This window comes from Puma concolor, chromosome C1, assembly GCF_028749965.1.
Source record: "Puma concolor isolate L17-30 chromosome C1, mPumCon1.1.hap2, whole genome shotgun sequence".
Classification (NCBI taxonomy): domain Eukaryota; kingdom Metazoa; phylum Chordata; class Mammalia; order Carnivora; family Felidae; genus Puma; species Puma concolor.
This window is the reverse complement of record NC_141674.1, coordinates 194,333,958-194,580,775: the sequence shown is the minus strand read 5'-3', so window position 1 is coordinate 194,580,775 and position 246,818 is coordinate 194,333,958. Positions and strand designations below refer to the sequence as shown.

General features: G+C 41.9%; 2 protein-coding genes and 3 long non-coding RNA genes across 17 annotated transcripts; 2 read left to right on the top strand and 3 right to left on the bottom strand.

Moving 5' to 3' along the window:
- Nucleotides 1-32,205: 32,205 nt before the first annotated feature.
- On the bottom strand, nt 32,206-61,436 carry LOC147578647 (uncharacterized). The gene is made up of 2 exons (XR_015255486.1): nt 61,050-61,436; nt 32,206-32,507 (listed from the first exon to the last, which is right to left on the bottom strand). It is a non-coding gene; the product is annotated as an uncharacterized LOC147578647 (long non-coding RNA).
- METTL21A (methyltransferase 21A, HSPA lysine) lies at nt 60,944-75,705 on the top strand. 6 transcript variants are annotated; one of them, XR_015255481.1, is made up of 5 exons: nt 61,432-61,572; nt 62,312-62,491; nt 64,170-64,281; nt 72,717-73,021; nt 73,998-74,123. XR_015255481.1 is itself a non-coding variant. In XM_086719457.1 (4 exons), exons 2-4 carry the CDS (start codon nt 62,345-62,347, stop codon nt 74,393-74,395), a joined length of 657 nt encoding a protein of 218 aa, XP_086575583.1. In that variant the 5' UTR covers nt 60,944-60,990; nt 62,312-62,344; the 3' UTR covers nt 74,396-74,775. The 6 variants fall into 6 exon arrangements, 5 of the variants coding, with proteins under 5 accessions (XP_086575583.1, XP_086575581.1, XP_086575585.1 ...); XM_086719457.1 differs by lacking the exons at nt 61,432-61,572; nt 72,717-73,021 and adding an exon at nt 60,944-60,990 and having other exon boundaries at nt 73,998-74,775; XM_086719455.1 differs by lacking the exons at nt 61,432-61,572; nt 72,717-73,021 and adding an exon at nt 61,263-61,414 and having other exon boundaries at nt 73,998-74,775.
- Nucleotides 75,706-80,996: 5,291 nt separating this feature from the next.
- CREB1 (cAMP responsive element binding protein 1) lies at nt 80,997-142,255 on the bottom strand. 5 transcript variants are annotated; one of them, XR_015255478.1, is made up of 10 exons: nt 142,018-142,243; nt 124,616-124,737; nt 118,792-118,938; nt 118,004-118,045; nt 111,906-112,006; nt 107,629-107,771; nt 103,030-103,212; nt 100,884-101,034; nt 86,688-87,255; nt 80,997-85,392 (listed from the first exon to the last, which is right to left on the bottom strand). XR_015255478.1 is itself a non-coding variant. In XM_086719453.1 (10 exons), exons 3-10 carry the CDS (start codon nt 124,727-124,729, stop codon nt 87,111-87,113), a joined length of 1,026 nt encoding a protein of 341 aa, XP_086575579.1. In that variant the 5' UTR covers nt 124,730-124,737; nt 126,426-126,650; nt 142,018-142,243; the 3' UTR covers nt 80,997-87,110. The 5 variants fall into 5 exon arrangements, 4 of the variants coding, with proteins under 4 accessions (XP_086575579.1, XP_086575580.1, XP_025768088.1 ...); XM_086719453.1 differs by adding an exon at nt 126,426-126,650 and having other exon boundaries at nt 80,997-87,255; XM_086719454.1 differs by having other exon boundaries at nt 80,997-87,255; nt 142,134-142,255.
- Nucleotides 142,256-142,396: 141 nt separating this feature from the next.
- Nucleotides 142,397-217,424, top strand: LOC147578646 (uncharacterized). 4 transcript variants are annotated; one of them, XR_015255484.1, is made up of 5 exons: nt 169,931-172,226; nt 208,165-208,249; nt 208,759-208,869; nt 210,710-210,917; nt 216,491-217,424. It is a non-coding gene; the product is annotated as an uncharacterized LOC147578646 (long non-coding RNA). The 4 variants fall into 4 exon arrangements; XR_015255485.1 differs by lacking the exons at nt 169,931-172,226; nt 216,491-217,424 and adding an exon at nt 142,397-142,568 and having other exon boundaries at nt 210,710-211,562; XR_015255483.1 differs by lacking the exons at nt 169,931-172,226; nt 216,491-217,424 and adding an exon at nt 142,429-142,482 and having other exon boundaries at nt 210,710-211,562.
- Nucleotides 217,425-241,939: 24,515 nt separating this feature from the next.
- On the bottom strand, nt 241,940-244,902 carry LOC147578645 (uncharacterized). Its single transcript, XR_015254323.1, has 2 exons — nt 244,602-244,902; nt 241,940-242,157 (listed from the first exon to the last, which is right to left on the bottom strand). It is a non-coding gene; the product is annotated as an uncharacterized LOC147578645 (long non-coding RNA).
- Between the last annotated feature and the right edge of the window lie 1,916 nt (nt 244,903-246,818).

The window sequence follows — 246,818 nt, the reverse complement described above, 5'->3', positions numbered from 1 at the left end:
ATCACCTTACAATGGATTTCGTTAAATTTACAGGGCACCTGGGTGGCTCAGTCGGTTAAGCATCTGACTCTTGATTTTGACTCAGGTCATGATCTCGCAGTTCGTGAGATGGAGCCCCGCATCGGGCTCTGTGCTGACAGTGTGGAGCCTGCTTGGAATTCTCTCTCTCTCACCCTACTCTGTCCCTCCCCAGCTTGCACTCGCTCAAAATATGTAAGTAAATAAACTGAAGAAAAAAAAAAACAACCCAGCAACATTATGTTAAATTTTCTGTGACCAAATCTTTCTGCATTACCTGGCATCTAAGTAATCCCCTTTCCCCCTTGGTCTCTGAGTGTTTTAGTACTGAGAAAGAATGGGGATTTCTGCAGGTGCCTTCAGAAACAAATGTGTAATTGGTTACATTCCTTTTGTGATGTTTCGAATTGTATGTTTGACAATAGCGTTTACCTTAAATCAAATATAGGAGCAATAGGAGAAAATTCCTAAAATCTACATGCTAAGAACATCATATCTTTCTAGCGATTACTTCGGTAGCGCAACTTAGTATCTACAGTTTCAGCAAATGAAGTGTCCGGTGTAAAATAAAGCCACTGCCTGAAAACAAGACTTTAAATGTTACTATCGTTGCAATGTTTAACTAGTAATTGCCCTGTGAACGCACACCGTGAACGGCTTGACGTGCATAAACTAGTACAGCCACAAAAATCTCAGCATGTGGTAATATGAAAGCCCCTCAGGGCAACTCTCCACATGGTACCATTGACCTGCTGATCAGATCCCATTATATAAGGATTTTCCCTTCTCTTGGGAAGTAGATGGAGGAAGCATGCTGTTTGCTGTTGCCTATTTTTGAAACAAGGTATGCCAAGGTCTCTGTGCCCTTCCCCAGAAGAATGGGGGGGGGGGTGGTGCAACGTTTGCAAAGTCTGCTTAGCACTATCTTGGGTAGAAATCATGCTTTGCTGGCATTTTATGTTTCTATAAAAGAACAGGGAGACACTCGCCCCTCAGAGTCCTCAGTGAAGTAAGAAAGCCGTGATTAGTTAGCAATTGTGATTAGGTGTCTTCAGAGGAGAAAGAAAGAAACAGGGGCAGAAAAATACAAGTTCCCTCCTGGTATCCCTGCAGGGGCTTAACTCAAGGCCAAATAGTCACAGAGAGAACCGTGGCAATTCTGAGGCTCAGAGAGAGTTTGGATAATTAATTATAATTAAGTGGTAATTAATAATGATTTGAATAATTGAGGGTTCCCTACCTTCAGGCTGTGGGCTGGAGACAGTAACACTGAGCCATAATGGAGCCCAAGACAAAGGGGAAATCAGGAATATGTATCCCATCTTTACTAAAATTGTTGATAGTTCGTTCATTACAGGTTTTTTACATAATTTTGTTTTTCAAAACATTCCACTTATTTACTATTTATCTTGATTGCCGAGTTTTTGTGCCCCCTTAAATTGGGCTCCTGTGGCAAGTGCCTCACTCACCTCTCCTTAGCCCAGAAACAATGGAAGGGGCATCTGGATACTGCTTGGCCTGACCTGGAGGTGGGAATAGAGGGAGTCAAATCCTTGGGAGGGAGTCAATCCTCTGATCCTGGGTGTCCTGAAATTTCCAAATTACTGAGAACGGGATAACCCAATTCTAGTCTGGGATTAAAGACAGCCCAAGTCTTCTGTGTACCATTATTACTACATGTCACAGATGAGGAACGGAGTCTCAGTGCATGTGACAGACATGCCTAGATGACAAATCTAGAGAGTGGCAAGTGACGACTTGAATCCATACCCGGCCGACTCCACAGGCTGTACATCCCACCATTCCCCACAAAAATGATAAATAATGTATTTGTTTTTCTTAATACTCAGCTAAAAGTCATGACACAATATCTTCTGTTAACTTTTAGTAACTTTTTTCTTCATATAAAAGTAGTATATATTCATTGAAAAGATATAAGAAAATACACATAAAGGAAAGAAATCAAAATAAGTCAAAATCCTACCCCAAGAACCACCCACTATTAGCGTTTTATTGCATCTCTCTCCAAGTTTTATTTTAGTAAAGATGCATTATATTTTGGGGCGCCTGGGTGGTTCAGTTGGTTAAGAGTCTGGCTCTTCATTTCAGCTCAGGTCATGATCTCGAGGTTCATGAGATCAAGACCCACGTCCAGCTCTGTGCTGACAGCACGGAGCCTCCTTGGAATTCTCTCTCCCCCTCTATTTCTGTCCTTCCCCATCTGGTGGGCGTGCGTGCATGTGCTCTCTCTGTCTGTCTCTCTCAAAATAAATAAATAAACATTTTTTAAAAAGGATAAATTATATCTGTATGATTTAAAAATAAAACTAAGCTACAGACACAGTAGTTTTTAATGTGCTCTCTTAACAGTATGCTGTGAACATCTTTTTCTGTCATTGCTTTTTTTGCAGAGTAACTTGCAATAGCTTCATAATATGCATTCACTGGTTCATGAATATTTATTGAAGGCCAGCTACTCTCCAGGCAGTGACCAGGCACTGGAGATGTGTCAGTTAACAAAACAAAAAATTTATCCCTCTAGGGCTAACGTTTAAATAGAGGGAGACCTTCCATAAATGTTTTACTCATTCTTAAAATAAATAAATAAATAAATAAATAAATAAATAAATAAATAAATAGAGGGAGACCTTCAAAAAATAAATGAATCAATGTGTGTCACTTAATAGGGACACTATTTTGGATGTGTCGGGGAGTCTTCTGTGACAGGAAGCTGTTCGGGGCTGAACTCCACCCCCCCCCCCGTGGCCCCCTGCTCCCCCAATTCATATGTTGAAGTCGTAACTCCCACCACCTCAAAGTGTGAGGCACAAATACTGCCTGTATTTGGAGGCAGTGTCTTTAGAGAGGTAATAATTTAAAATAAGATCATTAGGGTGAGCCTTAATTCAAAGGACTGGTATTCCTTTTAAGAAGAGGAAGTTCAGGTGCCTAGGTGGCTCAGCTGGTTAAGCGTCTGACTTTGGCTCAGGTCATGGTCTCATGGTTTGTGGGTTGAGCCCCGTATCGGGCTCTGTGCTGACAGCTCGGAGCCCGGAGCCTGCTTTGGATTCTGTGTCTCCCCCTCTCTCTGCCCCTCCCCCACTCACGCTCTGTCTCTCGAAAATAAAATGTTAAAGAAGAGAAAGTTTGGACACAGACATACAGAGAGGGGAGGCCACGTGAAGACACAGGGAGAAGATGGTCACCTATAATCCGAGGAGTGGGGCCTGCTACAGGTCTTTCCCCACACGGCTTCGGGAAAAGCCAACCCTGTCGGCACCATCTGGGACCTCCAGCCTCTAGAACTCTGGGAAAAGCAGTTTCTGTTGTTTAAGCTACCAAGCTGGGTACTTTGTTATGGCAGCCCTAGCGAACTAACAGGGGCAGAGAGGTCCGAGTGCAGTGAGAGGGTACAAGTCCCGCAGTACGCCGCGAGCGGTGGGCACCAAGGCCCTGCGGTGGAGCTGGCTTGCTCGCTCTGCACTAGAGGGAAGCAAAGGAGCCAGGTTCCTGGAAGGGTAACTGAGGGGAGAACGGAAGGAGGTGAGGGCAGAAGAGGAAGCGGGGTACCACTAGGTCCTAGAGCACCCTGCGGGCCTCAGAAAGGGCTTCAGAACAGTCTGCAAAATAGGAAGCCACTGGAGAACCACTGGAATATATATATACATACAGTTAAAAAACTGGCTGTTTAAAAAATGTTTGTATTTTGAGAGAGAGGGCGAGCGAGCAGGGGAGGGGCAGAGAGAGAGGGAGACAGAGAATCCCAGGCAGGTTCTGCACTGTCAGTGTGCAGCCGGATGTGGGGCTTGATCCCGCCAACCATGAGATCATGACCGGGGCCCAAATCAAGAGTCGGACACTTAACTGACTGAGCCACCCAGGCGCCCCGGACCTAGCATATTTTAACAAAGGTCCTCGGCTCCTTTGGGGAGCCCATGTATCAAAAAGTTTGGAACCCTCTTATCCATCAATCAATATGTGGCAGAGCATGGTAAAGGTTTGCGGCGAGAGGCTTCAGGGACACTGGCGCCGAGTCCTAAGCCCTCTTTGTACCCCCACCATCCCACTTGGCCATCCTACTCCCCTATCTGATAAACTGGATAAACCATCATTTTAAACCAGCCTCAGACTTGTTCCATGAGTCCTCTTCCACAGGGTCATTCAGCGAGACCTCTTTCCCCATTTCAAGGCCTTCTGGTGGCTATCCCTTTCTCTCCCTTATCTCTTCTCCCTCTTGCTGGATCTGACACCCAGGTTCTCAATCCTCAGGCTCCCTCTACCCCAACTCAAGCCTTCTTAGCTCACTGGCACCGGCTGCCGTCTGCCAGAATTCCATCTTCCTCTTCTCTCCCCATTCTCATGCCCTCATTCCCAGGGAATGGAGAAATGGAAGCCTTATCTGATATCTGCAAGTGAAGTTTCAGGGAAGTAGACGATGTCTGTTAGTCGGATATGGGACTGAAGTCATGGCTACTCTGCCCCATTTGGAAGCCTCACGCCTTCTGTTAAAGGAGATGTGGTTTATACATACAATGGAATACTACTTGGCATGAGAAAAAATGAAATCTGACCATTTGCAGTAACATGGATGGAACTGGAGGGTATTATGCTAAGTGAAATAAGTCAGTCGGAGAAGGACAGATACCATATGTTTTCACTCATATGTGCAACTTGAGAAACTTAACAGAAGACCATGGGGGAAGGAATGGGAAAAAATAGTTTCAGAGAGGGAGGGAGGCAAACCATAAGAGACTCTAAATACTGAGAACAAACTGAGGGTGGATGGGGGGTTGGGGAGAGGGGAAAGTGGGTGATGGACATGGAGGAGGGCACTTGTTGGGATGAGCACCGGGTGTTGTATGGAATAAAATTTGACAATAAATTACATTTAAAAAAAATCAGAGGTAATGGGTAGAGGGGCAGTTAAGTAGCTAGGAGTTGGACTGAACTTTGACCAGCGTGCTCCTCCAGGGAAGCTTTTGTTAGTTTCCAGATTCCTCTTAGGCTCCTGAGGCGTCCTCTCTCATGAGCCCTCACCAGTAGCTTCCTTTAGGAATGTATGTACAGATGTTGGCCGCCTGTTCAAGGTCTGTCCATGTCCTCCACCAGCCCCCGAGGCCTATTGACTCTATCAATGTATACTTATCCCGCTGTAGGCTGCATTTTGACTGTTATTCACTTCATGAAGACCAGAGATCAAACTGTTCTCTCTCAAGAACAATAAACACATAGAAGTGGAAAAAAATAAATGGATGCCATTAGTAAGGGTGCCAGCTCAGCCCAGACTCTTGGGCTGATCTGTTCACTTGACCACAGATGAGAGTTGACACTAAAAAGACAGGTAGCTGAATATTCCCAAGTGCAAACACCGCAGGGCTGAAGAAGCGGAACCCCAGGAGGGTCACTGGCCTGGGTCCCTGCTCTCACAAAGGGCCTCAATGCCACCAGGTTAAACCAGTATTTACAGAGAGGCATTGGCAGGTTTGAAGAAAGAAGATCATTTCCTCCCAACTTATCTCTGTTTCTCATTACTGGGCCACATCTGTCGTGAATGTTGAACCAGTATTTTTAATAAATCCCCTAATAATTCCCTTAATCATCCTGGGAATAGCATAATTATATTGAACTGAATGTGTGTGGGTGTGCATGTGTGGGTTGAAATTGTTTACTTCTTAGATACTGACATTTAAAATATACCCCAAAGTTGTAACACTATTTTGGCATTTCTTTTTCTTCTTCTTCTTCTTCTGTTTGTTTTGGTTTGGTTGGTTTGCTTTAATATGGAAGTGGCCTGTGCTTCTCCTGACCTCTGAAAGGCCTTATGAAAACCTGAAACCGAGGCAAGGTGACAAAGTCTGGTCATTTAGCAGTAGGGCCTCCTCATGTTACTTCTTTACTTAGAAAAATAAAATGTTGTTGCAGAAGATCCCGAGTTACAAATGTTCTTCCTAGGCCAGCCAGTTTCTGAATTCTTAGATTTTTTTTGTTTAATTTGGCTATCAGGGAATTTTCTAGACTGGAAACATCTAAGCAAGACCAAAACAAAATCTCAAGGGTGAGTCCACATCTTCCAGGTTGAGTGAGAATCAGATATGCCTCTGGGATGAAGTGAGCAAGGGAATTGATTTTCACCCTACACAGTCATCTCAAAATCAGATAGAAGGTGAGTGAAAAATTATACAGGTTTCTGCGTATCTTACCAGATTCTCATTCCTATTTTCTTGGGCAAAAGAGCAAAGTGCCTGGTGTACTTTGTTAAGAACGTCAGTAAAACTGTGGTTTAATCTTTGTAATTGTCATTGCTAACCAGACACTAACGGTGCCTCTAGGTTCAGTAGAGAAATGACAGCATAAAACTTCTTAGTGACACTCATACTTCATAATAATACCGTCATCTTGAGTTTGAGGGATCATGACACTGTCTGTATGTAGTTTTAAATTCCCCAGTGATGCCAAATATATTTGTGTCAACAGACGCTGTTCCAAAATACCAGAGTTCAATTTAGCTGAATACCAGGGGACTGACTCAAATTACGTTGAAGGAAAAAAATATATCTTTAACCAACTCAGATGGAAAAACATGAAAAATCTGTGTTACAAAGGGTTGTAAAGTAGTAAAGTAAGACGTTTCCATAAAGGCTAATACATTTTGTATTTTCTTTAATTGTATTATTGCAACCTTTTTCAATTCCGTATGTGAAAATGCTGTTTTTACCAACTCATAATAGCATCTAATTCATTACTATTAACACATCACTGTTTTTAGAAATGTGGAACTTTGTCTTCTATTACAGAACTATTTAATATAGTGAAATACCGATAATCGTAGTAATAATAATCACTAATGTAATATCGAACTCTATGCAAGTACTTAATATGAGCTAGAAGCTTTGCTAGTTAAGCACTTTTGTGGATTATTTTATATAAACCTCCTGACAACCTTATGAGATAGGTAATTTGTTAATTCTTATTCTAGTGAATGGCTAAGATTTTTATTGAGAATCTACTATATGCCGGGCACTGGACACGTATTAACTCATTCATTCCTCACAACTCTCCACAAAGCAGGTGCTCTCATTATTCCCATTTTAGGGATGAGGAGACTAAGGCACAGAGTTGAAGTGATCCGCCAAAGGCCAGACAGCTGTAAGTGACAGAGCCAACACTTAAACTCTGTCTGTCTCCAAGCTTAATCTCTTCCTTACTAAGCAGCCGCTCAACACAAATTACATTTTTTTTTTTTTTGAGCCTTTTGTGTGTCAGGCACTGTATCAAGTGATCTTCATGGGTTAATTATTCCTCCTTGAGGAGCTCATTGTTTTCCCATTTTTCAAATGAGGAAAATGAGGCACAGGCCACTTGCTCAGGGTTCAAAACCTGGTCGGGCCTGACTCCCAAGCTCGTTCTCTTTCCATTGTACTGCACGGGAAAAGATGGTATGGCTTCTGAAGGTGCCTGGTGACTCTGAGGGAAAAGTATGTGTTTTGTGGGACTCCAACTAATCAGGTCCTGACGTAGGAGAAACACTCGATCAATAGAGCATGCTGTACGTCGGACACACAGGCGTGGACAACTAGACGACACCCTCTCCATGGGTCTCCCTGCACCTTCCAGCATTGGCCCAAGAAACAGAGAGCAAAGAAAGGCAGATGAGGCCGCCGTCTTCAGAAACCAGCCCTAGAAGGCCTCCGGCAGTGTTGTGGCCACGTCTGGAAGACATGGGGTCAGAACGTGGCCTCACCAGTGCTGATTCCACATGGTTTTAAGCCATGTGTGAGGGCCAGTGTTTGAAAGGTTCAAGTGGCAGGCAAGCAGTGGAAGCACCGGAGAAACCATCCTTGCAGGGTGAAAACCTGCTTAGTGGTTTTTCCTGTTATTCATTTTGAGTTTCCTCTTCCTTATCATTGAACATTGTTTAAGGAATTACTGAAGTACGAAGCTGCAGCCATTTCTATTTGCTTAAGTTGCTTTTTGACATATATTCTTAGCCTCAGCTTTTGACAGCAACCTTCAAAAATCTGGCCGTGGTGCCAGGCCAGGCTTGTGCACTGTGCAAGAGATAGTTCTCCTGAAAAAGAGGTGCTTCATTTTCCTGAACCATATACACAATTGTCCCTTTTCTTTGATCCTTCAGAAATGAGCCTTTCACACAATAACCCACTGTCATTTCTTCTTCCTGAAATCATCTCATTTTATTGTATTTTAGATATATATATATATGTAGGTATACACACACACACACACTATATTCATATAATCACAAATTGACTTACAATGCTTGAGTCTTCAAAGAAAAGAAATACACAATAATAAATGTATAAGGAAAGATTATATGGTACCTAGCAGTTACTCAATACATTTTGTTAAAGTGAAATAAAATACATTTGAAAACATAAATTATAAAAGATCAAGGCTTGTCCCTGGATTTAAAAAACACAGTTATAGCCTCAGAACATAACCAACCCCATAAACAAAGATTTATGCACAGATATTTATTGCAGACAACATGGAAACAATGTAAATAGGCAATTATAACAGAATTATGAAGTAAATGGCATACCCATGAAGAAATATTATGCAACCATGTAAATGATGCTCATAACGTGTTTTAAGAACATGGAGAAATGCTTTTGTAATGCAAAATTTATCAAATAAGGGGAATAAAAAATAAGTTCAGTTCCATAAGGATACATTGAAGGGGTGCCTGGGTAGCTCAGTCAGTAGAGCATGCGACGCTTGTGAGTTTGAGCCCCATGTTGGGTGTAGACATTACTTAAAAATAAAATCTTTTTTTTTTAATCTTTATTTTTGAGAGACAGAGAGACAGAGCATGAGCAGGGGAGGGGCAGAGAGAGAGGGAGACACAGAATCCGAAGCAGGCTCCAGGCTCTGAGCTGTCAGCACAGAGCCCGACACGGGGCTCAAACTCACGGACTGTGAGATCATGACCTGAGCTGAAGTCAGACACTCAACCGACTGAGCCACCCAGGCACCCCCAAAAAATAAAATCTTGAAAAAAAAAAGGATACATCGAACAGAATGAAAAACTGGAAGGGAATATGCTCACATGTTAATCGGGTTTCAGGGTAGTGAGACTACTTTTTTCTCTTGCTTTTCCATTTTTCAGAATTTGTCTCAAATAATGAAGATTTCTTATTTTGATAATTAGAAAAAATGAAAAAACTAGAAAACATTTCTACAGACAAAACTTATTCATACAGCAACTCAAAATCAGTGAAAAGTTTATACATTTATGATATAAGTTAAACCCATCGGGTGGTTTTAAATATAATCCTGTAAGAGTCACATAATTGAGTTTCCATAATCCTTGTAGGCAATCTATTCCAAAGTATGATGGTCAAACATTTCAAGCTTATCTTCAATTATTTGGTTTCAATATAATCCACGATGAATCAGTGACTTTATAGCAAATATGTGTGCTGTCGTATTCTGACATCTTTCTTTTACTAAACAACCTACCATCTCACCTTTTCCTTATTTTATCATCCCTTGATTGTTTTTATTGCAGCATCTATTTTCTCAGGCTCTTGGGGTGCTAATTATCCCATTCACTGTCTCCTGACTTTCTCTCCCGTTGGATCATTTCCTCGTGAGGTCTGTAGTTTTTCATTGTGAGCATATCTTTAGCAAGATGCATTGTTTCTTCTGTTGTTGCATGTGCTTTGAGTCACAAAAGTGCCCTCAAAGAGAGATTTTGCATTTGCTTCTGGCGTGGCTCTCTGGGATTCCATTCCATTCAGGACCCACTTTTATACTAATTTCTGGGCTCGGAAGTCCCATACCATGTGGACAGTATAAATTTAGATCTTATACTTTTGCACAGGTTTCTATTTCTCAAAGGAAACTCCCTCTTACACACAAAGCACGCAGGGCACAAGCTTCCTGTAGGCCATGGGTGTGGTCTGTCTAACATCTTGTCACAGAGCGGTCAGCCCTCCCTGGACTCTGCTCTGCAGCAAAGGTCTTGGTTCCAGCTCCCAGCTGGTATGAGCCCTCAGTCACAGCCTTCCTCTTCACAAAGATAGCACTAAAATGCCAGCCCATGGCCATTAGGGCCGACGTCTGGGTAACAGTGTCCCTGGGACTTCCTTGTTGTCTCATACACAAATTGCTCTCATTTTGAGTTCCATCTTTTGTTTTGGTACTTGGCTGTTTCCTTTCAAAAGCCACACACACACACACACACACACACACACACACACATACACTTTTAGGGTTATTGCATTTTATTCAGGACTCCTGACTCCTATGGTGTGGAGTGGAAAGAATTGCCTCAGCTAAATTTCAAGTCCTCAAGAGGTTTTTGGGAGAAGAGCACCTCAGACAGTATCATTAGCATACCCGGTGTGTTGCTGTCCCTTTTGAGGAGACTCACAAGAGACTAGTCATTAACAACAGAGCATCTACATTTTTCCAGTTTTTCACCTTTTTTTTTTTTTTTTTTTTAATTTTTTTTTCAACGTTTTTTATTTATTTTTGGGACAGAGAGAGAGACAGAGCATGAACGGGGGAGGGGCAGAGAGAGAGGGAGACACAGAATCGGAAACAGGCTCCAGGCTCCGAGCCGTCAGCCCAGAGCCTGACGCGGGGCTCGAACTCACGGACCGTGAGATCGTGACCTGGCTGAAGTCGGACGCTTAACCGACTGCGCCACCCAGGCGCCCCGTTTTTCACCTTTTAAAATAAGTTCAAGGCTCGAGGAGGCTGGCTGGCTCATCAGTTGAGTGTGCAACTTTTTAAAATTATTATTATTAATGTTTATTTATTTTTGAGGGGGGGGGGCAGAGGGTGAGCCGGGAGGGGCGGGGAGGGAGAGAGAGAGAGAGACACCGAATGTGAGGCAGGCTCCAGGCTCTGAGCTGTCAGCACAGAGCCCGAGGCGGGGCTCGAACTCACAAGCCATGAGATCATGACCTGAGCTGAAGTCAGACGCTTAATCGACTGAGCCACTCAGGCGCCCACAGTGTGTGATTCATGCTCTTGGGTATTAAGCTCAAGCCCCACATTGGGTGGAGAGATTACTTAAAATAAATAAATTAATTAAAAAAAATAAATTCCAGGTTCTTCATGTATGATAATATGATCTTCATTTCCTTAAATTATTTTGTTAGAATTTTTTTAGTGTTTATTTATTTTTGAGAGAGAGACAGAATACGAGCGAGGGAGGGCAGAGAGAGGGAGACACAGAACCCGAAGTAGGCTCCAGGCTCTGAGCTGTCAGCACAGAACACGATGTGGAGCTCAAGCTCGCAGACCGTGAGATCGTGACCTGAGCAGAAGTCGGATGCCTAATTGACTGAGCCACCCAGGCGCCCCTCCTTAAAATTCTTTACTGGGTAGAAATGCTCTAAGAATGTCATCCTTTATGTGTGTTGAGGTGGGCAAAAAAGCTAAGAAGTTTCTCTGGACTGTATCCACCACCCTCGTAGTATCATCTGAAGACAGCTTCAACACCAAACCATGGTCAAACTAATTCTTAAAAAGTAAATACCAGGCTTCATAATGGCCAGCAGAAAACTAGATTTACTTCCTGCATCTTTCCCAGGATTTTTCTTATGATTAATTCCAAAGGGCAGTGTCACCCAGCTGAAACATAATTTATAAAGTATGTGCTGTGGCTGCCCAGGTACCGTAATAGGGAAGTGAACTGGGCTTCCTCCCTCACCGTGAGTTCAACCCTGGCCGAAGGGAAGAGCCCAATAGAGGGAAAATGAAACCTACCTTAATGGGGGCACCTTGTGCCTCTTCTCCAGGCCGGGGGTCAATCTTGCACCTGAGATTGCTGGCATTTATAGCCACATCCTCCTTATTGGTGGAGAAAAATTTAAGGTTGGGGGGGGGGTGCGGGGAATGCTGGATACAGATAAGCACAACCCAGGGGTAATTGATCAATAGGTTCTGATTTTTATCTGCATCAATAAGATGAGTTTTCCTCCAATGCGTGGACACCTCAACAGAGAGTAACGTTTTTCAAAAAGACATAAAACTTGTTTCTTGCTGGGGATAGAACACCACCAAGATTTTTGGAAGCTCTTTTTCCCACCTGTCACCTCGTTGGCTTGTTATCACTCATTTCACTGCAGAAGTTGCCCAGGGCTGAAGGCCCCCAGGTGTCCACTGGGCAAAGCCGGGGCACCGAAGTTAGCACTGCCCTGCAACCTTCCCTGACATAAGTTTCCCTTTGCAGCCCTGAAATTGGTTCGGTGCTTCTGTCCAGATTTCCTTGCTCGTAGCTCAGTGGGCGGGTCTAACCCTCTCATTCTGATCCGTCCGTGTCTCCGCTCCACCACTACTGAAATTTCCACTCATATCGCTGCCCTTCCACCGTAAATCTTCCCCTCGTTATTCCTGAACTCAGTCCACACGGGCTTTCACATGAGCCAACAGCACATTTGCCACCTCCGCTTGTGTTAACCATTGGCCCCAATCTTCTAAGTGCCAACAGATGAACCAGTGTGATTCAGGCAGGAAAGGTAGAAACGACTGTGACAGATCTTTGGAAAGCCAAACACTACTTGGTACCTCACTTGTGATGGGAAAATATTCTGATACACAAGAGGCATCTGAATTTATTAGGCTGGCACAGCTATAACGTAACTACTGATAGCTGGGGTTTTTCTCACAGTCTGATAACAGCTTTGTTGCATGATAGCCCTTGGTCATTTATTGCTTCCTGTGGCGAGACACACAGAAAAGAGCGTAATTATGCCTTGACTGGCTGACTTGGATTTGTGACTCATTTGATCAGAAATGTGTGCTCTAACCATAGCAGTTTAATTCATAGTCGCAGTTGGCCTGAGAGTAGATTTAAAAACAAGACTAGAGAGCACTTAGGAAAAAAGAGCTGCTTCCCTAAGTTAGTGTTTCTGCTTTGCTTACTATTTTAGCCCCAAACACGCTTGAGTTTTGATTTTGGCCCTGTAACTTTGTAAAAGCTATACAGGTAAGTCCAAAGGGCTAAATAGGGGGCGCCTGTGTGGTTCAGTCGGTGGGGCGTCCCATTTCGGGGATGGTTCGTGACCTCACGGCTTGTGAGTTCGAGCCTCGCGTTGGGCTCTGTGCTGACAGCTCAGAGCCTGGAGCCCGCTTCGGATTCTTTGCTCTGTCTCTCTCTCTCTCTCAAAAATAAATAAACATTAAAAAAAAAAAAAAGGGCTAAGTCGGCAATTAAATTTTTTTTTTCAACGTTTTTTATTTTTATTTTTGGGACAGAGAGAGACATAGCATGAACGGGGGAGGGACAGAGAGAGAGGGAGACACAGAATCGGAAACAGGTTCCAGGCTCCGAGCCATCAGCCCAGAGCCTGACGCGGGGCTCGAACTCACAGACCGTGAGATCGTGACCTGGCTGAAGTCGGACGCTTAACGGACTGCGCCACCCAGGCGCCCCTACTAAGTTGGTAATTAAAAGGTCATAAAGTCTCTTCACGTTGCTTCAGCCTGGAGAGATGGACCTGTCCAGGATCTTCCATGTGTGAAGAGCAAGAACCAGCAGGGAGTGGAAGAGGAAGGGGTCGTGAGCAACAGGTCTGTGGTACAAAGATGAACGTAGCTGTGTCAGTGACAGAAAATGGGCAGAGAGGAGACAGGCCAGGTCCCCGGCTTTGCCCCACGCCCGGGCACAGGAACGGTGGTACAGCATCAGCCCCAAGAGAAGATGAGAAACCCAGATCCGCAAGGTCATGGCGCTGAGAGGTCGCTGGTGTGGAATGTCCGTAGGGTTGGTCTGGGATCATCTGAGGATCCCAGCGGCGAGCAACTGAATCTGGCGGGAAAATAACTGTCAGTGGAATTATTGATTTCTTGACCACACTTTGTAGATATACTGGATGTTGTTTCATCCAGTTGTTTGTTGTTTCAATCAAAGGACTGAGGTCAAGACAAGGGCTTGTGAGAATGGGTGGGAAATCTGGAGTCGGCACGTAGAGGCCCTTATTCAGAAATCTCATAAAAATCAGGAGTAGACACAAGATAGAAACATGAGGCGCATTGACAAGGACGAGCTGAAAAACGGTGAAGAGGTCAAAAGATAAGACACTGAACACCCTTCAAATGGGATTTCTCCCCGCATTTGAACTTTTTGAAATCTCACTATCCTCAGGCAATCCTCAAAAAACACAATTTATTTTCTACTTAATGACTGACAAAGGGGCTATCAATTTCCCATAGAGGCCATGTGATGGTGAATTTTATGTGTCAACATGACCAAGCTAAAGGATGCCCACGTAGCTGGTAAAACATTATTCTGGGTGTGTCTGTGAGGGCATCTCTGGAGGAGATCAGTATCTGATTCCATAGACTGCATAAAGGAGATTCATCCTCACCGGTGTGGGTGGGCAACATCCAAACTGCAGAGGGACTGAATGGGACAAAAAGGCAAAGGAAGAACAAATTCTTGGCTTTTTCTTTTTGAGCTGAGGTGTTCACCTGCCCTTGGCCATGAGCGCTCTTGGCCTCAGGCCTTTGGACTCCAGGACTTACACCAGGCCCACCCCTACCCACTACACACAGTTTACAGGCCTTCAGACTCAGACTCAATTATACCACTGTTTTTCCTGGTTCTCTGGCTTGCAGAGGACTGATCACGGGACTTCTTGACCCCCATAGTTACGTGAGCCAATTCTTAGAATTCCCCAAATTCCTATGATGTATATTATGATCTATACATTCACACATTTCATATCCTATTGGTTCTGTTTCTCCAGAGAACTCTAATGCAGGCCATTTCTTCACATAAAGTCTTCTATTATAGGGAGAATATAAACCACATTTAAAAATACAACCAGGCTTCTTCTTCTATTCCCTTTCCTTCTTTTCTCTTCTCTTCCTCAACAGTTCAGTCTTAAAGCCATGGGGTGAGCAAAACAAGAGATGTGTCTGTGGGAGTAGGGGGCCGAGTGGGGAATGGCCCAGGGTGGGGTACCAGAGTCTGCACGGAGAGAACAGGTACCCCGTTAGAGGGGTAGCCTGGCACAAATGTCATAGCCCTGGTGGTGTGCCAAGGCTATCCCGTGGAGACCAGTCTTGGTATAGTGGAGGTGGAGGTTCTAGCCTGAGTAGGTTGAGGAGGTAAGGTTGCCAGATTTAGCAAAAAAAAAAAAAAACAAAAAACAAAAAAACCAAAAAAAAAAAAACCACCCAACTCCCCCCCAGAAAAACCCCCAAACCAAAACCAAAACCAAATAAAACATGACACCAGGTTAAGTTTGAAGTTCAGATAAACAATAAGTAATATTTTTAGTATGAATATCTTGCATGAATTCTTTGAAGTTTCTCTGAAATTCAAATTTAACTGGACATCCTATATTTTGCCTGGTAACGGGATGATGGGGGACATCGACCCAGAGGGTGGCCTGGAGTAGGGGTGTTGGAGCTTGAGTGGGGTGGGGAGGGCATCCATGAGGATGGGGAAGTGGCCCAAAAGGAGGGGGTCAGAGCTGGAGTAGGGAAAGGAGGCCCTTGGCGTGGGAAGTGGAATGGCAGAGGAGTTGTGAGGTTCCTGGGGCTGCTGTAACAAATGACCACAGATCTGGGAGCTTCATGCAACAGAAATCTATTCTCCCCCAGATCTGAAGGGCAGGGGTCTGAAATCAAGATGTCTGCTGGCAGTGCCACATCCAAATACTCTAGGGGAGAATCCTTCCTTGCCCCTTGTCTCTTCCAGCTTTGGGTGGCCACAGGCATATTTCTCGGCTTGTGGCTGCACAACTCCAATCCCTGCCTAGGTCTCTATGTGGCCTTCCCCTCTTCTCCCTGTGTGTCTCTCCCCTGTGTGCATATCCTTTCTAAATTTATTTATTTTTGAGAGACAGAGAGAGAGAGCATGAGCAGGGGAGGGGCAGAGAGAGAGGGAGACACAGAATCCAAAGCAGGCTCCAGGCTCCGAGCTGTCAGCACAGAGCCCGATGTGGGGCTCGAACCCACGAGCTATGAGATCGTGACCTGAGCCGAAGTCGGACGCTTGACCAACTGAGCCACCCAGGTGTCCATGTGTATATCCTTTCTAAAGACAGTGGTCATTGGATTTAGGCCTCACTCATAATCCCCAAGCCCCCTTTTCCAAATAAAGTCACATTCACAGGTTTTAGGGGTTAGGATGTGGACATGCCTTTGCGGGGTGGGGGGGAGGGGGAGCAACCATTCAACCCAGTCTAGTAACATATAGGGAACTGATCAAATAAGAAAATATTTTAAAGATAATGGAAGTCTGGGGGTGCCTGGGTGGCTCGGTTGATTAAGTGTCCGACTTGGCTCAGGTCAGAATCTCACAGCTCGTGAGTTCAAGCCCCACATCGGGCTCTGTGCTGACAGCTCAGAGCCTAGAGCCTACTTCGGATTTTCTGTCTCCCTCTCTCCGTCCCTCCTCTGCTTGTGCACTCTCTCTCTGTCTCTCTTTCTCTCTCAAAACTAAATAAACATTTTAAAAAATTTTTAAAAAGATAATGCAAGGTGTAAGAAAGTGGTCTGGTTTCATTCTTCTGCATGTTGCTGTCCAGTTCTCCCAGCACCATTTGCTAAAAAGACTGTCTTTTTTCTATTGGATACCCTTTTTTGCTTTGTCAAAAACTAGTTGGCCATATATTTGTGGGTCCAATTCTAGGTTCTCTATTCTATTCCATTGGTCTATGTGTCTGTTTTTGTGTCGATACCTTACTGTCTTGATGATTACAGCTTTGTAGCAGAGGCTAAAGTCTGGGATTGTGATGCCTCCCAGTTTGGTTTTCTTCTTCAATTAATAAACTCAAAATGGATGAAAGACCTAAATGTGAGACAGGAAACCATCAAAACCCTAGAGGAGAAAGCAGGCAACAACCTCTCTGACCTTACCGCAGCAATTTCTTGTTCAACACATCTCCAAAGGCAAGGGAATTAAAAGCAAAAATGAACTATTGGGACCTCATCAAGATAAAAGCTTCTTCACTGCAAAGGAAACAATCAACAAAACTAAAAGGCAACCGACAGAATGGGAAAAGATATTTGCAAATGACATATCAGATAAAGGACTAGTATCGAAAATCTGTAAAGAACTTACCATACTCCACACCTGAAAAACAAATAAACCAGTGAAGAAATGGGCAGAAGACATGAATAGACACTTTTCCAAAGAAGACATTCAGATGGCCAACAGACACATGAAAAGATGCTCATCATCACTCATCATCAGGGAAATACAAATCAAAGCCACACTGAGATACCACCTCACACACGTCAGAGTGACTAAAATGAACAAATCAGGAAACTATAGATGCTGGCGAGGATGTGGAGAAATGGGAACCCTCTTGCACTGCTGGTGGGAAAGCAAGCTGGTGCAGCCATTCTGGAAAACAGTGTGGAGGTTCCTCAAAAAATTAAAAATAGAACTGCACTTCAACCGAGTGATAGCACTACTAGGAATTTATCCAAAGGATACAGGAGTGCTGATTCATAGGGACACATATACCCCAATGTTTATAGCAGCGCTTTCAACAATAGCCAAATTATGAAAAGAGTCTAAGTGTCCATCAACTGATGAATGGATAAAGAAGTTGTGGTTTATATATACAATGGAATACTACTTGACAATGAGGAAGAATGAAATCATGCCATTTGCAGCAACATGGATGGAACTGAAGGGTATTATGCTGAGTGAAATAAGTCAGTCAGAGAAGGACAAATATCATACATTTTCACTCATATGTGGATCTTGAGAAACTTAACAGAAGTCCATGGGGGAGGGGAAGGGGAAAAATAGTTACAAACAGAGAGGGAGGGAGGCAAACCACAAGAGACTCTTAATACCGAGAACAAACTGAGGGTGGATGGGGAGTGGGGGAGAGGAGAAAATGGGTGATGGGCATTGAGGCGGGCACTTGTTGAGATGAGCACTGGGTGTTGTATGTAAGCCGATTTGACAATTATATTAAAAAAATAAAAAATATGCACCCTTAACAAAAAAAGATAATGCAAGCCTGGTTTTTCCTACAGAATAGTTTGAAAAGACATTGAATTGGAATTGGGTGTATCACTGTTAACTGATGGTTTTCAATATATATAGGTAAGGTCAGAAATAATTCTAGATGTAAATGTCTGCCTGTGGGTGTGTTTGTGCTGTCTACTGGCCAGTGAGACCCCAGTAGCAAGAAGTACATCCAGTGACCAGATCTTGCCTTCCAAACACCATTTCCCAGTAAAGGAAATCAGGTTTCCTTGGAGAAATAGTTGATTCCAGGGCTGGTACAAGGAAAGTACAAAGCAAGCCTAGAATATTTTGCTATACCAGAAAACAAAAAGGTACTTAAAGAATACAGTGGTCATGTTAAGGACACAAAAGTCAGCTGGACAGCTTCCAACTACCAAATCAGGGACAATTTGAGCATCAACACAAATGATGAAAAAAGTGAATTACAATGCCACATCTAAAACAAGAATCCACAAGTCCACACTGGTATACATGGATGAATAAATCAATTGCAAGTTTAATAAGAAATGGGATTTTTTTCATACTTTTAAAGGACCACAAGATATTTATCAGCTACAAAGGGGAAAAGAGTAATTTTACAATGAAGAGGTCTGGCAGACACTATCTTAATCAAATGATCAAAGTGGCCGTCATCAGTAATGGGACAGAGTTAAATCATGCACCACCTGGTAGGATGCAGAGAGCACTCAGCATCAGTTCTGTGTTCTTCTTTTTTTTTTTTTTTATTAAAAAAATTTTTTTTAACGTTTATTTATTTTTGAGACAGAGAGAGACAGAGCATGAACGGGGGAGGGGCAGAGAGAGAGGGAGACACAGAATCGGAAACAGGCTCCAGGCTCTGAGCGGTCAGCCCAGAGCCCGACGCGGGGCTCGAACTCACGGACCGCGAGATCGTGACCTGAGCTGAAGTCGGACGCTTAACCGAGTGCGCCACCCAGGCGCCCCCAGTTCTGTGTTCTTCTTGCCAAAAATCCATGCTAATCTTAAGTTTAATCATGAGGAAACAGCAATTAAACCCAAATTGAGGATCATTCTACAACATAACGGTCTTGGACTCTTCCACAGTGTGAAGCCAATGAGAACAAAAAAAGGCTGCACCAGGGGCTCCTGGGTGGCTCAGTCAGTTAAGCATCTGACTTCAGCTCAGGTCATGATCTCAAGGTTCGTGGGTTCAAGCCGTGCATCGAGCTCTCTGCTGACAGGTCAGAGCCTGGAGCCTGCTTCAGATTCTGTGTCTCCCTCTCTCACTATTCCTCCCAGCTCATGCTCTGTCTCTGTCTCTCAAAAATAAATAAATGTTTAAAAAAAAAAAAGGCCGAACCAATGTTCCAGGATGTAGGCCAACTAAAGAGATACGGCAACCACATGTAATACCTGATTTGGAATTGGATGCTTCTGCTGTAATGGAATGGTTGGAATGTAATGTTGGTCAAACTTGAATGAGCTCTAAGTATTATTTTTTTTAATGTTTATTTTTGACAGAGAGAGACAGAGCATGAGTGGGAGAGGGGCAGAGAGAGAGGGAGACACAGAATCCAAAGCAGGCTCCAGGCTCCGAGCTGTCAGCACAGAGCCAGACGTGGGGCTCGAACTCACAGACCGCAAGATCATGACCTGAGCCGAAGTTGGACACTCAACCGACTGAGCCACCCAGGCACCCTGAGCTCTAAGTATTATTAAGTGGTAGTGGAGTATCAGTGTTAATTTCTGGATTTTGGTTGTTATTTTATGGTCATGTAGGAGAGTGTTCTTAGGAAAACACACAGAGAAATATTTAGGGGTGATGGGCTAGCAGGTTGATATCAACTTACTCTCATGATTAGGGAAAATAAAATTTTTTGAACAGTACTTGCAATTTTCCTGTAATTGTTTCAAAAATTTAAATCTATTGTTATTTCAAAATTTCACAACTGAAAAACATACGGCTGGAAAGGCCAAGAATTCTGTTCATATATGTTCACTGCAGCGTTACTTATAATATCAGAAAACTAAAAACAATGAAAATGTGCAACAATTTGTACAGAATGATTTCAACTGTATTTAAAAAGATGGAAAAAAAGATTAGAAGGAAATGTATGAAAATGTCAAGATTATGTTATCTATACGGAAGGGTTTCCTTTTTTTGCAGGGGCATGTATAATATACAGAAAGGTTCACTAGGACTAGATAGTTGAAATTAATCACAAGCTGAACAGAAGTGAGGAAAGTGATGAAGTGAAATAATCTGAGGTAAATAGTAGAATTTAACAAGACAATGAAATCGCATCATGTATGTCTTTAATTTCTGACAAGTCAACTCTGCACACTCCAATTGTATTTTTCACACAATCTAGGGCTGAAGTGCAAGCCAACAACTTCATCTGTTACCCTAGCAATAGAAACAGTGATGGACTCCTGGAAGAAAAGCTGGCTGTGCTACATTTATTAACAAATGGTAAAGGGGGCACCTGGGTGGTTCAGTTGGTTAAGGTCCAACTTCGACTAAGGTCATGATCTTGCAATTCATGAGTTTGAGCCCCTTGTCAGGTCTGTGCTGACAGCTCAGAGCCTGGAGTCTGCTTCAGATTCTCTGTCTCCCTCTCTCTCTGCCCCTCTCCCACTCATTCTCTCTCTCTCAAAGAAGAAAAAAAAATTAAAAAAAAAGAAATGGTAAAGAATATCCTAACCCTGACTATTACTATACCTTGGGCAATTCAAGGGATTTTCCAGAGTGATTGTCATACAGCAGATACAATTTTCCTTTGACATGCTGTGTAAAATGTAACCTTTGTTGAAACAGTGACTCTTGTCTTGATTTTAGAGTACATTTCAACATTGACTTTAATTCCTTCTGGGGTTCTTAACTAAATAGCCTGAACTTGTTTTTAAGTTGAGATATAATTCACATAGCATAAAATATATTCTTTTAAGGTATATATTTGGTTTTAATGATCAGTTTAACATGGCACAAGAGAACTACAGAGCAAAGAGAAATTTCATTTCAAGTAATTCTACAGATTTTCTTAAAGAAAAGGACATTCAGATTCTAACATTTGGAAAGGAAAGACCAAGCCGATGGGGAAAGATCTGACTGGCCCCTTCACTGACATGGCAGGGGCTCCTCTGAGCCTGGCGACCCTGAGCCAAAGTAGACGTACACAAAATTTGTTTTTAGTGCCCCCCACCCCCCACACCTCCACTCTCTTTTTCTCCTTCCCTTTCTCTTCCCTCACTTTCTTCCATTTTGCCTGGCCTCTGGACAAACACTCTTTCCCTGACCAGAATCCACCTTGGGGTGAGGAAGAATGTGTGGAATCACAGGTAAGGCTGGAGCGACATTTTGTCATTGGTGTTATTTTCCGACAATCAGTGCTGACTGGGCAGCCACTGTGTCTGAGGCATTCTGTCCTGGAGCTGTGGGGATTCACACTCCATGGGGCCACACACCTCGGAATCAAGTCCCTACCTGTCCTGCCCAGGCCACTTCATGGTCTCCCCAGTGCCAGAGGCAGCCTGGCACCCAGAGAGGGCAGCAGTCTGGGGGTCAGGTAGGACCGGCTGGAACTTTGCTTCGTGGTTTGCTGTGTATAAGATCCTGGACGATTGCACTCTCTCTCCAAGCCTCACTTTCTTCCCGGTAAAATGGTAGTAAGGGTAGTCCCAGCTTCTAAAAGATGTAAAGATTTTTTAAAGGATCCCTCAATGTTACTTCTGTTTTGTATTAGTTTCCTGTTGCTGCTGAAACAAATTACCAAAACAATACAACTTTGTTGTCTTATAGTTCTGCAAGTTAGTTTAACATGGGTCTCACTGGGCTAAGACCAAAGTGTTGGCAGGGCCACATTCCTTCTGGAGGCTCTAGAAAAGAATCCATTTCCTTGCCTCTTCCAGCTTCTAGAGGCTGCTTGCATTCTGTGGCTCATTGCCTCTTCCCCCCATCCCTCCAGCCTCTGCTTCTGTGGTCACATCTCCTTCTTTGACCCTCTTGACTCCCTCTTGTATACAAGGACCCTTGTGGGTCCTTGTGGGCACCGGGCCCAGCCTGATAATCCAGGACGATCTCTCCCTCTCAAGAGCCTCAACTAACTCACACATGTAAAGCTCCATTTGCCATGGAATGACATATTCACAGAATCTGGGGATTAGAACATGGACATCTTGGGGGGGGGGGCATTATTCTGCCTACCATACTTTTTCTTCCCTCCCACATTTCCTAACCCCACGGGTGTCCCCAACCTGGCCCAAACCTCCCTTGACTGCTTGACTTCTCTTAGGTCTCCTACTCACGCCTTTGCACTTCCAGCCATCACCTTCTCTTTCTCTTCCAGTCCAAATCCGACACATTCCATGAGTCCCACCAAATCATGAGTACTCTGGCGATGCCTTCCCAGGCCATCCAACCCACAAACACGGCTTCCTAAACCCCACCACATGGAGTTGGCAGCACCATTCATTTGGTAAACCCTCTGCCTTCCTGTCATGTATTCATGCCACACAAGTGCTGCAAAAATGTTGAATGGTTGGAAGAAGCTCCACCACCAGACTCACTAGCAAATTGAGAGCCATGCCTTTTCGCCCCAGCTTTATTGAGATGTAATTGACATATAACATTGTGTTAGTTTAAGGTGAACAGTGGTATGATATGATATAGGTATATATTGCAAAATGATCAACATAATTAGGTTAATTAGTGCATCCATCACCTCACATAATTACCATTTGTGTGTGTGCATGTGTGAGAATATTTAAGATCTGCTCTTTTAGCAATTTTCAAATACACAATGTGGGGCTCGAACTCACAAACTGTGAGATATGACCCGAGACGAAGTCAGACACGCAACCGACCGAGCCACCCAGGTGTGCCTGTTTCTTTAGTTTAGAGCAACCCCAACTTACCTCTTGCAAAAACATACCTAGGGCATACCTTCTTTTTCAGTTGGCGTTAATGACAACCTTCAGTAATAATTTTGCCTCAACCTCTCCTATCCAACTTCTTATGCTGTCTGGATTTGATACCCATGTGTATGGTCAATAGAAGCTCTTATAGGAATACTTGTGGCACCTCTGAGAAGTGCTCTGGAGGCCACCATGGCCTGTGGAGGGTGGGGGAGAAGTCAGAAGTGAGAAGCCTCCTTAAACCTTCTCATTCTACTGCAGGATGACCTTCTTCAAAATGTGTGGCCTTCCTTAGTTTACACGTTGCTAGTATATTACTTAGGCTAACTTATTTTTCATTTTTTAAGGGTTTTGGAAAAGGGGCTCAGTGACTGTGCATCTATTATTCTATCTTACCCCCAAAAGAGGGATATCACTGTTTCATGCGTCATTTGGCTTTTCTAGACCAGGAAAATCACTTTCTGTGTGTATGTATTCTACATGTTTTTCCTTTGCTATTCATATTTTGAAAAATATCTTTACTAGAACTTTTTCATCATCGGCTAATTCCATTTATTGGGCAACACTTTCTCCCAGTCAAGGAAAGGGACAGGGCATTTCTGGGTTGCTCGTGGCCTTAGGATTCTAACTATAAGCCATAAATTCACATCAGTGTGCACATCATAAACCACTACTTGTTGTCTCCCAATTTTGAAAGATGAGTTGAAACCTTTTTAATATAATTCGGCAAACATTTACTCCAGGAACACTTTGCTGGGATTTGGTGGAATAAATAGATGAATAAGAGCCAGTCCTGGCCATCCTAGGGAGATAAGACACAAACACAGATAACTGCACATGAACTATTTCAGGCATCCCTTCTGACTCACCACTGTTGATACACTGGGCCTGAGACCAAGAAAAATTGAACCCAAGATTTAAGAAAAAAAAAAAAAAAAAAAAAAAAAGCCCTTTCAACTTAACTACAGATTTCTCAGGTTTTAAATAACATCACAAAGACTCTTGACCACTTGGAACTTGGCTTTACTAAGCAATACAAAACCGAGCAATAGAAAACAGCACTGCTACTGTGACTGTGTTTTACAGTGGAGCATAGGTATGGGGTTTTGCTGGTGTTCAACCATGGAAGACGAATATGTAATGTTCCCCCTTCCCTTTAAGGAAAAAAAAATCAGGAAGGAACTTAAATACAAGGCTTTTCCTCCCATTTTACATTCAAACATGCCTTGCAGGAAATGAACAAATAGTCATTCTCAAATGTAACATTGTGCTCCTTGCGCTGTAGCGCAGAAAGAGCTTTACAGGAATTTCGTGTGTTCCGGAAGTTGAGTTTTTAAGGACAAACGTGGAACTTGGATTGTCACTTCCTGTAGTGTTGAAATGCCAAATTCTTGAGCCCAACACGTAAGATCTCCAAAATCTCATCCCGACTCGTTGCCGGCCTCCTGTGTGTGTGTCCTCCTTACTCCACGAACCCTGCCATGTTTTCATTAAAAACTAAAAACTAAACACTACTTAATAGCTTTCAAATAAAACTTGAACATAGCTTTTTGAAAAGGGCAAGAGGTTCTTTCAGAAACAAAGATGTACATTTGTGTCTTTAAATACTTTCACCAATAAGAAAAAGAGAGATGGAAATTCTAGCCAACATAGGAAACAGTAACAAGATAGAGTTGTCCCGTGGACCACCAATAATTATTTCTAAGAAATAAAGGAAAAAAGAAAAAGAAAAAGAAAGAATTAAAAAGCTAGAATGACCTTTAAAAATGAATGTAGCCCAGAAGAAAAAAATCAAAACCATTTTAAAAATGACATATTGGGGACACCTGGGTGGCTCAGTCGGTTAAGCATCTGACTTCAGCTCAGGTCATGATTTCATAGTCTGTGAGTTCGAGCCCCATGTCGGGCCCTGTGTTGACAGCTCAGAGGCTGGAGCCTGCTTCAGATTCTGTGTCTCGCTCTCTCTCTGCCTCTCCCCCGCTCATGCTCTGTCTCTCTCACTCTCAAAAATGAATAAATGTTAAAGAAAAATTAAAAAAAAATAACATATTAATGTATGTCATGCTCCTATAAATTTTCCTCCAATTTAGTACAAATATTTATTTTGTATTTGACTAGTTCTACCTGATATTAAAATAAATAAAAGCTGCAATAATTCAAGCAGATGCTATTGGAAAATGACTGGAGAAGTAAGTTAATAGAACGGAACAGATAGCTCAGAAATAAATCCTAGTATATAGAATACTTTAGAAATTTATGAAAAAAGAGAGGATTTTTCAATAAAGGGGGTTGAGAAGATCTTAGCTCTTTAAGAAGAAATTCCTCATCTCATACTCTGTAATCAAATGTGTTCCAAGTGGTATTTAAAAACGAAAGGTTTACATAAAATAGTAAAGCCTGCAGACAAAGTAGACAAAGTGAACATTTATCCAACATCAGGAGGAGAGGGTTCTTTGAGTTCGGAAGTATGAAGAGGAATCAAAAGAAGAGCAGCGTAATATTTGATCACAGAACTCCCGGACTTCGCATATTAAATTCAAGCAGAAGTAAACAACCAATGTCCAGTCAAGTGGTGCAGCAACCTCATGCTTGACAAAATGTCCCCTCCTACCTCTGTCCCCACACCCGTTACAACCCACAGCAATAGTAAATAGGACATTAAAAGGGAAAATGTGTGCCTGCGTGGCTCAGTCGGTTAAGTGTCGGACTCCTGATGTGGCTCAGGTCATGACCTCACAGTCTGTGAGATACCCAAGGCTTCAGCTCCCGCAGGTTCATGAAGACTAACCACCTCTAGCAGATCTTTGAGGACACAGACCCAGCTGGAGCCCCCCCCCTTGTCATAGGAGACTGAAGGAAGGTTGCTCACACATTGCTTAGAGGTATGGATTCGTTAAAAAGCTGCAAATGTTGGGAAGTAGGAATTCAGACAAGCTTGGTGTTGAGAGGGAATCTGTGACATCTACAATAACAAAGTTAACCAGGAATACCAAAATACTACTGTGTACTCAGTTCTGAATTGGGGGGGTGCTGGGGTGCTGTGAGGCACAAAAGCAATATAGTCACACAGGAAGGCGTGATCATGGAGGGAAAGAGAAGGAAATAAAATAAAAGATTAAGCACTTTTCTATTAAAAATTAACCTCCTGAAAAATAAAATTCCAAAACCATATTAAAATATCTAACATAAGAAAGAGTGTGAGTCCTACTTTCCCACTCTAGATAAAATTGATTTTATGAAATTATTCAACAAGGAATTCAAAATAAAAAATGCTGATGATGCACAAAGAGATGAGTGAAAGTAACCTTTGTATTCAAAAAGAACAGGGGTGCCTGGGTGGCTCAGCTGGTTAAGCATCTGACTTTGGCTCAGGTCATGATCTCATGGTTTGTGAGTCAGAGCCCTGCGTCCAAGCTCTGTGCTTAGAGCGCAGAGCCTGCTTCAGACTCTCTGTCCCCCCTCTCTGCCCCTCCCCTACTCATTCTCTCTCTCTCTTTCTCTCTCTCTCTCTCAAAAATAAACAATAAAAAGCACAAAAATTTGAAACAAAAAAAATCAATAATGAAACGAGAAACAGGTGGATCTGAAAGAGAAAAAAATAGAAATAGAAAATATAGACATTAAAATTAAAAGATCAATTGAAAGGATGAATTTTAGCCTGGAAATATTTAAAGAGAGAATTGGAAGAGAAAAAGTCACCCAGTTCCTGGCCAAAGAAAAGAAAAATAGGAAAGAATGATGAAGCGGTACTGATGATCTATTGCAAGGATTCCAGAAGAAGAAAATGAAGGGAAAGAGCCAAAATCCTCAGACGGAAAGTGTATTGTACGTACCAAAAAGATAAAAAAGTTAAATTGCAGGGTGAGTTCAAAACAGCAAGGACAACAAGAAAATCTTAAGGGCTATCATAAGTAAAAGACAGGCTGTGCAATTAGGCAACAGTCTTCCCATCAGATGACACAAAAAAGCCAGTGAAGTAATAGCTTCAAGGAACTGAGAAACATAGATGTCTACACTGCTAAACTCTTGCTATGTGTATGCAAAAATGAAACCATTTCAAATAACCAAGTGTAAGACCAAGAGATTAGCCACCTGCAGACAGGGGCTGATATTTATCCAGTATGGCACTGGTGTGAGCAAAGAGGCTGCTTATGGTTAGTGTCTGTTACTGTTGATTAGTACCCATGCTATTCTAGGATGTGATATCTTTTTTATTTTATTTTATTTTATTTTATTTTATTTTATTTTTTAACGTTTTTTTTTTTTTTTTAATTTATTTTTGAGACAGAGAGAGACAGAGCATGAACGGGGGAGGGGCAGAGAGAGAGGGAGACACAGAAAGGAAGCAGGCTCCAGGCTCTGAGCCATCAGCCCAGAGCCTGACGCGGGGCTCGAACTCACGGACCGCGAGATCGTGACCTGAGCCGAAGTCGGACGCTCAACCGACTGAGCCACCCAGGCGCCCCTAGGATGTGATATCTTTAATATCACCTCTGAACACCTCCTTACTGGTTAGTAAATACTGTTGCCCCAAACACTCAGGTGCGCTCCGGCCATCTCAATCCTGCTCAGACCTATCCACGATTTTACAACTAAAGCCTTAATGGCCAGTAACCCAGACAGAAGATCCGACTTTGGCTCAGGTCATGATCTCACGGTTTGTGAGTTCAAGCCCCATGTCGGGCCCTCTGCTGTCAGCACAGAGCCTGCTTCGGATCCTCTGTCTCCCTTTCTCTCTGCCCCTCCCCCACTAGTTCTCTCTGTCTCTCTCTGTCTCTCTCTCTGTCTCAAAATAAATAAATAAACTTAAAAAAAAGAAGAAAATCTAGTCACATGCTACAACATGGATCAACCTTGAGGCCGTTATGGTAAGCAAAAGAAGCCAGTTGCAAAAGACAAATATTGTATGATTCCACTAACGTAGTTAAACTCATAAAAACAGAAAGCGGACTGGTAGGTGCCAGGGGCTGGGTGGGTAGGGGGAAATGGGGAGATGTTTAATAGAATTTCAGTTTTGTCAGATGAAAAAGTTCTGGAGATCCATCACATAACAAGGTGAATATACTTAACACTACTGAACTGTGTACTTAAAAATGGGTTCAGATGGTAAATTTTATGTTATTTGTTTTTTTTACCACAGTAAAAAAAAAACAAAACAAACCTAACAATTCTAACTTAGTATCTTTGGGGACAGGTGGAGTGCAGGGAGGGTAGGCGGTGGATATTTTTAAAAACCTCTCGGGTGATTTTTTTTTTTTAATTTTTTTTTTCAACGTTTTTATTTATTTTTGGGACAGTGAGAGACAGAGCATGAACGGGGGAGGGGCAGAGAGAGAGGGAGACACAGAATCGGAAACAGGCTCCAGGCTCTGAGCCATCAGCCCAGAGCCTGACGCAGGGCTCGAACTCACGGACCGCGAGATCGTGACCTGGCTGAAGTCGGACGCTTAACCGACTGCGCCACCCAGGCGCCCCTTCTCTCGGGTGATTTTTAATGTGCTGCTAAGGTGAAAGCCACTGAATTATGCCTAAAATGAAACCACATGAAATTTGAAAGAAAAAAAAGAGAATGGGAAAGAGAGCGGAGAGATTAAAGACAAAGAGAAAAAGGGGAAATACTGTTTTTAAAAGCCCGTGCAGCAGTTACAGTCTTAGACAAAATAAAATATGAAGCAAACCCTTAGGTAAGCTGGGATGCCACACCAGGATCAAGGGGGAAAGCCATGTGCCATCATGAATGGTATGGGCTCAACAACATAGTTATTACATATGGGAAGCAGGAACTGACAGAATGGTAGGAGACAGTTACAAATCTAAAATCATGGTGGGAAATGTTCAACGCCTTGTTCAGAAACTACTAGATCAAGAAAACAAAAATTTTGGGCAAGGATAAAGAATATCTAGAAAGTAAAGCTAGCAGTCTTGATCTAGTAGGGATAGGGAGAACCTGGAAGGGTAAAAACAGAGACGGTTTCTTCTTTTTTGCAAGCACATGAAGCGATTATAAAAACTGGCAACATACACAGAGGAAGGCTCCAACAAATTTCAAAAAAATATCATATAGATTACAAAAATCAGTAATTTGTAATTTTTCATTCTTGAGACGTTTCTGAAGTTGCAGCAAAATATTATTTGATTAAGTTGGGTGTAGGTTCATGAGTGCTTGCTCTATTATTCTCTAGAGGCTTCTTTATGTTTGCAACATATGAATAAAATATTTTTAAAAATTCAAACCACTAGAAAGGTATGTTTCCAACAAATACAACAGCAAGTTAATACCACTTTATATAAAGAGCCCACAAAAAGATAAGAAAAAACTCTAAAGGGTTTATATTCAAGTGCACAAAAGACATGGACTAATATTGAACATGAAAAACAAGTACTTAAATGGAAAGACATTCTTTCTGAGTAGAGTCAAAGAAGTAAAAATTAAAATTGTGAAGTGCTGTGCTAACCAATTTATGATTTAAAAAACTGATGATACCTACTGTTGGTAAGGAGGTGATAGTACATTCCCTGTCATTCGCTTGAGGTGGGAATCTAATTTGGTTAAAACATTTTGGAAAACAATTTAATAATACGCAACAAGAGCTACAAAATTTCCCATGTGTTTTGACTCTGTAATTCCATTTCTGAAAATCTGGCACATGGAGATGGTCCGAAATATATTAAAATCTTTATGTACAGTGATGCTCAGAGCCATGTTATTTATAAGAATTAGTAACAAATTAAATACACAAATATCAGGAAAACAATCCCATCAATTATGACATATCCTCTAGAAATATCTTGTAGCCATTACAATCTTGCCTACTAAGGTTAGGTAATAACAGAGAACATGCTCACAACAGCATGTCAAGTGAAAAGACAGAATTCAAAACCATTCGTTATGATTATTAATATTTGTAAGAGTGACGACATCAAAATGTTAGACCTGGTTATTTTTTTGGATGATGGGTCATCTTTTTTCTATTATTCTTATTTTCCTATTGTTCTTTGTGTTGATATTACTTTAATAATAAACTTTACATGGGCTGCTTTAATGTTCCTGCATTTTTCCCAGGTCGTGACTGATTGGCAGATTGTTAAATATAAACTGTGGACTTTCTCCCCTTGTGAGGCGCCTACCAGGACCTTAGCAAAACAAAGGCTCCTTCTTCGGGATCACGGTTTTCTCCTGTTAGTAGAACACGTTGAGGCCCTGGCTTGGACTCAGGTCCTCAGCTGGTTGCAGGTGACAGCCATGGCCTCAATCCTCCATTTGCAATGGACGTAATCGCCCTGCTTCTGAACTGGGATGGGAGAGGGGAGACGGATTTGCACATGTGTTCAGGTGGAAGACAGGGAATCTTGAAACTCAGGCTATACAGGCTCCCACATGATGAAATGTGAAAGTTAAATCGTTCCCGTAATTTAGAACAAAGCAGCAAGTCAAAGGATCCTAAAAGGATTTTAATTACTGCAAGAGTACAGAGTCCCTCCACATAGATTCCTTTTCTAAAAACTCTGGGGGTGTAAATGTAATACTGAGACCACACAGAAAAGTGAGATTACAAAAGAGAACTAAGTAATTTAAACAAAAATTTTCCACAAAAAGCATCTTTTCTTTTCAAGTCAAAATATTTTGGCCTGTCTTCGCGACATTCTTGGACATTTTCCCCATGGTTTTCTCTAAAGAGAGACGGCATCTCCCAGGCAAGAAATTATATTTTGCAAGCATTTGAATGAAAACACTTTCCGAATCAAACTTTTGTTTTGTCTTAATGATTGAAATAGGTTCTTGTTTCATAAAGGTGTATTTGATCCTCCTACCAAATAAAGCATGTTTTGATTATTACAATGTTTGCCAATGTAGCTATAGTCCGAAGAACACGTCCAGTGGCTGAAATCAGCCTTCCTCTCTCCCTCTCTTCCTTCCTTTCTTCTTTCCTGTCTTTGCTGTCTTCCTTGAGTTACAAACTCAAACCAGTGTAGGGAGTGAGGGGGCAATGGTGAAGCAGACAGCATGGGCCCCACGGAAAGTGGGAACTCACTGGTCAGCAAGAGCCACTAGGCGCCTTGCAGGAACGCAGGCCCAGCTCCTTAGCCCAGGCTAAGAGACTGTCCCATTTTTTTTTTTTTTTTTTTTTTTTTTTTTTTACAAAAGAACAGGATTCTAGATAGTCTATCAGGTTTGTAAATGGCTGAAACTAATTCAAATATTTGTTTCAACTGAGCAGGCCAATAGTGAATGGCCAGTTTGCAGTTTCTCACTTGACCTGTTTAAGCTGAACAGTCCCTTGCAAATCATGGGGTTATTATATGGATTAGTACTTTTTAAAAATAACAAAAGCTATATTCATTAAGTATTTACTTTGTGCTAGGCCATTTTTTTTTTAACTTTATTTACTTTGAGAGAGACAGAGAGAGTGCGAGAGGGGAGGGGTGGGGGGGGAGAATCCCAAGTCGGCTCTGCGCACTGACTGCACACTGCAGAGAGCCCTACGCAAGGCTCGAATGCGTGAAACCATGAGATCATGACCTGAGCCGAAATCAAGAGTAGGACTCTTACCAACTGAGCCACCCAGGCGCCCCCTCCCCCCCCCTTTTTTTTTTTTTTTAATTTTAGAGACAGAGGGCACGAGCAGAGGAGAGGGGCAGAGGGGGGTGTGTGGGGAGAGAGAGAGAGACTTAAAAAAAATTTTTTTTTAATGTTAATTTATTTTTGAGAGAGAGAGGGAGACAGGGAGTGAGCGGGGAAGGGGCAGAGAGGGAGGGAGACACAGAATCCGAAGCAGGCTTCAGGCTCTGAGCTGTCAGCACAGAGCCCAACACGGGGCTCGAACTTGCGAACTGTCAGAACGCTTAACCAAAGTCAAATGCTTAACTGACTGAGCCACCCAGGTGCCCCTGGTGAGAGAGGATCTTAAGCGGGCTCCACGCTCAGCATGGAGCCCGATCCAGGGCTCAATCCCAAGACCCTGGGATCATGACCTGAGCTGAAATCAAGAGTCGGATGCTCAGCTGACTGAGCCCCCCAGGTGCTCCATGTCCTAGACAATGTTTGAAGTGTTTTACAGGTATTCATTTTGTCCTCATCTCTACCCTATGATGAAAGTAGCTTGTAGCCTCATTTGGTAAGAAATTGAGGTACAGAACAGATGAGATGATGCACATCAGCATGCTTATGAACATCAGACCGTGTTACAGGAACACAAGGCAGTACTATAATTCTAACAGAGGAGAAGACGACTCTTTTGAAGCATTTGAGGGAAAGTTGAACAACAGAATTCTGAAAAGCAGGGTCTAGATGTGTTCTAGTTATCTTGCTGTGTAACAAATCACCTCAAAACTTAGTGGATTAAAACAACAATTTATTGTTATCTCTCATGGTTTGGGGTTTGATGCTCATCTGGGAAGCTCTTCTTGGGGTCACTCATGCAGTTATAGTCAGATGGCTTCTGAGAGTAGAGTCATGGGAAGGATTCTTCACTCACAGGTTAGTCACTTGGGGCAGGATGGCTAGGAGAGCTGGGTGCTGTTTGGGCATGTTTCTCCACAGGATCTCTCCCGGTGGTTAGCTTCAGCTTCCTCACAGCATGGTGGCCTCCAGGTAGCTGGACTTAAATGGTGGTTCAGAGCTCCAAGAGTGCACCTTCCAAGAGACAAGAAGCAGAAGCTGCCAATCTGTGAAGACCTAGGCACTGAAACTGACATGGTCACTTCCATTTATTCTATCAGGGAAGGGACATATTGCCCAGATTGAAGGAAGGGAACATAGACTCTGCCTCCTCATGAGAAGGCTGATATAGAATGAGTGGCCATCTTTAATCTGCCAAGAAATGGCAGCCGAATGGCCAATCTCCATTATCCTAGTGGATAGGTTACCACTGGGATGAGTCACTGGCAATTTTTGTCCTTGTTCTGTCTGAGTTCTATCTCCATGAGAGTGTGATTATCCAGGCCAAGGAAGGGTAGGTCCCCTTGATCACAGTCCAACCAAGGACATACAATAGCAGAGCTGTGGTTCCTCAGAAGAAAATCAATGTGTTCTCAACACGAAAAGGATGAATGGATGCTACAGAGGTTAAAAACAATGTTTGCTTCCAGCATTTATTGTTTTAAATCTATTTTTGTCCGACATGAGAATCTTCACACAAACCCACGCATCTCACCTCATCCCCTTCACGCTCATAACTTATTCTCTGTGTTCCTTGTTTGATTCAAATAACAGATGTCTACTTGCAGCAACACTAGGCAGGTGTAGGCTCTGTCAGGGGGATCAGAGATGAGTCAGACCTGGAGCTTGCTCTCCAGTTGTTCACTCTCTAGTATGGGGAAAAGAAAGTAACAGTAATATCAGTGAGAAAAGGGCAAGTGCCATAAGAGGCATAGATAAAGTGCTCTGGAAATTCAGAGGAGAGAGAGAGATTACTTCCAGCTGCACCCTTAATCACATACTGCCTCACAACGTCTCTTGTATTGTTGTCTTGTCTGGTTATTAAATCCTATATTATTGAACAACAGCAAACCAGTCATGCTGAATAATTCACAGAATCGCTCCTTCCTCTGCCTCCGAGCGTCAGCTCCTCTGAGGCAGGGGAGAAGAACTGACAGGTATGTGGCAGGGGCTAATATCTTAAGAATATACTTAAGAATCCCAGCTTCGACAGAAGAGAACATCAATAAAATATTATCTGAATAAAGCCTTTCTAGCCCCATAAATATAGACCTTTATTAGGTTACGAAAATTTCTCCAACGCATTAAACAAAATAAGAAATTCAAAGGTTGCCTTTCTCCATTGGCCCTACTTTTATTTTCCCGGTAGGAGGAAATGTCTTTCTATTGGCATCTCCTTCCAATTACTGACATCTTAGTTGCGTGTGTTCTCCCACCTTGGCTACGTAGAAATGCCAAATAAAGGTGACTGACTGCAATAGTAAAACACATATTAGCGATGGCTCTAGAAGTCATCTACATGTAGTTAATCCCAGAATTCCTCGCAGGAAGTCCTTTTGTGTGTGTAGCATCACAGTATTGCCTTTTGGCATCACATCCAAGTCTTTCTGGAAAGTGTACTGTCTTTTTTCTTCTTCTTCTTATTTTTAAATGACAGATGGTTAAGAAATATCTTCTGCACTCTTATAATTATTTTCCTCAGTTTTTCTCCATTAAACGGCAATTACCCTCATGCATAATCTTTCTAAGTAGTTATTTTCTAGCTCCTGAAGAGAATAATCACAGTGAAGGCATTCATCTTCTGTACTTCATGGTTTTTCTCAGCATGAAACTTCTATTGAATATAATTTGTACCACAGTAACTAACACAGACACTTAAACATGCTTGGCAGTTAATTTTTTTAAGTGGACCAAGTTTTCAGATGAAACATTCATCTGTTTTACAAAGGGTAGTTTTCCTGGATTCTATCCAAAATTTCCTTCAAAGAAAATTAGGTATATGACTGCTGTACTTCAAATATTTTCCAAGGGAGATGTGGAGTGAAAACATTTTTTCCCCATGGGTTAAATTTATACTGTGCTAAGCATTTTACAAAACATGAAAATGATCTGCTTTCTAGAGAAGGAAAACTCCCTTTGGATTTACTTCTTGGTGCTAGCACTATTGAAAAATGATTTAATTTACATTACACCAAAAAACCCACTTTAGATAGATTTGACAGTTAAACATATAAATCAAGTCATAGCAAAGTAGCAGAAAACAGAAACTAGTAGTTATGATATCTTTAGAGGAACTGTAATTTACCTAAGCTTGGAAGCAATAAATGAAATATCAAAGGACAAAAACAAGAAATTTGATAATTTGTAAATTGTAATATTAAATATGATTTTAACAAGCAATGTTATTTTACCAAGGTCACTCATGATTAATTTAGAAGAAATTATTCTTGGCCTTTGGTATTCAGTGATGTCCACATTTCATAAGTAATTCCAAAAGCCAACAACATAAAGAACTATGCTATTTTGTTGAGGCAAAATATGAATTGTGCTGAGAACATGGTATGCCTGACAGAGTCCCTCACTGGAAAGTATCCTGACCCCCAGCACCTGACTTGGCCTCATCCTTCAAGACACCCACTGACTGGGACACACCCAGTCTCAGAAATCACATGTTAATGCATTGGTATGAAGGGAAACATTCACTACAATGGTTTTTCTCAAATGTGGAGATTCAAAAAGCTTTCACCCAGGATGCATTTCTGGAGGATGATATAATCACTGGAAAATTCCCTAGAATCAGATAGAAGAGAAATAAATGGAAAGTTACTGAATTTCTAGAGATATTTCCTGAATTAAGACTCTCTTTAGCTGGCTTTAGGAGAGTTGCAACTTTGAATATGAAAGATGATGTACTAGGGAATCGGTGCTACTGTTAAAAAAAAAAAAAACAGAAAAAAGAGAAAAAAGGAAGAGAGGGAATTATAGTGGGGAGAGGACCCTGTCTCAGAATCATAGAGAACCACCACCACAAGCAGTTAACGTGATTCCTGACAGGAAGTCCTCATGATCTCTTTGGGCAATATACTAACACACCAAGTTGGACAATGCCCAGAATTGCGCAGGCGGAATAATGATAGTGTTCCCAGCCATACCTGCATTCCTTCGTACTGCCACATCTCCTTCCTGTTTCTTTCTGAGCTTGTCACACTCTCATCAGCCCATGTCTGGACCCTCGAAGTCCCTCCAGCTGGTCTCCCCAGGCTCCGGTCTGTTCTATCACTGATCTGGAAAACGCTTTCCCCAGAGGCTACTACGGAAAATGCAAGTGTGGCCATGTGTCTCCCAGCTTTAAAATGCTCCAGGGAATGGTCCACTGCCTTCAAGAGACTGTTTCCAATTCTCTCTTTTTTATTGTGGTAAAAAACACATAACACGAACTTTGCCATCTTAGTCATTTTTCGGTGTACAATACTTAAGTGTTAACTATATTCACATTGTTGTGTGATGATAGATCTCTAGAACTTTTTCACCTTGCAAAATCGAAACTGTACCCATGAAACAATAACTCCCTCCTTCTGTCTCCCCATAGTCCCTGGCAACCACCATTCTATTTCTATGAGCCTGAGAACTTTAGATACCTCACATAAATGGGGTCATGCGGTATCTGTGCTCTTGTTACTGGTATATTCCACTTAGCACAGTGTCCTCAACATTCATCCATGTGGTAGCCTGTGTCAGAATTTCCTTCCTCTTTAAGGCTGAATAATATTCCATTGTACATGTTTACCACATGTTGCTTAGCCATTCACCCATGGACGGACACTTGGGTTGTTCCTACCTCTTGGCTATGGTGACCAATGCTGCTGTGAGTGTAGGGGTATCAATACTTCTCCAAGATTCTGCTCTCAATTCTTGTGGATAAATACCAAGAAGTGGGATTGCTGGATCATATGGTAATTCCATTTTTTAATTTTTTGAGGAATTGCCATACTGTTTTCCATGGTGGCTATTCTATTTTACATTCCTGCCAACAGCGCACAAAGGTTTTAAGTTTTCCACATCCTCACCAACACTTCCATTATCCTCACTAATTGTCACCCCCTGGTGACTTTTGAAATGGAGCATCTTTTCATGTTTGTTGCCCATTCGTATGTTTTCTTTGGAGAAATGTCTATTCGAGTCCTTTGTCCATTCTTTAATCGGGTTTTTTGTTTTCTTGTTGTTGAGTTGTCATTCCTAATTCTTAAGCCTGGTCTGCATCCCCCATGATCTGGTTGCAAGCCTCATTTCCCTTCTCTCTGTACCTCCTATGCTTCTCTGTGGGGAGCTCATTTTCATGAGGTCTTCTAATGGAGGAGCCGTGTTTCGATCTTTTCACGTGTTGTTCCTGACAGGGTGCTCCCCTCCCTACCTCAAACACATCTTGACTACTGGAGCAAAATCTATCCCTGCCAGAAAGAAAAATTACCTTGAGGGAATTGTCCTGGGTAGGACTTCTGTCACCATGTCCTGAAGCGCACTCTTCCCTCCAACCACTGTGTTCTCTCACTTCTGGACCATCAATTTACCCTGTGTGCAGGGCTGATGAGGTGGGTCTGCGATTTTTATTATCTGTCTCTCCTACCAGATAATAGGCTACCTAAGGTCAGAGTCAGTATCTTATTTAATATTCAAACTCTGATGCCAACCATGAAGACTGCCACGTAGTGGCAATATTTTCTGAAGGAAGGGAGAGGAGAAGGAAGAAGGTCTGGCAGGCAGGTGAGCAAGCCAGCACGGAGGCAAACACATAACCAGGCTTCTCCTCTGTGCTTTGACTCCCTGTGCTGCCCACTTCTCTTCCCACAGGACAAGAGAACTCCAGAGACCCAGTGACATGGCCTGCCATATTCAGGTCCCACCCGGACCGCTGTCTCAACTTCCCAAAGCTGAAATGGCTCAGCCCTCACAAAGCTTACCCTCTGCTTCTGATGCAGGGTCCAAAATGGGAGTTTAGATCCAGGGACTACAAACTGATGACGGTCCAGTGCGGTCTGGCAGATAGACGACCAGGTCTTGGATTACTGTGTGAAGTATCATTTAGGAAGCATCTACTCCAAGGCAGCCAGCATGCAAAGGCCTTCAGACTTGTTGCCACTTTTCAACCCCTTTCCAATCCTTTGACAGAAGAGTTATTACCCTCATTTTTCTAATGAGGGAAGTGACACCCGGCCAGGATGCTAGCCAAGTTACTTTTTTTTTTTTTTAATTTTTTTTTCAACGTTTATTTATTTTTGGGACAGAGAGAGACAGAGCATGAACGGGGGAGGGGCAGAGAGAGAGGGAGACACAGAATCGGAAACAGGCTCCAGGCTCCGAGCCATCAGCCCAGAGCCTGACGCGGGGCTCGAACTCACGGACCGTGAGATCGTGACCTGGCTGAAGTCGGACGCTTAACTGACTGCGCCACCCAGGCGCCCCTAGCCAAGTTACTTTTAATGCTAAGGCCATGCTCTCTTTGTTATATCGTGAACCTCAAGGTCAGAGTTGTTTTAGATTTACAATAGACATGGTCATTGTTTTGATAATCATTTATTAGGTATGTGCTATATGGTTCACAGCCTTAGAGTCTTTTAAGCCTGAGAGACACCTTAGAGAACATCAAGTCTAATCCCCTCAATTTACAAATGAGGAAGCCGACCTGACTACAGTGAATAAAATGATATAATCATGCTCTTCAGAGATTTTTCTATTTGATTTTTAAGCGTTCTTTTCTGAATTTAAAAGTAGTACAAGCTCAGTGCTGAGAAACCGAAATTTAAATGAGAAAGATTTTAAATCCATAATTCATATTCCAACAACCCTAACACTTATTGATAAACATGACTTTAGACTTAGCTCATTGGTACCTCATTTTCAGCCTTAGAAAACAGATGTATATGTTAGACAAATGACTATATATTTGTATGTATACACATGTACAAATATAGTAAGTTGATATTATATTCTTTATAAAATATGGTATTGTTCTCACTGAATATATTTATTTTATTAAAATTCTTTATAAATATTCTTAAATGATGGAAAGAATTTTTACCATAATCATAAAAATAATACTTTCTCAGTGCGGATAAAATTTTTATTTTTTTTATTTTTTATTTTTTTTCAACGTTTATTTATTTTTGGGACAGAGAGAGACAGAGCATGAACGGGGGAGGGGCAGAGAGAGAGGGAGACACAGAATCGGAAACAGGCTCCAGGCTCTGAGCCATCAGCCCAGAGCCTGACGCGGGGCTCGAACTCACGGACCGCGAGATCGTGACCTGGCTGAAGTCGGACGCTTAACCGACTGCGCCACCCAGGCGCCCCTAAAATTTTCAAATATAATTCCAAAGTAAAAACTACCTATTATCCCATCATCAAGGGATAACCATCATTAATGTCCCCCCCCCCCAATCTCTCCCCCCCCACACCATGGAGAATGTTTTCTGCTCTGTGTGTGTGTATAATTGAGACAAATGGAATAGATGTATGTATGTATGTATGTATGTATGTATGTATGTATGTATGTATTTATTTATTTATTTATTTTAGAGAGAGAGTGTGCATGAGTGGGGAAGAGGGGCAGAGGGAGAGAGAGACAGAGAGATTCCATGACCCTGGAATCATGACATGAGCCGAAATCAAGTTGGATGCTCAACCAGCTAAGCCACTCAGGCACCCCCGAATAGACATTTTAAACCCTTGATACATTTTTGCCAAATTGCTTTCCAGAAAGTTTGCGCTTATTTAAATCAATAGCATCAGTGAATGAGTGTGTTCATCTCACAATGTCCTCACCAACTTTAGATACTTTAAAAAATCTTTTGCTTATTTTATGATGGGAAAAATGGTTATTAATGTGAACTCATTAACATATTGATTGTTGTGAAAATTATTGCTTTTAATTGTCTCATTTTATGAGGCAAATAAGGTTAAGCACATAATATTAAGAGCTCTGTATAACTAATCTGTAGCTTCTATCATGCCTATTTAGACTATATTTTTAATGTTTATTTATTTTTGAGAGAGAGTACAAGCAGGGGAAGGGCAGAGGGGGCAAGGACAGAGGATCTGAAGCAGGCTCTGTGCTGACAGCAAGGAGCCCGATGTGGGGCTCAAACTCACAAATCGTGAGATCAGGATCTCAGCTGGAGTCGGAGGCTCAACTGACTGAGCCACCCAGGTGCCCCTATTTAGACTATTTTCAACCAAAGTAACAATGGCTTAAAAACAGTTTTGCAGGGGCGCCTGGGTGGCTCAGTCGGTTGGGTGTCCGACCTCGGCTCAGATCACGATCTCGTGGTTCACGGGCTCAAGCCCCGCGTCGGGCTCTGTGCTGACAGCTCAGAGCCTGGAACCTGCTTCGTGGATTCTGTCTCCCTCTCTCTCTGCCCCTCCCGTGCTCATGCTCTGTCTCCCTCTCTCTCAAAAATAAATAAAACATTAAAAAAAAAGTTTTGCAATAATCACATTACATTAAATGAAAGGCGGGGCGCCTGGGTGGCTCAGTCGGTTGAGCGTCCGACTTCGTTCAGGTCACGATCTCACGGTCCGTGAGTTCGAGCCCCGCATCAGGCTCTGTGCTGACAGCTCAGAGCCTGGAGCCTGCTTCAGATTCTATGTCTCCCTCTCTCTCTGGCCCTCCCCCCGTTCATGCTCTGTCTCTGTCTCAAAAATAAATAAATGTTAAAAAAAAAATTTAAATGAAAGTCAACAAAATAGGTACCAGGTAACAACATAGGTCAAAGAGCTTCAAGAACAAATGCTATAGAAGATGAAGTCTGCATGTCTCTGTAGTCTGTCTGCCTCTTTCTCTACCTCATTCCAAAAAGGGAAGATACGTGAGCACAATGAAGACAGAGCCCACCTGCAATCAGAATTTCTTAAACGGCCCATTTGTGTATATTTTAAAGCCACTGCCAACTTTAAAGCCACAGGGATATACAGCAAAGTCACGATTCACATGACACTACAGTTAGAAACCTAAATTTAAGCCTATAGAAAAACTTCAGCTTCTGGTCCAGTTACTGCTTTCCTGAAGCTCCCCAACGTCGTTGGATGTGCCCCTCCTGTCCCTTTGCATCTGAATGTTTTTAGACAAAATATTTCTACCGGTTAAATTTCCGGTATCATTTATGTGTCAGCATTGATCCTGACATTGTAACTACAATGCTGTTGAAGATGAAGGGAAATCCCATTTATGGAGCATGTAGTGACTAGGGTTGGTATTGACGAGAGAAAAACTCTCTACAGACCTGACATGTAAGGAAAGCCACTTTAGGTTTCTAAGTCAGCATGAATGTACATAAACTTTATACCAAAAGCCTGATTTATGGCCAACCAAGCATACATTGCACATTTGCTTTGTCAGCGAGTGCCCTAGAGGAAAACCATCCTGTCCTTACAATATCGACCGATGCTCTCCCACTCCCCGCATTCCTTGATGTTAGAACTTGTGATTCCTGCTTATATGTTCATCTATAATCTTTTGAGTTTTCATAACATGTAAAAAGCATAGAATTCTGTTAATACTGTTCATTCTCCGGAGCACTTGCTTCCCTGTAAAGAGGATGTTTCCTGGGCAGCTGTCCTAACTTGGGCTCAAATAAGACTTTCTTACTTTTTAGAGATTCTAAAAATGTTTGTTTGTTTTGTGTCAACAGTATTCAGACCTCACAGCCCGGGAAAGGTCTTCTGCCCCACCCAAGGGGAGGTGCCTGCTGATTTGTGATGCCAGCCTGTAAAGCTACCCTCAGCGTCTCTAGATAACTATGTGAGATAATCCTGGGTGAAGGAGCGAGGGTGAAATGGAAATGTTTGGATTGTATTTTGCAAATAGCAAGACACATGGGAACAGATGCAAACTTCTGAAATCTTTTACAGCCTGTGAATGTAATATGATGCTGTCATTAGTGTTACCATTTGAAAAATGAAATTCTTTCCCAGTGAATGTATTGTCTGGTCTGTGACTGTTACTTGTTGGTGATTAATGCTATCATTGTTTTGGAAACTTTGTGTTAAAAATGCATGATAATCATGATAAAGGAAGCATAGAATTCCAACTCTTTATCCCGACATTCAGGACCTTACATAACCGTGACCTAACAAAACTTTTAAGCTTGATCTCTCCCCTATGCAAATCTATGTTCCAGGAAAAGTAGTTACCCAACATTCCCTCCTCACCTCCATGCTTTGTTAGTGACAATCACACCATCCAGAATGCCCCTCTTACCAACACGGTCTGGCAGGTCTGTCAATCGAAGATCATCCCAAATGCCACCTCCTGCATGACATTTCTCTCCAGTGGACTTTTCTCTCTACTCTGACAAAGGTTCTTTGAAGATAGAAACTACATCTTACACAATAGGAATAACAGAACTCTCCCCTCCTTCCTGAGTATCAAGTTGTTGCAAGGAAGTGACTATTCAGCCAGGGACCATATTGGCCAATATCCTACATACAGGTCTGCCCAAGTGACTTATTCTTACCAGTTGAATGCCAGTGGAAATGACAGGTGTCGCTTGTGGGCTGGGTGTTTTAAGAAGTGTGCATTCTTTCTTTACTCTCCTACCTCTTAGGCAATTTGAAGCAAAGATTCTGATGTGCTAGGGGATGGCAGGAGCTCAAGACAGAAGGAGCCCAAATCCCTGAATCACCAGGTGGAAGAAAGTTGCCTGCTGACCTAGGACAGCATCATTGAGCTCTTAAGTGAGCGTGAAATTAACTTCCATTAGGTTAAGCCACTGAAATCTGATGTTTTCTTTCTTATAGAGCTAGAGCCATTTCCTGACCAATATAGCTTGGTAGCCTTTTAGTGTTTGGCTCATTCTATTTTATACAGCAGGTGCTCAAAAAGTATTTGTTAAATTGAAGGGAAAATTCAGAGACAAACACAAAAATTATGAATTATATTATTAGAACACAGTTTGAGATATCTGTTGACATCAAAATGCTCTTCCAACCCTATCTTCTTAAAAAATACTCCCCGCTCAAGTCATTTGTTTTACATGATGAGTGCTTCCACGTTGAGATCAGTTGTCACTTTGTTCTTGGCAAAGAGAAAATAGGATGTTTTGAAAATTGACGGTCATTCTAGTTGGATGTGGATGCCAAGTTTCTTCTGGTTATATGAGCCAGATGGCATAACTGTGAACAAATAATGGTAAAATGAAAGATAATCCTCTTTGATTGTCAGATTCTTGGGTCAGGTTTTCCAATAAGACATAACTAGTAGATAGGAACCTTGGCCACTAGCACTTCTGTTCATACTCCCAATTAGACTTTCATTGTAACATGATATTATTGCTGGTGTTACTTCTTAGGTTGTGCTAAGTCATACAAAAGGGAGCGGTTAGCTCCAAGCTCCAATTGCCACCAAGTCAAAACAAGTATGGGTCATCAGCTCTCCAAATGGAACTTCAAGCTGATTCGATATAACTGGATATTTATTGGATATCGCATTTAAAAATCAGTGTGTAAAGCTTGACGAGTAAGAAGGTGATAAGGTAACCAGAAATTTGTTATGTCTGGCCTTTTTCTCCATATTTCTAGTACTCAGTATGGTCAAGGGTGAGATCTTTATCTCATCATGTGGATTCAGTTACTGTCCAGGGTCATTGCATATAGCCCTCAGGACTCTCTGGACCGTTTCTTGCAGGGCAGGTCTACTAGTGACAAATTTTCTCAGGATTCTGTTTATATTTGTGTATTTGAATGTCTTCCAGTAGTACATTTTTGAAGGGTAGTTTGCTGGATGTACAATTCTGTTGTTTTTGTTTCAGCACTTTGAATAGGTCATCCCATGGACTACCGGCCTCCAGTTTCAGGCGAGCAAGTCTGTTGTTAATTCACGAAGGGTCACTTGTACATAATGTGTCATTTCTCTCTTGTTGTTTTCAAGATTCTCTCATCTTTGGCTTTAGAGAGTTTGTCTATGATGTATTTCTGTGTGGATCTCTTTGGGTTGATCCCATTTAGAGTCTGTTGAGTTTCTAGGATGTGCAGGTTAATCTTTTCCACCAAATTTAGGAAATGTGAGCCATTATTTCAAGTATTCTTGCTGCTTCTTTTTTCTCTGTCTCCTTGTGGACTCCCATTATATATGTGCTGGTTAATTTCCATTTCCATATTAAATTTTTTTCATGCAGGTATAAATACTCCTATAGGTATATCCCTATAGATAAAATTGCTAGGTTATGGCAGTGACATTAAGAGTTTTGATAGATACTGCTAAGTGCCTTCTCGAAAGCTTGTAATAAAGGTGCCCTTGTACCAACAATGTCTGAGCAAGCCCATTTCTCTTAGGGACTTTTTATTGATTTTGCTGGAGATTCTTTTTAATATTGGATGAGATACTTATTTTTAGTTGGGCAGTAGTTCCTTACATAGTCTTACTGCCTCTGAGAATCTTCCATCAATGCCACTGTTACCTGCTTTGCTAGTTTCTCCTTGAATCATCCTCAGAAAACATTCATGAAATAGGAAAAATGATGGGCATATTTCCCAATGCCTTGTTGTTCTATTTTGTTTCTCACTAAAAAGAAGTCTGTTCATTCTAAATTACCTCTGTCTCAAATGCTAGGCTAAACTGTGACCCTTCTCTGGGCACTCAAGGCCATGATGAGACATACAATGTACTCAGTTTTGATAACTGTTTTTTTCCCCAAACCACCTGATGTGAACACTTTATAGTGTCTTCTACGATATAGTTTCTAATGGTTGCACAGGAATTCATAATTGCAAAACAACAAACAACACTGATTTTGGTCATTTTGTCAGTTTCTGATTTTTGCCTATTATAAATAACACTGTAATGATCATTAATGATCTTTAGGAAAGCAGAGCCCTATTTTATTTTTTTGTTGTGTGACAGCATCTAGCACAGAGTCTGCCTCAAAAAAGATACCAGTGTGTGTAGAATTAAAAAGTGGAGAAAAAAAAAAAAGCTTTTATGTATTTAAACCTTTATTTATACAAAGTTGATTATTTTCTTCAAAAAGTGCCTAGAGGAGAAATTGATGGTTAGGGAGATCTATGTATTTTTCAAACTCTTGGTCAGTATTTTCAAATTGCCAACAGAAAGTTTTTGCCCATTTACGTACCCACTGGGCGTGCATGGGATTCCCTGTTTCTGCACCCTGGCCGACTACTGATTTGTTGAAATCTATGTAGTTGATGGTTGAAGAACAGGGTATTCTTACTAGTTTTAATGCACATTTCTTGTAGGACAAGTGATGTTGAACTTTTTAAATGTCTTTTACTATTTGCTCCTTTGACCAGCAAAATTTATTGCTTGGGAAGGAGGGCTGGTCTCTCTCAGGGTCCTGGGGGCCACAGCCCAGGGCTACTCAGGTAACAAAAGGGCAGTTCTGTGACTCACGATCCACCTGCTTCTCAGGCAGTTTCACAGGGTATCATCCTCAGTGGGAAAAAGAAAAGCAGGGAGACATCCAATTGTACCTTGCTTCTGGCAGGTTCACCTCTCCCTGCACCATGACCCAGGCAATTTGAGTTTATTTTTTGGATATTAGGAATCCAGGGGCAAGCTTTTGTCACCACCTCCTCTGATACTCACCTTCCTCTAGGCAGAGGCCCCAAGATTTTTTTGGTTTTGCACCTATGTTGGCAATTTTCAAGCATGTTTTTCCAGCTTACATCTACTAACAAAATCTATGCATGTATTATAATACCCATGTATTAAGTACATATAAACCTATTACATGAAACTCAAAATTTTAAACAGTGAGATTAAAAAGACATAGAGAACTGGCAGTTCCAATGTTCCTTCTTGCTGCTCAGTGATACTGTCTTTTGGGCTCTGCACATTAGAATGCAGCCCTCTAGGGTACTTGCAGGAAAGTGGGTTGTCTCCTGTCTGAGCAGGTGGACTATTTATACATTTCTTAGGCAGCTAGACCTCCTCTACCGCTGAGCAGCTGGCTGTATAAGTAGGCACTTTCTATGGGGTGCTGTAGATGGGCACTTTTTTTTTTTTCACGTTTATTCATTTTTGAGTGACAGAGAGAGACAGGGCGTTGAGTGGGGGAGGGGCAGAGAGAGAGGGAGACACAGAATCCAAAGCAGGCTCCAGGCTCCGAGCTGTCAGCACAGGACCCAACGTGGGACTCAAACTCATGAACTGTGAGATCATGACCTGAGCCAACATTGGACACTTGACCAACTGAGCCACCCAGGCACCCCTAGACGGGCCCTTTAAACTACTGTTCAGTAAAATGAATGCTGTGCCCTCTGATGCAAACTTTCTATGAGGGCCAAGTCCAGAGAAGCCGGACTACCAGAAGCCTTTCTCGCTCTACTTATTCTCTGCTATCTAGCAATCAGTGGCTAATCTGCTTGTTCAAAGACTGCCTTGACATTTGAGTAAAGGAAAGTGAAGCAGAAGCACCATGAGGACCCACCCTTTGAGGTTAGATTTTGCATCAGAACGATCCGAGTGAAGTATTTATTGTGCAAACATGTGAAATCTCTGTACAGAGAAGGAAAGAGAAAGTCAGGCCCAGGGCCTGCTGATGCCACCCTGAAGGGCCATGCGGTATCTGAAAGGGCAAGGGTCTTTGGAGCCAGACAACTGGATTGGAACTAGCTTTGGATCGCAAGCCTGCCATATGCTGGCAATATAACCTTTGATATTGAGGTTTTTCAGTCTCCAGGGAAAGGAGAAATCATCTCATCTTAGCAACATCATGAAGGTCAAACAAGAGGATGCCTGTCACCCATTCAGCATGTGGTAGCTGCTCAATACATAGTTGTTCATTCCCTCCTCACCCTCATTGGGCCATGGAAATTTCTTTCATGCCTGCAACGTGCCCTAACTTCAGGGTTTGCTTCGTTTTTCTTTCAGCATTAATGACGTAACTCATTTCTCAGAGTTGCTTTAGCTACCTAAAAAAATGCCCTTAATATGAAACTCCTATTAAAATTTTTTTTTAATGTTCACTTATTTTTGAAAGAGAGAAAGAGACAGAGCACAAGCAGGGGAGGGGCAGAGAGAGAGGGAGACACAGAATGCGAAGCAGGCTCCAGGCTCTGAGCTGTCGGCACAGAGCCCGACGTGGGGCTCGAACCCACAACCATGAGATCATGACCTGAGCTGAAGTCGGACGCTTAACCAACTGAGCCACCCAGGCACCCCTGGAACTTCTATTTTAAAAGTCTGTGCTCCATTTGATCATGTCTATGTCTGTAATACAATCAAGTGGGTTTCTTTCTTTTTTTAATGTTTATTATATCTTGAGAGAAAGAGCACAAGCAGGGGAGGGGCAAAGAGAGAGAGGGAGAGAGAATACCAGGCAGGCTCCTTGCGGTCAATGCAGAGCCTGACCTGGGGGCTTGATCCCAGGAACCATGAGATTGTGACCTGAGCTGAAAGCAAGAGTCAGATGCTCAACTGACTGAGCCACTGAGGCGCCCCCCACAGGGGTTTATCTCTGATGAAATTAGTGGCCTCAGGCACTTCCATAATATGACTGGCATCAGAACTATTTTTGGCATCAGAAGCTGTTCTTTGTTTGTTTGTTCAATTACAGACAACTCTAGTGTTCTACAAATTCACATATACTGCAAAATGCACACTCACACCCACTGAAAAAACCTGTTTTAGGAGAAAACTTCTCCATCCAGCCTTCTGTTCGGCTTTCCATTGCTCCTTATTCCGTTCTGTAAATACAGGTTTATATTTAGCCCTTTTTTTGATTCCCCATATGTTCCTTCTAAAAACATTCCCTGTTAAGGGATTTTCCCTAGTTGATCTCTTGGAGAACCACTGAGTGAACACGACCCTGTGTAGGTATGACTGAGGTTTGCATGCTGGCGGCCTCACAAATAAACCAAGAGTCAAGGAAGCTCCGACAACAAAATTGTGCCCCATAGCTCTCCCTCTTTTGTGGAAAACTTGCTGCTGATGGAGCAGAGGGTCAAACACCGTGTGTGTGGAGGCCGATTTCATGCCCTTTTCCCCATGTCTGTTCTGTGGGGAGTGGGCAGCCAGAGGGTGGGAAAGGTCAGGTCACAGCATCACAGACGCCAGGTAGCCAGCGTATCAGCAGGGAGAGGCCAGGGCCAGCAGCAGGGCAGGCTGCAGTTCCCAGTTCCCAGCCCTGTCAGGGCTCTGACTCCAGCCCTGCAGCTCTCTGAAGGCCCTGCCTTGGCCACCTCGCTGGCCTCAGCCTGCCCCTGCACTCGGGGAAGCAGCTTACTCTTAGCCAAAAGGACAGGCAGGGAGAGGGAAAGGGCTTTGGAGCCGTTGACACTGGCCCTGCAATCCCTCCACTGGCCCCATCGAATCAATCACTCGGGGCCTCGGTTTCTTCATCTCTCAAGGGGTTAACGTTACATACTTGGCACAGTTGGGAATGTGTGTGGCTCTTACCAGCACTCAATGAACAAGCTTATGCCTCCGTGACTGGCCCCCAGACTCTACTGGTGGCCAGTCTATGTTGGGGCTCTCTCTTGTTTTCCTGCAAGTTTAGTGCCTATATCATAAAGTACATCTTGGATTCCCTTTCAGTTCTTTGTCTTTTTATTCTATTGTTCTTGTTTTCAATGCCTTTCATTCCAGTTGATTTACCCCAGTGAGTGCTGCTTCTTTCTTTCCAGAAACTTTGTTTCCATGGTTGCTGAAGGTTGCCACACTTACTTACCTTGATCTAAGGGCCCCCTGAAGAAAATCACCACAAGCATGGGAGCACATCCCGAGTTCTATGCTTACCTGGTCGAGACAAGGAATCTTCCTCCAGCCTTCACCAGCCCCAGTGCCTTTGAGGGCCAGGTCAGTGAGGAGTGCTCCCTCCCTCCTCTGGCAGTTCCTTGACTGCCATGCTCTCTGCCCTCTGACACGCTCCGCGAAGACAAAACTCCTGACATGTGGATCGGTTCTGTCCCTTTTCTCCTGGGGGGGCAGGCGCGCACGCAGAACCTCAGCTCTCTGCCGCTGCTCCGTGCTGTAAGAATGACGTGGGAGGCCTGTCCTGATCCAGCGACCCCTGAACGCAGCCGGCTGAGTCAGCTTGGTTTTGCCTGACATAAGCCATGCCTTCCAACTGCTTCGTTCTCAGTGAATAAAGGAGACGTTTTTTGCTTCCAGTTTTATATACTGTTTTATTTCTCAGTTTGTTTAGGACCCAAGGAACAGCAGAGATGCTATTTATTGGGGGTCCCTTCACAAACCCCAACAGTATTGTCAGTGAATGAAGGCGGCTAAGGGCAAAGCAATAAGGAATGGGGATGGGGGGGGGGGTATTGCGGCAAACTGAAGAGAAAGCGTACCGTCCAGTGAGGGCAGGGCCGGCTCAGCTCTAGCTCATCGCTATCTTGGGCATTTGGACCCACTTTGGCCAGATATTTCAAAATTTTTAAAGAAAGCCCGAGACCCTGATTTTTACCTGATACCTCCCTACTCTTAAATGTTGACAATAAAACTAAAAAAACAAAACACCATGGTGTCGGAGATACAAAAGGCCTCTGTAGGCCAAAGCTGTCTGAAGGTTGTGGACAGCTGCCTGCGTCCTGCCCTGGACCCTCAGGGCCCCATCCTCTCTGGTCACATGTGCACGTGACTCTACCTCCATCATCCCACCTGGAAAACATCCTTATACCCATCAGGAAACTCCAAATGCCCTGTGTCTTCTGAGGAGGGGCACTGCTGTGAGTTATTTACATGAGAGAGGGAGGGCAGAGAGAGAGAGAGAGGGAGAGAGAGAATCCCAAGCAGGTTCTGAGCTGCGGGCAGAGAGCCCAACTCGGGGCTCAAACTCATGAAACTGTGAGATCATGACCTGAGTGGAAGCCAAAAGTCATCTGCTTAAGGGATTGAACCACCGGGTGCCCCATGACCTCTTTTGATCTCATGTAAAATGTATCCACTTTGATGGTTACACATAAATTAACAAGCACAGGCAAATGAAAGGCCATTGGTTCCATCTCTTTCCCCAGAATCATCAAAAGATAAAGTTAACAGTTCCTTACCCAAACGGCACCACCCCATGGGTATTGCTGAACCCCAGGATGTTAAAACATGTGTAAAAGATGAAAGCTGTTACGAACTCTTAGGCACCGTTGACTCAGAAGTGTCTAATAAGTGGAATCTGAATTAAACACCTTTGAAGTAAGGTGGGCAGTAATGTGGTATGATGGTTCTGGTTCTGAATCGTAACATTCATTCGTTCGTTCATTCATTCAACAGATATTTACTCAGCAGTTCTTTCAATACCATAGCTGTGTTTTCGAAACCCACCGGGAGGCAGCACTGAAAACTTCTCCCCAAGTTGCTGCCTCCATTGTGCTGAAGAAGGAGAACATGGGGCTCAGGGGCCAAAAGGCTGTGAACAGGTGTTCCTTCCCTGGCAGAATGAAAAACCCACACGTTGCTATTATGTTGCACATTCCCTCAGAGCACGCTGCTGGGGGTTCCCCTCTGCTCTGCGGCAGCGAGGCCCTATGAAAACTTGGACACTGAGAAGCTACAGAACTTGAGAAGGACCGTGGTGAATGTGGTAATGCCAGGACTATATACACTCATCTTTTACTGACACCAATCCGATCTTTATTCCTTAGGCTTCGTGCATGTGCTTAAGACCGTCACTGTTTGAGTGTAGATGAGTGGCATCCAGGGCAGCCAGCCTCACCCCACGGTGTCACGCAGGGCTCTGTGGCTCCCACAGAGGGGCTGGGTAGATGATGCAGAGACGTTTCTCCCACCTGCTGTGAGCTGTTAGTGGGGTTTGGGGACCACAAAGGTTTCGGTGGGACTTAGTCTTCACAGTGGTCTCATGCCATGTCCCCCTTGATTGAGGCTGGTCTCTGGAAAGTTTCTCCCCTTGGCCGGGGATGGGGGTCAGGGTGCGGGGGTGAGGGAGGCTTTTGCATTTTCTATTCCGTGGCTGGGAATGCCTCCCTGCCCCCACCTTTAGGGAGCCTTTTCCTTCAAATCTTCTACTCTCTGAAACTTCTAATCTTTTATTTTTTAATTATTTATTTATTTATTTATTTATTTAAACATTTATTTTTGGGAAGAGAGACACAGAGCATGAGTGGAGGAGGAGGAGAGAGAGAGGGAGACACAGAATCTGAAACAGGCTCCAGGCTCTGAGCTGTCAGCACAGAGCCCGATGTGGGGCTCAAACTCATGGACCATGAGATCATGACCTGAGCCGAAGTCGGATGCTTAACCGACTGAGCCACCCAGGCACCTCAACTAATCTTTTAAACTTCCATTGAAATGTCACCCCCTTAGAGTCCTCTCCTTCCACTCACATGGCTGGTCCTTGTGTATTAGTGAAGAGAGGCCAGGCAATAAACATTGCAATAGTGAGTAAACTCCAAAATTTCAGTGGTTTACCACAACAAAGGTTTATTTCTTGCTCACGTCACAATCCAGGGACTCAGAAATCCAGCTCCTCCAGTTTGTCCGCCTCTGAGGGTGTGAAATGGGAAGAGAGGGCTCTGGGGTGAGGAACGTGACATGACCCTCATCCTAGTGGCCACAGCCCAGCTACACGGCCCCAAGTTACCTGGGAGGGGGCTGGGAAAGCCCTTCCCTTACAGAGATTATTTCAGTTAATCCTCACAGCAAGCCTCTGAGGTCAATGGGAATAGCCTGTTCATTTTATAGACAGGATACTGAGGTTGAGAAGTTACATGACTCCCTCAAGGCCATGCAGCTAAGTGGCAGACCTGGGATTAGAACCCAGGACACCAGCTTCCAGAGTCCCCTCAGACACAAACTCTTGTGTTGCCTATGTTGCTTCCATGTTAAAGAGAACAGGAAAATTGATAACATATCTAATATATATATATATTTAGTGTTAGAAGCTCAGAGTTTTACAAGTATTCTTGTTATTTATTCCTTAAAAGCAGTAGTTTGGACAAAAAACACAGTTTTGCTATGCAGATGTAGGAATGGTTTAGATGAATGGTTCTCAAAGTCTGGACTTCAGCTCCTGGGGAATCCTGAGACCTTTCTAGAGAATCCACAAGATCAAGACGATTTTCATAATAATACTAAGATGTTTGGTATTTTGCTCATTCTCTCAAGAGTATACTATGGAGTCTTCCAGAAGTGCTCTACACACGATGATGTCATTGCTGTGATGCTAATGTGTAACAGAAGTCAAATTGTTACCTTAAAATGAATTAACAATATAATCTACTGTGTTGGGCTTTTTTTATAATTTTTTGTAATGGTTACTTATTTTTGAGCAAGTGAGCGAGTGAGAGAGAGAGAGAGAGAGAGAGAGAGACAGAGTGTGAGTGGGGGAGGGGCAGAGAGCGAGGGAGACACAGAAGCTGAAGCAGGTTCCAGGCTCTGAGCTGTCAGCACAGAACCCGACACGGGGCTCAAACCCACGAACCGTGAGATCACGACCCGAACTGAAGTCGGACGCCTAACTGACTGAGCCACCCAGGAGCCCCACTGCATTAAGTTTTAATTTCTTAAAACTTAAAATTTCTAATATGATAAATATCAGTAGATAGAACCCATACAAAGAAAAGTTCTTTGGGGTCCTTAATAATTTTAAAGAGCATAAAGGATCTCGAGACCAAAATGTTTGAGAAGTGCTACTGGGTTAGAAGTTAAAGGCAATGTGTTTACTGATAACACTTTAAACTCTAGTGTATAGTAATTAAGAGTCTCAGATTAAAAAATATCTTCTGAGGGGCACCTGGGTGGCTCAGTCAGTTAAGCATCTGACTTTGGCTGAGGTCATAATCTCGCAGTTTGTGGGTTCGAAGCCCGCATCAGGCTCTGTGCTGACAGCTGGGAGCCTGAAGCCTGCTTCAGATCTGTGTCTCCTTCTCTCTCTGCCTCTCCCCGGCTCACGCTCTTTCTCTGTCTCTCAAAAATAAATAAATGTTAAAAAAAAAAATCTTTTGAAAATGTCTATGTCTCAATTTATCTTTCTACTCTTTTAAAAATTTTTTTACTTTTTTATTTTAGAGACAGAGTGTGCACACATCGGGGAAGGGCACAGGGAGACAGGGAAAGAATCTCAAACAGGCTTCCTGCTCAGCGAGGAGCCCAATGCGGACTCCATCCCACGACCCTGGGATCATGACCTGAGCCAAAATCAAGAGTTGGACACTCAACTGACTGTATTACCCAGGCGCCCCTCAATTTCTTTATCTTTAAAATGAGGTTATAGTACAACTATAATACTAATCTATATTATGTTAAATAAAACATTAACCCAAAACCTTCATCATAGTAGCTTGGATTAGAATCAAGCATTCTAAAAAATACGGAGAGGAACATTAACAATAAATTTAAAGAAATTTCTTCAACTTTCTGTTCCTTTTCTCAGCTCCATGCTTTCTCAATAATAGTAGAAAAATGTGTCCAATTTGCTTTCACAACATTCAGTCCCTGAAGGCTTATACTTTTTGGAGATTAGTAGTCTAACCAATTTGTCTTGGCCCACATTAGTGAAAAAAATCACCACAGGTGAAATTTCACGGTAACAAAATTCATTTTAACTGCATACTGTGTAGACAGCTCTTGAACTTGGGTGATGGTTTGGTGTTGTCTCATGCTGCTATCATTATGGCAAATTTCAGTTTAAATAAATCAAGTGGCCACTCTCTTCCTGTTCACTGCAGTGGCTATACAATGCCACAATGGCTTGATATTTATAGTCCATTTTACCTTCACATAGAGGGTTACCCATGTGAGCAGATCATTCACTGTAATAGAATCCAATGTCAAAAGAACTTGATATTTATAATCCCTGTTGCTTTAACAGAAGTGGAACACAGAGTAGGCCATTTACAAAATGACAGATAAGACCTGCCTAAGCGCACAATAATGTTTTGATTTAAGGCTGTTAACAGAGTGGATTTATTTAAAGTGTTCTTGTTTTTGGAAATTTTAAGATTCTAAATGAGAAATGGAAAAAAGTAAACCAGAATAGTCAAATACTGCTGAGTTAATAATAGATGGTCTTATTAAGAGATTACTATATGCAGGGGTGCCTGCGTGGCTCAGTCGGCTAAGCGTCTGACTTTGGCTCAGGTCATGATCTCACAGTTCGTGGGTTTGAGCCCCGTGTTGGGCTCTGTGCTGACAGCTCGGAGCCTGGAGCCTGCTTCAGATTCTGTGTCTCCCTCTCTCTCTGCTCCTCCCCCACTCACACTCTGTCTCTCTCAAAAATGAATAAACATTAAAAAAATTTTTTTAAAAAGATTACATGCAGGTATTGTATGTGGTGATTGATGTTTTAGCTCACTGACCACCCCCTCCTCCAAACAGTCCAATGATGTGGGCATTACTATCATTCTACTTTCACAAAAGGAAGGAAACAGATCTTTGCAGGATTTCAACTCAGACACTATGATCCAATAACCCACATTCTCAACCACTATCCTATTCCAGTTTCCACTACAAAATGGTGAGTTTTAGTCAAATCCAGAGTTAAAAAAAAAAACGTTTTTCGTTGAATTTTTGTCCTCATTTGTTCTTGCTGCTTTGGCTGTTATGGGTTGAATGGTGTCCTCTCAAAAGATATGCTGAAGCCTTAACATCCAGGACCTGTGAATGTGACCTTATTTGGAAATGGGGTCTTTGCAGATTTACTTAAAGATGAGGTCGTACTGCATTAGGGTGAGCCCTAAATCCAATGACTGGTGTCCTTATAAAGACTAGGAGAGTTGGAGACAGAGCCCCAGGGTGAAGACGGCCACACGAAGATGGAGGCAGAGGCCTGGGGTACGCTGCCACAAGGCAAGGAAGGCCACAGGCCACAAGAAGCTGGAAGAGGCAAGGATGATTCTTCCCATAGAGCCTTTGGAGGGGCTATGGCTGGCCTACACCTCGATTTCAGACTCAGCCTCCAGAACTGGGAGGCTGTATTTTGTAAGTTACCCAGTTAGTGGTCCCTTATTATGGCAGCTCTCGGCAACTAATACACTGACTTCATGGGCTGGAGGCCCAGCTAAACCAAGACCCTAAGACTGAGGTCTCAACTGCAGTCCTGTGCCCAGCACAGAGTAGATGCCCCCTGGAGAGATCCCCTTCAAACCAACAGATGACAGGACTAAACTGAGCTAATAATTTGGTATGAGCTCTAAAACTATTTTGAAGGTCTAGTTTTATAGTGAGATCATGGAGAATATTAAAAAAAAAAAAAAGAGAGAGAGAGAGAGATACTGCCTTAATTATTTTCTGGAACAAGGCAGAATATAAAGGAAAACAAATGAGGTCTTTGAATTTTGATGCAGTGAACTTGTAGGTAATGGAGAACCACTAAAATGCATAGCTATAAAGATCATGTGCGGGCCGAGTGATGGCAGTGGGCTTCTAGAAGGAGAGGTGGCAGGGTCATCCAGCAAGACAGGGCACTGACCCATGGGGTGGCGGGGTGCTGGCTGGGGAGTCAGGCCTCAGGCAGGCAGCCAAGCAGTACTCCAGTGTGTGTGTGTGTTGTTTGTTTTTAATTAATTAATTTTTGAGAGAGAGAGAGAGGAGAGAGAGTGCGCACGCAAGCAAGCAGGGGAGGGCAGAGAGAGAGGGAGACACAGAATCCAAAGCAGGCTCCAGGCTCTGAGCTGTCAACACAGAACCGGACAGGGGCTCAAACTCACCAATGGTGAGATCATGACCTAAGCCGAAGCTGGAGCCACCCAGGTGCCCCCCCAACCTCCCAACTCTTGCACTGCACTGCGGTGGAGGTGGCACTTTTGGTATAGGGAGGGGCCACCTCTTCCTCCTAGAATAGGCAAAAAGATGTCTCCGGAGATCATGCTTCCATTCCACCAACATTTATCAAAGTCTGTGCTAACTCTGGTCATCTGTTGACAGTGAGTGTGGAGAGGAGACTTTTGTCTTTCAAACACATGTTCATCTGCTAGGATCGTTATCTGTTGTTTGGCAAGTACGACAGTAAGCTAGCTATGGCTAAATTATACACCGGGATCTTACAGAATGTTTACATTGGTCTACTCTGCACTTTCTAAAAACAAACAACAGAAAACATACTACTCATCATAACTCTTGTGTGCATCAGGCACTCAAGCCAGCTTAAGCAAGAGAAGGGAATGTATCATCGGGTTACACTTGTGGCCCATGGGCCCTGGGAACCCAGGTGCAGCCAGGAAAGGCTGTGGACAGGAGAGCCCCCAGCTGCTCTCTGCAACCCCATACACACTCCACGCACACCATGCTGATGGACTTTACATCTCCTTTGTTCAAGGGTCCAGCCCAGACTGAATGCGTCAGGATTGTTTTGCTTCTGCAGGGGACAAAAGAAAGCAGTTCAACCTGGCTTAAGCTAATTAGGGAATTGAACAGCTCAAATAACTGAAAATTCCCAGCCAGCTGGATCCTGGTGGTCACAGGGCACTGTAAGAGGCAGCCTCCCCCTCCTCTGCTGGCTCAGCCCTCTTGGGACCAGGTGACCAACAGGACCTCCAGACTTTATATCCTTTGCCAACACTCTGCTTTTTGGAGAGTCCCAGCAGGTAAGCCCAGCTTTGGTCACATGCCCGCTTCTGGACCACCCACAGGCAGGTGGAAGGAAATGCTCATTGCCCAGGCCTGGAGCCGGGGTCAAGGTCAGCCCTACCCCAAACATATTAAGAGCAAATGCTACATGAAGTTGACTGTTGGGTATGGTACTTTAGATAAGTTAAATTGTTTCAAACTCAGCATCATGTCTGTTTACTAATTGAATCGACACTTTATCCCCTTTTATAGGTGGGGAAATTGAGGCACTTATGAATGCGTCTTGGTCAAGGCCTCAGAGTTGTAAGCTGCAAGAGCTGGGGTTTGACCTAGACTCCCAGGCCACAAAGGCCGGGCTCTTGACCACTAGCAGAAGGGATCTGCTACCAGCCAAATGGGACATGGATGCTGGGCTGATCACAATAACAGATGTCCAATAGCCATTCTGAACTCTCGCTCTGTGGAGAGAACTACGTCCCCAGCCTGCTGGCCCAGGGTGATATCATGTTGTACCAAGGTGGCTGCTTCTGCTATGACCTAGTACATGGACTAGTTCCAAAAAACAGAAGGGACAATACAATAAGCACCCTTCCATCATTATTCTCTGGGGAGGTGGTCGGGAAAAGGCAATTTGATCATGGGGATAAAAAGAAAAAGCTATCAACCCTAGGCCTCTGGGTGTACTTACTTATATTTTATCCCATCCAAAGTTTTGTCTCCTACAAGGGCGTGCATGGGAATGAAGAGGCCAACAGTCTAGGCCAACAGTCTGCATAGGGAGCCCACTGAGCTGGAGGAGACGCCCAAACACGTTCCCTTTTCAGTTGTCTGGGTCCAGGAGGGGACCCAGAAAAGAAGCCCAGTTCCCCTTGCTGTTAGGAAAAAGCACAATCATTTACAGATTGTTATGGTTGAACTGCACTTTGAAATTTGGATCATGGAGAAAGTGAATCTATTTTTTGCATATCCCCAGCAAGACTGTCAGGAGAACTGTCTTCAGGTCTTAGAATCCCGGATGGATAAAGGTGGTCTGTAGTCTTAGCTGATGCTGCCACTGGGGGCCCAGGAGTCATTATGAGCTAGGCAGAGCTCCAAAACAAGATCTACTTTACTGGAAAGCTAAACTACGCCACCCACTCAAAACTTCTACCTAATGCTTGAAATTTCCATCTCTTTCACACCTGTGTTCTGTCAGCTTCTGCTATTCGATGTACTGAGAAAAAGTGAACGACAGCTTCTAGATAAATTGTAAGTAAATACAATCAGACAAACGTCCTATGTGAGTGGAGTGCTGGAGAGGTTGTGAAGGTTTTGTTTTGTAAAGCCTTCGGTGTGATTTGAGAATCAACAGCAGAGAGGAGGGAGAAGGAAGGAAGGAGGGGCCAGGCTTTATATGTGAGGAGCCTGGGGTCTAGGGAGCTTTAGGAGTTACTTGTCATCCCAATTAAAGTATTAGAGGCAGAATTTACATTTTCACCATCTTTCTTGTGCCCCATCCTGGTTCCCCACAGGAAAGGGACAAAGAGAGAGAAGAAGGAAATGAGAGGAAAGCTGAGAGGCAGTAGCAGCACAGAGACGTAGAGGAGGTAAGAGAGAAAGGAGACCCCAGGAGAGGGAAAAGGAGAGGGAGACAAGCCCAGACAAGAAAAAATAATATTGAAGGAGAAGGCAGTTGGAGGACTGCCTCCCTCACTTCAGACTTACTATAAGCTGCAATAATCAAGACAGAGAAGTACTGGTGAAAGAACAGACCAACAGATTAGTGGAATGGAGAGCCCACAAACAGACCTACATAAATATAATCAACTGATCTTGGACAAAGATCTTGGAAATGACAATACAATGAAGAAAAGACAGTCTTTTCAACAAATGGTGCTGGAACAACTGGACATCCACATGCAAAAACATGAGTCTAGACACAGACCTTGCACCCTGCATAAAAATTAACTGAAAATGGACCACAAACCTAAATTAAAATGCAAAGCAATAAAACTACAAGATAACACAACAGAAAATGCAGATAACCTTGGATTTGGCGATGCCTTTTTAGATGCAATGCCAAAGGCAATATCCATGAAAGTAAGAATTGGTAAGGTGGACTTTATTATAACAAAAATTTCTGCTCTGCAAAAGACACTGTCAAGAGAATTAAAAGACCAGCCACAGACTTGGAGAAAATATTTGCAAAAGACATATCTGATAGAAGATTGTTATCCAAAATATACAAAGAACTCTTAAAACTCAACAATAAGCAAATCATCAGATTAAAAATGGAGGGTGCCTGGGTGGCTCAGGCAGTTAAGCATCTGACTTCAGCTCTGGTCACGATCTCATGGTTCATGGGTTCAGCCTCACATCGGGCTCTGTGCTAACAGCTCAGAGCCTGGAGCCTGCTTCAGATTCTGTTTCTCCCTCTCTCTCTGCCCCTCCCCCCCCCCCCTCAAAAAGATGAATAAACATTAAAAAATTAAAAAAAAAAAGGGCCAAACAACAGGTACATGAAAAGATGCTCGGCATCACTACTCATCAGGGAAATGCAAATCAAAAGCATTCTGAGATATCACCACACATCTGTTAGAGTGGCAACTACCAAAAAGACAAGTGATAACAAGTGTTGGAGAGGATGTGGAGAAAAGGGAACCTTAGTGCACTGTTGGTGGGAATACAATTTGGTACAGCCACTACGGAAAACAATATGAACAGTGTGGAAAGCTCCTCAAAAAGTTAAGCAGAGAGATACCTGTGATCCGGTAATCCCGCTTCTGGGTTTATATCTGAAGGAAACAAAATCGCTATCTTGAAAAGATACCTGCACCCTCATTATTTACAGCATTGCAAATATTACTTATTGCAGCATCATTTACAATGTCCGAGACATGGAAACCTAGTTCTGTTGACAGACGAATGAATAAAGAAAATGTGGTGTATGGTGTGACATATATATCATATAATATATATGTATTAGAATATTATTCATCCATAAAAAGGAAGGAAATCCTGCTATTGGCAACAACACGGTTGGGTCTTGAGGACCCTATGCTAAGTGATGGAAGCTAGACTAACACTCTGTAATATGACTTATATGTGGTATCTATTTTTGAAAAAGCCAAACTCATAGAAACACAGAGTGGAATGATGGTTGCCAGGAGCTGGGGGTGGGGGAAACGAGGAGATGCTGTTCAGAGGGTACAAAGTTATAGGATGAATAAATTCTAGGCATCTAATATTCAGCATGGTGATTACAGTTAACGATACTGTATTATGTACTGGATAGTTGCTAAGACCGTAAATCTTAAATGCTCTCACCACACACATGCACAAAATTATAACTATGTGAGATGGTGGATGTGTTAACTAACCTTACTGTAGTCATCATTTTGCAGTACATACATGTATCAAATCATCACCCTGTGTACCTTCAACTTAAATATGTCAATGATATCTCAAAAAAGCTGCAAAATAAATAAGATAGGATAAAGAAAAAAGTGGGTCAAAGACTTAGCAGACACTTCATTAAAGAAGACACACAGTGGCAAATAAGTATATGAAAAGATGCTCCACAACCATAGGTCATTGGGGGATTGCAAATTATGACAACCACAACACACCCACCAGAATGGCTAAAATTCACAACACTGACAACGCCTGAATACTGACAAGGATGTGGGGCAAGAGGAACTCCAGGAACTGTCATTCGTTGCCAGTGGGAATGCAAAATGGTACGACCAGTTGGGAAGTCTGGTGGCTTCTTATAAAACTCAACATTCCTTTACCATAAGATCCAGTAATCGCACTCTTTTGTATGGACCTATCATAGGAGTTGAGTAAAAAGATCAGGGGTTATGGAGGAGGGAGGGAGATAAATGGGTGGAGCACGGGTTTTTTTAGGGAAGTGACACTTCTCTACATGATGCTATAATGGTGGATATATGCCATCATAGATTTGTCCAAACTCATAAAATGCTCAATACCAAGAACGAACCCTAAGATAAACTATGGACTTTGGGTGATAGTGATGTGTCAATGGAGGTTAATGAATTGTAAAAATGTCCCACTTTGCTAGGGGATATTGATAATGGGGGGAGGCTCTGCATGTGCTGGGGCTGGGAGTGAATGGGAAATCTGCACCTTCTTTCCAATTTTGTTGTGAACTTAAGACTGCTTCAAAAATAAATTCTCTTACAGAAAAATTTTTTAAATAAAAATAAACTGAGCAAAGAAAAAAAAAAGTTGGTAAAAGACCTTCACTGCTGGTCTTGGAAGTTCACTTAAGTCCGCTTTGCAGCCCCAGCCTTCTGTTGGAAGGTTAAAGAAATGCCTACAGAGGCCGGCACGCCCCCTGCAGGAGGGGAGGGGTGAGGTGAGGCGAGGGGATGGTTTAGGGTTGGCCTGAGGTTCTTAGAGCGGGTCTCAAGCGGAATTACCAGGAAGCTCTTAAAAGTACCAGTGCTCCGGTCTCCTCACACTGAGACTTTCCCTTGGCAGAGTCCAGGCAGGGGGACGTGAAAAGCGCTCTCCTACATTCTAACGTGCAGCCGCGTCTGAGAATCGCCGTGACCGAGCGGCGGTGGGTGGGGGACGGGGCTGGAGGTCAGAGTACTGGAAAGAAAGGATACCTTTCCCGAGAAGAGGACACCGCTGCCCGCGCGGTCGCACGCTTGGGTGCTCACTCCAGCCGCGCTTTCCAAGGGCCAGCAGCCTAGGTCAGTGGCTTTCACGTCAAACACAGGTGTCGCATCGGCAGGTGCACCAACGTGGGCACTGGAAGGAGGGTGACTAGAGCCTTGGGACTGCAGCAACGCCCGGGACCGGGTGTGGGGCCAATTGCGCGTCCCCCGGCTTCCCTGCGCCCCCGGAGCCCGTTTTACTATGGAGGCCCAGGCGCCGCGTGCGGACTCTGAGTTCGCGCTCTAGTTGACAAGGGCTTTGTCACTTTTCCTACTCTGTTGCCACCAAGCGGTGATGACGCCGCTTCGGTCCTCACTTTGGTGACGCGAGGACAAATGGGTGACCACGTATACTTCGGAGCAAACTTTCTCCTACACCTGCTAACTGGCCACCTTTAACAGGAAAAACAGGAGAGCACACAAACTAGAAAAAAACCAAAACCAAACCACGCAAATACACACACAGTGCGCGCGCGCCTGCGCAGGGGTGAGAACGAGCTCACAGGAAGGTGGAACCAGCGCAAGACCTTAGCGCCAGGTTGGTGGTCTCCCTCTCACCGGCCGCCAGAGCACCCCGCGCCTTCTCCGCGCACCTACCCGCGGCTCCACACCTCGCTGCCTTCGCCCACGCTGCCCTCGGCGGCCGGGAAACCGATTTGGTGGTCTGAATACTTTGGGGACCCACCGGAGGGAGGCCTGATGCCCTCTCCCCCAGCGTCCTCCTCCAGGGCGCGGCCAGCACACCTGCGACGCCGCGCCCTTCAGCGCTCGGGAAACACCTGTCTGGGGGAGGTGGGACCGGAAACGCGTGTCTCCCGGCGCGCGCCGCCCACCCCCGCCGCCTGCCGTGCTGCAGGCGCCCGGCGGTCTCTCGGGTCCGGGCCCTTTAAGGCGGGTGGTTGCGGCAGCCGCGCTCGGGGCGGGGCAAACAATGCGCGCCACGCGGGGCCGGATCCGCAGCGGTAAGTAGGGGCGAGGCCCGCCTCGGGCTGGGCTGTGTCACTGCACTCCCGGTGTAGGACCCGTCCCACGTGGCTGGGGGTCCCGAAGGGCCCAGTGGACCGGCTGCCCGACCCCCACTTCCACCGGTTCCCGGAGCACTGGGGCCCGCCGGAAGCGAGTGAGTACCTGTCGGCCCTTAGGAGGGGGCCGGGGGGGGGGGGCGGGTTCGGGGGACTCGGGGCAGGCCTCCGAGCCGCGGACGCCCGAGTCCACCCGGGACCCCGGCTCTCGCTCTCCCCGCCGGCGACTCGGAATCCGCCAGTGTGTTTCACTTCCAGTCTCGGCGAGGTGGAGCTGCGTCGACCGTGTATATCCAGCTGGTGTCAAAAAGCCAGATAATCAAACCGTTAACACCCAGTCCAAGTGCTGGTTCGGGTCCTCGGCGGTAACTAGTGAACGCACTGAATTTAGAGGGGGTGGAGGGAACACCTAAGCAAAACAGCAGGAACTACCCTGCCGGCCGCAGCGGGCGGTAGCTGCAGTCTGCGTGGGCCTGGCCAGTTTAGAAACAGCCGCGTTCTCTGCGGCCCTGGGCTGTCAGCGCCGCTCCGCTCCGCTTCAAACGCGGCTGGGTTCGGAATTCACCCAGTGGTGACAGCAGAGTGCGTAGGGCATCCTGCAGGAGTTGCACGGTCTTGGGTTCTTGTGCCCAAAGACACCTTTTAGCATGGATTCAGGACTAAATTTCTCTCCCCAGAAGGGGAAGAGCCATGCAAAAGGAATTAGACAAAGGTTCCCCCCACCTGTGTTTCTTCTTTTGAACATGTAAAACGACCTTAAAAAAAACATTTGGAGCGATTTAAAAGAGAATGAGTATTTCTGGCCCTAGCGTCACGCGAGATTCTTTTGCCCAACAGCTTTGAGGGAGCAGAGAGCTGGATGCAGGTGACATGGCCCTGGTGCCCTACGAGGAGACAGCGGTAATGGGCTTGCAGAAATTCCACAAACCTCTTGCCACCTTCTCCTTTGCGAACCACACGATCCGGATCCGGCAGGACTGGAGACAGCTGGGAGTCGCCGCGGTGGTTTGGGACGCGGTAAGTAAGACCCTGGGGCCTCTTACCGCAATTGATTTTAAGACTGGCTTTCTTCTTCCTTTTTTTTTTTTTTAAATAACAGATTTATTGAGATATAATTTATATACCATACATTTCACCTGTTTATACAATTCTGTGATTTTTTTTTTAAAAGTAAATTCACTGAGAGATGTAACCATCACCATGGTCTATTTTAAAAACATTTTCATCCCCCAGCCCCTCCAAAAATACTTATACCCATTGGAATCTCTTACTTCCCTGCTCCCTCCCCCAGCCCCAAAATATTGCATTTTGAGGGTGAATAAAGGAAAGCTGAGGGAAAGTAAATTACTTGCCAGTAATATACCCAACAGGAAAGAGGGAGGGAGAGCTGGAAGGAAGGCAGGAAGCCCCTAACTGCTTTGGACTCTCATTAAATTAATTTTTCACTGAAGTTTCATTTTGAAAATATTGCACAAAGAATACTGTAAAAAGTGGGAGAGCCCAAAGTGAAGATCACATGTTTTCCTGAAGTTTTCCGTAGTTGTAATGGTCACAAAATTATACTATTAGTTGCTTTGTTTTACTTCTTCCTCTCACAGCACTGTTCTGTCAGCTTTTGTGACAGTGACTTGCCCTTAAGCAGCTCGCAGTGGGAACTCATTTAATGTTGAATAAATGATAGATGTAATTTTGTGGTCTTAACATTGCATTAGGGATGCTAGAGAAACATTCAGGTGTAAACATCTCAATGTATTATAGCCTCTTCTAGGAATCTAGTCCAAGGTGATTACATGGAAAGTATTCCCAGAACGACTAATAGGGCACATAATAGTGAGGAATGGGTGAGCCTTTTGAATGCTCACCAAGAAGAGGAATTGTTATTTATGCTACTAGTATGTGGCTGTGAAAGACAAATTCTGTTTAAAAATTATGTTAACAACATACAATGCTTTAAAAAAAAAAAAAATGTTTATTTTAGAGAGAGAGAGGGAGACAGGATCTGTGCTGACAGCACAGAGCCGAATGCGGGGCTTGAACCCGTGAACCGAACCATGAGATCATGACCTGAGCCAAAGTTGGACGCTTAACCGACTGAGCCACCCAGGCGCTCCTACAATGCTTTTATAGAATTGTATGCAAATGCTAACTCATGCATCAGGTGTCCAAAACTTTGGCCCAAACTTCCTTTCCCATGCCTGATAATATGTGGTGAGGGCCCCCAGTGATGCAGGACAACACGAGAGAAGCACCCAGCTCCAGGAGCCCCGGGTGGGAGCCACTCTGCCTCTTCCTTTGGGTGACATCGTGGCCTTGCTGCCTTGAACTTGGGTTAGGAACTGGACATCCCTTTAAGCAAAATCACAGAGACTGTTCGTGTAAGCTCCACCAGGGTCGTTTTGTAAACTTTAAGTGACACAGTAAGAAATGAAACTTCCCAGAATGAGCAGCACCCTATGTTGTGTGGGCAGCGTCATCGACCCCTGCTGTCCCCAGGAGGGACCTCGGTGGGGCCTAGGCTGCGTCCGCTCTAGGGTCATCTCCCAGCAGCAGCCGAGTTTCTGTGTGTGTTGTTAAACTGGGACTGCAACCTTGCAGAGGAGAGAGGGTGTGATGTCTTCCTGCCAGTGTAAAGCCCGTCTGAAACCCTTGGGGTCCTCCGGCACTCGTTGACACGCAACGCTGTGTTTTGACTCAGGCCGTCGTTCTCTCCGCGTATCTGGAGATGGGAGCTGTGGAGCTGAGGGGCCGCCGTGCGGTGGAGCTGGGGGCCGGCACCGGGCTGGTGGGCATAGTGGCTGCCCTGCTGGGTGAGTGCCGTATGCTGGCTCCCTCCTTTGCGAGTGGAGCTCATTGACAGGTGTGTTTGCTGCTTCCCTGACACAGACCCAGACCGGTTTTTCCTTTACTGGATGTTCTGTCCCCTGTACTTATGAGTCACCTGCTGGTGTCTTTAACTCCAGTAAGCCTCGTTTCTTCTCTCTCTCTCTCTCTCGCTCTCTCTCTTGCTCTCTCTCTCGCTGTTTCTCTCATCCTGTTATTTATACTTCCCATGAAAGACTGCTTTGCCCCCTTTGGTTGTTTGTTTGTTTGTTTGTTTGTTTTTGTTTTGTTTAAGCAAACACACGTTTATTTGGGCATTTAGAATTGCAATTCAGGAGACAATTGGGTTGTCTGAATTAGGTCCCTGCCCCTTTCAGTTTTATGCCAACAGTATGATCAGAAGGCAGTTTTCAGTTCAAAGAAAATTGTATTCATGTACATAGTTTTTTACACTTTATGGGCCTTCTTGTACTCTGTTGGATTTAACCCTGCGAGGCAGGTAGAACAGATAGTCTCATTCATTGCTGAGGAAACTTTGCTGGTTCGTCTCTTCTGAGAAGGGTCGGCCCTGCTGTAGTTTGTACTGACATCTTATATTTAAAAATTCTCTTCGCGGTATACAGTTCTGAATTGGTATCGAGGTTTGTCATTTTTTTTTGTTTGTTTGGTATACAAATATTAATTTAGGCCTACAGTATTTTTAAGCTTTGTTTTTATTTTGTTATTTATTGTTGACTGCTTTCTTCAGCTTCTGGCTCATGCCGTTCAAGCCACCCAGTGGGTAGACCAGCCTCTAACATATAATATATAACATTCATCACTTCAACATCGTCACCCAGTGCTCTTGTCAAAATGCAGCTTCTGCTTCTGTAGGTTGGGGTCAGGCCTGAGGACCTGCATATCTAACAACCTCCCAGGGGATGATGATGCAGACACTGTTGGTACTCAGGCCACACTTTGGTGGTGAGGAGCTAGAATTCCATTCCATTGTGGACAGGTGCTCGAGGACCCACTTAAGCCCCTCCTTTATTGTGTCCTCTTTCCGGTAACTTACTTCTTTTTTTAGTATTCTTTTCTGTGTTTAGATCTAGCCTTCCAAAATGTGGTGGGGAACATGGGCAGCATGGTAGTTAACGGTGTGTAAATGGATCTAGGTCTCCATCCAACACCACGGCACCTTCAGGTACTGATGAGGCCCTCGCTCGTACACTGCCTTTTGTTCTCCTCAGGTTAGCCTTACGGCATTCCCGTGGGTGTTAGGTTTCATTTTTTTATTTTGTTTTACTTTATTTTATTATTTACTTCATTATGTTATTTTTACAGAAAGAGAGCAAGTGTGCGTATGAGCATGGGTGGGGCAGAGACAGAGAGAGAGAGAGAAAATTTCAAGCAGGTTCCATGCCCATCGAGGAGCCCAACTCCGTTCCATCTCACAACCGCGAGATCATGACCTGAGCTGAAATCCAGAGTCCGATGCTTAAACTGACTGATCCACCCAGGCGCCCCACACTTAAAAATTTTTCATTTTGCCGGTGAAACTGGGGTTCTGGGAGGTTAAGTCACTTTGTGGAGTCCTGGTCAGTGGAGACCTGAGGACTCAAACCAGGTGCATCAGACACTTACTGTCTTTCCTTGACACTAAGTTTGCTGATGTGGGAGGAGTTAACTGGAAGGGAAATGAGGTTTCTTCTGTTTCCTCTGGACAAGCGGGTCTTCATGCGGAGCTGCGTTGGCTGGTGCAGAGACTTGCTAGTTGGCAAAGTGCATAGGTTTAGAGTTATACTTGGTTTTGACACCTTTTCTAACTCTTACTAGCTGTGTGACCTTGAGCAAGTTGCTTAATCTCTCCACTTCAGTTTCCCTATAAAATGGGGATAATAATCAGTTCCTGCCACATTGAGGATCCAATGAGATCATGCACAGAAATCAGCTCCTTGACTAGCGCAAAGTAAATGCTCAATAAATGTTAATTGCTCCTCTGAGTATATCTGTTTGTGATCTAGAAATGCAGATCTGTGAGGTTGGGTAAAACAGGATGATGAGGTTCTTTAAAGACTAGCACAGAGTGGGGGACTAGGTAGTTGTCGCCCCACAAGACGATCGGCTTTGGGAGTGGGCTGGGACAGAACAGCACGGTGTTCTCTCGTGACTGGGGGGAGGTGCGCTTCCTGGCCTGGCTTCACCGCCCCCTCTTTCAATCCTTTCCTGCCGCGGAGCAGAATTCATTGCTGCCTTATTTCTTCTCCCCACAGCCCTTGGTATACTTGCCATGTTGTCCCGGCCTTTCTTACAAGCCCGTGTTTCTTGTGTCTGTCTCTCCTGAGGCTTGGGACTGTGTCTCATCCTGTGTGTCCTTGGCCCCAGCCAGACTCCACTTGCCATGCGGTAGATACTCAAATAGTTCTGGAATAAGAGTTGGGCAAACTGGAAAATCATGAAAAGTAATGTTTCTCTTACAAAAGTGATGTAACTCTTTTCAAAAATAGCCCTAGAAATCGAATAAAGGGGGAAAAAGCCTAAAACATTCTAGTTCTTCATGACTCTGCAACATAAGTACTGTTAGCATTTTGGTTTATTTCCTTCCATTCTTTTGCTTCCACTTGTTTTTTTTTCTTAATTTTTTTTTTAATGTTTATTTACTTTTGAGAGAGACAGAGACAGAATGCGAGTGGGTTAGGGGCAGAGAGAGAGGGGGACACAGATCTGAAGCAGGATCCAGGCTCTAAGCTGTCAGCACAGAGCCCGACGCGGGGCTCGAACTCACAAGCTGTGAGATCTTGACCTGAGCTGAAGTCGGACGCTCTACCCACTGAGCCCCCCAGGCGCCCCTCCACTTGTATATTTAATCACAGTTGTAATCGTGGTTATAGAGGTGTGTGTATGTGTGTGTATGCACCTATGTATGTACGTACACATATGTGTGTCTCATTTCATGTTCTGTCGTGCGCACCTCTCTGCACTCCTATGTGATTTGCACACCCGTTATTGTTGTGACTGCAAAGTATAAGGCATTGCTTTTTAGGGTGAGACCTGAGGGTAAGAAAAAGTTACTCTCTTTAGAATGGAGGCAGCGAGAACTAGAATAGGTGGTGATTTTTTTTTTTTTTTAATTTTTTTTTTTTTCAACGTTTATTTATTTTTGGGACAGAGAATTTTTTTTTTTTTTTCAATGTTTTTTATTTATTTTTGGGACAGAGAGAGACAGAGCATGAACGGGGGAGGGGCAGAGAGAGAGGGAGACACAGAATCGGAAACAGGCTCCAGGCTCTGAGCCATCAGCCCAGAGCCTGACGCGGGGCTCCAACTCACGGACCGCGAGATCGTGACCTGGCTGAAGTCGGACGCTTAACTGACTGCGCCACTCAGGCGCCCCGAATAGGTGGTGATTTTGAATGTGTCAGAGGTTGATTGTTCTCCTTTTTAAAAAGGTATTTTCATTTTTCGTTACCCGAATCATTTATTCCCAAATTCAGGGAACACCCACCATATGCCAGGCCTGGGTTTAGGTGCTGAGGCTTCCGGTCTTCTCAGGAAGCTTCCATTCTAATTCTGATGGGGAGGAAGGAAAAGACAGATTCTATTAAAAAGCCAGGGAAAAAAACCCGGCAAGTTCTATGCAGAACTTGAATAATGGGTGATGAGATTTTCCTATTAAAAGAAAAAAACAGCTTTTAATTACTGGGCAGTTCCCACATTCTGTCTATTTAGTCTGTCCTTCTCACTGTGCCCCCCTGCCTGGTGGGTAGGTCTACTTCGAGCTCTCTTCCCCTCGGTAAATGAAGGCTTAACAGAGGTTAGGTAACTTGCACAAGGTCACAACACTCCTGGATTGTGGAGTTAGAATTGGAATGCTGTTCTGACTCATACCCTCGTCCTTAGTTTGAAAATCTCTTTATACTGTGTGGAAAGTATTCTTAGAAAAAATCATCCCATTTTTTTTTTTTTTTTTAATTTTTTTTTTTTTCAACGTTTATTTATTTTTTGGGACAGAGAGAGACAGAGCATGAACGGGGGAGGGGCAGAGAGAGAGGGAGACACAGAATCTGAAACAGGCTCCAGGCTCTGAGCCATCAGCCCAGAGCCTGACGCGGGGCTCGAACTCACAGACCGCGAGATCGTGACCTGGCTGAAGTCGGACGCTTAACCGACTGCGCCACCCAGGCGCCCCAAAATCATCCCATTTTAAAGATAGGGTTCTGTAAGTTGGGGTGGGGTCAGGGAATGTGGTTTTTTGTTTTTTTTTAATTAAAAATTTTTTTTTTTCTTTTTGGTGTTTATTTTTAAAAAATTTTTTTTTTTTCAACGTTTATTTATTTTTGGGACAGAGAGAGACAGAGCATGAACGGGGGAGGGGCAGAGAGAGAGGGAGACACAGAATCGGAAACAGGCTCCAGGCTCTGAGCCATCAGCCCAGAGCCTGACGCGGGGCTCGAACTCCCGGACCGCGAGATCGTGACCTGGCTGAAGTCGGACGCTTAACCGATTGCGCCACCCAGGCGCCCCGGTGTTTATTTTTGAGAGAGCACAAGCAAGGGAGGGACAGAGAGAGGGAGACAGAATGTGAAGCAGGCACCAGGCTCCGAGCTGTCAGCACAGAGCTCGATGTGGGGCTCGAACCCACAAACCATGAGATCGTGACCTGAGCTGAAGTTGGACCCTTAAACACTTAACTGACTGAGCCACCCAGGCCCCTGGGAATCTGGGTTTTAAAGGCTTCTGAGGTGATTTGATGCTCAACCAAGTCTGGGGAAGAGTCTTAAAATATGCTCAGGAAGAAGTTGTCTTAGTTTTCTGTACTTGTAGTGTAAATCTCCACTGGGCTTTCCACTTGTGTGTATGTTTCACTGAAGGCTGGGCATCTCTACCTGCCTGTTTCTCAGCGCCTCAAACAGTATGTGTGTTTAAACTTGAACTCTTCTTCCCTTTGCAAACTCGACCTTTTGTTCTCTTGAGTTAGTGTGGCCATCCAAGTACGCACTCAGGCCCACCCCTTGACCCGCGCCCCATAGCCCCCCCCCCATACCCCCACCCCTCCGCCGGCCCCGCCAGCCCTGCTGACCCATCTTCTAAGGATTTCTTGATGCCAGTTCTCCCTTTGCGTTGCCCCCGCCCGGCTGGAGCTCTCAGCATCTGTCTCCTCCGTGAGGCTCTGCAGGTCCCCACCACCTGACCTCTCTGCCTCTGCTTTGTCTTCTCAGAGCCACTTCCCAGTAGACTGAAGTGGCCCATCCATGATGCAGAAGTGCTGGGATGGCCGGTACTTAAACACCCCTCTGCCTCCCCACGGCCGAACACCCCCGAGGCTCTCACCTCATTCTGACAGACTGTCAGGCTCGCTTTGCAGATCCGCGCACTGTTTTCGGTTCCAGGGACGCACACGCTGCTTCTGGTCCGTCCCTTCTGCCTCGGATGCCCTTTCTTCACCCTTTCCCCTGGTTAGTGCCACGTCTTTCCAGTGTAAGCTCAGATTTCCATTCCTTCCAAATCCTTTCTTTGACCTCTGGCCCTCTCGGAGAATTCCTCCCTTGTGAAACTTGCCTGGCACCCCAGGTTACCATATTTTACTCCCCACAGTGTATCACAGTTGTGTTTCTGGGTCTCTCCCTCATGAGGCTGAGCTCCTAGAGGCCGAGCATCTTCTTGCTCGTCTCTGTGTCTCTAGTACATAGCACGTGTTCAAATGTTCCAATAAGGTGTTGCTCACAGAAGTGCAAATGGGAAGTGATGGTAAGCGTTTGCGTGTTCTCGGTCCATTACCAAGTGAGAGGCCACGGGGTGTGTGGTGCCGGGTCCCTGCCCATTAGTCCTCAGGAAGTCAGCCTTGCCTCAGAGGGCACCTGCCTGAACACCTTGTGAACCTCCCTGGGGGGGTGGAGGGGGGCATTTCCTCCCGTCTTTCCTCCCGTCTTCAGTCGTGGGGGCTCTGCCCTTCCCCGCTTCTCCTGTAGGCTAACCTCCGGGCGAAGGGCGGGCCTCTGCTTGTTCCAGGCCTGTGACCGTGCAGCCGAATGTGGCTGCAGGCAACACAACAGCTGCCCGGTCTCTCTTCACCTTGAGGATCCAGGAATGTTGAGGGGGGGAGGGGAAAGTGGGGGGGGGGCAGTGGATGCTACTGTGCTTCCTCTCCTACTCTTCTAGCGTCCTCCCACCCTCTTCCTCCATCCACCCTCCCAGCCAGAGACGCGTCTTCTCATTTCACTGAGGAGACTGATGCGGTCAGAAGAGAACTTCTGTACCTCCCTCACTGCCTCCAGCCCTGCTGTGCCCCACAGTCTCTGCCTTTGCTCCTGATGTGCTTGCAGCCAGCCCCCCCGCCCCCCCTCCACGCACACACTGTCTCTTTTCTTCCCTCTTTCTGCCTGGCCCTTCCCATAAGCCTGCAAACTGGCTGGCTCCCATCTAAAAACAGAAAACAACAACAAAATGTTTTTGAGAGAGAGAGAGGTGCAAGTGAGTGAGGGGCAGAGAGAGAAAGGGAGAGAGAGAGAGGGAGAGAAGCAGGGCTCGAGTCACCCGAAGTGGGGCTTAAGCTCACCCAATGTGGGATTTGAACTCAGGAGCCATGAGCTGAAGTCAGATGCGTAAGGACTGGGCCACCCAGGTACCCAAAACAAAAAGTTTTGACAATGTCTAACAGAAATGTATTTTCTGTAGCGGGAAATGTGTGAGATGGACCTGGGATATCTTGTCCCACCAGATAGCAAGGAGGCTAACAATGACGACATGGGGTTGTGTCAAAAGTCTGCCGGCAGTATTTGAACATCAATATTGATAATGGCACTGGATCCAAATATATCAAATATGTTTAATCCATGAGTTGATGATACAACAACAGAATAAACCCCATCAGTCATCTCTGGAAGCTGCTTTGGAGTCCAGTTTATAAAAGGGGAGGGAGGAGCAAAATTTATCCTGCCTTTCCTATTCAGTTCCTATACAAAATGAGTAACAAACTATAATTGAAAGAAACTATCCTTTATAGAAATTTCTTAACAAACAAACGCAAAAGGAATGTAGTGAATTAAAGATCTGGGCATTGGGTATTCATGCCTGTTCACATCACAAAAGTACAGCTTACCAGGTACTACATACCCCTTGATGAAGAACATATCACCACCTCTGAAATAGCCTTGCTCAAAAAAGTCAAATTTACGGGAGATACAGAGGAGAGAGGAACAGACTAAACTATATAAAATGGCATGGTCGGTGAAATCCAGACTGTGGGAAACTACAGGACAAATGATGTGTTTCTTCCCCAAACTGAAAGGGGAAACAAAAGATTGTAGGGAAACTGATAGATTAAAAGACACTTAAGACATCCCTGTGCTCCTCTCCGTAAACAAACACCCAAAAGGAAACCACAGGCAGGGCTGCCGTGTTCAGGGACGGACGTCTGGGAGACGAAACGTGAGTGGGTGGTAAGGAAGTGCTTCCCGGCAGAGTCAGGGTTGGCTGCTCTTGGGTGGGCGTATTTGGGAGCTGGCCCCGGGGTGGGTGCGTGGCGTGGTTACAGCAAGGGGCACACCACCAGCCTCCTTCGCCTGGGTCACTGTGGGGGCCTCGTCACAAGGCCCCTTGCTTCCGGCCTGGCCCTACTGCTAGAAAGTCTGTTAAAGCCTAACCTCATTGGCGCTTCCGCTCAGCACTCTCCATTAGCTTCTCCTCTCAGAAAAAGCCAAAGCCTTTCTGAAACCTGACGTGTGCGGCCCTCGGTGGTCCGCCTCCTGCCTATTACTCCTTTGGCCTCATCTTCTGCTTTGTCCCTCCTGCACTCGTTCCTACCATTCTGGCTGCCCTGGCCTGCCCACCGCGGGCCTGTGTACCTGCTCTTCTGCCTGCTGCGGATACCGCCCCTCCTGCGATGCACTTCGCCTAAGTCACTGTCTCGGTGAGGCCTTCCCTTATTGTTCAGTCTGCAATGTCCCACCCGCTTTCCTTACCTCTGGACATCTGTCTCTCTTTCCTGCTTTATTTTTGCCCTAGTGAGTGAGTATCTCCAACTAACGTACTGGTCATTCTGATTCCAAAAACACCTCTTATTGCCTGTCTCTTCACTTGAATCTAAGCTCTGAGGTAGGGGTTTTTGTCCCATGGTCGATAGCAGCCACTTGGATATTTATGCAGTTGACAGAGGAGTGGCCAAGTCGCATCAAGCTCCTGGAACACCTAGCAGATTAGAAGTAGCCTCAGAACCTCAGAAACCCTCCGAGACAGGCGTTGGAAAGGTCTACGCCCAAGAAGTATTCAAATGAACACCAAGGTGATCTACAAAAGACTAGATCACTCCAGTATTGCCAGCAAATACAGACTGTTGTTACGAAATCCAGACATAAATTCCTAAGTCAAACCAGGAAAAGGCTGTCTGTGAGCTTGACTTTCGGGGGAGACGGGAAGTGACTCTGCGTTCTTCTCGTTGAGGCAGCGCGCTGCTCGGCCAGAATGGTCAGCGCGGTAGGTGCGTGCTTGTAAAGTCCAGCAACCGTAGCACCTTTGTCAGGGTCACACGGAGCACTGTAAACGTCAGATTGAATTCCACCAGCTGCCGCTGAGGGGGTGCTTGCCGTAGCCGGTGTGGAACCCCGTGGGGGCGTGACCCACGAAGGTCACAAACTACAGAAGGCACGGAAGCAAGAATCTTATGAAAGAATGGAAATTACGTTAAATTTCAGAAGTTACAAAGTCAGAACTGAATAGGATTATGCATACGGTTCCTGCAGCGCAGATGAGGTACTTCAGGGCCGGCCTTAGCTAGTCGCTTCACTGCTGTCAGGGTGACTACAGTTCGGTCTTCTCCCAGCCGTATTGGTTCACGGCAAACATTTAGTTCATGGTAAACAACTCGTGAGAAACGTTAATGAAATACTGCCTCCTTTGCCGTATGCATGCAGGAACTCAGCATTTAGTAAACATGATCTCACATTTTTAACCTATGGTACTTTAGTACAATCTAGGAATTTCTAAGTTTAACCACTTTTCAAAACATATACATATATATGTGTACATACATACATATATGTATATAACTTACGTGTATATATATACATGTATATATATATGTGTATATATATGTGTGTGTGTGTGTGTATATATATATATATATATATATATATATATATATATATATATATAAAACTTAAATACATACAGGTTGGCTGCTTCCTAACAGCATAAGGAGACGTGGACTGGGATTTCTTAATAGCCAATTAATCCCTCCTTGACTCTTTTTAAAGCTTAGACCTGAGAAAGTAGCCTTTCCCTGTTTTTGGTATCTTGTCGTCTTTATAATCATTTGCTCCTAGATTTTTCTTTTGTGGATTCCATTTTACCTTCAGGTCTGACTCGAAGATCATAAGCTAATGAATAAAATGTAGTGGTAGATACCTGTGGGAGGTGGGCCAGTTCCACCTGCAGAATCCAGAAGCTTCAGTGTAGGGTCACTGGGGGGCTCTGCACTTCCGAGGCAAAACTTAGCAAACAGATGTGTCAGAGGGGCAAATCCAAAGTTCACTTTTACCAGTAAGCGGTGCAGAGGAGCTGCTGGTCATTTTCTGATCGTTTGCAGCCATCCCTGAAGGGCATGAGCTTCTGGATTTCAGGTGGAATATTAGAGACACTCCCCCCCCACCCCCCGCTTGACTTGACACCCCTACCTGTTAGTTGTATTGATGTGCACATGACTCTCTCTCTCTGTCCCACATTCTAGGTGCTCATGTGACTATCACGGATCGAAAAGTAGCATTAGAATTTCTTAAATCAAATGTTCAAGCCAACTTACCTCCCCATATCCAACCCAAAGCTGTTGTTAAGGAGCTGACTTGGGGACAAAATTTGGGGAGTTATTCACCTGGAGAATTTGACCTGATACTTGGAGCTGATATCATATATTTAGAAGAAACATTCACAGATCTTCTTCAGACTTTGGAACATCTCTGTAGCAACCGCTCCGTGATTCTTTTAGCTTGCCGAATTCGCTATGAACGGGATAACGACTTCTTGGCGATGCTGGAGAGGCAGTTTACTGTGACTAAGGTTCACTACGATCCTGACAAAGACGTACATATTTACAAAGCACAGAAGAGAAACCAGAGGGAGGACTTCTAGTTGGCTGTAATTTTTAGGAATGTTGTTATTGAGCGTGTTGGTGAAGGTCTTAGCCTGGGAATTGAACCACATTTGATGAAATGGCTCCTGAACAAAAAGTCTAACCAACCAAAGGTTCCCAAGGGACAAAGCACATGTGCCGTTTGAAAACAAAGTGGCACTTTGTCCCACTGCTGTGACTTCATAGTCCTATTTTACTCTGAAAAGTCCAACTAGCATTAAAGGAATGTATGAGATATCTGTATCCCATACTGCCCCCTCTTGGTAAACAATTTTCACTGGTGATAGAATGAAGGGCTGGTATAAAAGGGCCTTCAAAGCAGTGAGCTTGTTTCGGTGAGGCTAACCCATGCAAATTCTATTAAATACATTCTGAGATACATGTTTAGCCCAGTTTTCTAATTTTCTGAATATAAAGCAAGAGGCTTAATGTATATTCCCTGAGCTGTTGATGCTCTTGAAATCTTTTGTCTGCCCCATTTAGGTTTTAAGCATTACTTTTGGTTACTTGAGATTAGGATGTGAGTTCCCTGAGGTCTCATTTCATGCTTTTTGGCTTCATTTCCGATTTAGGCATACAAACAAATGAAGTAAAAGTAAAAGTTGAGTTACGTCTTGAAACCACCATGTGCTGTGCCTGGGATGTCGTCTTCAATAGCTGTAGTTTTCCCCTGGCACTCCCCTTTCTCAGATGTTGTGTTTGTATTTCTTTCCTAGGCTTTCCCCTCCTTCATATAATGCATAAGATGACGTTGAAAACAGTTCGAAATCTCACCCCTTCATGGGAGGAGCTCCCCGAGAAGCTCCTTCCACGTTGTGCTTGTAATTGCTTATTCCATGTCTGGATTCCCCAGAAGATGGGGAGCTTCCGGGGGCCAGGACTGGTGCCTCCTCCAGGGCTGCGTCCCAGCAGCCAGTGTCTCAGGGCCAAATATTCAGTGAATGAAAAACTTCATTCCATTTAGAGGGTACTGGTATTTGGGTTAAATGACTGCTACATTGTTTTATGATTATCTTTGACAGACTTTATGAATGAAGTCTCTCTTTCTCTCTCTCTCTCACACACACCCCCCCCCCCCTTTTTTTTAAGCAATGTAAAAGCTTAACAGTTTAAACAAATTCAGATGACAAGAATTAAAATCTCAGTATGGTCGAGGGTACTGGAGATAGATCTTTGTAAATCATCGGAAACAAGACCTCCTTCCTCTTAACCTTTTAATGACTACCTTGGATGTGAAAATACCCAATACATTATTTTCTACATATATTTTAGAGGTTTTACTTTTAATAAAGATGAATTATGCATTAAACGTTCTGAGCATTCTGTGACGTACAGGTTCAACACAATTTTAATAAATGCACGTGACATAGAAATATCCATAGTCCAGCAAATCCGTAAAACGCCAATACTGTGCTATGAACATGGAAGGTCTTTTAAAACAAGTAAAACACAAGCCCTGCAGTATCAACACTGTAATGAAATGAAAGGCCGGTCCCCCACTCAGGTATGTTCTTCGAAATGAGTATTTTAATTGGGGTTCAGCTCCTTTAATATCCCTGACTTTGCAGAACAGACATTAAAGTGGTTTTGGGTGGGGATGGAAAACTTCAAGATGTCTGGGTGCTCTACCGAGTGAACGAAGCATTAATTGGTGGTGTTGCATGTTCATAAAACATTGAGGGTCAGAAAAGGTTGAAGGTAATTTTTTTTCTTGTCTTAATAGATGTCAATAAAAGGCAAGAAAAATTCAACAGGAATAGTTTGGTGTTTAAGTGAAAAATCAAATGATTTTTTTTGTGTGTGTGTGTGTTTGGGTTTAAAATGTTGTCTCAGGCCAAGTTCCCTGGGGAAATACACTCAGAGATGGACATTAGGGTGTAGAAAGTTTAAATGGGAATGATTTCAAGGTCGACATCTCTGAGGTAGTAAAAGTAGTAGGATTGGGAAATAGGGGGAAATTAGGCTGGGAGGCAGTCAGGAGTCCTCAGAAACGAGAGCTAGGATGGCCCTGTAGTTGGGCCATACTAAGCCAAGAGGGCAGGGTTTTATATCCCTGCGTAGATTAGTCATGTGATCTAAGGGGCATACCCTTAGGATGAAAAAAGACCTGGAGAGAACTCAGCTGAGAGCCACCATCCAACATTGCCAGGAGCTGGGGAAGCGAGTGCTTAATGGGTGTGTGGGGGTGAGGGATGGGGCTGGGGGTAGACGTTATATCTGGACAGTATGCCACAATGTCCGCTATAAATGTCAGGAGAGCTGTGATGGCTTTCTCTTATGTTAAAGGATTGACCTCGGGAACGTGCATTCTAAGTGTGCCTGTCTTATCCTCAAGGATAGAAACCTAGTCTAAACCAACTATATGCTAAGCATTGATTTTCACACTGCTCAGTTTTAGAACTCTTAGTTCTCCAGTGACTTTTCCCACAATTAAGATCAAATACTGGTGCCAAGATGCTATGTTAAAATATACGTAGGACGTCAGGTTCTTAGAACTACCACTATAAAGTACGCTGTCATTCCCTGTGCAGATTACTTATTTTTTTTAATGTTCATTTATTTTTGAGAGAGACCGAGTGTGAGCAGGGGAGGGGCAGAGAGAGGGAGACAGAATCCGAAGCAGGCTCCAGGCTCTGAGCTGTAAGTACAGAGCCTGATGCGGGGCTCAAAGCCACAATCATGACCTGAGCCGAAGTCCCTGACGCTCAACTGATTGAGCCACCCAGCTGCCCCAAGATAGCAGTTTTTAAATCAGGAAGAGGGGCACCTGGGTGGCTCAGTTGGTTGAGTGTCTGACTCTTTTTTTTTTTTTTTTTTTTTAATTTTTTTTTTTCAACGTTTTTTATTTATTTTTTTTGGGACAGAGAGAGACAGAGCATGAACGGGGGAGGGGCAGAGAGAGAGGGAAACACAGAATCGGAAACAGGCTCCAGGCTCTGAGCCATCAGCCCAGAGCCCGACGCGGGGCTCGAACTCACGGACCGCGAGATCGTGACCTGGCTGAAGTCGGACGCTTAACCGACTGCGCCACCCAGGCGCCCCGAGTGTCTGACTCTTGATTTCAGCTCAGGTCATGACGCTAGGGTTGTGGGATTGAGCCCTGTGTTGGGCTCCACTCTGAGTGTGGAGCCTGCTTGAGATCCTCTCTGCCCCTCTTGCCCACCCTCTCTCTCTCTCAAGATAAAAATTTTAGAGTAATTTTAAAAACCACTTTTTAATATACCAGCATGGGGCCTGACATCATAGTTGGTGAAATAGTCCTGTGATTTATTTTTGTGTCAGAGACATGGTCGTAATTGTACTGCTACCCCAGAACCTCTACCTAGACATAAGCAGCATTCTTTTTTTTTAATTTAAATTTTTAATATTTATTTCTGAAAGGGCAAATGGGAGAGCAGGGCGGGAGGGGCAGAGAATCCGAATTGGGCTCACGCTGATAGTAGCTGGCCCGACCTGGGGCTTGAATCCACAAACCATGGGATCATGACCTGAGCCAGAGTCAGAGGCTTAATCCTGAGTCATCCAGATGCCCCGAAAAGTAGCATTTTCAAGGTCTTTAACAAGAAGGAGGCAACATGTTGCAGTGAGTATGGAGAGCCTTCTTCTGGGAAAAAGAGAAACTGACAAGAACTGCATGAAATCAGGGCAGAACTCCGTTCTTTTTTTGTGACTTTAAAAATTGAGGATTTGTTAGCTCTGACGTTTCTTTCCAATCTTCAATCATATTATGCTTTTCTTTCTACAGCCAGGAAGTGTTATAACTTAACACTAGAAGACATGGTATGCTGAAAAATTAAGTTTCCTACCTGAGAACTGTTTCTGTGGTAGAGGGAAAATCCCTATAACAGAGGTGTGAAAAGGGGGGCCTATCTGCTACAAAACCTTGTGTTGAGGCTGGCTCTGCCACTTCTAACTCCTAAAAATTACATACACTATAAAGCTTGACATTTAAAAAATACCAACGTGATCTTTTTATTAATTTAGCATATTATTAATGCTTAGGAAGCAACCTTCAAATATGAAAACCATACTTAATAAACATTCCCACTTCTCAGTATCTATCCTAAAGATAAACTAGCTTATATCTATACTAACTTGTGTGTATCTGGAAGAGTCAAAAGTAACAACCTACATGTTCACAAAAGAGGGCGCTTATTAAACTATGATACATCTACACAATGGGATACCACACATCCGTTAGAAAGACTGAGGCAGATGTACATAAACTGAAATAGAACTGTCAAGACACATTCAGTGAAAAAGTACCATTTATGTAAAAAGGGGAGAGAGGAGAGAATAGACATTACATTTGCATGTATATGCACAGATTGTCTCTAAAAGGATACACAAGAAACTGCTTTTTACTGCTTCCCCATTTGTCATATTTTCCAAACGTACATACTACTTAAGGAAACAAAGTTAAAAAATGAGGACACTATGGAGAAAGTGAAACGAAAACTTAAGAGAATGGGAGAAAATAATGACAAATCGTACTACCTGGTGAGGCTGTGGTATCCAGAATATGTAAGAAACTCATAAAACTCAACAACAACAAAAAACACCATTGAAAAATGAGCAAAGTACTTGAACAGACATTCTGAGCATTCTGGTTATTCTCCAAATAACCACAGACACATGATACGCGACATCGTTAAACGTTAGAGTTGCAAATACGATGGACAACGAGCTAGCTGTTCACACCTGTAAAGAGGGGCATAATTAAAACCAACGTTGGTCAGCGCACGGAGAAATTGGGACACTCACATATATCAATCATCACTGGCAGGAATGTAAAGTGGTGCGGCAGCTCAGGAGAAATTTGGCAGTTCCTTAGAAAGTAAACATAGAACTACCATATGGCCCAGCAATTCCACTCCTGGGTATGTATTCAGAACTGAAAGCAGGGACTCCAATACCTGCACGTGAATGTTCATAGCGGCATATTCACAAAAGCCAAATAGCGGAAATATCCCAATGTCCATCAGTGGATAAATGAATAAACTGTGGCATACATGACAGATTATTCAGCCATAAGGAATGAAGTACTGATAAATGATTTTGAGGAACCTCAAAAACATGCTAAGTGAAAGAAGCCAGGCACAAAAGGTCACATAGGATCCTATACGTAAGAAACAATAGGTAACTATAGAAATGGAAAGCAGATTCATGGTTGCCTGGGGATAGAGGGAGGGGAAAATAATAACTCTTTAATAGATGGAAGGTTTGATTTTGGAGTGACGATTTGGACCTAGATATGCAGTTGGTGGTAGCTAGCACAACGTTGAGAAGGCACTAAGTGCTACCGAATTGTTCACTTAAAAATGGTCAATGTTGTTATGTGAATTGCACCTCAATTTAAAAAAAAAATAGCAAAAAATAGCATTGAAGTGCCTGGAAATACCTTTCGTCTTCACTTGTTAGGACCTCATCAGAATCCTAAGCCCCAGTTTGGTCAATATGCAAAAGAAAGATGTGGAGAAATGAAAAATGCACAGTGGAAGGTAACACTAAGGCAGTGATTTTCTGGGGTTTTGCCTTAAGCAGCGTAGTGGAATAGTGGCATCATTTACAAGATGGAAAAAGCCAGCTGAGAGATGAGCGGATTTAGAGGAGAAATGAGAGGTTCTGTTTTGCAATCTGAGTGGAGATGACAAATAGGAGAGTGTAGCACCAGAGCTAAAATTGTGTGAACGTCTTAGAATGGTTTCTTCGGCTGTGTCCTAGAGCTTCTTGAGGACAGGTACTTCTTAGTGCTCAAGTACTGGTGAAATAAGCAAGTGACCACAAAGGTATGGATAAAGAGAAGAGAGGCACTCTATCCTTTTATTGGAGGCTCAAGCACCTGGACACGGGTTACAAGGAGGGTGACTAAAGGTCCCAATTTGCTCAGCACAATCCTGGTTTACACCTGTTGTCCCTATTAACGTCACCCTTTCACTCTCAAAAATGTCTGCTTGTACAATCACCTTAAGTGGTCACACTTTGTAGAAGAGAAAGAATAAAATGTGGGCAATTCCTTCAATACAATAGCAGGTGTAACAAGCTTAATAAATACGTCATGGCAATTTTTTAAAAAAGTACCTTAGAAAAAATGCAACTGCTTATTTTCAGAAATTAAATCAACAGGAGAGAATCTTTTATTATGCTTTAAGCAAAGAGCAGATTAACCACACCTCCTCCCATTTCCTATGATCACAGAACTTTAGAATTACAAGGGGGCCTGACAAGTTAGCTATTCTCATTGTTCTTCCAATTAAAACATGTATTTTCTGACACTGGAGACAGCTGGTCATAGGTCTCCATTGGTTTTCTCAATAGGGCGGTAACATCTCCACATCTTCAAATAGGCACTGTTCAATCTTTCTGAACAAAGAAATCTTGTGCTAAAAATGAGGAATACAGTAAAATTAAATAACTGAAGATATGTTCTGGTTTCTCAAATTAGTTTTCCGTTGCCGTGCAACACAAGCTTGTGATATATTCTAACATAAACTTTGCTCATTTAACAAAAGTAATAAACTGAAGTCCCAGAAAATACAGCTTAACACTACTGGCAGAAACCAAAATCGAGAGATCCCATCCCCAAAAAAGAGACTTACAGAGTTTTTAAAAGCATGTTTATGTGACTGCACATAAATGTGTGTAAAAAGGGCATTAGGACAGTTGATACCACAAAGATTACAGTAAGAAAAAGCACTTTCTGACAATATTTCACAAATTCACAAGGATCACTTTAATATACAAAGCAATTGCTACCATTCTGAACACAAAGCAGCTACTATGTACATAGTGTTAATAAAATGCATTATAACTCAGTACATTTTCTCTCTTTACACAGATAGAGCACAAAAAGATTTAGGTAAAAAAATTAAAACAGGGATGTTTCTAGAATGTAGGGAATTTTATTAGAAATGTATTTCCCTCATTATATTTACTTAATATTCAACTCCAATAGTAACATCAGAGTTAAAAATCGATACCCTGTTTTGTGCTGATAGTTTTGGGGGGAGGTATTCTTTACCCCAATCCTCAAGGAAAAATTAAAACAAAAACAAACACCATCTTTCTCTCTAGAAACTTCCCTGATTATTTTGTTTCTAAAAAGTCTCAAGTGATACATCTAGGTTAGAAATAATTCCTTTTTTGGGTGGGGAGGACAAGTGACATGTGGACAAATCAGTTGGGGACGACTCTACATGGAAAACTGCTAACTAGCACTCCTCTTTGCCACCCCTCCATAAATCCATACTCACAGAACAATGGTGACAAATTATTTCCCACTTTTAATATAAATAATTTTTATTACATACACAAATTGGAGTGGCACCTGGATAAAAATATGTCTATAAAGCATTTACCAATTTAATTTTAAAAACGTAAGAAAATAAAACCTCCCAAACACAAAGATAGATCATTTCACTTGGCCAACTAACATAAGATTACTATTTGCAGGGATTTTCTTCCTTCCCTACCAATTTTTCAACTATCTCAGATTGACTCTTACATTTCTGAGATGCTCCTCGGAAGCTTGGAAACGCCCATACTTCTGTAGGCAAGTATCACATAATGCCTGTATAAAGGAGGTAAAATCTGATTTTCCTACCATTTGCCCCTTTTCAAAGACATTTCCCAAAGATTGTTCATTTTCCTTTTACTTGCTGGTGAGAATAATTAAAAATGTATCAGGTTATATACCCAGCTAGGACCTGCACCCACAGTACCAGAATGCAGACAGGTCAATATTTTCTCTCTGTGCTAAAACAACTCTGCCTGTTTATATCATCTTCACAGGCTTTGTTCTATTTTTTTTTTTTTCTATTTTTATTTTTTTAAAAAATAAATTTCAAGCTAAAACACCTGAAATATAATCCCTCCACTCAAACGTTATCTGGTCCCTCTTAAAGTTTGCCCCCCTGAGGACACATACAAAGGCTTAAGCTACATTCACTAATCAGTACGAACTTATCAGAAGCATAGGAGACAGATGGAACTTCAGCACCCTGTTTGATTTATTTGAAATTCTTCCATACTGACTCAGCTTCATGATATGTTCAACCCCTCAGGGATTAGTGCCTCTCCTAGCCATTGATTCGAGAAAGTCAAGGAAACCAGTTCCTAGTACATACAGTGACTGTGCAGTCAACTTAAAAAAAGTCAACGTATCAACGTTAAAAGTATTCAAGATGTAGGCAAACCATCCAACAAAAGTTCTAGTTGTGCTTTGTACAACAGAGTGAGCAAATGTATCCCTCAACTCTTCACCTCCAGGCAGCTTACCAAAGCGCGTTGCGCTTTCCCTTCTCACCAGACCTCAGTCCGATTTAGGTGTTTGATGGTAACAAAGCCAATTTTAAGTGAAAAAACCTCAGTCAAATCATTCCATGTGGTCTCCATGATGATGGTAATTAACTGCCTTGAAAACTATTTTACTGTTCTAGATAAATTGATGGATATCTTGGCACCCTACAGACAACACTAATGTTGGAATGGGAATACGGTCTCATTTAAAATTGAAAATAAGTATCAATTTACTCCAGTTGCTTTTCCTTCTATCTTTATCCATGATGTAAAAGAATCCCATTGGGTTCAAACTCATCTTTTAATTAACTGGGCTAGTCAAATCTAATTTCCTGTTACTTTTCTTTCACAGCTATTTATAAGGCTAGCCTTTAGGTGCTAAAATATTTTAATGAAATTTTCCATTTAAAAAAGTCACATGATTTGAAGAGAGGAAAATGACATAAAAAGCCAGTTGACAATCAATTGATGAGGGAACTTTTCTCAAGTTGCTAACACCCAACAGGGTCATTTTTTAAAAGTGCAAGTTACACCAAACATTTACAAAGAATATAATGTAAATATAATCCAAATAAATATACAACTTTTGTATCAGGTCAACGGGAAACAGCATACCAAAAGTTTTCAGAGCCAACAAGGCAACAAAATGAAGCCTCTTACAAATAACTGAAAAGGTGTGTAATGACTGTTCTAAAAACCCACTTTAATTCAAAAATCATAACTTTATATTTGCCTTATTTAATCCTGCAAAATGAAGCAGACTTTTTGATCTTCGAAATAAAGAGACCAATTTATGCTAATAAATTGACTGTTGCTGATCACAAAATTAAAAACATTTTTAAAATGTAAAGAAGAAATCTAGATTGAAGTCACTTCAAGTAAGTAAAAGCATCCTGGTTTAAACACACTGGTTGTTTCTTCCTAAGCCTTTGTATGATTCCACATGTCACCCCAAGTGGTCAAAATGATAGTAGGGATTAGGCCTGAGAGACAGAGATAAACTTCAGCCAGATGACTTCTGATCGGACAGCCTGCCTGACTGGTATTGTGCTTTCAGATTCTAGCACTGCTGCTGACCTACCATCAAAACACATTTTTCTGAAAAAAATCCCTGCTCAAATGAAAACACCCAAATTCCTCCCCCAGGATGAGTTTTGAAAAATCAGTGGTACCTTTTAGAAGCTATCTGCAAAATGTTCTTACCACTGTTATAGCTGCCAGAGACAAAGCATAAAAACCAAATACTTTGGGGGCGGGGGAGTTTTCAAGTGACTAGTAACATACATAAAAGTATCAAGCCAAAGAAAACGAACAGTAAAAATAAAATACTTGGAAGAAAATTAGAAGACAAAAATCAATCATGAGTGCTGGAGTAATGCAGTCCAAGAAACTACCAAATGGGATGCAACAGAACACGCAAAGATGTAAAATTTCATCTGACCTCAATATACTATAATACTCAGCATTCCTGACTTAGGAGCTCTCAGAGCTTCAGATTATATACTGTATGTATTTATATATATGTACACATATATTATACAAATGCCATTTCCCCCCCAATAATATCTAAACGAACAGAGCACCTATGACAATATGATGGTTGCCAATATGGTACTTGAGTTTGAAAAGAATGAAATTAAAATTAGATCTGATATCAATTTTTTAATAGGGTGGACACATTGGATCTAGCCCTTTCTAAACCACTTTTCAGCTAAACACTATCAAAGTTTGAAAACTCGTAAGAGTAATATATCAAAAATAAACCCCTCCCACTTCATTTTTATTAGAGTTAATCTGTCCTATAGATAAAAGTGCCACATGGCCCTATATTTGCAAAGTAAGCGATACCAAACTTGCTATTTTCTAGGCAAATCAGTAGCATATGTACAGATTCCTATGATGACATTTTCATTCCCTTTTGGCCAATATGAAGAGAAAAAAACATTTATTACTGGTAATGTGGCCATATATGTTCTTGGCTACAAGATTTTTTTTTTTTAAATTATGTCATTTCCTTAATAAAGATTCTCAAAGTTGCATGCTTAAAAACAAACACCTTTTTTCCAATTCTTGTTAAAAAAAAAAAAAAAGTCTGCACAAAAGATGCTTAATTTCTATCTGTATAAACTGAAATTTTCAAGTCTCTTTATGGGTCTAGAACAGATTTAGCAACAGAATAGATTTCTTACCTCACCATTAAGTAACTGACTTCAAACCAGTGCAATCATCCTCAAGGTACAAAGGACCCGGTGTTTGTAAAAACTTACAAATTCAACCAGCTAATATGGATGTGACTGCCTTGATTCATCAGGGACTAAGAGGACCACCAACTTTTCTAACTAAACAGAATGCCTCGACTTTTGGAAACATTTTACTTTGGAGAATACAACTTGCTAAATACTAGGCAATTTTCATTTATAAAGTTTATGACATTTGAAACATTTTGACTCATTAAGAAAGAATTCTAGTTTGTGAAAAGATTTGTCACTTTGCTTGGTTTCTGAAGTTTTGGAAAATGACACATCTATGCTGGTATACAAATAATTTTTATGCTACAACTTTCCCCATTAGCTCAGCAGGATAAACATCAAACTTTACAGTCGTTTGAAAGCCTTCTTGAGAATCTGGTGAATTGTCCAAATATAAGACTACATCACTCAATTCTTAGAATGATGCTCCTTCATAAACTCTGTTCATCCTTGAAAAGAGACAATGGTTTGTTACAAACAAAAATAAACCATTTACAAATATTAATTAAAAACCTTACTTTTCAAAAGGGACCCAACAATTAACACCCACATCTGTATATTTTGTTAATACATTAACAAACTTTTAAAAATAACCCATGACTAAATATAAAACATTAATTTTCTACACTCTTCTTTTAAAAGGAATAACCTTTTCAAATGAGAAATTATATCTAACATTATGTCAGTTTCCAATTTTTAAAATCCACCTTAGTCCTATTTTTTTAAAGGGTAACTTTTGTAAAGATTTATCAAGCTTAGTGAATGAGTAATTAATAGTTAGAAGTAGTATTGGAAACAATGTATGATACATATAAATACAGACTGGTATAGTCAGGGGTTAAAACAGGTAGCTCCTTTGCAGAACAACAAAGGCTATACAGCATATTGGAAAGCTCAAGCACAACTATCCTTTTTAGGAGAAAACAAAAAAAAAAAAAAAAAAAGTTTTGTAAGAATGACAATCCAAATATTGTAGTACAGCAGTCATTCAAATACGTCTGAAGAAAATAACTCTCGTGTACATCTAATACTGTACTTTTTATAACTATATCCTTACACTTTCATTAAAAAATTCACTAAGGATACTCTGTTAAAGTATGTTAATATGGAAAAGATTTAAAATCAGTATTTTTCTACAACACAACATTTTATAAACAAAGATATCACTTTGTTTTATTTAACATCTTGAAGGCTTTCCTGTTGGTGGTATAGTGTAAGTGCAAATGGGAACAGTTTAATTAGAAATATCTTTTTAAGTAAATGAGTGACATAAGTATTTTTGAAGGCGATGACAAAAACATTTATTTAAAAACCTTGTTACGTAACTCAAGGGGCTGGTTTACTAATGAGCATCTTTTTACTAAGAATTTAGTACTAACTAAAACAAGCTTTGTACTTTTATTTACTTCAGTTTAATTTAAAATTCAAATACCATGCTTTTTCATTCAGTTGGTTACTTCTTTTAATGTATTCAAGAATGTTGAACACATACAGAACTGAAATAAGAAGCAACAACTGCCCTACGGAAGAGCTACAGTTAATACAGAAGGTCAAGGACAAGTTGTCAGTATTGAAGAAGAGAATGTACATAGAAAGCACTTCGAATTCATTCTTAATTTCTTCAACACCACACTAAAACTCTTTTTTAGAGGGTATATCTCTTTGCAATTTTACATAATTCACAATGAAAATGTGAAAACACGTCAATTTGGCAATCAACACTTCTTCATTGCACCTTACTTACTTTATGCATGCGGCCCACACATTACTTCAGCTCAAGAGGCTGGGGTAATTCTGTCCCTAAGGCAATCAAGGAGCTCAGCACAAACCTTGAAATCATTTAAAAAAAGATTTTCTTTTCCTCATTTCCCCCATCAATTTACAAGTAAACAAATTATTACTTCTTGAAGAGGGTGGGGGATGAAAAGCAGAAGTCTCTTCATGATTCCTGGTGCTGAAAATTTCTTGAGGGGAGACGTGGAGGCAGGTGTTGGAACATTCACAGTTTAATGCAAAAGCACAAATGAATGAAATTCTGTAGTTGCTTTCAGGCAGTTTTGCGCATAGAAAAAAAGAAATGTTTAGAAAATAAAATGTTTATTTTGTCTTTCTGCTTGAGGCCAAGCCAGTCCTTTTCCACCATGACAGGTGAAATTTAAATCCCAAATTAATCTGATTTGTGGCAGTAAAGGTCCTTAAGTGCTTTTAGCTCCTCAATGAGAGTCTTATTTTGGTTTTCAAGCACTGCCACTCTGTTTTCTAAACATTTCACATATTCTTTCTTCTTTCTACGACACTCTCGTGCTGCTTCCCTAGGAGCAAAGGAGGACAGGAAAAATTATGCAACATTTATTTCTATATCACTTATTTTGGCTTAGAATGCTTTTAGATATTTAGCTCAAAGCAACAAATATTTTAATATACATTAGGCATTTGAAAAAACTACACAGAAGGACTTGGAAATTGCCTCATGTAAAATTTTAATATACCATAGATGTTTGATTTAAAAAAAGAACCCCGAATGTGAAAACCCCACAAACAACCCAAAGGGCTGAATGATCACTTAAAATTATATCACTGGTTATTGACAGGATCTGCCTCATACCTATAAAACTTGAAATTCTATAAATATCAATAACTAAGAAAATACCAAAGCTAAATGTCAGTGTGCAAAACATCGTAAATTGAACAGAAAATTCTCACAAACTCATCATTTCAGGGCATTAAAAGACAACAACAATCTAACATGAGTCTCTTCCACAAATGATGTTGAGAACACTGTATATCCACATGCAAGAGAATGAAGTTGGACCCTTAATTATGCCATGTACAAAAACTAACTGAAAATGGATTGAAGATCTAAATGTAAGACCTAAAACTATAAAACTTCTAGAAGAAAACACAGGAGAAAAGCTTCAAGACGCTGGATTTGGCAGCGCTTTCTTGGCTATGCCACCAAAAGCATAGACAACAAAAGCAAAAATAAACAAACTGGGTCACATCAAACTTAAAAAATTCTGTTCATGAAAGGGCACAATCAACAGAGTGAAAAGGCAACCTATGAATTGGGAGAAGATATTTGCAAATCATATATATATCTAACAGGGAGTTAATATCCAGGATATAATCCAGAAATTTTATAACTTACAAATCAAAACCACAATGAGATACCACCTCACATCCATTAGGATGGCTACTATTTAAAAAACAAAAACTTGGGGCGCCTGGGTGGCGCAGTCGGTTAAGCGTCCGACTTCAGCCAGGTCACGATCTCGCGGTCCGTGAGTTCGAGCCCTGCGTCAGGCTCTGGGCTGACGGCTCAGAGCCTGGAGCCTGTTTCCAATTCTGTGTCTCCCTCTCTCTCTGCCCCTCCCCCGTTCATGCTCTGTCTCTCTCTGTCCCAAAAATAAATAAACGTTGAAAAAAATAAATAAATAAAATTAAAAAAAAATAAAAAACAAAAACTTAAACAGAAAACAGCGAGGGTTGACAAGGATGAGAAGACATTTGAACCCTGTGCACTGCTGGTGGAATGTAAAATTGCCCAGCCACTACAGAAAACACTACAGTGATTCCTTAAAAAACTAAAAATAGGATTACCTTGTGATCCAAAAATCCTACTTTTGGATATATATCCAAAGAACACAGGACAGGATATTAAAGAGATATGGGCAAGCCTCCATCCATAACAGCATTATTCATAATAGTCAACATGCAGAGGCAACCCAAGTACTCATCAACAGACGGATACACTGAAAAAATGTGGTACACATACAATGGAATATTATTCTGCCTTAAAAGGAAGGACATACCATCACACACTACAACGTGGATGAACTTTGAGGACATAATGCAGCAAAATAAGCCAGTCACGAAAAGGACAACTGTGGATTCCACTTATTTCAAGTATCTAAAGTAGTCAAACTCATAAAAACAGATAGTAGAGTGGTGACTGCCAAGGACTCACAGAAGGGGAAAATGAGGGAAGCTGCTTTTAACAGAGGTTCAGTTTTGCAAGGCAAAAAAGTTCTGGAGATCTGTTGCACAATACTGTGTATATATTTAACACTACTGAACTGTATACTTAAAAATGGTTAAGATGGTAAATTTTAAATTTTTTAGCACAATTAAAAAATTACTAAAAAAAAGTTAACACTAAGAATAAAATATTTTCTAGCAAGCTATGAAGGCTAAACTAGTAAATAAACTCTTATTTTAACTCTATGTGAATAAGGACCATATATTATATGCTCAGTCACTAGGACTGGCATGAGGTAGGTCCTTATGACTAAGTGAACCACGAGTTGAAAGCAGAACAGTCCTAAGTCTTTAAACAATGGAAAAAAGCAGCAATTTCTAATCACTCATTTGCAGCAGTGGCAGTACTTAGGAGCAGTATTATCTTCAGTGTCCGGTTCTTAGGTTTAAGTGGTTACTTCTTACCAATTACATGGCCACAAGCAAATTATATAACTTTAGTTACCAGACTGTAAAACAGGTAATATTACCTACTTCAAAAGTTTTATGAGGATTAAAGGAGTTAATCTGTAAAAAGTGCATGAAATGGTGGCTGGCACTTCCTAAATGCTACTACATATGTGTTAGCAATGACTGTTTCTAGAGAACTCTAATGTCCTCATGCCCACATAGCCTACTGGTTCAGAAAAAAGGAGTAAGCTGACTTTTGGAATAAAAAAAGCTGCACCTGATGATGTATTATCCATGACAGATACAGACAATATATGATCCACTGCATCACTGTACCACTGGTGAAAATTTTTTTGGAAAGAAGTTAAAAATGGCCCAACATTCAAATGCATGATGGAGATCACAAGTCGAGAAGTGCTACGAGGCCAAGAGTGATCTAAAGGGTCACAGTGGGCTTGATTCAGAGGTCAGGCTGGATGTTCTGTGTATGGGGTAAATTCTAACAAAGAGAAAGCATGTATTATGTATATACACATTTACAAATCTCATTTTATCCAGGGCTGACTCTGACTCATCTTGTTTTCCTTGCTTTCTCCTTCTCCATCATCTGAGAATTTACAGTCCACAAGTGCTCATAGGAATGCTATATCTACATGCTAGTTTCCAAAAGCTAAACTAACATGATCCTATAGGTTAGTATCTCCTAACTTTGTTGTACAAAAATCAGTATACTACAGTGTTGTGAAAGATTAGACTAGGATTCTTAAAAAAAAAAAAAAAAAAAACACTGGGCTACGAAAATTAACTGCTTTCTTTCATCTAAGACTTCTGATCCTTTCCATATACTAATGTGAATTGAGACTCTCTCCAAAGAGCAATTCTAACTAGCATGTCCTAAACTGAACGTGAGTATACAATACTTTTTTGCGGGGGGCGGCGGGAAGATACCAAATAAATTTCAAGTAACATACAGTCTTGCAGAACGATGCTCGAGTTAGGCTCAAGTTAGGCACGGTTTAAAATGAACAAATTTGGATACAGTATGACATATTAGCAAGAATCCTAAACTGAAAATCAGAAATCTTGGGTTCAGATTCTGGCTTTGAAACTAACTAGTTGAGTAGCTTCCAATAGGTCCCATGCAAGAACTGTTTCTTCATCTGTTTTTTTGTTTTTTTTTTTTAACGTTTATTTTTGAGACAGAGAGAGACAGAGCATGAACGGGGGAGGGTCAGAGAGAGGGAGACACAGAATCTGAAACACGCTCCAGGCTCTGAGCTGTTAGCACAGAGCCCAATGCGGGACTTGAACTCACGGACCTCGAGATCATGACCTGAGCCGAAGTCGGCCGCTTAACCGACTGAACCACCCAGGCGCCCCTCTTCCTCTGTTTTTTAAAAACAGGACTAAGCAAGATGCCTCCAACCAGGACTGTTAGGTTCGTATTAAGGAGTTTGCAAAATCAGGGAATAAACGTGGCATGTCATTCTAAAGCACCAATTTTGATTAACGGGTCAGAGGGGTGGCAAGCATTTTCATGTTAAAATAAGCATTACTGTATTTTGGAGTAGAATACAAAATACAAATGAGCTTTAAATAAAAATTTTAAAGAAATCCTTAGCTCGGAGAATGCTTCTTAAAGCTTCTCAAAAATTTCTAGCTAAATATTTTTTAAAAAACAGAAGAAAGTGATAGGACTCTCCCAGTGGATTGGTCTGACACAGTGTGAAGATTAAATTGACCACTGAATGTTTCTTCCAGTAGAGAAACAGGATTTTAGGAGTTTAAGCATTCATGCAAACAGATGGCTTATAGATTCTGAAATTGATGTGATAGGCATATTTTTAGAAAAAAGTTCTTTCACATAATGTGTCTCAACATCCTCCTCCATTCACTGACCTAATTCTTTGCCTCCATATGATACTCTTATTCTGTCTCACTTACTCTTTCCATTTTCAGCATCTTCAGTAATTCCAAACTACCTGATTTTTTTCTTTTGTCTTCAAAGAAGTTTATCAATTGTACTTTTTCTTTTTTAACAACCAATTTTTTGTTTTGCTGATTTTCCTCTATTGGTTTTCTCTTCAGTTTTATTGATTTTAATTTGCTCTTTTCCCCCCTAGTTTCTTTTTTTTTTATTTTTTTTTTAAATTTTTTTTTTTTTTCAACGTTTATTTATTTTTGGGACAGAGAGACAGAGCATGAACGGGGGAGGGGCAGAGAGAGAGGGAGACACAGAATCGGAAACAGGCTCCAGGCTCTGAACCATCAGCCCAGAGCCTGACGCGGGGCTCGAACTCACGGAACGCGAGATCGTGACCTGGCTGAAGTCGGACACTTAACCGACTGCGCCACCCAGGCGCCCCACCCCCTAGTTTCTTAAGATAGAAGTTAGGCTGGCAAACATTTTTTTGACTTTTTGGACCAAATGGACTCTGTCACAACTACTGCTGTTGTAGCATGGAAGCAGCCATGGATAACACATAATTGAATGAACATGGCTGTGTTCCAAATAAAACTTTTTTTTAAGTTTCCTTGTAAATTTATTTCAGAGAGAGAGAGAGAGAGAGAGAGAGAGAGAGAATATCAATCCCAACCAGGCTCCGCACCGCCAGCACAAAGCCTGATGCAAGGCTCAAACTCACAAACTGTGAGATCATGACCTGAGCCAAGATCTAGAATTGGACACTTAACTGACTAAGCTACCCAGATGCCCCTCAATAAAAGTTTATAAAAACAGGCAATGAGGTACAGTTTGCCAACCCCTGCCTGACACAGAGGATTCTTTTCTAATGTTAAGTGTTTAAGGATGCAAATTTCCCCCTAAGCCCTGACTGAACTGTATCCCACAAATTTTTGTTGTTTTTTAATTTGCACTTAGTTCAAAATATTTATTTCCTTTAAGACTTCCTTTTGACCTATAGATTTAGAAATGTTTGATACTTAATTTCCACACAATTGGGGATATTCCCAGATGTTTTATGGGCCAAGCACATACTTTATATTATTTCTATTCTTTTTTTAAAAAAAGTATTTATTTATTTCGAGGGAGAGAAAGAGACAGCAAGTAGGAGAGGGGCAGAGACAGAATCCCAAGTAGGCTCTCCACCATCAGTGCAGAGCCCAACAGAGAGCTCAAACTTACAGACCATGAGACCATGACCTGAGCGAAGATCGAGTCAGATGCTGACTCGACTGAGCCACCCAGGCACCTCTATTTCTATTCTTTCAGATTAACAAGTGTCATAAAAATGCCAAATAGGTATAACTGGTTGATGTCATTCAGGTTGTATCTTTATTTTCTATCATTATTGAAGAAAAGAATGCTGAAGTTTTCAACTATGATTACAGATTTGTTCCATTCTCTGTTTAGTGTCATCAGCCCTGGCCTACTGTATGTTAAAATTGTTAGGAACATACACCTACTCTAGTAGAATTAGAGGCCTATGATAATAATGACATTATTATTAGAGGCCTATAATGATAATAATTTTATCATTATACAATGTCCTTTATCCCTGACAATGTTCCAGCTTCCTTTAGATTGCTATTTGCATGGCCTACCCTATTCTACCCCTTTCCTTCCAATCTACCTATGCTTCATATTTGAAAGGAGATTCTTATAAATAATGTATAGTTAGGTCTTGGTTTTTTAATCTGGTTTGTCTTTTACTTGGGTTAGACCATAGTTAGCAACCTGTGACCCATGGGTCAAATCCTCATAGTCTGTTTTTAATAATTTATAAATTTCTAGCCAGACTAACCAAGTAAGTGTGTGTGTTTGCGTGTGTGTGTGTGTGTGTGTGTGTGTGTGTGTGAGAGAGAGAGAGACAGAGACAGAGACAGACAGAGGGAGAGGGAGGGAGGGAGGAGGAGAGAAAAACCACAGATTTTCAATATTAGGAATCAAATCCCTACTAGTCTTCTATACCCGTCAAGAAAACCAAAACCAAAAATCCAGAAGTATTTAGTTATAAATCTAACAAAATGTATGTAGGATCTATATGCTAAAAAATGTAATTGTATTCATAGAATGGAAGACACATACTTTGAAAGTGCAAAGGAAAGAGAACAGTCCAAGCAATTCTGTAAAAGAGCAAAGTTGGAGGACTCATATTACCAAATTCAAAACTTACTATGAACTACACTAATCAAGACAGCATGGCATCAGTGAAAGCATAAACACAAAGACCAATGAAACAAGCTAGCCAGAAACAGACCCACACAAATACAGATAGATGATTTTTGACAAAAGTACAACGGGAGTTCAACAAAGGATAATCTTTTTAACAACTGATGCTGGAACAAATGGATGTCCACACACAAAACATGAATCTTGATACACCTCACACCTTATACAAAAGTGAACTCAATAGGGATCATAGACCTAAACGTAAAACATACATTGTAACACTGAATAGAGATCAAGTAGAACTCTCAAACACTGCTGGTGGGAATGCCAAATGATACAGCCACTTTGGAAAACAATCTGGCAGTTTCTTGTAAAGTTAGATATACACTTACCATTCCAGCTGGCCAGCCCACTCCTAGATATTTACTCAAGTGAACTGAAAGTTCATATTAACACCTGTATATATTTATAGTAACTTCATTCATAATGCTCCAAAACTGGGAACTATGATGAACGTCAAGGTCAATGGACAAACAAACCACAGTAAAATCATACAAGGCAGTACCAGGGGTAAAACCAACTACTGATCCACGCAAGATAATCAATGAATCTTGAATGCATTCTGCCAAGTCAAAGAAGCCAGATCCTAAAGGCTACATACTGTATGATTCCGTTTATATGAGATTCTGGAAAAAGCAAAATCCAAAGGATAGAAAATAGTTCAGTGGTTTTGAGAGTATGGGAAAGGGGGTAGAAGAGGATTAGCATGTGGGTATTACATGGGATTCTTTCTAGGATGGTGTAACAGTTCTGTAAGGCACTGTGGGGGTAGAAACCTGGTACCATACATCTGTCAAAACCAACAGAAGATAAAAAGTAAACTACATGCAATCCCAGAATTGAATGAAGATGATGACAAATCTAACCATACTATAAGTGTGATATAACCTCACTGAAGAAGGTAAAGAAAAAAGGAAGAGACCCAACTCAATAGCTTTGAAAACACTGGTACTTTAAGGCTAAGAACAAAAAGAACTGCACATACTGTATTGTAATTGGTGAATCTGTTTCTCATGGATGTACAAGTTAGCAATTCAGTAACTATTTTAAATGTATACTACACTTAAACAAGTGTGTAAATATACTTAATGGGAAGCCAAGTTTCTGGTCAGAGAAAGAAGTTATAAATAAGCAAAGTGGAGGAGACTAAAATGAACCCTGTGGCTATAGATCAGAGTCAGAGAAGCTAGTCTGAATTCATATTTATTTTAGTAATATACAAATACAGAAATTTAGATGTGTGCATACATCGGCTAGTACACATATTTAGTGACACCACCTTTTGAGAGGGCCCAGAAGTGCGATACCTGGTAGCAAAGAGCATAGGTGATGCCCTCTTCTTGATTTCTATGTACCATTTTCCAATAAAAGGAACTTAGGAAGAAATGGTTAGTTCCAAGGCTAAGGCAGGGAACACACAAATAAGAAGCTGAATCTGGACAATCTTGTAGTGTCAGACAATAAGCACATGTTTAAAAAAAAGGGGACATGTCAAAAGGATAAAAGGAAACCAACTTGTAAGAGCTCCCAAAAGTCAAAGCTGGAATAATCTGAACGTAACAAATAAATAGTATTAAGTTATAGTGCAATTTATAAAGTAAGTATCCACAATATATTTATTTATACATATAAGTAAGTAGGGAAGAAGGGACAGATTTTCCTTATAAAAGAATTCCAGTTAATAAATGTATTAGGGACAGGGGAAATAGAAAAACCCTCATCTGAATATCACTAGTGAATACTAAAATTAATGGGCAAAACTTTAAAGAGAAATAAGGTATCTGCACAGCCTTCAAGTCTCTCCCCTCAAATATACCAATTACTATGGTGGTTTTTTGCCTATGACCATAAATTCTTTGATATTCTCCTTTTTGACTTTCATCTCTCTTTGAATGTGGGCTAGATTTAGTGATTTGCTTCTAAGGAATAGAGTGTAAAACTAGAAAAATGGTAACTCTGCAGGAGACACCTGGACCCCACTTTAACCAAGGAATCAAAGTTAACATCACCACCACTAACAAGTCATACTGGTATGCGCTACCTCAATACAGTATGACAAGAAAGGCACGTTACACCTCTGTGGTATTATCCCTCCAAATCCATTACCTCAGTCTGTAAGAAAATGTCACGTAAGCCCACCCAAACCGAGGGATATTCTAAAAGAAACCTGACCACTACTCTTCAAAAGTGACAAGGCCATGAAAGTCAAAAGAGAAAGCGTCACACTTTGCAGGACATGAGTAGGCATGGTGACTAAATGCAGTGGGTAGGTACCCTGGACTGGATTCTGGAAGAGAAAAGGAATATAAGTGGAATAACTGAGGATATCCGAATAAAGTGTACAGTCTGTTTAATAGTATAGTATTATGGTATACAACACTACATTGTATACTACACCATATAACATATTGACTGTGTTAATATAACATATAATATGCTGTCATATACCCATAGTATATGACAGATGTTAGCTTCTTAGTTTTGGTAACTGAAGCCTGGTTATGTCATATGCTAAAATCAGAGAAAGCTGGATAAAGAGTATCTAGAATTCTGTACTACTTTCACAACTCTTCTGTAACCTAAAATTATTTAAAAATAAAAAATTAAGAACTATACATTAAAAATATATTATTTATTTTTGCACATATATATTAGGGAAAAAATTATACTCCAGAATGTTAACATTTTGGGTGGCACAATTAGTGATGATTAAATTTTTAGCTTATGTTTTCTAATGTGCTTGTATAATTAGCATGTTTCACATGTGTAATAAAAACAAAAGTAGGGGGCACCTGGGTGGCTTGGTCAGTTAAGCGTCAGACTTCTGCTCAGGTCATGATCTCATGGTTCATGAGTTCAAGCCCTGCATTGGGCTCTGTGCTGACAGCTTGGAGCCTGGAGCCTGGAGCTTGGAGCCTGCTTTGGATTCTATGTCTCCCTCCCTCTCTCTGCCCCTCCGTTGCTGGTGCTCTATCTCTCTCTCTCTCTCTCTCGAAAATAAACATTAAAAAAAAATAAAAACAAACAAACAAACTCGCCCCCACCACCCAAACAAAGTGGGATTATACATACTCTCTGGTAACCTGCTTTTTTCCATTATGAACATCTTCCTATCTCAATAAAAATGCCATCTATATATTCTTAAATTTTTTTTTTTAAGTTTATTTGAAAGAAAGTGTGCGCGCGTGAGAGAGCGTGAGTATGAGTGCGGGAGGGGCAGAGAGAGAGAGAATCCCAAGCAATCGCCAAGCTAGAAGCATGGAGCCGGATGCGGGGGCTGATCTCATGAACTGTAAGATCATGATCATGAAACCAAGAGACGCTTAAGTGACTGAGCCACCCAGGCGCTCCCCTCCCCCCATCTCTATTCATTCTTAAAGGTTGATTGTATGTGGCTGAATGTATACAATGTGTACAATGAACATGCCTTAATTTACATGGCATACCCTTCAATTGTCTGGAATTTTTCCAAAACTATTTTTTTTTTTTTTACCTCATTTCTAATTCATTTTCTATGAATTTGCCTATTCATATCCTTAACTCTCTTCTGACTTGTCAAATGTTCCTAGTTTGTTTGCTTTGCTACTGTATCTTTTGCTTGGCTGAACAGGGGTTTTATATTTTCATACATGTAGTCAAACCTATGTAACCTTTACGTTTATTTCTTCTGCCTTTAGGAAATCTATTAAAATCCTCCTGCATTCTAAAATTATACAACAAGGATAGTGAATTGTATTACTGTCATAATTTTTTACTCCTCCCTCCCCAAGCGAAGAATACACAAGTGGATGCCATGTTCACCCCCAGCAAGCAGATGATTTAAAAAGCATTGCCTTTTCCCCTTTGCTACACAAGTGACATGCTTTGTCAGAAAAGGTGCTTCTCCTTTAGTTGGGAGCATGTGGAAGAGGGCCAAGCAGCTGGCTAGCAGCTGTCAAATGTAATGTGAGGAAGAGGCTTTGTTGTTCTCAGACACTGAGATTTGGGGTTTTTTGTTATTGTTACTGCAGCAACAAAAAGTAAAATAATAACCATCTGTCCTTTCTTTTAAACTTCTTATCACTTATCTTCATTTTTGAGTAAATGGTAACTTGGACGGTGTAGAATTTAGGGAATGACAACTCTTCTCATCAAAGTTCAATTTAAGACAGGCTGTGTTTGAGGTACATAAGGGACATTCATCCTAGGGAGTATGCTCAGGACAGCGCTCCTCTAACTTTTCCACCGAAGTACCCTTAATGGGCAGAGCAAACTAAAAATGGGGATTCTGGGGACACAAGCCAAAATACCACTGCTGGTGTGAATTTCTTTTAAATTTCTTACCTTACAAATGTTTATTTTGCTCAAATTTTTGTGAACTAAACATTGGAGGAAATCATTCCAAGTTTACTTCTTGGGGCTACGTATATCTCAGCACACTGGCATGTGCTCTGGTTTGAGAGGCACAGCAGGAGAGAGCTGCAGGCTGGAATCCGAGAAGCACCATGCCCACAGGCTTTCGCGCCAGACATAATAGGCTCAAATCTCAGCTCTACCAAGTTTTCTGCCTTTTTTTTTTTTTTTTTAAAGATTTTATTTTTAAGCAATCTCCACACCCAATGTGGGGCTTGAACTCACACCCCCAAGATGAAAAAGAGTCGCATGCTTTACTGACTGAGCCAGCCAGGCACCCCTGCACCAATTTCTTGAAAGGTGTGACCTTGGCAAGACAGTTAACTTCTCTCTGAAGTATAGCTCCTCTGTGAAGTGGAGATAAGCTTCTACTCATTGTAGGTAGAACTAATATGTAAAGAAACTAGGTACAGTGTCCAGCATAAACTGGCCCCTAATATTAAAAGTACCTCAGGAAAAAGGTCAAAGCCAAAATATAGAATCAGGAGACAGCAACATATAGGTGATACCTGAAATAAATACACGGGTATAAATGAACGTCTCAAGGGAAAACTTCAAAAGTAGTCAGAAAACCAGTGAATAAACCAAAGAAGAGTTCAGGAGAAAAAGTAGATAGACAAAAATGTCAAATATTCCATAAAGGTAAAATGAAAAGAGAATACTAGATTGCCAAGTGAGAAGGAATCTGTATCTTTTAAAGACATAAGAGTGGTGTGGTGGTCACAGAAACCACATTCTAATGAATGGAAGTTGGAAAAGTAGCAGCAGCAGTAACATGGGAATAAAGGGAAAAGGGAACCACAGCAGAGTCAATGGGAAGTTTCCTTATAGTGAAACTAAATCCAAGACAAAGTATTTTATTTATTAAAGAGTCCGTGGTAAGTCAGGTAGCTTCCCTGAAGATCTCGGGCCAGCAAAGGTTGTTAGGAACTGCAGCTATGTATGCCCTGTCCCTAACTTGGGGTGTATGTATATGGGGGGAGGGGAGGGGGTGGGAGAGGAAGGGGCGAGACATAAATTACATGGATAAAAAAGGAAATTTAGTCTGCCAGCCAAATTAACAAGTTTTCATACATAGGCAGCTCTCTGCTATATACAAGAGAGCAGACAAGAAGCTATACGGTGCTGCCTCCTTACCCACTGATTACACCGCCTCTTAGTCTTTTCTATATACGGGGAAACATTTCTGGCCCACAGAGCCCAACTACATAGACACAACATGAAGTCCTTCTGTTGTTTTTATCATCAAGAGGGTTTATCTTCCATCGGATTGCTCTACTGTGTCTTGATTAGAACTGGTTTCTTTACTAGGCGCTACTGTTTTAAATTTTACAACCTGGCCTTTACTAAAGACTTCTTAATCGGACTTACTTCAAATTTTTGAAAGGGTTAAACATTTCTTTACAAACATTTTAAAACTGAAAAGATTTAAATACAAAGTTTAATTTATATTTTAAAATATATTTAAATGAATGCAGCTTTTAATGCTTCTGTTATAATTCCTAAGGAAAATCACAGACTGATGGAGCACAAATAAAATAAGCCACTTGGCATATTTTGAACTCTTTTCCTAATATCCCAGAAAAAGCCCTGCCATTTCTCATAGCTTAGATGTAATTTACTAACACTCTATAACAGCTAAGAATATTTTAGGAACAAAAGAGGTTGAACTGAACAGAAACAGGAAACTTCATAAAAACAAATATTTCGAGGGGTGCCTGAGTGGCTCAGTCAATTAAGTGTTGACTCTTGGTTTCAGCTCAGGTCGTGATCTTATGGTTCGTGAGATTGAGCCCAGCATCAGGCTCTGCGCTTGACAGTGTGGAGCCTGCTTGGGATTCTCTCCCTCTCTCTCTCTCAAAATAAATAAATAAATAAGTAAATAAACATCAAAAAAAAAATTTCAACTGAACATTGCAGTTACAAAGTGCCTTTAGAGGAATAGGATACTTGTCCCATAGAGCAGCCCTTTGGGCAGGTGGTGGAATCTCGTTTTACAAAGAAGAAAACTGCAGCTGAGAGGGTTAATGTATTCTTCCAAAGTCACAGCAAAAAGGGCAGTCCAGGACTTGCATCCAGACAATCTAAATTCAATCCCTACATTTCTTTTATCTCATCACAGTGTTTGAAAAATCTTGGGATGAACAGCAGAGGAATATTTTCGCCAATATCAAATGTTTCGATCTTTATATATACCTTTATTTTCATTCTCTTTGCTTTGTCTTAAAGTCATTTCCATATTAAATCCTAAGCTAAATAAATAAAAAATACTAAAGTAAATATAATAAAAACATCTTACTGTTTTTTTATTGACAAAACTACTTACAGCTATGAATTTACTTTATGAGAATTACTTTACCCACATTTCATAGATTTTGATACGTAGCAATTTCATTGTTGAAGACTAACTCTAAGATTTTATCTAAGAACAAGGTATTAGAATTAATCTATTTCTGAAGAAACCTTTAGGTGTTAAACTGTTAATTTTCAATAAAGATGGTATTCATTAAAACAGTGGCCATCATACATTTACTTTATTACAAGTAACTTACTATAAATGAAACAATTTTAATATCCAGACTTGAACCTCTTGATCTTCTCGAATAAGACTTGTCATGAAAAGAAACAATATTTAAATAACCTAGCTAGTTGGTTAGAGCACAGTGAAAATATAGCAGAGTTGTGTATTAAATCTCTCATTGAGAAATTACACAAAAGAAAACCATGAGTAAAGATTGACCCATAGTCCCATTAACCATTTCGTAAGTGCTACTTATTAAATAAAGAAGTTTCAGCAACATCCATCAATTCTACCAGAAAAAAAGCTCAACACCAAGATCATGTTCTCAGCAGACTTAAAGACACACGTCTGGCGGAATCTGAAGACGACCTGACCTCCCACAATCTGAGTAAATGCACTGTATGTACCTGTTCTTCATGAGGCGAACCTCTCTCTTTCGTGCTGCTTCTTCAGCAGGCTGTGTAGGAAGTGCTGGGGAGGATGCCATAACAACTCCGGGGGCAATGGTGCTAGTGGGTGCTGTGCGAATCTGGTATGTCTGTACATCTCCAGAGGCAGCTGAGAAGAAAAACCGTGAACATGGTGTAAAGACACTGAAGCACCGTGACTTGGTAAAACTACGCTGTGTCAATCATCAATCTAAACATACATTTTGGATTGCAAGGGAAAAAAAAAGAAGGAATGTGATTGTAACTAAAACATTGAACTAATCAGCCCTCTTTGGGTCATTACTGACAAATAATTTCCAATTTAATGTATTTATTAGTATAGACACGTGGGTGAAAGAGGCCTTCACCTATGTCTTCTGGGTCTTGTATTTATCTTTCATTGGAATGCAGTTCTATTCTGTTAACATGCTTACCAACCTTAAGTCTAAAAGGTAAGTAGGGCACAGCTTGGATGATCTTCCTAGATAGAGTATACTCCTCAATGTCTTCCTTTGATATTGGTAAATTCATATTAAAAAATTTCAAGTAGACTCTTGCCACGACATAAAAACGACCATGATTTTTCATAAAATAGCAAAATGGAAGAGAAAATAAAGCATTATGGTCAACTATTATAAATTTCTAATTGAAACAAAACTGTAAGTATGAAAACGTGTACCACGTGATGCCAATTATATTACTTGTTTCAATGTAAATGCTAATGGCTAAATAAACCGAAGTTTATTTTTCTACCTAAATGATCTATCACTTGTGAAAAGAAACACAACCATTATTTGTCAAACTGCTTCTAGAAACAGCTTAGGAATATGCCCTCCTAAGAATAAAGAACCTAACACTATCTGAGAGAATTTAAAGGTCTGTATAAAATTAGCCATGTTAGTCATTAATTTCAATTAAAATGTGTAGTCTGAGTGGAAAAGATTTATATACTAAACATGTTACCATCTTCAAACTGACGTTCAGAATTCAAATTCACTGACATCCTGCTTTACAATTTTTGAGTACCTGCATGTAAAGTGAAAAGGTGTTTTACTCCCATTAATAAACAAAATATTATCTTCTTCAAATATTATTTGTTTAGTAATAGAATATATTCTGTAAATACATTAGGGCCTTTTAAATAAATGATGACTCTCTAGTTGGGTATTTTAGGATTATTCAAAAATTATCATCTATGGTGAAGGGGTAAGATGGTCACTGCCTAACAGAGGCAAAATATATTATTATTAATAAAAATATTTTTAGAAACAGATTTTAAAAGTATTTCCTCAACATGCAAAAGTTTCAATCTGGCATAAATCATACTCTTAAAATATTCAAATAGATTCAAAGAAAAACGGTCAACTCCTATCCGTAAAGATTCCTAAGACCAATAAATTATTTAATTTAAAAACTAAAACAAAGCAAAAAAAGCTATTTCTACAGTCATCAAGGATTTAACTACTACTACTTCTCTATAGACCAGTAGACTTACAAACTGGTATAAGATATTTCAGAACATACTGCTTTCATTTGAAATAAAAAATGATGATCTTAGAAATTAGGATGTCAATTTCTTGAGTAAGAAATAGAGAAACAGATTATTTAGTAAGTTCTATACCCAATGTGGGGCTTGAACTCACAATCCTGAGATCAAGACTGCATGCTCTACCAACTGAGGCAGCAAGGTGCTTGGAACCTCTGATGATTCTTAGCAGTGATTTAATAAAACTCTTATTTGACACATGAATAAAAATGAGGCCCAGAGAGGTGAGTCCTACTCAAGATCACACAGCAAAACTATGCAGTTAGATCTAGAATCTAGCTTTCCTAACTCCTGATTTCACTATCTTTCCTTGTAACCTACCCTTGTTTCTCCTATCCCCAAATGCTGGAAGTGTTAAAGAGGTTATATTTTTTAAACTGAAAATAGTTGTTTTTATGCCATGACATTTGGGTCCAACTGGAAAAATAGAAGAGTTTATGGAGAACATTATCTATAATGAAAACAAAATTAACTACATTTTCACAATGCTCTGCAGTATCATACTTACTTTATCTGAGTTTATAAAATTTTTACCCTTTCAAAGAATTTACCACACCTATGAATTCTGAATTCTCTTACCTTGAACAACAACTTGGTTGCTGGGCACTAAGATCTGCTGTCCGTCAGTGGTCTGTGCGTACTGTAGAATGGTAGTGCCCGGCTGAGTGGCAGCTGCATTGGTCATGGTTAATGTTTGCAGGCCCTGTACCCCATCGGTACCATTGTTAGCCAGCTGTATTGCTCCTCCCTGGGTAATGGCAACTAAAACCCAATGGATTTTATGGTTATCAGTTTAATTAATGCCATATCAAACTTTTACAACACACTACATTCAGTAGAATAATGTGTAAGACCTGATCTAGGAGAAGTTATTATAGCAAATGACACGGCCAAGAAGGATTTGGTAGGATTTGGTAGACTCAAGTAACTTTCTGCTCAGGAGACCCATATCCTATTGCTAGAATATAAATGCACTCTATGAACCATATTGTAATTTATAGTAACACCTGTTAATAATTTTTAAAAAAATGAATGAAAAAATGTTAAATTCCTTTGTAAGTGGTTGGTTCAGAGGAGGTACCACTTTGTGATCCATATTTCCTTTATTCTAGTCTTAATTATGCAATATTTTAATTGTTTAATATTCGCTATCCCACTAGAAAGTAAATTTCTTGAAGGCAGAAAATGTGATTTTTCTTCTCTATTTTCACATGGTTAGCAAAGAAATGGGCAGTAATAGGCACCCAATAAATGGCTGTTTTAATACACAATTAATAAAGCAGTTCAGTAGCGCATTCTGTTCTCTAACTCAGTTAGCAATGCTTAAACTGTAACAAACGTCCACTCAGCGAAACTGATACATCCTGTGAGACTCATTTATCATAGAGTATCTCGCAAAGTTAAAAATTAGTGCTCAAGATCAATCATTTAGAAAAACTATTTAACTGCTATTTCTGTTACATATTCAAGCATCTCATACAGGATCCTTTGATTATTCACTAATTAACCACACTTGTCATTCACCTGTTATGAAGTAATCAACTTTGGCTCACACTAAAAGATATTTCACTTTATTAAAAAAAAATGAATTCACCTTCATACTACAGTAGATGGAAAAGTTAAGAGAAAGAGATAGGTTATTATTTTATTTGAACAAAGCAATCCTTTAGCTACCAGCATTAAGTTGGTGGTTGGATCCTCTCGAGATACTCTCCCTCTTAAAAGTTTTCCAGAAAGAGGACTAAAATCACAATATTACATATAAAATTGCATAATGGATTTTAACTGAATAAGTCAACATGTCTGACTTATGCATTTTACTTTTTTATTTTGTCTGTTAGAAGGGAGTTATTTGGGATCAATTATCTGCCAGCTCTAAGAAACTAATATGCTGAGTCATCTGTATGAGCAACATTGATTAACTACTGTTCAGTCAAGAAATAATAACAGTAAGTAGCTATGATTTGCTTTAGCAAATGATAAATGATACCTATTGGAAATTAAGATACTGGCATTTATAATCCATCTACTTTAGCTAAGTCTGTAAGTTTTACTTCTCTTAGGCAATTAAAAAAAAAGGAATATGTAAGAACTGTATTGAGATTAAAATGGCAGGTAACTTGAAAGAATCAGAAGGGGAACAATCAAACCACAATTTCTTCTTGGCTACATACCAATGAACTCAAGGTGGGAGAAAAGAAGTAGGAAACTAGGTATCAGCAGATCTGAGTTCTAGTCCAGGTTCCATCAGTACACTGTTATTTGAATCTGTCATCTCTTCTGTAAAAATATTCGGTTCTAGCCATACTAACTACAACTATAAAAATCAAATGAAGTCATATATATGAAAGTACTCTGAAAACAAAAGTCTGATCCTATCAGACATGTTTTTCTCTGTACTATTTATTTATATACTTGATTATTCCAAAAGGATTTGGGATGGCTTTCAATAAAACTAAATTCATTAAAACAAGAAGAAAAAGATAGAAGTCAAGTAACTGATGTGTCTCTACCACAGAGATTCTACCAGAAAATCTAGAGGAAGAATACAATTAAACATAAACTCAGCTGAGATTCTGAGTAAAGTGAACATGAGGAAAACATCATAGGTTATAGTTGTATTTAGTGAAACAAAAGATTCAAGTTCCAAATGATAGACACTTGTGTTTCTAACTTAGAACTCCTCAAAAAAGACTTTATTTTACTAGGAACAGTGAACAAAGTAATGGATAAAACTACTAACAGCATTAAATTAAAAAAAAAAAACAAAAAAACAATGTATGGAAGGAATACAAACTGGTGCAGCCATTGGGAAGGGAAATTGGGCAGGATGTGCTTTGATTCAACAATTGCACTCTTTTTAAAAAAATTTTTTTTAATGTTTATTTATTTTTGAGAGGGAGAGATAGCATAATATGGGGCTCAAACCGAGAGATCATGATCTGAGCCTAAGTTAGACACTTAACCGACTATGCCATCCAAGTGCCCCAACAATTCCACTCTTTGGATGCTATCCCACTGAGACCTTATCACATATATAAGAATGTTCATGTCTTACTGTTTAAAACAATAGAAATGTCCTAAATGTTTACCAATGTGTGTGTGTACGTATATGTGTGTGTGTGTGGGGGGGGCGGGGGATGTTTAAATAAAAGTTACATTTATATAGTGAAACACAATGTAGCTGTTGGAAGAAATTATATATATAGTACATAAGTAATGTAAGTCTCACTTGTATAAAAATACTGTACATGGTAACATATTTATGTATAAATAAAATGAAAAAGAATGGACAGATATATACCAAACTCTTACTACTGGGGAGAGATGAAAAGGATTAAGTTAAGAAACATATAAATGTTGTATATGTGTCAAGAACATAATGTTAAATCAATTCCATCAAGGAAATAGGTGTATACTCTAAGAGAATAATGGATAATGCAATAAAATTTTAAAAATCTCAAAGTATGAACTTTCTAAAACTAGCAATTTTCAGTTGCTGGGACAGAGTGGTATGCCAAATTAAACATCTACATTTCTGAATTTGCCTTCCCTATTTGAGATTCTATATGCCTTTTCTCTAAAGAGCATGCTTTCTAGTTCAAGTGAGATTCCCTGCACAACTGAATTACTAACAGGAGTGTGGTGTATCCCTCAGGTTTCTGTTGAAGTACAGAGAAAAGTAAATGTCATATATCAATGTCTCAGAACACACATCTTGAATACTTCAAATTATTTGGATATAAGGGTTACAAAACCCACATACATGTATATAGATGGTACCTGTTTGTCTCCACCAACAAAGAACTCAAGAAGGAAAAAAGGTGACTGAACTCCAGTAAGCACAGTGTGAACAAGAAGCTTAGTCAAAAAAATGCTTTCCTTCTACTCACTTTCAAAAGTTTCAGCTTCAGGACAGCTAAAAAGTCTGCTACTTAGGAATCTATTTTTAATACAGTTGGAATGCAAATTAGTTATGTAAACAAAGGCTGAACTATACAAAAACTATTAATTTGGGACTCAAACTTTTATACACATTCCTGACACAGACCACCCCTGGGCATTAGAAAATTAATGCAACAAGGGAGTGTCAATGAGTACATTTAATTTGCAATAAGGAAGAAAGGGGGGGAAACTACATAATGGCAAGCAATGGATTTTTTTCAACTTTATTTTGAGACAGAAACAACACGTGTGGTAGGGGTAGAGAGAGAGAATCCCAAGCAGACTCCGCACTGTGAGTGTGAAGCCCAATGCGGGGCTCAGACTCACAAACCGTGAGGTCATGACCTGAGCTGAAATCAGGAGTTGGACGCTTAACCGACTGAGCCACCCAGGTGCCCTTAGGAAGTACTGGATTTAATGAACACATCAAAATGAAGAAATCTACGTGTGAGGCACTTAAGGAGGCAAAAGATACTGGGAAAAGACAGAAAAACACACCATTCACACAAATGCCTCTGATCAAACAAAAGCAGAGCTCAAAAGTACTCTGTAACAGATTTGGGTGAAAGATAAGGAGAGAGACCTAAGTGTCAGATAGAGACATGACAGAAATGGAAACTTTGATAATTTTGCAAAAGAAATCTTTGCCTTCTCTGAGCCCAAAGGCCAACTGTGCTCTAATTTTGGCAGTCCTTATGTTTATGCTATCATAATTCACTATCTTACCTTTTACATTAAAAAGAATAATGATTTGAATGTGTTGGTAGACTATAACCAAGCCTGTCGACATCCACCACAAAACATTAAATACGATTTTAAAATGCTACTTTTAGAACGGAAAGTGAATAAAAATAAACCGTTTTTATCCTTAAACATAATCAGAGAATGGTTATCTTATCTGAAAAAGTATGTCCTCTATGACCATCATATATCACACGAGGACTACAATCTAGAGCTCCAAGCAGCGATTCAAAAAACTTTCAAGACTCTCCCAGTGTCTGCACAAAACAAAGGACCACCTAAAGGGCTAAAGTGCTTGAGTCATCCCAACAAAAACCCCGAAGAAAAGAAAATACTTCTGTTCCAGAAGTCTGCACAGTGAACAGTAAAGGAAGTGTAATTGATCACATCCAAGACTGAGGAAAGAGTTGGTACTTGCAGGATTCCTTTAAGGAGAATGCAGCCATTAGTGTTTTGGTCTCACTTTCCAAAGCAGAAATATCTTCTACTCACTGTACTGTCCGCTGCTCGTTTGGTAAATCGGAGTTGGCACCGTTACGGTGGTGATGGCAGGTGCTGAGGTCTCCTCTTCAGACTTCTCTTCTTCAATCCTTGGCACTCCTGGTGCATCTGAAGACAAGTCATTCAAAATTTTCCTAGAAAAAGAGAGAACTGTATTAACTAAAATAAAAATAACATTTACTGGCTAAATACAAATAACAGGAAAGGAAAATGAGTGGAAAGTTGCTAGTGCTTAGGACAGCAGTTTAAAATGTAAGAACAAGAATAAACCATAAACGGATGAGGAATCAATGTGTCAAAATGAAATCACACAAGGACTAGAAAAAACGATGAATTTCTCTTTAATTTGAATGTAAAGGGAAGCAATCATTCAAAATCTAGGTGTAAGCAGAGGTTAATAAACTTGATTACAGGGGCGCCTGGGTGGCGCAGTCGGTTAAGCGTCCAACTTCAGCCAGGTCACGATCTCGCGGTCCGTGAGTTCGAGCCCCGCATCAGGCTCTGGGCTGATGGCTCAGAGCCTGGAGCCTGTTTCCGACTCTGTGTCTCCCTCTCTCTCTGCCCCTCCCCCGTTCATGCTCTGTCTCTCTCTGTCCCAAAAATAAATAAAAAAAAAAAAACATTGAAAAAAAATTAAAAAAAAAAAAAAAGAAAAAAAAGAAAAAATAAATAAACTTGATTACAGAAAAAAAAACGCACAAAAAAACAAAACAAAATAACCTTTTGTAGGGCAAAGAACACCAAAACCAAAGTCAAAAGATGATCAACAACACTAAGAAAAAAATGTTTACATATATTACAGATGAAGGAGCAATAGCCCCAATATATAAAGAACTCTTAAAAATTTAGACAGGGTGCCTGGGTGGCTCAGTTGGTTGAGCGTCCGACTTTGGCTCAGGTCATGATCTCATGGTTCATGAGTTTGAGCCCTGCATCAGGCTCTCTGCTGTCAGCGTAGAGACTGCTTTGGATCCTCTGTTCCCCTCTCTCTCTGCCCACCTCACTCGCTCAAGCTCTCCTTCTCAAAAATAAACATTAAAAAAATTGAGGCCAAAAAAAAAAAAAAAAAAAAAAAGAATTAAAAACCTGACTTTAAATGTCTCAACTTTCAGATTGGTAAAAAGTAAAAAACCTGTGAGAAAACAGACACTCTCACTGGTGTGAGTATAAAATTGGCGTACAACCCTTATGGAATGAATGTGATGATGTAACAAAAGTATGTTTACACAGCAATCTTACTTGTAGGAACTTACCCTTAAGATATACTTCCTACAGTACAAAAATACATACACGTAAGGTTATTCATGGTAGCGCTGTTTGTAACTGCAAAATACTGAAGACTATCTATATGCCAACACGTTGGAGAGTGGCTGAATAAACTAGAGCTCATCCAGGTGAGGAGTAAAGCACATACGTTTTGTATATGAAAGAAAGTGAAATAACATGTTTGTTCTGCTATTCTAGAAAAAACTCAGAAAGGATAAACCAGATAGAGTTTCATGAAATTACTTAATCTACTGGGGATGGGTAAGAAAGAAGTAAAAAAAGAAAAAACTGGGACGGGGCACTTATAAGTGTGTGGATGTTTTTGTACAATTGTGACTTTTGGAACCATGTTCATGTTTTGCATATTAAAAAACAGTATCAACAAGAATGGAGGAAACATTCTAAAAAGGAATACAAATAAAAGCAAATTAACCTTATTGTTATTTCAAACGAGTAACATAATCACAGAGGAGGGGAAAAAACTCAACTCATGCAATTTTTGACATCTTAAATTTCTACGTTCCACCCAAACTCTGCACACACATTTTGAATAAGTACTGGTCTTTAGAGCAGCATTTTTCAAACTCAGGTCACAACCCGTATGTGGACCATGGAAATGGTTATGTATGTTGTAACCAACGTAAAACAAAAAACAACTGAACATCACACGTAATACGGTGCTGTATTATTTGCTTCAGATGCCTATATATGTGTGTACCTGTATATATATGCCTATGTGTATATGAATATGAATTTGAAATAATAGTATGTATACAGAGAGAAAACTATAAAGATTTTTTCTTATTGTGGATTGTAGTAAAAAAATAAAAGTTTCAAAGCTACTACTTTAGACCTGCATATAATATAAATCTACTTCTCTTTTGCCTGAAGCTAGTAATCATTCTTGTCTTCTCTTTCCAGTTTCTAATATTGTTGCTCCAGACCGTCTTGGTCATTCTTATGTCACAGAGATACAATTCACTTTCTCTTAAAGTAGATTCGAGATGTGGTCTGAGCAGTGGGATTAATTCCTTCCCTTAATCTAGACATTAGGTTTTTACCAATGTAGCCTTATGTTATATTGGCTTTTTTTGGCAACTGTATGTATCTGTTAATGATAATTAAATAACATAATTACGTTTCTAAAACAATTTTTTTTTTTTGAGAGACAGAGAGGGAGGGAGGGAGGGAGGGAGGAAAGGAAGCAGGGAGGAAGGGAGAGAGAGAGAGAGGACATGCTTGAGTGCAAGTGTGCACCAGGGAGGGGCAGAAGGAGAGGGAGAGAGAGAATCCTAAGCAGGCAGGGCTCCATCTTATGACCGTGAGATCATGACCTGACTGAGCCACCCAGGTGTCCTGAAAACAAATTCTTAATCTAGAATCTTGCACTTGAAGAACTGGTTTGGTTTTAAACTCAAGTTCAGAAATTCTGTAATTATCACCAACAACTGACAGTCTGTTTCCCCGGGCAGCTATGATCCTTCAAAGTACTTGTTCTCCCACCCATTAGGGTATTTCTCCCCTAACGTTCTGTCACTTGCAAAGGTGATGAGCTGGCTTTTCTGTTTTTCAGGTGAACTGCTGGTAAAAATACCAAACCAGCTGAGACCAAGTAGGAGTGCTATAAGAACTTCCTCTGAGTATAAATTGATCACTACAAAACTGGGTTGTTCTAAGAAAAACTTATCTTGAATTATCAACTAATCCCCATTTCTCCAATCTTACAAAAGCATATCATAAGGACTCTGTTAAAGATCTCATTGGAGTCAAGACATAAAAGCTAGGTTTCAAGAATTTACAAGCTTAAAACAAAATAACAGATACACAATGACTATAAGGAAAGATACAGTATTTCTCATGAATGTAGCCCCTTCTCTGCATGTGCGCATCTCAGGCATTGTTTATTTGATTACGAATTAAGGTGTTACTATTTAAGTGATCTTTGCTAGGATACAGGCTACAACAAAATATTTTCTTTCCACACAGAGCTCTTATTTTATAAGGTCTACAACTAGGATCTACAGAATTTATTTACAACTATTTGCCTGGAATTTATAGACAGAGAAGCCAAGTGGCTCGTCAACACCTGGTTGGATCCGCTTCAGGATCAAATGTGTTAAAATACTAACACGGGATGTATTTTGAAGTTCAAATCTAAAACTAGATGTATTTAGGAAAAAAAGAAATAAGCATAAATGTATACAACACATACTTGGTAATATAAAATTTCTTAAGATCTCAAAATCAGTTTATTGGTATTCATTTAGGATCCCTCATTTAATTGAGAAAAGGGCTAGCATAGGAGCCAAGTGGAAAAAAAAATTTAACCATTCACTGAAAAACAGAAATACCTTAGGCTAATAACAAGAAAGAATATTAGAAGTTTGAAATTTATTAAACTCTCAAGTAAGCTTACAAAGATTTATGGAATTGCTCTTCCTGGAGATATTGAGCATGGAGACAGTTTCTACATATAAAAAAATGGTTTGGGTCCATGATAGAGGCAAAGCAACCTCTATAGCTGAACACAGAAACTATAGTAAGGTGTCCCTAAAATTAGGGAATATCAGCAAAGTGTCACGCTGCAATAAGGATTACATTAATAAACAGTTATTTACTAAGTACCATGGCGTGAGAAATGGTCTGCAAATGTGATGCTAGGTAGATAAATAGTGTAGTGTGTCAGAACTGACAAACTAGAAGTGCTATAATCCTATCAAATATTCCAAACTTTTTAACATATAAAGCAGCAGCTGGCATGGTTTACAAAAACAGAAGCAAAAAAGAAAAAAAAAATTGTTTATCCAGGACTGTTCAGAGTAAAAAGTTCTCTTATTCTGTACGATAAACTTCAACTTGAGAAGTAACTCAAGATGAAGAGAAGTAACCTAGACGGTCCTGAATTGAGCAGCTAATTGGTCTTCCGACATCTTTTCATCTGCAACTACCTAAAGCTTCCTGACATCTTTGATTCTGAATCTTTTAACTATTAAGTTCCATACCTGTAGGAAGGCCTCCTTGAAAGAATTTCTCTTCGTTTTTGGGAATCAGTTACACTATCCACTGACTCCTGTGAATCTTCACTTTCTGCAATAGTTGAAATCTGAAAACAAAGAAGAACTTTATCTTGATAATAGAATTTAGTTCCCATAAAGTTTTTATGAACTTTAAGAAAAAATCAAATATAAAACGATGTACATAAACCTTGCACATGCTTCAGTAGAAAAAAATCAATTTTTATGGGAGACAACCACACCAATCACATTCTTCTCCCCTTTACTTATCCTATAGAAGTCAGTTAGTCCTAAGATTTTTTTGGTCAAAACCAAACTTTTGTGATATACAAATTCAGCTTCATCTCTTCCAGGACTTCATGTAACCAATCTTGAACGCATCAATATTACTGTCAGTTGTTTTCTTACAATTGTTAGAACAAAACTACCAAGTGAAATAAGACTTCTGACATGAAGAAAAGAATAAATGACTAAATATTTGGTCATAAGTCTATACAATGACATACAAGTATTATCCTTTACTGTTAAACACTTGTGACTATATTTATAACTGCACAAATAAGATTGGTGATCCCCCAGATGGTTGTTTCTAGCAACTCAGTCTATATATAGACCTTCAAAGTTTTTACTATGCAAAAACTCAAGGTAAAGAACTGTGTATTTCTGGAAAGTATCCCTGGACTGAAAAGTAATGAAGTTGAACAAAGATTTTACATGGGATAATAATAATGATAATGGTAACAGCAACTAGCATTTATTGAGAACTTACTATGTGCCAGGTACAATGGTAAAACACACAATGGTAAAGTATTATATTAATACTCACTAATACAATAACATCAGGTACTAGCTAAGTACAGTATTTAAACCCATTTCATAGATAGAAGAACTCAAGGTACAAAGAGGTTAAGTAACTCACCCAAGTCACAAAGCTAGGAAGTAGTGGAGCCACTGTTAATAGTTGGCATCTCAGTTTTAGACATCCTTACCAGCATCAAAATCCTGTTGGTTCCAATCTCAAACCAGTTTTGTCAGAAGCAGCAACCCAGAGGTGTTTTCAGACCACTCTCAGACTACAGTTCACTCGCCTAGTAGGTAAGCCTGTCTGTCAAGATGATATAGCCGAGCTTCTCTAGTCTGCTTCATTCAGCTTCCCTTCTCATCAGCAGGGGCCTCCTGCTCCTTCCTGAACTAGGTGTGCATGATGCTATCAGAGTGAGAATTCGGTTTAATGAAGGCAAAAGAGTCTGTGTGGCTCAGCTCCATGACAAAATTTAGGGCAATTGCAACAAGAAAAAACATATTCAGAGGAACCTGACAAATCCCACAGGTACTCTGTATGTGGTCTGGGCCTATGGGTTTTGGAGAGTGGGGGCTCATCTTGACAGGGCACTTTGTAATAGGCACTCACTCTCAAATGAAATTAGGTAAATGTAGTAATTTTTCACAAAATTTATCTACAATAAAGTAATGTGCCCCATCCAAACACTTTCAAATGTAAGAACTTTAAAGACCTACACATTAACAGGCAACACTTAATGAATCCAGAAATGACAGATAAAAAGCTGTGTCAGAGGCTGAATTTAGTCTGTGATTCTCTGCAGAGTAATAATGCTACAGTTACAGCACAGAGAACACTCCCACTATATCTGTAGCTGCTGTAACTAGCCCGCTCAGCATAGTCTCTGCACAGACCTTCTCAGATACACAGCAGATGAGGAGCTATGAAAAGACCTTAGCAGAGTGTCAGGATTTCCAGGAATAACAAGACTCAACTCAAAGTGGACAGTACTATCACAAGTGTTTACCTTCATTAATACTTCTCAGAACCTCAGTTCCTCTGTTCTTTCTGCCTCCTTTGCATGACCCTCATCCTTAAAACCTTCTTGTAAGGACAGATAGTGACTTAGGCATACTCTTCGAAGTTGAAAGTCATTAAAACAACAGTTTTAAAACATACTGTATAAACCACCCATAAGGGAAGTTGTGAAATGAAATAAATTAATGCTGCTTTTTAACATGTGACCTTTAATCCTAACACCCCCCCCCCAAACTCAGTGGTTCTATTGCTCTTAGCAGGAAAAAAGCCTCCCTTCCTCTGATCTGTAAGATTTTGTCAATTGAGTCAAAAGGAAATTAACTTATCACTATGTAGTGATTACAACCATTTTAATGTAAAGGGAGTTCAGAATTACTCAATAAAAATAATAACAACAAGTGTTAACATTTCGTCTTTGGGAATACTATCCAGGGAGAACTTAAGAGCTATGAAGTCAATTCCTACGGACTATCTACCAAAACAAACAAAAACAAAAACAAAAATCCCAAACACACATTGGATCCACATTTCTGAGACTAATACAAATCATGTCAAAACTCCTTTTTATAAGTAAAAACTATTAATTATAGTTTAATATATATTTAATAGGTTATTAAAAATAACCATATGAAAAATTATATTCCAAACTACCACTACCACATTCCAATGATAGAGACCCTTCCTCTGGCCCTTACCTCTTATCACCTCTCTTATTAGCCCTTTCCTCAGATCCTTATATAGGTCTTTAACCTTGGCCACTTAGAAGTTGAGACATTTTCAAAAAGTCAAACCACCATGTGTAGATGTAAAGTTTTAGATCTGTATTCCTCAACTTTCTTTTGTTTATTAAAAACTTGCACCTCCTATTAGTAAGAGGGGAAAATCTTCCTATTTTGAAGTTATTTGAAATTTTAAAATGAAACATACAGTGCCAAAACCAAATCAGATGCTTTTTCAAATAACTATTAAATTAAATTATTATTAAATGTAATTGAATATGCTTAAGAAATCATTTAATATTTCATAACAGTGACTCAAACATCTGATTCTAAGCTTGGGCTTTTTAAAACATGATTTAACATTTGCCATTGCTGAAAAAGAGGACTCATGAAAAAGTAAGTGCATTTTTGGCTGGGCTTACTAAATACTAAATCAGTTTTCATTTTCATCTATCAATTATACAAACTTTTGATGAGATTTACCTAGTATATTTTCATCTCCCTGGCTCTCAGTTATTGTATGCTAATAATAGGTGTTACAATGTTATATTTATTTTAACAAATAAGTGCAACAACTACTGAAACTCTAGAAGACACCTGAATAGTTTAGAGAATTCTATTTACAGGGTCTAAAAGTATATAGATGTTGAGTTTTTAGGTGACAAATTTATATTGTTTGCAGTTAAAAAAAAAAAAAAACTATGAATACATTTCCAAACTTCTTTCCAAATGGTCTCTCCATGGCACGACTTTCTTTCAAAAACGTCACTTTATCCCAGGATAGTTGAAAGGGATTTCTTTTTTTCAAAAATATGTTAGGTAATATATCCCTTGCAAATCCTTGCTTACCATCACCGAAAAGATCAGAAACTCTGGAACATTTGTCTCATAAAAAACAAACCAGCAATTCATCCTTATGTTAGATAACTCTTAAGTACTTTGCTGCATGAGAGCCACTGAATCCCTGTGTTGCACAAAAGGTTATTATTGTTCCCATCATATTATAAAGTATTGTGAAGATTTTATCACGTTTCATCTAACCACTCTCCCTCTTGCTCTATTGGAGCACATCTTTTTACTATTCCTTGATATGTAAAACATATTCTTACTCCTAAGCCTTCAGACTTGCTTTTACTATTTGCATGGTTTAGCATTCTGCACTGGCTTCTGGTTTCTGTTCACTGTGTTCCCTGACCACCCTACATAAAAGAGAACACCCTTCCCTCCGCATTATCTATCCCTTTCCCCTGCTTCAATCATCTTCCCAGCACTTATCCTCACCTGACATATTTTATTTTCTCATTGTCTCTCTTCGCTCAAATGTGATCTTCATGAGAATAGAGAAGTATTATTTGTTCACTGCTGTCTTTCATAGCACCTAAAACAGTGACTGGCACACAGCATGTGATCAATAAAAATTCAGTGAAAGAATGAATTTAATAATTTAAGGTAACATAATCCATAAATCCTGACATGTTTAAGCTGCAATGTATTAAAAATGCATTCAAAATTAACAAAGGGAAAGTGAAGATGCCACTGTTAACTTCTATCCATTTGCATAAATCCCATTATTTTGGGGGGATTCTGACATAATCTGTGAGACATGATAATATATATAAGGATAAAGGTAGGGCACTAATGTCAAGTCATAAATGAAACAGGAGTACAGCATAACTTCTAATATTTTTAGACTAAAAAATATAAAGATATGCTAATATCTAACTCTCACATCAAGAGAAATGTGTCTTGTAGATTTTGAAAATGCTGTTCTACACTACTCGTATTTTCCCATCTAGAAGTTTGAGGGACCATTTCTCTCCTTGTTTGAACATCTCTTCTGATGTACACTACTTCCTAATTACTAATATACTAATCACAGCTAACCAGCTGAAATGGCCATTAAAGTCTAATATATTCTCCCTGGTTATTTTCCTTTAAAGAAAAAAAATAAAAAATTTAAAGAAGTAAAAAAAAAAAAGTTTGTGTCTCTCTATTCGTAGAATTCAGGCTTTCAATTATAAGCATAGCCCACCTCAACGGAAAAATGTGCTCTTGAAAAGATGAATAAGTATTTCTATAAAGTTAATAGCCATACAACCCTCAGATCCAAATTATTACTGTCACAAAAATTAAAATTAAAAATATAATCAATAATTAAATATCACATATTATGACCAAAAATTATAATTTTAACAAATTTGGTAATTTTGGTGTATTCTTTATAACACACCAAACTCTTATTACAAGTGAAAAAGAAAAAGTGATGAATCTATGTCTTCTGACTAGCAGGTCAGGTTCTTTCTACTGTTATCAAGAAGAAAACATGAGTGGGGAATTAGTAATGGCAAAGTATAGAAAATAGTAAGGTAGCATTCAATGAAATAAAAACTGAGACAAAAGATAGGAGACTACTGTTCAGTAGTGCGATTCCACAGAAATACCAAATACTTCGATTGTCACTGGGACAACACTGTCTCCATCTTGTTAACAAGTTCGGTCCCCAGTGTCTTTCATTATGGAAATTCATATACCTTGATTTTTTTTTTTTAAGTTTATTTATTTATTTTGAGAGAGAGAGAGAGTGAGAGAGCACGTGAGAGTGGGGGAAGGGGCAGAGAGAGGGAGTGAGAACATCCTAAACAGGCTCTGCGCTGTCAGCGTGAGCCTGATGCAGGGCTCAATCTTAACAACTGTGAGATCATGACCTGAGCCGAAATTATTAAGAGTCAGATGCTTAACCGACTGAGCCACCCAGGCGCCCCTCCCTTGATGTTTTCACATGAAAACATTTTTTCCCCCCACATAAGTGTCCAAGCAAACCAAAAGCACCAGAACAGAATGAAGTAGAGGTAGGGAACAGTGGCTAAATGACTTAATAGTATAATATGGCTGACTGGATCTAGTATGTCCTTTGAGGACATTAACAGAACGCTTCCAGAGCAGAGGAGGCACTTCTCCCTCTACAAATATCAGTCTGGCTACCATACTCAAGGAAAACACAACAGCTCTCCTCCACAGGAAGATAGCAAGGATGGTCAGGAGCAATCAGAGATATACCATATAATAAATGGCTGAAGGAAAACAGACATTTGTTTAGTCTGGGCATTTTTGTAAAGTAGGAAGGGTGTGGGAGATAAGGGAGAGGGAGTGGTCTAACAGAAAAGGAATTAAATTTGCTTAACTAGTTTCTGAGGATGGAACTGGGACCACTAAATAGAAGTTTTAGAAAGGTTTATTCTGGTTCACTACAGGAAGAACAGTTTAGCAATGACCCCTATTTATAAACTGTTTAACTCAGGAGACACAGCTTCCTTTCTCAAAGTAATGCTGGACTACCATTTGGAGGAGAGAAGAAAGGATACACAGGGAAATTAAGCAACACACTAAGGGCTGCGCAGGTTAACAAGTTTGGCCTAGACCTAGAAGATCTCTAAAATCTTTATGCAAACCTTAAACTGCATGTTTATAGAAGGAAAAAGACATAAAGAATAATTTCTCACCTTCCTTTCTAAAAATAGTTCTCTCCAAATCTAGGACCTAGGACTCACCTGAGTTCCGGAGAAAAGTCTTTTTAAGTCCTTACAGGAAGACTGTGAAGCAAAAAATATGAAATGGGAGGCTGGGGTTATGGCCTACTTGAATGAACGTTCAAGTCTTTTTTTTTCTTTCAATAAGCTCACTGCAAAGATGTATACTGCTCTAGGTTCCAGTTCAGCAGTCACCTGCGGAGCTCTAGGTGCCTTTATTCCCCATGGATTCAATCCAAAGGAACAAGGTCTCTAAAGAATTAGGTAACGTGCATAGTGTAATCCCTGACCCTTAAGGTGATCTTTCTGAATATATAATTATTTCAAAGTTATATACTCCAACTTACATGCCTAGACCTAGCTGGTTTTACAATGCTTTAAATGATCTCAAAATTCAGGTAATAGCTTAGGTAAGGTTATTAATTTTGACAAGGGTTTAGTTTTTTCCAATGGCACATTTAGAAAATAATTACTAAGTTATTATTTTTGTATCTTAATTTTCCTGAACTAAGGTATATCAGGTTAGTCTTTCCCAAACATTTCCACTTTATCCCACGTAGTTAATGATTTCCCCAATCAATTCTTTTTCCTCCATATCTTAAGAAAAAGTCTTTTAATTAGGTCTGTTCTTGTGTATATATATATGTTCCTATACGTAAGGTGACTATACAGACGCAGCATATTCCTTACTGTAAAATGAAATAAACTCTGAACTAGATATGTATCTATTTTCATAACTACTGAAAGGAGAGAGATATGGCTATAAACGACAGTTACGAAAGTAGATGCAGAACTTTTTATACACATACCTGAACTGTCTGGACTTGTGGAGACTGAATAACTGATGGCTGGGCCGCCTGAATAACGCCATGGACTTGAACTGTCTGCCCATTGGGCAGCTGTACTAAAGTTACGGTGGGAGCAGATGATGTTGCATGAGCTGCTGGCATAGATACCTATGGTGTTGAACATGGAAAAAAATTACCATCACAGATAACCTCCTTCGAGGTAGTCATGCTCAATATGCACCAATTTTTTAGCAGGAAAAAGATGACCTTTTTGGTAGATAAGTATTTCACTGGTGTGAAAGAAACTAATGATTAAATTTCATATTCTTAAAAAAAAAAAAAAAAAAAGGACCATAAATGCCCCCTCCCTTTCAAATCCTTCCAAATGACAAAAAACCAAAAAACTATTTTAATGCAGTATCAAAATTTGTAACACAGACTTCCTCTGAATACTAAATACACTTTAATTGTATGGTGCTTTACATTTTACATTTTCCTACCTGCTTTCATGTCCAGTTTCTCCTTTTGCTCTTCGAAGAAATCAAGACTGGGTAATAAGGATTATCTCCATTTTAGAGACAAAAACATCAAGTGCTCAAGAGATTAAGTAACTTACCCAAGGTCAAGAGATATGCTAGCTTTGAAGAAATATAGAAGTCTTCAGAATATTGTGTGTTAAATAAGCCATATTCTAAAATATACCTGCTCTCAACCTTAGGCAAAACTTCTCTAAGTCTAGAACAAATATACATCTTAAAATATACAGCATAGTTTTCTCTCTTTAACTACAAGCATGCCTTTCATTAGTGAGAAAGTATGAATACGTATTATAAACTCAAAGTTCCCACTCCCCCAAATCAAACTGGTATGATACTTGGTATTTTAAGGATTTATTTTCCTCTTGAAGGAATAAAAGCAGAATTGAGGGAATATAAGAGATACTAATTTTCTCCTGAGGCACAAAGGCAATTTTAATGAGTCAATATCCAGGTTCAAAGGGTTCTTATGTCATATGTGTCTATTAGATGGTATTTACTGTTCCTATGTTTGAATACATTCAGGGATTCATTATTTTTTGTTCATTCACTAAACAGTTATTGGGGACCCAGGTGCCAAGGGTGGTGTCAGAACTGAAACTACAAACATGAAGAAAATAACTGGGGCTACATGTGTGAAGGCATCCGGAAAAGAACATAAATAAGTATAATCCAGTGAAATAATAAGGCTTGCCAAAAGAAAAATGCACATACTGAGGAGAGCTACCCACTGGCACCTAAGAGGAGGGGAGGCAAGGATGTGAATTTGAAACAAAGAATATACATTAGGTATATTATGACTCCCTGGGACAGGGACAGACTTTCAGGGAGAGAGGGATGGAAAGCAGTCAGTACTACTAGACTGACCACCTAAGTGTGTTACTTTATGAACGTAGGAACCGGGAAGAGAGAACACCGTAACAAAGGAAGGTTGGGGCTAGATGAGCTAGTCCTGAAAAGCCACCTATGTGTCACCTTAAAGAATGTGCATTTTTTCCTGAGACTGGGAAAGACACTGAAGAATTTTTGAACTCTGGAGTATCATGGTGAGGTTTGCATTTTAGATAGATCACTTCAGTGGCAGTATGAAAGATGTTCATTTCAAAGAAAGAAAAAAGTGGAGGTGAGGGGATTGAGAAAGATTATACAGTAGTTAAGGTGAGATGATAAAGCCAGAAGTAAAGCACTAGTGGTAGGGAGGGGGAATGAGAGAAGTGATTTAATGAAAATTCAGGAGGCAGACTAGAAAGGGCTTTATGAATGATTGGTTGAAGGAGGTGAGAGAGGAAATCAAGGATGACCCACATAATTCATGTTTCGGTAAAAATTGGTAAACTATGCCATCAACTCAAACAGAGAACACAAGAAGTAAGCTTTGGGGTGATTGGGGTGGTTGGGGGCGGGGCAAAGGGGGATGGTGGAATTGATCTGATATCCAAGAAAGTAGAGATTAAAACCATTAAGCACCCATGTTTGGACAGTTAGGAAGTCCCTCCTCATTAATCATTTTCTCTCTGACTGACATAAATCTTATCTAGTTTTACACGTGGTCCTCAAAATGTGGTCCATGGACTGCCTCCATTAGCATTACACAGGATGCCTCTTTACAAAGTCAGAATCTCAGTGGACCCAAGGACACTTTCCCCTGCACTTAAGTTTGAGAATCACAGCTTAAGTTACTCAGAATATCTCCTCTTAGTTCCATACAAAAGCTCTTCTGATATTTGAAGCAATTATTATATCTTCTCTATTTGATAGAATAAACGTAGCAAGCTAACTCAATGAATAATCCCTATTCTACCCTGATCATTCTACATACTGGCTCCTCTCATCACAAGTTTACAAACAGTACAGATAGACAAAGTAAGATAAAAATCACTTCTGTTCCTACCATCCACAGCTAATCGCTGTTAATATTTTTTGCTGTAGATATATAGCTGTTTTTATAACATACTATCATGGAATCTATTTTATTTTTTGAATCCATTATAAATATCTTTCCATACCGGTAATAATTTTCTTTAGTGGTTATAATGGCTGCACAATAAAATCACACACTTTGTTTAATAAATTCATTATTAGATATTTAGGTTTTCAAATTTGCCTATTACAAAAAGATTCAATGATCATCCTTTTACTTCTTTAGTTAAATCCATAAAAATTTACATTCTCATAGTCAAAACCAAGATTATTTTTTTTTCCTTTCCACTTTAAAAAATCTCTGTTAAATTCTCAAAGTAAAATGAGGCCTCTCATTATTGTTTTAGACTGATTTTCTTCCTTTACTAGTTGGGCTGAAATTTTTTCTGTTCCTTGACCACTATAATCATGGATTTGACAATTTTTATTATATTCTGATATTAAATATGACAATAAAAAATACTGGGTATTAGACTTATGAAAGGAAACTATGACAAAAATGTGAAACGTATGTGTTAAGGACATGGATGAGCAAATGAAAAAAACTCTGTAATTAAGAATAAAAAAACCAAAAACTATACAAATGGGAAGAGAAAGAAAACTAGCTTTCCTAAAGCTCAAACATCATGTCATTCTGTTCTAGGTCAATCCTAGAGGACTGCCTGATGAGGATGACAAATCAAACATACGCATGTAATTTTGCTCCTTCCTAATCTCCAATTAAACTTCATAAAATTGACTCTATTTTTACAGGCATAATCACATGAGCAAAGAATGAGAAAGGAGGCAACAGGAATAGTTTTGGAGGTTGAAAAGATGGATGAATGGTACTAAAAAAGGCCAACTCATGAGGTAGATGCAGGGAAAGCCAGATTTGCACCACAAAATCCTTCAGAGATTCAGGATCTAAGTAAGTCACCCTGGAAGGTGGAGTAAAGGGAGAGCTGAAAATAAGGAAGGCTGGTTGAAGGCTCTTTGAGAAGCAATTGGATCCCTTCTCCATAACTCCCTGTGGAAGAATAATTAACCTACCCCATGCTGACAGAAAAATGGAGATTTAATTTCTGGATAGGGAAAATTACACCAGACACTGCTGAAGGTGGGGTAACTAACTCTCAGTCTTCTTCTCTCACTTAGCTCCCAGGCCTTTACCCTGTAAGCAAGAGATTAGTAAAGCTTTCCCCGAGGAACTTAACCAACCACAAGGGGCTTGAATAAAGACTTGAAAGATACTGACATTGGGAAGGCCATAATCACCCTACACTGAAAGCTCACAACTTACAGGCATCAGGCCCCAAACATATCCAGAGCTTCTGGTACAGTTTTGCGGTCCCCTACTTTAAACCTGAGCAGACAAGCACAAATTATAAAACATCTGAGGAAAGCTTCTTCTAACATTAAAGATGGAGAGACCAAGACAAATTGAAGGGCAAAAATCTATACAGAGAAAAATCTATATGGGGAGAAGAAAACTTAAAACCTAATTAACATTCTCAGAAATGAACGAAAAGATTTCCTTTGTGAAACATAAACAGGATGCTATTAAAACACAAAAGGACAACAACAACAAAACACAAAAGGACTATTCAGAGAACAAAAGGAACTGTTGGAAACATGACAGCAGAAATAAAAAATTCAACAAATGGGTTGGAACACGAAGCTGAAGAAATCTCCCAGAAAACAAAGCAAAAAGACAAAAAGAAAGAGGAAGGAAAAGAGAGTTAGAGAAACAATCCTATAGTGTAGCATCTAGATCACAAGGATCCTAGAGAAAAAAAATCTTCAACCAAATAATTTACACTGCTCAGAATCGAAGACATGAGTTCCACTATAAAAGGGAATATTGAATATATATATATATATATAGCACAATGGATGAAAACTATTTAAGCCAAGGTCCTAATAATGAAATGGTGAAGCACTGTGAAGAGATACCAGAGAGAGAAAAAAAGTGGTTCAGTCCTTTCAAACAGCAACACTGCTTGGTGATTGTGGATCAATGCCTTCAAACTTTGAAAGAAAAAGGATTTCTTTACCAAGACTTCTTTACCCAAACTTGCTTAAGAAACCACTGGAAAACGTGCTTTACTATGTCAAGAACACAAACTCGATTAAGAGAAAGACAGTAAGGGGAAAGGAATTTCCAAGAATGCATTATATAGCAGACTCAGAGGACAACCAGATCAGACACAATAGTGCCACCCAAGAGACAGTAAGTGGAAGGTTTTCATCACCAAGATCCCTGCTGGCACTGTACCTTCTTTTTACCAGGCCAAATGGTTGGATAAATCCAGACTCTCACCTCTGCATGTTTGCCTTGACCACGTTTTGACGAAGCCCTGGATTTTCCCCCTATGTTTCTGCACCTGCCTCATCCAAGTATTTACTTCACCCCCAGATATATTCTGCTTTGCCTTAACTCCTGAGGGGTGGAGGTGGGCCCTAGTAATCAGGAGAAAACAGACAGCAGCCCACTCCTTGTGACTCTGTCCTGCTGGAGCTCCAGTATTTGGCCCACACTTTGGCTTAGTGTAGTAGCCCCCCCTTAGTCTGTGGTTAGCCCCCTATTCTCCAAGACCCATTCAAACTCAGGGACTCCCCTAGGAAGGCTTTTCAGTTCTTCAGGACGCTGAAGTTCAACATCCCAGAGCCTCTGCTAGGATCATATTCTCCTGGGAGCCTTTATCAGAAAGAGACAGTATCACACTCTTTTATCTAGCAGGTTTATGTCTTATATTAACTACCTTTCTCACTTATATGCAAATAATGGTTAATATTATTTAAAATATTTGAGGAAAACTACACCAGAACAAAAAATAAGGATGAGAGAATATGACTTTAGAGATAGAATGTTTAAGACAAAGACAAAGTTAAAGAATCGTGAATTATATTTAAAGGATACAGGAAACAAAAACCATTATCATCCTTGAAATTTACTTGTGTGTCAGTTTGTTTATCCTATTTTTTAGTTTAAGCACATGGAAAACTTAGCCTCTCAGATTATCTATATTCTCATGCCTCAAAATAAATCTGTGTGATATGGAAAAAAAAACAAAAAACAAAAAAACAAAACGAAATAGTTAACATTACCAGGTTTTCTTCCTTGGTTTAAGAGAGACAATCTACCCATTATTAAAATGTCATTATTCCGAATCAGGTCACTACAAACAGATAACTAGTGTTTAAAAATACGGTTTTCTGTTATGTTACTAAATTAATTACATCATTTCTAAAATTAGGCTAATAATACTAAGTAAACAGGAACTTTGATACCCTAAGAACCTCTGCTCATTCTATGCTTATCTCTATAATAAGAACTAAATCTTCCTGTCTGAAACATACTCCTCTTAGAAGAGACATAACTTGGAATCTCTCCATGTATTTTATACCTGGGCTAATGTGGCAATCTGTGGCTGGGCTTGAACTGTCATTTGTTGGTTTTCAGCTTCTGTTACAGCCGCATCTCCACTCTGCTGGTTCTCTGCTCCAGATTCCATGGTCATTTAGTTACCTACAATAACATGGAAGAGTGTTACAAGCACTACAGTGCTTTGTGCTTTTGTGACTTTAAAGGCAAATTTCAGGTTATGAATAGGTATATGTACTGGTTACATTAGCAAATGCACTCAAATCTAGTTCAAAAAAAATAGTAACCTAGCTGAAATACTGTCAAACTCATCCAAATCTGCTGAGCTGTAAGTTCTAGTTCCTTCAAAAAGGAAAAAAAAACAACCACCTGTCTTTTCACTTGTCACTTCTTCCTAACGGGACAGTATTCCATCTAGAAAGAAGAAGGGATTCCTCCCTTCCATGAATCTCCTCTATGAACAAGGGGAGGAGCGTACCAGTAAAACTGTAATTTTTTCAAACTGTACTAATTAGGTATGGAAAGAAGGTAGAGAGTAGAAGTGAGCTGATGACAGGGTCTATGAGATGTATCGGCTTCATGGTACCTCCTATGAGGGTATTCCCTCCTTTTATAGGGAAGAAGCAGAAAATTATATGCTACTTCCACAGGAAATGTTGGGACAAAATCAGCCCAAATTGTGGGGTATCGAGATAGAAAGGTGGGATAAACATCCACAGAGCCAAATTAGAGGCCGCAGACACTGCAAGTATTAGTGTTCTGACTCTTCGCCCTATGTATAGTGTGCCACACTACACGTGCACACATACAGGAAACAAAACTGAGTAAGTTAATGAAGGCTGCTCTTTTTTACTTTGGGACCCTACTTTGCTGGTATATTTGCTGGGTAATCTGGCACTGACTGGCAGCATAGGTAAGCAGAGAACAATCCCTAGCAGCAGCTACATGCTGAGGAAAGATTTCTGACAACAGAAATAAATTTCTGGTAATAATTGTGTCTAAAGGATTCACAATCAAAGAGATTACTTCTTACTTGTGTACCACTGTTATCATTTAGTGCCTGGCATATTACCTGTCAAAAATGAATTTACTAAAAATAATGACTACCTACTGTGATTCCATAAATAACACAAAAGCCCCAATGCTTTTCCAGAATTTATTATATTTATTTTATAACTCTGAAATTGATAGATCATCAGAACTGTGACTGATCCTTATGTGATTATTACATGCCATCGTAATGTATAATATACGAATACATTTTGCCATCATTCAGAGTTCTAGAAAAAGTCTTACAAGTGACAGTTAAAAAACAGGAAGTAAAAATATCTCTGTGGAAATGAGTATAAATAATATAGAAATATAGAATCCACAAAGGAGATTACAAATGAAAAGATCAACAGACTTAACTGCATAGTTATTTAAAACATTCATATGACAAAAGACACTAAGACAAGTGCATAGGGAGAAAACATCTGCATATATAATTGACACAGTAACATCTAGAATACAGAGAAACTACTAGTCAACAAGAAACTCCTTCATTATTGACTAGTTCACAAAAATACATGCTCAAGAATATTCACTGTAGTGTTTTTTCTAACACTGAAAAACTGGAAGCAAGTATCCATTATCAGAAGGACCATTAAAGAAATTACAACAATGAAAAAGGAGTCTGTACTATAACGACAGATAAAGCTTTCCAAGGCTGAGTGGAAGCGCAAGTCACAGAACACACCGTAAAGGAGAATTCCACTTATGTAAAAAAACAAGTCACACTGTTGTAAAACACGCCGTATGTAGGCATCGAACAAGTATGGGAAGTTACATACTAAACTGTAAGCGGCAGCTCTGGACAGAGGAAGATGTGGTGGAACTGGATAGGATGACGACTTTCACCTTGTACTTTTTACACAGTTTAGTATTTTGTTTTCTTCCCATCAGCATCACTTCAGAATTACTTGTACAATTTAAAAGATTTTAATTCCAGAAGTCATGAACAACATTTTGAAAACTATGAACCAAAAAACCGTATTTCAATCATGATTTTGAGATACCTGTTGAAAAAAAATTTTTAATCTCAGATATTTTTATATGAATTTACTATTTTTATTAAATCTTGCCTCAATTGCTTACCCCATATTTCTAAACAGCAGAAATACTATTCTTAAAAATTATCAAGTAACTTTATGATCACTTGTGATAATTGAGTTATATACTTACAGTCTGTGCTCTTTTAAACTAAAAAATTTAAGAAAGACATTAACAACAAGGCAACATCAACAACAAAATGGTTTTTGTACCCTAAATGTTGTCCATACTTTTGGTCAGCAAGAAAATAGCATGTGAAAACCACCTAATCGCAATTAACATGCAAGTGAATCCATTTGAGGACAAGACTGAACTGAGTCAAGCTAAGTATGGGCAGAAATCCATAAACTTTTCTCCGTCTTCTCCCCCATGTCATCATTTTAATGCGAATAAAGATAAATATAACTTTATCATCATACCTCCTTTGTAGACAGAGTATACACCAACCATTTTTAAAAAACTTTATTCCAGGCCACATTTTTTTTTTAAACCTGTGCTGTCATCTATATAGTTTCAATCCCCCATTTGATTAAAAGCAAACTAAGGTATGGATCATGTATCTTTTTTCCCCCCACTATACAACATCAGGACTACTTAATTTTTTTCTGACATTTGAGGTATAGAACATCTTTATAACTTTTTGTTGCAGAAAAGAAAATATAATAAACAAAACCACTAGTTAACATCAATGATTATAGCTACAAGGACACATTCAAAATAAGAATGGGACTTTCATCCTTCTTCCCTCCCCAACTAGGTAATATTCTTAAAAAACAAAAACAAAAGTGTAATATTTTCAACAGGTAGGATTCTCTCATCTAAACTGCCACTGTTTTATTTTCATTTCTTTCATCCAGAAAGACTACCAATCTTTTTCAGATATGGGGACAGCCTTCTTAATGTTTATAACTCTTAGCTTAAGTAGGTATCAACATCTCAAGCAACAGCACAAATACTGTCTTTCATCAGAAAATTCTCAACGTGCTCTTCTCAAAGTGTAGGTGAGAATTGTTTAAGTAATAACAATTTGTTTCGGATTAGAAACTCACCGACTGAACTGAATCAGACACTATTTTACCATCAAGGTACTGAAATAGCAGTCTCTCAACTAGACTAAACTAACACTTGAAGTTGGTGCATTCTTTCTGGACTCTGAAAACTTTTGCTCTTTTTTGTTTGTATCTTCAGGTGGAGAGAGAAGAGATGTTACAGTATCATATGTACAATCTTCAATTTTGCTAACATCCCAGGAGCAGTCTAGCCAGAAGTGCAGTATGCAGACACAGGATCAAGGACTACAGCCAATATGTGGGTGTCCAAAGTCGTTTGAAGAAAGGAGATTCTTCTTTTTTTTTTTTTTTTTATTTATTTTGGGGACAGAGAGAGACAGAGCATGAACGGGGAAGGGGCAGAGAGAGAGGGAGACACAGAATGGGAAGCAGGCTACAGGCTCTGAGCCATCAGCCCAGAGCCCGACGCGGGGCTCAAACCCACGGACCGCGAGATCGTGACCTGGCCGAAGTCGGACGCCCAACCGAATGCGCCACCCAGGCGCCCCAGGAGATTCTTAATTCATTACACAAATGAATGCTTTTCAGGAATACAAAAATTAAGAACGACTGAATACTGCTATGAAATAAGTAAAAGATTAGGTACATATAAGCTCAGAGAGAATGTTGTATAAATACTGGGCCTGGAACATCAGTAACAGAATGGATCTCAGATATCACTGAAAATGTAGTATCAGCTTGACAGTCTGGGCGTTCTTCTTCCAATACTTTCACAATTATAAAACTCTGGGTTACTGATATTTAAAATTTGGAGATTTTCCTGATTTTTCCCTAAAAATTAATATAATCCTTTGGAAACCCTAAGTTTATAACAAATTTCAAAACAGTATCATGCCTAAAAGAATCAAAAATATTTAAGCCAATTCACAAGGATACATACCATTTTGCTATAATGTCTTCTAGAGTTCTGCCTCTCATTATGAAAAATAAAAAGTGAAGTGATTCTTTGCATTATTCACCCAATGTTCAGAGAAATAAACAATGCGGCTGTGAGTAGTGGGGAAAGGGAGCCTAACACTTGGTGGGAAGCTGGATCTGTCACCAAGCAGTCACTGGAAAAATTAAACTTTTTGATTTTCAGTTTCCTCATCTATGAAAACAAGGAAGATGAATTAAAGAGTTCTTTCAATTTTAAATGCTCTGACCCTGAGAAATGACACAAGATACATGTACACACACGTAATTATGCAGGCCACTTAATATAAATGAAGTATTTCCTTTTACTATATAATAATATTTACACAGTAAAAGAAGACAGATTCACTAGGAATAGGTCACCTAGCCTGCCTCTTGATCTTGGATTAGTACAGAGCTATTACCACTTACTGATTTATAAAATCATGAGAATGCAATACAACTTGAGATAATTAGCAGTACTTAAAAAAAAAAAAAAATGCTACAAGACCAGACTACTAGTCAACAAAGATTCTCTTTCAATGTTGGACAGCGTCTCTTTTATCATTACATTGCTCTGGTCACATTTATTGTTAGTGGGATCAACTAAATAGTTATTAAATAGTTTTATAGTCCCCTTTGTTAATTCTCAAAGAGGATAAAGAAGTTTTTCCTTTCCATCTTAGAAAGCTTCAAGAAATTTATCTAAGATGGTATCGCTTTGTACCCTTTACATGGTAAAGACAGTAGATACTGAAAACTTCACAATGTAGTTTAGAAAAACATCCTAGCAAAGCGTCAAATGAGTGCTTCCATGACATTTAAAGGAAAAGAAAATGTTCTGCAATAGTCAAGAGAGTGGGGGAACTCCAAAGCAGCACTGAGGATGGACACAGAATTCAAAAATGTGGGGAAGGAGGGTAACTTTTCTGGTAAGAAAAATGGTATGAGCCAAGGCTGACATTATAGTATGCTTTTAGAGAAATGAGTGAATCAGTGGCTGGGGTCAGATTCTGTACAGAAGCAAGGAGAGAAGACAAATGATAACAGAATAGTCACTCTAAAGCTATCAGCAATCACCTACTAGGACAAAATGAGAATTGAGAATGATGTCTCTTTAAAGTTACTGGGTTTAGAATTTCTATATTGCAGTGAATTTCACTTCTACCCTATATAGCAATATATCCTGAGAGAATTCACCACAAGTAACTAAATAAAACCAACAACATCTCCAATTTTCACAACTTACATTATATACGTTATACTTTTATTAGGATATCAGACCTGAACACTTACATGCCAGGCACTGTCAAATCACTCGGGAAAAAGAAATTCACAAATTTTTAAAAACACTTTCCTTTTGTGGAACTTACATTCTAGTGTGTGGGAGCAGGGAGAGAAGGTAAGTAAAATGTATAATATATCAGATGGTGAGAGGTAGTGTATAAAAAATAAAGCTGAGAAGGATGTTGCAGGGATTTCCAAGATTCTAAAAGCTGACCAGTGAAAACGTCATTAATAAAGCAGCATTTAATTCACTCAGATTAGCTAGACCCAGTATATCATGTATACATTAGTGGTAATTTTTTAAATCAAATTGTCTGAACTTGTCAGGAATTACCTTCTAAATAACTGTCACAGGAATCAATATTATGGGAATTACCTGAAACTGAAATTTGGTAATAAATGAGTTTTAATGAAAATAAATAAATTAATTAATTCGCGTACTTAGCACCTCTACAGAACTATACTGAATCAGGGACAGATTTCTGGCAGCACTATGTTCATATCTATGTGCCTCTGTCAATTTAAGCAAAGCTCAGCAAACAAGAAAGGAGGTTCATATTGTCACTTTTGCTGAAAAGTCATTACAAAAGGAATGAATGCTGCAGATTTTACCTTGTTCTGCTTCCCAAAATATTTTGACCTTCAAGAAGTGCCCCAGTCCTTACAATCCTAAACATTCTATTCAGGTTCAACTTTATAAAAAATAAACCCATCTCCTCCACAATCTAGTTTACTTTTTAATTCCTTAAGTCTATGACCAATTTAATCCAGGATTTTGATTTATGAATAACGCGGCCAAAACTAATGGAACATAAGATTACATGCTGTGATTTTTTTAAATGCAAATGACCTTAATTATAAATGAGAAAAAAACCTCACCCTTACCCTAACAAGTGGCTGATGCCTCCTAAACTCAAAGCCCAGGGATTTAAGGAAAGCACAACCCTAAAGTCTCCAGGGTAACCTCCTTGATGTGTAAAAGGTACATTTGGGCACATGATTTTAAAACTATATGATTATTTTGGGGCGCCTGGGTGGTTCAGTAGGTTGAGCGTCCCACTTCAGCTCAGGTCATGATCTTGTGGTTTGTGAGTTCCAGCCCCGCTTTGGACTCTGTGCTAACAGCTTGGAGCCTGGAGCCCGCTTCAGATTCTGTGTCTCCTTCTTTCTCTGCCCCTCCCAAGCTCATGCTCTGTCTCTCTCTCAATAATAAATGAACGTTTAAAAAAAAAAAAAAAACCCAAAAAACTATATGATTATTTTGTTGTCATAGTCAAATATATTACTAGAAATATTTTGCAGAAGTATAAGTAGAAACATCTATGGACGATACTGAATACTCTCTACATGTTTTGTAGCTCTTATTTCGTTTTTAGGATATTATGACTATTTAAAAGCATTCTAACACATTCTTAACAACTCCAGCATGTCTTGATTAACTCTCTAAAGTGTTATGATTAATTTACTAAAGAAAGTAATGAAATGTTCAGGTGCTACACAAGACTTCGGCTTTCCAACAGTCAAGAACTATGCTGTACTGCCGTTTTTTCTTCTATTTTTTTTCCCCCGTACATTTTTTGGGGATTGTTAACTTTGAAGTACTTGTCATGTCACTCTTTAATATGCTCAATCTAGTGGAATGGAGATGCATGCAATCAATACTGGAAATTTAGCAATGCTTCAGGTTTCTGATGCTAGTAGTAAATGGTCGTTTGGTATTAAAAATAGCATATCTTCACTAAAACCAGAGAGGAAAACAGCATATTCAAATGCTGTATGTGTATACATAATGCATGTAGGTACGTATATACGTACCTACACATATATACCCCCCTCCAACAGGTATCAACTTCAACTGTAAAATTTTATTAGAATAATCACACCCTAACAAAATGAAATTATACATTTTTTGAAAAAGAGTATGAATGGGAAATGTGACAAACTAAAATAAATTGGTGTCTTTATCAAGTTAAGTAAATTCTAACACAGTTTTCAGAAACAGTTTACTCTGTGCTCCTACCAAGGTCTTTCTTCCTTAATTGGGAGAATAAATCTGCCTCTAGTCCAGATATTAGAGGAAGGCAAGAAGTTGTACATGAAGTTAATTCTGTGTGATTTGAACTCAATGAATTTTAAACATTTTTAATACAAAAATAAAAGCCTAAAGATTGCTTATATATTTTTATAAATTCTTTTTATCAGTAGTAAATATCAGTATAACCCAACCACCACTACCAAAAAACGAAGGCAGCATACAGCAAAGGGAAATCTTTCCAATTTTATTTAATAAAATTAACTCCTTATTTGTTTATTGGACTCAACTCAGAGAAACTGCTTTAAGTTAAATATTTATATTTTATTATTTATTGCAGTTTTATAATTACCACAGTATTTGGAGGCTATTTTTTTTTTTAATTTTTTTCTGGATGCTATTTTTAAAGTCATTTTTAAATGTGTAGCATGTGCTACAAGAAAGACACTGTTCTCAAAGTACTTACCACGGTGAATCAGAAAAATGTTACATGATTTATAGAAATGCACTACACGATGACAGCCTTCCTAGGACTAATTCTACAGTACCTTTCAACAGAAAAGCTTTAGTGTTTTCTCAAACCAAAGTCATTATTTTTTAAGTATTGGCAAAATGTATTTGCCTCGCTTGCCTTCAAGTAAGACTACTTACGGCTCTCAAACAAGCCTTCATGTATCTGGTCACCAAGAGACAAACAGTGTTGCTTAGCAAGGAAGCAACCATGACTGTGCATTATTTTAGATAACATTTTATCCCATTTCTTCCCATTCTCCTTTCTTTCCCATGCAATACTATGCTTACAGCTTTTTACACCTAAGCATTTCAAAGAAGTGAGCCTATATAAACTTCTACATATGAAGTTCCACTAAATGGATTTTTTGGAGCTGAATTTTTTTTAAAGGACTTAAGGATAAAAGGATTACACACCTCCTACATGCAGTTACTTTTAGAAAAGCAATTTCTGTGTTGACTAAAGAGTGAAACTCTTAACATTTTAAGTTGATTCATAAACTAGCTCAATGCTAAAACTGTAAGGACCCACAAAAGTTATGCTCTGAAGTTAAATATTTAAAGCCTACTACTTCATTTACTCAATAAAACCTGAGAGACTATGTGAAAATCACTACATTCAAATGGAAAATGAATATCCAAGTGTGTTTATAAAGTTAAACATTTATTATTTTGACAGCTCTGTTTTGAACTAAATTTTGAAATGCTATTCTTGGTGAATTATTTACAAATTAGACATGGAAGAGTGAAAATTCACTTTTCCTGAAGTGAGACGGCACATGTTACAGGAGAAGTCATAAGACAGGAATCCTGCTTTTAGTTCTGACTTCACAGATGGAGAACTAGACATGTTGAGAGATTTGCAAGGAATCTGCAAGACTGTGCAGGGCTATACCACACAGCCTCCAATATTAGAAAACGTGAAGAATTCTTTGTATATTTGGCAATGGAACTGCATGAACAATTAAGCCACGTGCTAAGCATTTTTATTATGTTTTGCTCACTAGAAAAAGCCTGGCACCTAAGGGACCAAGGACACACTGGACTACACTGAAAAATTAGCCATGGTTGGGGCGCCTGGGTGGCTCAGTCATTTGGGTGGCCGATTGCGGCTTTGTGATTTCGAGCCCCACATCGGGCTCTCTGCTGTCAGCACAGAGCCTGCTTCGGATCCTCTGTCCACCCCCGCCGGCTCACGTGCTCATGCTCTCTCTCTCAAAAACTTAAAAAAATAAAAATAAACATTAGCCATGGTTAAGCTACAAAGCTGATAAATTACAAACAGACAACAGCAAAGTTTTACTTAAAGATTCACTTCAATTTTATGTATCTTTATTTTTACTCCTAAAAGAATCAACATGAAGTCCAATCTTTCAGGTAGATGTATTATTTTAAGTTTATTTATTTATTTTGAGAGACACAGCATGAGTGAGGGAACAGGAGAGAGGGAAAAAGAGGGAGGGAGGGAGGGAGAGAGAGAGAGAGAATATCCCAAGCAGGGCTCAAGGGGCTTGAACTCATGAACCGCAAGATCATGACCTAAGCCAAAACCAAGAGTCAGACGTTCAACCGACTGAGCCACCCAGGAGCCCCTTTTTATAAAGCTTACTTATTTTATTTTATTTTACTTATTTATTTTTTACTGACCTGGTAGTGATTTCTGGTAAGGTCGTCTTGATTTATACAATCTTATGCCATTTCTCAAGTCTCAGAGGCAAAAAGTATTAGTAAGGCATCAGAGGTTAATGAAAACTCAAAGTGGAAAAACTTCTTTTTAAGCTATGGGAAAATGAGCATAATTTCCTTGGCTTTAAAAAAATAAATCTTTAACTTCAGTAAGTTTTAATTATCTAAAGCATGTATGTCTGCTTCCTTTAATCTGTGCAACTCTACAGGAACTGTTTTTAATCCTGCCTTTCAAAGCTGTGACCATCCCAAGAGGGAATCATTCATTAAACAAATACGTTTTCTGTGCCTATTACATAAGAAGTGTTCCATCAAAAACTATGGGGACTACAGTTCAAAACAGACAAGAAACTTTCTCTCAAAGAGCTTACAAGCTAATAACAGATAAAATATGTGTTATATACAAAAGGGCTAGGCAATTATAAACTAATCATTATGACCAGTTTTCCTATAAATTCCCTCCAAAAAATATTTAATAACAATGATTTAAAACCATAAACTTCCAGTTTGAAATGACAGAAATACAACAAATTATGGAAAAAAACAAATCATGTCTTTCTACTGATGTAGATCTAATTAGTAAGATAACAGTATATTTTTTTAATACCTTGGCTAGAATATTTCCTCCAAGTGAACTTTTATATACCTATTTATACAACTACTATATAGTACTATTATTTAGAAACAAAAATTCTAGACCATTAATAAAGCTAGAAACGTGAAAACTTTCATCACAAAAAGACAATGCTACAAAAAAGTGATGAAGCCTATGCTTTACTGTTATTTCTTGCTCAGAGAAGAGGCTCTTCCAGCAAATAAATCATTTAAGTTCTCCAGAGCTCAGTTTAGTCATCTGCAAAAATTGAAGGAGTTACTCCCTCCCTTAATGGTAAAAGTTTGTTAAGCGTGAATTCCCCCAATATGGTGGAGTATTATGAGTAATACACTATACTCATACGAGCATCATAATAAATTCTTCATAAGAAATAATTCTCAAATATAGTGCTTCAAATTAAAATGTTTCAAAGTTGTTATTTCTTGATTTATACCTCATTCTACACTTCCATGTCTTCATTTTGGTTGTCCTTACCACTGCCTAGAACACATTGCCTTTCAATGCTACCTATCCAAGTTCTTCAGTATTCAGTTTAAATTCTGTCTTTCTCATAAAACTTTTCCTCACCAAACTCTTTCTCTTCTAAACTGTATAGCCCTTCAAGACAGTAGTGAAAAATTGATATTCCGTCATGTATAAATCCTTCTTTCTTACATGATTTTTGTCATCTCTACTATACTGTAGGTTCCTGAAGTTTCTCCAGCTTTACTGTTTACAGCAACTAGCATGACGCTTCATTTAACATCTACAAAAATACTTAACTGAATAAATCTTATGATTATTTCACTCACTTTAAAGTCAATGGTCAATAAATGTTCACTGAATAAATGACTAGGCTGATAAACGACAGTAAGTAAAACCAAAGCATCATTATTATTCGTTACAGCAAACAAAGCTGCTACTGATAACTTTTAAAGAAATGATACCCCTTTAAGAATACAAATAGTTCGGAACAAGCAATAATTTTCACTTCAGTGATATTTCTGAGTCTCCTATTGCCAACCATCTACACAAATAGGGATAATGACCCTCAGAAATAATGGTTATTCAGCTTTGGCTGAATTACAAACATTTTTAGTTACATTTATATGGTCATAAAATCATAACCAGAAACTCACACAGATAACCAGCTCATTAGATATACTCTTAAAGGTGAAGAAAGCAATCTCAGTTTCAGAGAAGATTCACTAACCTTTCGGAAAGAAATTTCCTATTACCATTGGTGTAAGTCAACTTTCAGACCTACCCTCTACTCCTACACCAACATCATTAGCAATTTTAACTTCCCACTGGATTCTCTCTTCTACAACAAAAGGTCAGTCTTTACTTCTCTCCTTGAGGCAGGAAACTCACCAATGATCCCTCAGACCTTTTACTCTCCCAATCTTGCTCTTTGTTAGATTATTCAGAGATCCTAGATTAATCCAACAGCAGAAAGAAAACTGATAAATGCTTTTCATCTTTGTTCAGACAGCCCATCACATTCGTGGTAAACTCCTTTTTTACTTTTACCCCAGCATAAGAAAAAGCAACTCAGACATTTAAAAGTTTATCAAGAAGTACTACTTTTTTTAAATTGAAATTCATGAGCTAGCCCCAAGAACTGATTAAATATATATTGAAGGTGATTTTTCATCACTGGAGATGTAAAATACTGTCTTCTACTTATCTATAGGAATACATACCAGAATATGAATGACTAACCTTTTTCCCCCTCTTCTTTCTGATAAACTAGAAAACAGGTGAGTAAAACTCTAGGTAAAATATAACATAACTTATCTTTATGAGGCCACATCTGGCAGAGCTAAGAATGCAAAACAAAACAAAGAGGAGTATGTGTGCGTTAAGGGGGAGAAGCATTCTGAATGTGAAAAAAATCCAATGGCTACTCTATCCAAGTTACAAACATGTCTCAAAACCTACATTTACAGATATTATGGTATAGAATAAGATTGAAACCATCTTTTCTTCTTACGGATTCAGAAAGTTGACCAGGGTTCACCTCTTAAACCATGACTGAGTTAGCACGTAAAACTGGCAGCGGAAAACAGTCATTTTCACATTATCAGTTTGTCCATTTAGTTCATGATCTTTACTTCTACCACAAAAGGCAATTTACTGATTTCAGCATACTGTGAGAAATCATTTAATTCCCTGTCGCCCACAGATGTGTTCCAGAAGGAAAATTTTCTGCCTTTGCAGATTTCACTAATCTACCTCCAACTCCCCAAACCTGTAAAGATTAGTGCTTTTACTAACTGAGCAGGTAAAAACAGAAAATATTAGTATTTAACATGAAATACTAGTAAATCCTCAAAATAATAGTAGGGCAATATTCTTACACTAAGAACTTCAGCTCAAGTAACTGGCAATGTGAGCATACAAAAAATGAGATACACCACAACAGCTTCATTTAATGACTTGTTTTTTGAAAGATAAGGGCCTTAAGTGTGTCCCTGCTGCAGGATTATTAGTTATCATTTTCTTTCTAAGTTTAATCAACTTAAAATACTTACAGCATGTGTATTTTAAAGATAAATACACTAACAGCATGTAAAACGTACCAAATAGTTAAATGCTACCTAGAAGAGCCAAAAAAAAAAAAAAAAAAAAAAGAAAAAGAGAGGTACTGAAACCTGTTTTGTGTTCTAGCTGAAATGAGTATTACTTGGTCCAACTGGATGACCAAGGACTTACACACACACACACACACACACACACCATGTAAGCAGTAAAGTCTAAGTAGACAAGCATATAGACAAGCATATAGACAAGCATTCTTTCTATTTATATATTATTAGCTATATTTATTGCTACTTAATTAGGTATAAAATATAAAACTCACTGATAATTACACTAAGAAATACTAGAAAATCATCAAAGAAAAAGTTAATGTGAAAACAAAATGCCACAGGGACAAAGCTAGTACTCCAATCATTAGGAGGTAGTAATATCGCATGAGAACAGTCTGCTTAAGCAGAAAAAAAAAAAAGTACTTGAGGTGTTCTTTCTCATTTAGAGAAAAAACTATAGACACTTTTTTGGTGCAATAATAGAAGTAGTCTGTTCAGGGTGTAAGAATCTCAACAAAAGAGTTACATTCAGACTAAACTCACTTTGTGAGTTAACTCTTACCAACTTACTTGCCTTTTCATGCACATCTGGATCACTTCACTAAAACTTTTAAAAACTGGAGCTAAAAAGGTAGTAAGACAGTTCAAATAACCACTTCCTGTCAGAAACTGGTTATTTCTTATTCAAAAGAAATGTCTTTCATTTAAAAAAATAAAGGCATAATGACAGATTCCTTAGTTTAAAAGGTCATACAAGACCCAAAAATAAAACCAGCTCACTAACCAGTTAATAAACATAGGCACATCCATACGATGAACTGTCTCATTAAAAAAAAAAAAAAAAAAAAGAAGCCCTTAATATACTGAAATAAAACAATTACTCAGCTGTATTAGGTGAAAGAAAGCAAGATACAGGATAGTGTATTTAGTACATAATACCATTTGTAAAAAGAAAAACAATGTGCAACGCAGGGCGGGGAGTACATACAATATTTGCCTTTACATGGATAGAATTATCTACAAGGGCAAATTGGTAACACTTGAGCAATGGGGATGAGAGTGAGGGTGTATCACATGACCACCTGCTGTATTACATTTTATGGTGAATCATGGACTATCTGAATGAATTACTAAAAAAATTAAATTGAAAATATAAATACATACATTCTGCCTTATTAGTCGTCATGTCCCCCAAAGTTTCCTGAGGATAGAGATAAAACAGTGTAATCCATCTCTGGAGTCTCTGTAGCTTTCGGCCCAGTGGACTAAATGCACTACTACTACTACTACTGAATAATTTTTAATATTTTAGGCAATATTTGATGAGCACTTGTGAAGTGCCTGACATTTAATATGTATTAACTTATATAATATCTCCATTTCTATGAGGTAGATAGAGTATATTTATGATGAAGGAAACTGAGGAATGGAGAAATCTGAAGGTCCCATAGCTAGGAAGTTAAAATAAAGCTTAAAAATGAATAGCTATCATTAATTGAGTCCCTAAGGAGGTACTTTATAATCATCTCACAGCCCTATAAATTGGGCGGTATTCTAATTTAACAGGTAAGGAAACTAAGGTTGAGAAAGATTAAGGCACTTCCGTAGGTCACAAAATTTCCTGAGGGTGGGCACATGACAGCGGTGGCAACAGCAGGAATGAAACCCAGGCCTGTGAGTCCAAACCCCGTGCCCTTTCCACTAACTACATTGTCACAGTAAATGCTAACCAAATATTTGAATTACCACGAACTATTGCCTCAAGTGATTCTGTAGCAGAGATGAGTTCACACAGGACTAAGAAAAAAGAAATCCTTGCATTTTTTTTCCATTCGCTGTTCTTAAATTCAGATTTGAGCTCCGCAGCCATCAGGAAAGTGACACTGTACATCCAGGAATACACGTTCGTAAGACTCTGCCACAGGCTGCTGTAAACAAGTCTTTATACCGTCTCTACAAGTTACTTTATGGAGTAAGTGAAATTATAAATTTCAGCGATACATTGTAAGCATTAAGATACAATTTTCTGTACTGTGCAAAAACAGGAAAAGATTTTTTAAATGAGGTGAAGTAGGGAATACATACTTGGCTTTACTATGACCACATGATATCCAAAAAACAAAACCCAATGTCTTAGGACGAGAGCTAACGTAAAGCTACTTCTCTACAAAAATGAAAAATGCTGTTAATTAGATACAATCAAGAAAATGAATGTCAAAAAGCAGGAAAAGGAAGGTACCATTTTATGGATTGGGTTTCTAAGTTTCCTTAGGCTCTCAGGTGAGAAAAAAAAAAAAAGTCATTCAAAAAGGGGTAACACTGGTTTTAAGTGTCCTTTTAACATTTTTCAGTCTGTCTCAGTCAAAGATTCATTTGCTTTCTGAATACATGTGTCCAATAAAAAAAAAGGTGCAAGCATATTGAACTGTAATTTCTACTGACCTGGGAAGTGACATAAGTATAACTTATGGCCATGCTCCAAGTGAACATTCAAATATTAATGAATATAAAAGTTTGAAAAGTTCCACTTGGAATTGCTAAGAATTGCAGATTATCAATCTATAAATAAAACAAAACGTAAAAGATCTTCTGGATACGAGAGGAAAAAAATCCATCAGTACACTTTTTTTTTTTTTTTTTTTAAATTCACAAAGAGTCATTGTCACACATTCTCTGTAAGGGACCAATAGTCTACTCAACTGATGCTGGCTTGCAGAAAATCTTCAGGACACACAGCAAACTATCGCATCATCAATACTACAATTTCTTCAGTGTTTGGAAGTAAGATCATCTTCCCCATCCTTATGTAAACTCTTTACTGCATCTTAATGAAGTTTCCCAGCAATGATAAATTTCTAAGGTGTTTTTTTTTTTTTTTTTTTTTTTTAAGACTTGCACTAGGATAAAGTAGGTTTTGGAAAAGTGACTTAGATACAGAAAAAAATCAAAAGACAGTGCTTCTATTACCAATCAGTATTTATTCTGAACAAGAAACCTTATAGTATCCATCACAATGCTATCACACTATGACAGTAAGTATTTTCAAAACAAATAACGTGTTCATTTTTTGTATCACCTAAAATAACCGTTTTGGCTTTACTTTTAAATCAGGAAATGAGCCGTGAGTGCAAAAAGATTTCAATAGCTGGGAACCGAAGTTATCTTTTAAACCAAACCTTTAAAGGCAGAACTGATGCAAACGAAGTCTAGGATGAAATTCCAACTTCTTAGGAAGGTATGACAAACTTAAATAGGTCATATTCCAGGTCCCTTAAAAACTGTCTTTTAATCTTTAACGTGTCAACGACTTTTCTGCGGTTCCTTTTACCAACAGGCAAAGAAAAAACAAGCCTTGTGGCTTCAACTATTGTCCGTCTCCTGCAAGGGTTACTTACTGCATGAGAAGCAAACACTGGACACTTCTAAATGCTTATTTTTAGATTTAGTATTAATCTCTTACTTAAGTTTAGACAGAGACATGTGGGAAGCTTGGTTGGGGGTGGGAGATCCGGAGGACCAAAACTCGGCTGGCATTGTTGGCCCCCAAAATATAAAAAATAGATGTAAAACAAAGGTGCATCGCCTAATATTCGTTTCAACGAAGTGCTTCAGAATGATAGATCTCAAGTGATTATTACCTTTTTGAAAAGGGTTAAAACCGAAACTGTTTTCAAACACCAGCTTCCCTTTTACAGGATCCCAACAGTTTTTTAAAAAGTTTTACAAATATGTTTTTCTTAGCCCCCCCCTTCCTCCCCGAAAGAATGTATTTCCATGACTACTGCCTTAAAAAAAAAAAAAAAAAGAGCGAGGGAAAAGAGTCAAAAATTATATTAAAAAGCACGGCTCTCACCATCTCAACTAAGCAGAAAAGAACAGAAAACAGTATGTCCCCAATGGGGTGGGAGCGGGGGAAAAGGGCATGAATAAAATACAGAACGAGAGGAAACCTTTGGTTTCGAACTTTATTGCACAAAGAGAGTGGAGAGAAGAGTAGGTCAGACGTTGCAGCGCTTCCCCTCGCGAAGCGGGCATGGCAGACACCGAGGCTACCGGGAAGGCAGGCACCTTCACCTCCTCTGCCCTCAACTGTCGCCTTCTTCCTCCTCCACCCCCCGCGGGCACCCCGGCGGCGCTGCCCCGGCGGACGGCCGGGCCAGATCGGGCCGGGCCGGGGGCGAGGCGGGCGGCGGGGGCCGGGCGAGCGGCCGGGCGGCGCGGGGGGCAGCGGCGGGCCGGGCCGGGCGGGCGGCGGGCGGCCTCCCCCGGGGCGGCTCCGGGCTCCCGGCTCCCGGCTCCGCGCCCGGCCCGGCGGCGGCGGCGGCGGGAACGCGGGCGCCAGCTCGCCGCGGCCGGCCGCCCGCACACACCCCCGGCCGCCGGCTCCCACCCCGCCCGCCGCCCGCCGCCCCCCGCCATGAGCGCCGCCGCTGGCTGCAGGCAGAGTCGCTGCCGCCCCGGCCGCCGCTGGCTCCAGTCCGCCGCCATTATTCTTTGTTCGCTGCGAGCGGCGGCGATGTTGTGGGGCTCGGGCGGAGGCTCCATCTTTACCGCGGCCCCTCCTGCGAGGGGAAGGCCCCGAGCGCGGGTGTCCGGCGCCTCCCCGTCCCCCCTCCGTCCCCCCGGCTCTCTCCGGCTCCTGCCTCCTCCTCCTGCTCCTCTTACCGGTGGTACAAGCTCCTCCGTCACTGCTTTCGTTCGCGGCCCGGATCTCGCTGGAGTTTTATTCTCTCCCCCACGTAACACACCGCGTCAAACTACACCTCCGCCGCGTCACTCACCAACACTCCGCTTCTCCCAGCCGCCCGGGCCACAGGCAGCAGCAGCCGCCGCCGACTGAGGAGCCGCAGCCAGGGAGCCAGCCAGCGCCGCCCAGTGCCGAGTGCGCAGCGGCCGCGCACGGAAACAGCCGAGCTCGGCCCGGAGGAGCTCGAGCGGCCCCGCCCCCCGCGCTGGAGGCGGAACTCGCCGAAGGCCTTCGGGCTCCTTCGGCCAAGGCGAAGGCGTTCCGCGGGGAGTGGGGGGAGGCGGCGAAGGTGGGAAGGGACGGGCGGGAGGGAGGAGTGGTCTGAGTCCCGCCGCGCCGTTTTGGCGGGTAAAAACCCGGCGGCGGAAATTTGCCGGAGGAAGGTGTGTGTGAATGTGGCCCCGTGGGGAATTCCCTAGGGGTGTCGACGGCTGGGTGGAAACCCCCGCGCGGGCCAGCCCCTGCGGCGGTAAGCGGCGGGCTCTAAGGCGGCTGCGGCGGGCCGGCCTGGGCCCTGGACCCTAGCCCCTAGTCCCTAAACGCCGTCGACCCCGGGAACTTTCGAACGCTGCGGGGACGTGGCCGACGCGCCGAGGGGTCTGGAACGCCGCTCGGTGCCGGAGTAGGGCGAGCCGGGAGGAAGGGCGGCGGAGGCTCTGCAAACGCCGCCAAGCCTGGTGCCCGGGGCCCGGGCCGGGTGCTGGGACTCGGGGTCGCTGCGCTGCCCCGGCGTTGTGGTAGCCCGGTGGGAGGGGTTTGCCCGGCCGGCGGCCTCTTCTCTGCGTGAGTGAGCGGAGAAACCTAGAGGCCGCCCGCCCTGCTCTTCGGTCTCCGGGGGGTAGCGGAGGGCGGGGGGGGGGGGGGGGGGCGGGGGGGGGGGAAGGGGGTAGTAGCTGGAGCTCCAGGGACTTGTGGCACCTCGCTGGGTGCAACCGGGCAGCCAGGCCCGGGAATGATCTGTTCGGTCCTCGGGGGCCTCCGAGCAATCACCTGTCCAGATCGAGGTTGCTCTTGGACACTCCGAAATATGACCTCCCTTCCCCCACCTGCCCGCTTTTTTTGGGGGGGGGGGGACCTTACTGGTCGCTGTCTTTTCATAGCCGTTTTCCACCTCAGTGGTTTACACCCATTGTGCCCTTTTCTTCACCACCCCACTCCCACTCTAAACCCGACAGTGTGACTAACGTTCCCTCGACTACCGAAACTGCTATCTCAGAGGTCGCTCAAGGCCACGCTTCTGACTCTTTTTACTGAACTCTGCGGCTCATGTCTATTATAATTCTCCTTCTGTCCTCTATCTTTCGGACGCTGAACGAGAGGGTTCAAATCTGAGCCCCACCCCTTACTGGCTTCCTGTTACAAAGAAGAGTTGCTCTTCCCAGTGCTCTAGATCCCCTTCTGCTTTCTCGGGGACTTTGGGCTGAAGAGGGGTCCCCTTTCCTTCTGTTATTTTCAACCCTTCTTTCACTGCTGGCTTTTCTGTCATTTGAACATGCTTAACTCTCTCATTTAAAATGTTTCTCTCCTTCAATCTTTCTCCATCTATGACTGCAGCTGTCTCTTCCCCAGGGGACATTCTCACGTGTTCCATTCCTCAGCCCTTTCCAGTCTGGGTTCTGTTCCTACCACTCACCTGAAGCAGCTCTGAATTGTCACACGCAAGCTTCCGTCCTCGTCTTACAAGACCTCATTCTAGTTTTTGACACTATTGACCACACCCCTCATTTAAATATGCTCTTCCTTCTGCTCTTATAGCAAAGTTTTCTTCTTATTTTTCTGATTGTTCTTTGACAACCAGCTTCTCCGTTATCCAGATATTGGAATCCTGCTGAGCTGAGCCCTAATGTGTACTTTGTTGGTGGTCTCATCCACATCCAGTAGCTTCAGGTTCCCTCTGCCAAAGACTGTCCAGCCCATAACTCAAACCTAGATCTTGCTCTTGGACTCTGGATTCATATTCCTAACTGACCTTGCTACACTTCCGTTTGGATGACTGCGCCATGTCAAACTCAACCTGTATATCATATTCCCTCCAAAATCCTCTTCCCAAAGCCCTTGGATTAGTAAAGGGCATCTACTCAGTTCAAGCCAGAAACTTAAGATACTTCTGACACACATCAGAACCCCCTAAACTTGTCTGCCTTAGAAAATTGGATTTGTGGCCTCTCTCCTTTCCTGTAGCCACTTTTCATTCTCTAGTATAGACAATCTTCATTCTTTGAAGTTCCTGCAATAACTACCATCTAGGTCCTACAGAACTGTTTTTGGGGTATTCCAATCCATTTGCCATACCGTAGCCATAGTAATATTTTTAAAAATATAAATCTGATCTAGTCACTACTCTGCTTGAATTCCTTTAATAGTTTCCCTTTGCTTACTGAACACAGTCTAAGCTCCTTATCATGAACACCAGACCCTCCACCATCTGGGCTTCTCATTCTCCCCAGCTCCCCCAGCTGTCTCCCTAGCTCTCAGCACTCCAGCCATATTATTCTTTTCATTTTTTTCTAGGCTGTTCCCTCTCTCTCTCTCTCTCTTTTTTTTCCCTACTGTAGGCTCTCATTTCAAGGTATACGGTTGTTTTTCCCTACCCTCTGGAATTCTTTTTACTACCCACTCCCCCTACCAAACAGTAACTTCTCACTTTCTTTTTCTGACTCACCATACATACTTATTTGTTTAATGTCCATGTAAGGTAGGCATTATGTCTGTCTTGTTTACCACCGGCTTTTTCCCTTCCTTCCCACTTCTAGCACCAGCGCCATTTCTAGAATGTAGCGGTGCTTGTTAAATACTTATTGAATAAAGAATGAATATGAGTGGTCCTGGGCAAAGTTTTTTTTTAATATTTTGGTGTTCAGATCCTTGCTCAGCCACTTACTAGCTATGTGACGTTGGGCAATTAATTGTTCATTCTTGTGCCTCAGTTTTCCCATCTGTAAAATAAAGACGATCATAACACGTACATCATCCTAGTGTTGTCATAATTAAATGAGACCATTGACGGGAACGTGCACTTGGAGCAATGTTTGGCAGGTAGCAAGCATTGATTAAAATGTTGCCTATTAGTAGCTTTTCCTTGCAGATCTCAGCCTTGTGTCAAATACATTTTCAAAATTGAGCTCTTCTTGCTCTTCTTACCCTGTACCTAACGCCAAATTCTTGGAATTATTGCCTCATGGCCTATTTTTATCACCCAGCAAAATGGTCATTTTTTTATAATTTGTAGAAATTTCCGCATATTCTTCCTGTCTGGTCACACTGACCTTCATGTAGGCTCTCTCTCTTCATATCGTACTTTGCTAACTTCATAGGTGCCTTCTGACTGAAGGCCCACTTCCCTTCCTCGCCTGTGCCCTGCCTTCAGACCCACAGGCCTCAAACCGTGTATTCTTGAGTTCTGCTCTCTTGGCCTCTGTACTCACCTGACTTTGTACATTCAGTCCTCCAATTCATCCAAGTGCAAGTTATTTTACTAAACCTTCGGATCCACTCCAGATTTGAAATCGAGTCTCGCAATTTAATCTGTTCTTCCCTACCATCTCCATGAACCATAAAAAATGAACTAGGAATGTCAAACTTTCAGCATCCATTTTCTGTCTCTGGGACTTAGAAGCTACCCTTATTTTCGACTCAGTTGCACCCCTGGAAAGTATCTATATTGGGGAAAGTAGAGAAGAGCACATAGATATAACTTGACTTAATGTAATATAGATAAGACATAGAAGTGCCTTCATAGAGATCCAGAAAAGGGGAAGGTCTCATGAGATGATTATAAAAGTCTTCAAGGAGAAAGTTATATCTGAGAGCTTTTCTCTAACCACGGCTTCCTTTTCCTGTTATTTTTCTCTATTATTTATACTGTTGAACCTAATTTTCACTTTCACTACAAACTCAAGTTCAACGAACCCTGCCTATTCTAATTCAACACCTCTCATGACTTAATTTGCTTTCCTACATAACTCCAAGGCCATGGTGATCCATTGCATTTATTCTAAAAGTATCTGTTAAATACCTGCTTTGTGTCATGTTTAGAAACTGGGGCTATAGTACTGAACAAAACATTGCTTCTGTCTCAAAGGTACTAAAATTTTCATCCTCTCGTCTTTTGGACATTTCTTTTTGTCCACTCCTTTGTGCTCCCAGCCAGTCTCATGGTTGCAAATACTAGGTCTATGCTACAACTTTAAAAATCATACCTTCCCTCCAAATCACTCCCCCAAACTCCAGGCTCATCGAAACAAGTACTTACTCACACTTCCACTTGGTTGTTGACTTAGCCTGGGTACCCCCAGAAAGCAGACCTGAGGCATAAGCTCTGTGCTATTATTTTATTTGGGAATATAATTCCTGGGAGAAGAGTAGGGAAAAAAAGTGTGTCAGGGGAATTGGTCAAGATTCTGTCAACGAAATGATAATGCTACCGTCCTCCCCAAAACACAGATACTTCCATTTTGTATGGGCCCGAACGTGAAACAAAGCACTGTCAGGTGGTTACGGCCTGAAGTATGTTGGCCATGGCAGTGGGGACAGAAAAAGGCCAAAGGCTCCACAGGCAAGGAGACCAAAGGGATCTGAGATGCTATAGACATCTAACAGACACCTCAAACTCAATGTATCCAAATCTGAACTGATTTTCCCCCTCACATCTATATCTGACAGCCTTTCCTATCCTTGTAGCCAAGATTAAAAATCTTGGCAAGATTCTTAGTGCTTTCCTTTCTCTCATACCCCACATCTATTCCTTTAGGAAAATTTATTGTCTGTCCCTTCAAAATGTATCCCAAACCTGCCTGCTTACTACCTCCACTGCAAGTGAGCCAAGTCTACAAGAGCTCATCTCTTGTCTGGATGACTGCAATCGCTTCTAGAGAAGTTCCCTTCTTACCTTGCCGTACACCAGCCACGCTGCTGCCTTAGCGCCTTGGGGCTGTTCCAGTGCGTAAAATGTTCTTTTTCCAAATATGGAGAGAGCTCACTCCCTCACTTCCTTCAAGTCTGCTGACATGTCACTTTCTCACTAAAGCCATGATCGATCGATCGATCGATCGATCATCTATCTATTTTTTTGCCTTTATTCATGAGGCTTTACATAGAGTTACTTCCTCATGCTGGATGGAAAATTACTGGAGCAAAGATAATGAAGCATTCCCAAGTCCTTGGCTGTCAAGTTGCTATTTAGAAGGACAAGAGCAATTTACACTCCTTTGTATGTCCCACCTCAGTCCACCTTTACTCCGATTGTTTATTTATGGGCATATCCATACAATAAAATATGGACCTCATTTTGGGGTGGTTTTTTTTTGACCATACTGTTTAAAATTGCAAATTGACACCCACCTCAACCACTCCCCATTCCCACCCCACTTTTCTGGAATCCCCATGCCCTGTTAATACTTTTTTTCTGTGGCACTTATTGCCTTCAAGTACACTATTTTACTACTTTTCATGTTTATTGTTGACTGACTCCCCTGCTAAAATACAAGTTTTCAGAAGCAGTATCTTTGTTTTGTTCGCTGATGTATCTCAAATACTGGAACCCTGCCCTGACATATAATTAGGTGCTCAGTATATATTTGTTGAATGCATTTCCAACTTGCCTGTTGTTGGTATTAGATGGCTCATACTCTTCAGATTTATTTTCTTGGTTGCATTTGCACTTAAATGAGGAGGTATGTAAAAGGTTTTCTTATTTGGTAATTTTCTCATAATCTTAATGTAATAGATATCAACAAATATTTCTAGTTCAAGAAGCAACTGGAATCATTAACATCCCTCTTTATAACAGCAAAAAGAAAAACATTGAACGGCCCAAATATCTCCCCTACCAAATAGTTAATTATTTAATTCATTTTTTTGTCCCTTAAATGTACATGTACCTCTTTTTTTTTCTTTCTTTCTTTCTTTTTTTTTTTTTTAAGAGAGAGAGAGGGCGCAACTGAGCAAGGGGCAGAAAGAGAGAGAGAGAGAGAGACATCTGAGGAGAGGCACAGGGAGGGGGAGGGAGGGAGAGAGAGAGAGAGAGAGAGAAGCGGGGCTCACCCAAAGCGGGGCTCATGTTTTACACAAAGCAGGGTTCATGTTCACCTGAAGTGGGACTTGAAGTGGGAGAGGTTCCTTGCCCAGTCAATGCAGGCTTATGATCTACTGAGTTCTTCCCCTGCAGTGTAGAGGGATGCTGAGGCTCTTCATAGTTGGAGTCAGTGCAAGTTATCAATGCTCACGAAGTCATCTTGTGATTTTCATCATACTTTCCAGATAGTTTTCCAACAAAGAAGAGGAAGTGCTGACCTGTTACAACTATTCCTGGTCTGTTTACCAGTTATAGTTCTCCATGTAAATTAATACATTGCTTCTTAAAATTAATCTTTTTTTTAAAAAAATTGAATGTTTATATATTTTTGAGGGTGGGGAGGGGCAGAGAGAGAATCTGAAGCAGGCTCCAGGCTCTGAGCTGTCAGCACAAAGCCCGACGCGGGGTTCACACTCATGAGTAGTGAGATCATGACCTGAGCCAAAGTTGGACATGTAACTGACTGAGGTGCCCCTATAATTAATCTTAAAGAACAACAACAACAACAACAACAACAAAACAACTCGTAACTTCACTTCCTCTTCCAGCTACTGTTGCACTTTTTTCTTTCCTTTTCTTCTCTTTTTTTCCTCTCTCTCTACCGTAAATACCTTGAAAGGGTTCTATGTTCACTGTCCCAGTTTCCTTTCTCTTATTTTCTGTTAAATCCACTCCAACTAGCTCTTGCCCCCCAGCATTCCACCCGACTGCTCTCCATGTTACTTAATCCAGTGACCTGTTTTTAAGTCTTGGTCTCGCTTGACCTGTCAGCAGCCTTCAACACAGGTGATCCCTCTCCCCCCTCCCTGTAACACTTTCTTCACTTGGCTTCCAGGACACTATGTTCTTCTGGTTTTTGTCCTACACTACTGGTCACTGTTCTCAGTTTCCTTTGCTCACTGACCTCTTAGTGTTGGAATGCCTCAGGACTCTGTCCTTGAACTTCTTTTGTTCTTGTACTCTCTCCCTTGGTGATCTCCTTCAATCTTATTGCATTAGATACAAGTAAGCTCACAACTCCCTAGTTTCAGACCCAGACTTGTATAACCAAGTACCTCAGCATCTCTACTTGGATGTTCGATGGACCTCTCCATTCTGTTATATCGAAACCGAACTCCAGATCTCCTCTCCCCTCAAAAACCTCTCCCTACAACCTTCTCCATCTCAGTTAACGGCAACACCATCATTCCCATCGCAGAGGCTGACTCAGCAACTTTAACACCCCCGTGTCCAAATCCTGTCATTAAATCCTATTACCCTTTCTTCAAAATATATGGCCCCTCTTCCCATCTTCTCTGATGCCACCACTGTCAGCTTTGACTATGATTTTGTATCAGTCACCCTTAATTTCATTCGATTCTCAACATAGCAGCCAGAGCCATCCTTTTAAAACGTAAAGCAGACCATGCCATCGCTGTCCAAAATTCTCCCACAGGTCCCCATCTCACTCAGAGTGGAAGCCATGACTCTTACAATTAGCCTACAAGCCCCATTACCTCCCTGCCCTCGCTCTCTGATATTCTTCCCCTTACTTTTCTGTTTGGTCATGGTGGCCACCTTGCCGTTCCTCAAATATCTTGGATACACTCTCTCCTCAGGAACTGTGCAATTGCTTAGAATGCTCCTTCCAGACATTTCCACGTCTTTCTTATCTCCTCAGATCTTTGCTCACATGTCCCCATTTCTGTGAAGCCTTCCCTTACAACCCTGATAAAAATTGTTTACCCTGCACCCCGCCTCTCTTCTTTTGCTGTCCTTATCTCCCTTTGCCACTTAATTTTTCTCCATGGCACCTACCACTTTCTGGTGTGCTGTCTACTTAACTCACTGATTGTGTTTATTGTCCATCTAACCCCTCTGGGGCAGGGGCTTTTGTCTCTTTTTTCACTGCTGTGTCCTTAACGTCTAGAACGGTGTCTTATATACAGCTGGTGTTCAAATATTTGACTGAGTGCTGTTGAAATTCAGGATCTAATACTAATCTCCTGGCGTTGGTTGGCAAAACAGATCCCCTTCGGCCTGATCACCTCTGGATGCGTCTAAAGATAATTGAGTTTCCGTATTGCAGCCTGAACCATGATGGTTCCCCCAAGGTACTGCCTTCTTGTGGGGCTTGATTTCAGCACGGCCACCCTCTCTGTCTTGGTTCTATATAACCTGAAAGAGATGAGGACCTCTTTGAAGCTTTCTGATTTTTCATGGCCCAGAGTCAGAACGGGGGATCTGGCCAGCAAGATTCTGGTTACTTTTAATTTCTATTTTGAGGACTAAATGGTAAGCTTCCAGTACTGCTGCATTCTCAGCTTCCTGTGACTGAACGCAATGCCATGTAAACAAAGTCAATGGCCTCTTCTCCTCCTAGAAATTGCCAGAGGGCCGGTGGTTGGCATTTGAGGTCAGTAGTGGTAACAAGGGAAGATTTATTGAGTGCTTACTTTGTGCCAAGGGCTGTTCTATACACTTTGGCTGTATGAATTAATTTAGTCCTCTCAATAACCCAATGAGGAGAATATTAACATTACGAAAATTTTATAGATGAGCGAGCTGAAGCACAGAAGGGTGAAGAAATGTCCCTGAGGTCTTAGAGCTTAGTAAGTGGCAAGGTCAGAACGTGAACGCAGACAGTCTGGCTTTAGAACTTTGCTCTTAACCACTGCGCTCCTCTGCCTGGTTGTAGAGGGAACAGTGGGGAGAGACTCTGCATTGGAAGGAATGCAAAGTAATTATGGTTTCTTCATTGTAATTTTACCATTCTGAAAGTACCATCGTAACCCAAACACTTCCCGCACCCCCCCCCCCCCCCCCCCCGCCGCCGACATCAGCCTATTGCCACTTTCATCCATGCCACAAGAATCAGGCCAACTAGCTTCTAAGATATCATGCTTCCTAGGCAAAGAGTAAGCTCCCTGAAACACTCTGCCAAACCACTCCCTTCTCTCTTCGCTTCACTGGCTCCTACTCTTTAGCTGAGCTGGGAAGGGTATATCATTAGCTCCGAGTTCGTCCTAACTGTTCTCCCCACCATACCAACACCCCGGTCTGGTTTAAGCGCCTCTGGTTTTGTTTCCATCAAAGTGCCTATCACACTTACTTGTCATGATTGAATTGTCTAGTTCCTTGCTGCACTATAATCTCTATGAGGGTAGAGATTACATCTGCCTTATTCATTGCAATATGCCTAGCATGATGTTTTTCACATTGGAGGGGTTCAGTAAAATTGTGTTGAATGAATAAAAGTGGTTTTTCTATAGAATACTATATCCATGCATCAAGATGAGTTTTCTTATGGCGAAGCAAGTTCATCTAGCCTGAGATGGCAAAGATAATTTTCTTTTCATCTGCCTTTTAGCTTTTGGGTTTTCATGCTATCTTTGTCTATGCCATAATGCTAGTTTCCAGTTGGTGTTTCTTTCTGACTCAGATTCAACTATCATTCAACTGCTGTGTGATGTCTCACTAGGGTCTTTCACATAGGTGTACTAATTTAAGCTGAGATAACTTCCCTGAGTTTCAGTTTCCTCACCTATATATCCAAGATACCTGGTTTACTTGAATAAGATAAAACTGTAAATTTGAAGATGGAGTTTGGATTTAGAGCTTCCAATTCTATTTTTGTTTAATGTTTATTTTTGAGAGAGAGAGAAAGAGAGAGAGCTAGCAGGGTAGGGGCAGAGAGAGAGGGAGACACAGAATCCGAAGCAGGCTCCAGGCTCTGAGCTGTCAGCACAGCACCTGATGCAGGGCTTGAACTCACCAACCCTGAGATCAGGGCCTGAGCCCAAGTTGGATGCTCAACCACTGAGCCACCCAGGTGCCCCTAGGGCTTCCAATTATAACTGTAGATTTCTTTTTTTCATATATAATGTTGTCTTCCTATTGCCATCTCTGATCTGTGTCTACTAGGCCCTAGGTAGCACCCACATTATTGAGTGACAGCCATATTCCATAATCTTATCATACGTACCTCCTCCACGAACCTTTTCTCCCCTCCCCTTGGTTCTGTTTTTTACATTTTACTCATTTCCTTTCCATTTCCACTCTGCTAGCTTCTCTCCCAGACAGTGGCACTTGGGGTTTATGAACACATTCTCAAGCCTATCCTAATCTTATATACGCGTTGACGGCTTTAGTGATATTTGGTTATTTCTATTGTATGTTCTCATTACTTATATCTATTTCAGAGATATGAGAGAAGTTTGAGAGATTTGAACCAGGACACATACTATCTGGGCTCCCGAGCAAATAAGATGATTAAACACATGCTTTGTGCTCTGTTCTTCCCTGACACTCCACAGGACCAGAATAAGAAAAGTATGAACCCTTGTGGTATAAACAGAATAATGCCACCCCACCCCCAGACACTCATGTCTTTCTTCCTGAAACCTGTGAATATAGTAGCTTACATGGCAAGAGAGACTTTGCAGATGTAATAAAGTTAAAAGATTTTGAGAAGGGGAAGATTAGTTTGCATTATATGGGTGTAATCACAGAGATCCTTATAAGGGCAAAAGGAAGGCGGGAGAGTTTGAGTCAGAGAGAGAGAAAAAAATTTAAAGAGGTTCTGTTTTGAAGATAGATGGTGAGGTCACAAGCCAAGGAATACAGAAACCTCTAGGAGATAGAAAAGGCAAAGAAACAGATCCTTCCCTATAGTGTTCAGAAGGAACGGAGCCCTGCCACCACCTTGATTTTAGCCCACTAAGACTGCTTTTAGACTTCAGACCTTCAGAACTGTAAGATAATACGGTTGCGTTTTGAGCCTTAAGTTTGCGGTGATTTGTTATATTGGCAATACTAAATTAATTCCACTCCCTAAGGACAGAAAAGAACAGGAAAGGAAACCATAGGAGTTGAGAGAATCCACACATGTTTAGAAGATGGGATAGATGGAAGAAAAGTAACAGATGGAAGATGGAAGCTGACATCTGAGTGCCCACAGTGGGGGGGGGGGGGCGGGGGGGGCAGGGGGGATATCAATAAGAAGGAAGTAATTTGTCCTATAGAAATCCAGAAGGTTTCAGGGATTAGAGGTCATACCTAATACATCCCATTTACAGAGCCCAGGAAAAGAGTACAAAGGAAGGCCTACAGAACATTTGGCTAAATATTTTAAGTTATAAATCCAGCTAACAAACCACTATCTAAAGTATATTCTGTCCTATCTTGAGAAATGCAGAGAAGGGACCTCCATTTGGGGGCACACCAGTGAATTTAAAGAAATTGTTCAGCATGAAACAGAGGAACCAACAAACTACTCAACCAACTAACCAACCAAACAGAAAACCTGCTACGTCTGATATATTGAGCTGAGAGTTAAAGTGATGGAGAGTTTTGAATGAGTGATATGTTCTTAAGACAACCCTTAAGTGACAAGAACAATGCAATTATTAACTCCAGGAAAGACAAAAAGTTGGGAAGAGGAGGAAAATTAATTATAGCCTATTATACAGCTCAAATAGAACTGGAATACAAGGCTCTAAAAATATAACCGCTAATTATTAATCTAATTAAAGTTATATATAATGAAAGACCATGTATGTAGTGGCCATGCAGAGAGGGAGAAAAATAAACCCTCATTTCCATAATGCAAAGTGAATAATGCCTAAAGCAGAAATACCAAGTTACCACAATTGAAATATGTGTAGGGGGCGCCGGGGTGGGCCAGTTGGTTGAGTGTCTTGACTCCTGATTTCAACTCAGGTCATGATCACAGGGTTGTGTGTTTGAGCCCTGCATTGGGCTCCAGACTGAGTGTGGAACCTGCTTAAGATTCTCTCTCTCCCTTTGCCCCTTTCCCCTGCTTGCACTCTGTCTCTCTCTCTCTAAAATTAAATGTGTGTGTGTGTGTGTGTGTGTGTGTGTGTGTGTGTGTGTGTGTAGAGATATGGAGGTCAATTCCAAAGAATTAGCTAAAAAAATTCACAGTGACTATCTCTAGGGAAGGGTAAATATTCAGTGAGAAGGCTGTGAACTATTCAAACTATGAACATGTATAGCTTTGATAAGGCTAGATTCTTTTTTTCTTTTTTAAGTATATTTATTTTGAGAGAGAGAGAGAGTGCTAGCAGGGGAGGGGCAGAGAGAAAGAAAATCCCTAGTAGGCTCCGCGTGTCAGTGCGAGCCCAAGCTGATGTGGGGCTCAATCTCACAAACCATGAGATCATGACCTGAGCCGAAATCAAGAGTCGGATGCTTAACCAACTAAGCCATCCTAGGCGCCCAATAAAACTAGATTCAAAAAAAAAGGGGGGGGGGTGGGGAGAAATAAAAGATGATCTTAAGGGGAAAAATTATCAAAGATGCTTTCCTGAATTTGAAAAACATGAGCATGAAGATTGAAAGAGATGCAAAAGGGCCACGTCTGAGCACATGGCCATACAATTTTTAAAAGCTTTAACAGTTTTTATTTATTTTTGAGAGAGTGAGACAGAGTGTGAGTGGGGGAGGGGCAGAGAGAGAGGGAGACACAGAATCCGAAGCAGGCTCCAGGCTCTGAGCTGTCAGCACAGAGCCTGTCATGGGGCTCAAACTCAGGACTGGAAACCATGAACTGTGAGATCACGACCTGAGCCGAAGTCAGATGCCTAACCGACTGAGCCACCCAGGCACCGCCACCATACAATTTTAGAATGCCGGTTTATAAAAACAAAAGAGATAGTAAAAGCCTCCAGGAGGGACTGAAGTTTCCTACAGAGGACTAGAAATGAGAATGGCACCAGCCTTCTCAACAGCATCATCGGAAGCTCGAAGACAATGTATCAATGCTTTTCCTAATCTTGAGGGAAAAGTATTTCAAATACAGTATTGTGTTTTTAGACTTGTCAGGTTTTCACACTTTCTTAGGAAACTATTAGAAAATATGCATCATCCAAATGTAAACCAATAAAGAAGATCCAGGAAACAAGTGAGTATCTGTCAGCTTAGGTTATGAGACAGTCACAACCAACAGGAAAAGTCCCCAACAAAGTTGAACTTGTACTCACCCAATGTGTTCATCAGGTAGTTCTGTTGTCACCTTAGTGGGGCGGAGGCTGATGCAGTCCTCTATCTGGGACATTATGGCTAGTCTTGCGGCAGAGAGAAGAGAGAGAAAGAGGTAGTAGATCTTACACTTCCACCTTGGAGCGACACATGCCATGGGCCAAAGTAAGTCACATGGTCACTTCTGAGTTTAACATGGCGGACATGTACAGTCCTTCCATAGAGAGGAACGTCACAAGTCATGGCCTAGGCCATCAAGGGGGTAAGGAAGTATAATTCACCCCAGGGCAGGATTAGCAGATATTTTGAATGGTAATAAAATCTATCCGAAAGGAAACCCCTGCAGTGGAGAGAGGCAAAGGGAATACCAGGACAGCATCTGTGAGAAGGAGGAAGAGAGCTTCAGGCAGAAGGTCAGGTTGGGGGAGGGAGGGGGTTGGAAACTGGCACTGGTAGCTTTGTGACAGGTTTGACAGCTAGATGCCGGCCTCTCTGGGTGGGCACGAGAAGACAGAGCGGCGAGGTAAGCAGTCTCTTCGAAAAATTGTAATGTTTCAAAAACTGTTTCTCGTGTGAAATTTTTCGAATACAAATTTAAATTACTTGTTAAGTGGATAGTTTACCTCAACCGTGTCTTGTGTGTTTGTGCCTCTGATGTGCACGCATCCTGTGTTTGTGTTGTGTGGGACTGGGCGGTTCCTCTCAAACTGTAGTTGGGAATTTTTGTTAACCTGTCTGCCACAAGGTCAGAAAAGAAATTAAGAGTAAGCTATTATAAACGTTAATAGCAGGGCACCTGGGTGGCTCAGTCAGTTTGGGTGACTGACTCTTGATTTCAGCTGAGGTCGTGATCTCAGTTTGTGGGATCGAGCCCCCCGACAGGCTCTGTGCCGACAGTGTGGAGCCTGGTTGGGATTCTCTCTCTCCCTCCCTCTCTCCCTGCCCCTCCCACTTTCCCTCTCTTTCTCTCTCTCAAAATACATAAATAAACTTAAAAAAATACTTTAACAGCAACTCAACAGAGTAGTGTATGTCTATTGAAATCAATAATGCAAAATGTGGAGGTTATGTCATATTCTTGGTTTTTAAATTTCTTCTAGTAAATCATTTCTACCCTCTTTTACAAACACCTGCATTGGATTGGAAATTCAGAAAATTTGGTCCTTCACCACAGTGTTAGAAACACTGATTGAGGGGATAAAAGTAAAGCTCTAGGATGAAAATATTTAGAAATGCTGCCCTAGGACAATCAGCAAATGACCATGCTATACTTCTGACTGTCCTGCCCCCTCTGCATTATACTCAGAGAATTTTGTGTAGAAAGAACAGAAGCATATTGAGGTCAGCTCTCCCTGTCCTTCTGTGACAACTTATTTGCGACAACCTCCTCCTCATCCATCTTGGCCCCTCAGTAAAGCACCTGGAAAGAACCCAAAGAAAACAGTTGTGTTTTCCAAGAAACCGTGGGAAAACAGCATCAGCAGGCCCGAGGTGAAGACATTTGACTTTCTAAGGATAACAAGCTTGCTTTATGCAGTCCTATCCAAATTCTGCATTTTTGTCAGCGCTGCTCTCATGTTAACAGTCAAATACCTTAGATATTAGCAATAATAATATAAAAAGATGGGGATTCTCTTGCCTTTTTAACTAGTTCGTTAGGTTCTTGCTTCTTTCCTTCGGGCTTTATGCTCACGCTACGGGTGCCTATTCACAGGAAACAAAGAAAACGTCCATACTAACTGTCTTTGGGGGCTTCAAAAACTTGATGCTTGTGATTGAGTAAAATACAATTTATCATAGGATGCACCTCAGAAATACCAGAGCACATCTCTTCTCCAGAATAGTGACATTTCTTTTCAATATATGAGCGAAAATGATGAAGTGGTCAGTAATTCTGTCGATTTTAACGCTGAAGTTCACATGTGTCTTGACAAAACACTTCTGGGCTCTTGTCAGTTGTGGGTTAGTCATGGATGTTGTCTTGGTGACACTGGAAAACAACACAGCCGACTCATGTCCAAACAGGAATTGTTACTACCTGCACTCAGGTAGAGGATATAGAGGTTTAAACCATGCCCCGAGGGGCATCGCATCTCTGCACAGTGAAAGGCTGTCAAAACCTGGTTAGCTTCTGCGAGAGGAGTCAGTGGTTCTCCTAAAACTAACCATATCGAGGTATTTGACCTTTGTGGTCTGGTACTTAGTGAGGGGCTCTCAAGTTTCTTTTTCTCACACAACACATTTCTACCAATAGCATCCAAAGATGATACCGGGGGGAAGGGGTGCTGTCCATTTTCAAAAGCTCCTCCCACCCACGTTTGAAATCCCTCCCCACTCTCCCCCCTTTTACAAGGAATTTAAAGAGTATTTTTATTTGAGTGTGCAAGGATGATAGAGAAGGAGGGAATAAATCTTTTAACCCATACACATCTCCAGGCAGCAAATGAGAATAAGAACCCTTAAAAATTTCAATGTCATGATTGCTAGTGTCCCTGCTCTGTGCAGACTTAGCAAGGAATCTGGTCTTGTCAGCTAAATTCTTATATTTCAGTATTTGACATACTTTTTTTTTTTTTTTTAGGGACTTGTCAATGATGATTTAGTGTATGTTTCTGCATGCTGCATCAACCACAGTGTTGCTTCTTTCAGGAAATATCTTCTTGCCAACAGAACTTTGAGGAGGACACACGTGCACAAGCAGATTTTATATCATTAGGGTTGTGCATTTGCAGATCAGAAAAACAACTTTGTTTCGTCCTAATCTGTCGGTTGGAATGAATATCTTCACAGTTCTGAGATCCTCTTAAACTAGGAGGTCCCTTAGGGGTGCCTGAGTGACTCAGTTGGTTAGGCATCTGATTTCTGCTCAGGCCATGATCTCACAGTTTATGGGTTCGAGTCCCAAGTCGGGCTCTGTGCTGACAGCGTGAGCCTACTTTGGACCCTCCGTCCCCCCCTGCTCCTCCCCTGTGCGTGCTCTCTCTCTCAAAAATAAATTTAAAAATAATAATAAAATGAGAAGGCCCTTAGTAATCTATTCTCAAACTACAAATGAGGGTTATAAACATCAGTGAAATGGAATTGAACTTGCTAGAATTTGGTGTGCTCACAGCCCTGGCTCTTGACAGGATGGCTTCTCATTCTAGGTTCGTGGAGTTTTCCTATCTAGACTGATTTTCTTCCAGGATGGACAACACCCCCCTGCCTCCCAGTACAATTACCTTGTGTAGCTTCATCTAATGAATCTGCAGGTGTTATCATCTAATATGTTACTCTCTAACACCCTGTAAATGTTACTCATTTCTATTCTATGGCAGTTGCTAAATCGTTTTTGTAACTGTGGTTTTGAGATGAACCAGTAGAATGCTTTTCTATTTGTGTGTCAGAGTTTCTCATACTTCTTCCAGGAAGGCAGAACTGAATCATTTTCAGGACTTTTTTTGTTTTGTTTTTAATTGAGCTGTAATTGACATACTATTAGTTTCGCTTTTATATGACCTACTCTGTCATTGTCAGTCCAAGATTAGACAGATAGCGTTTGCTCTTGTGGCCTTCGTGATGCAAAGTGTGAAAAGACTTATGATCAAAACACTCCTTAAGCGGCTTGCTGCAGCCCGGGAATGTTTACTGGAATTACCCATAGCGCAGCATGAAGCCAAAGGAACTTAAAAAACACCCTCCCTTTCTTTCCATGAGGGCTTGTCCTAAGTTGTGGCTTCACTGTCAGAGCTTGCTGCACACATACAGGCAGAGCTCCTCTCTTGTGGTAGGAAGTGTATCACCCATTCAGGCAGTAATCTGCCCAACCAGATAGACTCTAAGTGCCTCCAGGCTGGGGACAGAGTCTTACTCATTGCTCTCGTCCAGCACCTCCTTCTGTGCCTGGTTATTGACCTGAGCAGAGTGAACCAAACTCAACACCCGAAACACAGAACACAAGAGACTAGAAACAGAGAGCTGAGTGGAATAGAGAGGGAGGCATGGAAGATTTGTGCTAAAGATTGTGTTCTTAAAATTCTTAAAGGTGAGGATTTATTTTTTTAAAAAATTTTTTTTTCAACGTTTTTTATTTATTTTTGGGACAGAGAGAGACAGAGCATGAATGGGGGAGGGGCAGAGAGAGAGGGAGACACAGAATCGGAAACAGGCTCCAGGCTCCGAGCCATCAGCCCAGAGCCTGACGCGGGGCTCGAACTCACGGACAGCGAGATGGTGACCTGGCTGAAGTCGGACGCTTAACCAACTGCGCCACCCAGGCGCCCCAGGGTGAGGATTTATTAAATAAGAGGCCGAGGATTTTTTCCAAGAAAAAAATGGCAAAGTACAAAGGCTGTTTGGGGCATACAGGAAACATAGTAGTTTTCTTCACGATTTCGAACTTTCTCTACAAAGGGCAGGGTTGAGGATGGTAACTACATCCCTGGGTTGTTATGAGGAAGAACGAGAAGATCCATGGATCTCCCTTAGCGCTGGGTCCCTGACCCATTGGGAGTGATTAGTATTAGATATTCTTACCATCATATTCATTGCATCCAGATAAAGGGTAGTTTTGTGTCTCGAATTAAAAAACTGCCGATTAAACTGTTACATGATAATTTCTTACCGTCAAAATTATTTTCTACATATCGAAAGATTTTAGACTTATTTCGACAGATTTTAAAAACCATGTTCCATTCTCAGGCCACATATAAAGAGGAACTCTCGCATGTTCAGAGTCTAGTTCGTTGAAATCACTTTTTGACTCAGAGACGTTGATTTCCGTGTTTTTTTCTCGCAATGTTTTCTGTGATATCAAGTGTTGGAAATGAGAAATGCAGCATTCCTAAAACGTCTCATCTGCCGAATCCCAGATTTTCTCACCAACCACTGGCAGGGACCCTCCTTGCACTTGCTTTGTCTTTCCAGAAAGAGTCCAGAGGGCATTCTCAGGCGACAACCAAATTCACATTCTTTCCTGAATTCCTGCATGTCACATCCTAACCTGCTGCTTCCATGGTCTTCCCCATTGTAAGAGTTGCTCAGAACACAATCCCTGGAGTCACTTTTGGCTCTCCTCTGTTTGTTACACCCCTCCAACCCCACCAAGACTCTAAATCCAGAACCTGGCTCCCATCTGTCTTCCTCCACTGCTGCTTCTCTAGCCTAAGGCATCATCATCTTTCACCTATAATCACCCCCAACAGGTTTTTCTGCTTTTGTCTTGGCCCTACTATAGTTCTGTCGTCAGCACAGTGGCCTGAACAAATCTTGCAAGGCTAAGGCAGCTCTCCGTCCCTCCTCTACCTGAAACCCAGCAGTAGCTGTGGCTCTCACTCAGAGTGAAAGCCGAAGTCTTTGCAGTGTTCCCCTCCTCCCCTGGCCCTGCACAATGGATGCTCACCACTTCACCCCTCTCTTCCCCTCCTACTCCCTTCTGGGCACTTCCTCCAGACTCACTAGCCTCCTGGCTGTTTCTTAATCTCACCAGACACGCTCCTGCCTAAGCGTCTTTGCCCTATCTCTTCCCTCTTCCAGAAAACCGCCTCCAGGATCTGCAGACTTAACTCCCTCACCTCCTTCGGGTCTTTGCTCGTGTGCTCACTGAAGCAAGCCTCCCTTGACCACGTGAATTAATACTGCAGTCCGGGCCACCCCACCCTCTTGAACACACTCCACATTTTCTTTTTCCACAGCACTTAGCAGTGTAACATGCTATAAAATGGACTCATTGATTATGGTTGGTTGCTTGCTAGATTTCTCACAAGGGCAGGCATCTTTGATTTGTTCACTATGGTTCCCAAGTGCCCAGAACGCATCCAAGTGCCTCAGAGGCATCCATTGAATACTTGTTGAATTGTACTGAACTCTGATAAATCCGCTGACTGAGACCACCACAAGGTGCAGTGGAAATATATGGAAAATGGCCTGCACTGAGCAGGTTAAGAAAGACTTTGTGAAGGAGCTAATGTCTCAGCTGGACTTGTTTCTGGATAAACAGAGTGAGGAGACCCAAGGAACCATGGGAAGCAATGAGATCACAGATGCAAAGTAGTCCCTTGGGTGTTGTTTCAGGTGGAAATTTAAATCGGACTCAACTTATATTACCGTTCTGAGTAAGGAAGTCAAGTCCCATTGGGAAAACCCTTTGTAAACAAATGTGTCAATAAAGCTTAGGTCTGTCTGGCTGTACCTCATTATCACAGTCAGCACTGATAACATTTCATGGTCAAACTGCATTGGCCAGGAATTTCAATCTGACCAGCCCCAATCTTCGTTTCGGTCAGTAGAGTGGCCGGTAATGAAATGATAAGGTTCTGCTAGCCAAAGTAGCAGTTAAGGAAGTTTATAATGAATCTTTAGAAAGAAATGCAATGGCACAGAGCCTTTTCTCATTTGAGGTGTTCTTTCTGTGCAGACCAGGGTTGCCTCAGAGATAGAGTCCTAGCTATTCAGTACTTGGGACACAAATCCACTCTCAAATCAGCTTTGTAACTTACAGTGTATGATTTCTGTGTTCTTGACAATCTGTGCCATCTGGTGGCTTCATATTAAATAATATTCTTGATAATTAGACATCAAGCTCAGTTGTTTCTAGCTGTTGGAGGAGTGTATGTGCTGTCAGCATGTAAATCTAACACATTTTAGAATTGTACATTCTTTACAATGCTTAGCTGCGCCCTTGGAATTTCAGTAGGCAGATCCAAAGCCCTTTCTGCCTTCCCAGTTTTGACTCTTTTCATAGAATTACCTAAGCTCGGTCCCTGGATGACATACATTAATCAATGTGCATTATTTAAACGACTACATCAAATAAATTTTGATCCAGAAGAAACATATGGCTTAAGCCTCAAGGTGTCAGGGAAACCGAACTTAGTGTACTTTTTAAAAGTTTTATTGGGGGGGGGGCAGAGAGAGAGAGGGGGAACGGAGAATCAGAAGCGGGCTCTCCGCTAACAGCAGCGAGCCCAGTGCAGGGCTCGAACTCATGAACTGCGAGATCATGACCTGAACTGAAGTTGGACACTCAACCAACTGAGCCACCCAGGTGCCCCTAAACTTAGTGTACTCTCGTGTCTATAAGATAGGACTCATCATAGTACGTATTTAAGTCTTTATGAGAATTAGTATGCCTAACAGGAGTTAATATATGGAAGTCTTTGTTTTTATTAGTAGATTTAATTTTTTAGAACAGTTTTAGATCCACAAAAAAAGGAAACAGTATGGAATATATATACCTATATATCCTCCCCTCACCCTGCCTCAAGCTCAGTTTCTCCTTATTAACATTCTGCAGTAGTAGGTATATTTGTTAACAATCAATGAGCCCATATTGATACGTTATTAGTAACCAAAGTCTGTAGTTTATTTGGATTTCCTTAGTTTTTAGGTAATATCATTTTCGGTGTTAGGACCCAGCCAGGATACTCTATTGCACCCAGTAGTTGTGTCTCCTTAGGTTCCTTTTGCTGTGACAATTTCTCTGACTTTCATGTTTTTGATGACCTTGGCAGTTTTGAGGGATACCGGTCAGGTATACTGTAAAATGCCCCTCTCGTGAAATTTGTCTTTGGCACCTTTGAAGGCTTAAAAAAGTGTTGGCTATTAGTATTATTACTTCATATTCAGACTAAAATGTGGAGCAGAGGTGGGATGTTGGGGGGGAGGTAGTTTTGGTGGACGGTCAGTGTTTAAAAGAAAGATTTATTTTGAGGCTTGGTCATTTTATCAGTGCTGTAAAACTGGACAGATCTGGTTTGCCTACATCCACCCTTCCATCTGTCCATTCGATTCAGTAAATATTCACCAAGTCTATTGTAAGGGTAGACGTGTGTTAGATGTTGAGGACTGGATGACAAGGAAAACAAAAGTCTCCTCATGGAGTTTCTGGTTAAATACGGAGATAGTTAATAAGCAACTAAAGGAATAATCTGAAAGATAGCCTGTGACAAGCAAGGAGAATAAGACATTTGTATATTAAAGAATATCTCAGTAGGGGAGAGGAAGGAGGACTTTATTAGGCTACTTTATTAGGATGGTGTATTAGTTAGAGTCAGATCTGACTAGGAGGAACAGAAAACAAAAAACGGAGGCTTAAGCAAAATGGGAATTTCTTGGTCATGTTCAGGAAGTCAAGGAGGTGGTCCAGAGCCAATGTGGCAGCTCCATAGCGTCAGGACTCTCTCTCCTTCCCTCTTGTTGTTCTGCTGTGCATGGCTTCATTCCCAAGGATCATCTCATGGTCTAAGACAGTTTCTGGGGCTCCAGCCATCACATCTGAATTCCAGCCAGCATGAAGGTGAACAACACAGACAAGGGGACGGCCATTTTCCCATTTTTGCTTACTTCTTGCTGACCTAAACTTACCTGTAGCCTTACCTGGCCATTTTACCTAGTCTTTATCCAGGTGGCCAGATATACCAGTTAAACATCAGAAGTGTGTTTACTACAGGGGCGCCTGGGTAGCTCAGCCAAGCGTCCGTCTTCAGCTCAGGTCATGATTTCAGGGTTTGTGGGTTCGAGCCCCATATTGGCCTCTGTGCTGACAGCTCAGAGCCTGGAGCCCGCTTCAGATTCTGTCTCCCTCTCTTTCTGCCCCTCCCCCACTCATGCTTTGTCTCTCTCTTCCTCTCTGTCAAAAATAAACAAGTATTAAACAAAACAAAACAAAACAAAAAACCCAAAGAAGTGTTATGGCTATGGAACAGCAGTTGTAAATGCATCAGAATCACCTGCAAGGCTTGTTGAAACACAAGTTTCTCCTTCAGTAAGAGGCAAGAAATTGCATTTGTAGCAAGTTCCCACGTGTTGCTGCTACTGCTGGTCCAGGACCACCCTTTGAGAACCAGTCTCCTAGAAGATGGAGAGCGTGAGCATTTGGGGAGCAGTCTCTGATTTGGAGCGTAACTTGGACTTTGATCATTCACGTGTTTGTACTGAGACAGATTATGCTTTCTGAGGTCAAATGTCTTTAATGTGTCAAGTCTGGATAGCTATGCATAATTTAGTCATTTTTGTAAGAGCTTGGTGTTTTGGTTGTCTACTGCTATGGAACAAACTACCCCCAAACAAACTGAATTAATCCGCTTGTGATTTTGGAGGTCTGCAATTTGAGCAGGACTCATGGAGAAGACTTGTCTCTCTTCTCCATATGCGGGCCGGTTGTGACTAGGGCTGGAGGGTGCAGTACGGCTCCACTCACACAGCTGGGGCTGGGCGCCTTGGTGCTTCTCCAGGAGACTCTTTCTAGTAGTATAGGCTGAACAGGCTTACCTGGAGGCTTGGGGCTCCAAGAGGATGAGATGGAGATTCTAAGGCTTCTTAAGTCCTGAGCCTAGAAATCACACTGAGTCAGTCCCTCCTGCCAGATTCTGTCGGTCAGAGCGAGTCACAAAGCCAAAGCCAGCCAGATTCAAGGGGAGAGAGGAAGTAGACTCCAGCTCCTGCTGGGAACAAAGAGTGGCAAAGTCACCTCAAAAAAGAGCACGCGGTTGAGAGGGATTATTGTAACTGTCAGGTAATAGTCTGACATAATCGGGAATGAGGATGTCAATTTTATAATCGGAATCCCTTACACTTGTAACTATGAACATAGACCATTCATTGTATTTTATCCTTACCAGGACCAGGCACTTCCAAAATTTTTTGGTGCACCGCTAGAAAAGAAGTGTGGCAAGATCAACAAGAGGTAAAGAAATACTCTTTGTGGAGATGTGTTTAGAAACACACACACACACACACACACACACACACACACACACACACACACACAATGTATGGTATCATATTACAATCAGGATAGCAATTACTTTTTACAATCAGGATTGTAGAAAGTCTTGTTGGTTATTGTAAAAAGTTTTCCCACGCCTTTATAGATATAAAAGCTCAAACACGAGGAGAACGCGATTTGGAAATAAATTCATAAGTATTTTCCTGTTGGCCTTCTTTAGGCACATGGCTATTTTGATTGAAAGTTGTGATCTCAAGTTTTGAAAGTCAGCATTTAAAAAGTAATGTTCTCACACCCGTTCACTGTGAATTAATGCTCTAAAAGAGGTCAAGTTTACAGTATATTTTTATTTGTCGTATGATACAGGCTAAGGGTAAGAGCCTCTCCTCCCACCCCTAATGAAATCTCTACAGGTGCTTGAAATTTTATCAGGAGTGACTGTGTGCTCAGGCACTGCTCATCTTTGCCGGATTCTTACGTAGCAAATACTTCTGGGAGGGGAAGGGTGGACGTAAATGGCACTGGATTATGAATAATTTAGAGGAACAGTCTTCTCAGAGAATCCTGAGAGTCCTGGATGCCTTTGGAAGAAGGGGTTGCTGAAGGCAGGCGCTTGGCAGGATGGGGTGGGAGGGTGGAGATGGCTAAGATAGAGTTACCAAGCCCCAATTTCTCTGCCTCGAACAGACTGCTGCCTAGGTGGCATGCATTAGGCTCAGGTGATGTTAAAATAACCAATTCCGTACTGGCTTTTTATTGTGGAGAGAACATTTTGTTCCTATCATATGATATCATACATTCTTTGTGTGTGTGTGTGTGTGTGTGTGTGTGTGTGTGTGTGTGTGTGTGTGTGTGTTTCTAAACACATCTCCACAAAGAGTATTTCTTTACCTCTAAAATAACTCCAGCCTCCTGCTTTGAGGTCTTTCTCTTACAAGAACTTTCAGCTTTTGTGATTTTCCTTTGGCACGGAGTACCTCTTCCAGCCCTTCCTTCTCACCCTATTTTCCAAGGGCCAGCAGACAGTGCTGGCGTGCTCCTGGGCCTGTAAGGTTGCCGGCCCACTGTGGGAAAATTCCAGCTCGGGCGGGGACCATGCTGGTTGTTCACCAGGTGTTGAACGGACCACAGAGCGGAGCTGCCCCACAGCCTGTGCTTTCCTCGTTTGAATAGCAAGCTTATTTCCGTCTTTGATTTTCTGAAGGGCACTTGGTCTCTCCTTTTCATGTGTGCCTTGGCCCCGGGGAAAACTAATCCAACTCCGAAGCCCTGAAGAGTTACATTCGAGGGAGCTGCCTTTGTTCAGGGAGCTAACACAGTGTGATTTTATTATTCCCGCAGAAAGCCAGGGCCTGCTTGGCGGTTCAGATGAAAAGCTCTGTGACTAACAGGATTCTTTCTTCGTTTCTTTCTTTTTTTGGGTTACATTTCTCCCATTAGCTGCCAGGTTGTTTCACAACATTTCTCCGGGCTGAAGTGATTTATCACGCAGGGGGAAAGAGAAGTGGGGCCTGTCTGCTCTCCCTTTACCTCTTGCCAGCAGGGCTCCTGCTCCTGCAGGCGGGACAGGCCAACAGCCGTTACTTAGGTGGGGTGAGGCAAGAAAAGGAAACTTGACTCACAGCGGTTACCGATCTGGAGAAGGCCCGGGATATGGGGCAGTGAGCCAGTTGGGGTGCAGTCTGCCTCCTGGTTCTCCCTCCTGGAGCCAAAGGCTCTCGGAAGACAAGGCTTTGTTTTGCAGCCAAAGTCAAGATGGAGGTCCTTCTGCTGTGGTCCTGGGGATCTACTCCATACGGATTTTACAGTGCGCCAGAGGCTGCTGACCTGGAACCGGAGTGGCCAGGCATTCTATCTCTTTTAAGCCTCCGTTGCAGGCTTCCTCCCCGACCCCCTAAGCTGCTTGGCGGGATCCCAGGGGATACCCACAGGCTGTTGAAGGCTTCTCTTGTTGCAGTGTCCCGTCTTGCTCTCCTCAGTCACTCTTTTCTTCCCAACCGCTTCACGGAGACGAACATGTGTTTTTGAAAATAAGTGGCAGTCGGGCAAATCCAATTAGTAGCTTAGTGTCATGACAATAGCTGAAGAGCCAGGTGATAAAAGCCTCTCTAGTCTTGACAGCTTGCAGAGGTCCACCTGAAGACCAGGTAAGCCTTGGGCAAGGAATGAATTGGAGGAAGGCACTAATTTGCTAACAAGGTGGCCCAACAAGATGTCAACCAGTGCAGAACAAATGTAAATACGGTCCCTGCCCCCCCGCCCCCCATCCCACTTGGGGAAATCTGTGCTGATGAGTCCTCCAGCTTTCAGCCTCTGTGGGTGGGCTCCATCTAACCCCTAGAAGCACCGCAGTTTCTGAGCCGGTCCTGACGAGTAGAGAGTGTACCAGTGTTCTATAAAGGTGTAACCAGGAAAAGAGAGACCGTGCTGAGCAGTTGAAACAGAGGGAATTTAATGCACGTAACTGTTTATACAGGAGGGGAGGGGAGAGCTGAGAACCCAAAGAACAGTAACAGCTGAAAGCCACAGTTACTTCTAAACTGGAGGCCAACGGGGGGAGATGCTTGTTTACTAAAGCGGGGGAGGCATGAGGGTCGTGTGATGGAAAACCACCTTGGGTCTGTCTGGTGAAAGCCGGAGCCAGAGAGGAGATGCCAGAGACACTGCCTTCGGCAGAGAGAGAGAGGGGGGGGGGCAAAATACCCCGGGAAACACAGCTCACAAGGGTCAGTCTCCTGGGATCCAGCACAGAGCAGCAGAGATAAGGGCTGACCCAGGCAAGGAGGCTGTGTGTGCAGGTGGGGGGGGGGGAGAGGGGGGTAGGGAGACATCACGCGAGAGAGCGCTCCCACTCAGAATCGAGTCTTCCTGGGAGCAAAGCTTGTGTGTGCAGTACCAGAAATGACTCCTGGCTGCCATGAAATCTACCACTCCTGTCAGCGGCTAGTACGGGAGAGCGTAGTGGTCAAGAGAATTACTGTATATAGTTCTTGCTAGGAATGTGGGTCACATGGATGTATGCATTTATTCAAAAAGCACTGAACTATAATATTTAATTTACACCTCAATAAAACATAAAAATATACACACCTAAAGAACATCAGGCTCTGGAATCCCACTGTCTGTTTGCGAATAGCTAGCTCCAGACTGAATTGTGTCTCCTCCTTCCATCCCCCAAGTTCATATGCTGAAGCCTTAGCTCCCAATGTGACTGTACTTGGAGATAGGGCCTTTAAGAAGGTCACTAAGGTTAAATGAGTTTATAAGGGTGGGCCCCTAATCTGATAGGATGGGTGTCCTTATAAGAAGAGAGAGAGAGAGAGAGAGAGGGGTGCCTGGGTGGCTCAGTCGGTTAAGCGTCTGACTTCAGCTCAGGTCATGATCTCATGGTTTGTGGGTTTGAGCCCCGCATCAGGCTCTGTGTTGACAGCCTGGAGCCTGCTTCAGATTCTGTGTCTCCCTCTCTCTCCACCCCTCTGCTTGCCCTCTGTGTGTGTGTGTGTCTCTCTCTCTCAAAAATAAATGAACATTAAAAGAATTTTTTTAGTAAAAAAAAAAAAAAAAAAAAAGAAGAGAAAGAGAAGCCAGTGATCTTTCTCTTCCCCACATGAAAGAAAGGCTGTACGAGGGCGACAAGAAGGCAGCCGTCCGCAAGTCAGGAAGAGAGGCTTCACCAGAGAACAACTCTGCCAAGCACGGCCATCTTGCTCTTTGAGCCTCCAGAATGCCGAGGAAATGAATTTTTGTTCTGAAACCACCCAAGCCGTGGTGCTGTGCTGCAGCAGCCTGAGCCGACTAATACACTGGGCTGTGTGATTTTGAGCAAATCACACATCTGTCTACCTTAGGTTCTTCATCTGAAAAATGGAGATAATAAAAACTCCCTCCTCACGGGGTTTTTGGGAGAATGAAGCAAAATACGAGCACTCGCCATCCAGTAAGTATGCACCTGTAGCTCTTGCTGTTCAGACCCTTGAACTTCTGCCTCGGTATCCCTGCCTGGAATTCTGGGTCCCACCTATCATCAGGTGCTGTCTCCAGCCCCTTAGCCTCACACAAGATCTTGCTGCTCTCCCTGTGTCCTCCTCCTGGCCTCCTCCAGCCAACATTTGGGGTCCAGCTGGCATTGCTCAGAACTGTCACCTGCCTTTCTTTTTGCTGGCTGTGCTCCACTTGGTGACGCCATCTCCGCCCCGAGAGTGCCATGTCCTTACAATTACCCGCTTTGGTCCATTTACCTAGTGGCTTGTGGCTGAGCCAGCCGTATCAGTTTCTCATGACCCCTTCCTTTCTGGTCCTGGTTCCATCCCACCAGCCTGGGTGCTTAGGTTGGCCCAGCATACTGCTCACCTCCTTGAGTGATGCAGGCTACTTGTGCAGACGCTCAGGGCTGTGGCCGTTCTAGATTTTTCTGTCTAGAAATGCACTGGGCTGGAGAGGGGTGAGTGGATGAGCTTGCTTTTATTTGTATAGCAAACATGCTGTTTTGTTTGTTTGTTTGTTTAAAACTTACACTGTGGACTTACTAGGGTTGGGTTTTGGGGAAATGGAAACTATGTTTGTGGGGGGGGGGGGGGTTGGGGGCCGTAGTCAGAGGCAGATTGGATACAACTTCCCAGCCTCAGTCCCTTACTGGGCACGTTGTTGCTAGTTTTATGTGGTCTGGGAATCTGTGGTTGGCTGTCTGAGGTTTGCTGGGTCGTTTGTAAAGCAGGGGTTCTCAACTTTGTAATGAATCACGTCTATTAGTTTCCAGTTACCGCATATCTCAAATTATTTTAACGGCACAAAGCAACACACACTTATTAGCTCAGGGTTTCTGAAGTTTTTAGCCTCGTAAAATTACATAAATGGTACAAGCTGGTAAGAACAAGTTTAAGCATCGAGAAGATTATAAAGTAAACATGATGCGTGTGTCCCGAACCTACTCTGTTCCAACTCTCCGAGAGAAATGATGACCCAGTCTTACTAGTTACTGTCAGTACATCTATCCGCATTTTTTTGCATGCTTAGAGGAACATATGCTCACACACTACACTCCCTCTATTTTTTTTTTTTTTTTTTTTTAAACAAGGATGCGCTCATACTTCACTTAGGTGGGACTTCTGTTTGCAAGTGATAGAAACTCTACCTCGACCATTTGGGGCAAAAAGAGGAACTCACTGGCAGAAGAATTTAAACCACAGGACTCAGTCTCTTGGCCTTTTGTCTCTGCTTCTCTCAGACCAGCATTCTCCACAAGCTGGAACTCTGGTCACGAGAAGCTGCCTGGCTCCCCACTCCAGGCTTCCCGTGCAGAGGGCTTATCCCTCGCCCTCAGCTAAATAAAGCATTCCCAAGAAGGATGTTGATCGGTCATGAGTATCATTTAAGGTGTTTTTGGGGGGAACCTGTGTGGCTCAGTCGGTTAAGCATCTGACTTTGGCTCAGGTCATGATCTCTCAGTTTGTGAGTTTGAGCCCAGCGTCGGGCTCTGTGCTGACAGCTCAGAACCTGGAGCCTGCTTCAGATTCTGTGTCTCCCCCCTCTCTCTGCCCCTCCCATGCTCATGCTCTGTCTCTGTCTCTCAATAATAAATAAATGTTAAAAAAAAATTAAAGTACTTTTGGCTGCAAATAACAGAAACCCCAAGAGCGAGTGACTTAATAGGGGTTTATTCTTTTCATGGAACAAGATGTCTAGAGGTACACGGTTGTTCTTGTAGCCCAGTGATGCCATAGATCTGGGTCAGTATCCTGGCAATTCTCTTTGTCTTCCCCTCGGGGTTGCAAGGTGGGTACAGCAGCTGTAAACATCATGTTCTCATTTGACAGTGTCTTTTTTTTTTTTTTTAAAGTTTATTTATTTGGAGAGAGACTGAGACAGTGTGAGTCAGAGAGGGGCAGAGAGAGAGAGACAGCGAATCCCAAGTGGGCTCCGCGCTGTTAGCACGGAGCCTGATGTGGGGCTCGAACTCATGAAACCGAGAGATCATGAGCTGAGCCAAAACCAAGAGTCGAACTTAACTGAACTTAACTGACTGAGCCACCCAGGCAGCCCAGCTTCTCTCAAAAGCAAAACCTGAGACAAAGGCTTTTGTGATGGCAGGGAGATGATGGCAGGGAGCAGGGGTAAGGACTGAGGGAGTGAATCGGGGAAAGAGGGACAGCCAACAGAAGGATGCATTACTGACCTGCTGGCACCTCCCGAGGGGCTTATGAACTACATCTCAGGACTGTCTGCTGGGGGACAAAGAGGGAAACATTTTTCTATCCACAAGCTCCCTCCTCCCCTAACAAAACAATATGACAATAAATATATTTTCCAGTCAGCATATGTGTATGTGGTATACACAGTCCATAGCCACATCATCATACAGATGAACCACACTTACGTATTCTATTAATGGATATTTACACTGGTTTTATATCAAGTTGTCATAAACATTGAAAGGGGCTTCCCCTCCCCCCCCCCCCGCCCCCCGCCCTGCTCTGGTCCCAGAACCAAGGAACTTTTATAGCAATATTTCATCTTGCCAAAACATAACTAATTCACACTAACCTATTCAGGGCAAAAATAGAAAAGAGGTAAAAATAGCTTCTAAGTAGCCAAATAGGTGTCAAAGAGTCACAAATTCCAGCTGGAATGGGCAGTCGTGTGTGTGATGTCACTCCAGCTTGGGCTGAAATCTCACGTACTTGTAAGAGACAGCTTTGTTAGCCTGTCCAATCTCACTTTGCTTACAGTTCTAACTAGCTTGGTATCCTAGTCACTATTTCCACAAATGACAAGGGGAAGGAAGCCACTCAAGGAAGCCACACTGCCAGCTCAAACCAGAAGGGGGACCACAGACGGCAGCAAAAACAACACAGCAGAAACAACAACCCAAAACCTTTTTTTAAAAATGTCCCAAACATGCAAAAGAATACTGGTATTTTACTGACTCTGTGGAACAGGAGAAGAACGGAGGTTCACAGCCAGAAAGAATTGTCGCAATCACGTTCGGAGTGCTCTTTCCAAGGCGTGGAGATGAAGGATTTGTTTTTTGCTGTTGTATCTTTTCACGCAGTGTTGATTCAGTACCATTGTTCTTGTTGCGCAATATTTTGGAGAGATTTCCCAATATGTAGGTTTCGAATGATGAAGACGTTGATTCTAAAATCTCTGGGGAACATCACTGTCCAAACAACTGGTTTCCATGGAGTTTTAGCCGAGAAGTTTCATCCAGCAAATTGGTTGGGTAACCACAGAGAATGATTTCTCTGCCTCTCTGCACGAGGGGGTGATGCTGACCAGACTTTGCCTGTAAACCAGGGCGGTGGTGCTCCATTTCGTGAGTACGCGGGGACAGTCACCGGCCATCCTTGCACAGTGATGGGTTAAGGCAGGTAAGCAAGTGTTGAGACTTTTATCCATCCTCCTAGAAAATTTCCAGAAATGTTAGAGGTGAGCTGGAATGGAGGGGGCAAGAAAATAATCTGTCTCCAGGAAGAAAGGAATTTGGGAACTTTTTCTGCAAAAGTTCTATATATAACAAAATGTCACTCATTTCTTGCTCAGTTTGTCTAATTAGGAAATGGTTATATCCCAGCTGTGGCATCAGTTAACCAGGATATTAGTGGCTTCGTGAGTGTGTGTGCATGTGTGTGCCCCCAGTGCTCCCTTGAAATTTAGTTAATAGCATTGACTAGAGAATTTTTTTGCTTTGTTCCAGAATCTTGTTACTTATTATTGTTATTAATGTTACCACTCCATTTTGGCCATTCACTTCTTGCCCAGTATTTCTTCCTCTGTTCTTCCTGGGTGTTTTGTTTTGTTTTACATGTTGTGGTAGACCAAATAAGGGCCCCCTGCAAAGGTATTCCTGCCCAGAAATGGTGTGTATGTTTCACTACCTGGCAAGAGGAATGGAGGCTGCAGATGGAATTAAACTTGCTCATCAGCTGGCCTTAAAATAATGAGATTATGCTGGATTATCTGGTGGGCCAATGTAATCATGGGATTCTTTTACAGGGCAAGGCAGAGGCAAAAAAAAACAAAACAAACAAACAAAAAAAAACCACACAAAACAAAACAAAACTCAGAAACAGGGAAATGGCACTGTGAGGAAGGCCTCCCACGGATGACTTTGAAGGGAGCCACAAGCTAAGGCATGCGCAGCCTCTGGAAGTGGAAAAGGGGAGAAAAATAGATTCTTTTCTAGAGTCTCCAGAAAGGAATGTAGCCTTGCTGACACCTTGGTTAGTCCAGGGAGACCCATTTGGAACTTCTGACTTCCCGAACTCTGAGATAATCAATTTCCGTTCTCTTAAGCCACCGTGTTTGTGGTAATTTATTCCGGCGGCAATAGAAAAAAATGAAAGCATGTGTTTATAAATTACATTTAAGACGTATTTATGAAGTGTTTGCTGTGTGCTCAACGTTGTGCATGGGGAGAAGATACAAAAGTAACGGAAATGTTGTCACACCTTCTCACAAGTGATTGGTATTTCAGAGGATGAAATAAAGTTTAATTCTGTTATACACACTATTAGCTATCATTATGTAATGCTCATAGTTGCATAGGCAACGTGATTGATCTAATCATCCATGTTTCTTGGTGCCTTTTCTGTGCCAGGCACTGTGTGTGCAATAAGGGAGATACAGTGCTGAACAGATACAGTTACTTAATATGACCAGGAAGAATTGTTCATTTCTGCTACAACCCAGTCTGCTCCTCCTGCAATCTTTTTCCTAATCTCCCAGTTCCTCAAACTCCAGATCTACAAAATCATTGGAGCAGAGGTTTTCAACCAGTGGTGTATGTGATTGCTGTGGTGGACGTGAAGGGGCAGGTGAAAATACAATGCCTAGCCCTGCCCCTGGAGATTCGGACCCAGTAGTCTGAAGAAGCATTGGGCTATAGGTTTTTTGGTAAAAGCTCCCAATGTAATTATTTACCTTGTTTTAGAGAGTGAGATAAATAGAGCACTAATGGGCTACAAAAGAAATTACATGTTAAATATTTTTTAAATGTTTATTTTTGAGAGAGAAACAGAGAGATAGAGAGAGAGAGAGAGCGAGCAGGAGAGGGACAGAGAGAGAGGGAGACAGAGGTTCCAAAGCAGGCTCTGCACCAACAGCAGAGAGCCTAACGTGGGGCCTGAACTCATGAATCGTGAGCCAAAGTCGGGCGCTTAACCGACTGAGCCACCCCGGCACCCCTTGTCTTTTATTATCATATAGGTGGTGTCATGTTATTTAATTACAATGTAATATGATTATAAATTAACAACAAGAGAGTCACTCAAAATCTATACATTTGGGAATTAAAGCACATTCCTAAGTAATTCAGTTTTTGGATAAAAGAGGGAGTCAGGGGGCGCCTGGGTGGCTCAGTTGGTTAAGCGTCAGGCTTGGGCTCAGGTCATGATCTCGCGGTCCGTGAGTTCGAGTCCCGCGTCAGGCGCTGTGCTGGCAGCTCAGAGCCTGGAGCCTGTTTCGAATTCTGTGTCTCCCTCTCCCTCTGCCCTTCCCCTATTCACGCTCTGTCTCTCTCTGTCTCAAAAGTAAATAAACGTTAAAAAAAAATTTAAAAAAAAAAAGAGGGAGTCAGGGTAAAATCGCAAAATATTCAGAATGAAACCACAAGGAAAGTAGCAGGTATCAAAACCGTAGAAAGCAGCCCACGTGGCATTCAGAGAGAAATTTCTCGCCCGAAGGTTATTAGAAAACAAGAAAGATTGAACATCAAGTACCCAGCTTAAAAAGATACAAAAGAAACAACAACAACAAAATCCCGAAGAACGGACGAGTTTGCAGACGTTTAAATACAGAAGCAAAATTAATGAAGCAAAATGATCTTAGTGGAATTAAGAAGACCCCAAATTTGTTCTTTAAAAAAAAAAAATGAGTGAAACAAACTTCGGTTTTAATAAATAAATGGTATTCGTAGTGACAGCAGCGACAGTGGTAGTAATAATTCAGAAACGTGTATATGATGCTCGGTGTCAGACATTTATTCCCCGCTAGGCATGCATGTGCTTCCTTACGTTTCTGGGCCCTCTCATCCGTGAGTCAAATGCTGGCCCTTGAACTGTCAGCAGAGTAGCAGATGTGCTGGTCAGAGCCTGTGTGGGATCCTGTCGCTCTGTTCTTTCCGCTCCCGGTGCTGCTGTGAGCTTGCCGGCCAGGTGCCGAGATAGTGAAGCAGCCTGGATGACTGTGTCCCCAAAGAAGGACGGGTACTCTGGGGAGTTGTTCAGTTGACATAGCACTCTGTGGGAGCAAGAAATGTAACTTTCCTGGGCGAAGTCACTGGCTCACGTTTTAATGCAGCATAGCCTGTCTCCTCCTGACTGAGCCCCGTTTCATAGAATGTGTGCGTTCTAGAGTACCTCTCGGTCATTAGATAGATAAACACCTACAACTTGGTCAATGTATTGTGAAAGTGTAGCTGCAGGAAGAGAGTGGAAAAGGAAGGAGCTGAACTCTTCAGAGTTTGTTAATTTTCCTGCTCATTGCCAGACAAATATGGCTGAAGTCCCAATCATTTACCGAGACCTACTGGCCCAGGTTGTTTGTGTCCACAAACATACATACACCTCAGAGCCTGTAGTAGGGAAGGGTTTCCAGATTTCTTCACTGTCTTCTGTTTAGAATATTGCTTTGAATTTGTTCATGTACTGTTGCTTTAGAAAGATAGTAAGACTCGCCATCAGCTCCTTTTTTGAATGTCTAATTCCGATAGGCTATTAATGTGATTTATCGCAATGAACTCGTTACAGCATTTTCCACCAAAATGAGAAACTGGAAATAAAACACAACTGACGGGTCCCTGCATTAGGTGACTTGTAACTGAATTTGATCTGATTTCAATGCTAATTCTCATGTTCAGAATGCAAAAGGGCAAGCCACTCATTCACATTCATTGAGACGCTAGTTCCGTATTATTTGTGTAAGTACGTTTGAAAGTCTCATATTTCTGAAATGTACGGAATATTGAAGCATGCAGTGGTTTGGCATATGAAGTCAGCGTGTCTGAGTTCATATCCTAACCCTAGCACCTTACTAGCTGGGTGAACATGGGCATTATTAAATCATTATTAAACTGAGACTCAGTTTCCCCTTCTGTAAAGTGGGAGCGACAATAGTTACCACCTCAAGGAGTTATGGTGGGGGTTAGAGGTGACCCTCCACGTAAACTGCTCAGTAGGTGTTGTTGTGGATGCTGGTGGTGGGGTGGTGACGCTTATGACCGGGCAGGTTTGAGAGTAGTCCGGTCACACGGGGCTGGCCCTCAGGAGCAGCTCTGCCTCTTACTGGCTGGGCATCTTTGAGGAACGTACCCTCTCTCATTTTCCATTTTCTCACACATGAATGAGGATGATTATAGTTATCTGGTACACCTGTTGGGAAGATGGAATCAAATAGAGTATTAAAAATAGTGTTTAGCAAAGAGATGGGTACACAAGGCACTTAAGAAATGATAGCTATTATTATGAAAACCGAAAATTGGAAAACTGCTATTTAGTTTACCTATATGGTACAGATATCATTCAAACTAATATTCCCTCTTACCATGACCTTCCACTCCTTCCTGTGGCATTAAACATCGCGATTATTATTTTCTGAATTACAGGTTAGATTCTGATACCAAGAGTTCCAATATGCTATCTGATTTTTTTTGTTTTTATATTTTTTTAATACCTACGTTTCATGAAGTTTCATACTTGGAAATTTGAAAATCTTTTTATTGTCGTGATACAGACTTGACTTGTCCCCACTGGGTTTCACTTGCAGTCCACGTTTTTTGCTTTTCCTCTTTTTTTTCCTTCCTTCCTTTTCCCCTCAGTCTTCCTTCTAATCTTTCATCTTTGACTTCTTCCCTTTCTTCTTTATAATTAGAGACACGTCCCCACTATAATCCTGGAAACTCCCTGTAACACGAAGGACTAGATCTGTTCTGTGGAACAGCAACACCGAGAAAGCAACCTCAAGTGAACGCTGACCTTTTTGGGTACCATATGTCTATTTAATGATCATCTACTCTGCCACACAGAGGCTACTATGGAGCCTATGTTTTTTGCTCTCATTTCTGCCTAAACTTGACATTCTTCCAATGCACTGTTAATTTCAGGTTGCGAACGTTGGATACTTTTTTAACCTATGCTTCTTTCTTCGATGCTACTATAAACCTATTAGCCTTCAATTGTCTCTTGCTTACTAATTTTAAGTCTTTAAAGAAGATGACGCAACCAAATCTAGTTTTGCAAAGTACCTCAACAATATAAAAAGGTATTATTGCTTTTGGGTCAAGTCCTGGCCACGCAGGGAAAGTGTTCCAGGCAAAGCCAACAATTTCTTCCTCAGTTGCCAAGACTATATCCATTTGTTTATTGGCACCAAGTTGTGGGTGAAGCTGAGTTATCTAGATTGCCTCCAATAAAGAAGATTCTCACTTTCTGAAAACGGTATGTTTCATTTCTGGAGAGGAGCAAGTACCAATGGTGTTGATGCTACTGTTAATATTAACAGGTATCGTGTGGGGCTTATTGCCTTTTCTCTGAAGAAGGGAAGGTCATTTTGAGGTTCTGGGAACTGTGCAGGGAATCCTTTCTCCAGGCACATCTGACAAGGCTCTTGGGAGAACAAGGGTGGGAGAAGCAGGAGCAGATTTGTGGTCAAGGGGGCAGAGTTGTGCCCATCCATTTTGGGGGGGCAAGATGGCATAATGGGGAAGAGCCCAGGCTCTGGAGGCAGACCTAGCCCGCTTCAAGAGCCAGCTTTACTGTTTGTTAGTTGTGTATAACCTTGTATAATTGTCTAACTTCACCAAGCTTTGGTTTCTTCATCAATTATTTATTTTTTTTAATGATTTATTTTTTAAAAAGTTTTATTTTATTTATTTTGACACAGAAAGAAAGCAGGGGAGGGGCAGAGAGAGAGAGAGAGAGAGAGAGAGGGAGAGAATCCCATGCAGGCTCCTCACTGTCAGTACAGAGCTTGACATGGGGCTCGAACCTCGAACTCAACAAACCATGAGATCATGACCTGAGCTGAAAACAAGAGTCAGACACTTAACCGACTGAACCACCCAAGCGCCCCTCTTCATCAGTTAAATAAAAGCAATAATGGTGGCTTTCCTTCAGGGCTGTGGTGAGGATTGAGAGAGAGCATGCATGGAAACCATTCAACACCGGGCCAGGCACATGTTGAGCTCCGTAAATGTTTAGTATCGTCATGGCTGGTTTTAGAATTACTATTATGTTACCATCCTTACTAAATTCTACAATTTAATAATTTAGGTGAGGGATGAGGGGTTTTTGCCTCTTCCAATCAGTCGTGTGATCCTTGACTTCCACCCCTGGCTTTAAAACAGGAATGGCTTATTTCTGCTCATGTGTTTTGTTTTTGTTTTTTTCTGTTTGTTTGACTATAAAGAGGATAAATCATCATCTGTCCTTCCTTCCCACTCTTTTTCTTATCCATTTGAATACAATAAAACACCTTGCCTAATGTGGGTTTTGCGCTAAGCCACATAGACATCAGAGAAATGTGGTCGCTTGCTCCTGCCATTTGAAATGGGGATTTGGCTACAGTGAATCCCTGCTGATGAGAGAGAGTTCTAGAGGTCTCAGGGCCCTGACTGTTTGGGTCTGAAGGACTCGGGCTCTCGCTACCTCTAGGGGTGATTTCATTTTCGGAGCCTAGGGACTCTGATGGGCTGTTTTTGGTCTGGTGTCAGGGGACTCTGCAGACATCTGCGTGACCTTCCCAAAGGCCTCTTCCTCCCTGATTAGCACGTGCTGGGGTGTAAGGTGAGTGTCATCTCAGTCCTCCCTGGCCTTTGTCAGCTGCATGGATGCTGGGAGCCTCCGGCTGAAACGGAGAGGTGGCCAGGAAACAAAGGTCTGACAATAGACGGGGCAAGGTCAGTAGTGAAGCTGCAAGGCTGAAATCATAATGTGTGCACCGGGATCTTTTTGGCTTAAGTGACCTGTGGTTGCCATATCACTTCATTTTGGTTTTATGAATATATTTCTTTACTTACAGAGTGATTTCACATTGAGTAGAAAAATTCACTCTTTTCCTCCCTGTGTTTTCCTTTACTGTTACATGCCTATCACATTTGCAATGCCTCTGACACATCGATCACCAGATATGTGACCCCCACCAAGCAATTCTCTGACACCAGTGGGTGTTCTACAGTTCGACTTAATTCTGACATTACTTACCTGGAATTAGGGTCAGATCCCACAGGTCAACAGTTCGGTCAGGAAACGCAGATTGTAGGTCCCCAGGCTACCCACAACTTCTATCCAATTGACCATTGAAGTTCTTACGGCCTCTTCCTCAGGTTTGATTAGTTTTACTAGAGCGGTTCACAGAACTCAGGGAAACACTTATGCTTAGCAGTTTATTGAAGGATCTGATGAAGGAAACAGGTGAAGAGCCGGGTGAAGAGATACATAAGGTAAGGTCTGGGAGGGTCCCAAGCTTGTGTCCCCATGGAGTTGGGGTGTGTCACCCTCCAGTACATGGATGCGTTCACTAGCCTCGAAGCTGCCTGAACCCCATTACATGGGGATTTCATGATGATTTCATGAGACACGATCAGTGATTAGCTACATTTCTAGCCCTTCTCCCTCCTCAAGAGAATGGAGGGTGGGGGGGTGTGGAGCTGAAAATTCCAAGCTTCTAATCATGGCCTAGTCTCTCCTGTGACTACCTTTCATCGAGGAGACATCCAGGAGCCCACCCGGATTCACCTTATTAGAACACAAGACATCCCTATCACCTAGGAAGTTACAAAGGACCTCTGTGCCAGTAATTGGGGGGCAGAGACCAATATGTATTTTCCATTACCTTACATGCACACATCAACTGGTATGATCGTCACAATGACCTTATTTATTTATTTATTTTAATATCAAATTTATTGTCAAATTGGTTTCCATACAACACCCAGTGCTCATCCCAACAGGTGCCCTCCTCAATGCCCATCACCCACTTTCCCATCCCTCCCGCCCCCCATCAACCCTCAGTGTATTCTCAGTTTTTAAGAGTCTCTTATGGTTTGGCTCCCTCCCTCTCTAACTTTATTTTTTTCTTTCCCCTCCCGCATGGGTTCCTGTCAAGTTTCTCAGGATCCACATAAGAGTGAAAACATATGGTATCTGTCTTTCTCTGTATGACTTATTTCACTTAGCTTAACGCTCTCCAGTTCCATCCACGTTGCTACAAAGGGCCATATTTCATTCTTTCTCATTGCCACGTAGTATTTCATTGGGTATATAAACCACAATTTCTTTATCCATTCATCAGTTGATGGACATTTAGGCTCTTTCCATAATTTGGCTATTGTGGAAAGTGCTGCTATAAACATTGGGGGTACAAGTGCCCCTATGCATCAGCACTTCTGTATCCCTTGGGCAAATTCCTAGCAGTGCTATTGCTGGGTCGTAGGGTAGATCTATTTTTAATTTTTTGAGGAACCTCCACACTGTGTTCCAGAGCGGCTGCACCAGTTTGCATTCCCACCAACAGTGCAACAACAACCTTTTGAAGCAGGCAGGGGCAGTCTTGGCTCCTATGTAACAAAGAGGAAAATGGAGACTTTCCCTAATAAGTCTTCCTAATTAGGTGGCTCCTGGCTCCCGTTCCAAGTTTAGAGTGTTTTTGGCTGGGCTGACTTTATTGCTAGGTAAAGACAATGGTGTGGCTTGAGGTCCATTGGGACAATCTCCAGGCACCAAATTACTTCTACTTTTCTGTAGTGATTTTCTGAAATTCTATCATTTTGAGTCAGTCGTACCTTTGATTGAGCCAGTGTCTCTCCAAGCCCTCTCTTTCAAAATGCAAAGACTCCCTAGCAGGGGGAGATAAGTCATAAATGGCAAATCAGTTTGTCCAATTAATTTCTCTCTTGGCAGCCAGCTGAGACTCGGGTGGTTAAGGATGGAAATGTCGATGGCAGATGGGGAGAAGGAACCTCTGGAGTTCGAAGCCCTGTCTGAGAAGAACAGACCTCAGAGAGTGTATTGGTTTTCTATTGCTCTGTAAGAATGACCACAAGTTGGTAGCTTAAAATAACACACATTTATCATCTTGCAGCTTCTGTAAGTTAAGAGTCAGGTCATGGCTTAGCTGGGTCCTCTGCCTAAGGTCTCACAAAAGTCCAAGCAAAATGCTGGCTGCGCTGCATTCTTTTCTGGAATTTTGGATCTTTGTCCAAGCTTACAGGGTTTGTTGGCAGAATTCGGTTCCTTGGACCTAGGCCTGAGACCCTCACTTCCTAGAGACTGCCTGTAGTTCCCTGCCCTGTGGCCCCCTCCACAGGCAGTTCACAGCACAGCAACTTGCTTCTTCAAGACCAACCACAGATTTTCTCTCTTGAGTCTCTGAGACAGAGTGTTATACAGCATAAGGCCACCATGGGAGTGGCATTTTGAGATTTCACCTGAAAATCTGGATCTTGTTGGGCCCACGTTCTCACTGGGAGACAGCTGGTTGGTGAGTAGCAGGTGCCCGCTTGGACATGGAAGGACTCTTTGGTTTCCCAGACTCCTTGCCTTCCTCCGATGCTGCACTCACCCCACCACAATCTGTTCTAGTCCTTCCCTGTGCCCTCCTGTCTATTGTGGGCTTTTGAGTTCGTGACCCGGGATTACGTTCTGAAGAGGCTGAGGAAATGTATGACTCTGGGAAATGGAATAAAGAGGCTGTGACTCAAGACGGGGGGTGGGGCTGCAGCAAACATGGCTCCACACCTCCTCCTGTGTCTAATTATAGCATCAAGGCGGTGGGACTGAACAAATCTGGGGTCCTTTCTTGGCTCTGTACTCACACATATGGATATCAGTCTATGATTTAGTCTCTTTGAGCCTCAGTTTCCTCATCTGGAAATCCTCCCTTCCCCCAGAACTGCTGATTCAAATCGGGTTGGGTTGGGGCCAAAGAATCTGTAATTTTGACAGGTGCCCAAGGTGACCCAGTGGTCGGGCCACTTTGGGTGATGAGTCCATTCACAACCGAACATTAGCCGGCAGCTGTGGGCTTGGGAAATAGGAGCCTTTTTTTTTTTTTTTTTTGAGAAAGTCATTGACAGTTGGGGCTTACCCTAAGCTGGCTCGAACTCGGGGAAAGACTTCAGTTCCAGACAGAATATTCCATGGAAAAAATATTGAGAAGTTAAGAATCTGGGAAGGTGGATACAGTTGCCTGCTGGATCACTGTGAGGACTGGAAATTTGTGTCTTATGTCTCACAGTAGTTTCTAAACCGCTGATGGGGCAGGGCTACCCAGCAGCAGAAAGCAGGGACTCAGTAAATGTTGGTTGAATAAGCGAATCAATAAAAAGTAAACATTTGCCAGGATCCACCAGTAGGCATTCTCTCAGTGTGAACCTCTCCGAAAACACTCAGAGAAGTTCTCTTCTGTCTCTCAACAAGCTCCTTCTATTGAACTGAGTGCAATCTATAGAGAGATTATAGTTAAGGAGGGCCCCAATTTGAAGACAATCTTTTATTTCCAAGCCAAGAACAAATCAAGTGCCTCCAATGTCCTGGGTTGAAAATGCAAAGCTCTAATTTGTCAATGAAAAAGAAATCCTTTCGGTTTCTGAGTTTCACATTCTGGAACATATTTTCCCAACCAAGAGGAATTTCTAGTAACTAACAGGTGCAGAGAGCCTCCATTGTAGGCAAACTTGGGTTCTATCATTTCAGGATCATGTTTGAAAATAGAAGGGAGTTTCAAGTAGTCTGATACAAATGCTGATTGTTACAAAGCTTTGTGGTTAAGAGAACATGAGATTTATCAAACTGCGCACTTTAATATTGGGCAGTCTCTTGTTTGTCAATCATTTCTCAATAAAGCCATAAAAACAAAAAGACATGAAGTGTAGAAGGGCACATATGCATTATGAAGTCCTGTTTAGGCTAAGTCTTTGCTTCCCTTAAAATATATTTTGGTCAATTAATTCATATATTTTTGGTCCTGTCTCTGTTTAACACACAACATTGGTTTGGTTTAATAACCCAAGAGAGCCTTTAAATATTTCATAGCTGATGGTCCTGATGAAAACTTAACTCATACCAAAGTTATTTTTTATTTATGGGCTTCTGAGGGCATCCATGGTGCTCCACGAAGCATGAGAAAGACAAGTTTATGCTCTGGGCCTTCTGTGAGTACTTAGCATTTAGAAAGCAGTGACACGTATGAGCGTGAGTGGCTTTGTGAGTTATTTGGGGTGATAGCCTCCTGGGAGGAACGACATGCTGTCCTGCTTGGAGCAAAATGATTACACAGGTATGGTCACCAGTCATTGCATTTGGAGTCATTTTTCTACAAGTGGTGATGAGCATTTAAGGGACAGAAGAATTGGGGAGGGGAGATGGGGAAAGGAAAGGCATTTGAAATGAGGGAAACAGCGTGACCAAGGCACAAAGGTGCTGTGTCTGGTGTATTTATGGACGCATTTGGGGAACAGAATCTAATGAGGCTGGGTAACATGGTGAGCCTGGATTATGAAGGCTCTGGAGAAGGAGGCCGCAGAATTTTAGCAAATGGAAATAGAAGGTTTTCTATTGAGGGTTTCTGAGTACACAAATGCTATAATAGTTTAAATGTTTTAATTGAAGATTCTTGTATATAGATAATGGTATAAGTGCTCTTGTATACATTGACCCATAGCAACCCTGTGATGTAAACACTCTTTTCAGTGTCTCATTTTTTAAGTGAGGAAACTTGGGCACAGGAAAGTGGTTGACATAGGATTTGAACCCAGGCTACTTGGCTCTAGAGCAAATGCATTTAATCAGTAGTGTGTTTAGGACTCCTATAGTGATAAGTCGTATATAAGGAAGGTTAATCTGGTGGTGATATCCAGGGTTAATTGGAAGGAAAAGACTCCTGGTGGTGAGCAATCCAGTTAGGAGGCTATGGCAATAATCTGAGGCATACCAGAAGCCATTCACATCTTTGCTTCTGGCCGCCGCTCCATCACTTGACTTCATCCGTCCCTACTAGTCCCATGCCGATTCCAGGCACCGTTATTTTCTGCCTCCGCTTAGCTCTTCCGCAATCCATTCTCCACTCTGCAGCCAGAGGATCTTTGTAAAGAGCGAATCCGAACAGATTGCTCCTTTGATTAAACTTTCCTTGTAAAGTCTCTTTCCTTCAGGAGCTGGCTCTCATTTGCTTCTCCAGCCCCATTTCCAGGCACCTGCGTCCTTTCGCACCAGTAAATGTCAGCTGTTATTATTACCCCGCCACAACCCACTTATCACACCATTGTATTTGCTGAATGAAGAAAGTCAGTGAGTGGGAAGAGAGATTAAGAGATGGATGTGAGTAAGAGGCAGATGTCTGGCTTTAACACTTCCTCTCCACCTATGGGCCTGAAGCAAAGAAATCCAGAGGAAAAGGATCTACCTTTCTATTCCGAGGCCTTGGCAATCTGGTCTTCCAGATCTCATCCTGCAAATGCTGTCCTTTTTAGCAGCGCCCTCTTGGGAGTGGGGGGGGGGGGCTTCTGTTTCCAGCCCTGCATCCTGTGCATCTCCCTGGTCTCCTGGCTCCCCTGCCCGGAAGCTTGGGGCCTGGCCATGCTCACTGCCTGCAGCTCCAGCTGTAGGAAGCTGGTCTCGGAGCCCCCGCCCCTCTGCTGCCCTGGGAAGGGAATTCACCTCATTTCAAGGGAAAAGGGGAGGATGATTCAAAGATGAGTAGATAGTTTCAAGATGGTTGACTCAGAGAATGATTAAGAGGAGAAAGCCGGAGGGGTACAGAAGGAGGACAGAGGCTGGGCTGGTGAAGGGCGGGGGGGCCTCTGCCGGCCGGCCACGGGGCTGGGCTTCAACCCCGTGCCTGACCTCAGGCACACCACCCAATCACCCACAGCCTCAGCCCGCTCTCTCCCTCGCTGGGGCCAATGACAGTAGCTGCTTTACAGGAGTATCAAGGAGATCAAAGAAAAAGTGGCCCTCAGGCACTTAGCATGACGGCCCAGGGCAGGAAGCACCCTCTAAAAGTCAGCTGGCATTACTTTAAGTGGGCAGTGAGAACAAAAGTGTGTACTCTGTCCAAGCGACTTCTCAATTTTTGGGTCTCAGGAGGGCTCCTTGACACTCTTAAATATTACTGAGGACTTCAAAGAGCTTTTGTTTATATGTATATCTTGTGATATTTATTTACATTAGAAATTAATACCAAAATAGTTAAAATATTTATTAATTCATGTAAGAACGATAACAAACCCATTATGGTACCGTATTTTTTAAAAATGAGAAATCATCATCTTTGCCAAGGTAAAAGTCCTTAGAAAAGTGACGTTGCTTTAGACTGTTGCCAACCTCCTTAATGTCTGGCTTCAGAGAGGACAGCTGGGTGATCACGCAGTCTGCTGCACCTGTGCCTGTCATGGTGCCTCTGGAGAATTCCATGTGCACTTGTGAGAGACTGGGAGTGAACGAGGCACATAACGTCTTGGTGCTCTTAGGAAATAGTTGTGGCCCCAACGACTGGCTGAAGGGGTCTCAGGTGCCTTTCAGGGTTCCCGGAACACACTTTGAGAACCGCTGACCTAAAAGAGAATTTTGAAAAAAATCCTTTTTCAATTTGTGACAAAAGATCGTGCCCAAAATGAGATTACACGTCACGTCCACCACGTGGGCAAAAAACGAAGGAGTCTGGCAATACCAGGTGTGTCTGAGGTTGTGAAACATCAGGAAGTCCCAGCCACTGCTGGGATGCTCCTTGTGTAACTGCTATTGGACGTTATCATCTGCTCTGTTCGTGCTGTACCACTCAGCTGTTCCACTTCTGAGAACTGAGGGACAGACTATGGTATCTTTATGTAATAGAATACTACACTTAAATACCACAATGAAAGGAACGGGCATAGAACATGGAACATGGTTGGCCCTTTGGTGTGGTTTTGGACTGTGCAGATCCACTTATGTGCAGATTTGTTTCAATAAATACGGTACAGTACTGTAACTGCATTTTCTCTTCCTTATGGTTTTCTTGGTAACATTTTTTTTCTCTAGCTTACTTTATTGCAAGAATGCAGTATATAATGCATGTAACATACAAAATATGTGTTAATCTACTGTTTGTGTTAGGGAAGTCTTCCGGTCCATGGCAGGCTATTAGCAGTTACATTCTGGGGGAGTCAAATGTATCCACAGATTTTCAACGGTGCGGGGCATCCACACCCCCGTGGTTGTTCAAGGGTCAACTCTAATAATAGTAATGTGATATATTTACATAATAGAATGCTACAATTGAAGATAAATCCACTAGATTGGGGTGCCTGGGTAGCTCGGTTGGTTGTGCCTTACTCTTGATTTTGGCTCAGGTCAAGACCTCATGGTTTGTGAATTCGAGCCCTGTGTCAGGCTCTGTGCTGACAGTGTGGAGCCTGCCTGGGATCCTCTCTCTCTCTCTTTCTCTCTGCCCCTCCCCTGATCATGCTCCCCCCCACTCTTAAAAAAAATTCATGCACCCCAGTGTTTATAGCAGCACTATTGACAATAGCTAAAGTATGGAAAGAGCCCAAATGTCCATTGACAGATGAATGGAGAAAGAAGATGTGGCATACACACACACACACACACACACACACACACACACACACACAATGGAGTATTAAATGTGGATAGAACTAGAGTGTATTATGCTAAGTGAAGTTAGTCAGTCAAAGACAAATATCCTATGACTTCACTCACATGTGGAATTTAAGATACAAAACAGATGAACAGAAGGGAAAGGAAGAAAAAATAATATAAAAACATGGACGGGGACAAAACACAAGAGACTCTTCAATATAGAGAACAAACTGAGGGTTGCTGGAGGGGTTGTGGGTGGGGGTATAGGCTAAACGGGTAAGGGGAAGACACTTGTTGGCATGAGCACAGGGTGTTATATACATAGGGGACGAATCACTGGATTCCACTCCTGACATCGTTATTGGACTATACGCTAACTAACTTGGGTGTAAATTAAAAAAACACTAATAAATAAAAAAATAAATTCACTAGGGCCATGTTAATATGAATAAATCTCAAAAACAATGTTGAGCAAAAACTAAGTAGCAGAGATGCAAGTCCAGAGTGCCATTTGCATCCAGTTTGAAAATATGCAAACAAACCTATATGTTACTGATGGGTACGTACATATGTAGTGAAGCTATCGAATCATGCATAGAATGAGAAAGACCAAATTCAGGGAAATGGTCCCACCTGAAGAATAAGGATAGGCAACAAAATCGAGGAGGAGTTTTGGGAGGATTTAACTGTATCTGTAGTGTCTTATTTATCTACTTTTTAAAATCTGAATTAAAAAAATAAATTTCTGTTTAAGCAATTATTTGCTGGGAAAGAGTATGGCGAGAAAACGAGCCATGGCAATAAAAATTAACCATCTGGCAAAAGCCTGTGGGCAATGACCAACAAATTCCTCACTCACGTTGACTGTGTGGACAGGGTCCAGTTAGGGGCAACTGAGTTCCAAAGGCTCATTTGTAATTGGTTCTTCGACGTTTAGCATGGATTTTCCCATAGAAACAGTTGAGCAAGTTGCCTAAAGGCCTAGACAAGGCTGGTCTGCCCAGCCCACAGAAACCCATGAACTTCGCAAACTGCCTGACCCACGGAAGGAGATGAGCAGGGCTGAGAAGGAGTTCCCTCAGAAAGTTTCCTCTGGCTTGGAGAGCTGGGAACTGATCCTCCCCAGCAGCCTTGGCCTGACCCTCCCTGGACCTCCCTTCCAGCCCAGTTTGGGGGTCAGGGATTCTCACACTTCTGAGCCAGTCAAGGTTGACGAGGTAGGATCCCTATTTGGCAGGACAATCTGGAGTATGTGTTTCTGGGGGTGGATGGCCTTGGGGCCAGGAGATATGGGAAGGCCAACCTACGAGTGCAAACCTTTGAGTTGAGACCACTCTTTATCCTCGTCAGCTTTAGAGTCATCTCTCACTGACTTTCTGCCAAGACCTTTTTTTATTTCCTCTTTCACTGCCACCCTGGTTGTTTCAGACCCAAGATTCTCTCCTCTGTTCCATGGAGGAAAAAGCCTCTTGGGGCCTGCTATACAGTCAACATTCTGCTGCTGGTGACTCCAGAATTTCCTTATAGGAGGGCTGAGGGGTGCTGGTTTGGTTGGAAGGAAGGGTTTGAAGTTGTATTTATGCACCATTTTATTTTTTTTATTTTTATTACTTTTTTTAATGTTTATTTATTTTTGGGACAGAGAGAGACAGAGCATGAACGGGGGAGGGTCAGAGAGAGGGAGACACAGAATCCGAAGCAGGCTCCAGGCTCTGAGCTGTCAGCACAGAGCCTGACGCGGGGCTCAAAGTCGGACGCTTAACCAACTGAGCCACCCAGGCACCCCTATGTACCATTTTAGACAAGATGGAGGCAACACCGGTTGTCCCTAGTCAATAGGGTGGGGGCTAATGGACAGACGAAGGCTGAGGCCAAGATACCGCCCCCAAGCCCCAGTCTTCTTAACCAACTCAATGAAAGTCAGTTCTCTTCCCTCTTTTCAGTGTCTAAAGCGAGAACTCTGCTTGGGGGTTTGGGGGAAAAGGGAGAGACTAAAAATAAAAGATGACGGGAAAGTAAAGAATTCTCTAAGAGGAGCGCCTGGCTGGCTCAGTCAGGCTGAGTCACAACTCTTGATCTCAAGATTATGCATTTGAGCCCCATATTGGGAACCTACTTAAAAAAAAAAAAAAGCCTACTTAAATTAAAAAAAAATCTCTCTAATAGAGTCTCATATGTGTTGGCCTTGATATTCATTGAAACGTATGTCTAGTTCATTGGAAGTACATTTCTATATTACAAGCTTTTATCAATAGCAATAGCATATAAAAAAAGATACTATCCATCATTCCAACCTAAGTGCTCTCATTTTTGGACATTCCCTTTCAGTCCTTACTACATGTTTGTATGGCTGTAGATTATAGGGGCACAGACTTTTTATCTTAGCATTCTTACTAATGAATACACGTTTCTCTATGCTCCTATGTACCTGTCACATTTACTTACTTACAGCAAAACCTTGGATTGTGAGTATCTTGTTCTGTGAGTGTTCCGCAAAAGGAGCAAACATTTCTCATAAATTTTAACTTGATAAACGAGCGATGATTTGCAATACGAGTAGTACGTGATGTCAAATGTCACATGATCACAACTGGGCCATGGTTCTCTCTCCCTTTCTCTCTGCCTCTCTCTGTCTGTAGGATTGTGGGTGATCGTCTCCCAGGCTCAGATGCTTGGTCTCAGGCCACAGTGTTTGGCTGAAATCAGTGATTTTTCAGAACGTTGGGAGGTGCCCACAACCAGCACTAGGGTATTTTTGGTCACTTCAAAGCACCTACATACAGTCCTTTGCTTGTCCATACAAGAGTAAGCTTAGGAATGCCTTGCTTCATTCTAGGTCAGGCTGCCTGCAGATAGAGACCCTTTCTTCTGCTCCTTATTGCCAGTTACATTCAATATAGTATATGACAAGTTTATAATACTGTGCTACAAAAAAGATTCCATTCAGCCAACAGATAGCAGTGATTCCGTTAGTGATAGTGAAAGTTGCCCTACACAATAACTCTCCTCTCTCTTGTCTCCCTCCCACCAGCCACGAAAGTCTTCAAAAGTAAGTTCAGATTAATTTATTTTTCTTTAAATTTTGTATTTTCTTCATTATTTTGTATTATATTACAGCATTATAACCATTTTTATATGAATATTTTTGGGGTGTGGGACGAATCATCTGAGTTTCCATTATTTCTTATGGGGAAATTTGCTTTGATATACAAGGGCTTTGGATTACAAGCATGTTTCTGGAACGAATTATTCTTGCAAACCAAGGTCTTACTGTGTTTTTCTTTTGGAAGCTGTTCCATTCCCCCCCAACCCCCACCAGCTTTACTAAGATATAATTGACACATAACATTGTGTAAGTTTTAGGGGTCAACACGATGATTTGACATACATATATATATTGGGAAGTGATCACTGCAATATGTTTGGTTAACATCAAAAGTTTTTTCTTGTGATGAGGACTTTTAAGATCTACTCTCTTAGAAACTTTCAAATATATAATACAGTAGTCCCCATGCTGTACATTACGTCCCCAGGATGTACATATCTTATACGTGGATGTTTGTACCTTTGACTACCTTCATCCATTCGCCCCACCCCTCACTCCACGACTCTGGTAACCACCAATCTGTTGTTCTCTCTAAGTTGTTTCTTTTTTGTTGTTGTTGTTAAGATTCCACAGACACACACTTTTTTTTTTCTCAATGCCTAGTAATACTTCGTTGAGTAGATATTAATGGATTGAAGAAAAGGTACCTGAGTTCTAACTCAGGGAGAACATTAAGACCTCATAGAATTAACTAAAGGAGTAAAGGAGGCAATGGATGTAACATATTTACAATAGCATCTTAAAAGAATAAAGGCTAACTGCATGTTGGCTGTTTTTACCTATAACCATATCTTCACCTTTGTTCTTTTAAAAAGCCCCACCCATTTAAGGGAAGTCAGCCTCTCCAGGGACACCCTACTACGTCTCCCCCCCACCCCCCACATTTAGAGACCAAGGTTCACACGGGTGATAATTCTGGATCTCAGCCTAGCAAAAGGACCTAAGTAGCTTCATTTCCATTTCAAGAAAACACCTCAATTCACTTCACCTTCCCTCTTCACCACGTAAGAGTTACTTTGGTGAGGGGAAACCTGGGTGGAGACCAGAGCAGGGGCTCTGGGAGGAGGCAGTTGGAAAAATCTTGGGACTATGCGTTCATGCGACAACAAATATTTTTTAAACAACCGGTTTTTTGAGCCAGTCACTGAGCAAGGCTGCTAGGCCCTGGAAATATAGATGAAAGATGTTTTTTGCTCTCAAGCTGCTCCCTGTGTAGAAACGTGTGAAATGAGGAAAGAGTGCAGGAGAAGAATGCACAGCTTAAGAGGTCAGGGGGCTGCCTAGCCCGCACCGGCTGATGCTCCAGCTGAGCTGGGTACGGTTCCTCGAGGAATTGGTCCATTTAGGCAATTACGCTACATTTGAAAATGCAGGAACCAGACCACGAAGGACTTGTGCGCTGTGTGTGGTAGGAGGCTTCTCTTCCCTCCCCCAGCAGGCCGTGGAAGAAACTATAAGGGACGGAAGGAGTGAAGGATGAAGGTTTACCCCTTTGTCCTCCCCCACATTTTCCTTGTTTCTCCTCGACTGCCCCCACAGAGTTGTCCTGCAATAGCACACGGGTGTTATAGTCAGGGAGGAGAAGGGAGAGGAGAGCCAGGAGGAAGAAGTGCCTAAGAACACAGGTAGAGGAAAGGAGAGTTTTGGAGAAAACCGGGTGGCGTAGGCCTCTGTACTTAGGGGCCGTACAAAGAGTAGCCAGAGACTGCCGGAGAGAATAAATTTCCCATACCACAGAGCAATTCGTCCGCCCCGCACTTCGTCTCCTAGTTATTTATGAGTTTATGGAACTTGAATAAAGACCAGGCAAGTTTTTCTGAGTTTGCTTCTCCATTTGCTACGTCTATGTTGGACTATTTTTTCCTATGACCAAGTTCAAAGTTAGGTTGACGGACTAATTGAAAGCTGGGGAGGACTCACGTTGGCGGTAAATAAAGCAGCCATTCTGATAAATTCCTAATCTCAGGCCAAGTTTTCTCTCAACAACGAGGCACTTAAGTACAGTGAGATGGTGTTTTTACCTGAGATATAGAGTTTACCTGGGGATATATTGACATTAACTTCGTAAAGTTTTTTTAACGTTACCTTTACGTTTCTAATTTTTTAACTTCTGTGAAGTTGAAAATATATATAATATTTTAACAAGTACTGAGCTTGACTTAAATATTTTTTCCTTTGCTATTTGAGGTTATTAGGGCTGGGCGGCGAGCAGAAGACTATTTGAACATCGGAAAGAGCATGCTGATTCCTTTAGCAATACTTTTGAACAGTCTCTTAATGGCCTCCTTAGAAGTTCTATGAAGACTTTAGTGGAACAGCTACCATTCAGGAGTGATAAAGATATCAACGCTAAGAATACACTACGTAACGTTGCAAACCCACTATGGTCTAGAAGATCCTGTATGTCACGCTAGGAGTTTATTTTGGAGCAAAAAATGGAAATTAAAATCAAGTGGAGAAGCCAAGTAGGAAATCATTCAAAACCTCATATTGAAGAGACCTTAGGAGGAAAATAGCATGAGCAGTGATTTCATCAAAATGAGGTGTAAAAAATAAACAGATGGGGGGACATGGCAGGAAAAAAAAATTATAACAAATCTGTTTTTCTTTCCAGATACTTTCCCCAAATAGCTAAACCTGTAAAAGTTACATAATGCACGATTAGTAATGCTTCGTTGTACCCCTTTTGGTTTTTTTTCCCCTTTTTCTCATATGTCTACCTGTGATCATGTAGGCGGAATCAGAAGACACGTACTCCTCAAAACCAGGAAAAGGAGAGAAAGTTCAGACCCAGTAAGCCATCCGCGTCAGTTAGGATTTAGTTCACCTGCACGGAAGAGAGACCTGGTTTCTTCAGCTTACACAAAGAACACTGGCGTTGTCCTCACAGGACAAAGAATCTGGGCGGGCGGTCCAAAGCAGGTGCTGGTGCCTGAGGAAGTCACTGAGGACCTGGGCTCCTTCCAGTCACCGTGGTTTCACCACCAGGCATTGTGTTTATGCTCTAGCAAGTTAAACAAGGAGGAAGTGCAGAGTGAAAGGCAGAGGCCCGCGCCCCTGCCCCAGACGGTCCCCTGGAAGCCCCGCCCTGTGATTCTTGCTTTCATTAGCAATCAGCCAGCACTGATTTCCACGGTCACCTCTATCCATAAGGGAATCTGGGAGAGGGGAGGGGTACTTTGCCAACCCCAACAAAATTGAGTTCTTTTGATAATGAAGAAGGGGGGTATGCTTCTATTCCTGATTTTTAAAGTATTTACTTTACCCCGTTTGCCATTAAATGGAAGTTGAGGTTAATCTATTTCTCTCATGACCTTTCATCTTCCGATGCCTCTGATAGTAGACATTCAACAAATAAATGTGGGTTGATTGATAGATTGATTGACTCATTATACTAGTAATTGCCAGGCATACTTCATGTCAGTATACTAGGATATTTACAAACAAAATATATGTTCCTGCACTCAAGGGGCTTATCGGTGCAATTTCAGGCATTCATGTACATAAAGTAATTAGAGAACAATCTCGCTGGTACAAAGGGTATATTATCTTCATTTGTGTGTGTGTGTGTGTGTGTGCGCGTGCGTGTTTATTTACTTATAATGTTAATGTATCTGTTGAATAGGACTTGGTTCCAGGGGTGTTTTCGTTAAATTGTTTGCTTAAATATGATCAGTCCTGCCGAAAAACATAATAGCAGCCTTAGACACTTGGATTCTCACTGCATCATCACTTGTGGGATGGTCACACAGCCTTTCTACTTCTCAGTCTCTGTATAAAATATAGAATGCGGTAATAGCTATCCGGTATAGGTATTGGGTAAGTGAGTGCCGACGTAAGACAGTGAAGGACGTGCACGGTCTCATAAATCAGACTATCCAGAATCTTTTTCCATGTCTGTCATTTACTAGCTTGTAACCAGGGATATATGCCTCAGTTTCCCTATCCATAAAGTGGGTGATGGTGGTCCAAACTACAGAGAGCTGATGTGGAGGTTAAGTGAGTTAATATATGCTGAGTATTTAGAGAGAACTTGGCATGTAGTAAACAATAAAAGGTAGGTATGCTTATATAATTTTTCTTTTTTTTTTAAGTTTACTTATTTATTTAGAGAGAGAACGGGCATGCGAGCAAGGGAGGGGCAGAGAGGGAATGCCAAGCAGGGTCTGCACTGTCAGCATGGAGCCTGACGCGGGGTTCGAAGTCACAAACCATGAGATCATGATCTGAGCCGAAATCGAGAGTCAGATGCCCAGCTGACTGAGCCACCCAGTCGCCTGTATTATATAATATTTCCAATTATTTATCTAAAAGTAAAATAGACTCCATCTGGAAGTATGGGCTTGCTTTTCTCCTATGCACGTTTTCATGGGTGCTTCCTGGTTATTTCCTCTCCCTCCTCTTCCTCCTCCCTCTCCTCCCCCTCCTCCTCCGTGCATGTTCAGCCTGTGTCTGCTTTGACATCTTTGACTGGGTCCGAGGGGGACATCGGGAGCAGCTAAGATGGCTTTGAAGGCTGGAGAAGCAGCTCTGCGAGCTGAGTGACCCTGAGCCAGTGTGATGGGCTCTTGAGCTGGGTGCCAACCAAAGTAAGGCAATGGGACCTTCCGGGAAAGATGCTGACTTCAGCTGTCACTCATGTCCGCTTTGGGATTCTCCCGAGGTCTCTTGACCCTACCCTGCCGTGGTTTGAAGTAGATTTTATTAGGCTTTCATTAACCCTCACGTCTGTCTTTTTTTCTCGTTGTCTGGCGTCTAAGCGGCTACATGAGAGCCAGTGCTGTGTACTCGGCCGGCATTCTGCCCAGCCCTCCCTTGAACACGCATTTCTCTCGCACCAAATCCCAAAAGTGAGGTCAGGGGTTTAGAGGCCCAACTAAGCTTGTTCATCAACACAGCAACGAGGCTATTTTTGTGTTCTTCCCCTTCTTCAATTTCCTTTTGAACCGGAATTGTAAATAAGATGCTCTGTGACCCATGGGTCAAAAAGGGAATAATCGGGCAAATAAATTTTGATTGTAATGACGATTACGAACATAACGCATTAATAATGAATATCAAGGATTCAGCTCAAAGATGTTAAAGGCAAAGTCTCCGTGAGTCTTTTTTCTCTCTCTCCCTTTTCCCGTTCTTATTCCGTAACTCATCTGTAGGTGGTGATAGGGGTTTTAAAAGCAAGTATAAATTTTCACCCCCCCCAAATAACTGCTAGTTTTTATCCTGAATAATATCCTTGACTGATGAAACCTGTTTTGTCTTGTACTATTTGCAAACAAGAAACAATAATCTACACTAATAAACAAATATGAGAAGGCATTTAAAATCCCTTTAATTTGCCTAATTAGAGAACTTTCGGGAGAGTGATTTTCAAAGGAAAACAGTTATGGCATTTGTGTCTAAATATATCTTCCTGCTTCTGTTCTACTCCAACCTGAGTGTTTTAAAAATTCTCATGTAGAGCTGATGTTCCTTTGTTGAGGACACTGTTTTTTGGAATAAGTTTTTTTTTTTAATTCCTTTTTATTTATGCAACCCTGAGCTTCCACGTTTCTTGGTGAGAGTGTTTCTGAGTTTCAAGGGAGTGATGTCTTGTCACAGCATTATCTGATGTTGTGGGTGTGGGTTTTATTTTATTCCAGCAAAGCATTTAGCTCATTCTCTCTCTCATCTTCCTGAGCAAAGAGAAATGTAAACAGTGACAAATCGAGCTCTTCATGACTCTTTCCCGGATTTTTCTTCTGTGGTGTCACCGTCCACAGAGTTCAAATACATTGGGTATTAAGAAGAAATAATTTCATTCGATAGGGAGCAATTGATATTATGAAAAGGAGTAGCAAATATTTTATGAAATACCAACTTATCAGGTAATTTAAATTTGCTGGATATGCAAGGACTCTCCTCTCTTAATTATTAGGCATAAAGTTGATAACCCTCATCCTTGTAACTCCAGAAAGACACTTCTATATGAACTTAGAGCATTTTTCATTTAGGCAAGGCTTCTCAACCCCTTTGCTACAGGGGTCATCACATTCATTCTTCGCTGTGGGAGTTTGTCTTGTGACCTACAGGATATGTAGGAGCATCCCTGGTCTCTACCCACTAGATGCCAGTAGTGTCCCTCCCCCAGTGTGACATCAAAAACGTGTCCAGATATGGCCAGATGTCCCCTGTCAGAGTGAGGGGGGTGCCATATCTCCCTGAGTTGAGAAGGGCTGGTTTACAGTGATCTTCAATCTGGGAGTGTAGTGACAGTTTCTCTACAAAGGGCAAAATTATTAGAGCATGCTGAGAATCAGAAACCCCACATTGTTGATATGGAAGCCCAGGCACAGAAGTTTATGTGCTCTTGGGGATGAAAGGGGGAATTGGAGATTAAACTTCCGCAGTGCTTGGATCAGTCTGCCTGATTGCTTCTGATCAGACGAATACTAGGATGGGGAAGGCAGAAAACAGCTAGTTGTCCCTCTGGTTAGTCCAGCCTGCTTGCCAGCTGGCACTATGTTAAAGATACTTCCCAGGAGTTTTCAATGTTTAGGGTTCTAACATTACATATACATGAACTATAAAAAAAGAAATTTACAAATGGTTTTAGTAGAAATCAATGACTGCTCACGTCCATTAAAATTAAAAATGTAAGAAGTTTTATGTCCTTGCTCCCAACCTTTGTCTTTTTTGTTATTGTTTGTTATATATATATATATATATATATATATATATATATATGTGTGTGTGTGTGTGTGTAAATATATATATATATATATATATATATATATATATATATAACACAGCTAACGCACGTTCATTCTAAAAACAGTTAAAGGTAGATATGAGCCAAAGGGGGGAAAAAACCATCCCAAATCCCACGCTTAGAGAGAACTAGTATTAACCTCTTGGTGTATATTCTCCAAAGACATGATTGTGTAGCTTCCTTTTTCATAAAGCCCACCCTGAATAACACTTTAATATTTACTTGATATCTACTGCTGCATCATGGTAATGCTATCTTGGTCTTTATAGGATACATTTCTTCTGTAGACTCAGATGTCTTCTGATTTATGGTTATTGTTGCAAAATCCCAGCGAGGTAGAAGGAACAAGTATTATTATCTCTTATTTATGAAGTATTAAAAGGTAAAGAGGGTTTAAGTGGATTACTTAATGCCACAGAGTTATCAGGGGAAGAAGTTTGAATAAGATTCCAGGTTTTCTGCTTCCTAATTCAATGTGCTTTCCATTAGTCTGTTTTAATTATTTTAAGTATAGATTTATATAAAAACTGTCTTTACCAAAACTTCAGGTGCTTTAGGGATAATTTTTAACCCAGACAATGCCCGAACCCCTTACGGGAAGTTGTAATGGTAAAGGGAGCCGGTGGAGGAAAAGCGTACATGAGATGAAAAGAGATACATCAGAATTAGTGCTCCTAAACTTGGCCCTCCCCTCCCTCAAACCGGATTGCCATTTAAATGTGCTGAGCCTTGTGGCTGCTAGCGAATAAGTGTGTGCATCGCAATTCTCTGAACTAGAGCAAAACGGTACATATAACCACAAGGCCTGTAAGGCACAGACACATGTTATAAATCAGTAACATGGGCTGGGTATGCATTAGGGAGAGGTGGTGACTGTGACAAATGGCGGTGTGCATGTTCCCTCCAAAGGGGACAGCCACTCCTCAGCTCTAGTGGGAACATGCACCCAGTGCTGTGAGGCCTCCTGATTTTACAGAAAAATCAAAACTAGGATTTTAATGGAAAACCTCTTGATTAAAAACAAACACTGCCATCCACACCAGTAGATTAGCAAGTCAAGGGTGCCTTGCAGGCCTAGGTGTATTCTTGGCACGCTCAAATATTTTTAAAGTTCCATCAGGAACAACAATAGATCTGGTGGGTGAAAATCTGCCTTTCAACTTGGAAATGTTCCTCAAGAGGGAACCTGAGGGTGGCTCGATTTCTTCTTCTTTACAAAATGCTCCCCGATTTTGTCTCCATTCAAGACACCTCCTCTCCTAGGGCTGCTGTCTACCCACTGTCCGCATCACGGCTCCCGCATAGGTGTGCCCTGTCATGGGACAGGGGCTGATGGCACAGGCTTGGAGGCAGCAGGCTTCTGGTTAGTAGTTCTGAGACCTGTCACTCAGTCTAAGAAAATTGCCTTGCAGTGTCTACCCTTGGTTTGATAAATCTTATCTGACAGTCTCCTCCTGGTCTGCAATTTCTCTGAATTTTCAGGTGATCTGTCCCTGCAGGAAACTAGAAGGTGATTTTCCATTCACAACCATGAACAGTTGTTTTTGCCTAAAAATATATTCATGAACTGATTTGTTTCCTTCAAATATAACAAAACCTTCTCCCCGGAATAGAAGGGGACAGTCATTTCCGTCAGATTGTGTTCAGATTAGAGACATTCAAAAAAAATTTCCTGCTCTGGAGTTCTTCTAAGTTTTCTGTTATGAGAAAAACATTTCTCCCTGAAGAACTGAATTCAGGAGCCCAGCAGCACCATGATTTATTTTTCATTCCCTCCAATGCCCTATAAAACACATGCAAAAATGGCATAAACCAGTTCCAGATATAGATATAAAAATGTGCAGAGGGTATTTTGTTATGTAAGTTAACGTATTATATGCACCTATATGACGGTAAATGGATGCAAAATTCTTCAAAGTACTTTGGGAGAATAAAGAACACGAAAACGTCCGGGTTTTTTTTCACAGAATCATGTTATGAAGAAGTTGGCCATGAGAGGGCAGCATTGCCCACACAAATCACAGGATGGTTACTAAATTTGAACCTCACAGATAACTGTTTTGAGTTTCAAACATCCACCATTTGGTTTCAAACACAAGCAATAATAATAGAAGCAACATCCTTTATGCTGGAAATGTCACAATTTTTTTCAATAAAACATCTTTATCTTATGGCCTGGGCAGCCATTAGGTCAAGGCTGTTCTGATCTAACAATGGCATTTATCTTTTTTCTCATGTTTCTTTTTTCTTTTCCAGCGGGTCTCTTTCACATTCTGTTCTGTTTCTGTGGTTTGATGACTTCTTTTTAAAAATCACCCTGCTCTTTTAAGATCCTGGCCACATTATTTAACCCCAGGGAGCCTCAGCTTCTCTGTCTGTGAAACTCCCGGGCAGTCTGGGGTGGCGGATAAAACGCGGAGTCTGCTGTGGGCATACGGTCTTGCGTCTTAGACCCACCTTTCCCCATCCGCGATCGGTGTCTGCCTTGCAGAGCTCTTGTGAGGCTGTACTTTCTAATGGATTTATAAATGCCTGGAACATAGAAAGTGCTCAATAAACATCAAAGGAACAGTGTGTTTTCTTTTAATTGAATGGGTTAACATTTAAAAATCTGGAAAGATTGCCTACAATTTCTTACCAATCCAGTCTCGTTCACGCATGTTACTTGCCTGGCTTTCACGGACGCTCAGGTTTCTGTAGGTCCCTGGGTCCATTCATTATCTTCAGAAAATGCACCCTGGCCAGCGAGGACAGCTGAAGGGAGGAAAACTTCATTTTTGCCCCAGACTGCAGAAGATGATTGCGCCCTGGCCCAACAACGCTGCAGATTCTTTAATCTGAGCAATCCAAAACCCTTAGCGCGGCAATTTATCTAATTTGTTTCTTTTGTCAGATTTCATTCTGAGGTTGAAGCTTTTGAAAGACCAGGAGAGGGCATTTCCTATGCGAAGTTTGGTTTCCTTCCTTCCCGGGTGGCAGGTTGCAAGGTCCGGATTGTCAAACGGGGAGAGGACAGCCGGGGTCTGACCGTAGAGCCAAATGTCACTAGGGGCAGACTCAGCAGAGACATCCTTTCTTCTTTTTGCCCATTTGCTTTCTTCAGCCCTCCTACCCTTGTGTGTTCAGGTGTTCTTAGTGTAGTTTTAACCTTGAAAAAAAAAACTGTGATTTTTTAAAATTTTTTTAAATTTTTTAACGTTTATTTATTTTTGAGACAGAGAGAGACAGAGCATGAATGGGGGAGGGTCAGAGAGAGGGGGACACAGAATCCGAAACCGGCTCCAGGCTCTGAGCTGTCAGCGCAGAGCCCCACGTGGGGCTCGAACTCCTGGAGCACGAGGTCATGACCTGAGCCGAAGTCGGCCGCTTAACCGACGGAGCCCCCCAGGCGCCCCAAAACTGTGTGATTTCCAAAATAAAGATATAAAGGTTATTTCCTCACGGCAGGAGGCTGGGGAGAAAGCTTTGCCCTCCCCAGGAGCCCGGGGTGGGGAAGGATTTAGTGATCCTCTCATCAACACTTCTAGAACTGCGCTAAGTTACCGAAGGAAAACTGCTCATTTATCTCACCCTTTGCCATGAAATGTTCAGAGACGAGTGTGCTCGTTGGCACCTGCTCTCAAGGTGGCGGCAGACACTCAGAATGGTGTTTCCGTTGAACTTCCTGCCTTTCTGCTCATTGAAAAACACAGCACATCGAGGGGCTGCTGCCAGAACACTTTCCAGCCTATAAATCGGGGCTGGAGGAGATGCTTAATTAAATCAGTTCGGAGGTTACAGGAAGGAAAAGCAAACCTCTCCTCCCAGAGTTGACCTGGTTCAAGGAATGTGGCAGTGAGAGAGAACTTGGAAATGTGTTAGTAGGACTAATGCAAATATACCAGAATCAGGCACTTCCTTGCCAGCCTAACAAAGCAAGAGCATAGGATGCAGCGACGGACGACTCGGGCTTTGACCTTCCAACTTCATTCTGTGTGCAAGAAACACGGGTCTGACGATGACTGGAGAGGCTGAATGGCTGTGTTTCAGTTTACAGCACAAAGGACAGGCTTTCTCTTTTTTTTATGTTTTTTTAATTTTATTTTTGAGAGAGAGACAGAGTGTGAGTGGGGGAGGGGCAGAGAGAGAGGGAGACACAGAATCTGAAGCAGGCTCCAGGCCCCGAGCTGTCAGCAAGGGCCGGATGCCGGGCCTGCACCCACAGACTGTGAGATCATGACCTGAGCCGAAGTCGGACGCCCAACCGACTGAGCCACCCAAGCGCCCCAAAGGACCGGCTTTCTTAAACGAACTTAATTTCTACAGCATCCTGTTATTTGCTGGCCAGGAATTGGGAAACCTTGAGTCAGTCCTATATCAGAATTCTGTGTTGGAAAGGGCAGATCATTAACTAAAACCTACCAGTTCACGACTGGGGACACCTGGTTAGAATTTAGGATTGTAGACTGTGGAGTGGGCAACAAAGGAAAACACGCCTGCACAGAAGGGGAAAGGAACAGGCTGCATTCAGGCTGGAGTACTGACTATGTCACCGACTCAGCATGCCCGGTGCAGGAATATTCCACACAACCCAGCTGGTCCCTCCTTTTTCCTTGAGCTCTCTCTGAGGTTCACGGGCACATGAGATCATGTGGCACCTGTCAATAACCTTCTCTCTGCATGTCACCTCTACTTGAAAGATAGGATCATGTGACTGAAAGAAAAAGAGCAGGACATAAATGTGGAGTCTCGGCATTTGGTTTTAGCCGGAAGATAAGAAAGCTAAAGCAGTAATTTGGGTTCAGATGCCTGGGTGGCTCAGTCAGTTAAGCATCTGACTTGGGCTCTTGTCGCGATCTCACAACTCATAGATTCGAGCCCCGTGTCAGGCTCTGTGCTGACGGCTCAGAGCCTGGAGTCTGCTTTGGATTCTGTGTCTCCCTCTCTCTCTGACCCTCCCCTGCTTGCTCTCTCTTTCTCTCTCTCACAAATAAATAAACATAAGCATCAAAAAAAAAAAAAAAAGTATGCTGGGTTCAGTCAAGTCAATCAGCACAGGATGCTAGAACCTTGGTCGTAGTTGTATGGCTCAATCTGGAGCACACGTGTTCCAGTGATAAATGTCATGTGGGGAAGGAAAAAAGTTTTCCTCTACTTTCTTAGGATCCCTGGTTGGGTCTGAAAATTAAAGTGACAAAGACAGATAAATGGGAGAAAAGCAAACATGTTTATTTAACATCAATTTTATGCGACACAAGAGCCTTCATAAGGAAATGAAGGCCTTCAGAAATGGTTAAAGTTGAGTGTTTCTATGGTAGGTTGGATGAGGAATGAAGAGTCATGGAAAGATATGATAAGGCAAAGGGTAGGAGCTCAATGGCGTAAACTGTGGGAAACTTGGCAAGGTCTGTTGGTTTGGGTTCTTTTCAGTGTCCCTCCGTCTTGGGAGACGAGGACACGCCTTTCCTCCAATTATAGGGAGGGCACCTCTCACGTGACGCTCTTATGTGTGACCTCTTTCAGGGGGGACGAGGAAGTTAGAGAGTCCCTCCTACACCTGCTGTATCTTGAACTCCTATAGCTTAAATATATCGAACAGACCAAGGTGCGTATTTTAGGGTAGCACATCCAGAACGCCATCAGTCATGATGCGAAACAAAGCAGTCAGTCCTCGGAATCATTACCCACTCCCTCACATCTATAGCCATGTATTGATCACACTTGTTTTCCATTCATAATTTTCCATGACTCATTATTTCCCATGATACATCCATATCCATCCCGTTAGCCCCTTTGGATCTATTTGTTGGCTGGATCAATTCTTGTTAGGACTTTAGGTTAATAGTCAGAGCAGGACGGAAGGAGAGCATTGGGGCAGGAGTTTATTCACACCTCCTGTGGCTGACTAGATGAGGGCACGCCACCCCCCTCACCTTTCCTATGTCATTCATTCTTCACTCTCTGGCACTGTCTTTGTTTCGCATGCCCCTCCTCCTGTTTTCCTGTTCCTTACAGGAAGCAAAGGGGGTCTGAATGACACAGCCGGGGTGAGAGAGGGCAAATGTTTGCCTCATGCTAAGCAGCTACCCCTTCTCTCCATGTCCTCACTAATGAACAGCCAAGAAATGAACAGATGAAGGATGAGAAGTGGAGAAATAAAGACAGAAAAGTCCAAAGGTGTGTGGGAGGCCTGGAGAGCAGGGGAGCTGAAGGCAGGGATTTAAGATCTAGAGCAGGGATGACACTGGGTTTGCCTTGAGCAGCTGCCCCCTCTCTCTGGCCTCAGCTGTAAACTCAGGGGCCAGCCTTGATGGGCTCTAGGTCTGCCCAGGTACGACCCAGGAAGCCGTGGTTTGCAACGGGAAACTCCCGTAGCACACTTTTAAGATTAACTTATTAAAAAGAAAGCTGCCTGTGATCTGTATATTTCTACTCCATTATCAGTGCAGTTGTATATGAGTGACTTATTTGAACCAATGTAAAAAAGAAAAAAAAAAAAAGCACCAAAAGGCAGAAAAATGAAACAGGAGATGATACTACCAGACTCATTCTGGTAAGTGAGTAATTTGTTTATTCCTTCGGTACTTGGGGTTGCCACTAAATCTGGACTGGAGAAGCCAGTAAATATTTTTAATGTGACAAGAATATCAGAGCATTCTGTGCAAGGCACACTTTGTTGCTCCAAGTTTTATTTCTTTTTTTATCATTAGCCATAACCTTTTGGGACCTGATCTCAACCAAGAGCCACATGCAATCCTGAGAAGGGTCAGAAGCCAGCTAACGCCACTGCCACGTGCTGGGCCATCTGCCAGCAATTCATGTGACAGTGGTCAGGTCCCTCCAGTATGTTGCAGATTTGTGACACAATTCAAGGATATTTGTTTTTATTGTGGTGTTACCATATATATCTTGGGCTGATCATGGGGAGGGGTTCAAAACCTCTTTAGACCCATACACCCTTTCCACCCAGCTGATACCATTTGCTTTGTGCATTTTGATCCACCTGCTAGCAAGTGTATTCTCTTCTCTCCAATGCATTAAGTAAATACACACACACACACACACACACACACACACACACACACACACACACCCATCTGCCCATCGTTGTGAAAACCTAATAAAAATAATAGCAAAGAAAGGCAGGGTTTATTTAATTTGGGTTAGACGTGAGCAACATTGATTTCCTTGTCTCAAGACAGCTCATATCTTGCAGAGGTTCTATAAAACTCCTAAAAGGCAAGGTAAAGCTGGAGAGGTTCCCTTAGCGACTCCTACCTGGCACACAGAGAGTTAAACTTAAGGGGGAAAAAAAAATTGAAATGCAATCCTGGCTCGTGTTACCCATTAGCTGGGTATATTGACCAAACTTATAGTCAGATAATGCAAACAATAACAAAGTTATTGATTGAAGAGATGTCAGGCAAATAGGTACTTATTATGATGCTGCTGATAAGCTCGGGGTCTCCCTCACGTGACAGTGACAGAGGCCTATTGATTCTGCAGTTGGTCATCTGTGGCTTCCAGCTGACACGGAATCTGCAGGCTGCTTCCACACGCAGGAGCTAGACTTCCCTAGCGTGGCGGGGTGGGGGGCGGGCGGGGGGCGAGATCACCTAAGAGAATGCCACCAAACTCTGGCTGTGGGGAAAGGAAGGGGTGACTCTACACCAAAAAGGAGCCCGTGAGCAAAACCTTGCAGTGCCAGCGGGTCACAGAACACTGTGGGGCCGTGTCCTCCGTGGGCCACCTCCCTCCCCCGTGACCGGAGAGCACACACAAGGGCAGGTCCTTAAGCAGCTGTCACTAGCGCTGAGCTCTGAGCTGACCAGTAGGGGTGCGGAAGACAGATGAGACCCACAGACCCTCCCCACTGAAAACCAAATGTATCACCTCTCCAGCACATCTGCTCCCCAACCTGGGCCTTCCAGTTGGCAGGGAAATCTGGCCAGACGTTCTATTATTGCTTCTCCCAGCATGTGATCAGCCTGAGGCATTCATGGTTGATTGTCTAAATTTTAGATGTGAACCAGCAAAACACCATCTCTCTTAGCGCTTTTAGTATTAGCCGATTATATGGCTGTGGAAGAGATGGAATAATACTCATTAGTTTTTTGGATGGCCTCGCAAGAAAAGGATGCTTGGTGCCTGCCAAACAGAACTGGTGATTGTTTTGACACTTGAGGGTGTGAGGGAGAGAGGGAAGCTGGTGTGGGAGTGTAGCGTAGAGGATGAGACGAGGAGGGGGTTATTTATTTCTTACTTTCCCATAGATGAGTCCATGGATGATTTGCTGGTCTCATATGTAACGGAACAAAACACTTTGTGTTCATCATAACTGGTTCTTCTTCATGCAGAATGACACCAAGGTATGGGATATTTACGCAAAGGTTGTGCTCTAGGAAGGAAGAGGAATTTCATTCATTCATTCATTCATTCATTCATTCATTCATTCAGTAGATATCTACTGAGGGTCTACCATGTGCCCGGCTTGGTACACAGAGCTGAGTAGAGCAGTTGAACAAGGTAGCCAGTCCCTGCCCCTTGTTGGTTTCCATCTGATGAAGGGGGGGTGGGGGAGGAGGTGGGAAGCGGTGTAGACACAGGTGGTGTGCAAACACGTTTAATTACTATTTTGGGAGATTTAGGTTGTTTCCAATTTTCTTGCTCCCCTAAATAACGATGGACCCCTTTTGGGGGTCTTGGAGTCTTCTGTGGGAAAACCGACATTGGTTTTAAAGTCATCCCTTTCTGAATTGGGATGTCCAGTCTTACAGATGTTGTTTTTTGAGACTTCGTTCTTGGAGTTATGTTTCAAAGCTTCCTTTTAATATCCTCAGTCCTTTGAGGGTGAATCTAATTTGACTTTTAGAAATAGTCAAGCATCATCTGGCCTTACATCTGGTGAACGTGGCGAGGATGAATCATCACCATCTTCTTTTGTTGTTAAGAATGTGTGGCTATAAAGTAATGCGACGGATTTTGGGGTCGCGGGTAAGGCTTTTAAAAACACGCTAGAAGCAACTCAGGGGAGGACTTCTAAAGTGTTTTCAGCACCAGCAGCATCTTTGCTATAGGGAAATGGAACAGACGGCACGCGGGCTTTGACGTCAGAGTGTCCCGGGTCTTGCCTGGATTCCTGTGCTTCCTCCCTGTGAAGCCAGGTACTTGGCCCCCTATATGCCTCAAGTTGATCATTTGCAAAATGAAGCTAATTTTATCCGTCACACAGACTTATGATGAGCGTTAAATAACATAAAATAACTACCAGTAAAGCATCTGGTACAGTGCCTGGCCTATGGCAGTTGTTATTATCGATAATTCGTGAAGCACTTCCCAGAAGGAATACATTGAAGGGAACTACTTTTTTTCACCCCCCGCTTAAAACTGTAACTTCCAACATTTTGTAAAAGATATCAACTCCAGGCTCAGGATAGTCGGATATTATCCGCTTGCTGCCCCAGATCCGCCCTCTCCTTTTTTCCAACCTACTCTGTATCCTGTGTGGACTGCATTGGGCAGACCCGAGTTCCCCAGATTCTGGATGGATTCAGACGAGGGTGGCATTGACAGGCAGGCAGGAGAAGAGAGTGGGGTGTTCATCTGCCCAGCTCGCTTTCCCAGAAGGTGCAGCCTTCTCCCCGAGGCCACAACTCTCAGGTCCCAGCCCCGCTGGGCGGCTCCCTCCCCCTCTCACCTAGGGCAGGTTCTGAAATGCTAGCCCCAAGGTGCTTCACCGTCCTTGTGAGTTTCTCTTAACCCTACCCACACTCACAAATAAACTCTTCATTAACTAACTCTTCCTTAAGTTACCCTAGCTGGATCACTGACTGATACACATAGTTAGTTTCTGGTTTTGGTCCAGTCAAGCCCTAAGGTTGCGATTAAAGTGATTTGATTGTGCTGATTGTGTCTGGAAAGAGAATAGGATCTTATAAATTTTGAGCTATGCAAAAAGCAGAATTTCTCAGAGATGCTGAGAGCAGTCTTCAGAAATGCATACGCCTGACGCTGTTTGCTTTCTAGGCAAACCGTGGGATCTCCCTCTTCCCTCTGTCCTCCAGTAACGTTACACATGTCTTCATGTTAAGTGCTTACATTGTCTTATTCTGACAATAAGGAGCACTCAGAATAAGTAATGCTCCTCAGTGAGTCACAAATGGAATCCGTGTCAGCCAGTGTCGTGAAATGGATCTATAACTGGCTTTTTGTCCCTCAATTTGAGATGATCTAATTCAATTTCTATGATTTATAGCTTGGGAGAAGACACTCTCTGTCCCCCTCCCGAACTTTCATTCTGTTTCTTATTCCCAAATTTCCCGGGATCTGAAGGGAATTCATTTCTGAAGGCAAACGAGCCTGTTACCACAGCCTACTGCTAATGATTGTCATTTTGGTTTACTATTGCTGTTAACACAGGAGATGTGAAGTGTCACCAAAACCAATCTGCGTCTCTGCTATGGAGATGAAATTTCTTTTGTAGGGCAAACAAACAAGTTTTTTGAGAAGTTGACTGTGCAAATCACGAGGACAGTGTAATGGCTGGTCTGGTTGCCAACATGAACTAATTTTTTTTAAAAGATTTTTATTTTTTTAAATGTTTATTTTTGAGACACACACGCACACACACACACACATACACACACACAGAGTGCAAACAAGGGAGGGGCAGAGAGAGAGGGAGACACAGAGTCTGAAACAGGCTCGAGTCTGAGCTGTCCGCACGGAGCCCGACGCGGGGCCCGGACCCATGAACCAGTGAGATCGTGACCTGAGCTGAAGTCGGATGCTCAACTGACTGAGCCACCCAGGCGCCCCAACCAACGTGAACTAATTTAAGGATGAGCGGAGGGCTCTGGTAGCTTCTGTAGTGGCCACTGCCCAGCCTGCATCCTTCTACAAGGCTGGCACATTATCTCCAGCTTCCCTTTCTCCAAGGAATTGCCCGGGGCCAACAGGAGCCACCCGGACAGGAGGCGACTGTCCTCTCCAGCCATCCTGTGGTAGATGATTGACATGATGGCACAGAAGGCAAAACTCCTTGCCTAAAGGGCTGCACCTCGGCCGGGGCCTCCCTTCCTTCGCTCTTCCCTACTCTGTCCCTTTCACCTTCTGACAGTTTTCTCTTTTGAGTACATCCTCAGTAAATCATGCACCCCCTTGAATTCCCATCTCAGGCTCTGCTTCAGGAAGCCTGGCCCTTCTCCTGATCTTAGGGCTGGAGAAATGGTAAGTGTGAGAGGTGGAGAGAGAAAGGTGCTCTTCCTCTGTGGTGCACGCAGTGGATTTGACAGCCGCTGCTTCTCAGATGCTCTTGGGATAAATAGATGCCATTTTGATGACCGCATATGACACGTCAGTGGACCAAACAGTTGTTTGAGCTCTGACTCTCACCGGGAGTTGAGAAGACTTTAAACATCCTGACCCTCAACTGTCTCTGGATAGCTTATGTCACCAAAATTCTTGAGTCAGGGACACTGGTTGCCACTTGCTCTGCTGAGAGCGTTTGGCCAGATCTTTCGTCCATGAGACTTTGGTTGTGGTCCTAGGTCCCTGGTATTTTTGATGATTTGCCAACATGGCCTTGGACTATCTGGGAACTTCTTGCTCTTCCTTTTTGGAAAGTGCCCTCTCCCTTCCTTTTTGCCAAACCGAGCCCCTCATCACACAGAAGCCTAAATCAATCTCTGAGGGACCCTGTCTCTCTGGCCACCCTGGGCACTACTGTATCCCGCTGACGTTCATGAAGCCTAATTCCACAGAGCTGTACTCAAATTGAAGGCACCTGTACCCTTCTTTTAAAAAAAAAAAATTAAAAAAATTGTGCGGTATAACGTACATAAGAGACATACATCTCAAGCATGCAGGTGGCTGAATTTTTACATGTGTATTTTCCCCAGAAACTGCCACCTGGATCAAGATCTAGAACGTTTCCAGCGCCCCATGCTCCTTCTCAGTCTATTATCATCCACCCGCCAGTAAGAGGTAAGCACTCTTCTGACTTCTAATTACAGACTAGGTGCGGCATTCTTGGACTTCATATAGAATGGAATCATGCAGTATGTATTCCTTTGTGTCTGGCCTCCTTCACTCATTGTTATGCTTATGAGAGCCACCTACTGTTTGTTCTTTTGTTTACAGCTTTTCTTGTTGCATGTTTTAATATTCTGTATGTTTTTGCCCTGTTTCCCCTTTTATCTTGCATACTTCTTGAAGTATAGGCTGTATCTTTTATGTATTTCCTATATGAGCATATCGTGGACGTTTACAAATATTCCCTGGGTGAATGCTGACTGATTCCTGTTCATAGGGTACTTAGTGAAAGCAAGCTTTTGTCTTCTCTTCCTGTTGTATGTGTAGTTGAAATGGTTATGTCTGGGGCTGCAGCATGTTTTACTGTGAAGTAACAACAGTAATAAATATTTATAGGACCTCTACCCAAGGCGTCTATAGTGACTTGCAGTTTCTAAGTTCATCTTTTCATTTTCTCATAGAGCTTGGCAGGAAAGCCACCGAGGTCATTCTGCTGAAGGGGGGAGGCTAAGATGTGCTGAGGTGAAGTCTCCGACCCCGAGTCCTGGCGGACCTTAGTGGCAAAACTGAAGGTCTAACCTAGTTTTAGCTCATTCTCTCTCTTGGATTCAATCCCATGTTTCTCTCATCCCTGTTCCCAAGGAAAGAGATGCATTAGTACAACCACAAATATTAGTAGAGGTTTAACGTTTTGGAATCCTGTCATTATAGGAGTTATGTTACTGCTTCATTCTATGTGTGTGTGTGTGTGTGGGCGGGGGGGGGGGGGGGTTTACTGGCTTGTCTTTAAACTTATTTTGTCCTCTAGCTTTTGTGATACTCTTTAAAGGCATTACTTTAAAATAAATCAGATGTAGGAAGTTACAGATTTACCGACCTGATAAGGGGAGGGGTTAACTGATGCCTCTCCATGGTAAAGGCACCTGATGTTTTCTGTTTCTGGGGAATCCAGTACACTGGGGACCACAGTTCAAGAGAGGCCAGAGTGCTGACCAGCTTCTTGCCACATCTTTTTTGGCCACAATCTTTCTTTGTTTCCTGTGGATCGCATGTCCTCTTTATAATAGAAATGAGTGGGGAATAGGATTCATTCGATAAGAAGAAGAGTGATGCCCCCCTTGGCTAGATATTTGAAGTCCTTTATTGCTATTTGATCCACAAACACACGCAATAGTAGATAACATCCAGCGGGCACTGGCCAGCTACGGGAGCTACGGAAATTTGAGAGTTTTCAGAGAACTTGTAAGACTAAAGTCAAATCTGTCTTCCCCTTTTTTGTCTTAAATTTCAATTTCATTTTCATTCATGTCGTTTGATCTGTGGTCTGTTGTGAAGGGAGGAAAAACACTTTTTCCTTCTACCTTTCTGGGTTTTCAGCTGGGGCCCCCATAACAACGGAGAGACGAATATTTGTTTAATATTTTACTATAAGTTTCATGTGACACGGGAGCATTCATAAGGAGATGAAGACCTAAAGAAAGGGCTGGCCCTCAGTGTTTTTATGCTATAGGTTTGATAAAGAATTGAAAGTTATGGGGAAATGTGATAGGACAAAGGGGTACGAGCTAAAGGTAGTAAACGGAGGGAAACTTAGCAAGGCCTGTTTGTTAAGATTCCTGGTCTTGGAAGACAAGGTTGTTCATTTCTTCCGGGGATAGGGAGGGTGCCTCTCAACTGAGAATCGTCATTTTTTAAATTTTTGTTCATTTTTTTCAGATGGGGGAGGGGCAGAGGGCAAGAGCATCTTTTTTTTTTTTATTTTAAAATTTTATTTAAATCCAAGTTAGTTGACATAAGATGTAATAATGATTTCAGGAGTAGACTTTAGTGATTTATCACTTACATATACTACCCAGTGCTCGTCCCCAAAAATGGCCTCCTTAGTGCCCATCACCCATTTAGTCCCTCCCTTCCCCCCACCCCTCCAGCCACCCTTAGTTTGTTCTCTGTACTTAAGAGAGAGAGAGAGGGGGCGGGTGGAATCTTAGGCAAGCTCCATGCTCAGCATGGAGCCTGATGTGGGGCTCAGTCCCACGACCCTGGGATCATAACCTGAGCCGAAATCAAGAGTTGGATGCTCAACCGACTGAGCCACGCAGGCGCCCCAACCTAGGGTCTTATCACCTGCTTTAGGGGAGAAGGGGGAAGTTAGTGAATCCTTCCTACACTCGGTGTTTCTCAGATTCCTTTAGCTTAAGATATTCAACATGCTGAGGTGCCGTATTTTGGGGCAGTATGTCCTGAACCCCATCATTTGGTACATTAAAAATCTCTTGATATCATCAGTATTTCATTACTTGTTGACAAATGGACTGAAATGGGAATTTATCCCAATTTCTAGCTTCTGTCTGTTTTTTTTAATCAGCCTAAAATCATGCCTGGGATAATTGTAATTTTCTTCTTAACTTCTAGGGTGATTTAACAAGAAGCTTTAAGAACAACAATATATATTAACGGCAAATGGGCTCCCAGTATTGAGATCTGTTTAAGTGTTTTTGATTCTTTAAGCTCACATAATGAAGGTACTGACCTAACAAATAAATAACTGTTCTTGGAAGAAAACCCCACATCAGAGTAAATATTAACAAAGGATCTGGTTATGGCACACATTGAACTTCAGGTAATTATGTTCTTTATTTTGAAAAAAAGTTCAAAATGCCGCATAGATGCTCAGTCCAGGAAGGAAAAGGCTTTACAATTTACATTGTTCATGGGATGCTGTGACAATAAACAGAATTGCTCTTCTGGAAGCATCTGTTAAGCCAATTACATGGCAAATTTTCAAGTTCTAGAATGGGTAGGTTTGCAATTGGTGAAAACTTTGATAACCAAGAGAAGACAGGATCTAGAGAAGAGAGCAGGTGATAAACAGAATCCTGATGGTGTCTATGTTTTAATGCAACCTGGAAATTAGACACTTTTACATGCAATATTTTTTTTTTCACATAACAGTTCCCAAATAAACAGTTAAAGTGGTTTTAGGTGATTAAAGCAATATAGAAGATTAGTTTTGTTATGTATAATCACCTTTGCTTCTCCTTTATTGATGAAAAGAACTCTTCTCAGCGGGTTGTGTTATCTATTTTAGATGTTGCCTGATCTTGTTTTTTAAATGTAAATCAGCTTTTTAATCTTTTTTTATGTAAATTTGATAGCCCGTACCAGCAATTATTCTGCTTTGTTGCAGCTCCCTCTTTAGAACTGTCTCTGTTTTATGTTTAATTGTCCTAATTGTCCAAATTTGAATAAACCTGGAGAACAGCAATGGAGATCATTACTTGTTTTTAAATTTACAAAAAGGTTTAAGCACTCCTTCCTGAACTTCCCTTTAATTCTTTACACTGTTAATTATGATCTGGGAGATTGGAAAACCTTGTTATTGTCCCCAGAGCTGCTACTCCAAATTATAGGTTTGTTTATTTTTGTTTTACTACTTTATATCAGACTTCTCCTTCTTGTGAACATGATAAAAAGCTCATCAGAGAAAATTTAGATTCACTTTTTAATCAGTGCAGGATTTTAGCAAGGGGGTATCTACACGAAGATACACATTATGCATTTTTAGAAGTTGGAGCCCGTAACTATAGTCCAGGAAAGGGAATTCATCCATTTCATATCCATCTATCATCCATCCATCCATCCATCCATCCATCCATCTATCTTTCCACCACCCACCCATCTATCCACCCACGTAGCCATCCAACTAGCCATCAACTTATGGAGGGCTTGAACTGGATGACACATCAATTCAATGAGATTATGTTCTGATTTAATAATTTTTAGCAAATGAGTAGATTAGATTCTAGGTCAAAACTGAATTTTTAAGTTGATTTATTGCATAACTTAATTGGAGAAAACAAAAACAAAAGAAGGAAACCTACAGGAGTCTTATCTCTGTTCACTGAGGTTCTTTGCAGCTTGGGGTTTTATGCTTTGATTCAGATCAAGGCGGCCTTGGTGCGGAGACAGAGCAGTCGATTGAGCAGTTGAGCCTGAGACACTGTGTGTCTGATCGATCTGTGGCCAGCCCACCTATGTCCGATATGTTTCTGTCCCATGCACCTATGTCCTGTATGACGTCTCTCACTGGGACTCTTTCCTACCACCACTCTAAAGAGAAGCCACTTTCTCGGGTTTAGAGATGCTTGGATTAAGCAATGAGGTATGTTAATTTCTGGTCAATCTCACATGCCAGTTAGTGGGTTCAGATGTCAGTGAGAGAAATGTTTCATGTCATATAAGCTGTCACATATAGCTACACAGATAAGTAACTTGACTGGTTTTTGTGGCCAGATCTCTTCAGGATTGCCTAAAGAGACAGCACTGCCATGACTTGAGCAAGTCACCGAAAACTTCTAAGGTTAATTTTCTGTCCTGTGAGGCCAGGGGTAGGAATAATTCTCAGGGGTGCAATAGAAGGAGAACAGACAAGCGCCAGTGTTTTAAAGAAGCTCCATTATCATACACAAGGTCAGATCAAATGAAAATGAAATGTTCTCTCACAGCATCCCTGAGTTTCGGCAAGTGAATTCTAGTCATGCTTTGTATTCACAGACAGGAAATGTCTATTCAGAAGGAATGAATAATAGATAACTACTTTCTTTGCTTTACACCTAGTTATAATTCTACAACTAACATAATATTAAATGAGTTCCCTTCCTCCCAGTGATGTTTCATATTCGAGTTACATACCGTAACCTCAGAACTCAACAGCGTGAAAAATCAAACAGCTGGGGAAAAATGCATCTTTAATTTTCCCACCAATTTACCACCCCCTGCCCTCTTGCTCCAGATTATCTGCCCAGTTCTTAGGCAAATGCTGTGTTCTCAGTCCCTCTATTCTCATAAAGATGATGGACCCCAGCCAGTCTTAGTTCCAGCTTTTCAGATCCCATTTTTATTTGCTGGGGTTTAAAAGCAAGGTTTACTTTCACTGTGGCACGTTAAATACCTCATTTGCTGAATCATACCTCGAATAAATTCAACAAAATTGTTTTTGCAATTGCAAAAACAGTAGTGCTCATTTTTAGTGTTATATAGCTCATGAGTAATAATTTATGTTTGGTAAAAAAAAAAGTAATAAGGACCTAGGATGGGGTATAAGAATTGTAAACTATGTTGTTCTACACAGTATATTAATAGTAAGAATAAAGGGAACCAGAATCAAAGAATGACATAACGTTGGGAAGAAATCATAGACATAGTTTTATTGTCTGTTCATTGAAGAAGTGAGGGGACAACAGTTCGGAGAGATGAAGTGACTTGTTCAAGGTCACACAGCTGGTTAGCTCCAGAATTGGCCCAAAACCTCAAAGTTTTTGGCTCCTGGTCCAGCACACTCTCCATCACAACATGCAGCCTCTTAGTTTGTTGGTTTTGGGTCAGAAATATAATTAACACAGGGCAGGAAGCCTAGATTATGAAAAAGTTGGAGGGGAATCTAATGAAAACCAAGCTTTGTGAAAGTCGACCTGTTTTGTGATATATTCATGGTGTCTGACTGCATTTGGAGTTTGGCGAGTGTCTCTTCTTTCCTCTTTGACCTGCTGGTCCTCTTCCTAAACTGGTGATTTAAGGGTCTACAGAGAGTACACAAATTCTTGCCGAGTGGTGAAAGTAATACAATACTAAATAACAAGAAACAAACATGCACCGAGAAAGTAAAAAAAAAATAAAAATACTGAAGAGAGTACTATAGGAATAAAAGTAGCACTTCTGTGGGGCGCCGGGGAGGCTCAGTCGGTTGAGTATTGGACTCTAGATTTTGGCTCGGGTCATGGTCTCAGGGGTAGTGAGATCGAGCCCTGTGTCGGAGTCCATGCCGAGCACGGAGCCTGCTTGGGACTCTCTCTCTCCCTCTCTCTCTGCCCCTCCCCTGCTCACGCGTGCTCTCTGGCTCTCTCTCTCTGAAAATAAATAAACTTGAAAAAAAAAGCAGTACTGTTGTAAGAATTCTGATATGAGGTGAAAAGCAGTGGATGGGGAACCCTCGTTCTGTAGGTTTAGTTGTGATTAATAAGGAAAAGTAGTATTTGGTATTGAAAGGGAGTGGAGTATACCACCTCAGAATGGACCCCTTTAATTTTTTTCTTTTAACGTTTATTTTTTGAGACAGGGAGAGACAGAGCATGAACAGGGGAGGGGCAGAGAGAGAGGGAGACACAGAATCCAAAGCAGGCTCCAGGCTCTGAGCTGTCAGCACAGAGCCCAACGCAGGGCTCGAACTCACGGACCGTGAGATCATGACCTGAGCCGAAGTCGGACGCTTAACCGACCGAGCCACCCAGGCGCCCCAGAATGGACCCCTTTAGCATGTGGATTACTTTGAACTGAAGGCAGTCGAGAGCCAGTAGACTCAGGAAAAACTTCTACCTATCCCTTACCAGCCTTAATTAATTAATTAATTAATTAATGTTTATGTTTATTTTTATTCAAGTTCGTTAACATACAGTATGGTCTTGGCTTCAGGAGTAGAACCCAGTGATTCATCGCTTACATATCACACCTAGTGCTCATTCTGAAAAGTGCCCTCCTCGATGCCCATCATCCATTGAACCCATCCCCCCCACTCCCCCCACCCCCCACAGCCCCACCAACCCTCAGTTTGTTCTCTGTATTCAAGAGCCTCTTATGGTTTGCCTCCCTCTCTGGTTTTATCTTATTTTGCCTTCCTTTTCCCTATGTTCGTCTGCTGTGTTTCCCAAATTCCGCTTATGAGTGAGATCATGTGATATCTGTCTTTCTCTGACTCCTTTCGCTTTGCATAATACCCTCTAGTTTCATCCGTGTTGTGGCAAGTGGCAAGATTTCATTCTTTTTCATTGTTGAGTATAAAGAAGATACGGTATATATATATATATATATATATATATATATATATATATATATATACACGATGGAATACTACTTGGCCTTAAAGAATTTAGATAGGCGTCCGGGCTCAGAAAGAGAGCTATTACCAGAGATAGCATTTTTTCTTGAAAGACCTACCTGCATGGCAGGGAAAACATCTGATTACTGAACATGGGCTCTTGTTATCTTCCTGTGAGTTGCCCCCCTCCATACACACTTGGAAGCCCCAGACCCCTATCACATTCCTTAGCTCAGGATGGCACATAAGCCTCAATTCTCTGCCACTGAGTCTCATATCTTTGGAGGGTTTTGTTTGTACAGAATTACATTTAGGTATTTTTGGTTGTTGTTGTTGTTGTTAACTTGTCTTATGTTGACTTAATTATTTAGACCAGCCAAGGAACCTAGACTATACTGTCAAATGATAATATAAAGTATGGCTGCTTGAAAACCAAAATAATATGGACACAAAAGGGGTGGGGTTTAAGATTCTGATGCAGACCCATTGGCCCCACAGAGCTGCAACAGAGATCTGAAGGATTGTAAATTAACAACAATCCCACATAGACTCCTATATCCTATTTAAATATATATGCATCTATATACATACACACATAAGTATGTTTATGCATATAATGTATATGCGTGTATGATGCATGAGGGTTTGGTTTCCATTCTGCAGGGTGGAATTCTTTAGTTATATGTGAAAACCCATTGATAAAGAACATCCCCAGGAATTGCTTGAGATGCCAAGTGGGCCTCCTTAACAATTACAGTCAAGATACTGAGAGAGGAAGGCTAGAAAAGTAGCACCTCTTCCAGAATGGCTCATTCCTCCCAGGTTGGGACTTCCATTACCCCTCTCTCCACCCCTACCTAGTAATAGCCAGTGTCTTCTCACAAGGTCCTGGGCTACTGAATTTTCTGTCTTGATAGACACTCTTGAAGAAGCTTCTATGCTTCTATCAGTCAGCATCTGTGTAAAAATTATCTTCCTATATCTCTCTTCAGAGGTGTGATTTTGTGAAGAGAGAGATGATGAGGCTGTTATCTGGCCCTGGTGACACAATCTCTCACGGGATCGCCTCAGTTAAGTCACTCTATCAGAGTGAGGAGACTAGAAGTTTTAAGTCCTCCTAGACATGATCATTCTTTTTTTTTTTTTTTTACACATGATTATTCTTTTGGTTATTGACTGATATTACCAATTCCAGTTGATAACAGAATGCCATCATTCTATTTTAATATGTATTTCAAATTGACATTTATATATATATTTTTTATGTATTTTTATTTACTTTAACTTCTATTGACTTAATTTTTTGCATTCCCTATCCTAAGGAGTTCCTTCATGATATCTAGTTACCTGGGAGGTTGAATTTTATTTGGAATGCTGATTGGTGAGCACAGAGTAAAATTTGCCTTGGGAAGATATTTTACGTAAACTCTGAAAAGCCAGATGAAATATCTCTACTTCAAACTGAATACATCGCTGTGACACCACAGAATGGAATCCCCAAATTCAGTACCTTTTCCATCAAAAGTATGAGTTCCTTTGGAGTAGAGAAAGTGATGAGGAACGAATCTGATGAGCTATATGTGATGGGCGGAATGGCCTCCAAAGGTGTCCAAGCCCAGCTCCCTGGAATGTGTTTCCTTGCATGATAAAAGGGGCTTTGCATCTGCAATTATGGTTATGGATGTGGATAATCCAGGTGGGCCCTTCGAAGCAGAGAACGGTCTCTGGTTGGAGTCAAAGATATACAGTGAAATAGGAGGCAGGAGAGGGAATCCAAGAGAGAGGCTCCAAGTGTGAGAAGGGCATCAAAGTGCTGTTACCCGCCCTGAGCATAGGGAGACACCTGCCGGGGCGAAGAGAGGTCTCTAGGAGTTGACGGCAGCTCCTGGCTGACAGCAGGCGAGCAGACAGGGACTTCAATCCTACAACCGCAAGGAATGAAATTCTGACAACTGAAAAAGCTTGGAAGTAGATTCTTCCCCAGAGCCTCCAGAAAAGAAGGCAGCTCTTGATTCTGCCTTGTGAGACCTGGAGCAGAGAAAACCCTTGAGCCCTGCTGTGCCCACACTTCTGACCCACGAGAAGTTACAAAATAATAAATGAATGTTATTTTAAGCCTGGAGATGTGTGGCAATTTGTTACTGTAGCAAGAGAAAACCAAAACACTGTGTTAGTATGTTCAAGTTCAGTCTAAGAAAATAATCTGAGAAAAACAACACAGTTGTGTGTGTGAACCCCCCCCCCCGCCCCCCCCCCCCCCCCGACGGAATTGGAAGGACAAGGACAGTAAAAGACCAGGTAAGGTCATTCAAATACCAACTGTTATTTGTAAGATAATGAAAAGCAAACATCTGGTTCTTTGCATAATTTTGATCAAAGGAACATAATATGTTTTGCACACGTTTGGAGGAAAACCAGCTGCATTAAGATTTTCATCAGGGAAGAACTAATGTCAACCTGGGATCCAGGATGATGAACCTCTCCCTGTGTGATAATGACAAGGAGGTGAATGTACAAATCTAATTTGGGCAAGTAAGTGAGCAGTCACAGAGTGCCCAGCAGAAGATACAGGCCACCTCAGGGAGCCTGGGTGGCTCAGTCAGTTGAGTGTCTGACTCTTGACTTCAGATCAGGTCATGATCTCACGGTTGTGAGGTCGAGCCCTGTATTAGGCTCTGTGCTGAGTGTGGAGTCTGCTTGGGATTCCCTCTCTCTCTCTCTCTCTCTCTGCCCCTCCCCCTCAAAATAAATAAATAAATTTAAGAAAAAAGAAGGTATAGGTCACCTCAGTCCACATACTGGGTGGAAACCAGGGTGAAGTCAAAAGAAAAAGGGGAGAGAGAAGGACTTTTCTTGGGGCGCACTTTTCGTGCGCATCTGTCACTTTCAGTTGACAGACTTCTGCTGGCCCTTCCTGTTGGCTCCAGGCTTGGACATCTGAAACAGGGCTGGCCCATCCACGGATTGCTTCCTATCTTGCCATAGAGATTGGCTCCAGATGTGACCAAAAGGTAGCCCAGAGAGCACCAGGACCTTCTCTGGGACTGAGTTGAAGGCGCTGCTCTGTGCTGGTGTCGCTAACTAGGTGGGATAGATTCTCAGATTGCTGGTTTCCTCTGGTCCCCCATGTGAGGAAGGCGTATCTGGGAGTGAAGTCAGCGCAGACCGAGTAGGACAGAGATGATGGAACAAAGCACACACCACTAGGTCCAGTGCAATCTCTGCACTGTGCCAACTTTCTCAGTCGCTTGGCTTAAAGTAATCGGAGGTGGATTTTTGTCCCTCGGTATAGAAAGGGTCGTAACAAAACTGTCTCGTTTTACCGTGTCAGAGCAGATGACTTGCAAATCTCATTACTTCTTGATTTGCCTTTAGAGCATCCACGCTGGAGACAATTTCTGACACGCAGACTTGAATGTGTTTAAACTGAACTAAACATGACACTTTTTTTTAAAAAAAATGTTTATTTATTTTTGAGAGAGATAGAGAGAGACAGAGCGCGAGCAGGGGAGGGGCAGAGAGAGACGGGGACACAGAATCCGAAGCAGGCTCCAGGCTCTGAGCTGTCAGCACAGAGCCCGAGGCGGGGCTTGAACTCATGAACCGTGAGATCATGACCCGAGCTGCAGTCGGACGCTTAACCAACTGAGCCACCCAGGTGCCCCTGAACTAATCATGACCTTTACACTTCTTCCTACCATTCATTGTGATCCTCCCCCCATGCACCTGACCTTACCTCTTTTTCTGTTAGGGTTGGGGACATGGTTGGGTAGTAAGCGCTTCTTGATTCTTTCTTCTGTGAACGGCCTTTCTCTTCTTTGGGTATTTGTTTCTCCCACACTCCAAATGAATGTGGTGGCTCCTCTACCCGAAATTGGCGCACCACTCTCTAGAAACTATCCTGGGTCCGGGGATGGGCAGGTGACCCAAGCTGGTTTCTGTCACTTGCAGCCTACACAGTGCTGGCAAGTGAAAGTTCTGATATCTCCTGTGCCTCCCTCCAACCAGCCTGCTCATCCTCAGGTCCTTTAGTTTGGTGAGATGTTTTCTATCTCCCCTTTTCTCTTCTCATCTGAATGCACAACACTTTACCTAATTACATGAGAAATAAGTGTGCAGTGAAGATGTAGAAAATCTTCACAGGAGTGACAGAAAAATACAATTCCCTGCTTCTAAGGGTTTATATGATTAGATTGGGCTCACCTGTATAGTCCCTGTCCATGACCTTAATTACCTCTGTGAAGTCCCTTTTGCCATGTTAGGAAACACCCTCGACAGGCTCCAGAGAGCAGTGCTGGGACATCTCTGGGGGCCATTCTCCCTTTGGGGGCCACATCTAGCTCATCAGTTTGGTTCCTTATCACTTTTTCCCGGCCAAAGGAACTCATACTCTTGATGTAGAAGTGTACTGAATTTGGGATTGTCATTATCTGGTCATCAGAGCAGTGTATTTGGTTATGGAGTAAGGATATTTCATCAGGGTTTCCTAGAGTTTGCGTAACATATCCTCCCAAAGCAATTTTTACTCTGTGCTTACCAATCAGCATTCTGATGAAAATTCACCTCCTAGGTAACTTGATGTCAAGAAGAGACTTCCCAGGATAGGGAATGCAAATAATTGGGTCAGTAGAAATTAAAATATATGTTAAATATAAATGTAAAATAATAAAGAAATTAAATTATAAATATAAATCTATTATCTATAATGATAATTATATAACACATAATTATAATCTATAATTAGGCCATTGGCATACTATGCTGACATTTTGGTTTATTTCCCTTAAGTCGGTTTGCTTACGTATTCATTTATTTATTCAATTTTACTTTTGTTTATTCTTATCTGATGCAATCAGACCCGTGGTTGGTCAGCTCATCAAAATATTCAGTTAACTTCATGTAATGGAAAGTAAATTCGGTTTATAGGAGGAAGACCTCAGTTATTCTGAGCAAATCACTTAATTGTGATATGGGAGAAAGATGCCGGGATTTGGAGCCAGAGGATCCTGGGTTTATCTCCAGCTCTGTCACTTTCTGTGTAGCCTTGAGGCAAGTAAAAACTTGACTAAGCCACTGAGTGTGAGATTCATTATCTAGAAAATGGGATCAAGGATAGATACCACCTGGCAGGGTCGGCCTCCAAATCAATGATAATGTGAGCAGAGCAGGTATTACTATGCCCAGCACATAGTATGCACTCAATAAATGGTAACAATAACTAACAAAGAAACTCAGTTAAACTAGAAATTACAAAAAAAAAATGATAAATGCATCATATGAACACATGGCATACACAGCACAGTCTCACCTCTATTCTGATGTAGGGCTGAGGCCTCTTCTTTGAGCATGAGTCTGCTGCATGACATCTGCATGGTCTCTCTTGCATTAAATGCATCTCTAATAGGCCGTAGTTTCCAGTTTTTATCTGTTTAAAGTGGAGTGAGAATGTAGAGCCACTTGCAAAGAACCTGAGTCCAGAATTCTAGAATTTTATTTATTTCCCCCTGTTCTTTCATGGCTGTGTTTCCCGCAACTGATTGATACAATTTCCTCCAATAGCCAGCCTTCACCAAGCCTTTCTAATGATTCGAAAACTTTGTTTTTGTAAACACAACTCTCTTCACACACACACTTCATTGCTTTCCATAATTGATTAAATCACACGATTGCAACAACAAATACAAATGGCATTAACAGTTTTGGGATAAAGGAGTTCAGTTGAGGGGTGCTTGGGTGGCTCAGTCAGTTGAGGATCTGACTCTTGGTTTTGGCTCAGGTCATGATCACAAGGTCATGGGATTGAGCCCTGCATCAGTCTGCTTAAGGTTCTCTCTCTCTTCCTCTCTCTCTCTCTCTCTCTCTGTCTCTTTCCCCAACTTGCAATCTCTTTCTCTCTGTCTGAAATTTAAAAAAAAAAAAGGAGTTTAATTTATAGTAGAGTGTCTTAGAGAGGAATCTACTAACACAATTTCATTCATTCATTCACTCAATCATTCAATATCTGTTTAGTGACATCTCTATGCCAGACACTGACTATTACGTCAGGCACCTGGGAATATAGGAATAAACAAAACTGACAAAAACATTTGCCCTTCTGGAGCGTCCATCTAGTGCTAGCACGCAGAGTGCTGGGCCATCACTCAGCACATTTTACCGAGGGAATAACACCATTGGCTAATGAAATAAGTTGGTCAGTTAAAAGCAACCCCCCCCCCCCCCACTGTATTTTCCCTTGTTCTAATCCTCCTGCTTAACTTGAGGTGATTTCAAACTCTCTTTGTCCTTTATGCCTTACATCTTTTTTGTTGTCAATTTCTCCCAAAGTTTTCTCTGCAATCGCTCTTGGCAAATTACAGGGAAGAGTCACCTTGTGGGTATCTCCACCTCAAAAATTTTTCTTTTCCAATGCATCTCACAAGCAGATGCTAGAATCATAGTCTTCAGGAAGTATTTTCGCCATCACACCCTGAACGCTAGGGCTGGTTTCATGACCAGTGCATTCATGCAGGGCTCCAGGCTCAGAAGGGTTCCGCGCTCGATTTAATGATCTCTTGTCATGGTCTTGAAATTCTTAATAATTTTTGAACAAGGGATCCCAAAGTTTTGTTTTGTACTGGGCCCTGAAAATTATGTGGCTGGCCTGCTTAAAGGACCAATGGTAGCTTGTTCATTTTGACCCTATTAAATCTAAACTCTTCTTCTGCCTACTCCCTAAAGAGAATGCTCACCAATGAAAGCGACTGCTAACCTCTCATTTTAACCTCTCCTTGATGGAATCTTCGAGGTTAGCCAGACCAGCTGCCCTTTCACGAATTTCACTCACTTCCACAATTGTGTTGTGGCTTAAGCTGCTCTGTTTGGTGGGAACGGGCTCCATGTTTTCTCTGCTCCAACCTGACTTCCCAGTCCTTTATAATCGGACTCGGAAATCACTCCCCTCCAACCTGAGTGTGTTCTCTCTCAGTATTAATGGAATTAAGCTTTCTAACAAAATAATAATGAGAGCCACCCCCTGGCTCAGTGTTTACTGTGGGCCTCCTTGGCATGGAACTAAATGCTTTGCAGGCATGATCAGATCTTTGCATAGAGTTCTGCATTTCCTCTCCAATTTGGGGTGTGCTTATTCAGTGTGGTCTGACTCTCTGTGTAGCCTTCGCGTTTTCTGAGCCCATAGGTCATGTCTTCTTCATTCATTTGTACTCTCCTGGTGCCATGCACATGGTGTTTGGTATAGTGCCAGGGCTCTGTGCCTATTGCCAGTTGACTGACAAAATATTAATAAAAGCTGAAAGTGTAAAGTACCACACTTCTTTCTTCCACGATATTTTTTTTTTTTTTTTTTTTTTTTTTTTTGCTGCTAGCTGTATCCTATGAAGACTTTGCTGGCCTGGGGACTTTTAAAACTGGTCTGCACCATAACTTGAAGTAACTGTTCTTGTGATTGAAGCTAACAACTATATAATGCCTGCTAGGCATAATGCCAAGACATGATTTGATTTCAGGTTAAATTTGCAGCTAAGTTGATTTTGCAAAATGTGCCCACATGTGCTCAGGCAGTATGAATGCCCTCCCTACCTCCATGCACCCTCAAAGGTGCACTTGTCCACAGAGTCGGATATCCGTCACTTGTTGGAATCTTTGACCCTGCGCATTGAAGGCTGAGGCCTCCAAGACTAATTAGAAACAATTGTTGTTGACCAGCGTCTGCCAAATGTAAAATGCCATATTCAGATGCCTTTAGGACGTCCATAAAAACAGCCAAAAAGGGGGCAAGAGTATTTATCAAGTCAAGGGAGGCTCACGCCTAATAACAGTGAGCTGTTTTTTGCTGTTAAGAAATGAGTAGACCTGTCAGGAGAATGTTCAACAGAAGCTAATGTCAAACTTGCTGGAATAACTTATTCACTGCAGGGTTCCCATCTGTGAAGTTGCTGGGGAGGTGGCTGCCTCCATGTGATTCTTTAGATTTGTCAGTTAAATTAGATATCCAAGGGCAAAACCAACTGACAGGGGCATTATGGGACACTCCTGGAGGATTCAGAATCCATAATCCCATGGGTATGTCCCATTCACGATTTTGTTCATGCTGATATTAGGGGTCATATCAATTTTATAAGAAAGCAAGGGATAACAAAGGAAGTCAGCAGGTCAGCCGTCTCAAGACTGTTGATGGCAATGTGCCTAATGCATGTTTTGTATGAGTAGAGAGAAGGGAATGGCTTTACTTTGTTTTCCAGTAGGAAAGTCTCAGAATATGATCTTGAGAAAAGAGTTTGCAAGTTTTTAGGAATTGGATGTCTTGGCTGCACCAAGGCTGGCTATTGTCAGGGAAGTAATATTTATGGAATGCTGATCAAAGTTTTCCTAATGTTTCCCGGTGACACACTGATATGAGGGTAAAAATAGGATATAATAACAAAAACCAGAGCAAGTTTCTGTTTTGATCTCCCTCAGAAACTGTAAGGAAAGCAACCTAGTTTTATTCTAGTTATTTTTATGTCTTTTTTCATTACTCTCTCCCCTTGCCCCTACCATGGTCCACTAGAGGGCCTTCAGAAGGGCATGGGTATGGAGCAAGGATATCCTGAATAGGAGAACGTAGAAGGTATGTTAACACAATGCTCAAAACTGGCCAACCCACAGCATCTCCTCCCACCAATACTGACCTCAAGGCTTTGGCCCAAGTTTGTAGGTCTCAACTCTCTCTTCTTTTAGGCTAAGTTATTGTCCAGGAAGTTTCTTGAACCTTAATGAACCTGAAGACAGGCTCCGGGTTCAAGTTTCTTGAACCTGAAGACAGGCTCTGGGTGAGTTTATCCAAGCAGATATGTCTGGATTATTATAATGGTGAACACAGAGTCAACTGAGACAGTTCCGCCCTTACCACAGCATGAAAACTGTCTCAATGACCTCAAAATTTAAATTTCAGATGGTGAAAGTCAAAGACTTTCAAAGAATGAACCATGGTAAGTATTTTCCTTTAGGATCTTCAGAAACAAACGCTGAGGCAAGGAGTCAAGTCGAAGTGGTATTTTTGGGAGATGATCCCAGGAAACACTTGCAGTGGAGCAAGGAAGGGAGACAGGGAGGGAAAGAGGTCAAGAAAGGGTGTGTTGTTAAGCCAGTCAACACTTCAGGCAACTGGAACTTACTCTGCCCGGGAAGCTGGGATATTTATCCACCTAATACCCTCTGTCATTGGTTGATTCCAGGGGCATCAACACCCCAGCACGTTGGCTTGCTCCATAGGAGTGCTGACCCATCTCTTGAAGCTAGAACACGTAAACAGAGAATGATAGGTATTCACAGTTAGTATCTGTGTAGAGGTGAATGGATATGGACAGGGCACTGACTGAGCCTATTATAGTGAGAGCAGGAGGCAGAGTCATTAATAACGAGGATCAGAAGAAAAGCCATCTTTCAGTGGTTTTCCTATCAGTGCATTAACAAAGTTCATCTCAGACAAAAGAAAACCGGAAGACTGGCAGGTGAAAACTTTAAAATCCTTCTAGTTTGTATAATTTCTGCAAGGTAACTAACACTCGCTTGCTATTGGGTAGGTGTGCAAGAGGTTTTAGCAAGAGAAGAGAAATTTGATCGGACAGATAAGGCTCAAAGAAATCTGATTGTGGAACACACTTTGAAATTATCCATTGTGAACTTAATCTCTTTGCACAAACCCAAGAGTCCTTTAGCTAATTCCTTTCCCAATGAAGGAGCCAATCAATGTTCTTTCAGGGGAGAAAATTACTAGAGAGCCTAGTATGTGTTTTGATGCCCTAATGAGGCACTATGAATTACCCAACCCAAACCAATTAAGTCTTAGCCCGGATAGAGGGCTACTGAGGAGATGAGGACACAGCATGCATTTAGGGCAGAATTAACTGCTTCCATAGCCTGGAAATACGCTTGGGGGGAAGCCAAGCCTTGTAAGCTCTGTGCTGTCCTTAAAGCTGGCAGTCAAAATGTGATCCAGCCCAATGTTAGCTTTTGTCGCTTTTGCTTCTTTGGCCTTAAAATTTTAAAAATGTCTGCAAAACATAAAATATGTTTGGAACATTACATAAGGCTATTAAGAGAGGGTGAATCATGAAAACATGGTATGTCAGAGACAATAAAGTAAGTGAAATGAACTGCTGCTGACTAGCTGCTTGACCTTGGGCCAGTTTCTCAGTCCTTCCTTGTCAATCAAATCGGAAATTATAGCCCAATAATGTGGTTTTGGATTGCAGCTCAATAAGCAAGCTCTAATCTCTTGGTTACGCCTTACTGTACCATGGGAAACCAAGCACTTATTTTCATTTTAATGCGATCTCTTCCAGTGGACTGTGACTTCCTAAAGCACCCCAGCACAATGCCTGGCTTAGCTCAGGAACTTAGGAGCTATGTGTTGAATAAATGTGAAGTGAATAGTGGAAGAAGTTATTTCAGATATTATGGTGCACCTAGAAATATGTGAAGAAACATGCCAACAGCACACATAGCTGTTCTAAAGAAAATGATGAAAATAGAATTTTTTACAATATGAAATTTATCATCCAATTGGTTTCCATACAACACCCAGTGCTCATCCCAGCAGGTGCCCTCCTCCATGCCCATCACCCACCTTCCCCTCCCTCCCACCCCCCATCAGAAAATAGAGTTTTTATACGACCCATGTGTATTAGTGGGATAGAGGGGGCATAGTGGAGGGGTTGCCATTAGTGAGAAGGTGTGCTGCGTGGTGACTAAGACATAGCCTTTGGTGTTAGGTAGCCCTGGGCTGGAATCCTAGCTTTGCTACTTGCTAGCTGTGTGTCCTGTGCAAGTTACATAATGTCTCTGGCCTTCAATTTCTTCTTCTGGACCTTGTAGTTTGCAATAAGGATCTTGTAACCCTGCAACATTTAAAAGGGCTTGAGAAATAGTGTTACTTTAAAAGAGCTCAGTCTCAGATGAGCATCACGAATTCACACAAAGTCCAAAGTGAGGTATAGAACTTCCTCCACTGGGTTGCCTTTTAGGCCTACTGAACTAGTCTTTGGTGGGTATCAAAGAGGATTTCCCTTCCTTCCTTTCTTCCTTCTTTCTTCCCTCCCTCCTCTTCCCTCCCCTCTCTCCCTCTTTTTCTTTTTCTCTTCCTTTCTTTCTTTCTTCCCTTCCTTTTTCTTCCTTTCCTTTCCTTCCCTTCCCTTTTTCTTTCTTTCTTTCTTTCTTTCTTTCTTTCTTTCTTTCTTTCTTTCTTTCTTCTTTTCTTCCCTTCCCTTCCTTTTTCTTCCTTTCCTTTCCTTTCCTCTCCTCTTTCTTTCTTTCTTTCTTTCTTTCTTTCTTTCTTTCTTATTCTTCCTTTCTTCCCTTCCCTTCCCTTCCTTTTTCTTCCTTTCCTCTCCTCTCCTCTTTCTTTTCTTTCTTTCTTTCTTTCTTTCTTTCTTTCTTTCTTTCTTATTTCTTCCTTTCTTCCCTTCCCTTCCTTTTTATTCCTTTCCTCTCCTCTCCTCTTTCTTTTCTTTCTTTCTTTCTTTCTTTTCTTATTTCTTCCTTTCTTCCCTTCCCTTCCCTTCCTTTTTCTTCCTTTCCTCTCCTCTCCTCTTTCTTTTCTTTCTTTCTTTCTTTCTTTCTTTCTTTCTTTTCTTATTTCTTCCTTTCTTCCCTTCCCTTCCCTTCCTTTTTCTTCCTTTCCTCTCCTCTCCTCTTTTTTTCTTTCTTCTTTCTTTCTTTCTTTCTTTCTTTCTTTCTTTCTTTCATCTGCCTCTATTCCACCAATGTTTTAGCTCCATTTTCCTGGAACTAGGATGGCCAAGGTTGGTAAAACTCTTGCTCCTGTCTCCATATTTAGAGGGTGATGACAGGAAATCATTGGAATGGTAGGTTCTCAAGGTCCTCCATAGTATAGTCATAGCTGTTCCCCATGCCATAATTCCTCAGAGAAGAACATCCTTTTGGTTGTGGTGACCACATTACGAGAAGTAATATCACTTTGGATAACTATGCTGAAGTCACCTCCTGAGGTGCAGGGGTGGGGGTGGGGGGAAGGGACAAGGGTCATGGAGGGAACAAAGAACCATTTCTGGCCACACTGGACTAAGGCAATACATACACCTTTCTGGTTTCTGCCACATAACAGATACTCAAAATATGGTAGCTCTGTTCAGTCTTCATGGTGCTAGATAGTGATCAAGGGACACACTTTTTATTTGTACTTGTTTCACTTCTTTAAACTTGTGTTTCAAGTGAAGAAGCCCACAATTATGATCAATTCTCCAAATCTGGCCAGGACAGAGAAAAGGATGGTTGAGAATTATACTACTTGGGTCAGTACCAATCCTTGAGCAACGATCCCTGATCAATGGGATCAGTTAGATCTGCCTTTATCAACCTCCAAGTGGGGTTTGCTATCTTGTTTACCTTTCTGCAAAGGATGCTCGTTTTAGGGCCGTTGGTGTGTGAGCACCTTCCTGGGGGAATTCAGCCCCCCTCCCTCCCCATCCATGGCCAAGGAAATGGCCACCAACCACTTGTTCCAGAAATCCTGAGAGCCTTTCTGTTTTTAGGTCACTTGAAATAAAGGCTATCCATGGGAGAGCTTTTTGAAAAATACCTAGTGTATCTTCTGTTGGTTTGCTCTGTTTATGTATTTCAAGAATTTAAACAGTATAAGGATGTTAAAGTAAATGTAGTCTAACTCCCTTTCACTTTAAAGAAGAGAAAATATAAACTCTGGTTTGCTATAAATCTTCCACATTGTTTTTTCTCTCCTTCCAGTATTTCTGGATGCCAAGAGCTTTGTCTGTGGGGCAAAATCTAAAAATTATATGCCTGTATGCTACTTTGCACAGACTAATGTTTAAAAAAATTCCTTAAGATAAAACAAAATCACAGTTGAAGTTATGTAGGTGCTTGGTGAGGTGGCGACATGGCATAATGGTTAATATAGCTTATTTTTATTTATTTATTTTTTACACTCGTGTAATAGCAAAAAGACACAATGACATGGAGAGCCATAAAGCCAAACAACTCTCTCGTTTCATTTTACAGCGCGAGGCGGGGAAAGGCACAATTCAGCATCCTGACCATTTTTATAGGGGTTTCGAGACAGGTTGGACATGTCTGAAATATGTCCTTCAATTCCTAGAACTCTTTCAGGCATTCCTGCTGAAGGATGTTCCTTAGAGAAATACTCCTATAAATACAGGATGTTTTCATTACTGCATGTGGTTGATTCAGCCTGTTGGCGACATGACAGTGAGAAGAAGTGTCTGAGAAACGACTTCATATAGACCGCGTTCAAACGGTCCCAGAGCTGCCCGGATCAGAACGACTCTAGTGGGAGCGCTTGGAAATGAATGTTCATATATCACTGGGGTCTTTAAAGAAAGGTTTAGGGTTCTGTAGGCTGTCTCCCTCGGTGCAGTGAAGTGATGGACTGACGGCACATATGGAGATGAATTTCTGCCTATGAAAATTTTCGCTTCCCCTTATGGGGGGAAGCCACAAAATCAATGCCTCTGATATCAAAACAGCGAAACAGAACAAAACAAGACAAAACAAACGCCAAACCAACAAAATAACAAAGCCAAACAAACAAACAAACAAACAAACAAAAAGAAACCTAAACCCCACATAAGGAGAGAGCAGGAAGATTTATCTGGGGACAAATAGTAAAAATGGGGGCACATATGGTAGATAGATTCAATCTGGGTGTTTTCTTTGGGAATGTGGAGCTACATGCCAATGGAGTGGAAGCAAGGCCTTTAAAAAGTTCTATGTTATTTTAAGTAATAATAAAAATATTCCATGTTTGCATAGCTCTTTAAAATTTTCAAATATTTTTACTTTTTTATTTGAGCCCTAAAGTCACCTTAGAAACTGGGTGATATTTTATAGATGATGAATCTGAAGCTCAGAAAGATAAAGGGACCTGCCCAAGGTCACACAGCTAAGAGGTCTCTAGCTTCCCTGACTCCCAATCTGGTGCTTTTTCTACCATCCCACACTGACAAATAAAATATTGCTTCTCTGTTTCTGTAATATTGCCAGTGTTGTAAAAATATTACAACCCCCACTCCTCTGATCAAAAATTAACCACTCTTTATTGAAGAGAGATTTTATGGTATGGACGACTGAGGAATATAACACTCTTGATGCAGGGTGGGGAAGGAATTGACTTAGGGATGCGACATCTTTTGAGAGACGTTGAGTTAGTCATGCAACATGCAATGTTTGTACCAGCTGATTACTGAAATATAGAAAATAATGGGCAGGTTGGAGAAAAGCAGAATTGTGAAATGACAAAATTATTTGCTATAATTGGATTGGTCTGTGGATGGGATAAAATTTATGAAGAAGGGTAACCTTTGCCTGCCAAGACAAGGGTAACGTGATCTCATGTGCAGAATAAAGCTAATTATCACCAGGGAGGATCGATCTCTCTCTCTCTCTGTTTGTTGTTGCCCTGGGTATTGTAAAAATTTCTATCTACCCATCTATCTTTATTTTTTTCTTGGAGCACCCTAGACAACTTAGAAACCATTGCCAGGGAAGTTTAAGAACACAGAAGTACAGATAAGTCTAGGGAAGAATTGGATTCTAGCTTGACATAGAAAGCTCATCATTTATGAGCATGTCGTTTAAAGAGAATGTACTGGGGCGCCTGGGTGGCGCAGTCGGTTGAGCGTCCGACTTCAGCCAGGTCACGATCTCGCGGTCCGGGAGTTCGAGCCCCACGTCGGGCTCTGGGCTGATGGCTCGGAGCCTGGAGCCTGTTTCCGATTCTGTGTCTCCCTCTCTCTCTGCCCCTCCCCCGTTCATGCTCTGTCTCTCTCTGTCCCAAAAAGAAATAAACGTTGAAAAAAAAAATTAAAAAAAAAAATAAAGAGAATGTATTTAAGATTGTGAATTGAAGGGTGATTTCTGGGTAGTTAACAGATATAAAAATCAACCATCCATGAGCACAACAAAACAAAACAAAACACTGATCCACAAATGAAACACACTACCAGCTCACTGACATGTAGTTAAACGACGAGTCCACTGCTGGCCCTTGAGGCTCTAGACTGCTCATCCGCATCCTTCACTGCCTTGCTTTCTATACGTTTGACCTGCTTGTCCTTGGCTTTCCTGCCAGATCATCCTAATTGCCGGGCCCAGAACAGCTTCTCCTACAACATCTTTCAAGGCAGCTTCCAAATGCTTCTTCCTCCTTTTTTACTTTTCAAAAATTTTAAAAAGTACGGGAAATACAAAAGATAGTCTAACAAACACTTGTATACCCTCCACCCCAAATAAGTGCCAACATTAGTTCTAATGCAAATATAACCAAAAGCATACTTACATTTACTTCCAACTCCTAACCTTGCCTGGATCATGATGACCAATTCAGTGGTAAATTGATGGGGGATGGGAAGTCTGCATTTAAGAATATGTATATTTATTTATTTATTTTTTAACTTTTTTTTTTCAACGTTTATTTATTTTTGGGACAGAGAGAGACAGAGCATGAACGGGCGAGGGGCAGAGAGAGAGGGAGACACAGAATCGGAAACAGGCTCCAGGCTCTGAGCCATCAGCCCAGAGCCCGACGCGGGGCTCAAACTCACCGACTGCGAGATCGTGACCTGGCTGAAGTCGGACGCTTAACCGACTGTGCCACCCAGGCGCCCCTAAGAATGTGTATATTTAAAACCAAAATTAAAAACAAATACTGGTTTAGCATAGTGAAGCTTTGCCAGTCCAGATGAATTTTGGGGAAGGACTGAATTAGTGAAAAATCTGTATCACACCCCTTTTTGTGATGACGTGTGAATATGAAGTTTAACAACTTACAGAAACATATAAATAGGAGAAATTCAGCAAAAATTTTCCTAATAAACTTGTTTTTAAAAAGCAAATCAAAGGCATAATTTTTGATGTGCTTACTGATTGCTTTAAGCAAATGGATTCAGAAGTATTCAGAGTATTCAGTATTTTGAAACAGTGAGCTTTTGAGAAATATTTATTGAATGAAGGCGTTCTCTTTGCTAGGCACTGCATTAGGTTGTTGGAAATACAATAATAAGAAAGCTCTGAGCTCTTTATGATGGGACTTTGGTCTAGAAAAAGAGCTTCATAATTGGGCAGTTATAACACAACGTGGTAAATAAACCCAGAAAGGCAGACAAAAATTGCATTTTAAAAAAGTGTGGTGGGTTTTCCTGAGCATTTTTCATAAAATTTTATATTTACACTATTCATTTATAGTGTAGGTCTTTTGTGCCAGCTAACGTCTTGCTGAATTTATTACAAATGAATAGAATTACAGGCTTGAAGATGGTTCACCGTAGAAGGGTAGGAAAGAATGTGTTTGCCCCTCTTCCCATATTTGTAGTGTACAATTCAATAGTTTTCAGTGCCCTAGCACTGTTTTCTAAAAAAGACTAGTCTTTCTCCGTTGAATGATCTTGGCACCTTTGTTGAAAATCAGTTGGCCCCGATATGTGGGTTTATTTCTGGACTCTAAAACTTAATCCATTGATCTATCCTTATGTGGATACCGCATGGTCTTACTTACTGTAGCTTTGTAGTAGGTTTTAAAATCAGGAAGTACGAGTCCTCCTACTTTGTTTTTCTTTGTGTAGACTGTTTGGCCACTCTGGGTGTCTTGAATTTCCATGTGAACTTTAGGATCAGCTTGTCAGTATCTCTAAAGAAGCCAGCTGGGATTTGGAGAAACTAAGATTTTTACAATGTAATTTAAAGATTTATTATTAAAAAAAAACCCAAAAAACACTAAATGCCAAAGGAAACTTAGAAATACCCTGTGGTTTTACAGTGCCAAAGCACCCCGTTCATCCGTTAATGAACTTCGGGTAACGCAGCACAAGGTTGAGCACAAGCCCTTCTCTCAAGTTACATGCACGTCCTGCGGAAGTCACCAGGCTTCTCTGAACCTATTTAGCAATCTAGTAGAAAATGAGATAAGTTGGACTACATTAAAATAAGAACGGGACACTACTCGAAGAGTGAAAAGGCAAGTCACAGGGGGAGAGAAGAATCCGCAAGATGTCTTTCTGGCTAAAAATTTGTCTTTAGAATGATGAAGGAGTCACTAAGGGCGGACCACCCAATGGAACAGTGAGCAAAGGAGCAGACGCTTCACAAAAGAGGAATTAAAAGGAGGGGTTGTGGGGGGGGGGGTGGGCTAGATGTGTAAGGGACATTAAGAAATAGACTTCCTGAAATCATTGTTGTACTATATGCTAACTAACTTGGCTGTAAATAAATAAATAAATAAAAGGTGCCCACCTATACGCACCCCCGCCAAGGATATATTTTACTTCAAAAGTCCCAGAACCTGTGAATATCACCGCGCATGGCAAAAGATACCTGGATGAGTCCTACGTGCAATCGCATGTGTCCTTGTAAGAGGGACACAGAGGGAGCTTTAGCACAGATACACAGAAAAGGTGGCATAGAGACAGAGGCAGATGGTGGAGTGGTGCGGACACAAGCCAAGGAATGCCGATGGACACCGGAAGCAGGGAACGGATCCTCCTCTAGAGGCTCCAGAGGGAGTACAGCTGCGCTTGGTCCCTCGATTTCAGACTTCTGGGCTGCAGAACTGTCCATGAATAAACTGGTGTTGTTTTAAGCCCCCAAGTGTGTGGCAATACACTAACAAACCGCCTTTATTCATTGCCAGGGACAAGTACCTGAAAAGCAACAATGGGATACCTCTTCTCGTCCCTCGAAAGCTCAAGTCAAAAAAGACATAATTGTCAGTGTTGGTGAGAATGCAGAATGAGCTGAACACTCATACGTTGGGGGTGGAGTGTACATTACAACCACGTGTTTCAACTGTCTGCGGGTATCATCTAACGCTGAATAGATGCTTATTCTATGATCCAGTCATCCCACTTATTGATCACATACCCAGGACAAATGTGTACTTTCACCCCAATCATGAACAGAAATATTCATAACACTGTTTATAATAACTTCAACTTGGAGATACGTCAAATGTCCATTAACAGGATGGGTAAATACATGGGTAAATACATTCATACTACAAAATACTACACAGCAACGAGAATGAGTATTCACAGCTTCACAGAGCAACAGGGATTATTAATCTCACGAACGTAATGGTGATGAAAGATGTCAGACACAAGAGAGTATATACGGTGGGATTTCATTTATTTAAACGTTCCAGAAACAGGCAAAACCCAAAAAGTTGGGTTAATAGCTAACCTTTAAGAGGGATAACGAGTGGGAGGGGCATAAGGGGCTGGATTAATGGAAGTTTATTTTAATAAAAGGAGATAAAATTAACAGAATCCATGCTGGGGCGCCCGGATGGCTCAGTCGGTTAAGCGTCTGACTTTGGCTCAGGTCATGATCTCACACTTCATGGGTTCGAGCCCTGCATGGGGCTCTGTGCTGACAGCTCAGAGCCTGGAGCCTGCTTCGGATTCTGGGTCTTCCTCTCTCTCTGCCCCTTCCCCACTCATGCTCTGTCTCTCTCTGTCTCTCAAAAATGAATAGACTTCAAAAAAAAAAAATTAAAAAAATAAAACCCATCCTAATTTATAAGTGTGTGTGTCTCATCCATTTATTCATGTATTAAACATTTATACTCATTGAGCTTCTGTTATTTGCCAGGAGCTGTTCAAAGCCAGGGTTATAGCAGTAAACATGACAAAGTATCCACCTTCATACAGTTGACATTCTAGTACTTTCTTCTCAAAATACGAGACTACACTGTTACATTGTTGACCCCTGATGATTTGTAGCTCATGACATTCACATCGTTGGGTAGTCCTTTCCCACATTCTGGATTTGATCAAGTCATCTGCTTTAGCCGATGAGACACAAAGCAGAAGCTTTGAGGAGTGCTTGCACACTGGGGCTTTAGCTCTTGGAAGGTTTCCTTTCTGGAAGCCAGCTGTTCTGCTGTAGAGAAGCTCGGACTCGATGGCTAAATATTGAGAAGCCACATGGAGGAAGTGCCTGGAAGATGAGAGTCTGACTTGGACATTTCAGCCCCAATCAAGCTTGCAGCTCAACGAAACCACATAAATGACCTCAGCTACATCATGTCTGGCAGAGAAACCACCTGACAGAGCCCAGTCAACCACAGACTTGCGAGAAATAATAACTTGTTGTTCTTTTAAATCACTAAATTTTGGGGTGGTTTGTTATACAGCATTTGGTAACTGCAACAAATAAATGGGTGAGTAAATAAATAAGGAATAAAATTTCTGAGTGTAATTTGAGTTATAAACAATTAAACAGGGTCAAGGCATGAAGAACGACAGGGAAAATTCAGAGAGGCTAATGTGAGCACATTTTAAGACTTTAAAGTCCCATGTAAGGTACTGCTAGGGTGTTCTATGCAGAAACAGAGGAATTAGCTGTTTCTTGTTGAGAGTGTTGGATGGTATGGGGGATCAACAATAGAGAAAAAACACTGAGATTTAGAAGAGCTTGACTGGAGTTTAGACTATTATTGACCTTGGCTAGAACACTGGTCTTTTGTGAACTTCAGTTTCCTCATCTCTAATACGGGGATAATGACACTTGTCTTGGCTACCTTCCAGGATTGCTGGGGAAATTAGACTCAGTAATGTTTGCGAAAGTACCCCGATATTTAAAAACGTTATTGAAGTGAATGCATTTGTAAGAAAAAAAGACATTTTGATCACCCATTTGCTTTCTGAAGCTTCTGCTCCGTCCACAAGATGATGCATGCAAAGTCAGTGAAACAAATTTTATTGCCATAACCACAGCCTGTCTGCATATTCTACTGGTTGGTCTATGTTACACATTAGCTTTTTAAATTTATTTAGCATCCATTTGGAGCATAGTTCTGTAGTTTTGAATAATCCAAGAAGTTGTCACTGTTAATTTCTCTATCATATTCTCTACGCTGATACCGAAGAAAAATACCAACGAACAGCCCTATTATGCAAAGAGTCACACAATCCAAAGCCTCTATCCCATTAGGAAAAAACTTGACATGTGTCATGTCACGTTAATAAATACTGCATGTGCAAAGTGTACCTTGTATTGAAAGTAAATTCCCCCATGGAAAATTGATTTGCTTTAAAATTTTAATCTACATCTTTTTTCTTCTATAGAGCACAGTGAGGGTTTTTTTTTTTCTTTCCCTTTTCTTCTGCAAAGAATAGACATTTGTACAAGAAATGCATCATTCTCTAAACCAAACAGCAAAAAGAGAAAATGCAGAAGAAAGGAGGAGGTAAGGAGAAATAAAAGAGAAAAATAACAAATTGGTCATTAAAAGGAAAAAGATGCACAAGATAAAAGAGAGGGAGGCAGGCGGAGCGTCTACTATATTGGGCTTCGGTGCAGATGTAAGTATAAAATGCTCCACAAGTCCTGTAATTGAGAAAATCTATCAAATGTCCTGACAGCTGCTCGGGCATTTCCAGAAGCGATAAAACTTGAATTTATTTCACTCCTAGAAAAGGGGCAGTATCACCTTCTGGCGGCTTTAATGAAATGCCATAAAATTCTAGGAAAAACTGTGTTGTAAAGTCATAAAAAGGTAGTCGGAAGTGGATTGTTGGAAATACCGCGGGAGGGGTTGCTGTGTCTGAAGAGTGACCAAAGTGGATCCGACGAGCAGGTGACTGGGGCTCCTGGATGTTGGAGAATGTGCCGGAATGTGCTGCGTTGCTGCACATTCCCCGACACCTGCTCTCCGATCTTGGCTGTGGCTACGTGCTTGCTGACTTTGCCTGTGACACTGGGACTAATAAACCCCTTTGGAAGCTCACCTACTCCATTTGTATTTTGTAGACGTGAGCCCTAGGAGTACGCTCACCTGCGTTTCTTCGGATAGAAACTGTCTAGTAAACCATAATGGGTCTTCCCCACCATAGGGTCACCTCTCCTGGCTGCAAACCTGCTGGGACAGGAGCCTCCAAAACCTACTGGTTCTGGGGACAGGGTTTAGCGACACTCACCTTCTGCTCTAGGATCTGCTTATTCAGGACTTGGCCAGCACTTAACCCCCCAATTTCCTCTGGCCTTGGTTCTACTATCTGATATTTCTGGAGGTCTGCTTTTTCTCCCAGATGATGAGTAACCAGGAAGGCAAGGATTGTGTCAAAGTTTCTTTTTCATCCCTTTGGCACCTTGCCTCACACTTTGCACATAGTAGGAACTCATTATATGTTTCCAAGGGGAATACAATTTCTTTTCTCTTTTTTTAAGGTTATTTATTTATTTTGGGAGACACAGAGACAGTATAAGTGGGCGAGGGGCCAAGAGGGAGAGAAGGAAATCCCAAGCAGGCTCTACACCGTCAGCACAGAGCCCGACGTGGGGCTCAAACTCACGAACCATGAGATTATGACCTGAGCCGAAATCAAGAGTCAGATGTTTACCACCCAGGTGCTCTGAGAATACAATTTCTTGAGAGCCTCGGGTTGTCAGGTAATGTCTTCTATTACCCAACCACTTCTATGGGTGGATATTCCTCTATAGAAGCACAAGCTAAATGCATTTAAGATTATAGTACACAGAGAAGTTATAAAATACCATACTTTATGTTTTTAAAATTAGGCGTTTTAATACGGTCACATTAGATCTGTATAAAGAATTCTATTTCTTTAAAAAAATTTTTTTTTAATGTTTATTAATTATTGAAAGATAGAGACAGAGCATGAGCAGGGGAGGGGCAGAGAGAGGGGGAGACACAGAATCCAAAGCAGGCTCCAGGCTCTGAGCTGTCAGCACAGAGCCCGACGTGGGGCTCGAACTCACGAACTGTGAGATCATGACTTGAGCCAAAGTTGGACGCCCAACTGACTGAGCCACCCAGGCTCCCCTAAAAAATTCTATTTCAAAGATAAATAAACAAGGCTCCAAGTCTTATAGTAAATTTCTTTGGTCCATCAGGCTTTGTGCAAAGATTGTGAAGTTAAATTGTAAACTCTGAGAATAAGAGTCTTAAAGTGAGGGGTTTCCATGTCTTAAAGAAGATAAAGATATGCCCAAGAGATAATATTCAAAAATGAGGTCGTGAAGAGAAAGATTTTCCAAATGGCAGCGTCGCTAGGAAAAATTTAGCAGAGACCTCTTGAGAGACTGTCCTAATAAAAAATTATTAAAAAACAAACTAATGGACTAAATGAACAAAATGTAAAAAATGATGATCTCGGGACAGTGCAAGCAAGTGAGAAGATCAATAAGGTTAATGAAGACAAAGAAAATAAAAATGAATTGTGAAGTTCGAAAGTGGCAATGGATATTTCTTTCCTTGTGAACTGATGACCTTGGGCCCATGGTCATCATGGGGAAATCAAGGGGAAATTTCTGCCGTGCAGGTTTCACCGCAGCCATAGGTTAAAGGAATATCGGTAAGGATGTCACTCTTTGGAAAACCTTGTGAGCACCATTATTGAGTTATGACTGTCGCTGGAGCAGCGTATTCGATGGAATAGGATCTAAATTTCCCCAAGGCAAGAGCAAGTGCTTGGAAGCCAACGAAGTTTAGTGACACCCGTTCATTTTTCTACGCTCAAGTCCTTTGTCAGCTTCAGAACTAGGAAGTCAGCTATTAAATTAGAGAGGAAATAACGCCAGACTCCAGATGTGGCTGCTTCACCCTCCTGACTTTAGCCAGATGTGCCCAAACCATGGCATTCATCATGATTAGTGTGAAGGTGTGGAATGTGTCAGACAGCACACTGGCCAGAGTCCTGATCCCAGCTAGTTCACACAGGGAGACACCCCTCCCCAGCGGAGAACCGCTGCTCAAGGGGCAAGGGGTAGAGGTGAATGAAGTCTCTTTAAAAGTCCTGTAAAAGGTAGTAACAATTTTATTTTACGGATAATTGATCCTAGCTCTAAGTTCCAATGACCTCCATTGGGTCATTTGCACAGCTATATTTAAGCAGTCGCCCCTGGTCCTGCAGCCGTCCTGTCTCCTTGGTACAGAATCTATCCCTATGTATTTGTTTTCTGTTTTGGGGTAAAGCCCTCCATGTTCCTCTCCTTTCACCCACTTTTGGTTGGTAGAAAGCTTGAATTGGCATCTGCTGGGAATTACGTCGAGGGCAACATGGAAGGACCTTGAATCTCAGCTAGTTTTTAGAGGACACTGAGGGATTAACTGAGGCTCCTGGTGGAAGATGCGGGGGTGGGTGTTGGGCAAGCTGGACTAAATTCTTGCTGAGGGTTTAGGGGCATTTAAGCCCAGTCACCCTGGTCTAGGTGTGGGCTGGTCTCCAGGGTGATCCTAAGAGGTCACAGGTTATCACTGTCCCACTATTAGACTCCACAAGTCACCTGCCTTTCACACCTGGCGATGAGACTGGGGATACCTGAAGGATGTGAGTGTCAGAAGCTGCTGTTTGGACCAAGTGAAAATGAGCGAGTGCTTTCAGGGAATCTTCCCCAGAGCCTGCAGCCCACATAACTAGAATAGGTTTTGTCGGGCGGGAGACCAGTCATAGAATATGATTGGAAAGGACTGAGCTGTGCCCTGTATATAGTTTAAGGGTTTTATGTATATATTTTAAAAATGTTTATTTAGTTTTGAGAGAGAATGAGAGGGAGAGAGAGAGAGAGAGAGAGATTGAGCACACAGGGGAGGGGCAGAGAAAGGGAGACAGAGCATCTGAAGCAGGTTCCGCACTGAGAGCAGAGAGCCCGATGTGGGGCTTGAACTCCTGAACTATGAGATCACGACCTGAGCCAAGTCGGACGCTTAACTGACTGAGCCACTCAGGTGCCCCTAAGGGTCCTACATATTGATCAGGAAGTTTTCCTTAGAGCCATAAACGCTCCTCTGAGAATTGTTTGTTCAAAGAGCACCCTCTTTGTTGAATGAAATGATAATAAGCACCCAGATCGAATGGTTCCTTCTCACATTAACTAAAACAAAATGGACAATGACAACAAAAAAGGTCACATGCAGGTTCTAAGTGTTTTATGCTGACCAAGCATGGTAGGTCACTTCTAAAATTCCCCAGACGAGATGGTGCTTTTTGTTTGGGCAAGGATATTAGCATTATTTGAAAAGAGTCTTTAGACTATTCTAACAGTTCTAATTGGCATTCTACTACGAACAAAAACCACACATGATTCTCTGAAGTATTTTTTAATAATACTCTTCACCTTGGCAGTGTAGATAAACTTCAATTTCCTTTCATTCCTTCTAAAAGGCAGAGAGGGAAGGAGGGAAGGACAGAGAGAAAGTGAGAGAGAGAGAGAGAGAGAGAGAGAGGGAGAATGGCAATGAGAATCATGAACAATTTTAGTTCATTCGGAAGTCGAGGAGACATATTTTTCAAATGTATTCTCTAAATCCAGATTCCTGTAACAGATGCTCTCATCTCTCAAGCTCTTTTCATCTGTAATTCAATTTCCTCCTAAACGTGATGCTGACATCTGTTGTAATGCAGATATGTCCTCAAGTACCTGCAATTTCTCTGTCAAGCTCAGTGTCATGTTAAAGAACTGTGAACTTTGCAGGGCTTGGGAGCAGACAGTGGAATCCACGGGGCTGCAGGCAGAAAGAAATTTAATGTCTCTTTCATGGTTCTGATGTTTCAGCATCTTTTCTTCTGACACTGAAGCTCTCCTTAAAGGTTTTCAAGGGAACATAAAGTGTTTATTTAATAGTGCAATTGATTGTTTCAGCTTCACTTCTGGAGCCACCTGAAATCAGCACACGCTAAGGCTTAGCAGGGAGGCAGGGACTCGGTCTTCAGATTCTTCCTGACAGGGTGGATTAGATACATTACCACACAATTCTCTAAAGTATTTTAAAAACAAAGACAAAGCACTGCATGTTGCATTTAAAGATGCTGATCTTTGTCCTCTTTCTTTTTTCATTCCCTTCCCATAGCATTGCTATAAATCAAGAGCCTTTGAGGCATGGATTGAGCTCAATCATTCCATCATTCATTAATTCATTAAACAGATATCTGTTGAGTCTGTTCCGTGACCGGTATTGTGCCAGGTGCTGGGGATGGAAAGGTTGATGTGACACAGGATCCATTTTCAAGGAATTCCAGCAGCATTTTGTTTTGTTTTTTTTTTAAAAAGTACAGAACCTCAACCCAGCCTCCAAGGGGGGAATGAAGACAGCTGTATGCCAAAGGAAAGTTCTGAATTCTGACAAGAATACAAGCCCACTGTTGGCTTAAATAATTTTCTTCTAGCAGGGACTTGTTTTCGAGCTTCCTAGGAAAGTGGGAATCTTTGCTCTATGCCAGCTAATTTGGAGCTGATAGCGATGGGGAAGAGTGGAACGTTCCTTCGCACCCTTTCTGCGACTCTCACTGCAGACAATCAGCTGACATCTGAAGCATGACACTTGATTATCCATGTCATTTCTGTAGGTGGCTTTGCCAGGCCTACGTTAGGATCACGAAATCATTCAGGCCTTTAAAAAGGTTTGTCACAACACTTAACCTGGACATCTTCTCTACCAATTACCATCATTTCGGTTTTTGTATGACGCCATCCAAGGGCTCAGCGGGCTGTGCGAATGCGTGGTTTGTGTCATTCCATGCTGACTTAGGGCTGAGTCTGGCTAGGACAGCCAGCGCAGCTGTGACTGGCAGTAGTAAGAGACAGGGAATAGGACTGCAGGCTGCAGCCACACAGCTGCTTGAAGGTTGGTCTGGTGTAAGGGAGAGACAAAGGGGAGTCTGAATTATTCATCGTAATTTCTCAGCAATTTCCTTTAACTAAGATATTGCAGACTGTTAGGCCTGGGCTGAACCTGGGCCACAGATGTGTTATTATTGGGCCTGTACTGTATTAAAATTGTAATTTTTTAAAAATTGGTTGCCAGCACATAAACCTTGGGAGATTTCACATTAAAGATCTATCTTCCACTAAAAACTGGAATGTTTAGAGGCGCCCGGGTGGCTCAGTCAGTTAAGCATCTGACTTCGTCTCAGGTCATGATCTCACGGTTCATGAGTTCGAGACCCGCATCGGGCTCTGTGCTGACAGCTTGGAGCCTGGAGCCTGCTTTGGATTCTGTGTCTCCCTCTCTCTTTGCTCCTCCCCCACTCCTTCTTTTTCTCTCTGTCTCTCTCTCTCTGCCTGTCTCTCTTTCTGTCTCAAAAATACATAAACACTAAAAAAATTTTTTTTCAATAAAAAAAATGGGAACATTTAGCAACACAGGGCCTACGTTGGTGGCAACAGTGAGCCCGGGTGGAGTTCAGCTATCCACTCAGACGGGACATCCATTTTCCATATGACCTCAGTTTTTACTCCTCTTAACTGTCTCCCACCCAGCTGGCTTCATTATTCAGCTACCTGCCTGTCCCCTGTTCTACATGGATTAGTTCAACAAAAAGTCTTTTGGGTCAATTGAAAAGTTTTCATTGGGTCACTTCTCTGCTTGTAAGACCTTGCTAGGAACGGTGGGAAAAGCAAAAGATATTCCTGCCCAAATGGGGAAGAATAGATGAACATGTGCAATAATGAGGGACATGGCTGAAAGACCACAAGTCAACGTCAGAATTCGGAGAAAGAGATGCCATGGATATTCTTAGTCATTAAGCTTCTTTTTTTTTTTTTTTTTTAATTTTCTTTTTTTTTTTTTTTTTTTGAACGTTTATTTATTTTTTGGGACAGAGAGAGACAGAGCATGAACAGGGGAGGGGCAGAGAGAGAGGGAGACACAGAATCAGAAACAGGCTCCAGGCTCTGAGCCATCAGCCCAGAGCCTGACGCGGGGCTCGAACTCACGGACCGCGAGATTGTGACCTGGCTGAAGTCGGACGCTTAACCGACTGCGCCACCCAGGCGCCCCGTCATTAAGCTTCTTAAGCTTCTGTATTTGATTACTTCCAGTTTCCAGAAAAGGAGAAAAACCATTTCTCTTTCCTGCAAAAGAAATTCTTAGGAAGTTTAGAATGTAGCCATTTAACCCGTCTAAGTGCATGAGGCATCTGTATTCTGATCGCATTTTCAAGAAAATCTCTTTGTTAGGCAGAATAAGAACCCACATCCAGGCAATCAGTATCACTCACACCTGAGAGAATATAAAAAGAAATGACGCTCAATAGACTACAGAGATTTGGAAGAAGGATTAATACCACTAGCTCCATTCTGCAACTCTTCGAGAGCCCACACGGAAAAGCTCATGCTTCAAAAGGATTGTCATTGTTGAGAAAGACCGGGCAATGTTTTTAAAATTCTAAGTTTAATTTAATATCGACTCTCTGGCTAGACTTGTGGTCTGGGTTTGCTTTATGAGAGGAAGGCTGACACAGAAAGCAGGAAAGGTCAAGGTCTTATTGGCATTAAATAGGGAACAGTTGGCTACTTTCCCTAGGAGCAAACTCATGGCCCATTATGCCACCGCTTTGCTCATATTTGAAAACAAGAACTAGTCAGCACAGCGGGACAATTTAAAGACACTGCCGATGGCTGGGAGATTCCAGTCTCTCGCGTGATTTAGCGCATACACATACATGCACGAGATGCCGTGCTTCTGGTAATGAATGCTGATCAGTGAGGACACTGAGCAACTGGAACGATCAGTAAAGACCTTGTTTGAGTCTTAACAAAAATGAACATTTATCGACCACTTATTATGTCTTAGACACTGTCCTAAGTGCTTTGTATGTATTACTGAATCCTTACAACAGCCTTACAAAGTAAGCTCCATAATACTCCCATTTTACAGATTCAAAAAAGGAGGCAGAGAGAGGCTAAGTGAGTTCCCCGAGGTCACCAGCGACCCAGAGCACCAATGGGAGGTGAAGTCAAGTTTGAGGCCGGTGTGTATGCCATTAGCCACCAGGCGATACTTGGGTTCAGGGTGCCTTGCTCTTTCACTGTGGGGATTACGAGCCCTCAAACTTCTGCTTTTTAGAAGAAATTGGGTAATGTTAACAGTCTGGGCGTTCATGAGTTTATAAGTAGCCCCCCAGACCGAGGAAAAGACCACAGTCCTTTTCTTTCATTCCACTCCTGGACATCGCAGGAGAAAAATCACAACATCGGGGCGAATGGTTTCATACAAGGACACCGTAAGCTCAGAAAGAGGTCCCAGAGCTGCTGAGCTCTGCTTGCATTCATCGGCAGGGGGCCAGCACAACTGCTGTCCCCAGGTGCCAGGCTCTTAGGCTGCAGTTCCCACCAACCCCTCTAGGATGTCAGACCTCGGCAGAAGACCCTTGCTCCAATTCGCTGAGAAAATGAGACCAATGTGACATGATCTAGCCTCTCCTTCCTTGCTAGGATGCCCTGTGTGCTCACTCCTTCTTTACTTCAGCCCTGTTATCTCAGAGGGAAAAAAAGCTCCAGTCTTCCCATCAGAGACTGACCCTACTTTTGTGCTCACCACCCCCTCCCTGCGGCTTCCGAGGCCTGCTTCTGCAGTTACCTCTGGCATTTCTTGGCTGGGGAGTCTTTCTACTCTCTGTTGATCCCCCCTGGGGGTGAGGGGGTGGGCGGTGGAGTGAAGGCAGGGGCCTAGTGACTAGGAGCTCAGCTTCTGGATCAGGCTGCCTGGCTATACGCCCATGCATTAGTCACTGCCTGACCTCGGGCACGAAGGCTCAACTTCATCTTGACAATGGAACCGGTTGGGAAGCCTAGCATGGTCGAGACGACTGAGTGAGCTAAGTCGTGCTGAGCGCCGTCCGCATCCTGGATCTCGCTACTTCCTTTCTGTGTCAGCGTTCTTCGCTTCCTCCCTCCACCAGCTTTACGCTCACAAACGTCACTGCAACCACTCTAGGTGACACTACCACTTGCTCAGTTGGTTGAGCGTCGGACTCTTGATTTTGGCTCAGGTCAATGATCTCGTGGTTCGGGGGTTCGAGCCCTGCGTCAGGTTCCTGCTGGCAGCGTAGAGCCTGCTTGGGATTACTCTCTCTCCCTCTCGCTCTCTGCCCCTCCCCCAATTGGGTGCACTCTCTCTCTCTCAAAATAAGTAAACTTTAAAAAATCGGTTTAAAAAAAAAAAGAGGAAGAAACTTTAGTAACAGCAAAGTCTAGGTAGAACAGTGGAGACGTGCCCATGGGCTCTGAGGTCAGACCACCAGGCACTGCCTATTGCCCTCTGTGTGACCTCAGGGAAGTTCCTTAAGGGCTCTGTGCGTCAATTTCTCATCTCCCTGCTGGGTTGTTGAGAAGTCTAAAATTAGTGATTCTGAACAGAGCGCTCAGAAGAGGGCCTGTTCCAAATAGGCATTGAGGGAAAGGGTCCTTGTTATTATCAGAATTGGCACTTTAGAGACCTTTCTCATGTCCCATATCAGGAGATCAAGCAAATACACAGACTTGCATGAATCTTAACATCACAATCAGATGCGAGGGATCAGAGTTTATCGGCAAGAAGCCTGTTTACTAGATAAGGAAGTATGGGGCTATAGAAGGTTAAACTCAGAATAATAAAGTGCTGCAACACAGACTCGGTCCCAGCAGCTATGGCCCAGGAATCGTGATTAAGTCCAAAATTCTTACCAGCGGGATTGAAAGTCCTCCTGCCAGTTCCATCGCGACTGGTTCCGCCAAAACTCTGATCATGTGCCTCTTAAAGGAAGTTGGGAGCACAGGCGCAGAGCATAGAAAGCTGAAGGGGCTTTGGGGGATCCTGGCTTTGGGGTACCTTCCGGTTTCCACCGGTGAGCACAGCGCGCCGTGGGGGTTGCGGGCCGGCTCCTCACTCGGAAAACAGCGGGGTTTTAGACCCGGGGAGTCCCTCTTCCGGACCCGTGAGAAGCAGAGGCTCAGAGAGACACGTGCTGTCTGTGGACTCCTTTTGTGTGCATTTCCTGGGTGGTTCTTGCGTCTTTCATCTCAGTTACTGACTCAGCTTCACCCTGCTTAACTTGCAAGACCTTTCAGGGAAACCAGAGCGCGAGATGCCGGCGCTGCGAGTGTCACCTATGATTAAGGAGCCGGAGGGAGTGATTTATGTGGAAAGATTAAAATCTCTCAATGTGGATGGCCGGTGCTGCTCTGAGTGGGGCTTCAGGCATTTGCCAATTGCCCGGCCAAAGTGCCACAGGCTTCCGTCGTGGTGGGACGGTTGAAGGGTGATGCGGGTGGCAGAAACGTCAAGATGTTAAATGAAACAAGGCGCTACTTCCGGAGGAGCGGAAAAGACCAGACTGAGACAGGAAATTCTTCTGCGGCTCTTGTCAGGCCACTGGATATCTCCGGAATTTTCTACACGTAGAACTTGAAGCTCCCTCATCAGAGAGACAGTTCTCAGTAGCTCTTACCTCTTTCCCCTGCAGAGCACGCCCCCCCCCCCCCCATTCCTGGGGCTCCCTTTGCTTCCTCCCACTGTCCCTCCACTAAGGCCCCTACCCTCTACCCCCAGTCTTTCCTGCTACCCCTTTGCTCCTCCCCTCCCCAGAGCCCCTCTTCCACCATTCCAAAGAGAGTTCCTCTGTGCCCTGATTTTAAGTGAGGACCACGGGCCTAGAGTTAATTGGATAAATTCTTTACTATTCAACTTTAAGCAAGATAATTAACTGAGTCTCCCAGATAACACTGACCAAACCCTTCGGAAGCATTGAGACTTTTCAACCCCGGATGTGTGTGTATGTATGTGTGCTTTCATTTGTGTGTATAAACAGAAGCAAGGGTGCTTTACAACAGCCTGAACATGACCTCATGTAGGTGACAGTGTATTCCCAACATGGCTAAGCAAAGATGTGCGGTCATTGACTTAATTGGAGTGGTCAAGAAGTGCTTCTTAAGGAAGTGATGGTGAACGTCAAAGACTGAAGGATGAGTCTGAGTTAGCAAGGTGAAGGGGTGAGGCGGAAGAGAGAATTTCCTGAATGTCGACAAAGAATCTTGTTTTGCAGTAGCCTACCCCATGTCATGATTTGGACAACATGGTCACTATACCATTAACTATAATAGACAAAAATACACAAATGGTGTCCTAGCCATACAGATTTTCTTTTTCTTTTTTTTTTAATTTAATTTTTTTTTTTTAAATTTACATCCAAATTAGTTAGCATATAGTGCAACAATGATTTCAGGAGTAGATTCCTTGGTGCCCCTGACCCATTTAGCCCATCCTCCCTCCCACCAGCCCTCCAGTAACCCTCTGTTTGTTCTCCATATTTATGAGTCTCTTATGCTTTGTCCCCCTCCCTGCTTTTATATTATTGTTTCCCTTCCCTTATGTTCATCTGGTTTGTCTCTTAAAGTCCTCATATGAGGGAAGTCATAGGATTTTTGTCTTTCTCTGACTGACTAATTTCACTTAGCATAATACCCTCCAGTTCCATCCACATAGTTGCAAATGGCAAGATTTCATTCTTTTTGATTGCCGAGTAATACTCCATTGTATATATATACCACGTGTTATTTATTCATTCATCCATTGATGGCCATTTGGGCTCTTTCCATACTTTGGCTATTGTGGATAGTGCTGCTATAAACATGGGGGTGCATGTGTCCCTTCAAAACAACACACCTGTATCGCTTGGATAAATACCTAGTAGTGCAATTGCTGGGTCGTAGGGTAGTTCTATTTTCAGTTTTCTGAGGAACCTCCATACTGTTTTCCAGAGTGGCTGCACTGGCTTGCATTCCCACAGATTTTCTTTTTCTAAAGAGCAAGACAAAGATTATCTATACTTCTTCCCTTGTCCAGTGGCCTTCATATGGCACACTAAGCCGTTTTCAGTCTTCTCCTGACCCATCCCTAGTGGG

Excerpts from the sequence above, each read along its gene's own strand:
- METTL21A (XM_086719457.1), top strand. The coding sequence starts at position 62,345 with ATGGCCCTGGTGCCCTACGAGGAGACAGCGGTAATGGGCTTGCAGAAA. Across the intron at positions 62,492-64,169 it reads CCGCGGTGGTTTGGGACGCG|GCCGTCGTTCTCTCCGCGTA; the intron begins GTAAGTAAGACC and ends GTTTTGACTCAG. Across the intron at positions 64,282-73,997 it reads CATAGTGGCTGCCCTGCTGG|GTGCTCATGTGACTATCACG; the intron begins GTGAGTGCCGTA and ends CCCACATTCTAG.
- CREB1 (XM_086719454.1), bottom strand. The coding sequence starts at position 124,729 with ATGACCATGGAATCTGGAGCAGAGAACCAGCAGAGTGGAGATGCGGCT. Across the intron at positions 107,772-111,905 it reads TCAAGGAGGCCTTCCTACAG|GAAAATTTTGAATGACTTGT; the intron begins GTATGGAACTTA and ends CTCTTTTTCTAG. Across the intron at positions 101,035-103,029 it reads CAACCAAGTTGTTGTTCAAG|CTGCCTCTGGAGATGTACAG; the intron begins GTAAGAGAATTC and ends TTTTCTTCTCAG.